General features: G+C 46.2%; 2 protein-coding genes and 1 non-coding gene across 7 annotated transcripts in view; 2 read left to right on the top strand and 1 right to left on the bottom strand.

Annotated features, from left to right (window-relative positions):
• Positions 1-9,281: 9,281 nt before the first annotated feature.
• Positions 9,282-9,354, top strand: trnat-ugu (transfer RNA threonine (anticodon UGU)). The gene has a single exon. It is a non-coding gene; the product is annotated as a tRNA-Thr (tRNA).
• Positions 9,355-35,669: 26,315 nt separating this feature from the next.
• pcif1 (phosphorylated CTD interacting factor 1) lies at positions 35,670-233,836 on the bottom strand. 4 transcript variants are annotated; one of them, XM_078236329.1, is made up of 16 exons: positions 233,708-233,836; positions 202,588-202,737; positions 194,713-194,837; positions 157,099-157,230; positions 150,451-150,677; positions 147,212-147,366; positions 145,812-145,959; positions 144,084-144,167; positions 136,478-136,577; positions 132,580-132,742; positions 118,560-118,732; positions 110,286-110,372; positions 103,102-103,286; positions 56,118-56,211; positions 41,237-41,412; positions 35,670-40,551 (listed from the first exon to the last, which is right to left on the bottom strand). In XM_078236329.1, exons 2-16 carry the CDS (start codon positions 202,712-202,714, stop codon positions 40,326-40,328), a joined length of 2,202 nt encoding a protein of 733 aa, XP_078092455.1. In that variant the 5' UTR covers positions 202,715-202,737; positions 233,708-233,836; the 3' UTR covers positions 35,670-40,325. The 4 variants fall into 4 exon arrangements, with proteins under 4 accessions (XP_078092455.1, XP_078092458.1, XP_078092456.1 ...); XM_078236332.1 differs by lacking the exon at positions 233,708-233,836 and adding an exon at positions 233,433-233,451; XM_078236330.1 differs by lacking the exon at positions 233,708-233,836 and adding an exon at positions 231,965-232,048.
• A 7,709-nt stretch (positions 233,837-241,545) lies between these two features.
• The window catches only part of pltp (phospholipid transfer protein), a 147,996-nt gene continuing 114,467 nt past the window's right edge, over positions 241,546-275,074 (top strand). The window contains exon 1 of one of the 2 annotated variants that reach the window (XM_078236324.1): positions 241,546-242,133. The gene's annotated coding sequence lies outside the window, so the exon portion shown is untranslated. Of the gene's footprint in view, positions 242,134-242,153; positions 242,458-275,074 lie in introns of those variants that run through there. The other variant, XM_078236321.1, reaches the window with a different exon arrangement.

The raw sequence follows: 275,074 nt of genomic DNA, 5'->3' as shown, positions 1-275,074 counted from the left end.
TGATTTCTATGACTGTGAGCTGTAAACCTTTCTCTGACAAGCTTTCAGCTGTAATGGATGAATAAAAAAGCAATGACTTGCATTTACATAGCACCTTTAACATGGGAAGATATCTCAGGTGCTTCACAGTGCATTTACAAACAAAATGACACAATTAGATAAGGAGACATTATAAGAGTGGTTAAAAACTTGGCCAAGAGGTAGGTTTTATGGAGCATCTTAAAAGAGGAGAGCCGAGCAGAGAGATTTAGGGAGTGAATTCTGGAACTTCAGTCCCAGCTATGACAGCCAATTGTGGAGGAATGAAACCTGATACTGATAAATACTGTGTTGGCCTTCAATGTGATTTTGTTTTGCTGCAATGAATTGATCCCATGAAACAGGAATAAACAGAGACATGACTGGATGGCCACCCAAGCGCTGGATTCCTCACTGCACTAATTCAAACAGCACACTGCTGCCTGCCAACACTGTGCCAGTTCCCAACATAAACACAAACACACCATCGCATGGGCGAAGAACAACTGGTGCCCAGAGAAAGACCTCCCCTGAAATGCACCGCAGAAGCCTCACTCCCCAAACCCCCGCCCGAATCAACCCCTCAACCTCTGAACTCTCATCCCCCACCGACACATCTCGTTTGCTCCCCCCTGCACCCCTCGATCACAACCCCCCGCTCACACCAACCTGCACCCCCCCCCCCGCTCGCACCTCTCACTCGCACATGCCCCCCCCTCCCCCGGCAACCCTCGCTCGCACACGCACCCCCTCCCCCGGCAACCCTCCCACTCGTACCACTCGCTCGCATCACCCCCCCCACACCCCTTGCTCACATCCCCCGCACCCTCTCCCCCGCACACCCCCGCCCCGCTCGCACCTCCCCCCCCCCCCCACCACCCTCGCTCACTCTCCCCCACACCCCTCGGTCGCTCCGCCCCCCACACGCCTCACTCACACCCCCTCCCCACACCCCTCGCTCACTCCCCCCCCAGACACCCCCACACTTCACACCCCGCTCACTCGTTTCAACCGCTGCACCCCTCGCTCACTTGCTCCCCCTCATTCACTCCCTTGCAGATCCCCCCTCCCCCAGACCCCCCCTCTCCCCCTTCCCCCAGACTCCCCCTCCCTCCCTCCAGACCCCCTCCGCCAGACCCACTCCTCCTCCAGACCACCCCTCCCCCTCCCCCCCAGACCCCCCTTCCTCCAAGAATCGCCCACTCCCCCTTCCTCCAGACCCGCCCTCTCCCAGACCCCCCCCTCCCCCAGAACCCCCTTCCCCCAGACCCCCCCCTCCCCCAGACCCCCCGCTCTCCCCCTTCCCCCAGACCCCCCCCTCCCCAGACCCCCCCTCCCCAGACCCCCCCCTCCCCCAGACCCCCCCCTCCCCCAGACCCCCCCTCCCCCTGACCCCCCCTCCCCCAGACCCCCCCTTCCCCCAGACCCCCCTCCCCCAGACCCCCCCTCCCCCAGACCCCCCTCTCCCCCTTCCCCCCCTCCCCCTTCCCCCAGACCCCCCCTCCCCCTTCCCCCAGACCCCCCCCTCCCCCAGACCCCCACTCTCCCCCTTCCCCCAGACCCCCCCTCCCCCCCTTCCTCCAGACCCCCCCTCCCCCAGACCCCCCCTCCCCCAGCCCCCCCCTCCCCCAGCCCCCCCTTCCTCCAGCACTCTCCCCTCCCCCCTTCCTCCAGACCCCCCCCTCCCCCCTCCCCCCCTTCCTCCAGCCCCCCCTTCCTCCAGCACCCCCCCTCCCCCCTTCCTCCAGACCACCCCCCTTCCTCCAGACACCCTCCCCTCCCTCCAGACATCCCCCTCCCTCCAGACCCCCCTCTCCCCCCCTTCCTCCAGACCCCCCCTCCTTCCTCCAGACCCACCCCCCTCCTTCCTCCAGACCCCCCCCTCCCCTCCTTCCTCCAGACCCCCCCCTTCCTCCAGACCCCGCTCTCCCCCTTCCTCCAGACCCCCCCTCTCCCCCTTCCTCCAGACCCCCCCTTCCTCCAGACCCCCCCTTCCTCCAGACCCCCCCTCCCTCCAGACCCTCCCCCATCCTCACCCCCTCCCCCATCCTCCTGACCCCCCCCTTCCAGACCACCCCCCCCTTCCTCCAGACCCCCCCCCCCTCCCCCTTCCTCCAGACACCCCTCCCCCCAGACCCCCCCTCCCCCATCCTCCAGACACCCCTCCCCCCAGACCCCCCCCTCCCCCATCCTCCAGACCCTCCCCCATCCTCCAGACCCACCCCCTCCCCCATCCTCCAGACCCACCCCCTCCCCCATCCTCCAGACCCCCCCTCTCCCCCTTCCTCCAGACACCCCTCCCCCCAGACCCCCCGCTCTCCCCTTCCTCCAGACACCCCTCCCCCCAGACCCCCCCCCCTCCCCCTTCCTCCAGACCCCCCCTCTCCCCCCTCCCCCAGACCCCCCCTCCCTCCAGACCCCCCCTCCCCCCCTTCCTCCAGACCCCCCTCCCCCCTTCCTCCAGACCCCCCTCCCCCCCCTTCCTCCAGACCCCCCCTCCCCCATACCCCCCCCATCCTCCAGACCCCCCTCCTCCCCCCAGACCCCCCCTCCCCCACATCCTCCAGACCCCCACCCTCCCCCCAGACCCTCCCTTCCTCCAGGCCCCCCCTCTCCCCCTTCCTCCAGACACTCCTCCCCCCAGACCCCCCCCTCCCCCTTCCTCCAGACACCCCTCCCCCCAGACCCCCCCCTCCCGCTTCCTCCAGACCCCCCCCTCCCCCGACCCCCCTCTCCCCCCCTTCCTCCAGACCCCCCTCCCCCAGACCCCCCCTCCCCCCCATCCTCCAGACCCCCCCTCCCCCCCTTCCTCCAGACCCCCCCTCCACCCCCCTTCCTCCAGACCCCCCTCCCCCCCCTTCCTCCAGACCCCCCTCCCCCCCCTTCCTCCAGACCCCCCTCCCCCCTTCCTCCAGACCCCCCTCCCCCCCTTCCTCCAGACCCCCCATCCTCCAGACCCCCCCCTCCCCCATCCTCCAGACCCCCCCCTCCCCCATCCCCCAGACCCCCCCCTCCCCCATCCCCCAGACCCCCCCCTCCCCCATCCTCCAGACCCCCCCCTCCCCCAGACCCCCCCCTCCCCCATCCTCCAGACCCCACCTCCCCCATCCTCCAGACCCCCCCTCCCCCAGATTCCCCCAGACCCCCCACTCACCCATCCTCCAGACCCCCCCATCCTCCAGACCCCCCCTCCCCCATCCTCCTGACCCCCCCTCCCCCAGACCCCCCCCCCTCCCCCATCCTCCAGACCCCCCCTCCCCCAGACCCCCCATCCCCCATCCTCCAGACCCCCCCCATCCTCCAGACCCCCCCTCCCCCATCCTCCAGACCCCCCCCCTCCCCCAGACCCCCCCCATCCTCCAGACCCCCCCTCCCCCATCCTCCAGACCCCCCCTCCCCCAGACCCCCCCATCCCCCAGACACCCCCATCCCCCAGACACCCCCATCCCCCAGACACCCCCATCCTCCAGACACCCCCATCCTCCAGACACCCCCATCCTCCAGGCACCCCCATCCTCCAGGCACCCCCATCCCCCATCCTCCAGACCCCCCCCTCCCCCATCCTCCAGACCCCCCCCTCCCCCATCCTCCAGACCCCCCCTCCCCCATACCCCCCCTCCCCCATCCTCCAGACCCCCCCTCCCCCAGACCCCCCCTCCCCCATCCTCCAGACCCCCCCCTCCCCCATCCTCCAGACCCCCCCCTCCCCCATCCTCCAGACCACCCCCTCCCCCATCCTCCAGACCACCCCCTCCCCCATCCTCCAGACCCCCCCCCCCATCCTCCAGACCCCCCCTCCCCCAGACCCCCCCCATCCTCCAGACCCCCCCCTCCCCCATCCTCCAGACCCCCCCCTCCCCCATCCTCCAGACCCCCCCCCTCCCCCATCCTCCAGACCCCCCCCTCCCCCATCCTCCAGACCCCCCCTCCCCCATCCTCCAGACTCCCCCATCCTCCAGACCCCCCCCTCCGCCATCCTCCAGACCCCCCCTCCCCCATCCTCCAGACCCCCCCTCCCCCAGACGCCCCCTCCCCCATTCTCCAGACCCTCCCCCATCCTCCAGACTCCCCCCCTCCGCATTCTCCAGACCCCCCCCCTCCCCATCCTCCAGACCCCCCCCCTCCCCATCCTCCAGACCCCCCCTCCCCATCCTCCAGACCCCCCCTCCCCATCCTCCAGAACCCCCCCCATCCTCCAGACCCCCCCCCATCCTCCAGACCCCCCCCTTCCCCCATCCTCCAGACCCCCCCCTTCCCCCATCCTCCAGACCCCCCCCTCCCCCATCCTCCAGACCCCCCCTCCCCCATACCCCCCCCCCCATCCTCCAGACCCCCCCCTTCTCCAGATCCCCCTCCCTCCAGACCCCCCCACTCCCTCCAGACCCCCCCCTCTCCTCCTCCCTCCAGACGCCCCCCCTCTCCCCCCCTCCAGACCCCCCCCCCTCTCCCTCCCTCCAGACCCCCCCCCTCTCCCCCTCCCTCCAGGCCTCCCCCTCTCCCCCTCCCTCCAGACCCCCCCCCCCCTCTCCCCCTCCCTCCTGACCCCCCCCCCTCTCCCCCTCCCTCCAGACCCCCCCTCTCCCCCTCCCTCCAGGCCTCCCCCTCTCCCCCTCCCCCTCCCTCCAGACCCCCCACCTCTCCCCCTCCCTCCAGACCCCCCCCTCTCCCCCTCCCTCCAGACCCCACCCACTCCCCCTCCCTCCAGACCCCCCCCTCTCCCCCTCCCTCCAGACCCCCCCCCTCTCCCCCTCCCTCCAGACCCCCCCCTCTCCCCCTCCCTCCAGACCCCCCCCTCTCCCCCTCCCTCCAGACCCCCCCCCCTCTCCCCCTCCCTCCAGACCCCCCCCCCTCTCCCCCTCCCTCCAGACCCCCCCCCCTCTCCCCCTCCCTCCAGACCCCCCCCCCTCTCCCCCTCCCTCCAGACCCCCCCCCCCCCCCCCTCCCTCCAGACCCCCCCCGCTCCCCCTCCCTCCAGACCCCCCCCTCTCCCCCTCCCTCCCCCATCCTCCAGACCCCCCCTCCCCCCCCCTCCAGACCCCCCCCTCCCCCAGACCCCCCCTCCCCCATCCTCCAGACCCCCCCTCCCCCATCCTCCAGACCCCCCCTCCCCCATCCTCCAGACCCCCCCTCCCCCATCCTCCAGACCCCCCCCTCCCCCATCCTCCAGACCCCCCCCCTCCCCCATCCTCCAGACCCCCCCCCTCCCCCAACCTCCAGACCCCCCCCCCAACCTCCAGACCCCCCCCCATCCTCCAGACCCCCCCCCATCCTCCAGACCCCCCCCTCCCCCATCCTCCAGACCCCCCCCTCCCCCATCCTCCAGACCCCCCCCCTCCCCCATCCTCCAGACCCCCCCCTCCCCCATCCTCCAGACCCCCCCCCATCCTCCAGACCCCCCCCTCCCCCATCCTCCAGACTCCCCCATCCTCCAGACTCCAGACTCCCCCATCCTCCAGACCCCCCCCTCCCCCATCCTCCAGACCCCCCCCTCCCCCATCCTCCAGACCCCCCTCTCCCCCATCCTCCAGACCCCCCCTCCCCCATCCTCCAGACGCCCCCCTCCCCCATTCTCCAGACCCTCCCCCATCCTCCAGACTCCCCCATCCTCCAGACCCCCCCCTCCGCATTCTCCAGACCCCCCCCCATCCTCCAGACCCCCCCTCCCCATCCTCCAGACCCCCCCCCATCCTCCAGACCCCCCCCCATCCTCCAGACCACCCCCATCCTCCAGACCCCCCCTTCCCCCATCCTCCAGACCCCCCCTCCCCCATACCCCCCCTCCCCCATCCTCCAGACCCCCCCCTTCTCCAGACCCCCCCCATCCTCCAGACCCCCCCCCATCCTCCAGACCCCCCCCATCCCCATCCTCCAGACCCCCCCATCCTCCTGACCCCACCCCCCCATCCTCCTGACCCCCCCCTCCCCCTCCCCCTCCCTCCAGACCCCCCCCCTCTCCCCCTCCCTCCAGACCCCCCCCCTCCCCCTCCCTCCAGACCCCCCCCTCTCCCCCTCCCTCCAGACCCCCCCCTCTCCCTCCCTCCAGACCCCCCCCTCTCCCCCTCCCTCCAGACCCCCCCCTCTCCCCCTCCCTCCAGACCCCCCCCTCTCCCCCTCCCTCCAGACCCCCCCCTCTCCCCCTCCCTCCAGACCCCCCCCTCCAGACCCCCCCCTCCAGACCCCCCCCTCCAGACCCCACCCTCCCCCTCCCTCCAGGCCTCCCCCTCTCCCCCTCCCTCCAGACCCCCCCCTCTCCCCCTCCCTCCAGACCCCCCCCCCTCTCCCCCTCCCTCCAGACCCCCCCCCTCTCCACCTCCCTCCAGACCCCCCCCCTCTCCACCTCCCTCCAGACCCCCCCCCTCTCCCCCTCCCTCCAGACCCCCCCCCTCCAGACACCCCCCCTCTCCCCCTCCCTCCAGACACCCCCCCTCTCCCCCTCCCTCCAGACACCCCCCCTCTCCCCCTCCCTCCAGACACCCCCCCTCTCCCCCTCCCTCCAGACACCCCCCCTCTCCCCCTCCCTCCAGACACCCCCCCTCTCCCCCTCCCTCCAGACACCCCCCCTCTCCCCCTCCCTCCAGACACCCCCCCTCTCCCCCTCCCTCCAGACACCCCCCCTCTCCCCCTCCCTCCAGACACCCCCCCTCTCCCCCTCCCTCCAGACACCCCCCCTCTCCCCCTCCCTCCAGACACCCCCCCTCTCCCCCTCCCTCCAGACACCCCCCCTCTCCCCCTCCCTCCAGACACCCCCCCTCTCCCCCTCCCTCCAGACACCCCCCCTCTCCCCCTCCCTCCAGACACCCCCCCTCTCCCCCTCCCTCCAGACACCCCCCCTCTCCCCCTCCCTCCAGACACCCCCCCTCTCCCCCTCCCTCCAGACACCCCCCTCTCCCCCCCCCTCCAGACACCCCCCCTCTCCCCCTCCCTCCAGACACCCCCCCTCTCCCCCTCCCTCCAGACCCCCCCCCCTCTCCCCCTCCCTCCAGACCCCCCCCCTCTCCCCCTCCCTCCAGACACCCCCCCTCTCCCCCTCCCTCCAGACACCCCCCCTCTCCCCCTCCCTCCAGACACCCCCCCTCTCCCCCTCCCTCCAGACACCCCCCCTCTCCCCCTCCCTCCAGACCCCCCCCCTCTCCACCTCCCTCCAGACCCCCCCCCCTCTCCCCCTCCCTCCAGACCCCCCCCTCCAGACACCCCCCCTCTCCCCCTCCCTCCAGACCCCCCCCTCCAGACACCCCCCCTCTCCCCCTCCCTCCAGACACCCCCCCTCTCCCCCTCCCTCCAGACACCCCCCCACTCCCCCTCCCTCCAGACACCCCCCCTCTCCCCCTCCCTCCAGACACCCCCCCTCTCCCCCTCCCTCCAGACACCCCCCCTCTCCCCCTCCCTCCAGACACCCCCCCTCTCCCCCTCCCTCCAGACACCCCCCCTCTCCCCCTCCCTCCAGACACCCCCCCTCTCCCCCTCCCTCCAGACACCCCCCCTCTCCCCCTCCCTCCAGACACCCCCCCTCTCCCCCTCCCTCCAGACACCCCCCCTCTCCCCCTCCCTCCAGACACCCCCCCTCTCCCCCTCCCTCCAGACACCCCCCCTCTCCCCCTCCCTCCAGACACCCCCCCTCTCCCCCTCCCTCCAGACACCCCCCCTCTCCCCCTCCCTCCAGACACCCCCCCTCTCCCCCTCCCTCCAGACACCCCCCTCTCCCCCCCCCTCCAGACACCCCCCCTCTCCCCCTCCCTCCAGACACCCCCCCTCTCCCCCTCCCTCCAGACCCCCCCCCCTCCCCCTCCCTCCAGACCCCCCCCCTCTCCCCCTCCCTCCAGACACCCCCCCTCTCCCCCTCCCTCCAGACACCCCCCCTCTCCCCCTCCCTCCAGACACCCCCCCTCTCCCCCTCCCTCCAGACACCCCCCCTCTCCCCCTCCCTCCAGACACCCCCCCTCTCCCCCTCCCTCCAGACACCCCCCCTCTCCCCCTCCCTCCAGACACCCCCCCTCTCCCCCTCCCTCCAGACCCCCCCCCCTCCCCCTCCCTCCAGACACCCCCCCTCTCCCCCTCCCTCCAGACACCCCCCCTCTCCCCCTCCCTCCAGACACCCCCCCTCTCCCCCTCCCTCCAGACACCCCCCCTCTCCCCCTCCCTCCAGACACCCCCCCTCTCCCCCTCCCTCCAGACACCCCCCCTCTCCCCCTCCCTCCAGACACCTCCCCTCGGACCGCTCCCTTCCCCGTCCCCCCAGTTGCCGGGGTCTCCCGCTCTTGTCCCCAGGGCAGTGTGGAGGGTTTCGACCGGACACACTCCCGGCCCGAGTCGCGCTGCTCACCGTGCCGGCTTGTTCAGGATCCGGGAGGCCTGGGGCCGGGCTGCCGCCTTCCCCGCTCGCTCCCATGGTAACCGGACCTTCAGCCACCACTGCCGGACACTTCGCCCTCACCAGAAACTACTGGCGCCTCACTTCCGGACCAAGCTTCTCCTGCGCACCGGAAACAGTCTATCGCCATCTTTGTACGGGGCATTCCGCCCGTTTCGCGCTCACAGTGGTTGAGTTGGTCCGCCATGTTGAAGCGGGGCGGTGGTGAGTCCGCCATGTTGGAGCGTGGCGGTGCTGTGTCCGCCATGTTGAAGCGGGGCGGTGCTGTGTCCGCCATGTTGGAGCGGGGCGGTGGTGTGTCCGCCATGTTGAAGCGGGGCGGTAGTGGGTCCGCCATGTTGGAGCGGGGCGGTGGTGAGTCCGCCATGTTGAAGCGTGGCGGTGCTGTGTCCGCCATGTTGAAGCGGGGCGGTGCTGTGTCCGCCATGTTGGAGCGGGGCGGTGGTGGGTCCGCCATGTTGGAGCGGGGCGGTGGTGGGTCCGCCATGTTGAAGCGGGGCGGTGCTGTGTCCGCCATGTTGGAGCGGGGCGGTGCTGTGTCCGCCATGTTGGAGCGGGGCGGTGGTGGGTCCGCCATGTTGAAGCGGGGCGAGGGTGTGATGTTTTGCTGCCCATAGTGAGCGTGGCTGCCATTTTAGTGCGGGGCAGGAATCTTGTGCGGGCTGCGAATGACTGGTATTACTTTTTGAATAAAGAAGGCAATGCACAGCGCGACTACTCAGTCCTGGTTTTCGATTCAAAGGCAAGGTTCCCCCAACCCTTCCCATCCACCTGATGGGCGCGAAGCGCAGGATGGGACCTGCGGTCTCCAGCGATGCTGCGCCCTGGAGCTGAGAGCTGGGACTGCCGCTTCCTCAGCTCCTTCAGCTTCGGCTTTGCTAGCAGTGACGGCGGTGGCTCCATAGCTCAGGGGTTAGAGCACTGGTCTTGTAAACCAGGGGTCGCGAGTTCAAATCTCGCTGGGGCCTACTCTGGATTTTATCATCAAAAATCTGTTTTATTTCTGTGAAAGCAAAGGAGGGAAATGGAAAGCTCGGAATGTGATAGGGAGATAAAGGAAATGAGAGCGGGAGGCAATACAATGATGTGGAGATGCCGGCGTTGGACTGGGGTAAACACAGTAAAAAGTCTCACAACACCAGGTTAAAGTCCAGCAGGTTTATTTGGTAACACAAGCTTTCGGAGCGCTGCTCCTTCACCAGATGAGTGGGAGTTGTGTTCACAAACAGGGCAGATATAGGCACAAACTCAATTTACCAGATAATGGTTGGAATGCGAGTCAAGTCTTAAAGGTACAGACAATGTGGGTGGAGAGAGCGTTAAGCACAGGTTAAAGAGATGTGAATTGTTTCCAGACAGGACAGTTCATAGAAAATCATAGAAACCCTACAGTGCAGAAGGAGGCCATTCGGCCCATCAAGTCTGCACCGACCACAATCCCACCCAGGCCCTACCCCCACATATTTTACCCGCTAATCCCTCTAACCTACGCATCCCAGGACTCTAAGGGGCAATTTTTTTTAACCTGGCCAATCAACCTAACCCGCACATCTTTGGACTCCCTGATGCAGCTCTTTGTAAGAACAAGTTCTTTCTTATACAATATTTGCAGCAATTGTACGTTGTTTGAAAAATACATTGTTGTAAATGGATAGGTCATATCTACCATAGAACGTTGTCTGCATTAGATAAGAGTTGACTCCAATGTGAATAATATCACAATGCCATTGCATTTATTTAATGTTGTATTGATAAGCCCAGGCAATTCGGGGGGGTTACAGATAGTGTGACATGAACCCAAGACCCCGTTGAGGCCGTCCTGGTGACTGCGGAACTTGGCTATCAGTTGCAAAATCTCACTAACACTCACTAACTGGAGACAATACACATCTCTTTAACCTGTGCTTAACCCTCTCTCCACTCACATTGCCTGTACCTTAAATCTACCGCCTCTCAACCTATACCCTGTGACCTCTTGTTCTAGATTGCCTCATAAGAGGAAACATTTGGTCTACGTTTACTTTATCAATCCCCTTTTAGAATGTTATATACGTCGATCAGATTCCCTCTCATCCTTCTAAACTCCAGCGAGTATAAGCCCAAACCATTTAATCTCTCCTCATACTTCAAGCCTTTCACCCCCAGAATCAATCTGGTGAACCTCCTCTGAACTGCCTCCAATGCCACCACATCCTTCCTCAAATAAGGAGACCAAAACTGGATACAATACTCCGGATGTGGTCTCACCAACACCCTGTACAATTACAACAACACTTCTCTACTTTTGCCAACATCCCATTTGCCTTTTTTATTACATGCTGCACCTGCATACCGACTATCTGTGATTTATGAACCTGGACACCCAGATCCCTCTGCCCTGACACATTTTGAATCTGCTTTCCATTTAGGTAATATATTTCTATATTTTCTACCAAAATGGATGACCTCACACTTGTCCATCTGCCAAATCTTGGCCCATTCTCCTAGCCTATTTATATCCGTCTGTAAAATCTTTATCTCCTCTTCACTGCCTATTTTCCCACCTATTTTAGTATTATCCATAAATACCCACAGAGGACCAAAAGGCCTCCTCCCAGCAATTCAGAGATTGCATTTTCAGGGTTTATGGGTGTAGAGGTGAGAGCTGCTACACTAGTGTCTCCTACTCATCTCTCTCACATTTCCAGAGCATTCAAATGGTTATTGGATAAACATATGGATGATATTGGAATAGTGTAGATTAGAGGGGCTTTAGATTGGTTTCACTGGTCAGCGCAACATCGAGGGCCGAAGGGCCTGTACTGCGCTGTAATGTTCGATGTTCTATGTTCTGTGAAAAGGAAGTTAGAGACAGGGGAGGAAGCACAAAGAGAGCAGGAAAGGTGTCCCTTGGACCTGAGGAGAGAAATCCTCTTCCATCAGAGGGCCCCTCCAGGCAGAGGCGGTGGGAGTAGCTGGGTTTCATTGTGGTCAATGTCAATGGTCTGGGATCAAGGCCCTGGACACAGAGCTGCCCAAAGTTTAATCACCTCCCACAAGCATGAATGCACATTCACAAGCTGAAGCCTGACCACACAGCTGCCTCACACACGGCTCTATTTATTCACCTACCAACAACCTGTCTCAATCACAACACATAACTCACATTCCCACCCCCACACAGAGGATAATAACCAGAGGAATAACCCAGCAGGACACCCACAGCTGTGTGTCCTCACCCCCTGGCACGAGGGAGAGAGAGTGCCGCCTTGCTGCCATGGCCAGGGATGGGGATGACAGTGTCCCTATGTCTATCCCACATCTCACATCCCATGTCCCCTTCCTCTCAACCTGTCATAATTAACATGCGTCTCACATCACCGCCTCACCCTGTTCCTTAGTCTTTCATATACTACAGTTAGGGAGGCTGAACGTCAAGAGAGAGGGAAGAGACTGAAGCAGAAGAAGCATAGTCTCTCGATCTGACAGCAGCAGCCGATAGATCAGTAGATCTATCATCGATGGATCTCCCTGTGGACTTTGTGGAGAATAAGCTGGCTAATCGAGTGAGCAGAAGCTCACCCAATGGGAAGTGGTCAGCAGAGTACTTAAACCTGTTACTCTACCCGGACCAGGGTCGTAGGTCCCGAGGTGAAGACTACCTGAATATAAGCTGCAGGCACAGCCTTTCTGTGGGCGACACGGTGGCACAGAGGTTAGCACTGCTGTCTCACAGTGCCAGGGACCGGGGTTCAATTCCAATCTTGGGTCACTGTCTGTGTGGAGTCTGCACGTTCTGTCTGTGTGGGTTTCCTCCGGGTGCTCCAGTTTCCACCCACACTCCAAAGATGTGTGGGTTAGGTTGATTGGCCATGTTAAATTTCCCCTTAATTTCATGGGGTTGAGCAGGGTAAATGAGGGTAATGGGAATAGGGCCTAGGTGGGATTGTAGTCAGTGCAGACTTGATGGGCCAAATGGCCCCCTTGTGTAGGGATTGTGTGATTTTCCTTTGGTGCACAATAAATGGTATTGATGACAGGAAACTGGTGTTTGGCTGAATTACAACAATAGTAAGAGGTTGTTCAAAGGAGTTTGCATGATCTGATTACTATTTTGCAACACTCAAGCGAGTGCCTTGTTTGAGTCTTTATGTCGCTCGGCGAGGTGCTTGTCTACCTCTTGCGAAATCACAGTCAAGGGTCAGGCATTGCTGATCTAAACTGAGGTATGGGATATGTGGGTCCTATCAGTTGGGTGTTATACTGACTTAGTACATGCGTCCTAGCCCCTTTAGAGGGCCTTATCAGTCAGGTGTTCTACTGATTCAGTACACTGGTCCATGCCTCTTTGGGGGGACGGGTGGGGTGGGGTCAGCTGGTCTGTGGGGCGGATCAGTTTTTATTAAATCTTTAAATGTAACAGTACATTATAAACATTACAGAGTTAACATTGCAGGCATTCAGGACCAGGTTGTCGCACAAGCTGATGACGTGGCTTCCAATTTTATCTATTAAGTCTCTCACTTGTCATTAATGATTTGTAACAGTTCCAATGTTAAGGACAAAGTGAGTCTTGAAATCTGTCGGGTGAAGGTTTGAAACTTTTCAATGTTAAGGAATTCCATCAGGTGATTGTTCTGTCCCAGCCATTTTCCCCTTTGGCCCATAACAAAACCAAAATGTTGAAGCTCAATGCCTCCTGTCAATTTCATTATTTCTGGTCCAAGATGACATCATTTTTTTCTCTTCCCACGCCTTTTCCAAACTCGAGCAATTGTCTTCAAAACAGACTGTCGCGTCTACCTCCGCGACACATTGGTCTCTTTCTTAAATATGATGTTCGGTTTCCATAGGGAGCCATCTTCGGCAACTGGTCTTGGCTCAATGTATGATGTCCAACTGTACATTCCAAAGTAATTGTGTCCAAGATTTTATTGTGATGTTTGATCCTCATGTTCTTGACAAATGTACAGAAGCCGGAGATGTATCCAATGTTTTCACTGACTGCCCCACATTGCCGGCAGGATTTTATAGCATGCGGTCTTCCTTTTGCGAGAGTTAAACCTCGTGGGATACAAGTTGCTTTGTAGGAGCAAATTAGTAATAAGTAGAAATGATTTCAATTGAAAAGCAGGTTTTATCCAGTTATTTGATATTTTGTCATTGCTGTAATAATGAACCCCAACACCTTGACATTTAAGCCTCCGCCATTTATTGAACTCCCATTCCCTCCACGCTGCATATCTATTTGGTGGCTTCTGGGTACCAGCTTCTTGATTTTGAAGTATTGGCATTGCTGCCCGGATCATATCAATGGGATCAAATTGTTAGTCAGTATAATCATGTGTATTGGGTAGAAAATCATCAATCTCTCTCAAGACATCGAGATCTCGCAGTTCCTGCACCTTATCAACGATACTCTGACCACAAAACTGAAATGAGGCACGAATGATCAGACCCATAGAACCATAGAAAATTACAGCTCAGAAACAGGCCTTTTGGCCCTTCTTGTCTGTGCCGAACCATTTTATGCCTAGTCCCACTGACCTGCACTTGGACCATATCCCTCCACACCCCTCTCATCCATGAACCCGTCCAAGTTTTTCTTAAATGTTAAAAGTGACCCCGCATTTACCACTTTATCCGGCAGCTCATTCCACACTCCCACCACTCTGCGTGAAGAAGCCCCCCCTAATATTCCCTTTAAACTTTTCTCCTTTCACCCTTAACCCATGCCCGCTGGTTTTTTTCTCCCCTAGCCTCAGCGGAAAAAGCCTGCTTGCATTCACTCTATCTATACCCATCAAACTCTTATACACCTCTATCAAATCTCCCCTCAATCTTCTACGCTCCAGGGAATAAAGTCCCAACCTATTCAATCTCTCTCTGTAACTCAGCTTCTCAAGTCCCGGCAACATCCTTGTGAACCTTCTCTGCACTCTTTCAATCTTATTTACATCCTTCCTGTAACTAGGTGACCAAAACTGTACACAATACTCCAAATTCGGCCTCACCAATGCCTTATATAACCTTATCATAACACTCCAACTTTTATACTCGATACTCCGATTCATAAAGGCCAATGTACCAAAGGCACTCTTTACGACCCTATCCACCTGTGACGTCACTTTTAGGGAATTCTGTACCTGTATTCCCAGATCCCTCTGTTCAACTGCACTCTTCAGAGTCCTACCATTTACCGAGTACGTTCTTCTTTGGTTTGTCCTTCCAAAGTGCAATATCTCACACTTGTCTGCGTTAAATTCCATTTGCCATTTTTCAGCCCATTTTTCTAGTTGGTCCAAATCCCTCTGCAAGCTTTGAAAACCTTCCTCACTGTCCACTACACCTCCAATCCTTGTATCATCAGCAAACTTGCTGATCCAATTTACCACATTATCATCCAGATCATTGATATAGATGACAAACAACAACGGACCCAACACCGATCCCTGCGGCACACCACTAGTCACAGGCCTCCACTCAGAGAAGCAATCCTCCACAACCACTCTCTGGCTTCTTCCATTGAGCCAGTGTCTTATCCAATTTACTACCTCCCCATGTATACCTAGCGACTGAACCTTCCTAACTAACCTCCCATGAGGGACCTTGTCAAAGGCCTTGCTGAAATCCAGGTAGACAACATCCACCGCCTTCCCTTCCTCCACTTTCCTGGTAACCTCCTCGAAAAACTCTAATAGATTGGTCAAACATGACCTACCACACACAAAGCCATGTTGACTCTCCCTAATAAGTCCCTGTCTATCCAAATATTTGTAGATCCTATCCCTTATCACACCTTCCAATAACTTGCCCACCACCGACGTCAAACTTACTGGCCGATAATTTCCCGGATTTCTTTTGGGACCTTTTTTAAACAACGGAACAACATGAGCCACCCTCCAATCATCCGGCACCTCCCCCGTGAATACTGACATTTTAAATATGTCTGCCAGGGCCCCTGCAAGTTCAACACTAGCTTCCCTCAAGGTCCGTGGGAATACCCCGTCCGGTCCTGGGGATTTATCCACTCTGATTTGCCTCAAGACAGCGAGCACCTCCTCCCCTTTAATCTGTAAAGGTTCCATGGCCTCCCTACCTGTTTGCCCTATTTCCGTAGACTCCATGCCCGTTTCCTCAGTAAATACGGATGCAAAAAAAAACCCCTTTGAAGCCTCTAGTGATTTCCATTTCCTGATGATGGCAGATGGAATTTGCACCTCCAACTTGAGAATTCCCAGACCTCCCTTTCTTGGCTAGGATGCCATATGCGGAGGAAGGTGTAGAAATTGTTTAACGGCGTTCCAGATGAATTGATCCAAACTAATAAGTGTGTTCTGCAAAGCCTCAGAGAGGATCAAGTGATAATACAATCTAGGGATGACGCAAACTTTTGAGAGCTCTACACGTTGTCTTGGCCGGAGAGCTGCAGCCTGTAAACTTGATTTCCAGGCTTTCACTTTTTCCTCCCAAGCACCTTCTGCCACACCTGCCCAGGGATCTATTCGAGCACCCGGGTACTTTTCTGTCTCACCTGGGGGAATATAAGAGACTACCTCCTCCCGAAGAGTCCAGTTCTTGCTGTGATTATACAGGAATGTCTTCCTCTTATATGTAAAATGGGAGCCTTTCATCTTGTTGATGTTAATGGTGAGACCTGTACGATCGCAGGACTGTAAAACTTTCAGGTTTCATCCCATCCCAGCGTGGGAGTCACTTAGAAGGGCGATGTCATCTGCAAAGACCAGAGTGGAACAGTTGACTGCACTTTCACCCAGCAACACACATACAGCTCTTCTAGAGTGCATATCAATGGATCCAATGTGATGTTAAATAAAATTGGCGAGAGTGGCCTCCTTGCTTCACACCCCTCTCGATATTTATTGGGGCGGTCTTGGCCCTGTGTCCTTCGACCACCGTTGTGTTGCCCGAGTAGAGATCCTTAATCAGATCTACAAAGGTTCTGGGAAGCTTTACTCACCGCAGCGCTTTTAATAGTTTGTGTCCCAGAGTCAAACACCTTCACCAAATCAACAAAGACGACTGCAGAGTCCTTGCGGTTCTTCTTCGTTCCCTTCATGATGTTCTGTAGCATGGAGATGTTCTCGTTACATCCGGATGTTGCTGCTAGAAACCCTTTTTGTCGAGGGTTGATCTCGACTGTTTCACTAAGTCGTTTTGCCATGATTTTCGTAAAAGGGCATAGCAGCATGGGACCTACTGTAATTGACGCCAGTTATCGATGTTTTTAAGGCGTTCCTGATCCTCATTTGGGTATCAGCACTGTCCGACTTTGCTTCATGGATTCCGGAACCGTTCTTGATTTCAACCAAAGGGTGAAGAGGAAGGGTATCTGTTTATCATCTTCGTCATATATGGCTCTGATCTCATCAAGCTCCTTGCCATCCGGTCCAGCTGCACTGTCTTCACCGAAGCAGGGGATCTTCTAATGAGTCTTGGATGCGGGTCTGGTTCCTCAGTATCGTCATCCGGTTCTTGTTCGGATTCTGGGGAATCCTCCGCATGGTCTTCCACAGCAGTGGTTTGGGCCTCCTTCTCTGTTCTCGCAAGGTCTGCGATCTGCTTCGTGTTCTTCAACGTTAAGACAGTTACAATCTCCTTTTTGATATATCTGCAGCCGGCGAACCACTTCTCAAGCTCAAGTTGTTCTACCTCCCCCTGTGTCCATCTGGAGAAGGGACATCCTTGAGGCATTTCTCATTACGAAGAGCAGGATGTTGGTGCCTCTTGCGCTGCCCAAGTCCTATCTTCGATGTAAATCTTAGCTCACACATGCTGCACTGATGTTCCCCGACTGGTAAGGGCCACATCTCACCATCACACTTTGGGTAGTGGCATGCGATGGAGTAGAAATCTCCCGCTTTGCCACATTGCGAACATTTTGTCCATATTTTCTTGATGTTATGCACTGTAGTCAAATGCTTATTAAAAGAGCCAACCGTTGGAAGGAGGGTGTCGCAGGACCTGCAGAACAACGCATCAATAAGGTAATGGATGGTCACTTCCCTCACATCCGTTGTGTCTTGGGATGGCTCGATGACCACTCCTTCAATGAAAGCTGTCACATCAGCTGTACCGCCCTCGTCTTCAATTTCGGCATTGTTTGCTGTAGTACCTGTTGCTGGTTTTGAAAAATTATAGAACATACGTGTTGCTATTCGTATATCTTCCAATGGATGGGCTGTCCAATCGGGCTCTTCTACAATATGTTCTTTGTCTTCCATCACCATGTGGTCTGGTACCCGAGTTCACCTCCCAGTAGGGCAGGTAGTATTGTCTGGGTCTCAATATCCCCTCTTCGGTTTGCGTGGAGGTCGATCTTGTAACGAGCTCCGTAGAACTGGAATCATTGTAACACTGAGTCTTTCAGTTTTCACAGTAATGCTGTTACAGGCACATCTGCGGGGAGGTCGTTTTTCCGGGATGCTTCCTAACCCGACTCATCTGTTAAAAGCGGATTATTCATTATTTTTTTGAGAGTGATACCGTCTCGTGACAAGTATCTGATCTCTGCAGAAAGCAGCCATTTCGTGCTTTTTCGAAGTCGTTTAGTCTCTTGGTAGCGAGCTACAAGTTTACCAGCGGGGAGGCACAAACTATCGCTGTGGTCGCCAAAAGCACATCAAAATGCCCACAGAGTTGACTCTCCGGTGAGACCCACCCAAGAGAGCCATAGCTACTCTCGCCAAGAGAGTGGCAGCGACTCCATGCCCTTCTTTCTCGAGCTCAGAGTATCCATCCTCCCAACACTACCACCCCTTCTGTGCTGATTCCTCTCAGTAAAGTAGGCTGATGGTGTATATCTGTACTTACTCCAGGACATCCCGTACAGAGCGGGTGATGGAGTTGAGTGTGGAATATTGGATACAGTTGGGACGGGATGTTAGTTTCTGGTGGATTTTATTTCAGGAATCTTCAGCTGTGAAGAAGGCCTATAGTGTGTTAGCTTTTATTAACAGGGGGTTGGATTTTAAGAGCCGTGGGGTTATGCTGCAACTGTACAGGACCTTGGTGAGACCACATTTGGAATATTGTGTGCAGTTCTGGTCACCTCACTACAAGAAGGATGTGGAAGCGCTGGAAAGAGTGCAGAGGAGATTTACCAGGATGCTGCCTGGGTTTGGAGGGTAGGTCTTATGAGGAAAGGTTGAGGGAGCTAGGGCTGTTCTCTCTGGAGCGGAGGAGGCTGAGGGGAGACTTAATAGAGGTTTATAAAATGATGAAGGGGATAGATAGAGTGAACGTTCAAAGACTATTTCCTCGGGTGGATGGAGCTATTACAAGGGGGCATAACTATAGGGTTCATGGTGGGAGATATAGGAAGGATATCAGAGGTAGGTTCTTTACGCAGAGAGTGGTTGGGGTGTGGAATGGACTGCCTGCAGTGATAGTGGAGTCAGATACTTTAGGAACATTTAAGCGGTTATTGGATAGGCACATGGAGCACACCAGGATGATAGGGAGTGGGATAGCTTGATCTTGGTTTCAGATAAAGCTCGGCACAACATCGTGGGCCGAAGGGCCTGTTCTGTGCTGTACTGTTCTATGTTCTATGTAATGTGAGTGTGAATGTTGTGATAGTGAGTGACAGAGGAAATGAACACACAGGCTCTAGTCCAACGGGGCTTCAGGGTTGTGTTCATGGAAACGAGTTAAATGAAACCCTCACAGGGGAGACCCGGCTCTACGAGGGTTTCCTGCCACAGTGCTGATTAGGTTAATTGGCTATGCTAAATTCTCCCTCAGCATACCGAACAGGTGCTGGAGTTTGATTTGAGTGATTCTCTCATGTATTAGTATACAGTGAAGTGTATTGTTTCTTGCGCTCTATACAGACAAAGCATACCGTACAAAGGAAAGGAGAGAGTACAGAATGTAATGTTACATAGCTGGGGTGTATAGAAAGATCAACTTATGGAAAGGTAGGTCCATTCAAAAGTCTCATGGCTGTTCTTGAGACGGTTGGTAAGTGTCCTCAGACTTTTGTATCTTTTTCCCAACGGAAGAAGGTGGAAGAGAGAATGTCTAGGGTGCTTGAGACTCTCAGTTGCTGTAAAGGAGATACGAGTTCTGCTTCTTCATAAAATACCTTTATTTCTTTGATCCAACTTCACACACAATTCCCCACCAACAAAATAATGCCACTTGTGGCCCCTTTATATATCAGTGACTTCTACTGAATAATTGACATCATACTAGGACTTAATTTGGAAGGTCTGTTAACCCATTCCTAACAGTTGCCCTTCCTTGGGGGGAAAGAAAATTGACGAATATTTGTTTTCCCCACAGAAAACACAAAACACCTTCCATTTCTCCCTTTTAAAAAAAAATAAATTTGAGGAAAAAATATCATATATTCACAGAAAGATACACCCATCTTTAATAATGTCCAAAAGTTTCTTCGAACTAGCCCCTTTCTTAGTAAAAGAATCAGATAACTGATAGCTACCATCAACCCATTTAATTTTTGATATTTCCCCTTTGTCCAACATCTGCCTTAAGCTCAATCTTCTCTCAATTACACTTCGTGGAGTGAACTTTTTCCCCCACAGGGATTTAATGTCAATGTTTGATTTGATTTATTATTGTCACACGTATTAGCATAGTGAAAAGTATTGTTTTTTGCATGCTATACCGACAAAGCATACCGTTCATAGAAGAGGAAACAAGAGAGTGCAGAATCTAGTGTTACAGGTGTAAAGGTAGATCAACTTAATGCAAGGTAGGTCCATTCAAAAGTCTGACAGCAGCAGGGAAGAACCTGTTCTCGAGTTGGTTGGTACACGACCTGACTTTTGTCTCTTTTCCAACAGAAGAGAGCATGGCCAGGGTGTGTGGCATCCTTAATTATGCTGGCTGCTTTTCCAAGACAGCAGGAAGTGTAGACAGAGCCAATGGATGGAAGGCTGGTTTGCGTGGTGGATTGGGCTACATTCACACTCTTGAGTTTCTTGTGGTCTTGACCAGAGCAGGAGCCATATCCAAGCTGTAATGCAACCATAAAGAATGCTCTCTATGGTGCATCTGTAAAAGTTGGAGAGCCATAGCTGACATGCTTCTGGAGAAAAGTAGAGCTAGTGGTGGGCTTCAACTTATTTTACCTGAATCCCCTAACCAAAATCTGTTAATATCTGGGATATATAAAAGGCCATATCCACTGTCTCTACAAAGGTGACTCAGCAGTCAATGTGCTTTTAACCACTCATTTTGTTTCCCACACAGGGGGGCAACATTTTCCCCCAAAAGAATTATAAAACCTTTTGCGCTCGAGAACCTATGACATAAATTAATCTTCCCCTCTTGTTGTGGGATGTCCTTCAATAGTTCAATCTCTTCCTGTGATCACATTCATTATCAGACTTACTATCTGAACTTGGTGTTCCCAATCCATGATGGCCTCCCTGTATTCTGTACATTCAACCAGTGTTTATACTTTCCAATGGTCTTCCCTGCTCTAATAATGACAGTTGCATCCTTCCATTGATTGGACCCTTCAGGCAATTATGTCACTTTTGTACCAACTTTTGGCAGTTGTCCTTTCAGAAAAATGGCCTGTTTTAGTTCAGAAGTATTGTGTTCCTCTACAGGTACCCTGTGTTTCAGTTAACTGGCCCTCATTCTGTAACACGAGTATCAGATGACCTTGGTTCCTCATGTTCGTCTGCTCCTTCTAAATACAAATTTGTAATCTGTACCCATCATCCTTGATGAATGTACCCTAATAGTCCAATTACCATGTTGCAAAACAATTGTTTTGCCATTTAAGCCAACCTTTCCATTCATTAAAATTGTCTCTTAAAGTATACCATGACTCCTTACTGAAAAAACAGTATTTGATGGCCATACATTATGCCTTACAGCTCTGCAAATTCTTTGAGACTTCAGCTTTCAAAAAAATGCTCTTCTACTTGTATGCAATGCATTTAAATGCTCACCAAAGGCAGAGCTAATAGTAGTCCCTTCCCAAGCTGGAGGCTGGTCATTCAAAATGGACAGAATTTTAGGATTTCTACCAAATACTAATTGATAGGACTACAGCCCCCAACCATCTGCAACAAATTCTTTGCATGTACCGCCCATGCCAAGGCTGAATTTAACTTGCAATTTGGTCTAGCTGCCAAAATTTTCCAGAGCATGTCATCTATTACAGCATGGTTTCCCTCACACACCCCATGACTAAATTGGCTTTCCACAGTCAGATTTATGACTGATATTCATGTTTTCACACATACCTCTAAATTCATGAGCAAATTCCCCCTATTGTCTGTAAGGAACTTTGCCAGTGGTCCCATTCCTGTCCCTACCCATTTTTCCATCTGAACCAGGATTACTCTTTCCTGTACTATGTACAATGGTTGATTGCGGCACGGTAGCACAGTGGTTAGCACTGCTGCTTCACAGCTCCAGGGTCCCGGGTTCGATTCCCGGCTCGGGTCACTGTCTGTGTGGAGTTTGCACATTCTCCTCGTGTCTGCGTGGGTTTCCTCCGGGTGCTCCGGTTTCCTCCCACAATCCAAAGACGTGCAGGTTAGGTTGATTGGCCATGCTAAAATTGCCCCTTAGTGTCCTGAGATCCATGGGTTAGAGGGATTAGTGGGTAAAATATGTAGGGATATGGGGGTAGGGCCTGGGTGGGATTGTGGTCGGTGCAGACTCGATGGCCGAATGGCCTATTTCTGTACTGTAGGGTTTCTATGATTCTATGATTAGACAGTGTGAGAGGGAGGATACGCAGGTGACGGAGAAGGGGAGCGCTCAGACCGAAAGGTTCTCTGGGAGGCTAGAGAGGAGATTGCAGAGACTTTGGCTTTGATCTTTGGGCTTCATTGTCTACTGGAACAGCTCCAGGGTCCCGGGTTCGATTCCCGGCTCGGGTCACTGTCTGTGTGGAGTTTGCACATTCTCCTCGTGTCTGCGTGGGTTTCCTCCGGGTGCTCCGGTTTCCTCCCACAGTCCAAAGATGTGCGGGTTAGGTTGATTGGCCAGGTTAAAAAAATTGCCCCTTAGAGTCCTGGGATGCGTAGGTTAGAGGAATTAGCGGGTAAAATATGTGGGGGTAGGGCCTGGGTGGGATTGTGGTCGGTGCAGACTCGATGGGCCGAATGGCCTCCTTCTGCATTGTAGGGTTTCTATGATTCTATGATTGACTAAGTCTGGTCGCTAAAGTGCAAAATAAATATATTGTTTGCTTTATTCCAGATCTCAAGGTCCATGGCCACAATGTTGTTAAAATCTCTGGCCAAGGGTAGATTTAGTTACTATCGGTCAGGATGGTTTCCTTATGTACTTTCTACAAACCTCACAGCAATCACTGACCTGTTCTATCAGCTTCGTATAGTCTTCATCTCTTACCCCTACATCCTTCAATACATTTTTCAGCCTCTGAAATGGATGTGCAAATTGCCTATGCAATTTCAATACAGTGAGCTTTTTATCAGCTGAAATCCAATTTCCAGCTGCTAATAACACTTCCTTAACCTCTAACCAAAAAAATTGTCATTAACAGAATACAATAGTGTCCTGTGTAAATTGTAAGTCCACTGTTTTTCCAAAAGCTGTTGCCTTATCATATCCAGTTTCATGTGTGCTTTCATCAACAGTCTACTCAGAAGCAAAAGTATCTCACTTGACACAACATCTGTGCTAATGAAATGATTCACTCCGGCAACATTGCAAGGGACCACCACTTTTTTCAGTGACTTCAGAGTATTATCAACCTCAAACCTGAAGCTTGTGGAACTTTCAAATTCTTTAACTTTGCTCTGATTTTCAGCATTTAAGGAGTCCAAGTAACATTTTAACCAGTCAATTCCCCACACAGTAGGTGTGCAGCCACTGTCTAATACAGCACAATTAAAGGACTCTGCAACTAAAACTTTCATTACAGGAATAAAACTTCTCATTAATAGAACAATGCCTTCCTTCTGGTCACTATCCCTTTCTTCTGATTCTTCCATGTCATGTGTAGCTTCAAGTAAATCATTTTGAATAGTTGAAAGCACAAATGAAATTTAGAGTCACATTGAAAACACCAATTTATCATACCCTGGGCATTTCTGGGGTTCATTGTCCTGTTACCGTTCTTCATATCCTTCCTCCTGCTATAGGTATTAAAGGGGTTTCTGTCCTCAATTTCTGGGTACAAATCTTCTGATGTGGAGATACCGGCGTTGGACTGGGGTAAACACAGTAAGAAGTCTCACAACACCAGGTTAAAGTCCAACAGGTTTATTTGGTAGCAAAAGCCAAATAAACCTGATGTTGAGAGACTTCTTACTGTACAATTCTTCTGCCATACTCTCGTAGCCTGCACGATCTCTCCATCCTGTTAATAATGTATCTTCCAAATTCTGCTTTATCACTGACTGACCCATTTATGTCATAAAGGCCGTGGGGGTAGAATGTTTCCCTAAAAAAAATTTTAAGCCTCTGACATTTGATCATACAAGGTATCCTTGTCTCCAAATTTAACTCCTGTCAAAACCAGGAGTCTATCCATATTTGTAATTTTAGCACAGTCCAATAACTTAAATGCCAACATGGACTGTGGAATTTCCGACAGTGTTTTTGCAGTCTTATATATAGTCTGCTAAATTCCATCACATATTCCTCAATAGAAATATCCTGATTTCTGAAATCTAACCTGGCTTCATGCACACTCAATAAGTCATCCTTTTGATAGATCTTATCCATAAAGGTTAAGAAAGTGTCCAGACCTTCCCGAGTCCAAATGTTCCAACTCCAATTCAGAAAATACTTCATCTGATTTTATTTCTATCAGAAAGAAAGAGCCAAGGCCATTCAAAGAACAAAGAAAATTATAGCACAGGAACAGGTCCTTCGGCCCTCCAAGCCTGCACCAACCATGCTGCCTGACTGACCTTTCCCCTTCCCAGGACCATATCTCTCTATTCATGTATTTGTCAAGACACCCCTTAAAAATCACTATCATATCTGCTTCCACTACCTCCTTCGGCAGCGAGTTCCAGGCACCCACCACCCTCTGCAAAAAATGTGTTTCAAACCTCTCCTTTAAACCCTGCACCATAAACTTATACCCCCTTGTACTTGAATCTTCCACCCTAACTCTGTTCATGCCCCTCAATCTTGTAGACTTCTATCAGGTCACCCTTCAACCTCCGCCGTTCCAGTGAGAACAAACCAAGTTTCTCCAACCCCTCATAGCTAATGCCCTCCATACCAGGAAACATCCTGGTAAATCTTTTCTGTACCCTCTCCAAAGAGTCCACATCCTTCTGGATGTGTGGCGATCAGAATTGAACATTATATTTCAAGTGCGACCCAAGGTTCTATAAAGCTGCAACATGACTTGCCAATTTTTAAACTCAATGGCCCAGCCAATGAAGGCAAGCATGCCATGTGCCTTCTCCACCCATGTTGCCACTTTCAGTGACATGTGTACCTGTAAACCCAGAACTCTCTGCCTATCAATACTCTTGAGATATATGACAAACGTCACTTGTCACAGCCCTCCATTCAGAAACACACTGTTCCACTGCTACCCTGTCTTCTATGACAGAGCCAGTTCTGTATCCACCTTGCCAGCTCACTTCTGATCCTGTGTGACTTCACCTTCTGTACCAGTCTGCCATGAGGCACCTTATCAAAAGGCCTTACTGAAGTCCATGTAGACAACATCCACTGCCCTACCATCAACCATCTTGTCACTTCCTCAAAAAATTCAATCAAGACATAACCTCTTCGCAAAACCATGCTGCCTCTCACTAATACATCCACTTACTTCCAAGTGGGAGTAAATCCTGTCTCAAAGAATCCTCTCCAATAATTTCCCTACCATTGACATAAGGCTCACCAGCCTGGACTATCCTTGCTACCCTTCTTAAACAAAGGAACAACATTGGCTGGTTTCCAATACTCTGGAACCTCCCTGTAACCAGCAAGGATACAAAGATTTCTCTTAAGGCCCCAGCAATTTCTTCCCTTGCTTCTCTCAGTATTGAGGCTATCCCATTAGGCCCTGGGGACTTGTTTATCTTAATGTTTCTCAAGAATCTCAATATTTCCTCCTTTTTGATCTCAACATGACCCAAGCTATCTACACACCCTTCTCCAGGCTCATTATCCATCAAGTCCTCTTGGACCCTCTCACTCTTTATATAATGTATAAAAAGACTTGGATTCTCCTTAAGCCTGCTGGTCAATTACTTTTCATGATCCCTTTTAGCCCTCCTTACTTCTTGCTTAAGTTCCTTTCTACTTTCCTTGTATTCCACACTTGCTTCATGTGTTCCCAGCTTCCTAGCCTTGACAAATGCTTCCTTTTTCTCTTTGACTAGACTCACAATATCTCTTGTTATCCAAGGTTCCCAAAACTTGCCACACTTACAGGAACATGCCAGTCCTGAATTCCTATCAACTTACACTTGAAAGCCTACCATATGCCACTCATTTTCTTTTTCCCAAACCAGTTACCTTAGTCCACACAATGACTTCACTTCTTCATTGATCATAAGATTCAGTGTCTGAGAATAATGGTGGAGAATCATATCCTGACTCTTTTACTCTAGGTTCAGCCATTTAATTGTCTTTTATACACTCCTTTGTTGCTTACAATTTGAGTGAAGTCTTCCTTTTTTTTGAAAAAGTCACTCTTTACTTGGAACCAGCAACCATCTTCTGGTACAATTGTTGGAGCCTCCTGGTTGCTGTAGAGTAAAGGAGACACAAGTTCTGCTCCTTCAAAGAGGACTTGATGGATAATGAGCCTGGAGAAGGGTGTGTACATAGCTTGGGTCATGTTGACCTTTATTTCTTTGATCCAACTTCACACACAATTCTCCACCAACGAAACAGCACCACCTGTGGCCCCTTTATATATCAGTGATTTCTATTGAATAATTGACATCAAATTAGGACTTAATTGGAAGGTCTGTTAACTCATTCCTAACATGGGCTGCGTGGGGTGAATTTTGGAGAGGGTGTTTGATTTGAGTTGATTTATTATTGTCACATGTATTAGGATACAGAATGTCCGGGATGCGTGGGGTCCTTAATTATGCTGGCTGCTTTGCCGAGGCAGCGGGAAGTGTTGACAGAGTCAATGGATGGGAGGCTAGTTTGAGTGATGGACTGGGTTTCGTTTGCTTTGTAGTTTATTGTGATCTTGGGCAGAGTAGGGGCCATACCAAGCTGTGATACAATAGAAAGAATGCTTTCTATGGTGCATCCGTAGACGTTGCTGAGAGTTGTAGCAGACATATCAAATTTCCTTAGTCTTCTGAGAAAGTAGAGGCATTGGTGGGCTTTCTTAGTTCCAGTGTTGGCATGGAGGGACCGGGACAGGTCGTTGGTGATCTGAGCACTTAGAAACCTGAAGCTCTTGACCATTTGTACTTCTTCACCGTTAATATAGACAGGGGCATGTTCTCCTTTACGTTTCCTGAAGTCGATGACAATCTCCTTTATTTTGTTGACATTGAGGGAGAGATTATTGTCGATGCACCAGTTCACCAGATTCTCTATCTCATTCCTGTACTCTGTCTCGTCATTGTTTGAGAGCCAACCCACTACAGTAGTGTCGTCAGCAAATTTGAAAAACGAGTTGGAGGGGAGTTTGGCCATACAGTGTATAAAGTTAAAGTTTATTTATTAGTCATATTAACACTGCAGTAAAGTTACTGTGAAAATCCCCGAGTTGCCACACTCTGGCACCTGTTCAGGTACACACTGAGGGAGAATTTAGCATGGCCAATGCACCTAACCAGCACATCTTCGGACTGTGGGAGGAAACTGGAGCACCCGGAGGAAACCCACGCAGACACGGGGAGAATGTGCAGACTCCGCACAGACAGTGACGTAAGCCAGGAATCGAACCCAGGTCCCTGGCACTGTGAGGCAGCAGTGAATGCTAACCACTGTGCCGCCCATTCAGTATAGTAGGGGGCTGAGAACACAGCCTTGTGGGGCACCGGTGTTGAGGATGATCGTGGAGGAGATGTTGTTGCCTATCCTTACTGATTGTGGTCTGTGGGTTAGGGAGTTCAGGATCCAGTCGCAGAGGGAGGAGCTGAGCCCCAGGCCATGGAGTTTGGCATCCCGAATGTAATGACCAGGGGATTTTCACAGTAATTTCATTGCAGTGTTAGTTTAAACCTACCTGTGACACTGATAGGTAAACTTTAAATTTATAATATGCCTCCCCTCCCTTATACCCCCATTGTCCTCCTTCCCTCACCATCCCTTCCTCACTATCCTCCCTCACCTCCCCTCCCTCACCTTTCCTCCGTCCTTCACCTACCCTCCCTCATCCTCCCCTCCCTCACCCTCCCCTCCCTCACCCTTCTTTCCTCACCATCCCTCCCTCACTCTCCCTCCCTCACCCTCCCTCACCCTCCCTCACTGTACCTCCCTCACCCTCTCTTCCTCACCTCCCTCTTCACCCTCCCCTCCCTCACGCTCCCCTCCCTCACTGTACCTCCCTCACCCTCTCTTCCTCACCTCCCTCCCTCACCCTTCTTTCCTCACCCTCCCTCCCTCACTGTACTCTCCCTCACTCTCCTTCCCTCACCCTCCCTCCCTCCCCTCCCTCACCTTCCCTCCCTCATCCTCCTTCACCCTCCCCTCCCTCTCTCCTCCTCACCCTCTTAGAACATAGAACATAGAACATTACAGCGCAGTACAGGCCCTTCGGCCCTCGATGTTGCGCCGACCAGTGAAACCAATCTAAAGCCCCTCTAATCTACACTATTCCAATATCATCCATATGTTTATCCAATAACCATTTGAATGCTCTTAATGTTGACGAGTCCACTACTGCTGCAGGCAGGGCATTCCACGCCCTTACTACTCTCTGAGTAAAGAACCTACCTCTAACATCTGTCCTATATCCCTCACCCCTCAATTTAAAGCTATATCCCCTCGTGCTAGCCATCACCATCCGAGGAAAAAGGCTCTCACTATCCACCCTATCTAATCCTCTGATCATCTTGTATGCCTCTATTAAGTCACCTCTTAACCTTCTTCTCTCTAACGAAAACAACCTCAAGTCCCTCAGCCTTTCCTCATACGATTTTCCCACCATACCAGGCAACATTCTGGTAAATCTCCTCTGCACCCTTTCCAACACTTCCACATCCTTCCTATAATGCGGCGACCAGAACTGTACGCAATACTCCAAATGCGGCCGCACCAGAGTTTTGTACAGTTGCAGCATGACCTCCTGGCTCCGAAACTCAATCCCTCTACCAATAAAAGCTAACACACCGCACGCCTTCTTAACAACCCTATCAACCTGGGTGCCAACTTGTCCTCAGCCCCCCCATCTCACACCCCTCCCTCGTCTCCCCTTCTCATTCCACCTCCCTCATCTTCCCTCTCGTTACCCCTCTTTCTCTTTTGCCCCCGTCCCCATCCTTCACCCCCTCTCAAGGATGTTGCAGGTTACAGAGGGACATAGATAAACTGCAGAGCTGGGCTGAGAGGTGGCAAATGGAGTTTAATGCGGAAAAGTGTGAGGTGATTCACTTTGGAAGGAGTAACAAGAATACAGAGTACTGGGCTAATGGTAAGATACTTGGTAGTGTGGATGAACAGAGAGATCTCGGTGTCCATGTGCATAGATCCCTGAAAGTTGGCACCCAGGTTGATAGGGTTCTTAAGAAGGTGTACAGTGTGTTAGCTTTCATTGGTAGAGGGATTGAGTTTTGGAGCCATGATGTCATGTTGCAGCTGTACAAAACTCTGGTGCGGCCGCACTTGGAGTATTGCGTACAGTTCTGGTCGCCACATTATAGGAAGGATGTGGAAGCATTGGAAAGGGTGCAGAGGGGATTTACCAGCATGTTGCCTGGTATGGTGGGAAGGTCTTATGAGGAAAGGCTGAGTGACTTGAGGCTGTTTTCGTTAGAGAGAAGAAGGTTAAGAGGTGACTTAATAGAGGCATACAAGATGATCAGAGGATTAGATAGGGTGGACAGTGAGAGCCTTTGTCCTTGGATGGCGATGGCTAGCACGAGGGGACATAGCTTTAAATTGAGGGGTGATAGATATAGGACAGATGCCAGAGGTAGGTTCTTTACTCAGAGAGTAGTAAGGGCGTGGAATGCCCTGCCTGCAGCAGTAGTGGACTCGTCAACATCAAAGGGTCATTGGATAAACATATGGATGATATTAGAATAGTGTAGGTTAGATGGGCTTTAGATTGGTTTCACAGGTCGGTGCAACATTGAGGGCCGAAGGGCCTGTACTGTGCTGTAATGTTCTATGTTGTTTCAGCACCTGGAGGCTCTGTTGGATAATGTTTCTTTTGCGTTTCATTGTACACATACTGGCCACGTGTGGTTGGGTTGTGGATGAGAACCTCACCCGGGTGGACAGTAGCAGCCACGCTCTGGTTTGATGTGGTGTCTGTAGGATGAAGGGAACTGGGGATTGACACAGAATGAACACATCATGACAGCTGCCAGGGTAGTGGGCATTTACCAGCATGTGGTTAGCACTGCTGCCCTGTCTGTGTGGGTTTCCTCCAGGTGCTCTGGTTTCCTCCCAAACTCCAAAGATGTGCAGGTTCAGTAGATTGGTCGTGCTAAAATTGCATATTAATGTCCCAAGGTGTGTCAATTAAGGGGATTAGCCATGGTAAAAATGTGGGGTTATGGGAATAGGGCGGGAAAGTGGGCCTGGGCAACAATAATGACTAAGATGCAGACTCGATGGACTGAATGGCCTCCTTCTGCATTGTAGAGATTCCATGATTTTGTTCTATGATGCCCTGAGTGTGGTCACACACATTGCACAGTGAGCAGTAACCTTGATGCTTATGGTACCTCTCAGCATTGAGATGTGGTGCCCACAAAACCACATGCATGCAGTCGATGCGTAAGTCACTATCTCGGCAAAGTCACCTACACTTTCCACATGCTTTTGTCATTCAGAGTGAACAAATGAACTCCCCTCTCATGGTGTAAAGAGCCCCTGTCATCTCTCTTATCAAATGTTGTGGGTTCCTCAAATCATTGGCATCAAGGATAGTTTATTCCTGAGCTCAACAGCTACACACAACACTTGTGTTCTGTCCACGTGCCCGCCATGTAACATCTTTTGTAGCCACATCAACATGCTTTCACGTGACCAATCGGTCTACACCTTCCCCATTTAGTTGGGGCACCCAATGTTATGAGATGTAACAGTGTGTGCAATACACACTACATATAGACCATCGTGTGACATGCAATAAAACAAACTGACAATGCGTAACTACTTACAAATATATATAATGAGGCACAGATTAGGCTGTAACAACTGGTGCAGGATTGGCCTCTGGAACAGTTTGCATCTCCACTGTTACATAGGGAGGGATGTCCGAGGTAGGTTCTTTTCTCAGAGAATGGTTGGGGTGTGGAATGGACTGCCTGCTGTGATAGTGGAGTCGGACACTTTAGGAACTTTCAAGCGGTTATTGGATGGGCACATGGAGCGCACCAGAATGATAGGGAGTGGGATAGCTTGATCTTGGTTTCGGACAAAGCTCGGCACAACATCGAGGGCCGAAGGGCCTGTACTGTGCTGTACTGTTCTATGTTCTAAATATGCATTTCATGTTGAGAATACTGAACACTTTAGCATTGGGCAAGTCTGCTATCACCTGCTTCACAGTCTTCATTGGGTGCCCTGGTTTAAACAGTGCCTTGTTCAAGTGCACTGGGTCAATGCAAACTCTGACTGTGCCATATTTCTTTACTGCAGCCACCATTGCTGCAACCCATTCTGTGACCTCGTCTACAACCAGTGCCGTCATCCGATGCAGCTCATTGACTGCTTTCTGCTTCATGGCTTCTCGAAGCACAGACTGCTGGTGGCAGCGAATCATCCAGTCTCATGTGGTATTGGTAGTGTTAGGGTCCTGGACCCAAACTTCAAGGGATATTATGAAGCCAGTATAGACCCCAACAAACTTTCTATTTTGGCATAAACGTGAGGATAGGATGTTTCAGTCCAGCAGTAATTCCACTGACCTATAGTAAAATAAACTTTATTTAATAACACAGTTGAAATATAACTCTAACAAATTAAAAAGCTTAACTACCAACAGTTAAGATGTACATGGCAAATTTTTCACACAGAGTGGGGTGGGGGCTGGTGGTGGAGCAGATACAATAGTGACTTTTAAGGGGCATCTGGACAAATATATGAATAGGATGGGAATAGAGGGATATGGTCCCCGGAAAGGTAGGGGGTTTAGTTCAGATGGGCAGCATGGTTGGTGCAGGCTTGGAGGGCCGAAGGCCTGTTCCTGTGCTGTAATTTTCTTTGTTCTTAAGTTGAAAAATATTTTATAAAAATGAAACAACTTTAATTTCTAACTTATCACTGTTTCAGTTCCAAATAGGTAACATTCTCTTACAGACTTACAATGCAACTTCAAATACAGTGAGCATCCATAAATATACTAACTATAATGAGTGTGGACAGTCTTGAAGCTTTCAGATTGAGAGATGAGTTTCAGGAGTTTGAAGAAACCTCTGTCTTCATGCAATTCCCAGCCAGGGCTAAAAAGCTGTTTCTCTTTGCTGCAAACCTAGGCCTCCCATTAACCACATCTTCACATTACTCTGCATACCTAAACCCACCTTCCATTTCTTTAAACAAAACCCCCAGGGGAAATTTCAACCAAAAAACAAAAATCCATTAGCTCTATCCTAAGTAAACACAACATGGCTAAAATGAGTAATTATCCTGCTCTCCCAGCATCTGAGCCATGTATGTTTTCCATACACACTGGCCGCCTGCAGAAAAAAGCTGAATTTTAAATATTCCCCTTAAACAAAAAAAAACATATATATATATATAATATATATTTATTTATCTCAATAGCACACTATCATCACAGTAGTTTACCAATGATGTTATAGTTGAAGAGATCTCTACATGCTGTCATCTTTGGGACTTGGAGTTGTAGACCATGCACTTCTGGACCAAGATGAATGCATTGCTGCCCCAAAGCCCTCATAATGACTTTATGTTCTGGTCAACTATATGAAATTTCCTTCTGTGCAGAAGAGGGTTGCTGTAGATATTGATAATGGAGGATTCAACAATGGTAATGCCATTGAATGTCAAGGGGCAATGGTTTGATTCTCTCTTTTTGAGAATGGTAATTGTCTGGCACTTGTGTGGCACGAATGTTACTTGCCACTTGTCAGCCCAAGTCTGGATATTGTCCAGGTCTTGTTGCATTTGGACATGGGCTGCTTCTGAGGAGTCATGAATAGTTCTGAACATTGTGCAATCATTGGCGAACGTCCCTCCTTCTGACCTTATGATAGACGGCTGGTTATTGATGAAGCAGCTGAAGGTGATTGGGCCCAGGACACTATCCTGAGGAACCCCTGTAATGATGTCCTGAAACTAAGGTGTTTGGCTTCCAACTACCACAACTCTCTTCCTTTGTGCCAGGTATGATTCTATCCAGCAGAGAGCTTCTCCTGATTCCCATTGACTCCAGTTTTGCTAGGGCCCTTTGGTGCCACCCTCGGTCAAATGTTGCCTTGATTCCAGGATAGTCACTCTCACCTCATTTCTGGAATTCAGCTCTTTTGTCCATGTTTGAACCAAGGTTGAGTGTCCCTGATAAAACTAATGAGGTCAGGAGCTGAATGACCTTGGTGGAATCCAAAATGAGCGTCTAAGCAGGTTATTGCTGAGTAAGTGCCGCTTGACAGCATTGTTGATGATCCATTTCATCACTTTGCTGATGATCGAAAGGAGATTGATGGGTGGAATTGGCCAGGTTGAAATTGTCCTTTTTCTTGTGTACAGGATAAATTTCCACATTGTTGGGTAGATGCCAGTGTTGTAACTGTACTGGAACAGCTTGGCTAGGGGCGTAACAAGTTCTGGAGCACAAGTCTTCTGTATTATTACTAGAATATTGTCAGGGCCCATAGACTTTGCAGTATCCAGTGCCTTCAGCCGTATCTTGATCTCACCTGAATAGAATTGGCTGTCGACTTGCATCTGTAACGCTGGGGAATGAGCCAGCATGGAATCGATGGGCCAGCTGGTCTCCTGTGGTCTAATGGCTCTGTGACAGCTAGACAGGGAGAGTGACAACAACCTTACAATTCCAGCCGGGCTGTTCTGGGTGATGACGGGAAGGGCTTTTTCCAACCAGGCTAGTGGAAAGCTGGAAAACTCTTCCCTAAAAAGCTGCTGTCTCTGGGAGTCAATTGGAAATTTAAAAGTTGAGATGATAGATTTGTTAGGCAAGGGGATCAAGGTGAGTAAATGGTGTTACGGTATAGAGGAGTCACAATATGAGGGAATGGTGGTAAGAGGTTTGAGGGGCTGAGTGGACTTCTGCTCACTGTTGCAGCACTAGGACTTAACCTAGTAGTGCAGCGAGTCCCAGCTGCTGCAGTGATCAAAGTGGCTTCAGTGCCCAGGACTATAAGGAATCCTGTGAGGTGAGGGTTTTCCATCAAGATCATGGGATTGAGGCTTAAGCTTAATTGAAGCTTAACTCACAGCCTTATGGAGCTAATACTGTCTTATACTCATTCACCTTTTGGTTATGGAGCTTTTTACAATGGATTTTCCTAGTTGGGATTCTACCATTGTCATCATATATGACTGGCAGCTTAGCTCAGGATTGTTGTTAATGTCCCCAGATATGTTGTTGTTGCAATTAATCCTCCCCACCATAAAAGGAAGTCTGCACAAATCTCAGTGAAAACAGTTCAGATGGGGATCTGTGCAACTAGAGAAAGTTACCCATAGGGAACCAGGCTGACAGCAAAACGGGGAACATCAGAGCCCCTGCCTCAGTGGACATGGAATAACAACGATGTTAAAAGATGAACATCCAGTATCAAGATATTGTTACTTTAAAAAGAGCAGAATTCTGGGGCACAGGGTGACTCCGGGAGCTGAACCCGGGGCACAGGGTGACTCCCGAAGCTGAACCCGGGGCACAGGGTGACTCTCAGGAGCTGAATCCGGGACACAGGGTGACTCCGGGAGCTGAACCCGGGGCACTGGGTGACTCCCGAAGCTGAACCCGGGCACAGGGTGACTCTGGGAGCTGAACCCGGGCACAGGGTGACTCCAGGAGCTGAACCCGGGGCACAGGGTGACTCTGGGAGCTGAATCCGGCGCACAGGGTGACCCTGGGAGCTGAACCCGGGGCACAGGGTGACTCCGGGAGCTGAACCCAGGGCACAGGGTGACTCCGGGAGCTGAACCCGGGCACAGGGTGACTCCAGGAGCTGAAACCCGGGCACAGGGTGACTCCGGGAGCTGAACCCGGGGCACTGGGTGACTCCCGAAGCTGAACCCGGGGCACAGGGTGACTCTGGGAGCTGAACCCGGGCACAGGGTGACTCTGGGAGCTGAACCCGGGCACAGGATGACTCTGGGAGCTGAATCCGGGACACAGGGTGACTCCGGGAGCTGAACCCGGGGCACTGGGTGACTCCCGAAGCTGAACCCGGGCACAGGGTGACTCTGGGAGCTGAACCCGGGCACAGGGTGACTCCAGGAGCTGAACCCGGGGCACAGGGTGACTCTGGGAGCTGAATCCGGCGCACAGGGTGACCCTGGGAGCTGAACCCGGGGCACAGGGTGACTCCGGGAGCTGAACCCAGGGCACAGGGTGACTCCGGGAGCTGAACCCGGGCACAGGGTGACTCCAGGAGCTGAAACCCGGGCACAGGGTGACTCCGGGAGCTGAACCCGGGGCACTGGGTGACTCCCGAAGCTGAACCCGGGGCACAGGGTGACTCTGGGAGCTGAACCCGGGCACAGGGTGACTCTGGGAGCTGAACCCGGGCACAGGATGACTCTGGGAGCTGAACCCGGGGCACAGGGTGACTCTGGGAGCTGAATCCGGCGCACAGGGTGTCTCCAGGGGCTGAACCCGGGCACAGGGTGACCCTGGGAGCTGAACCCGGGCACAGGGTGACTCTGGGAGCTGAATCCAGGGCACAGGGTGACTCCAGGAGCTGATCCCGGGGCACAGGGTGACTCCGGGAGCTGAACCCGGGCACAGGGTGACTCCAGGAGCTGAAACCCGGGCACAGGGTGACTCCGGGAGCTGAACCCGGGGCACTGGGTGACTCCGGGAGCTGAAACCCGGGCACAGGGTGACTCCGGGAGCTGAACCCAGGGCACTGGGTGACTCCGGGATCTACCTATTGTTGGGTAGCTGTTGTTCACACAAGGATCATGTTTGATTGCAGGGAGGGGCATCATCAGCCTGAATTATCCTCCATTCACACTTTATTTCAAAGAAACCAGGACAATTCTAATCTCAGTATATTTTTAATTCTGGTGTTGAAATTTTCCTTCTGTAAGTAAAGAGTTTGAAACCAACACGGGGATCTGATCTGTACGTGTTACTTAGAAAAAGAGGTCAACTGGATAATTGGACATGACTTTACAAAGTAGATCGATTAGATGTGGGTTCACATGACGTTCACTAGTGTTAATAAGAAAACAGGTGCCATGTTCAGTGCTAGTATCCCACTATGTGTGACATCTGAATATGACCCAGACCTGATCACACAGCACCATCAATCTTTTTACCAATTAGGCAGCACATACACTTAAATCTGAATTTCTTAAAATACAATTTAAAAAGAGTAACAAAATAAATACAAAAATAAACACTAGATAAAACATGATGAGGAGAGGCAGTGGGAGAACTGAGCCTTTCATCATCTTCCACTCAGAATCCCACACTGTCTGGCCACAGACACTGAAACTGGGAGGCTGGAGTACTGAGTTAGTGTTCAGTGTTCCTGGTGCACGAGATGCCTCGATCCAGCACTGAGATCCCAATCATTATACATACACTGCCCACTCCAGAACAGGATAACGCATCACTGCTAGGCTCAGTTCAGTCTCAGCTCTGCACAATCCTCATTTCGATGCATGCTCAATAATAAGTGCGATTTTCAGATACACAACTACATTGAGACATGTGCCATCAGTGCAAGGTTATGGTCATTAGCACTTCAGAAGTGTTGTGGTTGACTGCATCCCTTTTCTAACTTCAAATCAAACCAGAAACAATTAAAAACACGACAATCTCTGCACAAAGTGAAGGTATTAGCAACTGGACAACATAATTCATCAACAACCCAAGCAAGAATCTGCAATTATCCACACCCTCACATCCTACACCAAGGTAGTGAGGGACAGAGAGCGAGGGAGAGTCCAAGTTCACTGACAATACAGTGAGGTGGGAAGGTAAGCTCTGAGGAGGGATACAGTTTGGTGAGTGGGTAAGAGGAAGATTGTTGGAATATAATATGGAGAAGCGTGAAGTTATCCATCTTGGAAAGAAAAACAGAATAAAACATAACTTTTTGAATGACAAAATTAAGGAAGGCTTGCATTCAGTGGGATTACATGTATTACAGAAAGTTAGCAATGGGGATAAAACATGCATCAATGAATCGGGATCACAATGAGAGATGTAATGACCTGAGAACATAATAGGGATAAATCGTCAAGTGATGCCACAGAACCAGGAGTCAGACAAGGTGAGTACACTGGTAAACGTTTGATTTGAACTGAAATGATTAGAAATGAGGAAACGTTGATTCAGAGAGACCTGTGTCACATTGTGAATCCCAGAAAGTTGATATGCAAATCATTAGGAATGCAAATGACATATTAGCTTTTATTACAGAGGAATTAGAGAGTTCAAGTGAAGAAGACTTGCTGCAATTCTATAAAGCCTTGGTGAGACCATGACCACTGTGTACTTTGGGTCTCCTTACCTATGGAAGGATACGCTAGCCTTATAGAGAGGGGATGTATGTTCACTGGACTGATTCCTGGATGAGAGGATTATCTTGTGAGAAGAGGCTGAGTCGACAGGGACTAGAGATTCTGGGGTTTAGAAGAGGTGCTTATTGAAACATAAAAGGCCGATGGATGCTCTGCAGCAACAATGGAAGCAGCATTAATTGCTTTAAGGGGAGACTGCCACCACTACAGAGGGAGGGACTCCCATCTTACAGTCCCAGGTGCGTAGCCGGGAGCCATTGCTGGAACTACAGGTACGTCTACAGACAGCGGTTACATCAAACCCCTTGTAAAAGCTCAGACAAGTGGAGAAGGCCACCCACTGGATTTTGCATACAGCCCACCACCCACTCCACATTCAAACCCACCAGTGAGGGGAAATGTAGAATCCAGATCACATTGTCAAAATCCCCCTGTGGGAATATTCATCTTAACATTGAACAGCAATGTGGGGGAGATCCTGCAACAGGGAAATAGAGGCAGCATGAGCCCTGGTGGATGAAAGATCAGCATTGTGATCAGATCGATCACAGGATGCAAGTCCTGTACATTGTGCCACAAGAGTGATTTTAAAGGTGTCCCATAATTCAAACTCAGAATGAAGAAGTTTGTTTTCAAATCCTTTACTGCATTCCTCATTACCCTTGATTTTAATAAAATAAACACGGACTAAAAGGTTTCTTTCTGTGGTTCCAGGACTATGAGTGGGTCACAAGGTAATGGAGAAATAGGGTGACAGGATAATCTCAGCCAAACAATGGCAAAGCTGAGATAAAGTCACACAAGCCAGTTGAAGCTGGCAGACTGGATACATGTTAAAGTTAAAATTTAAAGTTTATTTATTAGTCACAGGTAAGGTTTACAGTAACACTGCAATGAAGTTATGTCTGGCGCCTGTTCAGGTCAATGCACCCAACCAGCATGTCTTTCAGAATGTGGGAGGAAATGGAGCACCTGGCGCAACCCACGCAAACACAGGGAAAACGTGCAAACTCCGCACAGACAGTGACCCAAGCTGGGAATTGAACCCGGGTCCCTGGCGCTGTGAGGCACCAGTGCTAACCACTGTGCTTTGTTGTGATAGGGTGGTCTGTGCCTTGTGACTGGGGAATAAACTATGCTCTATACCCAAAACAAAATAGTGCAACTACTGGAAATCTGGAAAACACAGGAAATACTCAGCAGCATCCGTGGAGAGGGAAACAGAATTTTACTGTCCCGTCCGCCACGGGAATCGGAGCGGGCCGAGGGGCGGATCATGGAAAGATCCGTTGACCGCGGGTGGGATTTTATGATTTCAGGGTGAGTGAGGCCGTAAAATCCGCCCAATATTTCAGCTCTGTAAAGCTTTCATTGGATGTAACAATTTCCAGTTCTGATGAAAGGTTGCAGACCTGAAATATTAACTCTCATACTTATCTCTTTATTTTAAAGAATTTAATTGTGGCACAGTCAGATCCTCTTCAGCCATCCCAACGCTCTCTTTCGCCACACACATAACAAACAATAACTATAAGCACACTCAACCCTTCACTTTGCACAGTTGTTTGAACGTTTTGTACTGGTAAACTGCGTAGCCGACCTGTAAGGGCCCATGCACTCTGTCAGAAATAGTTTCAAGCTGATGATGTGTACTGTGACAGTCAGACTGTCAAGACATTGCTTGGGGTTACAGACTTGCACGGGTCAGCCAAATCTCCACGTGACAGTATCTAAGAGATGGATGTTCAGTCTGCAGTACAGTGCTGAACCATTACTCTCAATTGTCACTGTACTTGAGCCTGTTCAGTGGTTTTGTCTGATCTAAGCATTACGAATAACCAATGTTACCCTGCCATTTGGACATCAGCTTCTCTCAGTGATATGGTAAAAGTCAAGACTCAGAATCACTGATAATCTGGCCAGGCTGGTGCTTGGACCTGTAGCTGAAGACAATACAGTCTCAGTTGCTCTTTAACAGGGCATCATATTGAGTCACACCTTCCAAGTGGAGCAACCCTATATTTAACCCTTTGCTAAAAGCAAATTACTGCGGATGCTGGATTCTGAAACAAACACAGAAAATTCTGGAAAATCTCAGCATGTCTGACAGCATCTGTGGAGAGAGAATAGAGCCAATGTTTTGGGTCTGAATGACCCTTCGTCAGAGCTAAGCTCCACAGATACTGTCAGACTTGTTGAGATTTTCCAGCCCTTTTCTGTGTTTGTTTCAGAAAACTCTTTGCTGGCTGGCTGGCCCAGCTGAGTGTAGTACTGAATTCTAGTTCCTCTATAATAATCACTGAAAGTACATCACTGGCAGAGGTTCCCGTTTAGCTGAATCAAATCCTCTGCATTCACGGGTTGCTGCACAATCGGGAGACCTTATTAATGAAACAAGCAATGAAACGAACCTTATAGTCAGGAATCTGGGTGCTTAATGAGAATCTGCTCAAATCTGATTGAAGAGAACTCAGCACAAGAAGGAGCCCATGTTGCAAACCGCCCATATGGAGCTCTCTGCTGCAATCCCATCTCCCAGTTCTTTCCCTGTAGCCTTCATTATTTTCTTCCGGAGTTCGTCTAATTCCCCTGTGTCAGTGAAGGGTTAAATGCGAGGGCTGCACTGGATGCTGTACATTCAAACGTTCAGTGAGTTGAGCTGCCATTGAACAATTCAGAGATACAGTCTACACAGGTCAACAAGAAGCAACACTTCTTACAGAAACACCAATCAATTCCTATCCATCAGTTTGTACACTTACACTTCATTCTCTGCATTGAAAAGAAATCCCTGTGTTAAAATGGAAAATGTCTGCAGCCACTATTCGCAAAGTTTAAAAAAAATTAGGCAGAATTGCATAATCTCAAAAAAAAGCCGATAAAACTGACACGGTATTCTGTTCTGAAATATTTCCATGGAATATATTACACAGACATATGTTGTTTCGCTCCCCTAAACAATTCAGTAAAAATAAAAACAACAAACAGAAACATTAAGAACCCAGAATTCTGGGTCTGTTTTGAAAGACACTGTACATTATGTACATTTCTTGCTGGTGACGACAATGGTTTCGCAGCTTGTATCGAGTCCATCTGTTTAAAATAACACTCAGTATTAACTGCTCTGTGCTGCCTTTGTCTAGCACACATCCTCAAGCCCAGTTCAATGATGCTCAGTGTTGCTGCTTTGGTCCCCACTCTGTTCCTGCTCTTTCTCACTGGCTGCCGATGAGGAGGTCGAAGACGAGGAGGATGGCTTTGATGTCAATTTATAGGCTGCCATTAGCTGCTGGACCCGCTCTGGCAAGGGCTCCCATTTGGCGAAGCCAGTATCATTCTGCAGGAAGATGAGGGCTGTGGAGTGCACAGCTTTATAATAGATATCCTCCCTACGAACAAACAAAGCACAATGTCATCTCCCAGCTCAAATCAAGATCAGCACACTCTGTGACTTTCTTCCCCTCCCTCTCCCCGCTCCCCCACCACTCCCTCCCCCTCATCCTCCCCCCCACCATCACTCTCTCCCTGCCACTCTCCATCCCTTCACCGCCCCCCCCCTCCCCGTGACTCTCCCCCCACCCCGTCACTATCTCCCCCCCCCCCCCCTCAACCCCCCTCCCCCAACCCGGTGACTCTCCCCCCACCCCATCACTCTCACCTTCTCACTCCCTCTCTCTCCCCTCACCCGTGACTCTCTCTCCCCTCACCCATCACTCTACCCCCACCCGGTCACTCTCTGCCTCCTCACACCGTGACTCCCCCCCGCCCTGTGACTCTCTCCCCCTCACTCCCTTCCTCACCTTGTCACTCTCTTCCCCCTCACCCTCACCCTGTCACTTTCTGCCCCTCACCCCATGACTGAACATCAGCTTCCCCTACCCTATCATTCTCTCCCGCACCCCACAATCCTCCCTCAACCTGTGACTCTCTCCCATCCTCATTACGTACTCTGTGTACAATCCCCACCCTCAGTTAATGACAGGTAGATGGCAGTTTGTAAATAAGCTGAACATATATCACATAACTCACACATCTGTCAGCCATGCCATGACCAGGTAATGCTGTAGCTCTTACTTTTTGCAGATGTGCTGTGCCCCACTCCTGTACTCGTGCTCATAGGCTGGCACGAGGATTTGGTGTCGTTTAAACTTGCTCTCCTCCATTCGGACCAGAGCTGGTGTTGGAGGATTCCTCCATTCAGGGATGAACACTATGAACGAGAGCGGCTCACTTGATCTTCCCAACAGTTCCTGTTTGAAGACAAATCAACAGGAATAGGTTACCAGGTTCAGAGGTCACTCAACTTAAGAGTTTTCAATAACAGGACCACTCAGTACCTTTCTCAATGACCTCAACCTCTCAAAGCCATCTTTACACCAGACCCACCAACCTCTCGAATCACCAGCCTCTCAACCCCAGCAGCTTCTTGAACCCGTCAACTTTGCAGACCCACCCACCTTTAATCCACTGTATACCAGACTCACCAACTTCTTAATAACACCCTTTTATCATATCTCTCAACTCATCTATACACATTTTCACCATATCTGTTGACATCAACTTCCCATCATCCATTTCAGGAACTCAGCTTTTGGCTTCCTGTCCAAGAAGGATGACCATCTCTAGTTTCTAATAATCTGGAATGGAATCAGCCACTGTAAAGAGAACACTTTCTCCAAGTTGGCATTAACTAATTTCAATCAGTAAAGTAGAATTAGTTCACTAACAGAGATAGCATGGCATGGTTTGTTATTTTCTATAATCTGAGGAATTTTCAGAAGTATACTGAATTTCCCTGTGAACCTTATCCTGTTTTGTGAAATCAAACAGTTTGTTGGAATGAAGTCTGCACTGTTGGGATATTAACAAACTTGAATCCAAGATATCTCTTAGCTTTAGCTTAAAATTGGTCTGGCTCCCTCCCTTATCTCTGGCATAGGTCCTAATTTAATTAGAGGCCCATTTATTCCAGTGTAGATCGAGGATGGTCAATGCAGTGTGGGAAGTGAGGAGGGATTTCCTTGATGCATGAAGAGGGCACATGTCACCATCTCTGGAGATGAAGAAGATATGGATTGTAATTATTAGGGTGGAACGGTGGCACAGTGGTTGGGCACTGCTGCCTCACAGCTCCAGGGAGCTAGGTTCGATTCCCGGCTTGGGTCTCTGTCTGTGTGGAGTTTGCATGTTCTCCCCGTGTCAGCGTGGGTTTCCTCCGGATGCTCCGGTTTCCTCCCACAGTCCAAAGATGCGCAGGTTAGGTTGACTGGCCATATTAAATTGCCCCTTAGTGTCCCGGGATGTGTAGATTAGAGGGATTAGCTGGGTAAATGTGTGGGGTTGTGGGGATAGGGCCTGGGGTGGAATTGTTATTGGTGCAGACCCGATATGCTGAATGGCCTCCTTCTGCACTGTAGGGTTTCTATGATAATCCTTCTTCCATCACATGAGTGAAAGGTGCCTAGTTTCTTTATAGAGTAGATAGCGTTAGGCAACAAGGGACGAAGTGAATACCTAGATCCTATCACTATGGTCTGTAACGGCTGCTCAATCACCAGCATGGACTTCAGGATGAGTGCTAATGGATAATATGAACTGTAGATGGTATGTACATGTTGGTGTTTGTCTCCAACTTTCGGTGTTATCACTGTAGTGACTACATGTGCACAGCTGTCCATGCTCCTTACCCAATTAGGAATAAAGCGGTTTCAATGTAAACTCACACCATATTTCTAAACGTCTCCTTAAAATAAATACAAATCATTTCTATTCAAATTAGGGCTGATCTTTCGTTGAATTCCTTTGGGTTCTTCTTTGGCTAGCTACCTACATCTTGCTTCAAGCTTTCGTGTGCAAGTATGATTTATTTGTTGTCAGTTTCTTGTTGTACATTATACATCCATTTGTCAGTTGAGATGCCACATTATTTTAGATTGGTCTTTGGGCAATCCATTTCTCTTTTGAAAAGACCACCACAAAAGCATTTATCCAGCCTCAAATCATCTTCTTGGGCACTTTAGAATCAGGTATTTGGACTACGTGCCATTACTATTAGCATCTCTCTGTTTGACAAATGTAACCTTCTTCAGTCTTTGTAATCCTAAACAACCGTCAAATTTTCACCATCTTTCTAAGGTGGAGGTGACTGGGTTTTCCGTCTGGTGACTATACGTGTAATACGTCACAAAGTAAGCTGTCTAAATATTGCCTTCTAGACTTTAACTTCTGTTGATATCGATTGGTTCATAGGTTTTCCCAGATCAGCTGCCTAAAATATAACTTCTATCTTCTGTGGATTGATGGTGGGGCCAAATTTCTTAGAATCTAGAAATAATCCAGAGTGATTGAAGGCCCTCTTCTGTGTGAGCACCCACAGCCCAATCGTCTACTAACATGAATTTCCACCCACTTTTCACAGATTTTGACTGTGGGTGGTGGAAATTGTACATTTGCCATTCATTTTGAAGTGAATGGGCACTCGTTTATCCAGGTTCTTCCAGGCATAAGCAAGCATAGAAACAAGCAAGGTACCAAATAAGATGAGAGCTGGAATACAACTCTGCTGAACTCCACTGGAGACAGGGAAGGGGATTGAGACATCACTATCTTCCATGACTCTGGTCATCATGGAACTTCAGCTGACTTCATCATGCCGTCACCTGATGAAGGGGCAGCACTCCGAAAGCTAGTGGCTTTTGCTACCAAATAAACCTGTTGGACTTTAACCTGGTGTTGTTAGACTTCTCACTGTGTTTACCCCAGTCCAACGCCGGCATCTCCACATCACCATGGAACTATCAGACCATTAGGTTAACCTGCTCGAGACAACCAACATTGGCCAGCATTTTGCAGAGGTGTTTTCTGCTGACAGTATCAACAAAGACACAGTAAAGATCCAATGTTTTGTTCTCAATCTTTTTCCTGAAGTTGTCTGGCAGTAGAGGCCAGTGCGTTTTGTTTTATCAATCCACACTGACTGTCAGGCAACAATTTATCAGTTAAATGCTGATAGTTTAAAATAATCTGAGTAAGGATTTCCCCTGCAATGATAAGAAGGGATTTTTCAAATACATCTACTGCTCTTGTTTGATTAGATGGATAATCGATGCAAATCTACACACTTGTAGGATGATTTATTTTTTGCCCGTCAACTGGTGCAGAACCAAGTGAGCTGGTTGGTGCCAGCCTGCTTGATATATCTCAGCAAGTATATCAGTGGAATCTGGTCACTGGAGACACTTTGCTGCCTAATGATCTCAATAAACATGGGTTTCTTCAACAAGAGGCATTACTACCGGACTCGGAGATTGCTGATTTAGGACTTCACTTTCTACGCATGCCTTCTAATTAAGTAGACGCTTCAAATGGTTCGAATGGTTAGCTCAGCTATCCAAAATTAGGCTATTGCCAGTTAATAAGGCATAGTCAACAAAGCTTATTTGGAAAACGAAAGCTCCAGACAGGAAGCTACAAACAGTTTGAAGTCTCTGAGAGAATCTTTTCATATTAAGTGTGTCAGCAGTCATCTGGATATCCTCAGCTTTCTTTGAAGCTCTCTCTGTTTAATCTGGTGTCGAAGACAGATGCTTGACATAAACTCCATTTTTCACAGAGCAATTCATCGTCTCTTTATTCTTCTCATCAAACTAGTTTATGTTTTTTGATCCAAGGGTCTTAACTTGCTAAAAAAGCATCCTTAAAGTTTTTTCCAGCTCATTTTAAAGTTGACAATACTGTGATGATTTTCCAAAGGTTCATGGAACAAATCTTTCACTCTAGCTGTTTTAAGTTTGGTGACATCTGATAGAGAGTTTTTTCACCTCATAGTCTTTGAATCAGAGCCACCTAGAGATCAAGTATGATCAAATGAGTCTGTAAATCGGCCAAATCTTGACTCCCCCCATGATTTAAGCTACCTTAACATCTTTGACTACATGCTGGTCTGCTAAAAGGGTATCAATCAGGAGCTAATGTTAGTTTACTATGTGATTTAGTGGTGAAGTTATATAATTTATGGTGTAGTAACTTAACAGCTATTGTATTTTATGATATTGGTGTATAATTTTGTAGTTATGACACTAACCTATGATTGGGAAATTATTGTATTGGGATACCAATCAATTGTTCCATTTTACTATATAATTTTACTATGATCTTTGTAATAATTTTATAGTTATTGTTTGGTATATGGATCTGATGTTGATTTACAATTTGACAGTAATGTTAGATTCATCTCTGGAATGAGGAGTGAGGACTGGGATGATGTCTCAGGTGGCACCATGAGAGTGCAGATTGTGTGCCTATGCATGTTGCTGATGTATCTCAATGTTGAATTATTTTGGAAGAGGATTGATAGATATATGGACTGTGCTCTCCAGCGATGTGAGACTTGCTGTATTTCTCTTCCAAATGCAGTGGGTTGTTTCTTTCCTATTAGACAGCTCAATGAAGCCAGCAAATATCCACTGTGAATTTATGGAACTCAAAGGGCTGATTAAGGTTTGGAAATTGGCTGTAACATTCAGTTCATAAAACTTGGAAGGGTGAGTGTTTCTGTGGTCTTGGATGATGCCAGGAAGGTTTAGGGTGTAAAACTAACTACTTAAATCAATTTCCTATTTGCTTTCTAAGTTGAAGCATGACAAATTAAGTGAAAAATAATTTGAACATTAAAGAGCAGCACTTGTTCTTGGCAACAGTGAAGTGCCCACACTGTGAACAGGGTATTAAGGTGGGAAGCACCTACTGTCGCGTTCTACTAGGAAGCAAGATCGGCATCTGCCCTATAGGATGATGCTAAGTCAGTTCTTCTGTTTTAGATAAACAATTTATTCAGAAATTTTTTTTAAATGTTGACTTATTAAGAATGAGTGGAAGATATTCTAACTGATTGAAAAACTTGAGGATGAAGATCATCCCTTCAATGAAAAGGTAGCTATTTTACTTAATTAACAGCTTGCTAACCATTTCTGTGATTCCATCAGCAATTATTAATGGTAAATAAAAAGAGTTGCTTTTTTTGTTTTTCACTGGGATTGTACCTGTGTCAGCAACAGAGAGGAATTATTGCTAATGGTGGGAGATAATCAACAGAGCTACAACATTGAATAGAGCAGGAGCTGAAGGGAAACATGGTTACATGCTTTGTGTGAGGAATAAACTCTTAATTGGATGATCTTGCATGTTCTTTCTCCTTAACCAAGTTAACAAACTTTTCTGTTGCTCAAATTTAATAGTCCTTCGTCTATTCTGTACAAAGGAACTAGAGAGAGAGCCCTGGTTAGCTTACTACACCTCTCCAGATTCAATGAGGTAATTCTTCGATATTGACTTCTGGGAGGGGGAAACAAGACAGCCTCACATTGTGCAATATTTTTCTATTAATTAAAATGTAGGACCCATCCAGGAATTGCATTATGTGCCATTGTGGGAAAACTGGTGAGAAATTACATTTGTGTTCTACATATAGATGAATAGGTTAAAGCACAGGGTAGGGTCAGATTTTAAAGTTAAAATTTATTTATTAGTTACAAGTAAGGCTTACATTAACACTGCAATGAAGTTACTGTGAAATTCCCCAAGTCGCCACAGTCTGGCGCCTGTTCGGGTCAATGTACCTAACCTAATTTGCAGTGTTGGGCAGCATCCTTGTTTACAAATCCCTCATGGTTGGAACTCTCCCTATCCCTGTAATCTCCTCCAACTCTACACCCCTCTAAGACACGAGTACTCCTCTAATGCTGGTCTCTTGCACATCTCCATTTTCCTTCCGCTATCAAGACCTTAAACTCTGGAATGTGCACTCTAAACCGCTCCACCTCTCTTTCCACCTTGAAGCTGCTCCTTACAACCCATCTCTGTAACTAAACTTTTGGTCATCTGTCTTAATTAGTCCTCAGGTGTCTTGGTGTTAAATTTTGTTTGATAATGCTCCTGTGAAGCTCTTTGGGATGTTTTACTTCTTTAACGGTGTTCCATAATTGCAAGTAGTTCCTGTTGAGAATGTTAATTTGAGGAAATTAACAGCCAACCTCATGGACTGCCACTTTCCATTAAACAAAAGGAAAGGACCTTTTGTTTATATAGCATCTTTCATGACCTCAGGATATCCCAATTTCTTTTTGGAGTGTAGTAACTGTTGTAATGTAGGAAAATTCTTTTCCAATAATGGAACACTGGGTAAGTTGAAGTACTACTCTCCTCATACATAGCCCAGCACTGAGGTCACTGCATTGTACCATAGAACATATAACAGTACAGCACAGAACAGGCCTTTCAGCCCACGATGTTGTGCCGAGCTTTATCTGAAACCAAGATCAAGCTACCCCACTCCCTATCATCCTGGTGTGCTCCATGTGCTTATCCAATAACCGCTTAAATATTCCTAAAGTGTCTGACTCCACTATCACTGCAGGCAGTCCATTCCACACCCCAACCACTCTCTGAGTAAAGAACCTACCTCGGACATCCTTCCTATATCTCCCACCATGAACACTATAGTTATGCCAAGTCCTGTGGTGGCTGTAATGTAGTAAACATGGCCATCATAGTCCAGAACAAGGGGCATACCCTTCAAATTAAACCTAGGACATTCAAGGGTGACATTAGGAAGCACGTTTACACACAAGAGTATGTGTGTGTGTATGACTATGACTCTATGACAATAGTGGAAATCAAGAACTCTTTTCCCATTCAAAAGCTACTAAGGCTGGAAGTCAATTGAACATTTTAAACTGAGACTGATAATTGTTTTTTATTAACGGTTACAGAACCAAGGCAGGTCGATGGAGTTATGACGCAGATCAATCACGATCCAACTGAATGGCAGGGACACAGGCTCAAGGGGCTGAATAGTTTCATCCTGCTCCAGTGTTCTTAAGCTCTCTCAGAATTAACAGAAATAGGTTGCTGTTAATCATTTGCTGGGAGAGAAATAAAACAGTTTCCCTTTTTTTAATTTTAGAAACTCTTATGATTTCAAATCTCCAGAAAGTGAAAAGCATATGGGACGCAGGGTAATATGACAAACTGGATAAAAAGTTGGCTTAGTAACAGGAAACAAAGGGTAATGTTCGTTGGATGCCCTTGTGAATGGAATGTTTCAAGTGGTGTTCCACAGAGCTTGGTGTTGGGACCCTTACTGTTTGTGTTATATATTAACAATTTGGATGCGAACATGGAGGGCACGACTGAAAAATTTGCAGACCATACAAAGATTGGGCGAGTAGTAGATAGTGTTGGGGATAGCTATAATCTCCAAAACGATATCGATGTGTTGATGGAGTGGGCACTAAAGTGGCAGATGGATTTTAACTTAGAGAAGCATGAGGTAATGCTTTTAGGGAGGTCAAACAGTATACCATAAATGAGAATATACTAAAAGGGATAGACAAGGTTATAAACATAGAACATAGAACAGTACAGCACAGAACAGGCCCTTCGGCCCACGATGTTGTGCCGAGCTTTGTCTGAAACCCAAATCAAGCTATTTCCTCCCTATCATCCCGAAGTACTCCATGTGCCTATCCAGTAGCTTCTTAAATGTTCCGAAAGTTTCTGACTCCACTATCCCTGCAGGCAGTCCATTCCACACCCCAACCACTCTCTGAGTAAAAAACCTACCTCGGACATCCTTCCTATATCTCCCACCATGAACCCTATAGTTATGCCCACTAGTTACCACTCCATTCACCCGAGGAAATAGTCTTTGAACGTTCACTCTTTCTATCCCCCTCATCATCTTATAAACCTCTATCAAGTATCCTCTCAACCTCCTCCGCTCTAAAGATAAAAGCCCTAGCTCTCTCAACCTTTCCTCATAAGACCTACCTTCCAAACCAGGCAGCATCCTGGTAAATCTCCTTTGCACTCTTTTCAGTGTCTCCACATCCTTCTTATAGTGAGGTGACCAGAACTGCACACAATATTCCAAATGTGGTCTCACCAAGGTCCTGTACAGTTGCAGCATAACCCCACGGCTCTTAAACTCAAACCCCCTGTTAATGAACGCCAACACACTATAGGCCTTCTTCACGGTTCTATCCACTTGAGTGGCAACCTTCAGAGATCTATGGATATGAACCCCAAGATCTCTCTGTTCCTCCACATTCTTCAGAACCCTACCTTTGACCCTGTAATCCACATTTAAATTTGTCCTCCCAAAATGAATCACCTCGCATTTGTCAGGGTTAAACTCCATTTGCCATTTTTCAGCCCAGCTCTGCATCCTATCTATATCTCTTTGCAGCCTACAACAGCCCTCCACCTCATCCACTACTCCACCAATCTTGGTGTCATCAGCAAATTTACTGATCCACCCTTCAGCCCCCTCCTCCAAGTCATTTATAAAAATGACAAATAGCAGAGGACCAAGCACTGATCCCTGTGGCACTCCGCTGGTAACCGGTTTCCAGTCCGAAAATTTTCCATCCACCACCACCCTCTGTCTTCTGTTAGATAGCCAGAAAGAAGGTATATGGAATGCTCCCCTTCATTAGCAGAGATATGGAATATAAAAGTAAAGATATAATGTTGGAATTGTAAATTACACTGGTGAGGTCACAACTGGAGTATTGTGTGCAATTCTGGTCACCACATTACAGGAAGGAGTAATTGCTCTGGAGAGACTGCAGAGGAGATTTACAAGAATTTTGCCAGGCAATAAAAGTGTAGCTATGAAGTGAGATTGGATAGGTTGGGGTTATTTTCCTTGGAACAAAGAAGGCTGAGGGGTGATTTGACAGAGATGTACAAAATTATAAGAGATAGAGTGGGCAGGATAAAATTGTTTCCCTTGGCGGAGAATTCTAGAACCAGGAGACATAGATTCAAGCTAGGTGGCAGTAGGTGTAGAAGGGACATGAGGAAGAACTTTTTTACACAGAGGGTAGTGGGTGATTGGAATTCGCTGCCCAAGTTGGTAGTGGAGGCAGAGACCCTAAACTCTTTTAAAAATAACCTGGATCTGCACCTATGGTACGAGTGCAGGAAGATGGGATTAGAAAGGGCACCTGGGTGTCATAGGGTCATACAGGTTTACAGCATGAAAACAGGCCCTTCAGCCCAACTTGTCCATGCCACCCCCTTTTTTTACCCCGAAGCTAGTCCCAATTGCCCACGTTTGGCCCATATCCCTCCATTCCCATCTTACCCATGTAACTGTCTAAACGCTTTTTAAAATACACAATTGTACCCGCCTCTACTACTACCTCTGGCAGCTTGTTCCAGACACTCTCCACCTTGTGTGTGAAAAAATTGCCCCTCTGGATCCTTTTGTATCTCTCCACTCTCACCTTAAACCTATGCCCTCTAGTTTTAGACTCTCCTATCTTTAGGAAAAGAGATTGCCTATCTAGCTGATCTGTGCCACTCATTATTTTATAGACCTCTATAAGATCACCCCTAAGCCTCCTACACCCCAGAGAAAAAAGTCCTAGTCTATCCAGCCTCTCCTTATAACTCAAACTATCAAGTCCCGGTAAATCTTTTCTGCACTCTCTCTAATTTAATAATATCCTTTCTATAATTGGGTGACCAGAACACAGTACACAGTATTCCAAGTGTGGCCTTATCAATGTCTTGTACCACTTCAACAAGACATCCCAACTCCTGTATTCAATGTTCTGACCAATGAAACCAAGCATGCCGAATGCCTTCTTCACCACTCTGTCCATCTGTGACTCCTCTTTCAAGGAGCTATGAACCTGTACCCCTAGATCTCTGTTCTATAACTCTCCCCAACGCCTTACCATTAACTGAGTAAGTCCTGCCCTGGTTCGATCAACCAAAATGCATCACCTCGCATTTATTTAAATTAAACTCCATCTGCCATCCATCAGCCCATAGGCCCAATTGATCAACATCCTGTTACAATCCTAGTAACCTTTTTCACTGTCCATTATGCCACCAATCTTGGTGTCATCTGCAAACTTACTACCATGCCTACTAAATTCTCATCCAAATCATTAATATAAATGACAAATAACAGTGGACCCAGCACCGATCCCTGAGACACACCACTGGTCACAGGCCTCCAGTTTGAAAAACAACCCTCTACAACCACCCTCTGGCTTCTGTCATCAAGCCAATTTTGTATCCATTTGGCTACCTCACCCTGGGTCCCGTGAGATTTAACCTTATGCAACAACCTATCATGCGGTACCTTGTCAAAGGCCTTGTTAAAGTCCATGAAGACAACATCAACTGCACTGCCCTCATCTACCTTCTTGGTTACACCTTCAAAAAACCCAATCAAATTTGTGAGTTATGATTTTCCACTCACAAAGCCATGCTGACTGTCCCTAATCATCCCTAATCAGTCCTTGCGTCTCTAAATGCCTGTAGATCCTGTCTCTCAAAATACCTTCTAGCAACTTACCCACTACAGATGTGAGGCTCACCGGCCTGTAGTTCCCAGGCTTTTCCCTGCAGCCCTTCTTAAACAAAGGCATAACATTTGCCACCCTCCAATCTTCAGGCACCTCATCTGTGACTATCGATGATTCAAATATTTCTGCTAGCGGACCCGCAATTTCCTCCCTAGCCTCCCACAATGCCCTGGGATACACTTCATCAGGTCCTGGGGATTTATCTACCTTGATGTGCTTTAAGACTTCCAGCACCTCCTTCTCTGTTATATGTACACTCCTCAAGACATTACTATTTATTTCCCCAAGTTCCCTAACATCCATGCTTTTCTCAACAGTGAATACTGATGAGAAATATTCATTTAGGATCTCACGCATCTCTTGTGGATCCGCACATAGATGACCTTGTTGATCCTTAAGAGATCCTACTCTCTCCCTTGTTATTCTTTTGCCCTTTATGTATTTGTAGAAGCTCTTTGGATTCTCCTTTGCCTTATCTGCCAAAACAATCTCGAGTCCCCTTTTTGCCCTCCTACACTCTCTGTACTCTTCAAGGGATCCACTTGATCCCAGCTGCCTATGCATGTCATGTGCCTCCTTCTTCTTCTTGACCAGGGCCTCAATATCCCGAGCCATTTTCAGGCTGGCATGGACAAGATGGGCTGAATAGTCTTCTATGCTGTAACTTTTCTGTGGTTCTAAGGTGATTTTATTCTGATGGTTCGGGGACAATTACTAGAACTCAACTTCTCTGCCAAAGCTAACTTCCCAAAACACTCACCACTGTGGATAGGTTTCTTAATGGACATCCAGTCTCCATTTCAAAAGAGTAGACTTTCTAAACTTCAGAAAAATAACCTGCAACATCGGACCCATGTGACAGTTCTGAAACAGGACATAACAGAGTTGGAATGACAATAAAAAGGCTGCCAAGTGGAGTGGCTACACACCACACTTCCGCTTCTGCCCATTACCATTTAGTGCAGTGTGGGAAAGGGAAGCCAGATCCATTCCTGTTAATAACCTGCTTAACATTGTTGTGAGCTCATTAAGAACCCGTTCCAGATTAAATATTTTAATTTTCACAGGGCTTTAGCAGCTTTTGGGGTTTTTAAATTATTATTCACTTATGGGATGTGGGCATCGCTGGCTAGGCCAGCATTAATTGCCCATCCCTAATTGCCCTTCAGTAGGTGGTAGTGAACTACCTTCTTGAATTGCTGCAGTCCCTGAGGTGCAAGTACACCTACAGTGCTGTTAGAGTAGGAGTTCCAGGAATTTGACCCAGCGACAGTGAAGGAACGGTGATACACGTCCAATTCTGCTGTCCTTCTAGATGGTAGCAATCATGGGTTTGGAAGGTGCTTCCTAAGGAGTCCTGGTGAATTCCTCCAGTGGACCTTATAGCTGTTACACACAGCTGCCGCTGAGTATTGGTGGTGGTGGGAGTGGATGTTTATGGATGTGGTGCCAATCAAGCGGGTTGCTTTGTCCTGGATTCAAGCTTCTTGAGTGTTGTTGGAACTGCATCCATCCAGGCAAATGGGGAGTATTCCATCACACTCCTGACTTGTGTTTTGTAGATGGTGGACAGGCTTTGGGGAGTCAGGAGATGAGTTACTCGCTACATCAATGACCACCATAAGATCAGAAGTTTGCTGATGAATGCACAATGTTTTATAGCAACTGTATTGGGATGTGAACCACGGACTGGAGATAGGAAGAGTTTAAAAGGTGAGTGAAATAGTTCTGCCTCCTTTACAGTTATCATGTAGCATGAGTTGTACCTGTGTTCATTAAAGTGAGTCATGACTTGCTGTGATTGGAAGATGTCACTATGCATAAACCATTCTGGCCCTTCCCACCGCAGGATCTTCCAGTCCCCTGAAGGTACCCCCCTGCAGGTCCAATGTATTTGTCAGATTGTTACCAATACCAATTGGCAAATCTTCAAGTAAAAGATCAACAATGTAAATGTGGTAACGTTTTCCAATCAGTTTAAAAAGTTCATCTAACAGATAAAAAGATTGAATACACTATTGGATGTGGCAATATGGTAACAATACGTAAATGATTAATCCTACCCCAGTACATTTATGCTTTCACCTCAAATAGCTGCCCTCAGCTCAGCTTGTTCACTTGGGAAATTTTATGAGCTCTTGGTTTCATTCCAACTGTCTAATTGTGTTACAAGTGTCTGACTCTGTTTACAAAGTTGATTTGAAGAGACTGGTTGTTTATTCAGGCATTTAATGGGCTTTTTGCTGCAATCTAGCTGCCTAAACATTTTATAAATGCTGGGATCTGTTTACAAAGCTGGCTTGAAGAAGCTATTTCCTTGGGGAATTTTATGGAATTTTATTCCACTGTTGGAATAGGGCTTGTGCGTACTCGTCATAAAGTGGATAATGGGGGAGGGTGTTGGGATGGGGGGAGATTTGGTGAAGGTGAGTGACGGTGAGGGGGTAGGGTGAGGAAGAGGGTTAAAGTGATCGGAAGGTTTAAATTTCTTTAGACTGTGAGGCATTCTTGATATATCTTAACATTTGCCACTGATTCCATTGGAAGAACTGGCCAATGTTTTTTTGGGAATGGAGGCAAACCTTTTAATTTGCCCACTCTGGAATCATTCTATTTCTGACCCTGCCATGCGCCTGCTTCCTCCTGTGGTAGACCCAACTCTAGGCCAATAAAGGCCAAAGCTGCTGGAAAAATCTGTTTCCCTGCAGCCTGGTGTCAGAGGCAGAATCGAAATAGCAGAATTAGTCCCATCTCCCGATTCTCAACTCTGAGATGAAAATCCAGCCCAGCACATCCAACATCTTAGGACCCTCTCACATCAATCATCTCATATAACGCCAGGAGAGCAAATGGTACGGACACCATTGCAACACATCGCTGCTCAGTGCAAGCTCATGGGAATCATATACATTTGATGATTTATATGTAAAAATGGATGCCATTTTTAGAACACAGCACTAAAATATTAAAATATAACTCCACCTGAAGATGCTGAATATTTTATTTCCTAATGTCCTTCAATGTAGGTAAGTGTGCAATCATGCACACAGGGTCTAAAGATTTCACGTATAGAGTATAAAATTGGTGGCATTAGTTAAAGGTGACAGAAAGGTTGAAAGGCGTGGAGTGGTCAGGAGTGCTCAAACAATTCAATTACCATAGCTCCATTTGATACCCACCTCATATAAGCCATCTTGGCTCTTGACATGGTACTCAGAAGGGCAACAAATTTAGTCCCAGCCTAAATACAGAGTATAAGATAGGCTCTATGCTTTAGGTTTCAATTCACTTAGAAAGGTTCTGATTCAATCTTCTATTATTTAGGGCAAGGATTATTTGAGCTGTTGGGGCTGGGTACAGCTTGAAACCACACATTATTTTGAGGCATCAGGTAAAGTTTTTTTTCATTTATTTATTAGTGTCACAAGTAGTGTCACATTAACACTGCAATGAAGTTACTGTGAAAATCCCTTAGTCGCTACACTCCGGCATCTATTCGGTTACAGTGAGGAAGAATTTAGCACGGCCAATGCACCCAACCAGCATGTCTTTCCAACTGTGGGAGGAAACTGGAGCACCAGAGGAAACCCAAGCAGGGGAGAAAATGCAAACTCCACACTGACAACCCAAGCCAGGAATTGAAGCTGGGTTCCTGGCGCTGTGAGACAGCAGTGCTAACCACTGTGCCATGCAGTGAGATTGGATGTGACAGCTTTACTTTTCTCTCGCTGTGTCTGGTCTCAGAGGTTCGAAAGAGGGCTGACTCCCTTCAAGATGGCATTTCTGGAGAACTATGAGGTCAAAGCAGAAGATTAGGGCGAATAACCAAGAGGTCTCCTGATTGTCTGATTGCTTTACAGTTGCTGGACAGGGATTTTTGACACAGATTTCCTCAATTGGTAACTGTACTCTGAATCCAGTAATTGGAACAACGATGAAGGAGCTTGATGGCTTTTGGGCATCTAGAGTAAATCATATCATTAAACTGGAAGATAAAACCTGACTAAAGGCAAGGTTCACAATGAATATCAGAAAAATAATATTCACTTCATTTGGCGGCACAGTGGTTAGTACTGCTGCCTCACAGCACCAGGGACCCAGGGTCAATTCTGGCCTTGGGTGACTGTCTGTGTGGAGTTTGCACATTCTCCCTGAGTCTGCGTGGGTTTCCTCCAGATGCTCCGGTTTCCTCGCATATTCCAAAAATGTGCAGGTGAGGTGGATTGGCCATGGGAAATTGCCCCTTACAGTCCCGAGATGTGTAGGCTAGGGAGATTGGCGGGGTACATTCATGAGGTTACAGGGATAGGGCCTTGTTGGGATGCACTGTCGGAGAGTCGGTACACACTTGAGGGGCCGAAAGGCCATCTTCTGCACTGTAGGGATTCTATGCCTCCGACCTCAATATTGAAATAATTCTTTTTGTCCAGGGTACCAGATCTATGTCATACAACTTGCTATCAAAGCTCTTGATACTGTAAACAATAGATTTGAACTGAGCATTGATACAAGCCCTGTCCTATACCCCATTTTTTTGGACAGTGCAAGCTAACAGCTCAGACCCTCACCTCCATGTGTGTGACCATAGATTCCATCAGCTCTTCACCAAATGGAGGGTTTGCTTCAAAGGAGCCGCTGACTGGTGAGAAAGTCAAGAATGAGCTGTAAAGGAGAAAACAAGGGGCAGCTTTCACACTGTTCCGTATCAGGTCTACACACAGGTGTACATGGAAATGCACAACACACAGAGGACATGGACCCTACAATCAAAACACATCTACACACACACAGTCAAACCATAATTTCGGCAAACACTGATCAGCTCAATCTCAGTGTGACCCTCAATCACAGCCCAATCTCAGTGTGACGCTCACTCAGCTCAATCTCAGTGTGACCCTCACTCAGCTCAATCTCAGTGAGACCCTCACTCAGCTCAATCTCAGTGTGACCCTCACTCAGCTCAATCTCAGTGTGACCCACACTCAGCTCAATCTCAGTGTGACCCACACTCAGCTCAATCTCAGTGTGACCCACACTCAGCTCAATCTCAGTGTGACCCTCACTCAGCTCAATCTCAGTGAGACCCTCACTCAGCTCAATCTCAGTGTGACCCTCACTCAGCTCAATCTCAGTGACACCCTCACTCAACTCAATCTCAGTGACACCCTCACTCAGCTCAATCTCAGTGTGACCCTCACTCAGCTCAATCTCAGAGGGAACTCACTCACTACTCGATCTCAGTGAGACCCTCACTCACAGCTCAATCTCAGCGAGAACTTCACTCACAGCTCAATCTCATGTGACCCTCACTCAGCTCAATCGAGGTGAGACCCTCACTCACAGCTCAATCTCAGTGAGACCCTCACTCAGCTCAATCTCAGTGTGACCCTCACTCACAGCTCAATCTCAGTGTGACCCTCACTCACAGCTCAATCTCAGTGAGACCCTCACTCACAGCTCAATCTCAGTGTGACCCTCACTCAGCTCAATCTCAGTGAGACCCTCACTCACAGCTCAATCTCAGTGTGACCCTCACTCAGCTCAATCTAGGTGAGACCCTCACTCACAGCTTAATCTCAGTGAGACCCTGACTCTCAGCTCAACCTCAGTGTGACCCTCACTCAGCTCATTCTAGGTGAGACCCTCACTCACAGCTCAATCTCTGCGTGACCCTCACTCACAGCTCAAGCTCAGTGAGACGCGCACTCAGCTCAATCTCAGTGTGACCCGCACTCAGCTCAATCTCAGTGAGACCCTCACTCAGCTCAATCTCAGTGAGACCCTCACTCACAGCTCAATCTCAGTGAGACCCTCACTCAGCTCAATCTCAGTGAGACCCTCACTCACAGCTCAATCTCAGTGAGACCCTCACTCAGCTCAATCTCAGTGTGACCCTCACTCAGCTCAATCTCAGAGGGAACTCACTCACTACTCGATCTCAGTGAGACCCTCACTCACAGCTCAATCTCAGTGACACCCTCACTCAGCTCAATCTCAGTGTGACCCTCACTCAGCTCAATCTCAGTGAGACCCTCATTCACAGCTCAATCTCAGCGAGAACTTCACTCACAGCTCAATCTCATGTGACCCTCACTCAGCTCAATCTCAGTGTGACCCTCACTCACAGCTCAAGCTCAGTGAGACGCGCACTCAGCTCAATCTCAGTGTGACCCGCACTCAGCTCAATCTCAGTGAGACCCTCACTCAGCTCAATCTCAGTGAAACCCTCACTCACAGCTCAATCTCAGTGAGACCCTCACTCAGCTCAATCTCAGTGAGACCCTCACTCACAGCTCAATCTCAGTGAGACCCTCACGCAGCTCAATCTCAGTGAGACCCTCACTCAGCTCAATCTCAGTGAGACCCTCACTCAGCTCAATCTCAGTGTGACCCTCACTCAGCTCAATCTCAGTGTGACCCTCACTCAGCTCAATCTCAGTGTGACCCTCACTCAGCTCAATCTCAGTGTGACCCTCACTCAGCTCAATCTCAGTGTGACCCTCACTCAGCTGAATCTCAGTGTGACCCTCACTCAGCTGAATCCCAGTGTGACCCTCACTCACAGCTCAATCTCAGTGTGACCCTCACTCAGCTCAATCTCAGTGAGACCCTCACTCAGCTCAATCTCAGTGAGACCCTCACTCACAGCTCAATCTCAGTGAGACCCTCACTCACAGCTCAATCTCAGTGAGACCCTCACTCACAGCTCAATCTCAGTGGGACCCTCACTCAGCTCAATCTCAGTGAGACCCTCACTCACAGCTCAAGCTCAGTGGGACCCTCACTCAGCTCAATCTCAGTGGGACCCTCACTCAGCTCAATCTCAGTGGGACCCTCACTCAGCTCAATCTCAGTGGGACCCTCACTCAGCTCAATCTAGGTGAGACCCTCACTCAGCTCAATCTCAGTGAGACCCTCACTCAGCTCAATCTCAGTGGGACCATCACTCAGCTCAATCTCAGTGTGACCCTCACTCAGCTCAATCTCAGTGAGACCCTCACTCAGCTCAATCTCAGTGAGACCCTCACTCACAACTCAATCTCAGTGAGACCCTCACTCAGCTCAATCTCAGTGTGACCCTCACTCACAGCTCAATCTCAGTGTGACCCTCACTCAGCTCAATCTGAGTGAGACCCTCACTCACAGCTCAATCTCAGTGAGACCCTCACTCACAACTCAATCTCAGTGAGACCCTCACTCAGCTCAATCTCAGTGTGACCCTCACTCACAGCTCAATCTCAGTGTGACCCTCACTCAGCTCAATCTGAGAGAGACCCTCACTCACAGCTCAATCTCAGTGAGACCCTCACTCACAACTCAATCTCAGTGAGACCCTCACTCAGCTCAATCTCAGTGTGACCCTCACTCACAGCACAATCTCAGTGAGACCCTCACTCACAGCACAATCTCAGTGAGACCCTCACTCAGCTCAATCTCAGTGAGACCCTCACTCACAGCTCAATCTCAGTGAGACCCTCACTCAGCTCAATCTCAGTGTGACCCGCACTCAGCTCAATCTCAGAGGGAACTCACTCACTACTCGATCTCAGTGAGACCCTCACTCACAGCTCAATCTCAGTGACACCCTCACTCAGCTCAATCTCAGTGTGACCCTCACTCAGCTCAATCTCAGTGAGACCCTCATTCACAGCTCAATCTCAGCGAGAACTTCACTCACAGCTCAATCTCATGTGACCCTCACTCAGCTCAATCTCAGTGTGACCCTCACTCACAGCTCAAGCTCAGTGAGACGCGCACTCAGCTCAATCTCAGTGTGACCCGCACTCAGCTTAATCTCAGTGAGACCCTCACTCAGCTCAATCTCAGTGAAACCCTCACTCACAGCTCAATCTCAGTGAGACCCTCACTCAGCTCAATCTCAGTGAGACCCTCACTCACAGCTCAATCTCAGTGAGACCCTCACGCAGCTCAATCTCAGTGAGACGCTCACTCAGCTCAATCTCAGTGTGACCCTCACTCAGCTCAATCTCAGTGAGACCCTCACTCAGCTCAATCTCAGTGTGACCCTCACTCAGCTCAATCTCAGTGTGACCCTCACTCAGCTCAATCTCAGTGTGACCCACACTCAGCTCAATCTCAGTGTGACCCTCACTCAGCTCAATCTCAGTGAGACCCTCACTCAGCTCAATCTCAGTGTGACCCTCACTCAGCTCAATCTCAGTGACACCCTCACTCAACTCAATCTCAGTGACACCCTCACTCAGCTCAATCTCAGTGTGACCCTCACTCAGCTCAATCTCAGAGGGAACTCACTCACTACTCGATCTCAGTGAGACCCTCACTCACAGCTCAATCTCAGCGAGAACTTCACTCACAGCTCAATCTCATGTGACCCTCACTCAGCTCAATCTAGGTGAGACCCTCACTCACAGCTCAATCTCAGTGAGACCCTCACTCAGCTCAATCTCAGTGTGACCCTCACTCACAGCTCAATCTCAGTGTGACCCTCACTCACAGCTCAATCTCAGTGAGACCCTCACTCACAGCTCAATCTCAGTGTGACCCTCACTCAGCTCAATCTCAGTGAGACCCTCACTCACAGCTCAATCTCAGTGTGACCCTCACTCAGCTCAATCTAGGTGAGACCCTCACTCACAGCTTAATCTCAGTGAGACCCTGACTCTCAGCTCAACCTCAGTGTGACCCTCACTCAGCTCAATCTAGGTGAGACCCTCACTCACAGCTCAATCTCTGCGTGACCCTCACTCACAGCTCAAGCTCAGTGAGACGCGCACTCAGCTCAATCTCAGTGTGACCCGCACTCAGCTCAATCTCAGTGAGACCCTCACTCAGCTCAATCTCAGTGAGACCCTCACTCACAGCTCAATCTCAGTGAGACCCTCACTCAGCTCAATCTCAGTGAGACCCTCACTCACAGATCAATCTCAGTGAGACCCTCACTCAGCTCAATCTCAGTGTGACCCTCACTCAGCTCAATCTCAGAGGGAACTCACTCACTACTCGATCTCAGTGAGACCCTCACTCACAGCTCAATCTCAGTGACACCCTCACTCAGCTCAATCTCAGTGTGACCCTCACTCAGCTCAATCTCAGTGAGACCCTCATTCACAGCTCAATCTCAGCGAGAACTTCACTCACAGCTCAATCTCATGTGACCCTCACTCAGCTCAATCTCAGTGTGACCCTCACTCACAGCTCAAGCTCAGTGAGACGCGCACTCAGCTCAATCTCAGTGTGACCCGCACTCAGCTCAATCTCAGTGAGACCCTCACTCAGCTCAATCTCAGTGAAACCCTCACTCACAGCTCAATCTCAGTGAGACCCTCACTCAGCTCAATCTCAGTGAGACCCTCACTCACAGCTCAATCTCAGTGAGACCCTCACGCAGCTCAATCTCAGTGAGACCCTCACTCAGCTCAATCTCAGTGAGACCCTCACTCAGCTCAATCTCAGTGTGACCCTCACTCAGCTCAATCTCAGTGTGACCCTCACTCAGCTCAATCTCAGTGTGACCCTCACTCAGCTCAATCTCAGTGTGACCCTCACTCAGCTGAATCTCAGTGTGACCCTCACTCAGCTGAATCCCAGTGTGACCCTCACTCACAGCTCAATCTCAGTGTGACCCTCACTCAGCTCAATCTCAGTGAGACCCTCACTCAGCTCAATCTCAGTGAGACCCTCACTCACAGCTCAATCTCAGTGAGACCCTCACTCACAGCTCAATCTCAGTGAGACCCTCACTCACAGCTCAATCTCAGTGGGACCCTCACTCAGCTCAATCTCAGTGAGACCCTCACTCACAGCTCAAGCTCAGTGGGACCCTCACTCAGCTCAATCTCAGTGGGACCCTCACTCACCTCAATCTCAGTGGGACCCTCACTCAGCTCAATCTCAGTGGGACCCTCACTCAGCTCAATCTAGGTGAGACCCTCACTCAGCTCAATCTCAGTGAGACCCTCACTCAGCTCAATCTCAGTGGGACCATCACTCAGCTCAATCTCAGTGTGACCCTCACTCAGCTCAATCTCAGTGAGACCCTCACTCAGCTCAATCTCAGTGAGACCCTCACTCACAACTCAATCTCAGTGAGACCCTCACTCAGCTCAATCTCAGTGTGACCCTCACTCACAGCTCAATCTCAGTGTGACCCTCACTCAGCTCAATCTGAGTGAGACCCTCACTCACAGCTCAATCTCAGTGAGACCCTCACTCACAACTCAATCTCAGTGAGACCCTCACTCAGCTCAATCTCAGTGTGACCCTCACTCACAGCTCAATCTCAGTGTGACCCTCACTCAGCTCAATCTGAGAGAGACCCTCACTCACAGCTCAATCTCAGTGAGACCCTCACTCACAACTCAATCTCAGTGAGACCCTCACTCAGCTCAATCTCAGTGTGACCCTCACTCACAGCACAATCTCAGTGAGACCCTCACTCACAGCACAATCTCAGTGAGACCCTCACTCAGCTCAATCTCAATGAGACCATCACTCACAGCTCAATCTCAGTGAGACCCTCACTCAGCTCAATCTCAGTGAGACCCTCACTCACAGCTCAATCTCAGTGAGACCCTCACTCAGCTCAATCTCAGTGTGACCCGCACTCAGCTCAATCTCAGAGGGAACTCACTCACTACTCGATCTCAGTGAGACCCTCACTCACAGCTCAATCTCAGTGACACCCTCACTCAGCTCAATCTCAGTGTGACCCTCACTCAGCTCAATCTCAGTGAGACCCTCACTCACAGCTCAAGCTCAGTGAGACGCGCACTCAGCTCAATCTCAGTGTGACCCGCACTCAGCTTAATCTCAGTGAGACCCTCACTCAGCTCAATCTCAGTGAAACCCTCACTCACAGCTCAATCTCAGTGAGACCCTCACTCAGCTCAATCTCAGTGAGACCCTCACTCACAGCTCAATCTCAGTGAGACCCTCACGCAGCTCAATCTCAGTGAGACCCTCACTCAGCTCAATCTCAGTGTGACCCTCACTCAGCTGAATCTCAGTGTGACCCTCACTCACAGCTCAATCTCAGTGTGACCCTCACTCAGCTCAATCTCAGTGAGACCCTCACTCAGCTCAATCTCAGTGAGACCCTCACTCACAGCTCAATCTCAGTGAGACCCTCACTCACAGCTCAATCTCAGTGAGACCCTCACTCACAGCTCAATCTCAGTGGGACCCTCACTCACAGCTCAATCTCAGTGGGACCCTCACTCAGCTCAATCTCAGTGAGACTCTCACTCACAGCTCAAGCTCAGTGGGACCCTCACTCAGCTCAATCTCAGTGGGGCCCTCACTCAGCTCAATCTCAGTGGGACCCTCACTCAGCTCAATCTCAGTGGGACCCTCACTCAGCTCAATCTAGGTGAGACCCTCACTCAGCTCAATCTCAGTGAGACCCTCACTCAGCTCAATCTCAGTGAGACCCTCACTCAGCTCAATCTCAGTGAGACCCTCACTCACAACTCAATCTCAGTGAGACCCTCACTCAGCTCAATCTCAGTGTGACCCTCACTCACAGCTCAATCTCAGTGTGACCCTCACTCAGCTCAATCTGAGTGAGACCCTCACTCACAGCTCAATCTCAGTGAGACCCTCACTCACAACTCAATCTCAGTGAGACCCTCACTCACAACTCAATCTCAGTGTGACCCTCACTCACAGCTCAATCTCAGTGTGACCCTCACTCAGCTCAATCTGAGTGAGACCCTCACTCACAGCTCAATCTCAGTGAGACCCTCACTCACAACTCAATCTCAGTGAGACCCTCACTCAGCTCAATCTCAGTGTGACCCTCACTCAGCTCAATCTCAGTGTGACCCTCACTCACAGCTCAATCTCAGTGTGACCCTCACTCAGCTCAATCTGAGAGAGACCCTCACTCACAGCTCAATCTCAGTGAGACCCTCACTCACAACTCAATCTCAGTGAGACCCTCACTCACAGCTCAATCTCAGTGAGACCCTCACTCACAGCTCAATCTCAGTGAGACCCTCACTCACAGCTCAATCTCAGTGAGACCCTCACTCACAGCTCAATCTCAGTGAGACCCTCACTCAGCTCAATCTCCGTGAGACCCTCACTGAGCTCAATCTCAGTGAGACCCTCACTCAGCTCAATCTCAGTGAGACACTCACAGCTCAATCCCAGTGGGACCCTCACTCAGCTCAATCTCAGTGAGACCCTCACTCACAGCTCAATCCCAGTGGGACCCTCACTCAGCTCAACCTCAGTGAGACCATCACTCACAGATCAATCTCAGTGAGACCCTCACTCACAGATCAATGGCAGTGTGAGCCTCACTCAGCCCAATCTCAGTGTGACCCTCACTTACAGCTCAATCTCAGTGAGACCCTCACTCAGCTCAATCTCAGTGAGACCCTCACTCAGCTCAATCTCAGTGAGATCCTCACTCATCTTAATCTCAGTGAGACCATCACTCATCTTAATCTCAGTGGGACCCTTACTCAGCTCAGTCTCGGTGTGACCCTCACTCACAGCTCAATCTCAGTGAGACCCTCACTCACAGCTCAATCTCAGTGAGACCCTCACTCACAGCTCAATCTCAGTGAGACCCTCACTCACAGCTCAATCTCAGTGAGACCCTCACTCAGCTCAATCTCAGTGAGACCCTCACTCAGCTCAATCTCAGTGAGACCCTCACTCAGCTCAATCTCAGTGAGACCCTCACTCAGCTCAATCTCAGTGGGACCCTCACTCAGCTCAATCTCAGTGAGACCCTCACTCAGCTCAATCTCAGTGAGACCCTCACTCAGCTCAATCTCAGTGAGACCCTCACTCAGCTCAATCTCAGTGAGACCCTCACTCACAGCTCAATCTCAGTGAGACCCTCACTCAGCTCAATCTCAGTGAGACCCTCACTCAGCTCAATCTCAGTGAGACCCTCACTCAGCTCAATCTCAGTGAGACCCTCACTCAGCTCAATCTCAGTGTGACCCTCACTCAGCTCAATCTCAGTGAGACCCTCACTCAGCTCAATCTCAGTGAGACCCTCACTCAGCTCAATCTCAGTGGGACCCTCACTCAGCCCAACCACAGTGAGACCCTCACTCACAGCTCAATCTCAGTGAGACCCTCACTCACAGCTCAATCTCAGTGAGACCCTCACTCACAGCTCAATCTCAGTGAGACCCTCACTCACAGCTCAATCTCAGTGAGACCCTCACTCACAGCTCAATCTCAGTGAGACCCTCACTCACAGCTCAATCTCAGTGAGACCCTCACTGAGCTCAATCTCCGTGAGACCCTCACTGAGCTCAATCTCAGTGAGACCCTCACTCAGCTCAATCTCAGTGGGACCCTCACTCAGCTCAATCTTAGTGGGACCCTCACTCAGCTCAATCTTAGTGAGACCCTCACTCAGCTCAATCTCAGTGAGACCCTCACTCACAGCTCAATCTCAGTGAGACCCTCACTCACAACTCAATCTCAGTGAGAACCTCACTCAGCTGATTCTCAGTGTGACCCTCACTCAGCTCAATCTAAGTGAGACCCTCACTCAGCCCAATCTCAGTGTGACCCTCACTTGCAGCTCAATCTCAGTGAGACCCTCACTCGCAGCTCAATCTCAGTGTGACCCTCACTCAGCTCAATCTGAGTGAGACCCTCACTCAGCTCAATCTCAGTGAGACCCTCACTCACAGCTCAATCTCAGTGAGACCCTCACTCACAGCTCAATCTCAGTGAGACCCTCACTCAGCTCAATCTCAGTGTGACCCTCACTCAGCTCAATCTCAGTGAGACCCTCACTCAGCTCAATCTCAGTGAGACCCTCACTCACAGCACAATCTCAGTGTGACCCTCACTCAGCTCAATCTCAGTGGGACCCTCACTCAGCTCAATCTCAGTGGGACCCTCACTCAGCTCAATCTCAGTGAGACCCTCACTCACAGCTCAATCTCATTGAGACCCTCACTCAGCTCAATCTCCGTGAGACCCTCATTTAGCTCAATCTCAGTGAGACCCTCACTCAGCTCAATCTCAGTGAGACACTCACAGCTCAATCCCAGTGGGACCCTCACTCAGCTCAATCTCAGTGTGACCCTCACTTACAGCTCAATCTCAGTGTGACCCTCACTCACAGCTCAATCTCAGTGAGACCCTCACTCACAGCTCAATCTCAGTGTGACCCTCACTCACAGCTCAATCTCAGTGTGACCCTCACTCAGCTCAATCACAGTGAGACCCTCACTCAGCTAAATCACAGTGTGACCCTCACTCAGCTCAATCGCAGTGGGACCCTCACTCAGCTGAGTCTCAGTGAGACCCTCACTCACAGCTGAGTCTCAGTGAGACCCTCACTCACAGCTGAGTCTCAGTGAGACCCTCACTCAGCTCAATCTCAGTGAGACCCTCACTCACGGCTCAATCTCAGTGTGACCCTCACTCAGCTCAATCTCAGTGGGACCCTCACTCAGCTCAATCTCAGTGGGACCCTCACTCAGCTCAATCACAGTGGGACCCTCACTCAGCTCAATCTCAGTGAGACCCTCACTCAGGTCAATCTCAGTGAGACCCTCACTCACAGCTTAATCTCAGTGAGACCCTCACTCAGCTCAATCTCAGTGTGACCCTCACTCAGCTCAATCTCAGTGGGACCCTCACTCAGCTCAATCTCAGTGGGACCCTCACTCAGCTCAATCTCAGTGTGACCCTCACTCAGCTCAATCTCAGTGTGACCCTCACTCAGGTCAATCCCAGTGAGACCCTCACTCAGCCCAACCACAGTGAGACCCTCACTCACAGCTCAATCTCAGTGAGACCCTCACTCACAGCTCAATCTCAGTGAGACCCTCACTCACAGCTCAATCTCAGTGAGACCCTCACTCACAGCTCAATCTCAGTGAGACCCTCACTCAGCTCAATCTCAGTGTGACCCTCACTCAGGTCAATCCCAGTGAGACCCTCACTCAGCCCAACCACAGTGAGACCCTCACTCACAGCTCAATCTCAGTGAGACCCTCACTCACAGCTCAATCTCAGTGAGACCCTCACTCACAGCTCAATCTCAGTGAGACCCTCACTCACAGCTCAATCTCAGTGAGACCCTCACTCACAGCTCAATCTCTGTGAGACCCTCACTCACAGCTCAATCTCAGTGAGACCCTCACTCACAGCTCAATCTCAGTGAGACCCTCACTCAGCTCAATCTCCGTGAGACCCTCACTGAGCTCAATCTCAGTGAGACCCTCACTCAGCTCAATCTCAGTGGGACCCTCACTCAGCTTAATCTTAGTGGGACCCTCACTCAGCTCAATCTTAGTGAGACCCTCACTCAGCTCAATCTCAGTGAGACCCTCACTCACAGCTCAATCTCAGTGAGACCCTCACTCACAACTCAATCTCAGTGAGAACCTCACTCAGCTGATTCTCAGTGTGACCCTCACTCAGCTCAATCTAAGTGAGACCCTCACTCAGCCCAATCTCAGTGTGACCCTCACTCGCAGCTCAATCTCAGTGAGACCCTCACTCGCAGCTCAATCTCAGTGTGACCCTCACTCAGCTCAATCTGAGTGAGACCCTCACTCAGCTCAATCTCAGTGAGACCCTCACTCACAGCTCAATCTCAGTGAGACCCTCACTCAGCTCAATCTCAGTGTGACCCTCACTCAGCTCAATCTCAGTGAGACCCTCACTCAGCTCAATCTCAGTGAGACCCTCACTCACAGCACAATCTCAGTGTGACCCTCACTCAGCTCAATCTCAGTGGGACCCTCACTCAGCTCAATCTCAGTGGGACCCTCACTCAGCTCAATCTCAGTGAGACCCTCACTCACAGCTCAATCTCACTGAGACCCTCACTCAGCTCAATCTCCGTGAGACCCTCATTTAGCTCAGTCTCAGTGAGACCCTCACTCAGCTCAATCTCAGTGAGACACTCACAGCTCAATCCCAGTGGGACCCTCACTCAGCTCAATCTCAGTGTGACCCTCACTCAGCTCAACCTCAGTGAGACCCTCACTCACAGATCAATCTCAGTGAGACCCTCACTCACAGATCAATGTCAGTGTGAGCCTCACTCAGCCCAATCTCAGTGTGACCCTCACTTACAGCTCAATCTCAGTGTGACCCTCACGCACAGCTCAATCTCAGTGAGACCCTCACTCACAGCTCAATCTCAGTGTGACCCTCACTCAGCTCAATCACAGTGAGACCCACACTCAGCTCAATCACAGTGTGACCCTCACTCAGCTCAATCTCAGTGGGACCCTCACTCAGCTGAGTCTCAGTGAGACCCTCACTCACAGCTGAGTCTCAGTGAGACCCTCACTCACAGCTCAATCTCAGTGAGACCCTCACTCAGCTCAATCTCAGTGAGACCCTCACTCACGGCTCAATCTCAGTGTGACCCTCACTCAGCTCAATCTCAGTGGGACCCTCACTCAGCTCAATCTCAGTGGGACCCTCACTCAGCTCAATCTCAGTGAGACCCTCACTCACAGCTTAATCTCAGTGAGACCCTCACTCAGCTCAATCTCAGTGTGACCCTCACTCAGCTCAATCTCAGTGAGACCCTCACTCAGCTCAATCTCAGTGAGACCCTCACTCATAGCTCAGTATCAGTGTGACGCTCACTCAGCTCAATCTCAGTGAGACCCCCACTCAGCTCAATCTCAGTGAGACCCTCACTCAGCTCAATCTCAGTGAGACCCTCACTCAGCTCAACCTTAGTGAGACCCTCACTCAGCTCAATCTCAGTGAGACCCTCACTCACAGCTCAATCTCAGTGAGACCCTCACTCACAACTCAATCTCAGTGAGAACCTCACTCAGCTGATTCTCAGTGTGACCCTCACTCAGCTCAATCTAAGTGAGACCCTCACTCAGCCCAATCTCAGTGTGACCCTCACTTGCAGCTCAATCTCAGTGAGACCCTCACTCGCAGCTCAATCTCAGTGTGACCCTCACTCACCTCAATCTCAGTGAGACCCTCACTCAGCTCAATCTCAGTGAGACCCTCACTCACAGCTCAATCTCAGTGAGACCCTCACTCAGCTCAATCTCAGTGTGACCCTCACTCAGCTCAATCTCAGTGAGACCCTCACACAGCTCAATCTCAGTGAGACCCTCACTCACAGCACAATCTCAGTGTGACCCTCACTCAGCTCAATCTCAGTGTGACCCTCACTCAGCTCAATCTCAGTGGGACCCTCACTCAGCTCAATCTCAGTGGGACCCTCACTCAGCTCAATCTCAGTGAGACCCTCACTCACAGCTCAATCTCATTGAGACCCTCACTCAGCTCAATCTCCGTGAGACCCTCATTTAGCTCAATCTCAGTGAGACACTCACAGCTCAATCCAAGTGGGACCCTCACTCAGCTCAATCTCAGTGTGACCCTCACTTACAGCTCAATCTCAGTGTGACCCTCACTCACAGCTCAATCTCAGTGAGACCCTCACTCACAGCTCAATCTCAGTGTGACCCTCACTCACAGCTCAATCTCAGTGTGACCCTCACTCAGCTCAATCACAGTGAGACCCTCACTCAGCTCAATCACAGTGTGACCCTCACTCAGCTCAATCTCAGTGGGACCCTCACTCAGCTGAGTCTCAGTGGGACCCTCACTCACAGCTGAGTCTCAGTGAGACCCTCACTCACAGCTCAATCTCAGTGAGACCCTCACTCAGCTCAATCTCAGTGAGACCCTCACTCACGGCTCAATCTCAGTGTGACCCTCACTCAGCTCAATCTCAGTGGGACCCTCACTCAGCTCAATCTCAGTGGGACCCTCACTCAGCTCAATCACAGTGGGACCCTCACTCAGCTCAATCTCAGTGAGACCCTCACTCAGCTCAATCTCAGTGAGACCCTCACTCACAGCTTAATCTCAGTGAGACCCTCACTCAGCTCAATCTCAGTGTGACCCTCACTCAGCTCAATCTCAGTGTGACCCTCACTCAGCTCAATCTCAGTGTGACCCTCACTCAGGTCAATCCCAGTGAGACCCTCACTCAGCCCAACCACAGTGAGACCCTCACTCACAGCTCAATCTCAGTGAGACCCTCACTCACAGCTCAATCTCAGTGAGACCCTCACTCACAGCTCAATCTCAGTGAGACCCTCACTCACAGCTCAATCTCAGTGAGACCCTCACTCACAGCTCAATCTGAGTGAGACCCCCACTCACAGCTCAATCTCAGTGAGACCCTCACTCACAGCTCAATCTCAGTGAGACCCTCACTCACAGCTCAATCTCAGTGAGACCCTCACTCACAGCTCAATCTCAGTGAGACCCTCACTCACAGCTCAATCTCAGTGAGACCCTCACTCACAGCTCAATCTCAGTGAGACCCTCACTCAGCTCAATCTCCGTGAGACCCTCACTGAGCTCAATCTCAGTGAGACCCTCACTCAGCTCAATCTCAGTGGGACCCTCACTCAGCTCAATCTCAGTGGGACCCTCACTCAGCTCAATCTTAGTGAGGCCCTCACTCAGCTCAATCTCAGTGAGACCCTCACTCACAGCTCAATCTCAGTGAGACCCTCACTCACAACTCAATCTCAGTGAGAACCTCACTCAGCTGATTCTCAGTGTGACCCTCACTCAGCTCAATCTAAGTGAGACCCTCACTCAGCCCAATCTCAGTGTGACCCTCACTCGCAGCTCAATCTCAGTGTGACCCTCACTCAGCTCAATCTGAGTGAGACCCTCACTCAGCTCAATCTCAGTGAGACCCTCACTCAGCTCAATCTCAGTGAGACCCTCACTCACAGCTCAATCTCAGTGAGACCCTCACTCACCTCAATCTCAGTGAGACCCTCACTCACAGCACAATCTCAGTGTGACCCTCACTCACAGCTCAATCTCAGTGAGACCCTCACTCAGCTCAATCTCAGTGAGACCCTCACTCACGGCTCAATCTCAGTGTGACCCTCACTCAGCTCAATCTCAGTGGGACCCTCACTCAGCTCAATCTCAGTGGGACCCTCACTCAGCTCAATCTCAGTGAGACCCTCACTCACAGCTTAATCTCAGTGAGACCCTCACTCAGCTCAATCTCAGTGTGACCCTCACTCAGCTCAATCTCAGTGAGACCCTCACTCAGCTCAATCTCAGTGAGACCCTCACTCATAGCTCAGTATCAGTGTGACGCTCACTCAGCTCAATCTCAGTGAGACCCCCACTCAGCTCAATCTCAGTGAGACCCTCACTCAGCTCAATCTCAGTGAGACCCTCACTCAGCTCAATCTTAGTGAGACCCTCACTCAGCTCAATCTCCGTGAGACCCTCACTTAGCTCAATCTCAGTGAGACCCTCACTCAGCTCAATCTCAGTGAGACACTCACAGCTCAATCCCAGTGGGACCCTCACTCAGCTCAATCTCAGTGTGACCCTCACTCAGCTCAACCTCAGTGAGACCCTCACTCACAGATCAATCTCAGTGAGACCCTCACTCACAGATCAATGTCAGTGTGACCCTCACTCAGCTCAATCTCAGTGGGACCCTCACTCAGCTGAGTCTCAGTGGGACCCTCACTCAGCTGAGTCTCAGTGAGACCCTCACTCACAGCTGAGTCTCAGTGAGACCCTCACTCACAGCTCAATCTCAGTGAGACCCTCACTCACGGCTCAATCTCAGTGAGACCCTCACTCACAGCTCAATCTCAGTGGGACCCTCACTCAGCTCAATCTCAGTGGGACCCTCACTCAGCTCAATCTCAGTGAGACCCTCACTCAGCTCAATCTCAGTGAGACCCTCACTCAGCTCAATCTCAGTGAGACCCTCACTCACAGCTTAATCTCAGTGAGACCCTCACTCAGCTCAATCTCAGTGTGACCCTCACTCAGCTCAATCTCAGTGAGACCCTCACTCAGCTCAATCTCAGTGAGACCCTCACTCATAGCTCAGTATCAGTGTGACGCTCACTCAGCTCAATCTCAGTGAGACCCCCACTCAGCTCAATCTCAGTGTGACCCTCACTCAGCTCAATCTCAGTGTGACCCTCACTCAGCTCAATCTCAGTGTGACCCTCACTCAGCTCAATCTCAGTGAGACCCTCACTCAGCTCAATCTCAGTGAGACCCTCACTCAGCTCAATCTCAGTGTGACCCTCACTCAGCTCAATCTCAGTGTGACCCTCACTCAGCTCAATCTCAGTGTGACCCTCACTCAGCTCAATCTCAGTGTGACCCTCACTCAGCTCAATCTCAGTGAGACCCTCACTCAGCTCAATCTCAGTGAGACCCTCACTCAGCTCAATCTCAGTGAGACCCTCACTCAGCTCAATCTCAGTGAGACCCTCACTCAGCTCAATCTCAGTGAGACCCTCACTCAGCTCAATCTCAGTGTGACCCTCACTCAGCTCAATCTCAGTGTGACCCTCACTCAGCTCAATCTCAGTGTGACCCTCACTCAGCTCAATCTCAGTGTGACCCTCACTCAGCTCAATCTCAGTGAGACCCTCACTCATCTCAATCTCAGTGAGACCCTCACTCAGCTCAATCTCAGTGAGACCCTCACTCATCTCAATCTCAGTGGGACCCTCACTCATCTCAATCTCAGTGGGACCCTCACTCATCTCAATCTCAGTGAGACCCTCACTCAGCTCAATCTCAGTGTGACCCTCACTCAGCTCAATCTCAGTGTGACCCTCACTCAGCTCAATCTCAGTGTGACCCTCACTCACTCAATCTCAGTGTGACCCTCACTCAGCTCAATCTCAGTGTGACCCTCACTCAGCTCAATCTCAGTGTGACCCTCACTCAGCTCAATCTCAGTGTGACCCTCACTCAGCTCAATCTCAGTGTGACCCTCACTCAGCTCAATCTCAGTGTGACCCTCACTCAGCTCAATCTCAGTGTGACCCTCACTCAGCTCAATCTCAGTGTGACCCTCACTCAGCTCAATCTCAGTGTGACCCTCACTCAGCTCAATCTCAGTGTGACCCTCACTCAGCTCAATCTCAGTGTGACCCTCACTCAGCTCAATCTCAGTGTGACCCTCACTCAGCTCAATCTCAGTGTGACCATCACTCAGCTCAATCTCAGTGTGACCATCACTCAGCTCAATCTCAGTGAGACCCTCACTCAGCTCAATCTCAGTGAGACCCTCACTCAGCTCAATCTCAGTGAGACCCTCACTCAGCTCAATCTCAGTGAGACCCTCACTCATCTCAATCTCAGTGGGACCCTCACACATCTTAATCTCTGTGAGACCCTCACTCATCTTAACCTCAGTGGGACCCTCAATCATCTTAATCTCAGTGAGACCCTCACTCACAGCTCAATCTCAGTGAGACCCTCACTCATAGCTCAGTATCAGTGTGACGCTCACTCAGCTCAATCTCAGTGAGACCCCCACTCAGCTCAATCTCAGTTAGTCCCTCGCTCACAGCTGGATCCCAGTGGGACCCTCACTAACAGCTGAATCTCACAGAGACCCTCACTCAGCTCAATCTCAGTGAGACCATCACTCAGCTCAATCTGTGTGACCCTCACCCAGCTCAATCTCAGTGAGGCGCTCGCTCACAGCTCAATCTCAGTGAGAACCTCATTCAGCTCAATCTCAGTGAGACCCTCACTCACAGTTGAATATCAGTGTGACCCTCACTCAGCTCAATCTCAGTGTGACCCTCACTCAGTTGAATCTCAGTGAGGCCCTCACTCAGCTGAATCTCAGTGAGGCCCTCACTCAGCTAAATCTCAGTGAGACCCTCACTCAGCTCAATCTCAGTGTGACCCTCACTCAGCTCAATCTCAGTGTGACCCTCACTCAGCTCAATCTCAGTGTGACCCTCACTCAGCTCAATCTCAGTGTGACCCTCACTCAGCTCAATCTCAGTGTGACCCTCACTCAGCTCAATCTCAGTGTGACCCTCACTCAGCTCAATCTCAGTGTGACCCTCACTCAGCTCAATCTCAGTGTGACCCTCACTCAGCTCAATCTCAGTGTGACCCTCACTCAGCTCAATCTCAGTGTGACCCTCACTCAGCTCAATCTCAGTGTGACCCTCACTCAGCTCAATCTCAGTGTGACCCTCACTCAGCTCAATCTCAGTGTGACCCTCACTCAGCTCAATCTCAGTGTGACCCTCACTCAGCTCAATCTCAGTGTGACCCTCACTCAGCTCAATCTCAGTGTGACCCTCACTCAGCTCAATCTCAGTGTGACCCTCACTCAGCTCAATCTCAGTGTGACCCTCACTCAGCTCAATCTCAGTGTGACCCTCACTCAGCTCAATCTCAGTGTGACCCTCACTCAGCTCAATCTCAGTGTGACCCTCACTCAGCTCAATCTCAGTGTGACCCTCACTCAGCTCAATCTCAGTGTGACCCTCACTCAGCTCAATCTCAGTGTGACCCTCACTCAGCTCAATCTCAGTGTGACCCTCACTCAGCTCAATCTCAGTGTGACCCTCACTCAGCTCAATCTCAGTGTGACCCTCACTCAGCTCAATCTCAGTGTGACCCTCACTCAGCTCAATCTCAGTGTGACCCTCACTCAGCTCAATCTCAGTGTGACCCTCACTCAGCTCAATCTCAGTGTGACCCTCACTCAGCTCAATCTCAGTGTGACCCTCACTCAGCTCAATCTCAGTGTGACCCTCACTCAGCTCAATCTCAGTGTGACCCTCACTCAGCTCAATCTCAGTGTGACCCTCACTCAGCTCAATCTCAGTGTGACCCTCACTCAGCTCAATCTCAGTGTGACCCTCACTCAGCTCAATCTCAGTGTGACCCTCACTCAGCTCAATCTCAGTGTGACCCTCACTCAGCTCAATCTCAGTGTGACCCTCACTCAGCTCAATCTCAGTGTGACCCTCACTCAGCTCAATCTCAGTGTGACCCTCACTCGCAGCTCAATCTCAGTGTGACCCTCACTCGCAGCTCAATCTCAGTGTGACCCTCACTCGCAGCTCAATCTCAGTGTGACCCTCACTCAGCTCAATCTCAGTGAGACCCTCACTCACAGCTCAATCTCAGTGAGACCCTCACTCAGCTCAATCTCAGTGTGACCCTCACTCAGCTCAATCTCAGTGAGACCCTCACTCAGCTCAATCTCAGTGAGACCCTCACTCACAGCTCAATCTCAGTGAGACCCTCACTCAGCTCAATCTCAGTGTGACCCTCACTCAGCTCAATCTCAGTGAGACCCTCACTCAGCTGAGTCTCAGTGAGACCCTCACTCACAGCTGAGTCTCAGTGAGACCCTCACTCACAGCTCAATCTCAGTGAGACCCTCACTGAGCTCAATCTCAGTGAGACCCTCACTCACGGCTCAATCTCAGTGTGACCCTCACTCAGCTCAATCTCAGTGGGACCCTCACTCAGCTCAATCTCAGTGAGACCCTCACTCACAGCTCAATCTCAGTGAGACCCTCACTCACAGCTCAATCTCAGTGAGACCCTCACTCACAGCTCAATCTCAGTGAGACCCTCACTCACAGCTCAATCTCAGTGAGACCCTCACTCAGCTCAATCTCCGTGAGACCCTCACTGAGCTCAATCTCAGTGAGACCCTCACTCAGCTCAATCTCAGTGGGACCCTCACTCAGCTCAATCTTAGTGGGACCCTCACTCAGCTCAATCTTAGTGAGGCCCTCACTCAGCTCAATCTCAGTGAGACCCTCACTCACAGCTCAATCTCAGTGAGACCCTCACTCACAACTCAATCTCAGTGAGAACCTCACTCAGCTGATTCTCAGTGTGACCCTCACTCAGCTCAATCTAAGTGAGACCCTCACTCAGCCCAATCTCAGTGTGACCCTCACTCGCAGCTCAATCTCAGTGAGACCCTCACTCGCAGCTCAATCTCAGTGTGACCCTCACTCAGCTCAATCTGAGTGAGACCCTCACTCAGCTCAATCTCAGTGAGACCCTCACTCACAGCTCAATCTCAGTGAGACCCTCACTCAGCTCAATCTCAGTGAGACCCTCACTCACAGCACAATCTCAGTGTGACCCTCACTCAGCTCAATCTCAGTGGGACCCTCACTCAGCTCAATCTCAGTGGGACCCTCACTCAGCTCAATCTCAGTGAGACCCTCACTCACAGCTCAATCTCACTGAGACCCTCACTCAGCTCAATCTCCGTGAGACCCTCATTTAGCTCAATCTCAGTGAGACCCTCACTCAGCTCAATCTCAGTGAGACACTCACAGCTCAATCCCAGTGGGACCCTCACTCAGCTCAATCTCAGTGTGACCCTCACTCAGCTCAACCTCAGTGAGACCCTCACTCACAGATCAATCTCAGTGAGACCCTCACTCACAGATCAATGTCAGTGTGACCCTCACTCAGCTCAATCTCAGTGGGACCCTCACTCAGCTGAGTCTCAGTGGGACCCTCACTCAGCTGAGACTCAGTGAGACCCTCACTCACAGCTGAGTCTCAGTGAGACCCTCACTCACAGCTCAATCTCAGTGAGACCCTCACTCAGCTCAATCTCAGTGAGACCCTCACTCACGGCTCAATCTCAGTGTGACCCTCACTCAGCTCAATCTCAGTGGGACCCTCACTCAGCTCAATCTCAGTGGGACCCTCACTCAGCTCAATCTCAGTGAGACCCTCACTCACAGCTTAATCTCAGTGAGACCCTCACTCAGCTCAATCTCAGTGTGACCCTCACTCAGCTCAATCTCAGTGAGACCCTCACTCAGCTCAATCTCAGTGAGACCCTCACTCATAGCTCAGTATCAGTGTGACGCTCACTCAGCTCAATCTCAGTGAGACCCCCACTCAGCTCAATCTCAGTGTGACCCTCACTCAGCTCAATCTCAGTGTGACCCTCACTCAGCTCAATCTCAGTGTGACCCTCACTCAGCTCAATCTCAGTGTGACCCTCACTCAGCTCAATCTCAGTGTGACCCTCACTCAGCTCAATCTCAGTGTGACCCTCACTCAGCTCAATCTCAGTGTGACCCTCACTCAGCTCAATCTCAGTGTGACCCTCACTCAGCTCAATCTCAGTGTGACCCTCACTCAGCTCAATCTCAGTGTGACCCTCACTCAGCTCAATCTCAGTGTGACCCTCACTCAGCTCAATCTCAGTGTGACCCTCACTCAGCTCAATCTCAGTGTGACCCTCACTCAGCTCAATCTCAGTGTGACCCTCACTCAGCTCAATCTCAGTGTGACCCTCACTCAGCTCAATCTCAGTGTGACCCTCACTCAGCTCAATCTCAGTGTGACCCTCACTCAGCTCAATCTCAGTGTGACCCTCACTCAGCTCAATCTCAGTGTGACCCTCACTCAGCTCAATCTCAGTGTGACCCTCACTCAGCTCAATCTCAGTGTGACCCTCACTCAGCTCAATCTCAGTGTGACCCTCACTCAGCTCAATCTCAGTGTGACCCTCACTCAGCTCAATCTCAGTGTGACCCTCACTCAGCTCAATCTCAGTGTGACCCTCACTCAGCTCAATCTCAGTGTGACCCTCACTCAGCTCAATCTCAGTGTGACCCTCACTCAGCTCAATCTCAGTGTGACCCTCACTCAGCTCAATCTCAGTGTGACCCTCACTCAGCTCAATCTCAGTGTGACCCTCACTCAGCTCAATCTCAGTGTGACCCTCACTCAGCTCAATCTCAGTGTGACCCTCACTCAGCTCAATCTCAGTGTGACCCTCACTAAGCTCAATCTCAGTGTGACCCTCACTCAGCTCAATCTCAGTGTGACCCTCACTCAGCTCAATCTCAGTGTGACCCTCACAGCTCAATCTCAGTGTGACCCTCACTCAGCTCAATCTCAGTGTGACCCTCACTCAGCTCAATCTCAGTGTGACCCTCACTCAGCTCAATCTCAGTGTGACCCTCACTCAGCTCAATCTCAGTGTGACCCTCACTCAGCTCAATCTCAGTGTGACCCTCACTCAGCTCAATCTCAGTGTGACCCTCACTCAGCTCAATCTCAGTGTGACCCTCACTCAGCTCAATCTCAGTGTGACCCTCACTCAGCTCAATCTCAGTGAGACCCTCACTCATCTCAATCTCAGTGAGACCCTCACTCATCTCAATCTCAGTGGGACCCTCACTCATCTCAATCTCAGTGAGACCCTCACTAATCTCAATCTCAGTGAGACCCTCACTCAGCTCAATCTCAGTGTGACCCTCACTCAGCTCAATCTCAGTGTGACCCTCACTCAGCTCAATCTCAGTGTGACCCTCACTCAGCTCAATCTCAGTGTGACCCTCACTCAGCTCAATCTCAGTGTGACCCTCACTCAGCTCAATCTCAGTGTGACCCTCACTCAGCTCAATCTCAGTGTGACCCTCACTCAGCTCAATCTCAGTGTGACCCTCACTCAGCTCAATCTCAGTGTGACCCTCACTCAGCTCAATCTCAGTGTGACCCTCACTCAGCTCAATCTCAGTGTGACCCTCACTCAGCTCAATCTCAGTGTGACCCTCACTCAGCTCAATCTCAGTGTGACCCTCACTCAGCTCAATCTCAGTGTGACCCTCACTCAGCTCAATCTCAGTGTGACCCTCACTCAGCTCAATCTCAGTGTGACCCTCACTCAGCTCAATCTCAGTGAGACCCTCACTCACAGCTCAATCTCAGTGAGACCCTCACTCAGCTCAATCTCAGTGTGACCCTCACTCAGCTCAATCTCAGTGAGACCCTCACTCAGCTCAATCTCAGTGAGACCCTCACTCACAGCTCAATCTCAGTGAGACCCTCACTCAGCTCAATCTCAGTGTGACCCTCACTCAGCTCAATCTCAGTGAGACCCTCACTCAGCTGAGTCTCAGTGAGACCCTCACTCACAGCTGAGTCTCAGTGAGACCCTCACTCACAGCCCAATCTCAGTGAGACCCTCACTCAGCTCAATCTCAGTGAGACCCTCACTCACGGCTCAATCTCAGTGTGACCCTCACTCAGCTCAATCTCAGTGGGACCCTTACTCAGCTCAATCTCAGTGGGACCCTCACTCAGCTCAATCTCAGTGAGACCCTCACTCAGCTCAATCTCAGTGAGACCCTCACTCACAGCTCAATCTCAGTGAGACCCTCACTCAGCTCAATCTCAGTGTGACCCTCACTCAGCTCAATCTCAGTGAGACCCTCACTCAGCTCAATCTCAGTGAGACCCTCACTCATAGCTCAGTATCAGTGTGACGCTCACTCAGCTCAATCTCAGTGAGACCCCCACTCAGCTCAATCTCAGTTAGTCCCTCGCTCACAGCTGGATCCCAGTGGGACCCTCACTAACAGCTGAATCTCACAGAGACCCTCACTCAGCTCAATCTCAGTGAGACCATCACTCAGCTCAATCTGTGTGACCCTCACCCAGCTCAATCTCAGTGAGGCGCTCGCTCACAGCTCAATCTCAGTGAGAACCTCATTCAGCTCAATCTCAGTGAGACCCTCACTCACAGTTGAATATCAGTGTGACCCTCACTCAGCTCAATCTCAGTGTGACCCTCACTCAGCTGAATCTCAGTGAGGCCCTCATTCAGCTAAATCTCAGTGAGACCCTCACTCAGCTCAATCTCAGTGTGACCCTCACTCAGCTCAATCTCAGTGTGACCCTCACTCAGCTCAATCTCAGTGAGACCCTCACTCAGCTCAATCTCAGTGAGACCCTCACTCAGCTCAATCTCAGTGAGACCCTCACTCAGCTCAATCTCAGTGAGACCCTCACTCAGCTCAATCTCAGTGTGACCCTCACTCAACTCAATCTCAGTGAGACCCTCACTCAACTCAATCTCAGTGAGACCCTCACTCAACTCAATCTCAGTGAGACACTCACTCAACTCAATCTCAGTGAGACCCTCACTCAGCTCAATCTCAGTGAGACCCTCACTCAGCTCAATCTCAGTGAGACCCTCACTCAGCTCAATCTCAGTGAGACCCTCACTCAGCTCAATCTCAGTGAGACCCTCACTCAGCTCAATCTCAGTGTGACCCTCACTCAGCTCAATCTCAGTGTGACCCTCACTCAGCTCAATCTCAGTGTGACCCTCACTCAGCTCAATCTCAGTGTGACCCTCACTCAGCTCAATCTCAGTGTGACCCTCACTCAGCTCAATCTCAGTGTGACCCTCACTCAGCTCAATCTCAGTGTGACCCTCACTCAGCTCAATCTCAGTGTGACCCTCACTCAGCTCAATCTCAGTGTGACCCTCACTCAGCTCAATCTCAGTGTGACCCTCACTCAGCTCAATCTCAGTGAGACCCTCACTCATCTCAATCTCAGTGAGACCCTCACTCAGCTCAATCTCAGTGTGACCCTCACTCAGCTCAATCTCAGTGAGACCCTCACTCAGCTGAGTCTCAGTGAGACCCTCACTCACAGCTGAGTCTCAGTGAGACCCTCACTCACAGCCCAATCTCAGTGAGACCCTCACTCAGCTCAATCTCAGTGAGACCCTCACTCACGGCTCAATCTCAGTGTGACCCTCACTCAGCTCAATCTCAGTGAGACCCTCACTCAGCTCAATCTCAGTGAGACCCTCACTCATCTCAATCTCAGTGGGACCCTCACTCATCTCAATCTCAGTGGGACCCTCACTCATCTCAATCTCAGTGAGACCCTCACTCAGCTCAATCTCAGTGTGACCCTCACTCAGCTCAATCTCAGTGTGACCCTCACTCAGCTCAATCTCAGTGTGACCCTCACTCACTCAATCTCAGTGTGACCCTCACTCAGCTCAATCTCAGTGTGACCCTCACTCAGCTCAATCTCAGTGTGACCCTCACTCAGCTCAATCTCAGTGTGACCCTCACTCAGCTCAATCTCAGTGTGACCCTCACTCAGCTCAATCTCAGTGTGACCCTCACTCAGCTCAATCTCAGTGTGACCCTCACTCAGCTCAATCTCAGTGTGACCCTCACTCAGCTCAATCTCAGTGTGACCCTCACTCAGCTCAATCTCAGTGTGACCATCACTCAGCTCAATCTCAGTGTGACCATCACTCAGCTCAATCTCAGTGTGACCATCACTCAGCTCAATCTCAGTGAGACCCTCACTCAGCTCAATCTCAGTGAGACCCTCACTCAGCTCAATCTCAGTGAGACCCTCACTCAGCTCAATCTCAGTGAGACCCTCACTCATCTTAATCTCAGTGGGACCCTCACACATCTTAATCTCTGTGAGACCCACACTCATCTTAACCTCAGTGGGACCCTCAATCATCTTAATCTCAGTGAGACCCTCACTCACAGCTCAATCTCAGTGAGACCCTCACTCAGCTCAATCTCAGTGTGACCCTCACTCAGCTCAATCTCAGTGAGACCCTCACTCAGCTCAATCTCAGTGAGACCCTCACTCATAGCTCAGTATCAGTGTGACGCTCACTCAGCTCAATCTCAGTGAGACCCCCACTCAGCTCAATCTCAGTTAGTCCCTCGCTCACAGCTGGATCCCAGTGGGACCCTCACTAACAGCTGAATCTCACAGAGACCCTCACTCAGCTCAATCTCAGTGAGACCATCACTCAGCTCAATCTGTGTGACCCTCACCCAGCTCAATCTCAGTGAGGCGCTCGCTCACAGCTCAATCTCAGTGAGAACCTCATTCAGCTCAATCTCAGTGAGACCCTCACTCACAGTTGAATATCAGTGTGACCCTCACTCAGCTCAATCTCAGTGTGACCCTCACTCAGTTGAATCTCAGTGAGGCCCTCACTCAGCTGAATCTCAGTGAGGCCCTCATTCAGCTCAATCTCAGTGAGACCCTCACTCAGCTCAATCTCAGTGAGACCCTCACTCATCTCAATCTCAGTGAGACCCTCACTCATCTCAATCTCAGTGGGACCCTCACTCATCTCAATCTCAGTGAGACCCTCACTCAGCTCAATCTCAGTGAGACCCTCACTCAGCTCAATCTCAGTGTGACCCTCACTCAGCTCAATCTCAGTGTGACCCTCACTCAGCTCAATCTCAGTGTGACCCTCACTCAGCTCAATCTCAGTGTGACCCTCACTCAGCTCAATCTCAGTGTGACCCTCACTCAGCTCAATCTCAGTGTGACCCTCACTCAGCTCAATCTCAGTGTGACCCTCACTCAGCTCAATCTCAGTGTGACCCTCACTCAGCTCAATCTCAGTGTGACCCTCACTCAGCTCAATCTCAGTGTGACCCTCACTCAGCTCAATCTCAGTGTGACCCTCACTCAGCTCAATCTCAGTGTGACCCTCACTCAGCTCAATCTCAGTGTGACCCTCACTCAGCTCAATCTCAGTGAGACCCTCACTCACAGCTCAATCTCAGTGAGACCCTCACTCAGCTCAATCTCAGTGTGACCCTCACTCAGCTCAATCTCAGTGAGACCCTCACTCAGCTCAATCTCAGTGAGACCCTCACTCACAGCTCAATCTCAGTGAGACCCTCACTCAGCTCAATCTCAGTGTGACCCTCACTCAGCTCAATCTCAGTGAGACCCTCACTCAGCTGAGTCTCAGTGAGACCCTCACTCACAGCTGAGTCTCAGTGAGACCCTCACTCACAGCCCAATCTCAGTGAGACCCTCACTCAGCTCAATCTCAGTGAGACCCTCACTCACGGCTCAATCTCAGTGTGACCCTCACTCAGCTCAATCTCAGTGGGACCCTGACTCAGCTCAATCTCAGTGGGACCCTCACTCAGCTCAATCTCAGTGAGACCCTCACTCAGCTCAATCTCAGTGAGACCCTCACTCACAGCTCAATCTCAGTGAGACCCTCACTCAGCTCAATCTCAGTGTGACCCTCACTCAGCTCAATCTCAGTGAGACCCTCACTCAGCTCAATCTCAGTGAGACCCTCACTCATAGCTCAGTATCAGTGTGACGCTCACTCAGCTCAATCTCAGTGAGACCCCCACTCAGCTCAATCTCAGTTAGTCCCTCGCTCACAGCTGGATCCCAGTGGGACCCTCACTAACAGCTGAATCTCACAGAGACCCTCACTCAGCTCAATCTCAGTGAGACCATCACTCAGCTCAATCTGTGTGACCCTCACCCAGCTCAATCTCAGTGAGGCGCTCACTCACAGCCCAATCTCAGTGAGACCCTCACTCAGCTCAATCTCAGTGAGACCCTCACTCACGGCTCAATCTCAGTGTGACCCTCACTCAGCTCAATCTCAGTGTGACCCTCACTCAGCTCAATCTCAGTGAGACCCTCACTCATCTCAATCTCAGTGGGACCCTCACTCATCTCAATCTCAGTGGGACCCTCACTCATCTCAATCTCAGTGAGACCCTCACTCAGCTCAATCTCAGTGTGACCCTCACTCAGCTCAATCTCAGTGTGACCCTCACTCAGCTCAATCTCAGTGTGACCCTCACTCACTCAATCTCAGTGTGACCCTCACTCAGCTCAATCTCAGTGTGACCCTCACTCAGCTCAATCTCAGTGTGACCCTCACTCAGCTCAATCTCAGTGTGACCCTCACTCAGCTCAATCTCAGTGTGACCCTCACTCAGCTCAATCTCAGTGTGACCCTCACTCAGCTCAATCTCAGTGTGACCCTCACTCAGCTCAATCTCAGTGTGACCCTCACTCAGCTCAATCTCAGTGTGACCCTCACTCAGCTCAATCTCAGTGTGACCATCACTCAGCTCAATCTCAGTGTGACCATCACTCAGCTCAATCTCAGTGTGACCATCACTCAGCTCAATCTCAGTGAGACCCTCACTCAGCTCAATCTCAGTGAGACCCTCACTCAGCTCAATCTCAGTGAGACCCTCACTCAGCTCAATCTCAGTGAGACCCTCACTCATCTTAATCTCAGTGGGACCCTCACACATCTTAATCTCTGTGAGACCCACACTCATCTTAACCTCAGTGGGACCCTCAATCATCTTAATCTCAGTGAGACCCTCACTCACAGCTCAATCTCAGTGAGACCCTCACTCAGCTCAATCTCAGTGTGACCCTCACTCAGCTCAATCTCAGTGAGACCCTCACTCAGCTCAATCTCAGTGAGACCCTCACTCATAGCTCAGTATCAGTGTGACGCTCACTCAGCTCAATCTCAGTGAGACCCCCACTCAGCTCAATCTCAGTTAGTCCCTCGCTCACAGCTGGATCCCAGTGGGACCCTCACTAACAGCTGAATCTCACAGAGACCCTCACTCAGCTCAATCTCAGTGAGACCATCACTCAGCTCAATCTGTGTGACCCTCACCCAGCTCAATCTCAGTGAGGCGCTCGCTCACAGCTCAATCTCAGTGAGAACCTCATTCAGCTCAATCTCAGTGAGACCCTCACTCACAGTTGAATATCAGTGTGACCCTCACTCAGCTCAATCTCAGTGTGACCCTCACTCAGTTGAATCTCAGTGAGGCCCTCACTCAGCTGAATCTCAGTGAGGCCCTCATTCAGCTCAATCTCAGTGAGACCCTCACTCAGCTCAATCTCAGTGAGACCCTCACTCATCTCAATCTCAGTGAGACCCTCACTCAGCTCAATCTCAGTGTGACCCTCACTCAGCTCAATCTCAGTGTGACCCTCACTCAGCTCAATCTCAGTGTGACCCTCACTCAGCTCAATCTCAGTGTGACCCTCACTCAGCTCAATCTCAGTGTGACCCTCACTCAGCTCAATCTCAGTGTGACCCTCACTCAGCTCAATCTCAGTGTGACCCTCACTCAGCTCAATCTCAGTGTGACCCTCACTCAGCTCAATCTCAGTGTGACCCTCACTCAGCTCAATCTCAGTGTGACCCTCACTCAGCTCAATCTCAGTGTGACCCTCACTCAGCTCAATCTCAGTGTGACCCTCACTCAGCTCAATCTCAGTGTGACCCTCACTCAGCTCAATCTCAGTGTGACCCTCACTCAGCTCAATCTCAGTGTGACCCTCACTCAGCTCAATCTCAGTGTGACCCTCACTCAGCTCAATCTCAGTGAGACCCTCACTCACAGCTCAATCTCAGTGAGACCCTCACTCAGCTCAATCTCAGTGTGACCCTCACTCAGCTCAATCTCAGTGAGACCCTCACTCAGCTCAATCTCAGTGAGACCCTCACTCACAGCTCAATCTCAGTGAGACCCTCACTCAGCTCAATCTCAGTGTGACCCTCACTCAGCTCAATCTCAGTGAGACCCTCACTCAGCTGAGTCTCAGTGAGACCCTCACTCACAGCTGAGTCTCAGTGAGACCCTCACTCACAGCCCAATCTCAGTGAGACCCTCACTCAGCTCAATCTCAGTGAGACCCTCACTCACGGCTCAATCTCAGTGTGACCCTCACTCAGCTCAATCTCAGTGGGACCCTGACTCAGCTCAATCTCAGTGGGACCCTCACTCAGCTCAATCTCAGTGAGACCCTCACTCAGCTCAATCTCAGTGAGACCCTCACTCACAGCTCAATCTCAGTGAGACCCTCACTCAGCTCAATCTCAGTGTGACCCTCACTCAGCTCAATCTCAGTGAGACCCTCACTCAGCTCAATCTCAGTGAGACCCTCACTCATAGCTCAGTATCAGTGTGACGCTCACTCAGCTCAATCTCAGTGAGACCCCCACTCAGCTCAATCTCAGTTAGTCCCTCGCTCACAGCTGGATCCCAGTGGGACCCTCACTAACAGCTGAATCTCACAGAGACCCTCACTCAGCTCAATCTCAGTGAGACCATCACTCAGCTCAATCTGTGTGACCCTCACCCAGCTCAATCTCAGTGAGACCCTCACTCACAGCTCAATCTCAGTGAGAACCTCATTCAGCTCAATCTCAGTGAGACCCTCACTCAGCTCAATCTCAGTGAGACCCTCACTCAGCTCAATCTCAGTGAGACCCTCACTCAGCTCAATCTCAGTGTGACCCTCACTCAGCTCAATCTCAGTGTGACCCTCACTCAGCTCAATCTCAGTGTGACCCTCACTCAGCTCAATCTCAGTGTGACCCTCACTCAGCTCAATCTCAGTGTGACCCTCACTCAGCTCAATCTCAGTGTGACCCTCACTCAGCTCAATCTCAGTGTGACCCTCACTCAGCTCAATCTCAGTGTGACCCTCACTCAGCTCAATCTCAGTGTGACCCTCACTCAACTCAATCTCAGTGAGACCCTCACTCAACTCAATCTCAGTGAGACCCTCACTCAGCTCAATCTCAGTGTGACCCTCACTCAGCTCAATCTCAGTGTGACCCTCACTCAGCTCAATCTCAGTGTGACCCTCACTCAGCTCAATCTCAGTGTGACCCTCACTCAGCTCAATCTCAGTGTGACCCTCACTCAGCTCAATCTCAGTGTGACCCTCACTCAGCTCAATCTCAGTGTGACCCTCACTCAGCTCAATCTCAGTGTGACCCTCACTCAGCTCAATCTCAGTGTGACCCTCACTCAGCTCAATCTCAGTGTGACCCTCACTCAGCTCAATCTCAGTGTGACCCTCACTCAGCTCAATCTCAGTGTGACCCTCACTCAGCTCAATCTCAGTGTGACCCTCACTCAGCTCAATCTCAGTGAGACCCTCACTCACAGCTCAATCTCAGTGTGACCCTCACTTACAGCTCAATCTCAGTGAGACCCTCAGTCAGCTCAATCTCAGTGAGACCCTCATTCAGAGCTCAATCTCAGTGTGACCCTCACTCACAGCTCAATCTCAGTGAGACCCTCACTCAGCTCAATCTCAGTGAGACCCTCACTCAGCTCAATCTCAGTGAGACCCTCACTCAGCTCAATCTCAGTGAGACCCTCACTCACAGCTCAATCTCAGTGAGACCCTCACTCAGCTCAATCTCAGTGTGACCCTCACTCACAGCTCAATCTCAGTGTGACCCTCACTCACTGCTGAATCTCAGTGATTTGACCCTCACTCACAACTCAATCTCTTCATCGAATCCTTGCAGTGCAGAAGGTGGCCATTCAGCCTATTGAGTCAGCCTGACTGTCTTCAGAGCATCTTACTTGGGCTCTCTTCCTGTAACCGAAAGAATTTTGCTCGCTAAACCTCCTAACCTACACAACTTGGGGTCAGCGATCTAACCATCTGTGGATGAAGCATATTTCAGTGTTACTGGATTGCCTCTCATTGTGCAAAGCGATCCCTCAGCCCTTTCTCCGTGCCAGCTATTGAATGCAGAACTACATTGGTCAACCAGGAGCCAATGCATCAATCTTAAAATTGGCATCCTGGTGTTTATCTCTTTCTCATAGCCTCGTTCCTCAGTTCTGTAATCTTGTTTCGCGCTGAAACAATTTGAGCATTCTGTATTCCTCCAATTCTGATCTCTGATGCACCCCAACTCCCTTTGGCCTTCCCCTGGTATCCATGCCTTTAATACTGAGGTCCTAAACTCTGAAACCCCTCTCTAAATCTTTGCCCCTTTTTGCTGCTCAGAATGCAAAAGTAGTGAATTTGTTACAAGTGGGGACTTGGTGCATTGGGGATAGAGGTGTTGCAACTTGTCCACAATAGTTGTCAAGGGTTGTGAAATTTGAGGCAGCAAGTATTTAAAGATTTTTCCGGTGTTTTGGTACTTTGTGAATGTGTAGGAAAGAAAACTTACAACAAGCTAACAAATAGGCATAAACAATCGAGGTTATCATATGGCAGAATAGGTTGCAGTTTGCAGTATGTGGACAACTAGATTATCCAAAGCAAACACATCTACAGTCAATGTCTTTAACTTGAATCTCCCTGAGTTCAAGTCCTTCAGCTGATACGAGCTGTAGGCACTCTGACACATAAGGGAGGTGACGCAGTATCTGGCCACTTTGCCCCAGGCTTCAGTCAGACTGATAATGTGCAGACTAGTGTACAGAGCAAGGGGAACCTAGGTACACTGGAGAACAAGAAGCTACAACAAGCAATCCTATTCAACAGGTACAGTTATACTTGCCACCAGTGAGGAGAAGGACTGTCAGAAGGACAGACAGAATGTGGACCATGACACCATGGAGTGGGAGACTCCAATGCGGGGAGGGGGAAGGAGAAATGGAACTATAACCTGGCACTCGTAGGAGATTCAGTAAAAAAAGGCCTAGACTTTTTAAACAGGATTCAGAGGCTTGTATAGTCTTTTGCCTACCCAGTGCCAGAGTGAGGGATATCTGGGCCGGGGGAGTGAGGAATCCAGTTGTTGTGATCCATGTTGGAATAAACAACATAGGTAAGAGGAGGCAAGCAGTCTTTTGTGGAGATTACTGCAAATTTGGAGCTAATACCTCAAGGGCTATAATCTCTCGATTCTTACCTGAACCACATTCAAATTGGCATGGGGAGGGGAACCTGTGGCAGGAGGAATGTTGTGGGAAAGAAGAATGCTATTTCATGACACTGGGACAGGAAGATGCTGTCACATTGGGATGTCCCCACATGAATCGGTCTGCCAGGATCCTCACAGAATCAAAGGATTAATAGGATGGTCAGAAGGACTTTAAAGTAGCAAATGGCATGAGGAGAGTGGGAGAAATAGTTGGGAAGGGGTCAGGTGGAAGGGGTAGTAATAAGAATAGTTCAACAAGTAACAGGGAAGGGAGCAGAGTAACAGTTAGAATTTGTACTTCCAGCAACACAGGTGAGGGGAAAACAACAATGTAAAATGATTAAACCACGAGAGGGAAATAAGAAACATGTGACTAAAACATTAGAGCTAAAAGAGAAGCTAGGATATTCAGCTCAAATAAGCATTCCTTAAACAGAGATGTGGAGTATGAAGGAACAAATTGAATGAATTCAACTCGGACATTATGTGGGAGGGTGGGGGGCAAAGTTTCGAGTTGGTCACCAAACCCGCTGCAACCCCCCCGACCCCCCACTCAGCCTCTTTTCAGTCCAAGCAGTTTGCCAGTGCCAACAGTGCACTGCCCTGGCACTGACACCCTAGCCTGGCGCCTTGGGCTCTGAGGGGGCTCGAGGAGGTGGCCCAGGGACCATTTGCTGCTAGGATGTCTCAAGGGTCCCGAGGGTTGGGTGGGCTCGGGCTGGAAGCAAAGGGTTAACCTCATTGACCCAGGAAGGGGATGCCCCTTCTAGCCCTGGCATGGTGATTTCAGTAAGAAGTTTAACAACACCAGGTTAAAGTCCAACAGGTTTATTTGGTAGCAAAATCCACTCGCTTTCGGAGCGCTTGCTGCTCCTTCGTCCTCTCCGAAAGCTCCAAAAGCGAGTGGATATTGCTACCAAATAAACCTGCTGGACTTTAACCTGGTGTTGTGAGACTTCTTACTGTGTTTACCCCAGTCCAACGCCGGCATCTCTACATCATGGTGATTTCAGGCAGCTCTGTGATCAATTTCTGCCCATTAGCTGTGGAAATTCTTTAGTGACCCAGGTCACTTTAACTTCCATTTCCCCCAGTCACCTGGCAGGATTTAAAATCACTGCAGCATTCCATTTGGCAGCAGAGATTTTCCTTACTCCCTGTCAGAAGCTGCAGGGGAGATCAAACTCCTTTCGAAGTCCTCTGACAGAGAGGAGATATCAATTTCACCTGGGGTGGGGGGAGGGTGGGTGGAGATTCCAGTCTGAAGGTTTTGAGTAAAACCACAGAATCAAGATTAGACGGGTCTACATTGTGGTTAAGATCAATGGGGTACTTGGGGTGCAGTCAACCATGAAGGGAAATCAAAATAAACATAGATGGTTGGAGGATGATAAAAATCCCTTGATCTGACAGCTGAAATCTTTTACGAGGTTGGACTTGTCAAAGGCCTAAGTGCAATGGGGAGGGTTTCAATGGTTTCTGCTGGGAAGCTACAGCAACCTCAAATCAAAGTTGTGTGCATACATTGGGGCTGAGTGCACAGCTGGGAAGACTGGAACCACACCCCTCCAACCCAATTAGGGACCAAGGCAGAGTGCATTGGGACTCTGAGGGTAAGGGGGGGGAGGGGAGAAGAGGACAGAGAGAGAGAGAGTGTCAGGTCACCCTCATGCCTGCTTGGTGTGGGGGGGTCGGGGGAGGATGCCCCTCTTTGGTGAGGGGTTGGTGTTGCTCCTCTGGTTAGTGTGTGTGGGGGGCGGGGGGGTGTGTGTGTGGGCAGGGTGCCATTTCATTTTGGGAGGCGGGGGGAGCCAGTAAACGAGCGTGGATTGGGTTGCCATTTTAAAATGGCAGCCTGATCTCGGAACAAAGTGATTGGCTGTCAGGTTCCCTGGTCTAAATAAATTAGCATCCATCAGGTGTCCCGCTGGCGTGGGCACTTAGTCCCAATTCGGGAGAATCATGGCCGATGACATGGTAGCCGTTACTGAGACTTAACTGAAAGACAGTCAGGACTGGGAACTAAATCTACCAGGTAATAAATTCTGAAGGAAAGATCTGGAAAATAATGGACAGGGGGAGTAGCCTTAGTGATTAAAGCTGAAATCACTTCACTGATAACAGAGAATGTAACGAGAGGCAATTGAACAGGCAGTGGAAACACTGTGTAGAATTAAGAAATAGGAAAGGATTTAAGATTGTAATGAAAGTTTGGCATAGGCCTCCTGTGCAGCTGTGAAGTAGTAAATTGTATAACTGCAGAGATTGCATGTCGCAAATACTGAATAGTATTTTAACTTTTATATGGATGGGGTTAAGCACACTGGCACATGGGAAGTGATTTTTTTTTGTGTATCCAGGAGTTTACTGCAACAATATGTCCTCGAACCAACAAGGGGCAGGCTATATTAGATGTAGTAATGAGCAAGAACCAGATTTAGCTAATTGCCTAACATTTATCCTAACAGGGTGAACATTTATCTAAAAGCAATCATAGAAAGGGAGAAAGGCAAAACAGCTGAAGGCAAAACAGCTACTAAGATTCCAAAATTATGTAAGGCTGCCTTCCATATGATGAGCGTCTATTAGCTGGGCAAATCTGTTAATGGGTAAAAAAAAAAACACAGATCAGTGAGAGGTGCCCCAATAAGTTAATTGTGTAAAAGAGGACCCGGAGACAGTGACCACCACCTAGAAGAGTGGGTGAAAAGAGAATCCAGAAACAGCCAATACCCTAAAGGACGAGACAGATTCCTGGGATGGAGGGACTGACGTATGAGGACAGATTGAATCGGTTAGGATTATATTTACTTGAGTTGAGGGGGGGGGGGATTCATAGAAACCTATAAAATTCTAACAGGACTAGACAGGGTAGATGCAGGAAGGATGTTTCTGATGGCGGGGGTATCCAGAACCAGCAGTCATAGTCTGAAAATACGAGGTAGACAATTTCGGTCTAAGATGAGAAATTTCTTCACCCAGAGAGTGGAATTCTCTACCACAGAACGCAGTTGAGGCTAAAACATTCTATGTTTTCAAGAAGGCGTTAGATATAGCTCTTGGGGTTACAGGGATCAAAGAATATGGGGGGAAAGTGGGAATAGGATACTGAGTTGGATGATCAGCCATAATCATAATGCATGGTGGAGTAGGCTTGAAGGGCTGAATGGCCTACACCTGCTCCTATTTTCTATGTTTCTATGAGTGCTCTACTTGTAAAAAACAGCTATGGATGTCTAAAGAGGGAAGAGACAACATAAACTAAAAGAGAAAGCTAAAAAAAACCACAGATCCTGGCAAGATACAGAGATCAGCAAAGATTGAAAAAGCAGATAATAAGAGCTACAAAAAGGGAATAACAGAAGAAACTTGCAAAGAGATGTCAAAATGAACACAAAGAAATTTTACAATTAGGAAAAGAATGTGGGCACTTGGAAACTGATAACAGTGATACAGGTCAAATATCCTTTATCCGTAAACCTGAAAAGCAAACACATCGAAAAAAACACTTTTATAAAACCTCGTTGACCTTTAGTGTGGGAAATCTCCAACCTGAATAGACATGACCCCAGCCGACACAAACCTCGCCAACCGCACTCGACTTTTAGTGCGGGAAGTCTAGTTGTTTTTGCACTGTTTAGCTTGCGAATCCCCTCCTACAAGCAGAATCACAGTTGGTGCCATAGGTGGGAACCTATTCCAGGTACCTTGTATTTATATCAGAGCTACATCTTACTTTTCTAGCCATTGTATTTACTTTAGATTATAGCTAGCCAAAGCTTTGGCCACTGTAATGTACGTACATCTAGGCCTATATGCAGTATCAGAAAACCAAAATGATCTAAAATTCAAAATGCAATTGGCCTTGAGGACTTTGGATAAAGGATATTGGGCCTGCATTGTCACTGAAAATAAGGAAATGAATATTATCTTGTGTCAATATTTATAGTAAAGAAAGAGGTCAGCATGTCAGACATCCCAAGTAATATTGAATCACGAGAGACTCACCAAGAATAATAAGTGAAGTAACAGTAATGAAGAAAATAATGAAAAGAGACATAACCCCAGGACCAGATGGTTTCCATCTTAGAGTTTGAAAGGAAGTAGGGGGAAACATTGCAGAAGCTCCGACTATAATCCTCCAAAGTCTTATTAATTCAGGAACTATTTCTTCAGATTGGAAAATCTACACACATCACTCCTCACTCACTCCGAAAGGTAAGAGGAAATTTTGGGAGACTTAGACTAATTAGCTTAGCATTTGTTGTTGGAAAATTACTAGAGTTTCTAATTAAGAATGGGTGGTGGTGGGGGTTGCCATTAGCTCTGTCGGCTAGATGGCTAGCGCGTGAAATAAATTAACAATGACAGAGGGGGTTCCATTCCCATTCCAGCTGAGGTACACTTGGGACCTGCCCCCTTGCACTGTCCCTAAGAGTGGAAGACAATAGCAAACCACCATTGACAAAAAACACAAAGAAAATAGCTAAGGATGAAACAGCAGCAGACAATGAACCAAGGACATACCTCACACAGAGTACATGTGACTGAAATAAATATGGATAAAATTGATCAAACACCTTGAAAATTTTCTACTGATCTGAGAGCCTAATTGGATATGTACAGATGAATGTGATTGAACTTTTTGAAGAGATGATAAAAAGGGAATGTCAATGGATATTAGTTACATAGGTTCCAGAAGGCATTTGATAAAGCCCCTCATAAGAGGCTGTTAGTCTAAGTGGAAGCAATAGAATTGAAGGCAACTTAATACCTGGTTAAGAAAATTGGTTCAGTGGCGGAAGATAGTGAGTTGGAATAATGGACCGAATGGGGCTGGCGGTGTCCAGCAAAGATCTGCGTTGAGGCCTCAACTATATTCATTAACGACTTAAGACAATGAGATAGAAAGCCACATATCCAAATTTGCCAATGACAGAAAGATAGGCAGTAAAGCACTATAAATGGAATCAAAAAATATAAAGAGATTGAGTGAATGGGCAAAACTATAGCAAAATGATTTCAATGTAGGCAAATGTAAGGTCATCCACCTTGGACCTAAAAAGAACAAGAGGATATTTTCTAAGTGGTGGAAATCACGAACAGTGGAGGTCAACAGCGACTTAAAAGTCCAGGTATATAGATAATTAAAATATCATATACAGGAAATTATCAAAAAAGTGTAATCAGATGTCAGCCTATATATCTAGAGAACTGGAATGCAAGGTTGGGGGGGGGGGGGGGGGGGGGGGGTGGGGGGGGAGTAAAAGACAAGCTTCATCCTGGTTAGATTGGAGTCAGCTCAGGAAGGATATATTAGCTTTGCAGGCAGCACTGCACAGATTTACCAAAACGATGCCTGAACACAAAGGATTAAATTACGAGGCAAGATTACACAAACAATCCCTGAAACTGAGTAGGTTAATGGGTAATTTGGTTGAAGCTTTCATGATTCATGGCAGCAAATTCAAGGCAGCAAATTAGAGGAGTAAATTGGAAGGAGGTATTCTCGGGGAAATGTACTGAAGAGAGGTGGCAGTTTTTCAAGGAGTGTCTGTCTAGAGTTCTACAGGACAACGTTCCGAGCAGACAGGGAGGTGTTGGTAGGTTAAAGGAACCGTGGTGCACGAAAGCTGTGCGGGACCTAGTCGAGAAGAAAAGGAAAGCATACAAAAGGTTCGGAGAGCTTGGCGAAGATAGGGATCTAGATGAGTATACGGCTTGTAGGGAGTAAAGAAGGAAATTAGGAGAGCCAGAAGGAGTCGCGAGAAGGCCCTGGCAGGTAGGATTAAGGAGAACCCTAAGGCGTTCTATAAATATGTGAAGAGTAAAAGGATGAGACGTGAAGGAATAGGACCTATAAAAGGTGAAGGCGGGAAAGTCTGTACGGAACCAGTAGAAATGGCAGAGGCGCTTAATGAGTATTTTGCCTCGGTTTTCACAGAGGAGGACCTGGGTGGATGTACTGCGGGCTTGCGGTGGACTGAAAAGATTGAGTATGTGGACTTTAAGAAAGAGGTTGTGCTGGAATATTTGAATGGCATCAAGATAGATAAGTCGCCAGGTCCGGATGGGATGTACCCCAGGTTACTGTGGGAGGCGAGGGAAGAGATTGCAGAGCCTCTGGCGATGATCTTTGCGTCGTCGATGGAGACGGGAGGTGTGCCGGAGGATTGCGGATGTGGTTCCTATTTTCAAGAAGGGGAATAGGGATAGCCCAGGAAATTACCGACCGGTCAGTCTAACCTCAGTGGTTGGTAAGCTGATGGAGATGATCCTGAGGGACAAGATTTATGAGCATTTAGAGAGGTTTAGTATGCTCAAGAATACTCAGCATGGCTTTGTTAAAGGCAGATCGTGCCCTACGAGCCTGGTGGAGTTCTTCGAAAATGTGACTAAACACATTGACGAAGGGAAAGCGGTAGATGTGGTTTATATGGATTTTAGCAAGGCGTTCGATAAGGTCCCCCATGCAAGGCTTCTAGAAAAGGTGAGAGGGCATGGGATCCAAGGGGCTGCTGCCCTGTGGATCCAGAATTGGCTTGCCCAAAGGAGGCAGAGAGTGAGTGTAGATGGGTCTTTTTCTAAATGGAGGTCGGTCACCAGTGGTGTGCCCCAGGGATCTGTTCTGGGACCCTTGCTGTTTGTCATTTTCATAAATGACCTGGATGAGGAAGTGGAGGGATGGGTTGGTAAGTTTGCTGACAACACGAAGGTTGGTGGGGTTGTGGACAGTCTGAAGGGATGGCAGAAGTTACAGAGGGACATAGATAGGATGCAAGACTGGGCGGAGAAGTGGCAGATGGACTTCAACCCAGATAAATGCGTAGTGGTCCATTTTGGTAGGTCAAATGGGATGAAGGAGTACAATATAAAGGGAAAGACTCTTAGTACTGTAGAGGATCAGAAGGACCTTGGGGTCCGGGTCCATAGGACTCTAAAATCGGCCCCGCAGGTGGAGGAGGTGGTTAAGAAGGTGTATGGTGTGCTGGCCTTTATCAATCGAGGGATTGAGTTTAGGAGTCCGGGGATAATGATGCAGCTATAAGACCCTCGTCAGACCCCACTTGGAGTACTGTGCTCAGTTCTGGTCGCCTCATTACAGGTAGGATGTGGAAAAGATTGAAAGGGTGCAGAGGAGATTTACAAGGATGTTGCCTGGATTGAGTGGCATGCCTTATGAGGGTAGGCTGAGGGAGCTCGGTCTTTTCTCCTTGGAGAGACGTAGGATGAGAGGAGACCTAATAAAGGTATATAAGATGTTGAGAGGCATAGATCGGGTGGACTCTCAGAGACTTTTCCCCAGGGTGGAAATGGCTGCTACGAGAGGACACAGGTTTAAGGTGCTGGGGGGTAGGTACAGGGAAAATGTTAGGGGGAAGTTTTTCACATAGAGGGTGGTGGGCGAGTAGAATCGGCTCCCGTCAGTGGTGGTGGAGGCAAACTCAATAGGGTCTTTTAAGAGACTCCTGGATGAGTACATGGGACTTAATAGGATGGAGGGTTATAGGTAGGCCTAAAAGGTAGGGATATGTTTGGCACAACTTGTGGGGCCGAAGGGCCTGTTTTGTGCTGTAGTTTTTCTATGTTTCTATGACATTATGAGGAAAGATGGGAGAAAAAGAGAACCTATTTCTGTTGGTTTGGACAGCTAGGATAAGGGGGACATAGCTTAGAAGTTAGAGCAAGACCTTTCGGGAATTAAATTCAAAAGCAGCTGCACACACAAAGGGTGGTAGAAGTTTAAAACTCTCTTTGCAAAGGGTAAGCGAAGCTAGACCCATTGCAATTTTTAAATCTAAAGTTGTAAGATTTTGTTATCCAAAGGTATGAAGGGATATGGGGTAAAGAAAGGTACGTGGATCAGCCATGACCTCATTGAATGGCAGAATATGCTGGAGGGGTTAAATGGTTCGAGCAGGTTCGAAGGGTTGAATGGCCTTCCTCTGTTCCTAGCTTCTATGTTCCTCTCTGTGCCACTTTGACCAAGCCATCAGCCACTTGTCTAAAATGACTTAGCATTGTATCAATTCTTGTCTGATTATGTATCTGCCACACACCTTGGGCCATTTTATCCATTAAAATACCATACAAATTCAATAACCCCACTGTCACTCAGTTTAGGTTCTGCCAGGGCAACTCACTCCCCATCTCATTACAGCCTTGGTCCAAACATGGACAAAAGAACTGAACTCCAGAGGTAAGGTGAGAGTGACTGCCCTTGACATCAAGGCAGCATTTCACCACGTGTGGCATCAAAGAGCCCCAATGGAAATCAGGGGAAAACATTCTGCTGGTTGGATTCATACCTGGCACAAAGAAAGGTGGCTGTGGTGGTTGGAGATCAATCATTTCAGCTCCAGGAGTTCCTCAGAGTGGTGTCCTAGGTCTAACCATCTTCAGCTGCCTCATCAATGATCTTCCCACCATCATAAAGTCAGAAGTGGGGATGTTCACTGATGCATAATGTTCAGTATAATTCACAACTCCTCAGATACTGAAGCAGTCCATGTTGAAATGCAGCAAGACTAGGGTAATATCCAAGCTTGGGCTGACAACTGCCAAGTGACATTTGTGCCAGACAATGACCATCTCCAACAAGAGAGAATCTAACCATCGCCCCTTGACATTCAATGGCATTATTATCATTGAATCCCCACTATCAACATTCTGGGGCTTACCAGAAACTGAACTGGTCAAGCCATATAAATACTGTGGCTGTCAGAGCTAGTCAGAGGCTGGGAATTCTGCGATGAGTAACTCACCCCGACTTCCCAAAGCCTGTCTATCATCTACAAGGCATGAGTCAAGAGTGTGATGAAATACTCTCCACTTGCCTGGATCAGTGCAGTTCCAAGATACTCAATACCATCTAGGACAAAGCTGCCCACTTAGTTGGCATCCCATTCACAAACATTCACTCCCTCTACCACCAACGCACAGTGGCAGCCGTATGTACCATCTACAAGATGCCCTGCAGGAACTCACCGTGGCTCCTTAGAGAGCACCTTCCAACCCCACAACTGCTATCATCTAGAAGGGCAATGGCAGCAGACACATGGGAACTCCTCACCTGAACGTTCCTCTCCAAACCACTCACCATTCTCACTTAGAACGTATTGCTTTACTTCACTGTCACCAGGTCAAAATCTTGGAACACCCTCCCTAACAGCACTTTGCATGTGCCTACCTCATGGACTCAAGAAGGCAGCTCACCACTACCTTCTGTAGTGCAAATAAATACTGGTCTAGCCAGCAACGCCCACAACCCATAAATGAATTTTTAAAATGCAAGCTGCTTTTGTAAATTTACTCACTATTTAAACCCATTCATATGTAAACTATATAAACTCCCTCTCCTTGTAAAAACCCACTTACAAATACAATCTATTTCAGACTTCCTGTCCTGAATGTGGCATTCAAGCTGGGGTGGAACTGTCACATTGCAGGGAGTGGGGATTAGGAGTGTTTCCTACTGTGGAGTCTGATGGGAAACCACATCATATCATGTAGCCCCGACATCTTTAATTATGAATCCGGGGATTTAGCACTGCATTTTGTGGCGGGGTGGGCTTGATCCCATCGTCATTTCCGGGTGTCATATTTCAAAGGGGCTGAGTGACCCACCTTCTGAAGAAAGTAGATGAATCTCCAGCAGCATGTTGAAGCTGGAAGATGTACCTCCTCAATGACATTGAAACTGAAAGATCCACCGGATTAAGGCACCCCCCCCTCCCCCCCCACACTGCTGTGGTGTTCCAGGGTCGAGGGTTGCTGGCAGCCTCCAGCAGCCCAGGCTTTCTTCAGCTACGTCCTGACCTCTGCACGCCAGGGTGTTCCAGATGTGTTCTGGGTTAGAGTGTTTTCCCACTGTCATTGTAGAGAATCAGGGGTTGGGGGAAGGTTCCGGTCAGCATCCCATTAGCGGGATGCAAATCAATTTCACGCCGGCATCTGGCGGGTTTCCCAAACCGCCATAACAGGCACAAGCAACACACCCTGCGGGAAATTCACAGTGGCGTTAGATCGATTTTTGGTCCATCCGCTGAATTCTCACTCTCTTGCCCACATTGAGTCCACTGATGGGGGTATTGGAGAATTACACCTTGGAATATACTAGAATATCTGCCCAGTACGTTAGGTGGCTCACAGTGCCAGGGACCTGGGTTCGGTTCCCGGCTTGGGCAACTGGCTGTGTGGAGTTTGCACATTCTCCCTGTGTCTGTGTGGGTATCCTCTGGGTGCTCCAGCTTCCTCCCACAGCCCAAAAGGCGTGTTGCATTGGCCATGCTAAATTCTCCCTCAGTGTACCCGAACAGGCGCCGGAGTGTGGAGACTAGGGGATTTTCATTGCAGTGTTAATGTAAGCGTACTTGTGACAATAAACAAAGAAAAAAGGAAAGTGCAAGGGAGCTCTGTCGGAGGAAGCTGATCTTCATAATAACAAGGATCAACATAGTGCAGGTGGGAAATCTAGGGCCCGATTCTCTCATCGCGGCTGCAACTTTTTCTGGCAGGTCCGGTCCGGAGAATTGCGTGTCCACCATTTCGTGGGATTTGCGCATGTGCCGGGAACGCATGCGTGTGTCCCAGAACCGGAGAACAGTCTCTGGAAACCAGCAGGAAGAGAGGTAAGTAATTTGAATGTATTTTAAGTAAATTTTACATGTGATTATCGGGCCCGGCACGGAACTTGCCGGGCCCAATAGCATCTTCCACCCTGCCAGGGGTAATTCATTCCGGCGGGGTTTAGAGTAGCTCCCCACGTTGCTGGAGGGGCAGCACAGTGGGGGTCCCGGGAATGGAGAGACTGACAGATCGAGCAGATCGGGACCACTGCGCATGCGCACGGGCGGCACGGTAGCACAGTGGTTAGCACTGCTGCTTCACAGCTCCGGGGTCCCGGGTTCGATTCCCGGCTTGGGTCACTGTCTGTGTGGAGTTTGCACATTCTCCTCGTGTCTGCGTGGGTTTCCTCCGGGTGCTCCGGTTTCCTCCCACAGTCCAAAGATGTGCGGGTTAGGTTGATTGGCCAGGTTAAAAATTGCCCCTTAGAGTCCTGTGATGCGTAGGTTAGAGGGATTAGCGGGTAAATATGTGGGGATAGGGCCTGGGTGGGATTGTGGTCGGTGCAGACTCGATGGGCCGAATGGCCTCCTTCTGCACTGTAGGGTTTCTATGATTTCTAACTGTCAAACGCCAGAGCGAATAGGCCCCCTCCCCTGGGTTTTTAATGAGATTCAGGATTGTGACCTCTGCAGTGCACAGAGATTCAGGTCTGAAGCTGCACTGAAAAAACAGTCGTGATCTAGAACAGTTTTCCCACCAATTCAGCAGTTTTGGGAGAACCCCCCCCCCCCCCCCCCCACCTCATCTCCTCATGTGAATCAAGCTGCATACATTGATCATTCTACCTGGTTTGCTCAAGCTCCACATAAAAAGCAACAAAGCTGAATTGTTATGGGAGGGGTGAAACAGGATGAGTCAGTTTCATGTCACGGAGGTAAAGCTGAGGAGATCTACTTTGAAATTGTTTGATGTCCACACATTCTTCCTCTTATGCACTCTGCCTTTATCAATAAATGGGAAAACAGAGATATCTGAGCATCTGTTACCTTGTATGTTTCTTGTATGCAGATAAAATGTCAGCTCCCTGCAAAGAGAAGCAGATGAAGCTGACCAAACTAAAAGGGATCCATCCTCTTTGGATCAAACACACTTGGATCTTGGATAAAAATGATAGCTCCTGAGGCATTGTGTTGGCACCTTGAGTTTTATGCACAATACAGCAACGATTTGGGAAAATTATGGTGTAATTCAGCTCAAAAAGCACAGGTTCATGGATGAAAGCAGCAATGCCCAAGGCTATTGCTGACCTGCTACTTATGTGGGCCAGTAATGGGGTTCTGATGAATAGTCATCAACCTGAAAGACTAACATTTTCTTCGACTGAATCTGCCTAACCCTGTTGAACATTTCAAACAATTTCTGTTTTTTTATTTCAGAGGTTTAGCTTCCATAGTATTTTTCTTTTTGTTCAATGGCTCTTATACTCACATCAACAGGAGACAGCCTTAAAACTTAGGCTTAGAGGTAAGGCACTGTATATAAGTGTTTGAACTTAAACTCACTAAAACAGAACTGTTATCTTAGATATTGACTCTGTTATCTTGTCACTAAGAGACATCCAACTACATCATAGTGAAATAGGCTCACAATGATTTAGACTCTGTCAATCATTAAGAATTAAATGACCTTTAATGTAATAGTTCATATTTAACACGAAATAAAGCAGTGCTAGTGATAAAATGCTGCATGCACCTCAGGTCTGCTCAGCTGCTCTTCACAGAGATTGACACAGAGACATGGACTGCTGGGTACTAATACAACACTGGGAACTGATAATGGGGACACCAAGCTCCATGCTCATGGTGGCTGGTTCATCCTTCCAGGACACCTTTTGCCCTCTCACAGCCATGAAATCTCCTGCCAGAGGCAGAAACAGAAAAACCTAGGACCAGTGGGGGTTGAAGAAATACTGGAAAACTCTTATCTAACCCGAGTGTGCGCAGATAGAAATCTTTGAATGATGTAGGAGAAGTTGATAAGGCTTAAAAAAAAAAATTAGTTGGCCTTAGGCTTTACACATAGATGCATAGAAAAGCAAGGATGTTATCCTAAATATTTAAAAATCACTGTTTAGGCATCAGTCTCGGAATGTTGTTATATTGGTAAACCGGGTATTGATCTGGGTTTATTGGATAAGAGAGTTTGCAACTTTATACACGTGGATTTGTAGCGACAATTTGATGACAATTATTTCTTGTGACGTTAAGGAAGTTTTTTTTAAAATCAGGATTTCTGCAGCTCTCACAGCTTCAGTGGTTTCTTAGCTCACAGTTTCAGAGATGTCATTGTTGCCAGCTTGACCGGAAATGTCCTTTTATTGCTGCTTAAGTGGAGTAAATGGGGTTGTTTGTGTTTACTCTGGGATTAGTTTTACAATCCTGTATTGTTAGGAGCACAGTGTTTTTGGACAGTATTTTTTCATTTTCAGTTTGGAGCTGCAGGTTTGAATTTTAGTTTTAGAAGGGACAGCAAGCTAGAAAGAAGTGTTTTCCCTCTCCCTGTTGTTTGAAAATTCTGTTGGTTAGCTGAAAACAAGATCTTGTCTTTTTCTGAAGGGTGAAAATCTGCTGTTGTTAGGGACTGGACCAGAGTCTGTCTGGTGTTTTGGGAAGTTGTCTTGTCTTCAAACTGTTCAGAGTGAATCCAGAGAACTGCAGACTTCAACCAAAGGACTCAATTCTTAAATATTCTTAAATAAACTTTGTTTGATCAAAGCTCCCTAGTGGGTCTTTTGAATCACACCTGAAGTGGAACATATCATGCTTATCCTAGCCAAATTCAAGATGTAAAACTTATGATTCAGACAGGCTTCATGAAACACTTTGGAGTTTCTAACCTGAACCATAACGTTCTGCACAAGTCAAAAGGAAAGAATTAAGATTGTGTAAAGAAGAATGCATTGAAAGAGGTTAGATTGACAGGTGAGTGGCAAGATAATTTGAGAAAGCAAGGATTTACCACAAGAATTTGGTAAAATAAACCTATGCTCATCTTCTGACAAATAACTCAAGTCCCATTTGTAGAGGTCTGGAAACTCGCTCCACCCATCAGACAGGCATCCCCAGTGAGTTGTACGACATGCAATTTATGAAAGTGGCTATGTATCAAATAGCTGTTATGAGGTTTGCTACAGGACATCTGCACAATTAACTCAACTATTATTCCAGTAGGTCGGGGAGTTTTTTCTGAAATGTTAACTTTATTCCATTCTCCACGGATGCTGTTTTGGCCTGCATGTCTTCTTTTAATACAATCAGGTTAGCAATTTTCTGGGGACAAAATAAAGGGAATGATCATGGACCTAACCAGAAGTGCTTAATGAGATGGCTCAGAGAACTTTACTTCACATCTAACTTGTGCTACACTTCCCCGGGACACTTGTTGTTGGCATGGAAATGCTCAAAGTATATCATTCTCTGATGTTTTCCACCTAAACGATCGCCAAAAAATATAAATATTAAAGAAACAATAAAAGATGAAAAATTCTAAGAAAACAAAAATTAGTGAGGGAAATACAAAACATCATGAAATGCCTGACAGCAAGAGAAAGAGATAGGAATGAGAGTCAATTATCTGGGAGTGAGAGACTGAACATCTCAGATGGCAGAGGGAGACACGGAGATGAGAGAAAGAGACAAATGGGAATAAGAGACAAGAAAGATACATTATGGGAGTGAGAGAGAGCAAGAAACAGAAGTGAAAGTCACATTAAAAACACAAGAGTGAGAGATATGTAAGCGACAAGAAAGTAAGAGGCACAAGAGAGAGGTAAACAGAGTAGCATTTAAATAACATAGGAATTAGGAGAAGTAGGCAAGTTCAGCCCTTCGAGCCTGCTCCGCCATTCAATCAGATCATGGCTGATCTCTCCCTGGTCTCAAATTCACCTCCCCACATGTTCCCATATCCCTCTTTCCTTCTTTTTTATTAGAAATATGTCTATCTCCCTCTTGAAACCATTCAACGATTCAGACTGCACTGCACTATGGGGCAGTGAGTTCCACAAATTCACCACCCTCTGCGAAAAGTAGTTCCTCCTCATCTCTAAATTTTAAATCTACCGCCTCTCAACCTTCTTGTTCTAGATTGCCCCAGAAGAGGAAACATTTGGTCTACATTTACTTTATCAATCCCTTTTAAAATTTTATATACCTCGATCAGAACCCCTCTCACCCTTCTAAACTCCAGCGAGTACAAGTCCAAACTGTTTAATCTCCCCATATAAGTCAATCCTTTCATCCCCGGAATCAATCTGGTGAATCTCCAAGGCCACCATATTCTTCCTCAAATATGGAGACCAAAACTGGACACAATACTCCAGATGTGGTCTCACCAATGCTCTATACAATTGCAACAGCACTTCTCCACTTTTATACTCCAGTCCTTTTGCAAGATGAGTATACTTGCATATAAGAGACATTCACATTTACACCCTGTCCAATTTTACGTCCATTGGAGCTAACGAAGAATAAAATGGGGCCAGGAGTAAAACAAGAGTCTGACACAAATATGTTCCATTTCTGCCGACAGATCAAGATTAATTACCCTCATATCTACAGGAAATATGAAAAATGGCTCTTAGAGGAAAATAAATAGATATTTGAGACAGAAAGAAAGACCCAAGAGAATAAAAACACACAAAAAAGATCCTGAAATAAATTAATAAGTGCAAATCATACAAGATAAGACTTTAAAAGTTATAAAATTACAAAAGAAATCCCAGAAAATAATCAAAGCATCCATCTTGGCTTTTGATAGAAGATCTATTAACAGACTGACCATAATATGCTGCAAGACATCTACAATATATTAGAAATAAGTGATTGAGTTGGACTCACCCCCTGGATCCAAAGTAGCCATCAGTGTCAGAGAAAGCAGAACAGTACTGTCTGAAATAACAGTTCAGCGGTGAGGCAAAACACTCAAACGTTACGCCAAATTGTTTGTTCAGAGCTTCGAACACAGCTACTGGTAGAGCCCCCTGCAAGCCAGTGCCTTCGTGTGTCCCAAGACCAAACATGGACTGAAACAAAATAAATGCTGCACTGTAAAATCCTTACAATATCAATTGTCAGCATAACCTGCATCATTTACTGATCAGCTGTGGACAATCACAGTTTTGAAACTTACTGCTGTGTAGTTACAGCAAAGTGATCAACCGACTCAGAATAGTAAAGATGCTCCTTCAATATTGCTTTAAAAATATTCCGCAATACAAACAGCCAAATATCAGTGTTTCTCATAACCCTATTTGTTTTACAGGCATTTTTGTAACATGTACCCAAACAGATTCTTCATATCATATTGAAAGAGAGGAAAACTGGTGCAGTTTGAAAATTACAACCATGGCCTTTGCATGAAGCTGTCAGGGGTTACAAGAATGAAAGGTGCTTGTGTTTGTTAATGGTGTTGGAAACAGAGGCGATTTCAAAAGGAAGTTGGATGGGCACTTGATGGAAATAAACTTATAGATCTATGGGGAGAGCAGGGCAATGAGACTGATTGGATTCCTCAACAGTGCCAGCATCGATTTGATGGACCGTATAGCCTCCTTCCTTGGGTTCGTCCCGTAGCCTAGTGGTATTGGTGATGGAACTGGTAAACCATAAATCCTAGAGCAATGCTCTGGGGTTCCAGGCTCAAATCCCACCATGGTGGATGGTGAATTGTCCTGTGGCAGGCATGGGTGAGCTGAAAAATTTATGGCCTCCTTCCTTGCTGTAATGACGCTATAGCTCTCGAACAGCAATTGCATTGTGAGGCACTGTTCCAATACAAGGGGCTTCTTCTTCTCAGGCAGTCCCTCAGGACCAAGAGTAGCTTCCTTCCACTCCGGGGTTGTGGGTCCCGAGCTGACTAACAAGTCCAATGTTGGATCCGCACACGCTACCAAGGGGTTATTGCACTGCAAGGGGTAATTGCACTGTATCAGGCCACTGCATCGCACAGGTCTATTGTATTGTAAAGATTCACAGGGCTACCTTACTGCAAACGGCTATGGCATTGCATGTGACTATTGCACTGCAAAATAATATTCCACTGCACAAGGATATTGTTAGACTGGGATGAGAGAAAACTGAAACCCCTGTTATCTTTCCTTACCATTCGTAATCAGTGGAAGAGGTGTGTGTTTGTTAACTCCTGAGTGTGTGAACAATTTGAATAACCAAGGGCACATTTTTCTTGGGTTTAAATGAAGGGGATTATTTATTGACATGTTCACCTCGAAAATCTAATGCACCGTCACTCATTCACATTAGAAAAATACCGGTAAAGAGAAAAGTGCACTTTTACAAGTTATAAACAAAAGAATAGCTCATAATTCACATGATTGGCTTGTCTTGGAAAAGACATGGTGCAGGCCTGGTGAAGAAGAAACTTTTCCATTCCTGAAGGAAAATTCAATAGCCAAAGTAGAGGTTTATAGGATTCTTTTGAAGGGATGGACTTCCTCTAAGTCACAGAGCTAGTCAGGAAGAATATGGTGGTATAGTGATAATGTCACTGGACTAGTAATCCAGAGGCCCAGGTTAATGTTCTGGGGCACTGGTTCAAATACCACCATGGCAGCTGGCTGCATTTAAATTAGAATAGAATAGAATAGAAACCCTACAGTGCAGAAGGAGGCCATTCGGCCCATCGAGTCTGCACCGACCACAATCCCACCCAGGCCCTACCCCCACATATTTACCCGCTAATCCCTCTAACCTACGCATCTCAGGACTCTAAGGGGCAATTTTTAACCTGGCCAATCAACCTAACCTGCACATCTTTGGACTGTGGGAGGAAACCGGAGCACCCGGAGGAAACCCACGCAGACACGAGGAGAATGTGCAAACTCCACACCGACAGTGACCCGGGCCGGGAATCGAACCCGGGACCCTGGAGCTGTGAAGCAGCAGTGCTAACCACTGTGCTACCGTGCCGCCCTGAAAATTCAATTAATAAATTTGGAATTGAAAGCTGGAATCAGTGAAGGTGACCATTAAACTATATTTGATTGTCATAATAGCTCAACTGGTTCACCAATGTCCTTTAGGGGAGGAAATCTGCCATCCTTACCTGCTTCGGCCTATGTGTGATTCCAGACCAACACAATGCGGTTGACTCTGAAATGCCCTCTGCAATGGCCCAGCAAGCTACTCCACTCAAGGGCAATTAGAGATGGGCAACAAATGCTGACCTTGCCAATGATGCTAATTTCCCATTAAAAAAAAGTTACTTGTAGTCTTGTTACCAGGTGGGTCATTTGGATGAAGTGGGGGACTGGAAAAGGAACAGGCTTGGAGACCCTATGATATTACTGTCCCAGCTCTTAACCCATAGGTATTATTATTCTTTCTGCTGCTCTTCTTTCTGCAGTTGTTGTGCTGACGTTTGAAGATTTAACGAGGGAGACCAACATGGCTGCTTTACAATATGATTTTGCACAGTTCCCCTTTCCAAATATGGCGGGCTTAGGCTGCTTAGCCACAACCTGGCTTACTGTTTCCAGGCATGTACCTTGGGGGTTTCGGGCAATCATTGTCTTGTTTTCAGAATGACCCATTCAAACCAGAAAATACCCTTTTGGATGATTTCAGGAGATGGGTAATGTATTATTGTGTCCTTTTGAGACAGTATGGCAGTTTTTCAATCACAGTAAGAAGTCTCACAACACCAGGTTAAAGTCCAACAGGTTTATTTGGTAGCACAAGCCACTAGCTTTCAGAGCGATGCTCCTTCATCTCCCTGACTTACCTGATGAAGGGGCAGCGCTCCGAAAGCTGGTGGCTTGTGCTACCAAATAAACCTGTTGGACTTTAACCTGGTGTTGTGAGACTTCTTACTGTGTTTACCCCAGTCCAACGCCGGCATCTCCACATCAGTTTTTCAATCCACAGACCATGCATCAGGTGATCCTTGGAGGCCATCTTTTGCAACCCATCATTGTCCACTTTAGTAAAAGGTCATTTCCACAGGATTCCACACTGAATACAGTTTATGCTTTGTAAGTTCTGAATATGAGATGCCTTCATTCGGCATGCCATTATGCAGTGTGTAGGGCTATTCCTTTGCATGAGGCTATTGAATTGCATTGTGAGATTACATTGCAAGGGTCTCTTCTACTGTCAACAGCTACTGTATTGCACAGAGTTTTTTCACTGTAAGTAGCTACTGTACTCCTTAAAATTACTGCACTATAAAGGGCTATTACATTACAGAGGTCACCGACATGGGCACAATTAGTTGAATGTCTTCCTTCCGTGCGGCAATTATTCTTTCATGGGATGTGAGCATCACTGGCTAGGCCAGCATTTGTTGCCCATGTGTAATTGCCCTTGGGAAAGTAGTGGTGAACCGCATTCTTGAACCATTGCAGTCCAAGGGACGTAGGGACACACACAGTGCTGTTAGGAAAGGAGTTTCAGGTCTTTGATTCTATGAAAGTCAGGGACAAACTTTTTTCTCTGGCTTGTCACATCAAACACCAGGCCAGGAGTCCCTCACAGTATTTTGCCTCAACATCATGCAGGACCAGCATGGATGCAAGTTAAAGTCTGTGGAACTCTTGGCCATGTATTACAATATATTGGGCTGACAGTCCCATTATAAAACTAAGGCCAGAAATTCCAGGAAGAGGGATATTTGCATATTTTGGGTGCCTGTCTCAAGATAGGTGGCAGGAATTTTGTTGTGGTGTTTTAGCTCTAGACAAACAGTTTGGATGTTCATGATTGGATCAAGTTAAAATAAATTAGAAGAGATAGCAGAAGACCTCAAGAATATATACATAAAATCATTAGAAAAGGAAACTTCAGCAGAGGACTTGCCGACAGCCAATGTGATTCCTGTACATAAAAAGGGAGAGAGAATAAGATCAGTAAACTGTAGACCATTTAACCTAATCTCAGTACTGGGAAAGGTAATGGAATGAATCCCTTACAGTATCTAATATCTGAGTACTGTATAGTATTTAAGACTTCACACACAATCAGTTCTCATCGTGATACATCTCCCTATTAGACAGAAAACATATCGGCTGGAATTTTACCATCCCAGCCAATATGGGAATCAGAGCAGGCGAGAGGCAGACCATGGAAAGGTCCGTTGATCTCAGGCGGGATTTTAGTTTCAGGATGATCGAGGCCGTAAAATCCTGCCCATCCATGATTTTTCTGTTATTACACGGAATCACAAAATTGTTGCAGGAAGAAGGAACTCATCGTTTCTGCACAAGAAACGTAACATAATTTTATTTCAGGTTTCCAGCACCCACAGTATTTTGCTTTTAAAATCCTCATATCTTTTGGGGGTATACACTGATGCCTGGGTCTGTCTGCCATTGAACTGGAGTTGTAACAGTTTCCTTTAAGCAGCCTTTATTTGTGCCTCTGGACTGCAAGCTGTCAGTCTGCTGTCAGGGACTCCTTGGTTCAGGTGCTTGTCCCTTCTGCCATGTGTGCCTCACTTCGAAGTCAGGCTGCTATTTGATCTGGACCCCGATTTAACTCAATCTCTGGATTCTGAATCACAAAACCAGTAGTTTCTGTAGTATTAACTACAATTTTAAACAATGAGCTGCTTTTGCTAAGTTAATATTCACTTCTGCATTTTATTCCAAATTTGTCCTGATCTCGAAACAAGCAGAAATCCTGAAAGATCATATCCAGTGAACAGTTCAGAAATGTATTGCATTTCCATTGAACATTGATCATGTATTGGACATAACTGCACTTTCTGTTCTTTGTCGAGTAAAACTGATCATGGTTGCATACATGTGAGTTTATATCACCTCTAGCAAATATAAACAAGTCACATTATGAGCTTGACTGATTATCTAAAATTGGTTGTTAGTGTAGCTATTAGTACACTCAAGATCGTTCAGCAAACACTGCCCAATCCAGAATCATACTTAACAGCAGATGTTTTGTTTTAGGTTTTGCAAGTGCGGACTGGTTGAGTATGGTCTGGACTCTGTCTATTACAAACAGCCAAAGGAACATGCTTCAAAATTACAAATTCTTAAATTTAATCCAGTGCATGACAGGTTAGAACTAATTAGATTACTTAATTTTAAATTGGACACTGAGGCAATTTAGTACAATGCGTTATATTATTCACTATATTTTCAGTCATACCAGGGACGTCACCTTTCCTGTAATGATGCATTCACATTGAGCTGTGTGATATGGATGCTAAACTAACCTACATGGAGCATCAAACTGAATATCGTCTCCTCTCCCTCAGCTCAAATGCAATCACTTGGATGAAACAACATGCACTCTGCAGCATTACACAATCAATGAGATGGCAATAGATTTATTTAGTGGTACAGTCCACCTTTGTGATGTAAAAATAATGCACATTATCTGAATAAATAGAGATGAGCTGGTGCTTCAGTAGCGGGTACAAATCTTTCAAGGAGAGCAATCTTCAGTTGTTAAATGGTATCTTGCATATAAAGCAATTTTATTAATAAGATTATCAAGAACCCTTCACTCCCTCCCGATCAAAGTGCTCTCTACTTCATTTCCTCAGAGTTGGTCAACCTATTATCGTGTCAGGAAGGTCATGCTTGATAAACCTCATTGAATTCCTTAAAGAATTCCTTACAGAAAGAGTAATGCAGTAGACACCATGGGTGGAATTTTAGCACCTCACCTCTTGGTGAGCCGGGAAAATAGTGTGTGAAGCTAAAAATCTTGATTTGCTCCCGGCGCCAAATGGTTTGTGAACTTCCCAGCCCCTTTCGAGTGACTTGAACTGCATTGCATCCAGAAAGGGCTCAAAGCTCATTAGCATGAGATTGACTGGATTTCAATATCATTAGCGAGCTCAGCATGCAATCGTCCCTCCCCCTCTGGAGGCTTCCCACTCTCCAGTATGTTGTCACGCCGGTGCCAATTAGTACAGGTCTTTAAAAGCATGGCTCAGGCATAGAAGCAGCAAAGGAGAGCTAGGAGGTGAGTACTGCTGAGCACCAACCTTCAGGGTGTGGGTAGGGTGGGAAGGGGGGTGGAGGGGGTCAGCTGCTGCCATAGTTCGGGATGGCTGCTGGGCTTGCCTGGGCATGGGGGCAGGGAGGGAGGCCTTCATCACATTCCACCAACTAGGAGACGTGGTGACCCACAGCTTCAACCCGCATATGCCCCTCTCTAGCCCCCCCCCCCACCCCACCATGGAGCCCATGACCCCTCTGTCCCCTGCGCCCCCGCCGAAGCCCTCAACCCCTCCCCCCATGAAGCCCTCAAGCCCCCTAACCTCCCAATGAAGCCCTCTACCTCCCCCATGGAGTCCTCAAGCCCTATCCCCCAAACTATTGTTCACACACCTGACATGAGTCCTATTGATATCACACGAGGGTGATGAGCCTGGGTTGTCCATGTCAGCGAGTTCCCTATCCAAGCAGGAATGTGATAATGACTCGCTATGTGGCACAATGTGATGGTGCCCTGGTGCAACACAAATCTGACTCCTACCTGTTCTCCGACTGCACACTGGTGCTTCGGCCCACGTCTGAGTGAGGGTTGAACTGGATGAACGCTGGGTCTTGCGGGGTGGGGTATAAGATGGACACTCACCCTTGCTGCCTGAACCGAGGTCATTCATTTTCTTGCGGCACTAGCTGCCGGTACTCCGTGTCAGTGAGTGGGCACTTACTGTCGCTGCCACCGCTGACCGGGCCACATTGCCGTCCTGACTCCTGGGTCGTCTGTCCTCTTGGGTGTACAAGATGGCTCGCCTCTCTTCAATGGATCCAGCAGCCATCCTAACTATCCCTCCATAAAGCGTGGGGCTGCTCTACACAGTGCCATCTGGCATGACTGACTGTGAGTGCATCATTAGTATTTAAGTACAGCTCCTCCTTGTTAACGGTGTACATTTGTGGCCACTTTGGGTGAGTCACGTGCCTTGAGCCTCAATGACAGCAAGTCTCACAACACCAGGTTAAAGTCCAAAAGTAGTTAAAGTGGTTAATACTGAGGATGAATGTTACAGTACATATTAATAATTTGCAGAAAGGGCTTTTACAGCTTACCTGGTATCTCCTAAGTAAGCACCAGACTCTTGTCAAGAACTTTTCAAATCGCACGTCATCAATACAACTGTACCTATAGAGCTGTTCCTAAAAATGATGGGACAGAATATTTTTAATGTCTAAGTAATTGTTCCATTGATGTATTCAATAACAAAGTCAGCAAGGTAGAACAAGAGACCTACTGCAATAGGAAGTTCTGTGCTATAGCCATTAGCCGATTAAGTAGGTGTTTGAGTTGGAGATTGTGATAGAAGAGTACAAGGTCAACTTTCCGTCCTGCACTGCAGTGAATACAGGTCTGGTAATTTTGTCCAAAGATGTTGAATTACTTATACTTCCAATATGTTTGTCAGTAAATCCTGTTCTATATTTGATGTTCAACAGAAGGTAGGTCACAGTTGTTTGCACATCTGGATTGCAAGGTGGCACAGTGGTTAGCATCGCTGCCTCACTGCGACGGGGACCCAGGTTCAATTCCAGCCTTGGGTCACTGTCTGTGCAGAGTTTGCACGTTCTCCCCGTGTCTGTGTGGGTTTCCTTCGGGTGCTCTGGTTTCCTCTCACACTCCAAAGATGTGCAGGTTAGGTTGATTGGCCATGCTAAATTGACCTTAGTGTCAGGAGGATTAGTAGGGGAAAAGTGTGGGGTTATGGTGATAGGGCCTGGGTGGGATTGTGCTCGGTACAGACTCGATGGGCTGAATGGCCTCCTTCTGTACTGTAGGGATTCTATGAATCTATTTCACTTAGAACTAATTCACCTTGTTAATCAGGTTCAGATTTAAACTCAAGCCTTCAAAGAGAATGAATAATGCACAAACTAGGGTGAAAGTGTCTCATTCATTGAATTTACTTATCCACCAACAAAAAGATGAGCATTTCACTCTATCTGCAGGCCTTAAAGGTCGGCAAGGAAGAGACTTTACCTAGTCAGTCTTCAAAAGGGTAGAATCATAGAATCCTTACAGTGCAGAAGGAGGCTATTCGGTCCATCAAGCCTGCACCGACAGCGATCCCACTCTATCCCTGTAATCCCATTTTTCATCCTGCTAATTCCCTCACACTAATGGACAATTTATCATGGCCAAACCACCTAATTCGCACATATTTGGACTGTGGGGGAAAACCAGAGCACCCGGAGGAAACCTGCGCAGCCACGGGGAGAACTTGCAAACTTCACACAGACAGTGAGCCAAGCCGGGAATCAAATCCGGGTCTAACTACTGTGCCACCATGCCGGAGATATTATCCTTGAATAATTTACCACCAAATACAAGTAATACTTGATTAATAGTGTTCATTATTGCTTAGGATCATAAGAGAGGCTAACAAAAATAAAAACGTGAAAACAATAATGCTGGTAACCAGCTGTAAACAAACACCTTGGATAAACTTAAAGTAACAAGGGCAGCACGGTGGCACAGTGGTTAGCACTGCTGCCTCACAGCTCCAGGGACCCGGGTTTGATTCCCGGCTTGGGTCACTGTATGTGTGGAATTTGCACGTTCTCCCCGTGTCTGCGTGGGTTTCCTCCGGGTGCTCCGGTTTCCTCCCACAGTCCAAAGATGTGCAAGTTAGGTTGATTGGCCATGTTGAATTGCCCCTTAGTGTCAGGGAATGTGTAGGTTAGAGGGATTAGTGGGGTAAATTTGTGGGGATAGGGCCTGGGGTGGGACCGTTGTCGGTGCAGACCTGATGGGCCGAATGGCCTCCTTCTACACTGTATGATTCTATGATTCTAACAAAAAGTACTTCCTCTGATTTAGAGAAACATAGAAACAAGAAGCAGGCGTAGGCCATTCAGCCCTTCTAGCCTGCTCTGCCATTCATGTTGATCATGGCTGATCATCGAAATCAATATCCTGATCCCCCTTTCATAGAAATCATAGAAACCCTGCGGAAGGAGGCCATTCGGCCCATCGAGTCTGCACCGACCACAATCCCACCCAGGCCCTACCCCCACATATTTACTTGCTAATCCCTCTAACCTACGCATCTCAGGACTCTAAGGGGCAATTTTTAACCTGGCCAATCAACCTAACCCACACATCTTTGGACTGTGAGAGGAAACCGGAGCACCCGGAGGAAACCCACGCAGACACGAGGAGAATGTGCAAACTCCACACAGACAGTGACCCGAGCCGGGAATCGAACCCGGGACCCTGGAGCTGTGAAGCAGCAATGCTAACCACTGTGCTACCGTGCTGCCCAGGGTTATTTTGGTTTTCCCTTTCCTCCCATAACCCTTGATCCTTTTAGCCCCAAGAGCTATATCTATTTTTTTCTTGAAATCACACAATGTTTTGGCGTCAATTACATTCTGTGGTAGTGAATTCCACACATTCACCACCCTCTGGATGAAGAAATTTCTCCTCACCTTAGTTCTAAAAGGTTTACCCCTTATCCTTAAACTATGCCCCCTAGTTCTGGACTCCCCTACCATTGGAAACATTCTTTCTGAATCCACCCTGTCGAACCCTGTTAGAATTTTATAAGTTTCTATGAGATTCCTCTCTCACTCTTCTAAACTAGGGCGGCATGGTAGCACAGTGGTTAGCACTGCTGCTTCACAGCTCCAATGTTCCGGGTTCGATTCCCGGCTCGGGTCACTGTCTGTGTGGAGTTTGCACATTCTCCTCGTGTCTGCGTGGGTTTCCTCCGGGTGCTCCGGTTTCCTCCCACAGTCCAAAGATGTGCGGGTTAGGTGGATTGGCCAGGTTAAAATAAATTGCCCCTTAGAGTCCTGGGATGCGTAGGTTAGAGGGATTAGCGGGTAAAATATGTGGGGGTAGGGCCTGGGTGGGATTGTGGTCGGTGCAGACTCGATGGGCCGAATGGCCTCCTTCTGCACTGTAGGGTTTCTATGATTTCTATGAAACTCCAATGAACATAATCCTAACCGACTTGTCTCTCCTCATATGACAGACCTGCCATCCCAGGAATCAGCCTGGTAAACCTGTACTCCCTCTATGGCAAGGGCATACTTCCTCAGAGAAGGATACCAAAACTACGCACAATACTCCAGGTGTGGCCTCACCAATGCCCTATACATTTGCAGCAAAACATTCCTGTCCCTATACTCAAATCCTCTCGCTATGAAGGCCAACATACCATTTGCCTTCTTTACTGCCTGCTGTACCTGTGCATTTACTTTCAGCAATTGATGCACAAGGACTCCAAGATCTCATTGAGTATCCACCTCTCTCAATTTATACCCATTCAAGTAATAATCTGTCTTCCTATTATTACTACCAAAGCGGATAACCTCATATTTATCCACATTATACTGCATCTGTCATGCAGATGCCCACACACTCAGCCTGTCCAAATCACACTGAAGCATCTCTGCATCCTCCTCACAGCTCACCCTCCCACCCAACTTTGTATCACCTGCAGATTTGGAGATAATACATTCAGTTCCCTCTTCCAAATCATTAATATATAATGTGAACAGTTGGGATCCTAGCACAGATCCCTGCGGAACCCCATTAGTCACTGACTGCCAATCAGAAAAAGACCCATTTATGCCAACTCTTTGCTTCCTATCTGCTAACCAGCTTTCTATCCATCTCAAGACATTGCCTGCAATCCCATGTGCTTTAACTTTACATAGTAGTCTGTTATGTGAGACCTTGTCAAAAGCCTTCTGAAAGTCTAAATAAACCACATCCACTGGTTCTCCTCGGTCAATTCTACTAGTTACATCCTCAAAAAATTCCAATAGTTTCGTTCAGCATGATTTCCCTTTTGTAAATCCATGCTGACTTTGTCTGATCAAACCACTGCCTTCCAAATGCTAAATTATGAAACCCTTAATAATGGAGTCTAGCAACTTCCCCAGTACCGATGCTAGGCTCACTGATCTATAGTTCCCTGTTTCCTCTCTATCTCCCTTTTTGAATAACGAGCTTACATTAACTACCCTCCAATTTGTAAGAACTATTCCAGAGTCCAAAGAATTTTGGAAAATAACCCTCAATGGATCTACTATTTCCAGGGCCACTTCTTTAAGTACTCTGAGATGAAGATCATCAGGTCCTGGAGATTTATCCACCTTCAATCCCAACCTCTTTTTCCCCCACATTCTTCATTTGAAGAAAAGTTCAGCATTAAGCCTATGTTGTTTCACATTACTGGTGTCACAAACCTGTAGTCACCATCCTGGTTTCCACAGATCTGCCAGGATTTCAACTTGTTTGTTGGATTAAGCAAATTATTTAGTGAAGAAATGCCTCGGTGTTGCTTTTTGACTCTACTGTGCCTCAGTCCTGGTCTTTGTCTGACTCTATAGTGCCTCAGTCTTGGTCTGTGTCTGACTCTATAGTGCCTCAGTATTGGTCTGTGTCTGACTCTATAGTGCCTCAGTATTGGTCTGTGTCTGACTCTATAGTGCCTCAGTATTGGTCTGTGTCTGACTCTATAGTGCCTCAGTATTGGTCTGTGTCTGACTCTATAGTGCCTCAGTATTGGTCTGTGTCTGACTCTATAGTGCCTCAGTCCTGGTCTTTGTCTGACTCTATAGTGCCTCAGTATTGGTCTGTGTCTGACTCTATAGTGCCTCAGTATTGGTCTTTGACTCTATAGTGCCTCAGTCCTGGTCTTTGTCTGACTCTATAGTGCCTCAGTCCTGGTCTTTGTCTGACTCTATAGTGCCTCAGTCCTGGTCTGTGTCTGACTCTATAGTGCCTCAGTATTGGTCTTTGTCTGACTCTATAGTGCCTCAGTCCTGGTCTTTGTCTGACTCTATAGTGCCTCAGTCCTGGTCTTTGTCTGACTCTATAGTGCCTCAGTCCTGGTCTTTGTCTGACTCTATAGTGCCTCAGTCCTGGTCTGTGTCTGACTCTATAGTGCCTCAGTCCTGGTCTGTGTCTGACTCTATAGTGCCTCAGTATTGGTCTTTGTCTGACTCTATAGTGCCTCAGTCCTGGTCTTTGTCTGACTCTATAGTGCCTCAGTATTGGTCTTTGTCTGACTCTATAGTGCCTCAGTATTGGTCTTTGTCTGACTCTATAGTGCCTCAGTATTGGTCTTTGTCTGACTCTATAGTACCTCAGTATTGGTCTTTGACTCCATAGTGCCTCAGTATTGGTCTTTGACTCTATAGTGCCTCAGTATTGGTCTTTGACTCCATAGTGCCTCAGTATTGGTCTTTGACTCCATAGTGCCTCAGTATTGGTCTTTGACTCTATAGTGCCTCAGTATTGGTCTTTGACTCTATAGTGCCTCAGTATTGGTCTTTGACTCTATAGTGCCTCAGTATTGGTCTTTGACTCTATAGTACCTCAGTATTGGTCTTTGACTCCATAGTGCCTCAGTATTGGTCTTTGACTCTATAGTGCCTCAGTATTGGTCTTTGACTCTATAGTGCCTCAGTATTGGTCTTTGACTCCATAGTGCCTCAGTATTGGCCTTTGTCCTGACTCTCGAATGTCTCATTGGTGGGCATGTATTGGACAGAAGTCAGCAGTGTTTCAGTACCAGGAGGCAGTGGCAATTTAATGAGGGAAGAAAGGTCCGAGATACCTTTTACTCCCATCAACTTAAACACGCTTTCTCTTAGCTTCATTTCTCATGGCACTAATGCCTAATTTCAGGCAGAATGCTGGATAAAAATCTTACCCAATGTCTTCTAAATATAGCAACGTACAGGGCCAAGCAAAACACCTGATACTGTATTAATAATATATAAGCATATTTCAGCAGATGCTGCAATCTGAAACAAAAACAGCAAATGCTGGAAAATCTCAGCAGATCTGACAGCATCAGTGGAGACAGAACAGAGTCATATTTCAGCGCTGGATGACCCAATCCAGACTTGAAGTGCCCTATTTATCATTTTAACTCTAAGTGCTGGGTGGACCTGAAACTGAGTGTGTTTCAGACCCGACTTTTAAACCTGTTCTCAGGCGCAACAATACGCACTCCGCCTGAAAAAATAGCAGCGATTCTGAATCGCGCTGCAGAAGCCTGTGGGCGGGGCTTACCGAGCCCGAAACACTGCAGCTCCAATTGGCACCTCCATCTGCGCAGTAAAAAAAAACGCTCCCCTGCCACATCGTTTCCGGGCCAGATTTTGCCTCCCCCTGAGCCCCACAGACATTGCCCCACCCCCACAACATACCTGATCCCCTAATCCCCCCAACCCCACCCCGCCACCCAGACCGATCACGGGCCCCTCTCCTCTTCCCCCCCACCGATCACACGCAGAATGACATGGGACCCCCCCACCGATCACACGCAGGGTGATAGCAGACCCACCTCCCTCCCCCCCCACCAGAGAGCCATCTGACCCACCCTCTCCCCCCCACGAGAGAACAATCTGACCCGCCTCCCTCTCCCTCACCAGGGAGCCATCTGACCCGCCTCCCTGCCCCCCCCCCACCACCACCAGAGAGCCATCTGACCCACCTCCCCCAACCACCAATCTGAGTCAGAGAGCCGCCGGAAGCTCAGAACGTACCTCCTCAGAAGCTGGAGCTCGAATTGGACCTTTGTGGACCATGTCTGTTTTGCGCCGAATCTGCACAGGCGAACGTGGTGGTAAAGGGGGAAGTGCCGGTAAGTTTGGGCGTGCAGTCCATTAAGTCAATTTAAATGCATGCAAATGCATTTAAATTGACGTCGTGCCCGTTTTGGGTGCGGTCCTGACGGCGGCCATTTTAGGCCCTTGGTAAAGGGGGAATTGGCACGGAGGCGGGTGCGGATCATGGTATTCGCCTCACACCCGACTTTACCAAGTTTTCACACCCGGAAACGGGCACAACTTGATGGTAAAATTGGGCCCGAAATATTAGCTCTGTTCTCTCGCCACAGATGCTGTCTGACCTGAGATTTCTCAGCACCTGGTACTGCAAATTGCCCATAACAATGCACAAATCCTTGGATGTCCCCTCAGTTTTTTGGAGATATGTAGTACTTTGGAAGGATAAATAAGGAGGCTGCCTAATGCTTGGTTAAAAATCATCTAAACAGGATGTAGAAAACAATAGGATCTTGAGATACAGCTACAGAAATCAATAAAAAGTGCAATTCATGTTAACATGGTTATTAAAAGCAAATAAAAACACAGGAGTTCATTGCTAGAGGAATAGAATTGAAACGCAGAGAAGTCATGTTAGACCACAATTCGAATACAGGGTGTAGTGAGGCACCAGTGAAGAGGAAAGGGAGATTCACCAGACCTGAGAAGTTATATTGATCAGGAAAGGCTGTGCAGGGCTCCTTTCTCTAAAACTGAGGGCTAATCTGATGGAGATGTTTAAAATTATTCAGGAGCTTGCTATTGATGATGGACGGCATGTTTTGCGGCAGCAGGAAATGGCACGCGCTCGCTGTAGGCAGGGTCTTATGGTCCCGCCATTTTCAATTGGGTTTCCCAATGAATGCACTCCTCATTCTCTACACCCTGTCACTGTAATACGATATTCTGCACCCTCTGCTTTCCTTCTCCCCTATGTACTCTGTGAACGGTATGCTTTGTCTGTATGGTGCACAAGAAACAATACTTTTCACTGTATTCTAATACATGTGATAATAAATCAAATCAAATTGTTGCCAGGAAGCCTGCGACAGTGTTGCCGACTTCAACGGATGTTTCTATTCGTGGGAGAGATCAAGATATGATCACTTATAAATCCAATCAGCTATTCAAAGGAAACTTATTCAAGCAAAGAGTAGTGAAATTGCAAAAGTTGCTATTACACGGAGTTGAGATAAATTACAGATATTTTTAAGTAGCAGCTGGATATGCAAAGGAGAGGGGAATGGAACTTCTCTGAACTTCTTCAAACACATTTACATCCTTTTTTAAAATCAATACTGTTGTACACAATACTCCAGATGTGGTCTCACCAGTGTCCTGTACAACTGGAGCATAATCTCCCTATTTCTGTAATCAATTTCCCTCACAATAAACAATAACATTCAATTAGCTTTCCTAATTACTTATTGTATCTGCATACGAGCTTTTTGTAATTCATGCATTAGGACACCCACATCCCTCTGAATCTGAGAGCTCTACAAACTCTCAGGATAGGACAAACTCCTCAGGACAGGACAGGATAGGATTAGCTGAAGTTGAGTGGGAGAAGATGTATTGTAGAGCATGCACAGAGGCATAGACGAGTTGGTCTGAATGGCCTCTTCCTATACTGTAAATATTATGTAACTCTGCATCATGCAGAAGAACTATCATCTCTCAGGTGGTGCAAAGCAAAGGACATTTCATACTCTCCCACCTCTCATGATCAGGTAAAATAATAAATCAATCACTCACCAGTTTACTCAAGTAGTTCCGGCTGACTTTTCTAACTTCTCCTTTATATCGTAGGCAGGCAACTTCATTCTCAAAGTGTAAGTCAACACGTGGGAGTGGGGTTGTAGGGATTGCGAGTCTCAAAGGATAACAGTATACCAGTCTGTCCATTACCTCCGGTCTCTCCACCTCTTCTGTGGGAAAGCAAACAACAGGGCAGGTTCATAACTATTAATTAGAAACCAGAGCAACATTTGTAGAGAAACGTGAAACCTGAAATTAAAGACATAATGCAGAATGAAAGCATTAGAAATATTCAAAGACTCTGCTTCCACTGCCTTTTGAGGAACGGAGTTCCAAAGGCTCATGACATTTATTCTGAGAGAATAAAAATTTCCTTTTCTGTTTTAAATGGACAACCTCTTATTTTTAAACATTGAGCTCTAGATCAAGATTATGGCGCATTAAGTTGATATTTCTCTACACCCTAGCTATGACCATAACACTACATTCTGCATTCTCCTTTCCTTCCCTATGTACGGTCTGTTTAGCATGCAAGAAACAATATTTTTCACTGTACACTAATACATGTGACAATAAAAAATCAAAACAAATCTCAGGAGAGGACATATCCCCACCACGTCCACCCTGTCAAGACCTCTCTCAGCATCTTATTAATTAAGTCGCCTCTTACTCTTCTAAACTCCAGTAGATACAGCCCAACTCACCCATTCCTTGTAATAGTTCAGTAAACCTTCTCTGAACTTCTTCAAACACATTTACATCCTTTTTAAAATCAATACTGCTGTACACAATACTCCAGATGTGGTCTCACCATTGTCCTGAATGATGAAGCATAATCTCCCTACTTCTATAATCAATTTCCCTCACAATAAACAATAACATTCAATTAGCTTTCCTAATTACTTATTGTATCTGCATACTAGCTTTTTGTAATTCATGCATTAGGACACCCAGATCCCTCTGAATCTGAGAGCTCTACAAACTCTCACCATTAATAATAAGCTTCCTTTTTATTCTTCCTGTCAAAATGGACAATTTCATATTTTCCCACATTTTACTCCATTTGCTAGCTCTTTCCCCACTCATTTAATCTATCTATATCCGTTTGTAACCTCCTTATGTCCACTTCAGAACTTACTTTCCTACTTGGTATCATTAGCAAATTTAGCAATCACACCTTGGTTCCCTCCACCCAAGTCATTTATTCTAAATTGTTAAAAAGTCGAAACCCCAACACTGATCCCTATGGCATACCAGTGGTTACATCTTGCCAACCAGAAAAAGACCCATTTATGCCTACTCTCTATTTTCTATTAGCTAGCCAATCTTCATTCCATGCCAAAATGTTACATAGAACATAGAACATTACAGCGCAGAACAGGCCCTTCGGCCCACGATGTTGCACCGACCAGTTAAAAAAAAAACTGTGACCCTCCAACCTAAACCAATTTCTTTTCGTCCATGAACCTATCTACGGATCTCTTAAACGCCCCCAAACTAGGCGCATTTACTACTGATGCTGGCAGGGCATTCCAATCCCTCACCACCCTCTGGGTAAAGAATCTACCCCTGACATCGGTTCTATAACTACCCCCCCTCAATTTAAAGCCATGCCCCCTCGTGCTGGATTTCTCCATCAGAGGAAAAAGGCTATCACTATCCACCCTATCTAAACCTCTAATCATCTTATATGTTTCAATAAGATCCCCTCTTAGCCGCCGCCTTTCCAGCGAAAACAATCCCAAATCCCTCAGCCTCTCCTCATAGGATCTCCCCTCCATACCAGGCAACATCCTGGTAAACCTCCTCTGCACCCTCTCCAAAGCCTCCACATCCTTCCTGTAATGTGGGGACCAGAACTGCACACAGTACTCCAAGTGCGGCCGCACCAGAGTTGTGTACAGTTGCAACATAACGCTACGACTCCTAAATTCAATCCCCCTACCAATAAACGCCAAGACACCATATGCCTTCTTAACAACCTTATCTACTTGATTCCCAACTTTCAGGGATCTATGCACACATACACCTAGATCCCTCTGCTCCTCCACACTATTCAAAGTCCTCCCGTTAGCCCTATACTCAACACATCTGTTATTCCTACCAAAGTGAATTACCTCACACTTCTCCGCATTAAACTCCATCCGCCACCTCTCGGCCCAACTTTGCAACCTGTCTAAGTCTTCCTGCAAACTACGACTCCCTTCCTCACTGTCTACCACACCACCGACTTTGGTGTCATCAGCAAATTTGCTAATCCACCCAACTATACCCTCATCCAGATCATTAATAAATATTACAAACAGCAGTGGCCCCAAAACAGATCCCTGAGGTACACCACTTGTAACCGCACTCCATGATGAATATTTACTATCAACCACCACCCTCTGTTTCCTATCCGCTAGCCAATTCCTGATCCAATTTCCTAGATCACCCCCAATCCCATACATCTGCATTTTCTGCAGAAGCCTACCATGGTGAACCTTATCAAACGCCTTACTAAAATCCATATATACCACGTCCACTGCCTTGCCCCCATCCACCTCCTTGGTCACTTTCTCAAAAAACTCAATAAGGTTAGTAAGGCACGACCTACCTGCCACAAAACCATGCTGACTATCACCTATCAATTCATTACTCTCCAAATAACTATAAATCCTATCCCTTATAATTTTTTCCAACATCTTGCCGACAACAGAAGTGAGACTCACCGGTCTATAATTCCCGGGGAAGTCTCTGTTCCCCTTCTTAAACAATGGGACAACATTCGCTAACCTCCAATCTTCTGGTACTATACCAGAGGCCAACGACGACCTGAAGATCAGAGCCAGAGGCTCTGCAATCACTTCTCTTGCCTCCCAGAGAATCCTTGGATAAATCCCATCCGGACCAGGGGATTTATCTATTTTCAGACCCTCCAGAATATCCTGCACATCCTCCTTATCAACTGTAATACTGTCTATTCTACTCCCTTGCAACCCAGTGTCCTCCTCAGCTATATTCATGTCCCCTTGCGTGAACACCGAAGAGAAATATTGGTTCAATGCTTCACCAATCTCCTCCGGTTCCACACATAACTTCCCTCTGCCATCTATAACTGGCCCTAAACTTGCCCTAACCAACCTTCTGTTCTTGACATACCTATAGAACGCCTTAGGATTCTCTTTAACCCTATCCGCCAAAGTCTTCTCATGTCCCCTTTTAGCCCTTCTAAGCTCGCTCTTCAACTCCCTCTTAGCCAATCTAAAGCTTTCTAGTGCACTACCCGAGTGCTCACGTCTCATCCGAACATAAGCCTCCTTTTTCTTTTTAACCAACAAAGAAACTTTTTTGGTGCACCACGGTTCCCTAGCCCTACCAATTCCTCCTTGCCTGACAGGGACATACCTATCACAGACTCGCAGTAGCTGCTCCTTGAAAAAACTCCACATGTCGGACGTTCCCAGTCCCTGTAATCTCCTAGTCCAACCTATGTTTCCTAATTCTCTCCTAATAGCCTCATAATTACCCTTCCCCCAGCTAAAACCACTGGCCCGAGGTTCATGCCTATCCCTTTCCATCACTAAGGTGAACGTAACCGAATTGTGGTCACTATCGCCAAAATGCACACCAACTTCCAAGTCTAGCACCTGGTCTGGCTCATTTCCCAGCACCAGATCCAATATAGCCTCACCTCTAGTTGGCCTGTCTACATACTGAGTCAAAAAACCTTCCTGCACGCTTTGAACAAAAACTGACCCCTCTAACGAGCTAGAGCTATAACAATTCCAGTCAATATTAGTCAAGTTAAAATCCCCCATAACAATTGCCCTATTACTTTCACTCCTAAGCAGGATTGACTCCGCAATCCTTTCCTCAACCTCTCTAGAACTTTTAGGAGGTCTATAAAAGACTCCCAACAGGGTGACCTCTCCTCTCCTATTTCTAATCTCCGCCCATACTACCTCAACAGATAAGTCCTCATCAAACCTCCTCTCTGACACTGTGATACAATCTCTGACCAATAATGCTACCCCTCCCCCTCTTCTACCTCCTTCCCTACTTCGACTAAAACATTTGAACCCCGGGACCTGCAGCATCCATTCCTGCCCCTGCTCTACACCTTTTGTTTTCTGCAATAACCTTTAATGTGGCACCTTATCAAATGGCTTCTGGAAATCTAAGTACAGAACATCCACTGGTTCCCCTTTATCCACAGAACATGTTACTTCATCAAAACGCTGCATGGAGTTTGCACGCTCTCCCCATGTTTGCGTGGGTTACCTCCAGGTGTTCCGGTTTCCTCCCACGCTTCAAAGATGTGCGGGTTAGGCTGATTGGCTGTGCTAAATTGCCCCTTAGTGACTCTGGATGTGTAGGTTAGAGGGATTAGCAGGGTAAATATATGGGGTGATGGGGATAGAGCCTTGGTGGGATTGTTGTCGGTGCAGACTTGATATGCCGAATGGCCTCCTTCTGCACTTTAGGGTATCTATGGTTTCTAAAGAACTTCAATAAATTTGTTAAACATGATTTCCCTTTCACAAGACCAATTGACTTTGTCTGATTGAAATGAATTTTTCCACGTGCCCTGCTGTAGCTTGCAACATTTTCCTTATGACTGATGTTAGGCTAACTGGCCTCTGGTTTCCTGCTTTCTGTCTATTATTTCCCTTTTTGAATAAAGGAGTTACGTTTGTTATTTTAAAATCTAAAGGAACTTCACCAAATCTAGGGAATTTTGGAAAATTAACACCAATGCATCAACTATTGCACTAGCCACCTCCTTTAAGGCCCTAGGATGAAGTCCATCATGACCCAGGGACTTGTATTTCCGCAGTGCTAACAATTTGTTAAGTAGAACTTCCCTGACAATTGTAATTTTCCCAAGTGCTTTCTTCCCTTTCAATTCCCAATTTATAACCATTCTGGGATGTTACTTGTGTCCTTCACATCAAAGACTGATGCAAAATATTTGTTCAATTCATCCACTAAACCCTACTTTCTGTTATTAATTTCCCAGACACACTTTCCATAGGACCAGTGCTGACTTGGTGAACTGTTTTCTTATTTAAATATCTATAGAAACTCTTACTATCTGTCTTCATATTTCTAGCTTGCTTTCTCTCGTACTCTAATTTTTCCTCTTTATTAATATTTTTGTCATTCTTTGCTGTTCTTTATATTCTGTCCAATCTTCTAACCTGCTGCCTGTCTGTGCAATTATATGCTTTTTCTTTAAGTTTGATACTATATCTCTCCTACCTATCCTTTAACCTCATTTGCCAGTTCACTTTAGCTCTGCTTTCATGCCTTCATAATTGCCCTTATTTAAGTTTAAAATACTAGTCTTGGACTCAATCTTCTCTCCCTCAAACTGAATGTAAAGTTCAATCATATTATGATTGCTGCTATCTAGGGGTGCCTTCACTAATAGGTCATTGATTAATCCTGTCTCACTGCATAATATCAGGTCTGGTTTAGACGGCTCTCTGGTTAGAACATAGAACAGTACAGCACAGAACAGGCCCTTCGGCCCACGATGTTGTGCCGAGCTTTATCTGAAACCAAGATCAAGCTATCCCACTCACTATCATCCTGGTGTGCTCCATGTGCCTATCCAATAACCGCTTAAATGTTCCTAAAGTGTCTGACTCCACTATCACTGCAGGCAGTCCATTCCACACCCCAACCACTCTCTGCGTAAAGAACCTACCTCTGATATCCTTCCTATATCTCCCACCACGAACCTTATAGTTATGCCCCCTTGTAATAGCTCCATCCACCCGAGGAAATAGTCTTTGAACGTTCACTCTATCTATCCCCTTCATCATTTTATAAACCTCTATTAAGTCTCCCCTCAGCCTCCTCCGCTCCAGAGAGAACAGCCCTAGCTCCCTCAACCTTTCCTCATAAGACCTACCCTCCAAACCAGGCAGCATCCTGGTAAATCTCCTCTGCACTCTTTCCAGCGCTTCCACATCCTTCTTATAGTGAGGTGACCAGAACTGCACACAATATTCCAAATGTGGTCTCACCAAGGTCCTGTACAGTTGCAGCATAACCGCAAGGCTCTTAAACTCCAACCCCCTGTTAATAAAAGCTAACACACTATAGGCCTTCTTCACAGCTCTATCCATTTGATTGGCAACCTTTAGAGATCTGTGGATATGGACCCCAAGATCTCTCTGTTCCTCCACAGTCTTCAGAACCCTACCTTTGACCCTGTAATCCACATTTAAATTAGTCCTACCAAAATGAATCACCTCACATTTATCAGGGTTAAACTCCATTTGCCATTTTTCAGCCCAGCTTTGCATCCTATCTATGTCTCTTTGCAGCCTACAACAGCCCTCCACCTCATCCACTACTCCACCAATCTTGGTGTCATCAGCAAATTTACTGATCCACCCTTCAGCCCCCTCCTCTATGTCACTAATAAAAATCACAAAGAGCAGAGGACCAAGCACTGATCCCTGTGGCACTCCGCTAGCAACCTGCCTCCAGTCCGAAAATTTTCCATCCACCACCACCCTCTGTCTTCGATCAGATAGCCAGTTACCTATCCAATCGGCCAACTTTCCCTCTATCCCACACCTCCTCACTTTCATCATAAGCCGGCCATGGGGGACCTTATCAAACGCCTTACTAAAATCCATGTATATAAGAACATAAGAAATAGGAGCAGGAGTAGGCCATCTGGCCCTTCGAGCCTGCCCCGCCATTCAACAAGATCATGGCTGATCTGAAGCGAATCAGTTCCACTTACCCGCCTGCTCCCCATATCCCCTAATTCCCTTATCGATCAGAAAACTATCTACCCGTGATTTAAACATATTCAACGAGGAAGCCTCCACCACTTCGATGGGCAGAGAATTCCAGAGATTCACTACCGTCTGAGAGAAGAAGTTCCCCCTCAACTCTGTTCTGAACCGGCCCCCCCTTATTTTGAGGCTGTGCCCTCTAGTTCTGGTTTCCCTTCTAAGTGGAAAGAATCTCTCCACCTCTACCCCATCCAGCCCCTTCATTATCTTATATGTCTCTATAAGATCACCCCTCATCCTTCTAAACTCCAACGAGTACAGACCCAATCTGTGCAATCTCTCCTCATAAGCTACACCCCTCATCTCCGGTATCAACCTGGTGAACCTTCTCTGCACTCCCTCCAAGGCCAATATATCCTTTCGCAAATAAGGGGACCAAAACTGCACACAGTACTCCAGTTGCGGCCTCACCAGTGCCTTGTACAGCTGCAGCAAGACCTCCCTGCTTTTATATTCTATCCCCCTCGCGATAAAGGCCAACATTCCATTCGCTTTCTTGATCACCTGCTGCACCTGCAGACTGAGTTTTTGCGATTCGTGCACAAGGACCCGCAGGTCCCTCTGCACAGTCGCACGATGTAATTTTTCTCCATTTAAATAATATTCCAATTTACTATTATTTCTTCCAAAGTGGATAACTTCACATTTGCTAACGTTATATTCCATCTGCCAGATCCTCGCCCACTCGCTCAGCCTATCCAAATCTCTCTGCAGACTTTCCGCGTCCTCCACGCAATTCGCTTTCCCACTCACCTTCGTGTCATCAGCAAACTTGAATACCCTAGATTCAGTCCCCTCCTCCAGATCATCTATGTAAATGGTAAACAATTGAGGCCCCAACACCGAGCCCTGCGGCACGCCACTGGTCACCAACTGCCAACCAGAAAAGCACCCATTTATCCCAACTCTCTGCTTCCTGTTAGATAGCCAATCCCTAATCCATGTACATGACATCAACTGCCCTACCTTCATCAACACACTTAGTTACCTCCTCAAAAAATTCTATCAAATTTGTGAGGCACGACTTGCCCTTCACGAATCCGTGCTGACCATCCCGGATTAATCCGCATCTTTCTAAATGGTCGTAAATCCCATCTCTAAGGACCTTTTCCATCAATTTACCAACCACCGAAGTAAGACTAACCGGTCTATAATTACCAGGGTCATTTCTATTCCCTTTCTTAAACAGGGGAACAACATTCGCCATTCTCCAGTCCTCTGGCACTATCCCCGTGGATAGCGAGGACCCAAAGATCAAAGCCAAAGGCTCTGCAATCTCATCCCTTGCCTCCCAAAGAATCCTAGGATACATTTCATCAGGCCCAGGGGACTTATCGACCTTCAGTTTATTCAAAACTGCCAGGACATCCTCCCTCCGAACATCTATTTCCTCCAGCCTATTAGCCTGTAACACCTTCTCTTCCACAAAAACATGGCCCCTCTCCTTGGTGAACACTGAAGAAAAGTATTCATTCATCACCTTGCCTATCTCTACTGACTCCATACACAAGTTCCCACTACTGTCCTTGACCGGCCCTAACCTCACCCTGGTCATTCTTTTATTCCTCACATAAGAGTAAAAAGCCTTGGGGTGTTCCTTGATCCGACCCGCCAAGGACTTCTCATGTCCCCTCCTAGCTCTCCTAAGCCCCTTTTTCAGCTCATTCCTTGCTAACTTGTAACCCTCAATTGAGCCATCTGAACCTTGTTTCCTCATCCCTACATAAGCTTCCCTCTTCCTTTTCACAAGACATTCCACCTCTTTCGTGAACCATGGTTCCCTCACTCGGCCATTGGTTGGCTCCAGAATATGCTGTTCTAAGAGAACATCCCAAGAACATTCTGTGAACTTCTCATCTAGGCTACCTTTGCCCAGCTGAATTTTCTTGTCTATACTTAGATTAAAATTCCCCATGATTATCGCCATACTTTTGTGACAAACTCCCATTGTCTGATTCTTTATACTTTGTCCTATTGTGTAGTTACAATTAGGAGGCCTGTACTCCCATAAGTGACTTCTTGCCTTTATCATTTTCCATCTCAACCCAAACTGCTTCTACATCCTGTTCTCCTGAACTTAGGTAATCTCTCTCTAATTTACTAATACCATCATGAATTACAGATCCACCCCTCCACCTTTTCCTAACTTTCTGTCACATACTCATGTACTAAACATCACGTACTCTTCAATATTTAGGTCCTAGTCTGTGTCATTATGCAGCTATGTCTCTGTGATGCCTATCAATTCGTACTTATTTATTTCTATTTGCTCTATCAGTTTGTGTGTTTTATTTGAATGCTACATGCATTCAGATACAGAGCCTTTAGTTTTTTCCTTTTATTATTTTAGAAGGTAAGGAGTAATTTTATTACAGTTTTGAAGATATTAAAGGGAATAGATAGGGTAGATAAAGAGAAACTACCGTTGACTGGGGAGTCCAGGACAAGGGGCACATAGTCTAACAGTGAGAGCTAGACTTTCAGGAGTGAAATTAGGAAACAACTCTACATGCAAGAGTGGTAGAAATGTATAACTTTTCCAGAAATGTCAATTGATATTAGCTCAATTGTTAATTTTAAAACTGAGATTGATAATTTTTATAAGCCAAAGTTCTAGCTTTGATTCTTAGATATGGATGTACTATCTATCCCTTCCTGTCATATCAATCCCATATTAATACCTTTCTCTCTTGCTTTGTCTCTACTCTTTGGTTTGCTACATCTTCCCAAATTAGATCTCCTGCCCCCATTATTTAGCATAAAACTTTCTCTATATTCCTAATTATGTGGCTCACTAGAACACCATCCCCAGTACGGTTCAGGCTGTCCCTACGGTACACTCTCACTTTCCCCAGTAACTAGGGCTGTAGTCACTGAAGTTTAGAAGGTAAGGAGTAATTTGATTCAGTTTTGAAGATATTAAAGGGAATAGATAGGGTAGATAAAGATAAACTACCGTTGACTGGGGAGTCGAGGACAAGGGGCACATAGTCTAACCGAGAGCTAGACTTTCAGGAGTGAAATTAGGAAACAACTCGACATGCAAGAGTGGTAGAAATTTATAACTTTTCCAGAAATGTCAATTAATATTAGATCAACTGTTAATTTTAAAACTGAAATTGATAATTTATGTCAGCCAAAGCTCTGAGGAGATCAAGAGATATGGGGAAAAGTGGGTATATGGAGTTAGGTCGCTGGTCAGGCATGATCTTAGTGAATGGTGGAACAGGTTTGAGGGGCTAATTGGACAACTTCTATTCCTATGAGATGAGGCAAGAGTGACAGAGGAGAGATCAGTCGACACAATGGGAGGGAGATAAAGATGAACGTGTGCTGAATAATTAAGAGAATGTCAGGCACAGCTTTCGAGGAAAATTGTGGGTTACAGCGTAATGAATTTATTGGTTATACTATTTGTCTAGTATTCCAAAGGCTTGGACTAATGATGAAGAGCTCAAATTTCATCATAGCAGTTTGATAATTTGAATTCAGTTTTAGAAATCTAGTACAGGTAAAATAGACCGTAAGGCCATCAGATGTAGTAAAAACCCACTAATCTCCTTATCCAGTCTGGCTAACACCGTAAGGCCATCAGATGTAGTAAAAACCCACTAATCTCCTTATCCAGTCTGGCTAACATGTGACTCCAACAGGGTTGACTCATAACTGCCCTCTGAAAAGACGTGACAACTTACCAGGTCAACCAGGGACGTAAAAAGATTTTGTCAGTAACGCCAATATCTTGGGGGGGAAATTTGCTAATGATCTTCGGGAGGGTTTAAACTAATTCAGCAGGGGGGGGGGGTGTGTACCTGAATTGTAGCTCCGGTGTACAGGAGGTTGAGAGTAGTGAGGTCATGGATGAGGTTTCAGGGTCGCAGGAGTGTACTGGCAGGCAGGAAGGTGGTTTAAAGTGTGTATACTTCAATGCCAGGAGCATCCGGAATAAGGTGGGTGAGCTTGCAGCATGGGTTGGTATCTGGGATTTCGATGTTGTGGCCATCTCGGAGACATGGATAGCGCAGGGACAGGAATGGTGGTTGCAGGTTCCAGGGTTTAGATGTTTCAGTAAGTGCAGGGAAGGTGGTAAAAGAGGGGGAGGTGTGGCATTGTTAGTAAAGGACAGTATTACGGTGGCAGAAAGGACATTTGATGAGGACTTGTCTACTGAGGTAGTTTGGGCTGAGGTTAGAAACAGGAAAGGAGAGGTCACCCTGTTGGGAGTTTTTTACAGACCTCCGAAAAGTTCCAGAGATGTAGAGGAAAAGATTGCAAAGATGATTCTGGATAGGAGCGAAAGTAACAGGGTAGTTGTTCTGGGGGACTTTAACTTTACAAATATTGAGTGGAAAAGTGATAGTTCGAGTACTTTAGAGGGTCAGTTTTTGTCTAATGTGTGCAGGAAGGCTTCCTGACACAGTATGTAGATAGACCAACAAGAGGCGAGGCCACATTAGAAACATAGAAACCCTACAGTGCAGAAGGAGGCCATTCGGCCCATCGAGTCTGCACCGACCACAATCCCACCCAGGCCCTACCCCCACATATTTACCCGCTAATCCCTCTAACCTACGCATCTCAGGGGCAATTTTTAACCTGGCCAATCAACCTAACCTGCACATCTTTGGACTGTGGGAGGAAACCGGAGCACCCGGAGGAAACCCACGCAGACACAAGGAGAATGTGCAAACTCCACACAGACAGTGACCCGAGCCGGGAATCGAACCCAGGACCCTGGAGCTGTGAAGCAGCAGTGCTAACCACTGTGCTACCGTGCCGCCCATTGGATTTGGTACTGGTAATGAACAAAGCCAGGTGTTAGATTTGGAGGTAGGTGAGCACTTTGGTGACAGCGACGACAATTCGATTACGTTTACCTTAGCAATGGAAAGGGATAGGGATATACCGAAGGACAAGAGTTATAGCTGGGGGAAAGGAAATTATGATGCGATTAGGCGAGATTTAGGTGGCATAGGTTGGGGAAGGAAACTGCAGGGGATGGGCACAATTGTAATGTGGAACTTGTTCAAGGAACAGCTACTACGCGTCCTCAATAAATATGTACCTGTCAGGCAGGGAGGAAGCAGTCGTGTGAGGCAACCGTGGTTTACTAAAGAGGTTGAATCTCTTGTGAAGAGAAAGAAGGAGGTTTATGTTAAGATGAGACGTGAAGGCTCAGTTAGGGCATTTGAGAGTTACAAGTTAGCCAGGAAGGACCTAAAGAAAGAGTTAAGAAGAGCCAGGAGGGGACATGAGAAGTCTTTGGCAGGTAGGATCAAGGAAAACCCTAAAGCTTTCTATAGGTATGTCAGGAGTAAAAGAATGACTAGGGTAAGATTAGGGCCAGTCAAGGACAGTAGTGGGAAGTTGTGCGTGGAGTCTGAAGAGATTGGAGAGGCACTAAATGAATATTTTTTGTTGGTATTCACACAGGAGAGGGACAGTGTTGTCGAAGGGAGTACTGAGATACAGGTTGTTGGACTGGACAGGATTGAGGTTCATAAGGAGGAGGTGTTAGCAATTCTGGAAAGGGTAAAAATAGATAAGTCCCCTGGGCCGGATGGGATTTATCCTAGGATTCTCTGGGAGGCTAGAGAGGAGATTGCAGAGCCTTTGGCTTTGATCTTTGTGCCGTCATTGTCTACAGAAACAGTGCCAGAAGACTGGAGGATAGCAAATGTTGTCCCCTTGTTCAAGAAGGGGAGTAGGGACAACCCTGGTAATTATAGACCGGTGAGCCTTACTTCTGTTGTGGGCAAAGTTTTGGGAAGGATTATAAGAGATAGGATTTATAATCACCTAGAAAGGAATAATTTGATTAGGGATAGTCAGCACGGTTTTGTGAAGGGTAGGTTGTGCCTCACAAACCTTATTGAGTTTTTTGAGAAGGTGACCAAAGAGGTGGATGAGGGTAAAGCGGTTGATGTGGTGTATATGGATTTCAGCAAAGCGTTTGATAAGGTTCCCCATGGTAAGCTATTGCAGAAAATACGGACACATGGGATTGAGGGTGATTTAGTGGTTTGGACAAGGAATTGGCTAGCTGTAAGAAAACAGAGGGTGGTGGTTGATGGGAAATATTCATCCTGGAGTTCAGTTACTAGTGGTGTACCGCAAGGATCTGTTTTGGGGCCACTACTGTTTGTCATTTTTATTAATGACTTGGATGAGGGCGTAGAAGGATGGATTAGTAAATTTGCAGATGACACTAAAGTCGGTGGAGTTGTAGACAGTGCGGAGGGAAGTGGCAGGTTACAGAGGGACATAGATAAGCTGCAGAGCTGGGCTGAGAGGTGGCAAATGGAGTTTAATGCGGAAAAGTGTGAGGTGATTCACTTTGGAAGGAGTAACAGGAATACAGAGTACTGGGCTAATGGTAAGATACTTGGTAGTGTGGATGAACAGAGGGATCTGGGTGTCCATGTGCATAGATCGCTGAAAGTTGGCACCCAGGTTGATAGGGTTGTTAAGAAGGCGTACGGTGTGTTAGCTTTTATTGGTAGAGGGATTGAGTTTCGGAGCCAGGAGGTCATGCTGCAACTGCACAAAACTCTGGTGCGGCCGCACCTGGAGTATTGCGTACAGTTCTGGTCGCCGCATTATAGGAAAGATGTGGAAGTATTGGAAAGGGTGCAGAGGAGATTTACCAGGATGTTGCCTGGTATGGTGGGAAGATCTTATGAGGAAAGGCTGAGGGACTTGAGGTTGTTTTCGTTAGAGAGAAGGTTAAGAAGTGACTTAATAGAGGCATACAAGATGATCAGGAAGATTAGATAGGGTGGATAGTGAGAGCCTTTTTCCTTGGATGGTGATGGCTAACACGAGGGGACATAGCTTTAAATTGAGGGGTGAGAGATATAGGACAGATGTTAGAGGTAGGTTCTTTACTCAGAGAGTAGTAAGGGCGTGGAATGCCCTGTCTGCAGCAGTAGTGGACTCATCAACATTAAGAGCATTCAAATGGTTATTGGATAAACATATGGATGATATTGGAATAGTGTAGATTAGAGGGGCTTTAGATTGGTTTCACTGGTCGGCGCAACATTGAGGGCCGAAGGGCCTGTACTGCGCTGTAATGTTCTATGTTCTACCACATCTGGGAATGGATTTAAAAACTGCTGACTTGCAAAGACATTTACTGTTTGCATTTAAATGTGATTATTTGTGATATGGTTTCAGCAACAGCTCTCCATTCCTGTGTGTAGGTTTCTCACCTGATATATTGCACTCTTTGAGTAATGCTAAATGCTTCTCTCGGACTCGTTTCACGTATTCACCAGATATATAGTAGATCTTCCCACAGATTGCTTCCACAGAATCTTTAGCCACTGCTGCCACATGGGGCCCACACTGTTTCCGCAAGTGTTCCAGCCTCTCCTGCATTCAAGCAAAAGACTGAGTCAGAATTAGTCCAACAGATCAGGTCACTGCATAGACCTAGAAATAAATTTTTGTGAAGGGTCTTAAAGAGTCATTTCTGTTCTCAAGCTTCTTTGGTAATTAACCCCAGTTTCTCATCACCAAGTATTAATCCTGCTCATGTATTCTCTCATAAAATGCATATGATGTGTGGAAAGAGGATTCTATAGATATGTGCACTAGTGGCATTAAAATCTGCATCAAGCTGAAGGTAATTATGTGGTCACAAGGGTGTCAGAGTGTAAAGTGGGCTGAAATCTACATTTCCATGAGTGCAGAATGGGGAGGCACTGCAGTCATAAAGATCTCGGGAAGCAGCTGAAAGGGTGTGAGGGGCCCATTGAGATGAATTGAATAAATCTTTGGTGACACGGTGGCACAGTGGTCAGCACTGCTGCCTCACAGCGCCAGGGACCCGGGGTCAATTCCAGCTTCGGGTGACTGTCTGTGTGGAGTTTAACATTCTTCCCGTGTCTGCGTGGGTTTCCTCCGGGTGCTCCGGTTTCCTCCCATAGTCCAAAGATGTACAGGTTAGGTGAACTGGCCGTGTTAAACTAACCCTTAGTGTCAGGGGGGTTAGCAGGGTAAATGTGTGGGGTTACAGGGATAGGGCCTGGCTGGGATTGTTGCTGGTGCAGGCTTGATGGGCCGAATGGTCTCTTTCTGCACTGTAGGGATTCTAATATTCTATGTGACTGTCCCCATGCAGGAATGAGAGGTGACTCTCCATTTTGAGGCATGTAGTGAGGAATACATATACATGAGAGGGTAAGAAAACAGAATTTAGTCCCTCAAAATCTATCCCAGCACTCAAGCCATTAATCTTGAGCTATAAATGCCCATGAAATCTCATCTTCCAGGATTTAAACTCCCTCACTGAAATCCATCCTGCTGATGTATTAATGCAATGAATTTTACCTATTTATTCTCTGTGGACAGCCATTTGCAGCCTTTTCCCCTGGTTTCTATGGCTATGTGTTAGTCATTGTAAATTCAGTGTAACAAACACTGATACATGTGAACATGTATCATTGCAGTAAAAAAATTCCCAGTGTAACTTTTTAATCAATCCCTTTCTATTAAAATTACTCATTAAGCCATAAGCCTCTGGTACCCTACTTCTTCCAGTGAAGCCCACTACTATTGTATCCTAATTCCATTTGAATCCACTTGTCACACAAAGGAGCTTTCTCTTCTAAATCTCTTCTAATTTCTCCATTCAAGGCAAAATCTCTAGCACACCCTCCATAGAAAGCCTATTCTATCACCCTTCTTCGCTCTTATTGCCCTAATATCCCAATTGCTATCTGTCCCTCTAGTGCCCTAATACCCCCATTAATATCCACGCCTCTAGTGCCTCATGTACAGCTCTCTTGAATACTGCAAGAGCCCATTGTTAATGGAAAATGTCCTGAGGGATAGGATTTATGACCATTTAGAACGATGCAGCTTAATCCGGGATAGTCAACACGGATTCGTGAAGGGTAAGTCTTGCATCACAAATTTGATTGAATTTTTTGAGGAGGTAACTAAGTGTGTCTATGAAGGTAGAGCAGGTGATGTCATATACATGGATTTTAGTAAGGCGTTTGATAAGGTCCCCCATGGTTGGCTCATGAAGAAAGTAAAGAGGTGTGGGATAGAGGGAAATTTGGCCGATTGGATAAGTAACTGGCTATCTCATAGAAAGAGTTTTAACAACACCAGGTTAAAGTCCAACAGGTTTATTTGGTAGCAAATACCATAAGCTTTCGGAGCGCTTATCTCATAGAAGACAGAGGGTGGTGGTGGATGGAAAATTTTCTGACTGGAGACCAGTTACCAGCGGTGTACCACAAGGATCAGTGCTTGGTCCTCTGCTATTTGTGATTTTTATCAATGACTTGGAGGAGGGGGCTGAAGGGTGGGTCAGTAAATTTGCTGATGACACCAAGATTGGTGGAGTAGTGGATGAGGTGGAGGGCTGTTGTAGGATGCAAAGAGACAAAGAGACATTTGGAGGGCCAAAGGGCCTGTTTCCTATGCTGTACTGATAGGATGCAGAGCTGGGCCGAAAAATGGCAGATGGAGTTTAACCCTGATAAGTGCGAGGTGATTCATTTTGGTAGGACAAATTTAAATGCAGATTACAGGGTCAAAGGTAGGGTTCTGAGGAATGTGGAGGAACAGAGAGATCTTGGGGTTCATATCCACAGATCTCTGAAGGTTGCCACTCAAGTGGATAGAGCCGTGAAGAAGGGCTATAGTGTGTTAGCGTTTATTAACAGGGGGGTTGAGTTTAAGAGCCGTGGGGTTATGCCGCAACTGTACAGGACCTTGGTGAGACCACATTTGGAATATTGTGTGCAGTTCTGGTCACCTCACTATAAGAAGGATGTGGAAGCACTGGAAAGAGTGCAAAGGAGATTTACCAGGATGCTGCCTGGTTTGGAGGGTAGGTCTTATGAGGAAAGGTTGAGGGAGCTAGGGCTTTTCTCTTTAGAGCGGTGGGTGTTGAGAGGCGACTTAATAGAGGGTTATAAGGTGATGAGGGGGATTGATAGAGTGGACGTTCAGAGACTGTTTCCTCGAGTGGATGTAGCTGTTACTAGGGGGCATAACTATAAGGTTCATGGTGGAAGATATAGGAGGGATGTACGAGGTAGGTTCTTTACTCAGAGTGGTTGGGGTGTGGAATGGACTGCCTGCTGTGATAGTGGAGTCGGACACTTTAGGAACTTTCAAGTGGTTATTGGATAGGCACATGGAGCACACTAGAATGATAGGGAGCGGGATAGCTTGATCTTGGTTTCGGAAAAGGTTCGGCACAACATCGTGGGCCGAAGGGCCTGTACTGCGCTGTACTGTTTTATGTTCTATTACAATAGTATCCAAATTACCTCATTAACACTCTTCACTCTGTTGTGGAAAATCTTGGACACGATGAATGGCTAGCCCACTGGCTAGAGAATGGACAGGAAACCCACATTTTCTTCTTTGGGGAAGGTCTGCCAAATTATATGCCAATCATGGAATTAACAGACTACCAGTAACTGCCCACCCCCACCCCTGAAAGCTGCTGGCTAATCAGAGTCTGGTAGCGCCTTTGCTCAGCAGCACCACTAGCAAGGTAGTGGCTGCTGCAGGAAATACATGTTCAGGAAGTCCAGGATTTCAAAATGACTCAAACCAGAGGCAAGTAATGAGCAGAGGGATTTTGTGGGGTGGGAGTCATAGTGGAAGGCCCTTGTTTGGCAGCAAGGGCTGGGCAGGAAGATGGTGGTGGCTCTCAGCAACATCACTTCTTCCCCTATGATGGGTCTATCAATCAGGCACTGAGTGCCTTTGAATGAAGGACACCTCTCCCCACACCGGATTACCACAAGCAATCATGCACGGGGTTGTTTATCATGCTCCCCATAATGCTGACAGACCTGCCCGCTGCTGGTCAAACACCATTGGCAGCAAGTGAGGCCCTTAAATGGGCATTATTTGCCCACTTAAGGGCTTTGCTTGGTGGCGGGACAGAAGGCCTTCTATGGGCCTTCCTGCCAAGGACTTAATTGGGTTGGAGGCAGAAAGATAATGGTTCCATATGGTCATCCCCACCCGGCCATCTTATTTCCCCACCCTGCCCTCTATCCCCTTTTTTTGCTGATCTGGTCACCATCCCCACCCAGCCAATGTCCTTGTATCTGATAATCTTTCACATACCATATAATCTTCCTTTGTGGCAGATGGTTCCTTTCGTAGCCAGTTGAAAGTATCTTCAACATTCCACTTCACAGTTTTCCTGACATCGGGGCTAGCATTTCTGGGGAGGAAGCAGATTCAGTGAGTAGGAGTAAATGAGCCACACACTTGCTCCTGACGTACACAGATTTACTCACTACACAAAAGGACGAGTCAAGATCCTTCTCATGGTCTGAAAGCCTCTTTCTTTTATTATTATCTATTCCCCTTTTGGGAAAAATTCCATTACAACTAAAAGATGTCAGTGTTTTTCGAGAGATTAAGTCAGTTAGGATTATATTCATTGGAGTTTAGAAGAGTGAGAGGGGATCTCATGGAAACTTATAAAATTCTAACAGGATTAGACAGGAAGAATGGTCCCGATGGTGGGGGAGTCCAGAACTAAGGGTCATAGTTTGAGGATAATGGGTAAACCGTTTAGGCCCGAGGTGAGAAGGAATTTCTTCACCCAGAGGGTGGTGAATGTGTGGAATTCACTACCACAGAAAGTAGTTGAGGCCAAAACGTTGTGTGATTTCAAGAAAAAATTAGATATAGCTCTTGGGGCTCAAGGGATTAAGGGATATGGAGAAAGGGAGGATCACGATATTGAATTTGATGATCAGCCATGATCAAAATGAATGGCAGAGCAGGTTTGAAGGGCCAAATGGCCTACTTCTGCTTCTATTTTCTATGTTTTTCTAGTCAGCCAATTGGCTGACATGTGCAGAAATCTATCACCTCAATTACAGCCTTCATTAGGATACAAGAAATCTACTGCCTGATTAGAATGACGCATGCATCCTTCTCCTTCAGGTATCATGTCAGCCATATACATCCAGAAGGATGGTAAGAGACATGGTTTAGGGTCCACACCACTCCCTTCCCTCTGCCCAAGTTTGTGCATCTCTCATCTCATTTGGACCACTTTATTAATTGCAGCATTGTTTCCAGTCTCGAGTCATCTGGGAAATATTATCCCTTCTCCTGGTGCATACATATTAGAGACCTTGTCATTGAGCCAGGTTGGCTGCTAAATCATTAACAATGGCCTTCTTAATCAGCAATACTATAAGACCATAAGATTTCGGAGCAGAATCAGGCCATTCGGCCCACTGAGTCTGCTTCACCATTCAATCATGGCTGATATGATTCTCATTCCCATTCTCCTGCTTCTCCCCATAACCCTTGATCTCCTTATTGATCAAGAACCTGTCTATATCAGTCTTAAAGACCTGGCCTCTACAGCCGTCTGTGGCAATGAATTCCACAGATTCACCACCCTCTGGCTGAAGAAATTCCTTCTTGTCTCAGTTTTAAAGGTGCATCCCTTCACTCTGAGGTTGAGCCCTCAAGTTCTAGTCTCTTCCACTAGTGGAAACATCCTCTCCACATCCACTCTATCTAGACCTCTCAGTATTCTCTAAGATTCAATTAGATTCCCCCCCATATCCTTCCAAACTCCATCAAATATAGACCCAGACTGTGGATTCACTGGACTTGACTATCAGATGACATGGTCTGCCATACAGGTTTACATAGAACAGTACAGCACAGAACAGGCCCTTCGGCCCACGATGTTGTGCCGAGCTTTGTCTGAAACCCAGATCAAGCTATTTCCTCCCTATCATCCTGAAGTACTCCATGTGCCTATCCAATAGCTTCTTAAATGTTCCTAAAGTTTCTGACTCCACTATCCCTGCAGGCAGTCCATTCCACACCCCAACCACTCTCTGCGTAAAGAACCTACCTCTGATATCCTTCCTATATCTCCCATCATGAACCCTATAGTTATGCCCCCTAGTTACCGCTCCATTCACCCGAGGAAATAGTCTTTGAACGTTCACTCTTTCTATCCCCCTCATCATCTTATAAACCTCTATCAAGTCTCCTCTCAACCTCCTCCGCTCCAAAGAGAAAAGCCCAAGTTCCCTCAACCTTTCCTCATAAGACCTACCCTCCAAACCAGGCAGCATCCTGGTAAATCTCCTTTGCACTCTTTCCAGTGTCTCCACATCCTTCTTGTAGTGAGGTGACCAGAACTGCACACAATATTCCAAATGTGGTCTCACCAAGGTCCTGTACAGTTGCAGCATAACCTCACGGCTCTTAAACTCAAACCCCCTGTTAATGAACGCCAACACACTATAGGCCTTCTTCACGGCTCTATCCACTTGAGTGGCAACCTTCAGAGATCTATGGATATGAACCCCAAGATCTCTCTGTTCCTCCACATTCTTCAGAACCCTACCTTTGACCCTGTAATCTGCATTTAAATTTGTCCTACCAAAATGAATCACCTCGCATTTGTCAGGGTTAAACTCCACTTGCCATTTTTCAGCCCAGCTCTGCATCCTATCTATATCTATTTGCAGCCTACAACAGCCCTCCACCTCATCCACTACTCCACCAATCTTGGTGTCATCAGCAAATTTACTGATCCACCCTTCAGCCCCCTCCAAGGTTTGGTATAGATGATAGTTACTAATGAGTCATCAGATATATAATAGGTTTCAATTCTTGCCTAATGGACAGTAGGTACTAGGAATTCTCATGAATGGCTCTTTGAACAGCACAATTTCCTAAGAAAATGTGAATGCTCTTTCTTTCACAATCTCCTGTCCATGATATAATCACATTACATCAAACAACTGGACCACCAGGTGGAGATGTACAGCTCTCTGCTATCCAACCATGGTGGGCACAAATCTTGAGATGTGAGCTTTTGTGTTCTCGTACTCGGCCTCCAGATAATAGATTGCAGTAGCTACCATCCTAGGTCTCGACAGTTTCCTCAATTACATTCAGTGTGGTCGAAGAACCATGCGGGGCACTTCGCAGTACCCAGTTGTGAGCCTTTGAGAAGCTCCTAAAATTAATGACTTCAATACAAAGTCATTACCGGGCAAGTTTTAAAAGCCTTGTGAATTATTCTTTCATTTACTAAAAAACTGACTACTGTACACAATGTAACCAATAAATGGCTAGGTATAATGTTTGATTATCATTTTAAGTTATTTAAAATTAAGTTATTCACAGATGATGAGCCGAACACTGATAAAAATCCTTTTTTTGCGATAAACCCATTTTCAGCTATTTGAATAAAACGATTCCAAAGTATCATTCTTAAATAGGGCAAGGAACATGCTTAAGTAAATTTTTCTTTTAATTTCTAAAACATTGTTGAATTGCGCTGGCTCATGGCAGATTTTATGTTTAGTAATGTGTAAATGCAGAAGCTTAAGAATAAAAGACACTTCAAAACTAACATAATTTTAGTGCAATTTGAACCCAGATTGCCAATTCTGCCCAATGCGGAAACTCACGACCATGAAGGTCTGTGTTTGTGATAGCAGTATAACAAATAACAGTAGCAGCAGGTCATACAACCTCTTGACTCTACTCCAGTATGCATTAAGGCAGGTTAGGTGGATTTACCAGGATGAGCTTCTAGAGCAACTCCCATCTCTATATCCTTCGATTTCCTTAATGCCTAAAAATCTATTAATCTGAGCCATGAATATATTCATCATACAGCCACAGCTCTCTGGGGCAGAGAATTCCAAAGATACACGCCCATTAAGAGACCTGTAACCACCTGCACTTAACACTAGCTTACAATGTTCTCAACAACCAAGTTTGGAAGGTGAGAACGTTCAGTTGCATTGCTACAAGGGTTCACAGTATGTTTCAAAATCCCAGGATCATTCCTACCTAGTGACGCTTACTGAAGCACATGTGTGCTCAGCATCTGACCCTAGGCGCTTCCCATAAAGTCTGTCTGAATATTGTCACTGGGAACATCCCAATGTTTGTCTTAATACCTAACAATGAGAAATCCCAGAATCTGTATGAATATTTGACAAGGACACCCCACAGAGAGTTTGTCTGAATAGCTAACACTGATAATATTCCAAAGACAACTTCAAGAAATTCCTGAGCCGTTCTGAATATCTGACACTGAGAATTCCCAGAGTCTACAACTATTTGAAAAGGAAAAGAGCAATTAAAGGGAGCAGGGATCCTCCAGAGAGTGGGTCTGGAGAATTACTAATGAGAAATAAGAAAATGGCAGAAAAGATATTCTGTGTCTGTCTTCACTGTAGAACACACAAATAACATCCCCAAAATATCTATCAACCAAGAGGTGAAAGAAAGGAGAAACTTCAAACAATTAATCACCAGGGAAAGATCACTGAGCAAATTTGTTGTCCGTGTGGAGTTAGCAAGTTCTCCCTGTGTCTACTTGGTGCTTCTGTTTCCTCCCGCAATCCAAATTTATGCAGGTTAGGTGGATTTACCAGGCGAACTTGCTCCTTAGTGTCCAAAGATGTATCGGATTAGCCATGGTAGATGCGTGGGGTTACGGCGATAGGGTGGGTGGAGGGCCTCGGTGAGATGTTCTTTCGGGAAGTTGGTGCACTCGATGGGCCGGATGGCCTCTTTCTGCACTGTAGAGATTCTAAAGGCTGACAAGTCCTCAGCACCTGATGGCCTACATCCTGGACTTTAGTAAGGCGTTTCACAAGGTCCCACATGGCAGACTGGTACAAAAATTAAAATCACATGGGATTTGAGGTGGGCTGGCTAGATGGACACAGAACTGGCTTGGTTATAGAAGACAGAAAACAGCAGTGGAAGGGTGTATTTCAGAATGGAGATCTGTAGCTAGTGGTGTTCTGCAGGAATCAGTGCTGGGACCTCTATTGTTTGTAGTATATATAAATGATCTGGAGGAAAATATGGGTGGCATGATTAGTAAGTTTACAGATGACACGACGATTGGCAGAGTTGCTGATAGTGCCAGGGATTGTCAGAGGATACAACAAGATATAGATAGGTTGGAGACTTGGGCACAGAAATGGCAGATGGAATTTAATTCGGACAAATGTGAAGTAATGCATTTTGCAGGTCAAATTTAGGTGTGAATTATACTGTAAAGGTTTCTGGGTATGCAGGTCCACAGTTCCCTGAAATGGCAACACAGGTGGTTAAGAAGGCATATGGCATGCTTGCCTTCATCAGCTAGCGCACTGAGTACAAGAGTTAGGAAATCATGTTGTAGCTATATAAAATCTTGGTTCGGCCACATTTGGAATATTGCGTGCAGTTCCGGTCCCCACATTACCAGAAGGACGTGGAAGCTTTGGAGAGAGTGCAAAGAAGGTTGACCAGGATGTTGCCTAGTCTCGAGGGTGTTGACTATGAGGAGAGTTTGAATAAACTAGGATTGTTTTCACTGGAAAGACAGAGGCTGAGGAGAGAGCTGATAGAGGTCTACAAAATTATGAGAGGTTGAAGCAGGCACATTAACAACACTTAATAGGCATCTGGATGGTTACACGAAGAGGGAGGGAATAGAGGGATACAGACTGAGTAAGGCAGAAGGTTTTTTTTTAGTTTAGTAATGGCATCACGATCGGCCGAAGGAGGGCTGAAAGGCATGTTCCTGGGCTGTACTTTTCTTTGTTCTTTAAAGAAAGTGGCTGTAGACAGAGTAGAATAATTGGTTGTAATTTTTCAAAATTCCCTATATTCTGGAAAGGTCCCAAAGGACTGGAAAATAGCAAATGCAACTTCTCTGTTCAAGAAGGGAGGGAGATTGAGGCAGGTATAACAGGCTAGTTAAACCTAATATCTTGCATAGCAAAAATGTTAGAATCTATTATTAAGGAGATTATAACAGGGCACTTAGAACATCGTAATGCAATCAGGCACAGCCAACATGGTTTTGTGAAAGGGAAATCATGTTCGAGTTCAAATCATTACAACTCTTTTAGAAAGTAATAAGTAATGTGGATAAAGGGAAACCTAAAAATGTGGTGTACTTGGAGTTCCAAAAGGCATTTGACACATCAAAGGTTACTACACAAAGTAAGGGCTCATGGTGTAGGGGGTAATATATTATTGTGGATAGAGGATTGGCTGGTTAACAGGAAGCAGAGAATAGGGATAAATGGGTCATTTTCAAGTTGGCAAACTGTAATCAGTGTAATGCCCCAGGGATCAATACTGGGCCTCAACTATTTATAATCTATATAAATGACTTGAATGTATTGCTGGTAAACTTTGTGATGACACAAAGACAGACAGGAAAGTAAATTATGAGGAGGATCTAAAGAGTCTGTAAAGGGATATAGACAGGTTAAGTGAGTGGGCAAAGAGAATAAATCTTCTCTCAGGTTAAGAGATCAAACCAAAACTGTGCAGAGTAATCCTGATGTGATCTCACCAGCATCCTCTACAATTTTGGTAAAACTTCCCTTCTTTTATATTCCATTCCCTTTGAAGTATTCCATTTACCTAACATTTTGTGATTTATATGCCAGGACAGCCAGATCCCTCTGTACTGCAGAGTTTTGCAATCCTTGTCTAATTAAAGAATATATTGCTTTCCTGTTCTTCCCAACAAAGTGGCCAGATAGAGAATAATCTGGGAAAATGTGAATTTGAGAGAAGATTTAGAAGCAATTGAGAGAAGATTCACTCAGCTAATACCTGGGATGAGCTGGTGGTTTAACTCACAAGGAAGGGTTGGACAGGCTGGGCCTGTATCCGCTGGAGTTTAGAAGAATGAAAGGTGGTCTTATAGAAACATACAAGATCCTGAGGTCAGTTAACAGGATATATGTTGAGAGGATGCGTCTCCTTGTGGGAGAGACTGGAACTTGGGGGACTCCTTATTTAAAAATAAGGAGTCTCCCATTTAAGATGGAGAAGAGATTTTTTTCCCTCTTGGAGGGTCGTTGATCTATGGAATTCTCTTCCCCATAGAACAGTGGAAGCAGGGTCATTGAATATATTTAAGTTTGATAAATTTTTGATCGGCAAGAAGTTCAAAGGGTACAGGCAGTAGACAGAAAAGTGCAGTTAAGCCACAATCACATCAGCTATGATCTTATTGAATGGTGGAGCAGGCTCATGGGGCTAAATGGCCTACTCTGCTCCTAATTTGTATGTTCTTATGTAGTCAGTCTGAATATGCAACACTGAGAAATTCCAGAATCTTTCTGAACATCCGACACATCGCTGAGAATGTCTGTCTGAATACGTGACCGTGAGAAATTCCAAAGTCCGTCTGAATCTATCTGACAGTCTGTCTAAAAATCGGTCCCTGAGACAGGAAATTGTAGCTACATGCTACTGTTCCTGAACTAGTTCTCTAGAGACCCAGATTGGTGCTCCACAGACACAAGTTCAAATGCCACATTGGTACGTGAGGGAATTTAAATTAATAAATCTGCAGTAAAATTATAGTCTCCTAATAATGATCATAAAATGAGCAGGTCATTCAAACCATCTAGTTCATGGAAGAAAATCTACCATGTTTACCTGGTCTGGCTTACACAGGACTCCAAATCCACAACAATGTGGTTAACTCTCAACCGCCCTCTGAAATTGCCCACCAATCCACTCAGTTGTGTCAAAACAATACAGACCAAGCACTGTCTAACTACACAAGGTGGTCAGCAGCAGTTCAAGAAGGCAGCAGCTCACCATTACCTTTTCAAGGGCAATAAGAGATGGGCAATAAATGGTGACCTTGCTGGTGATGCTCACATCCCAAAAATAGATGAAAACTTAGTACCTGGATTCAATCATCCGCTTTGCAGACTCAGCATATTTGAAAAGCAGTCTCCGGGCTTCCTCCCTGTACTTAATGCGAGACAATCTGTAAATGAAAGCATATAGCTACACTTCAATTCCAGCATTCCATTTTCAACGCAGCAAGCAATGCCACATGTAAAAACTTTTTAACAAAGCAATGAATCTGAATCTTTCAAAATTATAGCAGGATGCCTCTAACAGATCACTACGAAGAGATATGTTTAGACACAAGCCCAAGTGTGGAGAGTGTTTTACTGTCAAGGGGCCACAGTGTCAGGAGTTCTTAAATGGGAGATTGAGAGTATGGGATGTGATTTACTGATAAGGGTCTGAGTCTGGGATATGTTTTATTGGTAAGGACCTCAGTCCGGGGTGCGTTTTATTGATAAGGGTGTCACTTTAGATGTGTTTTACTGACTGGGGGCAGTTTCTGTAAACATCATTAGCTGTGGGTACTTGACAGGTGACATAGGTTATAGAATGCAGAAACAGGCCATTTGGCCCAACCAGTACATGCTAACACTCAAGCCTCCTCCCGTGTCATCTGAATCTATCAGCGTAACCCTCTCATCACTTCTTCCTCATCTGCTTCTCTATCTCCCCCTGCACTTTTACTATTCTCTTCAACCATTCCCTGTGTAGTGAATTCCACATTCTCTGGGAAAGAAGTTCCTTTGGAATTCCCTACTGAATTTCTTGACGAGTCTTATATTGATGGTTTGTAGTTCTGCTCTTCCCCACAAGAGGAAATATAGGGGGCAATTTTACAACCTCGCCGCGCCTGGCACAGATTACGCAAATCCCGGAAAATAGTGTGTGGGCCTAAAGATCAATTATATACCCAGCGCCGAATGGTTTTCAATTTTCCATCCCCTTTGTAGTGGCGCAAACTGGATCATGTCCAGAAAAGGAAATAAGATTGACTTGATTCACAGTATACATCAATGATTTGGATGAGGAACCAAATGTATTATTTCCAAGTTTGCCGATGACACAAAACTTTGTGGGAATGTGAGTGATGAGAAGGGTGTTAAGAGGATTCAAGGTCATTCAGATAAGTTGAGTGAGTGGGCAAATACATGGCAGATGAGGTATAATGTGGATAAATGTGAAGATATCCACTTTGGACAGAGAAACAAAATGGCAGACTATTATTTAAATAGTGACAGATTGGGAAATGTTGACGTACAAAGAGTCAGCTAGGACTGTATTCACTGGAATTTAGAAGAATGACAGGGGATCTAATTGAAAGACAAAAAATTCTGACATGACTGAACAGACTGGATGCAGGGATGTTGTTTCCTCTGGTTGGGTGTCTAGAATAATCGGGTCACAGTCTCAGGATGCAAAGTAAACCATTTAGTGCCGAGATGAGGAGAAATGTCTTCACTCAAAGGGTGGTGAACCAGTGGAATTAACTACCACAGAAGGCTGTGGAGGCCAAATCACTGAAATAGATAGATTTCGAGACTCTTAAGTGTCAAGGGTATGGAGAGAGTATGGCTGAATCGAGGATTAGCCATAATCATATTAAATGACGGAGCAGGCTCAAAGGGTCGAATGGCCTACTACTGCTCCAAACTTTTATGTATCTATAAGTGAAAGAGGTCTGTATAGGTAGAAACAGTTTGGAACAGTTGTACAAGGGATCAGTACACACTGTATTACAATACAAGGCATAGTATCACTAAAGGAAATATTTGGTTACCTGATAGGAATGTCATTCATTACTTCACGAAACATAGAGGGAGAGATAATAGGATCACAATCACTGGGTAGCAATGGATCCTTGCCTTTGTCAATCGCCTTGCGCTCCAGAAGCCAACGATTAAAAGAGTCACGAGGTGGCTCAATTCCTACCAAAGAAATCAAACTGGTATTAAACAGGATTCAGAGCCTTCCTAGATACAACAGCAAATTGAAGACTGGGCGTTTCTGCAGTTTCTATGGGGAGGACCAAACTTCCATTTCGATTTTAGTTCAAGCAGCACCTACTCGGCATGATATGGCAAAAGCCTCACCACAACTAGCCTTTTATTATCTAATGCCTGAGTAAATTAAGTAATGTAATCATAGTTCTTTAAATAAAAACACAGTGCCTAAGCAATAAAAGTGGAAGATCAGAAGAATACCTTTCCCCTGACAGAGTCTTTTTGTTGCTAGAGGCAGTAAAATATTCCCAAATTGATTTTTGGTCTGAGCTGAGTTGGTTGATTTAAGTCCAGGTAGCAGTGAAGATGCCAAAACCAGTCTCAATGGCAGGAGACCAAGATTCCTGCTCCCTCCACTTGCTGTCTAATGACGAGGGCTGGAAAGTTCAGATTGTGTGTTGGATGAGGGCAGGATCAGTGTGGCTCTGATGCCCTCCGAAATTAACTTACGTACAACATTCAATTCCTAGGCTAGCACATAAGACATGGCATCTGAGGATTCCCAGCATGACAGAGCTTACCAGAGAGGAAGGCAATAGTGGACTAAAAGTTACTTACACACACCTAAAGTTCTTTACAGCCAATGAAGTACTTTTGAAATATCAGCCTCGTTACAATTTAGGGAAATATCGCAGTCAATTTGTACACTGCAAGCTCCCACATACAGCAACATGACAGATGGCCAGATAATCTGTTTTAGTGGTGGCCATTAATGGATGCATATTGGTCAGGAGCTTGGAAAAGATCTTCGCAGATGTGGCTGTGGTTTAATGTCTCACCCAAATAAAGGCGTCACCAACAATGCTACATTCTACCAGTATGGGCTGTCTGTCAGTTTAGCTCATGTACTCAACTCTGAACAGACGACCTTCTGATCCAGAGGCGCAAGTGCCACCACTGAGCTGCAGCTAACACCTTTGGGCCAGAAGAAGAATTTTAGCACAAAGTGGAGATTATATCCCACGAATATGGTAAAGATTAATTGCTCTTTTCCTAAGTATAGGCATAGTTTGTCAAAGGGCCCAAATCACTTGTGCCAAATAGAAAGGATAGGAAAATAACGCTTTTTAACACTGGAAAAAAGCCTTAACATGTTTTTTTCTTTGTGGTCATAAGGGTGAACAATATCAGTTAAGGAACAGAACATGTTTACCCCTTTTTCAGCTGGGGACGTTACCTTCTCTTTGCTGGCAGAGCTCCTGGTAGTGTTGTCTCAGTTTCAGTGTCAGCTGTGCTCGTAATATCTCCACATCTGGGTGTGGTGGAAGCACCTCAATCGGAGGACGCTCCTTAATCACTGCATTAGTTGGAATATCAAGGTCCCAGTACACACTGCAACACAGAGATTGTAAACTGAGGTTCATTTAATCCAAGTTTAGCGTCAATCACTGAAAATCTAGATACCTCACAATATAGGTCTCCTCAGTCAATAGAAGAAATATGACTGAAATCTATATACAGTTCCATATTACTAATCAAATTCTCTCATTTAAACACTGTTTATATTAGCAGTGTTTAGCAGAACCTGTATATATAAAAAATTAAAGACCAAGTTACTGCACCAATGCACCATGGCATTTACGCAACTTTCCACTGACAGTAGGGAACTGATTTCTTTTGCATCATCTGATATCACCAAGCTTAAAAAAAGGTTCCTTTCAACATTCACTCAAATTGCCAACTCTGGATATATTTCTGGAGGTTTTATCACATGACCTCCCATCACTAAAGGCCCCAATCCATCAACAGTAAATTTCTCATCTTTAGTATATTTATCATTAGTGCCAGGTTTGTGCTGGAGAGTAATGTGGGATTTACTGCATGGTCTGAATTGGGCTCTGGAGCAAATAACAAGGTGATCTGGGTTGTGCTCAGGATCATGCTCTAGGTCGAAAAGGACACCAGACATTCAGATACATTAGGAACACAAAGATTGAAGTTCGGGGAACACAGGAAGCTCCTGGTGGATTTAATCACAAATGCGACACCAATTTGGATTTGATCACTAATCCAGATTGGATTTGATCACTAATCCTAATCCAGATACGATTTGGTCACTAATCCAGTTTGCATTTGATCAGTAATCCTATTCCAGTTTGGATTTGATCATTATTCCAGTTTGGATTTGATCACTAATCCCAATCCAGTTTGGATTTGATCACTAATCCAGTTTGGATTTGATCACTATTCTAGTTTGGATTTGATCACTAATCCAGATTGGATTTGATCACTAATCCAGTTTGGATTTGATCACTAATCCAGTTTGGGCTTGATCACTAATCCAGTTTGGGCTTGATCACTATTCCAGTTTGGATTTGATCACTATTCTAGTTTGGATTTGATCACTATTCCAGTTTGGATTTGATCACTATTCTAGTTTGGATTTGATCACTAATCCAGTTTGGAGTTGATCACTATTCCAGTTTGGAGTTGATCACTATTCCAGTTTGGAGTTGATCACTAATCCAGTTTGGATTTGATCACTATTCTAGTTTGGATTTGATCACTAATCCAGTTTGGATTTGATCACTAATCCAGTTTGGATTTGATCACTATTCCAGTTTGGATTTGAGCACTAATCCAGTTTGGATTTGATCACTATTCTAGTTTGGATTTGATCACTAATCCAGATTGGATTTGATCACTAATCCAGTTTGGATTTAATCACTATTCCAGTTTGGATTTGATCACTAATCCAGTTTGGATTTGATCACTAATCCAGTTTGGAGTTGATCACTATTCCAGTTTGGAGTTGATCACTAATCCAGTTTGGATTTGATCACTAATCCAGTTTGGATTTGATCACTATTCTAGTTTGGATTTGCTCACTAAAACAGATTGGATTTGATCACTAATCCAGTTTGGATTTGATCACTATTCCAGTTTGGATTTGAGCACTAATCCAGATTGGATTTGATCACTAATCCAGTTTGGATTTGAGCACTAATCCAGTTTGGATTTGATCACTATTCCAGTTTGGATTTGATCACTAATCTAGTTTGGAGTTGATCACTATTCTAGTTTGGATTTGATCACTAATCCAGTTTGGATTTGATCACTATTCCAGTTTAGATTTGATCACTATTCTAGTTTGGATTTGATCACTAATCCAGATTGGATTTGATCACTATTCCAGTTTGGATTTGAACACGAATCCAGTTTGGATTTGATCACTATTCCAGTTTGGATTTGATCACTATTCCAGTTTGGATTTGAACACTAATCCAGTTTGGATTTGATCACTATTCCAGTTTGGATTTGAACACTATTCCAGTTTGGATTTGATCACTATTCCAGTTTGGATTTGATCACTATTCCAGTTTGGATTTGAACACTAATCCAGTTTGGATTTGATCACTATTCCAGTTTGGATTTGAACACTAATCCAGTTTGGATTTGATCACTAATCCAGTTTGGATTTGATCACTATTCTAGTTTGGATTTGATCACTATTCTAGTTTGGAGTTGATCACTATTCTAGTTTGGATTTGATCACTAATCCAGTTTGGATTTGATCACTATTCCAGTTTAGATTTGATCACTATTCTAGTTTGGATTTGATCACTAATCCAGATTGGATTTGATCACTATTCCAGTTTGGATTTGAACACTAATCCAGTTTGGATTTGATCACTATTCCAGTTTGGATTTGATCACTATTCCAGTTTGGATTTGAACACTAATCCAGTTTGGATTTGATCACTATTCCAGTTTGGATTTGAACACTATTCCAGTTTGGATTTGATCACTATTCCAGTTTGGATTTGATCACTATTCCAGTTTGGATTTGAACACTAATCCAGTTTGGATTTGATCACTATTCCAGTTTGGATTTGAACACTAATCCAGTTTGGATTTGATCACTAATCCAGTTTGGATTTGATCACTATTCCAGTTTGGATTTGATCACTATTCTAGTTTGGATTTGATCACTAATCCAGTTTGGATTTGATCACTAATCCTAATCCAGTTTGGATTTGATCACTATTCCAGTTAGGATTTGATCAATATTTCAGTCTGGATTTGATCACTAATCCAGTTTGGAGTTGATCACTATTCCAGTTTGGAGTTGATCACTATTCCAGTTTGGAGTTGATCACTAATCCAGTTTGGAGTTGATCACTATTCCAGTTTGGAGTTGATCACTATTCCAGTTTGGAGTTGATCACTATTCCAGTTTGGAGTTGATCACTAATCAACCTTGGGACTACTCTAGTTTGAATTTAAGTAACTAGGAGGCCGACTGTGTTTATTCTTTTGTGTGGGTGATGATTATGCGATGCACAAGTCTTTGTTGATGGACCGATTGATTCCTGGAATGAATAAAATCCATATAACTTTGTGTAACAAATATAAATATGGAAAATGCCAATGATTTTCAGTCCCTTGCAGTCTGATTTGAGGACATGTACTTACGCTGTAGGACGGATGGGTGCAGGTGCAGGGATAGATGAGGATGAGGATGAGGATGAGGAGGAGGAGGAGGGTGCTGCTGATACTGCTTGTGCTGATGTTGGTGCCGACTGTTGTTTCTCTTCAACTAAATTTGTTCCGCTTGTTCGGGATACAGGTGTGCTGGGAGTGCCAACAGCAATGGGAGAAATAGGAACTATCGGCGTTGTGGGAGTTAATGCTGCATCTATCTGTAGAAAAAATGAAAATAAAAATAATATATTATGTTTAATCCCAACATTCTGAAACTGTTAGGCCCAAGGGAAATGATACTCTGAACCCAGTAAAAATAATTGATGGCAACATTGAGCTCTATGTTTATAGAAACAATAGGTTTCTTTAGGGGGGGCGAAACCCTGGGGACCCGGGTTCGAATCTCGCCCCAGCAGTTGGTGGAATTTGAATTCAATAAAAAATATCTGGAATTGAGAAACTACTGATGACCATGAAACCATTGTTGATTGTCGGTTCACTGATGTCCTTCAGGGAAGGGAATCTGCTGTCCTTACCTGGTCTGGCCAACATGCAACTCCAGAGCCACAGCTGCCGTCTGAACAAGGGCAAAACTGTGTACAGTTTTGGTCCCCTTACTTGAGAAAGGAGGGGGTGCAGAGGAGACTCACTAGGTTGATTCCAGAGTTGAGAGGGTTGGCTTATGAGGAAAGACTGAGTAGACTGGGACGATACTCATTGGAATTTAGAACAATGAGGAGGGGATCTTATAGAAACATATAAAATAATGAAGGGAATAGATAAGATAGAAGCAGAGAGATTGTTTCCACTGGCGGGTGCAACTAGAACTAGGGGGCATAGCCTCAGAATAAGGGGAAGCAGATTTAGGACTGAGTTGAAGAGGAACTTCTTCACCCAAAGGGTTGTGAATCTGTGGAATTCCCTACCCAGTGAAGCAGTTGAGGCTACCTCGTTGAATGTTTTTAAGGCAAAGATAGATCGATTTTTGAACAGTAAAGGAATTAAGGGTTATGGTGAGCGGGCGGATAAGTGGAGCCGAGTCCACAAAAAGATCATTTTATTGAATGGCGGAGCAGGATCGAGGGGCTAAATGGCCTACTCCTAGTTCTTATGTTGTCCCATTGTTTAAGAAGGGGAACAGAGACTTCCCCGGGAATTATAGACCGGTGAGTCTCACTTCTGTTGTCGGCAAGATGTTGGAAAAAATTATAAGGGATAGGATTTATAGTTATTTGGAGAGTAATGAATTGATAGGTGATAGTCAGCATGGTTTTGTGGCAGGTAGGTCGTGCCTTACTAACCTTATTGAGTTTTTTGAGAAAGTGACCAAGGAGGTGGATGGGGGCAAGGCAGTGGACGTGGTATATATGGATTTTAGTAAGGCGTTTGATAAGGTTCACCATGGTAGGCTTCTGCAGAAAATGCAGATGTATGGGATTGGGGGTGATCTAGGAAATTGGATCAGGAATTGGCTAGCGGATAGGAAACAGAGGGTGGTGGTTGATAGTAAATATTCATCATGGAGTGCGGTTACAAGTGGTGTACCTCAGGGATCTGTTTTGGGGCCACTGCTGTTTGTAATATTTATTAATGATCTGGATGAGGGTATAGTTGGGTGGATTAGCAAATTTGCTGATGACACCAAAGTCGGTGGTGTGGTAGACAGTGAGGAAGGGTGTCGTAGTTTGCAGGAAGACTTAGACAGGTTGCAAAGTTGGGCCGAGAGGTGGCGGATGGAGTTTAATGCGGAGAAGTGTGAGGTAATTCACTTTGGTAGGAATAACAGATGTGTTGAGTATAGGGCTAACGGGAGGACTTTGAATAGTGTGGAGGAGCAGAGGGATCTAGGTGTATGTGTGCATAGATCCCTGAAAGTTGGGAATCAAGTAGATAAGGTTGTTAAGAAGGCATATGGTGTCTTGGCGTTTATCGGTAGGGGGATTGAATTTAGGAGTCGTAGCGTTATGTTGCAACTGTACACAACTCTGGTGCGGCCGCACTTGGAGTACTGTGTGCAGTTCTGGTCCCCACATTACAGGAAGGATGTGGAGGCTTTGGAGAGGGTGCAGAGGAGGTTTACCAGGATGTTGCCTGGTATGGAGGGGAGATCCTATGAGGAGAGGCTGAGGGATTTGGGATTGTTTTCGCTGGAAAGGCGGCGGCTAAGAGGGGATCTTATTGAAACATATAAGATGATTAGAGGTTTAGATAGGGTGGATAGTGATAGCCTTTTTCCTCTGATGGAGAAATCCAGCACGAGGGGGCATGGCTTTAAATTGAGGGGGGGTAGTTATAGAACCGATGTCAGGGGTAGGTTCTTTACCCAGAGGGTGGTGAGGGATTGGAATGCCCTGCCAGCATCAGTAGTAAATGCGCCTAGTTTGGGGGCGTTTAAGAGATCCGTAGATAGGTTCATGGACGAAAAGAAATTGGTTTAGGTTGGAGGGTCACAGTTTTTTTTTTTAACTGGTCGGTGCAACATCGTGGGCCGAAGGGCCTGTTCTGCGCTGTAATGTTCTATGTTCTATGTTCTATGTTCTAACTAGGGATGGGCATAAATGCTGGCCAGCCAGCAACGCCCATGTCACATGAATGAATAAAAAGATGAAATAACAGTGACAGTAGTGCCAAACAGGTGAGAGTGAATAAACAGACCATTTCATGCCAAAGCTCGCATTAATTTTATCTACAGCCAATGTTCCTGGTAAGCTGAGTGGGTGTGCAGCCAGACGGGAACCTGAAAATGATAGATAACATGCTTGAAAGCAATCTAAATGACTACACACTGAAAAGGGCTGGCTGTGAGCAACTAAAAAATTTTAAAGGATAATTGCCACCAACCACTCTAATGAAGGCACAAGCTCATAAGGTGAGAACAAAGCAGCAAATGTTATAGATCAGTTAGCTGAATATCTGTTGCCAGAAAATTGTTAGGAGTGTATAAAGACAGTATGACTGAACACTATGAAATTTTTAGCTGATCAGAGGAAGCTTGCGTTTGATAACATATTCAGCTGGAGATCAGACATTTAGCAAGATGCTCCAACATCTTGATTTGCTGCTTATTTACTTGTCCCATAACCACCCCACTTTGCCTTGCTCTATAATCCCTTTTGGTCACTTAAACAATCCCACTTTTATTCTATCACAAGGTTTTGATCTTTCCTCTCCCAACCCCCCCACCTCCAGCCTTTTCCCTGTCTCTGTACTTGTTCACCAATTAAATGGATAAATCTCTTTATATAGAAATAGAAATCCTACAGTGCAGAAGGAGGCCATTCGGCCCATCGAGTCTGCACCGACCATAATCCCACCCAGGCCCTACCCCCACATATTTTACTTGCTAATCCCTCTAACCTACGCATCTCAGGACTCTAAGGGGCAATTTTTAACCTGGCCAATCAACCTAACCCGCACACCTTTGGACTGTGGGAGGAAACCGGAGCACCCGGAGGAAACCCACGCAGACACGAGGAGAATGTGCAAACTCCACACAGACAGTGACCCGAGCCGGGAATCGAACCCGGGACCCTGGAGCTGTGAAGCAGCAGTGCTAACCACTGTGCTACCGTGCCGCCCATATCTCTCAGTTCTGATGAAATGTTAACTGTCTCTCTCCAAAAATGCTGCCTGACCCAGAGTTTCCAGCATTTGGACCAAAAGCTTGGTCAAAGAGGTAGGATTTAGGGATATCTTAAAGAAGGAAAGAGTTATAGAGAGGTTTTGGAAGGGAATTCTGGGGCAGAGGCCCTTCGTAGCAGAAGAAGCAGCCACTAAGGGTGGGGCAACCAAAATCGGAGATGCTCAAGAGCCAGAATTATGGAAACAGTTATCTCAGAGGGCTGTGGGATATTACAGAGTAAGGAAGAATTTGGGAACAAGGATGAAAATCTTTAAATTGAGATATTGCTTAATCAGGAGCCTATATAGTCAGCTAGTACAGGGGTAACGGGTGAATGGGACTTGGTGCGAGTTAGGAGATGCGCAGCAGAATTCTGAATAACCTCAAGATTACAGAGAGTGGAAGGAGGGAGGTCAGTCAGGAATAGTCAGTCCTAGAAGTAACAAAGGCATGGATGAGGGTTTCAGCAGCAAATGATCTGAAGCAGGGTATAGCCAGGCGATGTTACTGAGCAACAGGCAGTCATAGAGCTGGCATGGACATGTGGTCAGTAGCTCATCTCAGGATCAAAGAATTACAAACAGACTGATACAGTTGTTAGGGAGATGGAAGAGTTTGTGGCAGGGGTCAGAGATAGTGGCTTTAGTCTTCTGATATTTAGTTTGAAATAAAATTCTGTCCATCCAATATTGGGTGCCAACAGCAATCTAATAATGTAGAGACAATGAAAGAGTCAAGAGAATTGTGGTGATGAGGTGTCCTGGCTGTCCACAGCATACTCATGGGAACTGACATTGTGTTCTCTGATGATGAAGATGGTAATTAGGCTAGATCTAAAAGTAGACAGGGTGCTACAAAGATTTACTACAATAGTGCGAGGGACGAGGGATTTCAGTTATATCAAGCAACTACAGAAACTAGGTTTCAACAGAGGCAAAAGAGCCAGAGATGACGTGAGGAAATTAGTTTATATGCAGTTAGTTGTTATAATGGAATATACTGCCAGAGTCATAGTCATAGAGGTTTACAGCACAAAAAGTGGCCCTTCGGCCCATTGTGTCTGTGCCAGCCATCAAGCACCTATCTATTCTAATCCCATTTTCCAGCACTTGGTCCGCAGCCTTGTATGCTTTACCATTTCAAATGTTCAGCTAAATACTTCTTAAATGTTGTGAGGGTTCCCACCTAAGTCACCCTTCAAGGCAGTGAGTTCCAGGTTCCTACCACCCTCTGTGTGATAAAGATTTTCCTCAAATCCCCTCATGCCCCCTGCCCTCTGCTAAGGGGCAAAGTTCCTTCCTATCTGCCCCAAATATGTCCTTCATAATCTTATACACCTCAATCATGTCCCCTCTCAACCTCCTCTGCTCTAACCCCAGCCTATCCAGCCTCTCTTCATAGTTGAAACACTCCAGCCCAGGCAACATCCTAATGGATCTCTAATGGACCCTTTCTACTGCAATCACACCCTCTAATAGTGTGGCAATCAAAACTGTACACAATCCTCCAGCTGTATCAGTATTTTATACAGCTCCATCGTAACCTCCCTGCTCTTATATTCTATGCCTCGACTAATAAAGGCAAGTCATAGAATTCATAGAAACCCAACAGTGTAGGAGGCCATTCAGCCCATTGAGCCTGCACCGACAACAATCCCACCCAGGCCCTATCCCCATCACCCCACATATTTACCCTGCTAATCCCTCTAACCTATGCATCCCGGGACACTAAGAGGCCAATCAACCTAACCTACACATCTTTGGAGTGTGGGAGGAAACCGGAGCACCCGGAGGAAACCCACGCAGAGGGAGAATGTGCAAACTCCATACAGACAGTGACCCAAGCCGGGAATCGAACCCAGGTCCCCGGAGGTGTGAGGCAGCAGTACTAACAACTGTGCCACCGCCCCGCCCAAAGTATCCCATATGCTTTCTTAAACACCTTATCTACCTATCCTGCTGCCTTCAGGGATCTATGGACATGCACCCCAAGGTCATTCTAGTCCTCTGTACCTCTTAGCATTCTGCCATTCATTGTGTATTCTCTTGCCTTGTTAGTCCTCTTAAAATGCATCACCTTACTTTTTAGGGTTAAATTCTATTTGCCACTGTTCAATCCATGAGCAGCCCACCTATATCATCCTGTAATCCTCACTATTTACTGCATCACTAATTTTTGTGTCATCAGTGAACTTACTGATCATACCTCCCGCAGCCACGTCCAGATCATTAATGTACACTGAAAAGAGCAAGGGACCCAGCACCAATCCCTGCGGTACACCGCTAGACACAGGCTTCCAGTCACAAAAACAAACTTCGACCATCACCCTCTGCCTCCTGCCACTAAGCCAATTTTGGATCCAATTTGCCAAATTGTCCTGGATCCCACAGGCTCTTACCTTCTTCACCAGTCTCCCATGCGGGACCTTGTCAAAAGCCTTCATGTAGACTACATCAATTGCTTGAAAAGGTGGTGGGAACAGGTTTAATTAATACTTTCATTGGGAATTGGTAAATAAATTGGAATTACAGGGCTATGGTAAAAAAACAGGGGAGTGGGGCTAATTGGTTAGCTCTTGCTGAGGAGCAGACAATGATGCAAATCAATTCCTTGTGTGCTGCACTGAGTGGAGTCTGCACGTTCTCCCCGTGTCTGCGTGGGTTTCCTCCGGGTGCTTCGGTTTCCTCCCACAGTCTGAAAGATGTGCTGGTTAGGTGCACTGGCCATGCAAAATTCTCCCTCAGTGTGTACCCAAACAGGCGCCGGGGTGTAGCGACTCGGGGATTTTCACAGCAACTTCATTGCAGTGTTAATGTAAGCCTATTTGTGACGCTAATAAATAAACTTTAAACACAATGATATGATTCTATATTCCAACCCCATCTCATTTACATTACAGCAAAAACTCATTTACACTGCAGCTCTGATTTGAATTCTGGGTCTCCAGAGTAAAGAGAGTATAAACAGGTGTGAGAGAATGCAATGTTCTCTTTTTGCAGACATCAGGGAAAACCTACCCGGGGTTTTTTGAAGCTATTTGCTGACTGCTGCTGAGTATCCTCAGAATGCCGTCGTTTCCGTTGTCCACTATCAGCTGCTGAATCTCCCTCACCCGATTCCACAGTTGCATTTAAGCCAAGAGGATCAGACTACAAGAGAAAAAAATACTCGTTACACGACATAGATAGTACGATGCAGATTCTTCCATCAAATCTGTAGTACTGCCACATTGTGTGTTAAACACTAAACATTGTTTAAAACTTTGAATGCATTATGCTATACCCTCTTTGTCAACCCAATCTGTGGGGTTGCAGATCACAGGGTCCCTTTCACCTAAGCTGCACCCAGCACTAAGGCTCAGGGGTTTCACACATTCAGCAACCTCTCAGTCTCAGGAATGTTTTTCCTCTTCTCAACATCATGTAAAAGCGTCACTTGCAAGGCCACACTCCAACTCATAGCTGTGCGTGTGTGTGTAGCTCCTGGGGTCACATTATTTTTCAAGTATTAAGATGGGGTCAAATTGGAAAACAGTTTGGGAAGCATTGCTCTATTTGCACTGAAATGAAATAAACTCAGTCAATCAAGTATTTTTGAAGTGTAATCACTCATGTAATGTAACATGGGAGATAGGATAGGCAATTTGTGCATAAGAACATCCCAGTTAATCTGCTTTAGTGATGTACGGAGATAAATATTATCCAGGACACCAGGAGAACTCACCTGTTGCTTTTACCAATACTGCCAGGAGATAATTTATATTCATCAGAGACGGCATCAGTTTAATGACTTAACTAAAAGATAACAGCTCTGAGAGTGCAGCACTCCCTCAGTACTTGGAGCGTCAACCTGGATTTTAGGCTCAAGTTTCTTGAATCCTCAATCCTGAGTCAAAGGTGAGAGTTCTAGCAAGGAGCCAAGGTCAGCACCTTGTCCACAGGATATAGAACTTGAGTTTTGGTATCAGATAGAAACCGTGACCAGTTTGACGAAGGTCAAATGTGAATGCAGGATACACTGACATACTCAGCAGAAAATACTAATTATTTGCTGTAGGTAATGACATTGGAAATAATTTTGTTATATGTATTTATTACAAGTCTAAAACAACTTGAGGGAAATAAATTAAATAACATATCACTCAGTTACCACAGTTACAACCTACCTCCATTCTCAGACTGTTTATTACCATCATCATTATGCGTGTATTAGCAAACATACTGTTAAAATCCTCACATTATAATGCTTCCTTTTTTTCATCAGCCCAGTAACCTGATTATAAGCTTGTAATTAGAACACTCTGTATCCACCTGATGAATGGAACATGTCCCATTTCAGATAACCAAGGGAAATGTCATGCCTGTGCTAATCCTTAACTGCCAACTAATACTGCAATGCAAAAGTCACAAAAGAGTATGTTACTATTCAAGGCAGCTGTTCATATTTATGAAGGTTATTTAAAAAGTGCGTTTGGGGGCAAAATGTGAGCTTACAAAACTGGAAGCAGCTTCAACATGACAGGAAGAAATGCAGTCTGACCAAAGGATGAAATGGCACCATGATGGAATAGGTAGCAATGCCGAGCCCTCTGCCTACAGAAGTGGGCAAGACACTGGAGAATTGTGCAGGGGAGTCTTATACTAGACTGAAAGCAAATGAAAGCTAAAGATGGAACATAATGTAGGACTGTGCACTTTGGTAGGAAGAATAAAGAAGCTGAATATTATTTGAATGGAGAAAGACTGCAGAAAAACTGCAGCACAGAGGGATTTGGGGGTCCTTTTGTAAATCACAAAAAGCTTGCATACAAGTTCAGGAGGTAATCGGAAGGCAAATGGAATGTTGGCATTTATTTTGAAGGGAATGGAGTATAAAAATAGGGAAGTCTTGCTGAAATTATACAAAGCACTAGCTAGACCACACCTGGACAGTGAATAGCCTTGGCCTCCTTATCTAAGGAAAGGTATACTGGCACAGGAGGGCAGTCCAGAGAAGGTTTGCGAGATAGATCCTGGGTAGAAGAGATTTTCTTATGAGGAGAGGTTGGGTAGGTTGGTCATGTACTCACTAGCATTTAGGAGAATGAGAGATGACCTTTTTGAGACATATAGGATTCACAGGGGGCTTGACAGGGTAGATGCTGAGAGGTTATTTCCCCTTGCAGGAGAGTCTAGGACCAGTGGGCATCATCACAGAGTAAGGGGTCGTCCATTTAAGACAGAGAGGAGCAGGAATTTCTACTCTGAGGGTAATGAATCTGGAATTCTTTACTGCAGAGAACTGTAAAGGCTGAGTCGTTAAATATGTTCAAGACTGAGATAGATTTTTAATCAGTAAGGGTATTAAGTGTTATGGGGATAAGGCAGGAAAGTAGGGTTGAGGATTATTACATCAGATCATTCATTATCTCATTGAAAGGTGGAACAGATTCAATGGGCCGAATGGCCTACTCTTCTCCTACGACTTATGCTGAGTGTATTGGTAACAATGTTGCCTGTCACACAGTACTATAGCATTGGTCGCTCTAAAGCTGGAAAAATCAAATCAGAAAGTGCCTGCGTGCTGACTGGCAGCTTGAAAATCCAATCTAGCACAGTCATTGCTAAAGTAGGTGCACCAGGATGTACACATACGAGTTGGTGGCATCATGGCAGGTGCAGCCACTCTGGTGTCTGCAGCTCTCTGGGTTAAACCTCCTCTCATTTTCTATCACTGATGTAGAATCATATAGAATCTCTGACATAGAAACCTGTCCACTCAATCCAGCAGGCCTGTGACAGTGTATTCACTCTATTTCCCTCTTCCCACCCTCACCCCATATCCCACTTGACATGATTACTATGATTGAGACTCCTAGTTGATGGCACTGGGACACTCTCTGAGTTGGCTCATACATTAATACCGGAGGAAATACTGTGCAGGTCTCATATCCTTTAAGGACCCACTGGTCTGAAGAACTATTGGCAAGAGTTTCCATACAGTCAACTTGTCTGTAGTGTTTGTAACAAATGATTCAGCTTCCGCTCTCCACACACTCTGTCATAGTGGATCCACAAATCCTTAAACATTCAATACGAAAATAAATCAATACGTCAAAAGTTAGCTGAAAGACAAAAAATACACAATCTTAATTTCAAATCATTTTCTTCAGTCTTTTTAAATTTGAGCTGCGACCACCTTCTGTTTAACATCACGTTAAAATGAGGGCAAATAGCACTGAGGAGGACTTCAGACCAAGCGCTGAATGTGAACAGGCTGCCTTAACTTCCTTACTCCACAACTGGAGGCGTGAAGAGGAAAGCTCCACTCAGAACCAGCATAGAGCACCTGAAATGACCATGGGTGAAAGAACAGGGTAAACCAGCCAGCTTTCAATACTCAACTTCCCATCACCCATTTGTTTGATTACCAGCCAATGAGACTGATACTACTGGGAAGATACTAAGTGCTCCAGTGTCAGTACCAAACATCTACAGCATGGGGTCGATACAGAGTAAAGCTCCTGCTTCACTGTCCCCATCAAAAACTCCCAGGTTAGGTACAGCATGGGTTTGACACAGACTAAAGCTCTCTTTGCACTGGCCCTATCAAACACTCCCAGGACAGTTACAGCACGTGGGTTAGATACAGAGTAAAACTCTGTCTACAGTGCCTCAATCTCAGAGAGACAGCCCTGCATAATATTTTCCTGTTTCCCACAGTAATCGTCCTTTGGCCTCTATCAGATGATTTTCCATTTAGAACATGGAACATAGAAAAGCTACAGCGCAAACAGGCCCTTCGGCCCACAAATTGCACCGAACATGTCCCTACCTACTAGGCTTACCTATAACCCTCTATCTTACTAACTTCCATGAACTTATCCAAAAGTCTCTTAAAAGACTCTATCGAATCCGCCTCCACCACCACTACCGGCAGCCGATTCCACGCACCCACCACCCTCTGAGTGAAAAACTTACCCCTAACATCTCCTCTGTACCTACTCCCCAGCACCCTAAACCTGTGACCTCTTGTGGCAACCATTTCAGCCCTGGGTAAAAGCCTCTGAGAATCCACTCCGTCAATACCTCTCAACATCTTATACACCTCTATCAGGTCACCTCTCATCCTTCGCTTCTCCAAGGAGAAAAGACTTAGCTCTCTCAACCTATCCTCATAAGGCATGCCACCTAATCCAGGCAACATCCTTGTAAATCTCCTCTGCACCCTTTCTATGGCTTCCACATCCTTTCTGTAATGAGGCGACCAGAACTGGGCACAGTACTCCAGTTGGGGTCTGACCAGGGTCCTATACAGCTGCACCATTATCTCCCGATTTCTAAACTCAATTCCTCTATTGATGAAGGCCAGTATTCCATACGCCTTCTTAACCACAGCCTCCACCTGCAACGCTGCTTTGAGCGTCCTATGAACCCGGACCCCAAGATCCTTCTGATCGTCCACACTGCCAAGTGTCTTACCCTTAATATTATATTCTTTCATCCTATTCGACCTGCCAAAATGAACCACCACACACTTATCTGGGTTGAAGTCCATCTGCCACTTCTCCGCCCAGTCTTGCATCTTATCTGTGTCTCGTTGCAACTGCTGACATCCCTCTACACTATCCACAACCCGACCAGCCTTTGTGTCATCAGCAAACTTGCCAACCCATCCTTCCACTTCCTCATCCAGGTCATTTATAAAAATCACAAAGAGCAAGGGTCCCAGAACAGATCCCTGGGGCACTCCACTGGTGACCGACCTCCATGCTGAAAAAGACCCATCTACAACCACTCTTTGCCTTCTGTGGGCAAGCCAGTTCTGAATCCACAAAGCAATGTCCCCTTGTATCCCATGCCCCTTCACTTTCTCAATGAGCCTTGCATGGGGCACCTTATCAAACGCCTTGCTGAAATCCATATAACCTACATCTACCGCTCTTCCCTTGTCTATGTGTCTAGTTACATCTTCAAAAAATTCAATTAGGCTCGTGAGGCATGATCTGCCTCGGACAAAGCCGTGCTGGCTATTTCTGATCATACTATTCCTCTCCAGATGTTCATAAATCCTGCCTCTCAGGATCTTCTGCATCAACTTACCAACCACTGAGGTTAGACTCACCGGTCTATAATTTCCCGGGCTATCTCTTCTCCCTTTCTTGAATAACGGAATCACATCCGCAATCCTCCGGAACCTCTCCCGTCTCCATTGATGACGCAAAGATCATTGCCAGAGGCTCAGCAATCTCTTTCCTCGCCTCCCACAGTAACCTGGGGTACATCCCATCCGGTCCCGGCGATTTATCTAACTTGATGCTTTTCAAAAGCTCCAACACATCCTCTTTCCTAATGTCCACATGCTCAATCTTCTCAGTCCACTGCGAGTCTGCACTGCAACTACCAAGATCCTTTTCCACTGTGAATACTGAAGCAAAGATGCACTTTCATACAGGGTTTCCATTGTGGATGGAATCTGCAGTGGATCATTATCGCTCTCAGCCTGAGCAGGATTCAGAGCCAGATATCAAAGATAATAAGATAGTATTTAACGCTCTGTATCAGCTTATTCCCCTTTGTTAACTGCATCACACGGACCTGCTGTCCATGCCCAATATTATTTGCTTTAAGGTCAGGTTTGCAGCATTCACGTTTCTCTTTATCCTTACTGCAATCTGTGATCTGCTTTTACATCCGAGTAGCTTCAGTTCACACGCTAGAAAATGAGGCAGTGGAGGGTGGATAATCAATAGTTGCAGTGATGCGGCCTGCTTCTGTGCAGTTTGATGTGAGACACTGACTGCCTTCTGTAGCAGTGTAACACGGGAGAGAACTGTAAAACATTTCCATTTGATTTGCTGCTGGCTGCTTCATCATTTTCACAGCAGGTAAGCCCCCTTCTGTCATTTGCACTGTGAATGGAATTGGTGACTGGAGTCTTTAGTAATGTTTGAGTGACTGCAATGCAATGTTGTTGTTGAGAACCTTCCCACCAGTAATGGAAATGCTAACTTCTTTAATTAGCATTTTTATTAAATTCTCAGTTCCTCGGTAACAAGTAGCTTTGGTAGTGCTGGCTGATGAACAATTTCTCCTGTTTTCTGACTAAATTAGTTTAATGGATTTATGAGAGTTACCTGGTGTTCAATCAGAAGTTTTTTTCTAAGATTAAAAAACAGAAATTGCCTCTGAAACAAGAAATTTCAGCCATATAGGAAAGGAAAGCTGTTTCCTGGTGACTAAATTACACAGTTAGCACTAAAGCAATTCTCTCTTCACCTGCTGGCACTCCAGAATCACCACATCTTCATCTGCCATTCAGGCCTACCAGAGCCTCAGGCTTTCCTGTCTCTGCTTTCCCATTGCTCTCCTCACATTGTTTGACAGTTCTTATCTTGCCTCAATGAAACAAATTCCACATTCCTGGTCATAAAGCAGCCCCATATATCACAGCCATCACAGAGATTACATAGAGACAAAGGAGGGGAATTCTACCAAAAAATGACAAGAGTTGTTTCCAGCGAGAAAACCGGCGTGTTTCCCTTCAGAGAAACCAGTTGGTTTTCTCTCCAGATTTTACGACGCTGTGCCTAAAAATATCAAAGAGGCATGAGGCGCCATCTTCAAAGATAATAACAGGAATAAACCTCCCCCCCCGCCCACCACGGAGACCTCCCCCAAAATGAGTCAGCACTTCTCTCTTCTCTCCCACCCCCCCAAGATCATCAGCCCCCCCATCCCCCCAATGATCATCGGTCCCTTCCCCCTATCATAGGAACATAGGAATTAGGAGCAGAAATAGGCAAATTCGGCCCTCTGAACCTGCTCTGTCATTCAATCAGATCATGGCTGATCTCTCCCTGGTCTCAAATCCACCTCCCTGCCTGTTTCCCCATATCGCTTTAACCTTTTTTTTAAACAATCAGAAATATACCTATCTCCTGCTTGAAACCATTCAACAATTCAGGCTCCACTGCACCATGGGGCAGCGAATTCCACAAATTCAACACTCTCTGCGAGAAGTAGTTCCTCCTCATCTCAGTTTTAAATCTACCGCCTCTCACCCCATTCCTGTGACCTCTTGTTCTAGATTGCCTCATAAGAGGAAGCATTTGGTCTACGGTTACTCTATCAATCTACTTCAGAATTTTATATACCTTAATCAGATCCCCTCTCATCCTTCTAAACTCCAGCGAGTATAAGCCCAAACTGTTTAATCTCTCCTCATTCGTCAACTCTTTCATCCCCGGAATCAATCTGGTGAACCTCTTCTGAACTGCCTCCAATGCCAGTACATCCTTCCTCAAATAAGGAGACCAAAACTGGATACAATACTCCGGATGTGGTCTCACCAACACCCTATACAATTGCAACAACATTTCTCTACTTTTATATTCCAGTCCCTTTGCAATAAATGCCAACATCCTATCTGCCTTTTTTATTACATGCTGCACCTGCATACCGACTTTCTGTGATTCATGAACATAGACATCCAGATCCCTCTGCCCGGATGCATTTTGAATGTGCTTTCCATTTAGGTAATAATTTGCCTTTCTACTTTTTCTGCCAAAATGGATAACCTCAAACTTATCCATGTTAAACTCCATTTGCCAAATTTTGGCCTGTTCTCTTAGCCAATCTATATCTGTCTGTAAAATCTCCTCTTCACTGCCTGTTTTCTCATCTATTTTAATATCATCTACAAATTTTGCTATGTTACACTTTTTCCCTGCTTGCAGATCATTTATATCGATTGTAAACAGCTGAAATCCAAGGACTGACCCTTCATCAGCACTTCATTCCTCCATCTCCCTTCTGATCATCGGCTCCTCCCTGCCCCCCCCAACAGCCATTGTTGGCATCCCCCGCTCTTCCAACCACTCCCGGCCCACAACCAAATCTGAATGAATCCCCACCCCCTCCCTTGTGAGGCTTCCACTGGGGCCTGCTCCTTGGCACAGCCAGGTTAGCATGGGCATGGTGCCAACCTGGCCATGTTCCTCTCCCCTTGGGGCTATATTCACCTTTAAACCCTTGGGCGACCCTCACAACAGGTTCATGTTTACGGTGTCAGTGTGATGTCACATCAGCGCCTGCTGAACATCCGGTGAGGCGGGGAGTGCTCGCTAATGACATGCAAATGTATTCAAATAAGCTTCCTGGGGTCCTGTGGCCTGTCTCACTCCGCGAACGAGGGGCCTGGAAGATCAGAACTCGGAAATTCACCAGCATAAATCACACTTTTTGGATTTTGAGCGTGCACCGCCTTTCCCGCAGACGGAATATGTGGGCTCAAATTCGCTTCCAATGGCCTTCATATTCATGTTCCCTTCCCACTTCACCATGATGGACAAAAGAGGGACGGGAGCAGGCTAAGGGGGGAAATGTAAAGATTTAAAAATAGGGAGCAAAAACCCAGTGACTCGCACATTGGAGAGTTGAGATGCATAATTAGCACATTTAAATTAAGTTTACAGTACATCTGAGGTCACTGATGCAGTGTGGATTTCCCAGAAACCTGCCATTGAATGGGAGGCAGGAATAGATGCTCCAAGATCTAAATGTCTTTTCAGCACTTCTTGTGGGTCTGGAGAAGCAGGAGTTGCCCCACATTGGCTGCTCAAACAAACCATCTGCTGACCCCATTTTCACCCCCATTACAATCAGCATTCCCTCCCCTCCCTCCAGGGTAGTGACCCTCCCCCCCCAGTCCTGATAGTGACCCTCCAACCTCCATCCCAATAGTGATCCTTCTCCTCATCCATGCTTTCATAGTGACCTTCCCCCTCGAGCCCAAATAGTGACCCTCCCCCTCAAGCCCAGATAATGACCCTGCCCCTCACCTCGCTCCAATAGTAACCCTCCACTCCATCCCCAATAGTGACCATCCCTTCCACAGCAGATAGTGACCATCCTCCTCCATCCCCAATAGTGACCCTCCCCCAGTCCTGATAGTGACCCTCCAACCTCCATCTCCAATAGTGACCCCCCCCAGTCCCGATGGTGACACTGCCCCTCACCCTGCTCCGATAATGACCCTCTCCCTCCACCAATAGTGATCCTTTCCCTTCCCCTTTCCCCCCTCCAGCCCTGACAACCAAATCCCCACCACTGTAGCCCCAAAGGCTGATCTCCCTCCACCATGCTGCTATCAATGACTCTCTCCCCAACTACTGCTGCTGGTTTCTCACCCAGCCTCTTGCCAGGCCCCAATTTAGCAGATGCTGGAAGAGAAATGGAACACAAAAATGCGAGTGAGCTCCTGTCATTAACTTTGGCAGGAGCTTTACATTTCGAGCTTTGCTAAGTTCTTCAGTGGCCTTTCCTGCACCATCCTTGAAAACATTCGAACGAGAGTGACTGAATCTCCTTGTTAAACATTACTAAGATATATAGAGAGACACAAACATCAAAAATCTCTGTACTGTCCAAAACATAAAGGGGGAAGAAATGCAGCTCTATAGCAAGGTCTCATTTCTTCTCTCTTCCCATACCTCGTGGAGCATAAGGTCAGCAAAGCACACATGCTCATGCCCTCTTCCATAGCCAGTTTTCCCTGGAACAGCTTGCTAGCTTGTCACCAGACACTATAGCTTGAGGGAACGCCATTCCATTTCAAGCATGACCAACCTGAAGCCTCTCCCACTCTTACTGCCTTGCCACAGGTGTATTGGAAGGATTTACAGATTGATAATCAAACACTTTGGCCATGTTCAAATCCGGAGATTCTGGTTCACAGTAAGGAACGTTACCCACTGCTCCATTTCACACAGCAAAGAAAGAGCTCAGAATTTCAGATTATTGATAAGTCATTAATTTTAAACAAATTAACGCCATCACTAAAATTTCAATTGGCAATCTAGGCCAACGTTGAAAAAAAAAATTTTCATTGGTATGTTTTATGTGGTTGTAACTCAGGCCTTTCACGTTCTCAGGACTTTTCAACTTTAGAACAAATTAAGATTTTTCTAAAGCAGTCAATTAAAACATTGCAGTCAATTCTACTATAGGAAGGTTCCACAAATAGCAATATGGTAAACTACAGAAAAACTATTCTAGTGATGTTAGTTGGGGGATAAATGTTTTCCAGATCACTTGGAGAACTGCATTGCTCTCAACTTACTGTCCAGACAGAGAAACAGCATTCCCTCAGTACTGCACTCCATTTGTCATATTGACCATTACAAAGTATCAATCATATTAAGGGATGCAAGTCTGAAGCATACAAAGGAACAGCAGTCGAGGACAGTATCACCCAAAATATGGAATATCAGTCTACATCAGAACTACACACATAAGGAATGCTAACTAGAATCAGACTAAGCAATACCAGTCCAGAGCAATACTGCCCACACAAAGTAACAACAGTTGAGAATAGTATCACCCAAAATAAGGAATGTAAAGTTAAAAATGTTATCACCCATACTTCGAGTATGAATCTTGAATTGTATTATACACACTAAGGATCATGAGTCTAGACTGGTATTACTCACACAAATCAATTGCAACATCACCCATATTAAGGAACATGGACGCATGTTAAATGTTTAACTCTACAGTAGTGTCACTAACTCTGTAACAGTATGGTGTGGAGATGCCGATGTTGAACTGGGGTGGACAAGATGAGAGGTCACTTGATGCCAGGTTATAACCCAACAGGTTTATTTGAAATCACAAGCTTTCGGAGCACTGCTCACTTCACCTTATGAAGGAGCAACGCTCCAAAAGCTTGTGATTTCAAATATGACCTGGTGTCGTGTGACCTCTCATCTGTTACAGTATGTTTGAGGTATGAACTAACGTGATGCCTATGCCAAGTATGGCTCAGCAATGACAGTACTATCCCAATGTTTGTACAAATGAATCTTACCGCTGTGAGTCATGCCCAGTAAAGACACGTCATATCATGAACTTTCAGTCAATATTTTTAAAAATTAGACACAATCAAGCTATTAAGATAGTTGCTGGAAATCATGTGACTTCTAGCATTGGGGACAGACAGTATCAATTCTCTGATGAATACCTAATTAAATATGACATAGGCGAGCGTACCTTGCAGCCATTTGTGGAATCCACACATCTCATTGTTTAAGGATGGACAAAACCCAAAGACCATGGAGTTCCAGACTGCCTGTTGCATGGGAAGAATCTTCCATTCTGAAGTCCAAGTTTGGTGGCAAGTGCGGAAGTGGAGTGATTCCCGCTAGGGGGCGGTACAACTGACCATGCGTGATCTTGCACTGTTCAGCTTATTAAATATGCAGAGCACAACAAATCTCAGGGCGGAAATGAGCAGGTAGTCACCCACTCCACATTTGTCTTATGCACTTGAAGGTCCGGGTGACATATTTAAAAGGTAGCCATTCACTCCCTGCATCAGCCAGGCTTCCTTCCCCAAACACCCTATAAAAATGCCCTGACCCAAACAGTCTGTCTTCCTTCCCAAGGCACCTTTCTAAACATGCCCCAGACTGTCTGTCTTGCTGACCAGGATAGCCTCCCACCCTTACCTGCTGTCCCAAACTTCCAGCCTCCGCTTCATCTTTCCCTACGGGTCCTGCCTCCTGTATCCAGCCTTGGCACAGCTTTTGCTACTGGCACCCGATATGAGTACGGTTATGAGCAGTCTCCAAGGAGGAAAAAGCAGCATCTACTGACCTCAAAGTCATAAAAGTAGTGAACCTGTGAAGCTTGCGAGGTGTACATTTGTACATACCTATGTACATTTGTAAAACAGATCCGTCTAGAGTCTTGCTGGTGGGGAACTTAATTAGGAGGGGGAATTGAATTTGGAGGGGGGGGGGGGCGGGGATTGAATTTGGAGGGGGGATTTAATTCCGGCAAGATGGCCTTTTAATGACATGCATGAGATACCAATGCATGCAAAAGGGCTTCCTGACATTGCTCATCAGGAAGTTTGACACTGCCCAGAGAAAAAAATTCTGACAGTTCATCCCAACGCAGGCAAAAAGATATTTATCCTCAAGCCAAATTAAGTTGCCCCATCTGTCACAATTCCTGCAGCCGGAAGATTCCGTTCCATGTTTCATACTGGACAAAAGAGAAGGTCAAAGCTCAGTGGCCACAATCAATTTCCCATTGTGCCACAATGGCCTCCCCCACCCAAACTAGATCAGGTGGGCCTCATAAGTAGTCATGTGTTCAAAGCTGATTTCAGGGTCTGCACCTTTTTCACCCTAGGATTCAGCAGATCCCTCAGATGTCAACAAGTTATCAGCCAAAGTACCTAACTTGTTCCAGTTTCAAAGTTCATCTGAGAACCAACATCCAAGATACAACCAACTACAAGAAACCTACTATGAACCCTTCACTTTTCACGACCCTCACTTCAACTTCAGATCATTAAAACTATTCAAGAAACCACAAGCCTGTCATATGTAAGACTGGAAATTATAAATCAGAGACTGAATTAATTTCAATCAGCAAAAGTGCATTATATCAATCTTTATGCATGTGTGCATGCATCTGAAACTGTGTGTGTGAAGCTGTGTTAATTTGGAATATGTATGTGAGAATAAATAGCTTTATTTGAAACCATTGAAAGCTTGCTGCTGAATTATTTAATTGCAATACACTCACAGGGTAAGGAAAGATACAACTCCTTCCATATAAAACACACTGATTACAGACAGTAAGGGAGCAAATACATTCTGTCTATGACAAATTGGTCAACCAGTTTCATGGAATGAATTATTTGGTAGAAGTCAGAAACACACACTATGAAAATTACAAGTATCCCGCAATCTTCTTCCTTTAGGCAGTCCCTCTGGATCGAGGATGACTTTTTTTGCACTCCAGTTCAGTCGGTTTTGAGAAGGCAGATAAATCCAATTAGTGATCTGAAGACTCTGTCGCATGCTGGACAGGGGGCGTTTGTTGGATTTGGTAGGATTGTTTGGAAGTTTGTGTCCCTGATAAAATCTCTCAATGTGTTCACAGCCTTCCAGGATAAACCCTGTAATTTGGTCAGTCACAAGCGGATAACCATGAGTCAGCAGAGATGTCTGACTTTGTCAAGAATTATTTGAGGACATCCCTAAAGAGTTTCCTCTGTCCTCCCAGGAGTTTCCTGTCCCCACCAGATTCCAAGTAGAACAGTTGCTTTGGGAATCCAGGTTTTTAGCGATTAACACTTCACTGCTGGGAAGTTGACTTGGGAGAGAATGCTGCATGTGGACCTCATTTTTTGCCACCGATTTGGAGGACCTGATGAAGACTCTGCTGATGGTATTTCTCCAGTTGCTTTGAGGTTCCAATGTAGGTTGTCCAAGTTTCAACGCATTTGGGAGTGTGACAATCACTGCTACCCAGTAAACCTTGACCTTTGTCTTGTGGAGGTTTCTCCTCAGATTTTGCTGCCTACAGCATGATGCAGCAAGCTGTGATCCTCAGCAATGGGACCACCACAGGTCCTAGCTGAGTGAAGACTGAGGGCAACAGTGTCATTACACCAACTCTTTTCTCCATGTTCCTCACTGCAATCCTGCACCTCACCTCCAGCAAATTAGCTGCAGGCATGGAGATTATCTACAGAACAGACAGGAAACGGTTCCAACTACATCATCTGCAATCCTAAACCTAAACCATGTCAACCTCAGTCATTAAGCTTCAATATGTGCTTGTGTGCGCGTTCACTCAGAAACTGGTCATTGTTGACTTATCTCTGAAACTTGTGAGAAAACACCTAGAAAATTAAAATCCTCTTCCACCCAGCTCCCACAGCAAAGCACCTCCTCCCAGCCCACCCCGTCCATTAAGCTCAACAGACAAGCTGAAAAATGTGGACTATTTTCCATATCTTGAGGGCTTCCTCTCAACGAAGGCAGACAGTAGCAAAATTCCTCATCACCTCCAACGTGCCAGCTCAGCTTTCAGTCGATTCCATGATACCTCTTGTGGGCTATGCAGTGCACTATCAGCAGAATGTATTCACAGCTTCTCAGCGAGTGTGCTTAGTGAGGAATATTCTGCTGTTTTCATTCAAGGTATGTATGAGTCTGGGATATGACTGGCTGGTTCAGTTGGTAGAGCACAGGGTAAAAACAAAAAGTGTTGGAAATACTCAGCAAGTCTGCCAGCATCTGTACAGAAAGAAACAGTCATTGAATCCATAAAATCCCTACAGTGCAGGAGGCGGCCATTTGGCCCATCGAGCCTGCACCAATAACAATCCCACCCAGGCCCCATTCCCGTAACCCCACATATTTACCCTGCTAATCCTTCTGACACTGAGGGGCAAGTTAGCATGGCCAATCAACCTAATCCACATATTTTGGATTGTGGGAGAAAACCAGAGCACTCGGAGGAAAACCACACAGGCACAGGGAGAACGTGCAGACTCCGCACAGTCACCCGAGGCCGGAATTGAATCCAGGTCCCTGGCCCTCTGAGACAGCAATGCTAACCACTGCAACTGTGCCGAGTCAAATATGACTTTTTGAAGGGAGGCAGAAATGTAATGGTTTTTATACTGTTGAAAGGGGGCGGGGAGGAGGAGAGAGAGAGTCGCTACAACAAAAGGGAAGGTCTGGGATACTGTAGAAGGCAGGAGGAATTAAATAACAAAGATGTTATGGAACAAAAGGCAATGAGAGTGGGAATGGTTGGAAAGAAATAAAGTATTTGCCCAGAGTATGTGTCATTGGCAGAATAATGAACAGTTGTCTGAAAGCAAAAACATAAAAACAACATTGAGACTGGCACTTAGCAAAAAAATCAAAATGGAGGTTAGAGTTCACGATCTGAATTGCTAAACTCAAGGTTGAGTCCAGAAGGCTGTAAAGTGTCTAATCAGAAGATGAGGTGCTATTCCTCCAGCTTGTGTTCAGCTTCACTGGTAGGGCTCGGCTTGTGGACTGAGCAGGGGTGTTCAGTAAAGCGGTCACCCAGTCTACATCTGGTCTCCCAATGTAGGAGTCTGTGTTGTGAACAGTCAGCAGAGCATTTGTGGTCTTGGACAGTGAGGAGAGGAAATTGAGGGACAGTTGTTACACTAGCAATTGCATGGGAAGGTACCATGTAGAGGGCAAGGTGTAGGGCATAAGATCATTGGGCCACAGTGCCATGGACGGAATATAAAGAACGAAAAGTACAGTACAGGAACAGGCCCTTCAAGCCTGTACCAATCATGATGCCCTAACTAAACTAAAGTTACCCTCACTCAGTCCATATCCCTCTATTCCCTCCCTATTCACGTAACCATCCAGATGCCTCTTAAATGTTGATAGTGTACCTGCTTCCATCACTTCCCCTGGCAGCACATTCCAGGTACCCACGACTCTCTGCATGAAAAATGTCCCCCTCACATCTCTCTTAAACTTTCCTTCTCACGTTGAACCTATGTCCCCTTGTAATTGACATTCCCCTCGAGGAAGAAGCCTCTATCCACCCATTCTATGCCTCGCATAATTTTGTAGCCTCTATCAGGTCTCTCCTCATCCTCCATCTTTCCAGTGAAAACAACCCGAGTTTATTCAACTTCTCCTCATAGTCAACTCCCTTGAAACCAGGCAACATCCTGGTGAACCTTCTTTGCACTCTCTCCAAAGCTTCCGTGTCCTTCTGGTAGTGTGGTGACCAGAACTGCACACAATACTCCAAGTGCAGTCTAACTGAGGTTTTATATAGCTGCAACATGATTTCCCAAATCTTGCACTCAATGTCGCAGCTGATGAAGGCAAGCGTCCCATATACCTTCTTAATCACCATGGTCACCTGTGTTGTCACTTTTAAGGACCTGTGGACCTGTACGCCCAGATCCCTCTGTATGTTAATGTTTCGAAGGGTTCTGCCATTTAGGTAATTCACACCTAAATTTGATCCGCCAAAATGCATCACTTCACATCTGTCCGAATTAAACTCCATCTGCCATTTCTGAGCCCAAGTCTCCAATCTATCTATATCTTGTATGTATCCTCTGACAATCCCTGACACTTTCAGCAATTCCACCAACTTCATGTCATCTGCAAAGTTACTAATCTGACCACTCACATTTTCCTCCAGATCATTTACATATACTACAACAGAGGTCCCAGCACTGATCCACTAGCCACAGGTCTCCATTCTGAAAAACACCCTTCCCTCTACTCTGTCTTCTATAACCAAATAAACCTGGTGTTGTGAGACTTTTTACTGTGCCCACCCCAGTTGTGCCAACCAAGCCAGTCCACCCTGAATCCCATGTGATTTTAGTTTTTGTACCACTCTGCGACCTTGTCAAATGACTTGATTCAGGGTGAAAGGTGGTGTGTGATTGAGACACAATTTATGTTGCATGTAATCACCTGTCTGTAGTTGACCCACAGATATTGGCTTGGTATATTTTGCCTGGTGAAATCCCAACCAATTGCAATGGTGAAAATGACAAGGTTTCAAAGTGAGTACCCACGGGGAAAAAGAAAATGTAAATGTGCACTAGAGCAATCAGCATCTGTGAACAGTAAGAAGTCTCAACACCAGGTTAAAGTCCAACAGGTTTATTTGGAATCACTCACCCGATGAAGGAGCAGCGCTCCGAAAGCTTGAGATGCCAAATAAACCTGTTGGATTTTAACCTGGTGTTGTGAGACTTCTTACTGTGCCCACCCCAGTCCAACGCCGGCATCCCCACATCATAGCATCTGTGAAGAGCAAGGGTAAGTTATGATCTTTCTGATGATTCAGAGCCAATGTTCAGATTTAAAGAAAAGGTGCATGTCCCACATGATAACCTGACTTATTAACCAACCTGCCATAACTTCCAGCATTGTGTCTTTATTTCAGCTTTTTACTTTTTTTATTTTATTGTATGAACCAGAAATAAAAACAAATGTCCTCGAGGACAGAACATAAATTACAATGTCATCAGTGTATCCCAGCTTCAGTCATGAGCTTTACCAATGCAATAGCAAACTGGCAACATTAGTTTAAGACTGAAAAACAGAAGCTATTTAGATAACACAATGAGAAATTGTTCATTTTTGCTAAATCTGTGGGTGCTGGTATGTTGTCCTTACTGAATTGTAAACAAATGACAATAAATTTTGAGGATATTCAGAGCTGAGGAACAAGATTCAAGAAGAAAATTAACACAATAAAACATTGGGTTTAACTTGCTGACGTGCTGTTCAAGTTAGAGTTGCTCCTGTGAAAGTGTAGCATATTAACAGTGCAACAAGGGAAACAAGACAAACAGAAAATGCTGGAAAATCTCTGACAGCATCTGTGGAGAACAGAGCTACTGTATCAAGGCTGGATGACTGAAGGGTCGCCATACTCGAAACGTTAGCTCTGTTCTCTCTCTCCAGATGCTGTCAGACCTGCTGAGACTCCCCAACATTTTCCATTTTTGTTTTAGATGTAGTTTGCTTTTATCTAAGGAAACAAGACATCTGGGACCGGAACAGGTCAAGCCACAAGGTATCTTCTTAACTGATCAGATTTAAGGACTGGGAAATTAACTCACTCCTCAATACTTCTGTTTAAGGGAGTGAATGTAATGTCCCAGTCAGGTACTGAAAGATGAATAAAGAGGGAAAGCAGTTGGATTAAGAGAAACAAAAAGGGAAGGAAAATCTAATTTTAAAAAAAATTCCCTGATAAAATTAACAAACTGAAGTAATTTTTTGTAATAATTAACTTATGGTACCATAAGAAGTTGGAAGCAATTTAAAATGATTACATCATTAAAATGGTCCTTGGTTTGTAATGACAAGACCAAGTGAGCTTAATGGAGAATTGATGGGCAAAAACAACAAGCCCCTAAAATAGCAAAGTGGCTAAGGGTGAATTGCCATTTTTACTAAGATAATGATGAAGCAGCGCAACTCTCAGCAACCTTTGGATACTCACATTTAACCATACTTTTTGCTCCCCAAATTGTACCATTTACCCATAAATAATGGATAGAACCATTACCCTTTCTGGGTTTTTTAAGATTCAGTGATAATTTAATTCAGATCGCAATCAACAGCAAACTTTGGCCTAATTTCAACCCCTTACTTCACCACCCACCATCACAACCCCCTCAATTGTCCATTAGGTGGTATAGCTCTGGCCCCCTGTAGGTGGGATGTTATTAATACTAACTTTCAGAGGTTGAATAGCACCATCTTCAGGAACTGAATGGTACAATAGTCCTTAATGGTGCATTTGCTCCCAAATTGTCTCCAGCAGGTTAGACAAAATGCTCCATTATATCTCACATTCAATGCAAACATTATTTCACAGAAAATAAAACACACTTTACCTGTGCATGTTACACAGCATGCAAGTCAAACACTATTCATCTGACTAAAATGGCTGGAAAACAAGGGATAACTCCCCTGCTCTTCTTTGAAATAGTGCCACAGAATTTTTTATATCCTCTTGAGGGGGCAGAGCAGGCCTCAGTTTAATATCTCATTCAACAGCAGCTCCTCAGTACTGCACTGGAGAGTCAGCCTTGGCAGTTGTGCTCAAGACCTGAGTGCGGCACAACGCGACCACCACCTACCCCTAAGGCAAAAGTGCTCCCAACTGAACCACAGCCGATTCCAGGTGTGAGGAGCAGCCATTTACAGAGAATAGTGGAGGCAAGATTGCCAACACTTACGGAGGTGGCACAGGCAAGGTGCAATTATTTAGAGTGTTGCAATTAAGGAGGGACACATTATGACATCAGAAAATGAACAAATATTAAAACAGGGGCTCCAAGACTAACGCAATAGAGTTTGCAGTATAAAATTGTGTGCCTATTTGTGTTATTTGGGACTGAGTCAGCAGGAAAACCACATGAGAATAAGTGCCCAATGGACACTTCCCCATTTATATTCTATTTCTTTGCCAGCATTTATTATCCACTTATATTTCTCAAGGTGGTGCTGGTAGTAGTTGGTTTGCTAGAAGAGTGGGTGAAAATAGGACCCAGAGACAGTAGCCACCACCTAGAGTGGGCAAATTCAAGTTGATCCAGTCTGTGCCTCCAGAGCAGTTGCCTTAGGTGGGAGTCAGAGACTACTCAAAACTGACCGAAAGGAGAATGAAAAAATAGTGACTTCACAGGAAAACTGTTCATTAGTTGGTAAGAAACTGCTTTTCGGGACTATCTTTAAATTACTGTAAATTAGAAAAGTTTATTTTTAAACAAGTAGCTGTACTTGGATTGAAATGAGAAACACCTGGAATAAGGGTACATCAGGACCAGTAAAATAAAATAAGTAGTCCAAAGTAGAATAAAGTTAACCTATCGAAAGTAAAGTCGAGTTGAATGCATGTCCTGTAATGTGGGCAAAGGTATGGACACCATTGGTGTCCTAGATGACCACATGTACAGGAAGAGCTGTCAGCTGCAGAAAATGGAGATCCGGGTTTCAGAGCTTGAGCAGTGGCTGTAGTCACTGTGGTGCATCTGCGAGGCTCAGAGCTAGCGGATAGCACATTTAGAGAGGTGTTCACACTGCAGCTTAGGAGACTGAAGGCAGAGAGAGAATGAGTGATCACCAGGCAGGCTGGTAGTGCAGGTATCCCCTGGGGTCCTACTCTCAAATCAGCTCTCTCTTTTGGAAGCTGGTGAGGGTGTTGGTTCCTCAGAGAAGTGCAGCTGGAGCTAAGTTTCCGGCTGTACAGGAGGGGAATACTAGTAGTGATAGGGGACTCATTAGTTAGGGGTACAGACATGCATTTCTGTGACCGTGGACATGACTCCAGGACAGTGTACTGGTTAACTCCTTGGTGACGGGATCAAGAATGTCACTGACCAGCTTGGTAGAAAATTAGCAAGCGGGACCTCAAATGCAGTAATCTCTGGTTTGCTACCAGTGCCACGTGAGAGTAAATGCAGAGATAGGAGGATAAGGCAAATCAATGCGTGGCTGGAAAGATGGTGCATGATGGCGGGCTTAGATTCCTGGGACACTGAGCAGGCTCTGGGGATGATGGCACCTGCACAAACCGGACAGTTGCACCCGTACAGAGCTGGGACTCAGTTCCTCGCTAGTTTTGCTAGTGCTGTTGGGAGGGCTTTAAACTAACTCAAAGAAGGGCAGGACTGGGTATTAATTATTCCTGGGTACAGGGTGTTCAGAAAAGATATGAAGGGAAGGAAAGGGGGAGGGGTGGCGGTATTGGTTAAGGAGAGCATTGCAGTGCTGGAGAAAGAGGATGTCCCAGAGGGTTCAGGGAAGAATCAATTTGGCTAGAGCTAAGGGACAAAAAGGTGTTCAATTACATTGCTCGATGTAGTCTACAGACCACCAACTAGTGAGAAGGATATAGAGGAACATATCTGCAGAGAAAGGAGAGAGCAATGCAAAGAATGTAGGTGCAATAGAGTACTTTACCCGAATGTAGACTGGGACAGTGAGAGTGTAAAAGGTAGAGAGGGGCAAAAAGTTCCTAAATTGTGTTCAGGAGAATTTTCTACAGCAGTATGTGTCAAGTCCAACAAGAAAGGATGCACTGTTGGGCCTGGTTCATGGAAATGAGGTGGGCCAAGTAGATCAAGTGTCAATGGGGGATCATTCAGGAGACAGTGGTCATTGTATTGTATAGGATGATGGTGTAAAAGGATAATGGGCAATCTAGAGTGGAAATAATGATCTGGGGGGAGAGCTGACTTCAATGGACAAGAACAGAACTGGGCAGATACACAGGAACAAAACATTGGTGGGAAAACCTTAGCTAAACAATGGGCTCCCTTCAAAAAAAGGAAATGGTTTGGGAAGTCAGGTATATTCCCTCAAAAGACATATAAAGAGTAACAGGGTGGTAAAAGGAGGAGTTGGACCAATTAGAGGTATAAAAGGGAATTTACACACGGAGACAGGGAGCATGGCTGAGATATTAAATGAATACTTTGCATCAGTCTGGGAATATCAGAGTGCACAAAATACTCAGCGAGACAGCTAGCACTAGTATAGAGAATAGTAAGTTAATAGGTGAAATTCGAGTAAGGGGGCAAGTAATGAAGTCTGAATCAGGTTTACTGTGCATGAATGTGAATGCACAGAGAATAGTAAGTAATATTGGAGAGTTACATGTGCAGATTGCCATGTGGTGATAACAGAAATCTGGCTCAAAGGGCAGGACTGGATGTTAATTATTCCTGGGTACAGAGTGTTCAGAAGAGATATGAAGGGAAGGAAAGGGGGAGGAGTGGTGGTATTTGTTAAAGGGAGCATTGCAGTATTGGAGGAATACCCAGGCATAATGACAAACAAGGAAACTCTGTCCCTAGAAGGGTTCAAAATTGATAAGAAGGGTTGAATAGACTGTCAGTATTAAAAGTTAACAAGACATCAGGACCGGATGAGATGCATCCAAGGATATTGAAGGAAGTGGGAATGGAAATTGCAGGGGCACTGGCCATAATCATCCAGTTTTCCCTAGACTCAAGGGAGGTGACAGAGGACTGGAGAATTGCATCGTTGCACCCTTGTTCAAAAGTTATAAGAATCAAAGTCCAGCGATTAGACCAGTCAGTTTAACTGCAGTGGTAGGCAAGGTTCTAGAAACTATTATTCGGAATAGAATTAAGAGTCATAAGGAAAAATGTGGGTTAATTAGGGAGAGCCAGCAGAGATTTCTAAAGGGGAAATCATGTTCAACTAACTTGGAGTTTTTTGTGGAGGTAACAGAGAGGGTTGATGAGTAACATTGTTGATTTTAAAGAGGGATTCAATGCAGTGCCACACACAGACTGGTGAGAAAAGTTATAGCTCATGGAACAAAAGGGACAGTAGCAATGTGGATAAATATTGGCTGGGTGATACAAAGCAGAGAGCAAGTCAATGGATATTTTTCAGGCTGAAGGAAGGTTAGCAGTGGAGTTCCCCTGGGGTCAGTAATGGTGACCCTTGCTTTTCATATATATATATATATATATATATTAGGTAGTAAGAACATGGACATACAATATAAAATAAGGGGTACAATTCTTAAGGGGGTGCAAGAGCAGAGGAACCTGGATGTATATATGCATAGATCATTGACTGTAGGACAAGTGGAAAGAGCAGTTAATAAAGCATACAGTATCCTAGGATTTATTAACAGGGTCATAGAATACAAGAGCAAGGAGGTTATGCTGAACTTATACACGGCACGAAACCTCAGCTGGAGTGTCATATACAGTTCTGGGCACTACACAATAGGAAGGATGTGAATATGTTAGAGTTCGTGCAGACAAGGTTTACAATGGCTCTAGGGATGAGAAACTTCAGTTATGAGGATAGACTGAAGGGGTTGGGATGGTTTTCCTTGGAGGCAAAGCAGCTAAGAAGAGACTGAGGGGTGTTCAAGATCATAACGGGACTGGACAGAGTAGAGAGGGAGAAACTTCCTCTGCTCATAAAAGGATCAAAAATGAGGGGGCAGAGATTAAAGAAGCAAATATGAGAGAGAAAACTTTTTCACACGATGCGTCGTTGGGGTCTGGAATGCACTGCCTGGAAATGCGGTGGAGGGATGTTCAATTGAGGTATTAAAGAGGGCATTCGATGATTACTTAAATAGAAACAGTGCGCAAGGCTTCAGGGAAAAGGCACTAAGTGATAATGCTCATTTGGAGAGCGAATGTAGACACGATGGGCCAAACAGCCTTCTTTGGCGCCATAACAATTCTGCGATTCTTTGAACTGTTACAGTCAGTGTGAAGGGATACTACAATGCAGTTACACATAAGGAATTTTAGAATTGACCCAGCAACAATAGATATGGCCAAGTCATAGATGAAGGGGAATTTGGAAATCATGGCTTTCTCAAGATTATACTGCTCTTGTCCTTCATAATGAAGTTACTATTCAAGTAAACTTAGTAAGATGCTGCAATGTCTTCTGTAGGTTAGACATAACGCAACCACAGGATGCTGGTGATGGAGGGAGTCCCTGTTCAGCCCAGTGGCAAGACCAAATGAGAAAAATACTGTGGGCTCCTTTTCAAATGAATGTTGGACTTAAAGACTAGTTCCTCTGATCTTGTAACATCAGATCCAACAACTGAGCCGTGTATACACACACAAGTTAATGAAGCAAGTACAAGTCTGACAGACATGTCCCCATCCAGCAGCCAATGTTGCCTGGCAGTCAGTATTTGTTCATCATGCAGCTAGGCTGTATAGCCTTCAATGTGAGTGTACCAAGGCTTTCAATTGTAGATTGCAACTGGAATTAGTAAGCTCTTGGAGTACTGACATGCATGAGAACCAATGACAAAGTGCTAAAAAGTTATGCGAAGACTTGGCTTGAGCATAAATATGAAATATGTTGAGGGCAACAGTTGGCAGTTTGTGTTTCAACTAATGTTTTGTAAAAAAAAACTTAATACAATCTTTGGATTTATACACTACACTTAGGACTATGCATCTCAATATTCTAGTAGTTTCCTAAAAACAGATCACGCAATGAGCCTATTTGGTTGGCCATAAGCCAGAGACTCCTATGATTTGGTGGCTGAGACTGGCGGATCAGGCTGTAGAAAGTACTGTTGTGTTAGAGACCATGTCAATATGACAGCCTACAATAGATATCACTGGTAAATTTAGGCTGACATCCCTCAAAGGTTTATAGTATCCTTCGTCCTAAGGTGTGGTGTCTAGAACTGCTCTCAAACTCCTGGTGTGATCTAACCAGGGTTTTGTATAATTGAAACTGGACTTCTAGCCCTTTGTATTTTAGTCCTCTAGACATAAAGGCCAGCATTCCATTAGCCATTTGGATTATTTTCAGTATCCATTCATCACACTTTAATGACCTCTGTAACTACAGCCCCAAGTCTGTATGATCTTCATGATTTCTATTATTTTAGAAAAAAGTCACCTTTCAGTCTGAAGTGGATTACCTCACATTGTTATATTGAATCCATTTCAGTTTTATTCATTCACTGATATCAATATCTCTAAAATGATGTTTTCATTTACACTACTGGCAATGCAACCTATCTTGATAGCATTGGTCACAGAGATGTGGTTCTCGATCTCAAAATCAGTAATAAATGTGGAAAACAGGTGAAACCCGAAAACAGAGACCACCAGTTACATTTCTCACAATTCCTACTTTGTCCCCTGCTGCAATTTACAAACAAGGTCTAATTTTTTTTTTCTTTATTCAGTCATGAGATATGGGCGTTGCTGGCTAAGCCAGCATTTATTGCCCATCCCTAATTGCTCAAGGAGGTGATGAGCTGCCTTCTTAAACACTTCAATCCATGTGGTATAGGTATACCCACGTGCTGTTAGGGAGGGAATTCCAGGATATTGACCCAGCGACAGTGAAGGAATGGTGGGCAATACATTTTCAAGTCAGGAGGAGGTATGACTTAATTACTCATCACCGGATTCCTAGCCCCTGACCTACTCTGGTAGCCACAGTATTTATATGACCAGTTCAGTTGCTGGTCAATGGTAATCCCCAGAATGTTGATAGTGTGGGACTTAATGATGTTAATGCCATTGGATGTCAAGCAGAGATGGTTAGATTCTCTTGTTAGAAATGGTCATTACCTGGAACTTGAACAACATTAATGTTACTTGCCACTTATCAGTCCAAACCTGAATGGTTCCCAAGCCTTGCTGCATGCAGGCACAGACTGCTTCAATATCTGAGGAATCCCAAAACTATTGAACTCTGAAATCATCAGTGAGCATCCCAACTTGTTAAATTACGGTGGAAGGTAGGTCATTGATGAAGCAGCTGAAGATGGTCAAGCAGAGGCTGCCTTATGCTGTTCTGGGGCTGAGATGATTGACCTTGAACTACTACAACTTTTGTGTTCAATATGATTTCAATCAATGGAAAGTATTCCCTCCGATTCTCATGGACTTTGTCTTGGTACATGAATCACAAAAGGCTAGTATGCAGGTACAGAAAGTAATTAGGAAAGTCAATAGAATATCATTTATTCCAAGGGGAACTTAATACAAAAGTAAGGAGGTTTTGCTTCAGTTGTACTGGGCATTGAGAGGCCACATCTGGAGCACTGTGTATAGTATTTGGCTGCTCATTTAAAGGAAAGATGCAAGTGCATTAGCAGTTCAGAGAAGATTTACCAGGATATTATCAGGAATGGGCAGATTAGGAAAAGTTGAACAGGCTAGGCTAGCATACTCTTCTAAACTTCAGTGAATGAGGTGACTTGACTGAAATATATAAGATCCTGAGAGGTCTTCCTCCTGAATATAGAACTCGGGGTCACTTTTGAAACTAAGGATTGCTCATTTAAGTCAGATGAGAATTTTTTCTGAGGGTCGTGAGCCTTTTCCTCAAAAGTATGTTTAAGGCAGAGCTAAATAAATTCTTGATTAACAAGGGGGTGAAATGTTATCAGGTAGGCAGGCATGTGGAGCTGAGCTTAACGAGGTCAGCCATGATCTTATTGAACAGCAGAGCAGGCACAAGGGGCGAAGTGGCGTACTCCTGCTTCTAATTCGTACGTTCATATGTTCAGTTCGCTAGAGCTCTTTGAAATCACTTGGTCAAATGCTGTGTTAAGGACAATCACTCTCAATGCAGTCAGGATGTCAACTCTTTGATTGGGCCAAGGCTGCAATAAGCTCAGGAGTCAAAAGGTCTTGACAGAATGACCATTGGTGAGGTTATTGTTGATAATGTACCACATGATAACAGTCAATGACACCACTTTGTTATGATTTGAGTAGTTGGATGGGGCAGCAATTGACCATTGGACATTCTTAGACCAGGGATTCATGGACAATCTTTTACATGTCAGGCAGATACCAGTGTTGTAGCTGTGCTGGACCAGAGTGGCTAGAGGCACGGCTAGTTCTGGAGCACAAGTCTTCAGTACTGCAATCGGCATGTTGTCAGGGCTCATAGCCTTTGATGTTACCAATGCCACTACAATTTCTTGAAATTACAGGAAGATAATTGAATTGGCTGAATAGTGGCACCTGTGATGCTGGGGGCAGCAAGGGCACAGAATGTACACTGGGTGAGGCACAGTCACCATCACCAAGAGTGGGTCTACGGCACAATTGCTGACCAAACTGGTCGAGTCCTGAAAGATGGATCATCCACTCAGCACTTCTGACTTAGAAGGATTGCAAATGCTTCAGTCTCATCTCATGCACCGACATGTTGGGATTCTCCACCAGAGGATAGGGAGATTTGTGGACCCTTCCCTTCTAGTTAAATTCAACTATGCACCTCGATTCATGACAAAATGTGGCAGGACTGCAAAGCTTTGACCTGATCCATGGGTTGTGATGTTGCTTTGCTCCAGCACAAGCTGTTGCCAATGCTTAGCATGCTCGTAGTCCAGATTGGCACATCAATTTTAGGTACACCTGCTGCATGGAGTGCATCCTCCCATTTAATGATAATGGTTTTGAGGAAGATTTGCAGAGTCATGGGATTACAAGCTGTGGTTGAATACAATTCTGATAGTAGCCTACAGTGCCTTATGGATGCCCAGTTATGAGCTGCTGTATCTGTTCTGAATCTAAAGAAAACAAAAATACTGCAGATGCTGGAAATCTGAAGTAAATAAAGAAAATGCTGGGAAAAAAAACTGTCGGTCTGACAGTATCTGTGGAGAGAAAAACAAAGTTAACATTTCAGGTCGTGACCTTTTATCAGTCTGTATCTATCCCATTTCACTTGGTGGTAGTGCCACACAATACAATGGACAGTATCCTCAGTATGAAGACAGGACTTTGCCTCCACAAGGACCGTGCAGTGATCACTCCTACAAATATTCATGGATAGATACATTTGTGATAGGTAGATTGGTTCCCTTACCACCTGCCACAGACCCAGCCTGGCAGATAGGTCCTTTGGGATTCAGCCAGCTTGGTCAGTAATGGTGCTATGAAGGCACTCTTGGTAATGGATATTCAACTCCCCCACCCAGAGTACATTGTGTCCTTTATACTGTCTGTGTTTCTTCCAAGTGGTGTTCAACATGGAGCATTGATTCATCAGCTGAGGGAAGGAGATGGGTGGTAATCAAACAACAGGAGATTTCTTACCCATGTTTGAACTAATGCCCTGAGACTTTATGGAGTCTAGAGTCAGTGTTGTGAGCTACTAGGGCTATTCTGTCCTGACTGTATAACCACTGTGTCACCACCTCTAATGGGACAGGACATATCCGGGGGTGGTGATAGAAGAGACAGACATTGCAAGATTCAATTCTTTCAGTATGACTGTGTCAAGTTGTTGCTTGATGAGTTTACTGGGACAGCTTCCCACATGTTGGTAAGGAGAACTTGGAGGGTCAATTGGGCAGTTGCTTCCAGTGCCCAGGCCGATACCAACCAGTTTGTCTTTTTCAACTTTTCTGTAGTGACTTGGTACATGTGAGTGGCTTGCTCGGCTATTTCAGAGGACAGTTAAAAGCATCAATCAAATTGCTGTGGGTCTGCAGTCACATACAATACTAAGTAAGGACAGCAGACTTCGAAGAAATGTCAGAATATATTTATAATTAGAGCACTCAACAAAATCTACCTCCAATTCATATTTAGGAAAAGGGTTGCAAAACAAGAATGAACATTAGTGGAACAGTAACTACCATAACGGAGATGTTCTACAGAAGCTTTCAGTGCATTCACAGACCACGCACTGACGTATCAATCTTTCAGTGAAAATGTAAAATCTGAATTAAATAGTCACACTAAAAGCAAATAAAAAGCAAAACCAAAATGAACAGGTTTCTGTTCCAAGTTTATTTACAAGATTGCACTTAAGTGCACAACAGAGCTGGAAATCTACTCGGGAGAAAAACCAATCATATTTTGGCCCCAGGCACAACTCATTAGTACTTGGTTTGATTTATTGTCGCATGTATTAACAGTGAAAAGTATTGTTTCTTACGCGCTATACAGAAAGCATACCGTTCATAGAAAAGGAAACGAGCGTGCAGAATGTAGTGTTAGTCATAGCTAGGGTGTAGAGAAAGATCAACTTAATGCAAGGTAAGTCCATTCAAAAGTCTGACAGCAGCAGGGAAGAAGCTGTTCTCGAGTCGGTTGGTATGTGACCTCAGAGTTTGTATCTTTTTCTTGACGGAAGGTGGTGGAAGAGAGAATGACCGGGGTGCATGGGGTCCTTAATTATGCTGGCTGCTTCGCCGAGGCAGCAGGAAGTGTAGACAGAGCCAATGGATGGGAGGCTGGTTTGTGTGATGGATTGGGCTACATTCACGACCTTTTGCAGTTCCTTGCAGTCTTGAGCAGAGCAGGAGCCATACCAAGCTGTGATACAACCAGAAAGAATGCTTTCTATGATGCACCTGTAACGGTTGGAGTGTGTCGTAGCGGACATGCCAAATTTCCTTAGTCTTCGGAGAAAGTAGAGGCGTTGGTGGGCTTTCTTAACTATAGTGTCGGCATGGGGGGGGGGGGGGGGGGGGGGGGGGGGGGCTCTCTCTCAACCTTTCTACTTCGTGCCCATTGACATAGACAGGGGCATGTTCTCCTTTATGCTTCTTGAAATCGATGACAATCTCCTTCGTTTTGTTGACATTGAGGGAGATTGTCACTGCACCAGTTTACCAGATTATCTATCTCATTCCTGTACTCTTGTCTCGTCATTGTTTGAGATCCAACCCACTACAGTGGTGTCATCAGCAAACTTGAAAACCGAATTGGAGGGGAATTTGGCCACACAGTCTTAGGTGTATAAGGAGTATAGTAGGGGGCTGAGAACACAGCCTTGTGGGGCACCAGTGTTGAGGATGATCGTGGAGGTGGTGTTGTTGCCTATCCTTACTGATTGTGGTCTGAGTGTTAGGAAGTTTAGGATCCAGTCGCAGAGGGAGGTGCAGAGGCCCAGGCCATGGAGCTTGGAGATGAGTTTTGTGAGAATAATGGTGTTGAAGGCTGAGCTGTAGTCAATAAATAGGAGTCTGAAATAGGTGACATAGTATGAAGGCTGACTTTCACTCTACCTGTAGGATGGTGCACTGTGGTGGGGTCACGGCCCAATAGTCTCCTGAACAGAGGTATTTTTTCCTCTGCTGCTTATTCCATTTCCCCTCATGGTCCTAGCTGCATCCATTTTCCCTAGATACAGTTAACATTTGTGGCAGAGTTTTACTGGACTTCATCCCAAGCTCGGGGAACCAAAGATTTGCTGCAGCATTCAACCAATGAGAAATTCTACCTCAGCATTGAACTGCAGTCTTTTAGTTAACAGTTGTCTTCATTTTGCCTCTACCTCCAAAGGTGGAATAAAAATACTAGTCCTCATTATAGTTCAGACATTACTTAAATAGATTTGCATAATGCAATGTTCACAATTCACAGAAATCATCATATCAGAGTGATAAATAGAAAAGATAAAGAATATAAATGACAAGCACGCCCAAATCTGTTTGCATCTTTGCTGGAATTCCACACTGGAATTTCTCCAATCAGTTTTCCTCCTGTCACAGCACCAAACAACTCTTATAGGATGTCATTTGTGACTTTTGATGCGACTGTGACAAAGATGAACTAGCTTTCCTCAACCCATCTGCAGCCTTTGACACAATTAATCGCACCATCCTCTTCCAATGCATCCCCACCATCATCCAGCTGGGCGAGTCTGTTTTCCTCTCGTCCCATAGTTATCTAAATCACAGCCAGAGAATCTGTTTCATTGGCTTTACTTCCTGCTCCCACACCATTATCTCTGGTGTCTCCCAAAAGATCAATCTCAGCTCCCTCCTACACACTGCCCCTCAGCGACATCAGAAAAGACACAGCATCAGTTCTCACATGTACGCTGATGACAACTCTACCTCACCATCACCTCTCTTGATTCCCCCATCTCTAAATTATCAGACTGCTCATCTGATGTCCAATACTGAGTGAACAGCCATTTTCACCAATTGACGACTAGGAAGAGTGATGTTATTGTCTTTCAACCCTACTACAAACTATATTCCCTAGCTACTGACCCCTTTCCTCTCCTTGGCAACTGAGGGTGAACCACACTGCTCACAACCTTGATGAACATTTGACAATAAGGTAAGCTCCTGTCATTTTAAGGCCACACGTTTACCCAACTCCACCCCTCCCTCAGCTCACCCACTATGGAATCTCTCATTGGTGCTTTTGTTACCTGCTACATTTGACTATTACAAAGCACAATTGGACAGCCTCGCACATTCTACCACAGTAAACTTGGTGAGAATTAGAACACAGGCAATCTGCTTATCTCATTTATACCATCATCTTGCACACCAATCAAATCTCCCCTCAATCTCCTTTGTTCCAAATAGGACAACTTTGGGATGACCAAGTCCTGCTGCTACAATCCTCCAAGATATCCAATTCTAGCCCCAAGAATCCCCGATTTTAAAATTGCTTCCACCACTGGTGGTGGTGTCTTCAGTAGCCGAGGCCCTAAACTCTGAATTCATTTCCTCAACTTCTCCCCACTCTTTCCTCCATCAAGACGTTCCTTAAAACATTCCTCTCTGGCTGTACTTAGCATTTAAGATAGTCACCACTTTTAAGAACTCTTTAAAGTTCTTCCTCACAGAAACCCTAAATGTGTCCCCTGGTCCTTGTCCCATCAGCCAATGGGAACAGGTTTCTTTGCCTATCTATACCCATCATCTTGGACACCAATCAAATCTCCCCTCAATCTCCTTTGTTCCAAATAGGACAACCCTAACTTCTCCAGCCTAACCTTGGAGATAATAATCACTCATGCCAAGAACCATTCAGGTAAAGCTCCTCTGCAACTTCGCAAAGACCTTCATATCCTTCCTAAAGTGTGGTGACCAGAATTAGAGGCAATATTCTAGTTGCAGCCTATAAAACTTCTACATAGCTTACCTGTTTTTATACTCAATACTTCTATTTAAAAAAACCCCAAGACTCCACATTTTGCTAACTACTCTCTCAATATGTTACCTTCAACAAGCTATACACATGAACACCCAAGTCCCTTTGTTCCTGCGAACTCTTTAGAACGGCACCATCCACCTATAAATGCCTCTCCCTACCCCTTTTGCCAAAATGCATCACCTCACTTTTTTATATTACATTCCATCTGCCAATGCCAATTTTGCAACCTCTGTAATATTGCAGTCGATCAGTGTGCATTATCCTCATTGTTTGCCACATTTCCCAAGTTTGGTATCATTGTCAAACACCATCTTCTTCATCACCTTCTTTGTTACTTTATTCAAATATTTAATTAGAATAGTGAAGCACGATTTGCCTTTGAGAAATCTGTGCTGGCTCTCCTGAATCAATTCAAACCTCTCCAAGTGCCAATTAATTTTTTTCACCTGATTATCTCAATCTTATCACCACTGTTGTTAAAGAGACTGGCATGTAGTTACTCGGAATGCCCTCACACCCTTTCGGGAACAGAGGCATCACATTTTCTACTCTGCAATCCACTGGTACCTCCCCCATGATGATGATGGGTATAGATGTGATAGGCAAAGAAAAGCTGTTCCCATTGGCTGATGGGACAAGGACCAGGGGACACATTTAAGGCTTTGGGCAAGAGGTGCAGCGAGCTGTGAGGAAGAATCTTAGAGAGTTAAGAGTGGTGACTACCTTAAACTCTAACTACATCTAGTCAAGACTGGCAAATTAAATAAGCCCTTCTGTTATCTCCACTCACTTCCTTTACCAATCCGCAATACAAGCCAGCCGGACCAGGCAATTCATCCACTCAGAGCATAGCCAGCCTTTCTACTAAACCCTTTCTGATCAATTTTCACTTCATCCATTACCTCCATCATCTTTGTTTGTGATATTTTGTCAGAATCCTCATGGAGGAGTGGACCAGGGCACTGGTGGGGAGGAGAGAAATGTATTTCATGGTGGAATCATACTTGAGTTGATGGATCTTGGTCCACTCCTTCCACGTGAAGGAGCATTTCAGTACCTCCTTCAATTTAGAGTGATAGAGGTTTACAGCATGGAAACAGGCCCTTCAGCCCAACTTGTCCATGCCGTCCCTTTTTTTTTTAAAGCCCTAAGCTATTCCCAATTGCCTGCGTTTGGCCCATATCCCTCTATACCCATCTTACCCATGTAACTGTCTAAACGTTTTTTAAAAGACAAAATTGTACCATCCTCTACCACTATCTCTAAACTTGCTCTACTGTATTCACTGCTCCCAATGCGGTCTCCTCTACACTGGGGAGACCAAACACAGATTGGGTACCACTTTGCAGAACATCTTCTCTCCGTCCACAAGCATTCCTGTCACGTGCCATTTTAAGTCAACACCATGCTCCACATATCTGTGCTAGGCCTGTTGCAATGCTCCAGTGCAGCCCAAAGCAAATTGGAGAAACAACACATTATCCAATTAGGCACATTACAGCTTAGAATCATAGAATCCCTACAGTGCAGAAGGAGGCCATTTGGCCCATCAAGTCTGCACCGACCAAAATCCCACCCAGACCCTGTAACCCCGCATATTTAACCTGCTAATCCCCCTGACACTAAGGGATAATTTATCATGGCCAATCAACCTAACCCACACATCTTTGAATTGTGGGAGGAAACCAGAGCATCTGGAAGAAACCCACGCAGGTATGGGGAGAATGTGCAAACTCCACACAGGCAGTGACCCGAGGCTGGAATTGAACCCAGCTCCCTGGGGCTGAGAGGCAGCAGTGCTAACCACTGCGCTACCGTGCCGCCCTGGACTCATTGATTTCAACAACTTTAGACTGTAAATTTTCTCCTCCATCTTGACCCCTTTTTTGTCCCCCCCACCAACCATCTCACCTATTCTCCTGAACACATTTCCCAAATTCCTCCCCTCCTTATCCTTTCAAACCCCAGTATTACTACCCTTTTGTTCTTGCACATATAATTTCCCTGCAGATTTGCTTCCCCTCCTCTCACTATTGAGGCTTAAAAAATACAGAATCACAGAATCTTTACAGTGCAGAAGGAGGTTACTCAGCCCATCAAGTCTGCACTGGCTCTCTGAAAAAACATTCTACCCAGTCCCATTCCCCTCCCTTACCTCCATAACCTCAATCAAACCTGCTTCTACCAATCTCTCAGCATTCCAGTCTTCAACCACTCTGGGTGAAAGAATTTTTCATCACATTTACTTCTTTTGCCAATTATTTTGAATCTACGTCCTCTAGTTCTTGATGCTCTCTTGAATGGGAACAGTTTCTCACTATTTACCCTGTTCATATCCCTCAGGATCTTGAATATCTCTATCAAGTCTCCTGTCAGCTTTCTTTTCTCCAAGGAACCCAACCTCTCCAATCTATCCTCATAGTTACAGATCTTTACTCCTGGAATCATTATTGTGAATCTCCTCTGTATTCTTTCCAATGTCTTCTCATCCTCAAGTATGGAGGTCTCCAGGTGAGAGCTAACTAGTGTCTTATTCAACTTCAACATGACCTCCTTCCATTTGTACTCAGTGCCCCCATTAATAAAACCTAGGACACCATATGCTTTATTAACTGTTCTCTCAACCTGCCCTGCCACCTTCACTTAGAACCCTCTGTTCCTAAGCCGCCTTTAGAGTTTCTCCCTTTATTTTATACCATCTCTTCATATTCTGCCAAAATGAATCATTTCACATTTCTCTGCATTGAGCTTCATTTGCCACTTGTCATTTTGAAGTTCAAGACTATCCTCACCAGTTGACAATGTTTCCAATCTTCATATCAGCAAATTTTGAAATCATGCCCTGCACACCACAGTCTAGGTTATTAACATATCAGGAAGATCAAGGGTCCCAACACTGACCCATAGAACTCCACGACAAACCTTCCCCCAATCTGAAAAAAATACATCACTACTTCCAGTTTCCTACCACTCAGCTAATTTCTTATTCAAGTGCCTACTTTCCCTTTTATTCCATGAGCTAGAATTTTGCTCACGTTTATTATGTGGTACTGTATCAAATGCCTTTGAAAATCCATATACATCACACCAAGTGTTGTTCTTATCAACCTTTTCTGTTGGCTCAAAAAACCTCCAAAACATTAAACATGATTTTCCCCTAATTAATCCATACTGGCTTTCCATAATTATCCTGCATTTGTCTAAATGACTTTTGATTTTGCCCTGAACTAATTTCTCGAAGTTTCCCTACCACTAAAGTCAAACTGACTGGTCTGTAGTTGCCGGCATTATCCTTGAATACCTTTTTGAACAAAGAGTTCAACGGTGCATTCACCATTCTCTGGCACTATCCGTGTTTAAGGGAGACTGGAAGATTATCACGAATGCCTCTGCAATTTCCATTCTCACTTCCCTCAGTCCACTTGGATGCATCTCATCCGACCCTGATACCAGATAAACTTTTAAGATAACCTTTCATGTTTTACCCCTCAATTGTAAATTCCTTGAATGTACCAGTTACCTCCTCCTCACTCTGCCTGGATCGCATCTTCCTTTGTAAAGACAGCTGCAAAGTACCCGTTTAATACCTTCAGTATTTCTCCTACCTCTACATGCAAGTCCCCTTTTTATCCCTAATCAGCCCTACTCTTTTTACCACCCTTTTATTACTTATAATAATATAACTAATATAACCAGCGGCACAGTGGTTAGCACTGCTGCTTTACAGCGCCAGGGACCTGGGTTCAATTCTGGCCTCGGGTCACTGCCTGAGTGGAGTTTGCACATTCCCCCCATGTCTGCGTGGGTTTCCTCCTGGTACTCCAGTTTCCTCCCATGTGCAGGTTAGGTTGATTGGCCATGATAAATTGACCCTAGTGTCAGGGGATTAGCAGGGTAAGTATGTGGGGTTACATGAATAGGGCCTCGGTGGGATTATGGTTGGTGCCGACTCGATGGGCCGAATTGCCTCCTTCTACACTGTCGGTTTCTATGATTCTATACGCTATGAGAAGTCCTTGGGATTCTCTTATGTTCACTGCCAGACTATTTTCATTCTCCCTCCTTGCTCTTTTGATTAATTTTTTCACTTCCCCTCTGGTCTTCTATATTCAGCCTGATTCTCCATTATATTGTCTAGTATGTTTTGGATACATCTCTTCAAGAAAATAGTGCCTTCAATACCATCTGTTTGAAGGTGGCCCATTGTCCAGCTGCCATTCGATTCCAACTCACTCGACTCAGACATGTTCTCATCTCAAAGTTGGCTTTCCCCAATTAATTCTCCCTGCTCTGGTTTGCTCCTTGTCCTTTTCCATTACCAACCTAAATCTTACTGTACAATGGTCACTGTCTAACTGATATACTTGGGCCAACTCAATGCCCAGAACCAGGTCCAACAGCGTCTGCCCTCGCGTTGGACTGGAAAGATACTGCTGCAAGAAAATTATCTTGAACACATTCCAGGAACTTTTGTCCCTTTGCACGATTCCTATCCCAATCTATATTTGGGAAAGTGAAATTCCCCCATTATAGTTACTGTTGCACGTGGTGGACCATTACATCAGCATGAGGTTTGGTTTTTATGTCCAAACAGCTTTCGTGTGATTCACCGAATAATTAACTTACCAGTGGAATACTAGCACCATGTAAAAAGTAAAGGTAAAAATCACTGTAGTCCGAGATGATTGAGAATCACCACACTTCAGGCAAGGGGCAAGGCTGAGAACGTGGGCCTTCAAGAATAACCTCAGCCGGTACAGGAATTGAACCCGCGCTGTTGGCATCACAAACTAACTGTCCAGCCAACTGAGTTAAACCAACTCCCCATAGTGTCTTTATTATTAGCTACATTTTGTTGCGATAATGGTATAGAACACGCAGTTAAACCCATTCCTTGTGAAATCAATAGCAACTGTTGGAAATCAAAGGCTTTCCCTGCCAAGAAGTTAAATGATCTACACAGAAACAATTCCAGGATATGCACTGTAGCAAATATCAAGCTAACCAGTCAAAATGCATTGACCAAGGCCAACTTAACCAAGGAGGCACAGGCTTTACATCTGTCCCAATTCCATTCTGACAGTGGTATAGTAACCTGTCTGAACACAAGAAAAAAACTACTATTTCCAGTTACTGACTTGTATGTTTTGAAAGACCCTCTGGAAAGAACAGAATGAAACGGAGGGCAACTGCGATACCCGAGAAAGCTCAGAGCTATTCTGTAATTTTAGCCTCATCACGTTATTCAGTCTGTAAGATACCAGTATTAGTAACTAACATTTTTAAAAAGAAAAACAACGTGAATTTATTTAGCTCATTGCATGACCACCAGGCTTGAGCAGCCATTCATCCAGTTCAATACAGGACAACCCAGTTCAATCCTGCCCACAGGACAAACAGCAATGGGATATTGACCAGATCATCTGTTTTTATGACATTGATTGACAGATCATTATTGGCTAGGACATTGTGGATAGCTTCCCTGCTCTTCTTCAAAGTGATGCCATAGAATCTCTTACATCTGTTCTGGGACCCTTGCTGTTTGTCATTTTCATAAATGACTTGGAGGAAGTGGAGGGATGGGTTGGTAAGTTTGCCGACGACACGAAGGTTGGTGGGGTTGTGGATAGTCTGGAGGGATGTCAGAAGTTACAGAGGGACATAGATAGGATGCAAGACTGGGCGGAGAAGTGGCAGATGGACTTCAACCCAGATAAATGCATAGTGGTCCATTTTGGTAGGTCAAATGGGATGATGGAGTACAATATAAAGGGAAAGACTCTTAGTACGGTAGAGGATCAGAAGGGTCTTGGGGGTCCGGGTCCATAGGACTCTAAAATCGGCCCCGCAGGTGGAGGTGGTGGTTAAGAAGGTGTACGGTGTGCTGGCCTTTATAAATCGAGGGATTGAGTTTAGGAGTCCGGGGATAATGATGCAGTTATACAAGACCCTCGTCAGACCCCACTTGGAGTACTGTGCTCAGTTCTGGTCGCCTCATTACAGGAAGGATGTGGAAAAGATTGAAAGGGTGCAGAGGAGATTTACAAGGATGTTGCCTGGATTGAGTGGCATTCCTCATGAGGATAGGCTGAGGGAGCTCGGTCTTTTCTCCTTGGAGACATGTAGGATGAGAGGAGACCTAATAGAGGTATATAAGATGTTGAGAGGCATAGATCGGGTGGACTCTCAGACGCTTTTTCCCAGGGCGGAAATGGCTGCTACGAGAGGACACAGGTTTAAGGTGCTGGGGGTAGGTACAGGGGAGATGTTAGGGGGAAGTTTTTCATACAGGGTGATGGGCGAGTGAAATCGGCTGCCGTCAGTGGTGGTGGAAGCAAACTCAATAGGGTCTTTTAAGAGACTCCTGGATGAGTACATGGGACTTAATAGAATGGAGGGTTATAGGTAGGCCTAAGAGGTAGGGATATGTTCGGCACAACTTGTGGGGCCGAAGGGCCTGTTTTGTGCTGTAGTTTTCTATGTTTCTATCTACCCAAGCAGTCAGATGGGACCTCATTTTAATTTCTCATCCAAAACACTGCATCTCCATAAGTGCAACATTGCCTCAGGACTGCAGTGAAGTGTCAACCTTGATTTTATACCCAAGGTCTGGAATGGGACTTCAGCCTGGAACCTTGTGACTCAGAGGTGCAAGTGCTACCAACTGAACCATGACTGACAATACCAATTTTTATAAATGCCTGGGAGATAGTTTTCTGACACAGAGGTAGAGAATGTTTCTGATCCAATGTTCACTGAAAACAGAATACTTTTTGTATTAGCACCACCCACTGTAGTTTGAAGCAAAACAGGAAGAGATAATTAGTTTGACTGATAGATTCAAGACCTGCAGGCTAGCTAGAGAAAGTTTGATTACTCACAATGATGTCATGCTGTCCAAACACAGGCATTTCCCAGAGAGATTGGTTGGTGAATTTGTTGAAGTAATATGGCCTGTTCTCTCTCCTACTCCAACATTTCGACCATCCTGCTTGAACCAGCTCATCTGAAAATCACAACAAAAATTTATTTAAACCAAAGCAGAGTTAACAGACACCTGCATGCTGCCAATGACACATGAACATCACTAGATGACTGTCAGGTGAAATTTGTCTCAACTATAGCTCAGTCAAAATCAAGGCAAGGCAATATGGCTTTATGATGTGAGCTCCAAACTATGTAAGCTCAGTTAGCTCAGCTGGCTGGACAGCTAATTTGTGATGCAGAGCAACACCAACAGCATGGGTTCAATTTCTGTCATGATGCGGAGATGCCGGCGTTGGACTGGGGTAAACACAGTAAGAGTTTTAACAACACCAGGTTAAAGTCCAACAGGTTTATTTGGTAGCAAATGCCATTAGCTTTCGGAGCGCTGCTCCTTCGTCAGATGGAGTGGATATCCAGTCAAAAGGCTGAAAAGGCTAAAATTACCATAGTCCAGAAGACAATAGACTGCTTTCCCCCCAAAGGGAAGAGCTGAATGATGGCGATTGATTGGGTCATCATACCTCAGGCAAGGTTGAGAGGGTGGACCTCCTAAATAACTGCAGCCAGTATGAGTATTAAACCTGTGCTGTCGGTACCACTTGGTATCACAAACCAGCTGTCCAGCCAACTAAACTAACCAACCCTCCTCACAAACAGTGAGGGTCTTTCAAGGTTCAGGAACAACCTCCATTTACATCGCATTCACAGGGAAAAATCATCAAGAATTCCTAAATACATTCCTTGCAATCAGTGGATTTGGCCATTACCATGGGCTATGTAGGTGTTAGATTTGGAGGTAGGTGAGTACTTTGGTAACAGTGACCACAATTTGATTACGTTTACCTTAGCAATGGAAAAGGACAGATATATACCAAAGGGCAAGAGTTACAGCTGGGGCAAAGGAAATTATGATGCGATTAGGCGAGGTGGAGGAGTGGCATTGTTAATCAAGGATAGTTTAACGGCTGCGGAAAGGCACTTCGAGGGGGATCTGCACACTGAGGAAATATGGGCTGAGGTTAGAAATAGGAAAGGAGCGGTCACGTTGTTAGGAGTTTACTATAGGCCCCCAAATAGTAATAGAGATGTGGAGGAAGAAATTGCTAAGCAGATTATGGATAGGTGTGGGGGTCACAGGGTAGTTGTCATGGGGGACTTTAACTTTCCAAATATTGATTGGAGCCTTTGTAGGTCAAATAGTTCAGATGGGGCAGTTTTTGTGCAGTGTGTGCAGGAGGGTTTCCTGACACAATATGTGGATAGGCCGACAAGAGGTGAGGCCACATTGGATTTGGTACTGGGAAATGAACCGGGCCAAGTGTTAGATTTGGTTGTGGGAGAGCACTTTGGAGATAGTGACCACAATTCGGTGTCTTTTGTTATTGCAATGGAGAGGGATAGGGCCGTACGGCAGGGCAAGGTTTACAATTGGGGGGGGGGGGGGGGGGGGGGGGGAGGTAATTATGATGCGATTAGGCAAGAATTAGGGGGCATAAGTTGGGAACAGAAACTGTCAGAGAAAGGAACTAATGAAAAGTGGAACTTTTTCAAGGAACAAATACTGGATGTCCTTGATAGGTATGTCCCTGTCAGGCAGGGAGGAAATGGCCGAGTGAGGGAACCATGGTTCACGAAAGAGGTGGAATGTCTTGTGAAAAGGAAGAGGGAAGCTTATGTAGGGATGAGGAAACAAGGTTCAGATGGCTCAATTGAGGGTTACAAGTTAGCAAGAAATGAGCTGAAAAAGGGGCTTAGGAGAGCTAGGAGGGGACACGAGAAGTCCTTGGCGGGTCGGATCAAGGAAAACCCCCAAGGCTTTTTACTCTTATGTGAGGAATAAAAGAATGACCAGGGTGAGGTTAGGGCCGGTCAAGGACAGTAGTGGGAACTTGTGTATGGAGTCAGTCGAGATAGGCGAGGTGATGAATGAATACTTTTCTTCAGTGTTCACCAAGGAGAGGGGCCATGTTTTTGAGGAAGAGAAGGTGTTACAGGCTAATAGGCTGGAGGAAATAGATGTTCGGAGGGAGGATGTCCTGGCAGTTTTGAATAAACTGAAGGTCGATAAGTCCCCTGGGCCCGATGAAATGTATCCTAGGATTCTTTGGGAGGCAAGGGATGAGATTGCAGAGCCTTTGGCTTTGATCTTTGGGTCCTCGCTGTCCACGGGGATGGTGCCAGAAGACTGGAGAATGGCGAATGTTGTTCCTCTGTTTAAGAAAGGGAATAGAAATGACCTTGGTAATTATAGACCGGTTAGTCTTACTTCGGTGGTTGGTAAATTGATGGAAAAGGTCCTTAGAGATGGGATTTACGACCATTTAGAAAGATGCGGATTAATCCGGGATAGTCAGCACAGATTCGTGAAGGGCAAGTCGTGCCTCACAAATTTGATTGAATTTTTTGAGGAGGTAACTAAGTGTGTTGATGAAGGTAGGGCAGTTGATGTCATATACATGGATTTTAGGAAGGCGTTTGATAAGGTCCCCCATGGTCGGCTTATGATGAAACTGAGGTGTGGGATAGAGGGAAAGTTGGCCGATTGGATAGGTAACTGGCTGTCTGATCGAAGACAGAGGGTGGTGGTCGATGGAAAATTTTCAGATTGTAGGCAGGTTGCTAGCGGAGTGCCGCAGGGATCAGTGCTTGGTCCTCTGCTCTTTGTGATTTTTATTAATGACTTAGAGGAGGGGGCTGAAGGGTGGATCAGTAAATTTGCTGATGACACCAAGATTGGTGGAGTAGTGGATGAGGTGGAGGGCTGTTGTAGGCTGCAAAGAGACATAGATAGGATGCAAAGCTGGGCTGAAAAATGGCAAATGGAGTTTAACCCTGATAAATGTGAGGTGATTCATTTTGGTAGGACTAATTTAAATGTGGATTACAGGGTCAAAGGTAGGGTTCTGAAGACTGTGGAGGAACAGAGAGATCTTGGGGTTCATATCCACAGATCTCTAAAGGTTGCCACTCAAGTGGATAGAGCTGTGAAGAAGGCCTATAGTGTGTTAGCTTTTATTAACAGGGGGTTGGAATTTAAGAGCCATGGGGTTATGCTGCAACTGTACAGGACCTTGGTGAGACCACATTTGGAATATTGTGTGCAGTTCTGGTCACCTCACTATAAGAAGGATGTGGAAGCGGTGGAAAGAGTGCAGAGGAGATTTACCAGGATGCTGCCTGGTTTAGAGGGTAGGTCTTATGAGGAAAGGTTGAGGGAGCTAGGGCTGTTCTCTCTGGAGCGGAGGAGGCTGAGGGGAGACTTAATAGAGGTTTATAAAATGATGAAGGGGATAGATAGAGTGAACGTTCAAAGACTATTTCCTCGGGTGGATGGAGCTATTACAAGGGGGCATAACTATAGGGTTCGTGGTGGGAGATACAGGAAGGATATCAGAGGTAGGTTCTTTACGCAGAGAGTGGTTGGGGTGTGGAATGGACTGCCTGCAGTGATAGTGGAGTCAGACACTTTAGGAACATTTAAGCGGTTATTGGATAGGCACATGGAGCACACCAGGATGATAGGGAGTGGGATAGCTTGATCTTGGTTTCAGATAAAGCTCGGCACAACATCGTGGGCCGAAGGGCCTGTTCTGTGCTGTACTGTTCTATGTTCTATGTCCTATGTTTAGCTGGCATATGTTGGGGAAGGAAACTGCAGGGGATGGGCACAATTGTAATGTGGAACCTGTTCAAGGAACGGCTACTACGCGTCCTCGATAAATATGTACCTGTCAGGCGGGGAGGCATTCGGCCTCGGATATTCGGGTAAGCGTTCTCCAAGGCGGCCTTCGCGACACACGGCGGCGCAGATTCGCTGAGCAGAAACTGATAGCCAAGTTCCGCACACACTAGGACTGCCTAAACGGGGATATTGGGTTCATGTCACACTATCTGTAACCCCCACAGTTGTCTGGACCTGCAGAGTTTCACTGGCTGTCTTGTCTGGAGACAATACACAGCTTTTTAGCCTGTCTTGATGCTCTCTCCACTCACGTTGTTTTGTTTCTTAAAGACTTGATTAGCTGTAAGTATTCGCATTCCAACCATTATTCATGTAAATTGAGTCTGTGTCTTTATAAGCTCTGTTTGTGAACAGAATTCCCACTCACCTGAAGAAGGGGCTTGGAGCTCCGAAAGCTTGTGTGGCTTTTGCTACCAAATAAACCTGTTGGACTTTAACCTGGTGTTGTTAAACTTCTTACTAGTCTGCACCAACCATAATCCCACCGAGGCCCTATTCATGTAACTTCTTACTAGGCAGGGAGGAAGCAGACGTGTGAGGGAACCGTGGTTTACTAAGGAGGCTGATTCTCTTGTGAAGAGGAAGAAGACTTATGTTAAGATGAGACGTGAAGGCTCAGTTAGGGCTCTTGAGAGTTACAGGTTAGCCAGGAAGGACCTAAAGAAAGAGTTAAGAAGAGCCAGGAGGGGATATGAGAAGTCTTTGGCAGGTAGGATCAAGGAAAACCCTAAAGCTTTCTATAGGTATGTCAGGATTAAATGAATGACTAGGGTAAGATTAGGGCCAGTCAAGGACAGTAGTGGGAAGTTGTGCGTGGAGTCTGAGGAGATTGGAGAGGCACTAAATGAATATTTTTCGTCGGTATTCACACTGGAGAGGGACAGTGTTGTTGAGGGGAGTACTGAGATGCAGGCTGTTGGACTGGATGGGATTGAGGTTCATAAGGAGGTGGTGTTAGCAATTCTGGAAAGGGTAAAAATAGATAAGTCCCCTGGGCCGGATGGGATTTATCCTAGGATTCTCTGGGAGGCTAGAGAGGAGATTGCAGAGCCTTTGGCTTTGATCTTTGTGTCGCCATTGTCTACAGGAACAGTGCCAGAAGACTGGAGGATAGCAAATGTTGTCCCCTTGTTCAAGAGCGGGAGTAGGGACAACCCTGGTAATTATAGACCGGAGAGCCTTACTTCTGTCGTGGGCAAAGTATTGGAAAGGATAAGAGATAGGATTTATAATCACCTAGAAAGGAATAATTTGATTAGGGATAGTCAGCACGGTTTTGTGAAGGGTAGGTTGTGCCTCACAAACCTTATTGAGTTCTTTGAGAAGGTGACCAAAGAGGTGGATGAGGGTAAAGCGGTTGATGTGGTGTATATGGATTTCAGCAAAGCGTTTGATAAGGTTCCCCATGGTAAGCTATTGCAGAAAATACGGACACATGGGATTGAGGGTGATTTAGTGGTTTGGACAAGGAATTGGCTAGCTGTAAGAAAACAGAGGGTGGTGGTTGATGGGAAATATTCATCCTGGAGTTCAGTTACTAGTGGTGTACCGCAAGGATCTGTTTTGGGGCCACTACTGTTTGTAATTTTTATTAATGACCTGGATGAGGGCGTAGAAGGATGGATTAGTAAATTTGCGGATGACACTAAAGTCGGTGGAATTGTAGACAGTGTGGAGGGAAGTGTGGCAGGTTACAGAGGGACATAGATAAGCTGCAGAGCTGGGCTGAGAGATGGCAAATGGAGTTTAATGCGGAAAAGTGTGAGGTGATTCACTTTGGAAGGAGTAACAGGAATACAGAGTACTGGGCTAATGGCAAGATACTTGGTAGTGTGGATGAACAGAGGGATCTGGGTGTCCATGTGCATAGATCGCTGAAAGTTGGCACCCAGGTTGATAGGGTTGTTACGAAGGCGTACGGTGTGTTAGCTTTTATTGGCAGAGGGATTGAGTTTCGGAGCCAGGAGGTCATGCTGCAACTGTACAAAACTCTGGTGCGGCCGCATTTGGAGTATTGCGTACAGTTCTGGTCGCCGCATTGTAGGAAAGATGTGGAAGTGCTGGAAAGGGTGCAGAGGATGTCGCCTGGTATGGTGGGAAAATCGTATGAGGAAAGGCTGAGGGGCTTGAGGTTGTTTTCATTAGAGAGACGAAGGTTAAGAGGTGACTTAATAGAGGCATACAAGATGATCAGAGGATTAGATAGGGTGGATTGTGAGAGCCTTTTTCCTCAGATGGTGATGGCTAGCACGAGGGGACATAGCTTTAAATTGAGGGGTGAGAGATATAGGACAGATGTTAGAGGTAGGTTCTTTACTCAGAGTAGTAAGGGCGTGGAATGCCCTGCCTGCAGCAGTAGTGGACTCGTCAACATTAAGAGCATTCAAATGGTTATTGGATAAACATATGGATGATATTGGAATAGTGTAGATTAGAGGGGCTTTAGATTGGTTCCACTGGTCAGCGCAACAGAGGGCCGAAGGGCCTGTACTGCGCTGTAATGTTCTATGTTCTATTTGGAGAATATCATGATGTTTTGCCAACTGTGTATTTAGCTTGCCATTTGCTGGCAACATTAGATTAGAGACAGGGCATGTTACAAAACAGCAAGTTATCAAACTAGCACAAAGCTGTTATTTATCTGGTGAGTTTTGTATCAATTTGTTATTCATTTATAACAATCAAAATGCTGCTTTACTATGTGTTATATAACAAAAGTTTATTACTCACATGGATAGCTGCAGAAATGCCTGGTGAGAAAAGTTAGGAATAGTGCCTGTGCTCCAAGCATAATATTTTTCAAATCATAGAAAATAAATATTGACCAGGAAACTGGGAGAACCAAATCTGGGATATTGTTGAGGTTAGCCTTGCTGCAAAGCAAACATTTATTAGGGTTTACAAATCATAGAATCAAATCCTTCTGTAGTCATTGAAAATGTTGTCTGATGTGCATTCTCCTGAACAGCATGTGGCAGTAATAAATTGGTGAAGTTATATTATGAGGCAGTGTGTTTGGCAAATTAAACAATACATTGAAGAAACTGGCATTGTCTGAAACACCTTTGATCAGAAGCAGAATTAGAGTATAAAAATGACAAATGTCAGGATGTATGAAAATATTTGTAGAGCCTAATAAATGTTTGCAACACCTTGCTGTGTTGTCTTGGCAGTAAATCAGCAAAATCCCTTCCAACTCCCTAACATTTTCTGCAATTGGGCAAGCCCTAAACAACACATACTATCCCCAAACCTTCCAACAGCCTTTGACAATCTGGATTTATTCAGCACCATTCTTGTAGAAAATCTCAAAGGGTTTCACAGTCAAAACAGAAAAGATAAACCTATATTTCTATAACACCTTTCACAAGCTATTCACAAAACATGCACTGATGTATAACTAATAGATGTATAACTAACCAGAAGAATTCCCCTGATCTTCAAGTAGTGCCATGGGAATCTTCATGTTCACCCAGAAGGCCTTCAGTTTAATGTCCAAAGCTTAGGCTCAACAGTATTCCATCTTAAAGACCATAAACATTCCTCAGTACCAAATAAGGCCACTCCAAACACAACACTACTCTCAGAGTAGCAATGTTTTTACCACTCAGCTCACTGGGTCCTCTTTATCCTGCATACAAATTATTAGCTAATTATAACCCACAAACTGCTATTACATTGTTGGTAGCAGGCTTAAAGGTATAATTGTAGACATATGTCAAAAATCACTAGCTATCTCTACCCTCATACAACAGCAAAGTAGGGCAAGTGGTGGAAACCTGAAATAAAAAGAAAATGCCGGAAATATCTCAACAGGTTGCGCATCTGTGTAGTGTAAGAGTTGTTTCAAGTCAATGGCCATTTCATCAGAATCTCTATCCTATGTTGCATTCAAATTTGTTAGAAATCTATAAATGATTGTGTAACGCAGGATGATTGAAAGGTGGTGTACCAACCAATGAACAGATGGAGAGATTAGAGCTACAACAGAGAGAAAGAGCAGAATCAGGACTTGATGAGTTCTCACCTGACAGATCCTGTGCCACTGGTTTGACAGACTTTGGTGACGAGGGTTGTCCCTTGTTAGCTGTCCCCGCCGGTTGGACAATAACCGTGGGGTCTGCTTGCAAATCGCTGTGGTTTTCACTTGCCATTTCTTTTGCATCTGTCCTGCAAACTAAGGGGACAAAAACGAGTTACTCCACATCACACATTGTTCAAAGCAGCCAGTTAACATTCTATTTGACCTGGAATTTGATTGAACTGCTTTTGTGCTTGTAAAACTTCTGTTGAGCCCGAAGACAATCAAGCTGATCAAACATTAACCCTATGTAATCTAAAATTAAAATGCAAAGAAACAGTAACCAGAACCAAGGATGCAAATGGATAGCAGCTGATATTACAGGCCTTACATCCCACTGTATAGTCTGACAACTGACTGAGAATAGTACTGTTTGAGATTGTTCACAGCTTGGTAGCTGTGAAGGAAATTGAAAACATCTCCTGATGGTTGTCCATGCATCCTCCCATTACTAAGGAATGTAAAATAGGCCTCAAGGCTGCTAATCCATCCATTAAACTAGTAATAATCTGGTTGTTGGGATAAAATGCGAATCAATGTTGCAAATGTAAACATTTGGAGGTAGATGTTTTCACTGAACATACTTGCCGTTTAATTCAAAATTCCTCACTAGTGTTCAGTGATGATCATTTGTATTAAGTGTGAAGGGACTGTGTTGATGACAGGCTAATTCCTTACACATGGAATTCTGCCAAAGCGACAACGTTTAAAGAGGGAGACTATTAAGGCTAAGAGCAGCACAGGGACGCCGTGGTTAGCACTGCTGCCTCACAGCGCCAGGAACCTGGGTTCGATTCCCGGCTTGGGTCACTGTCTGTGCAGAGTCTGCATGTTCTCCCTATGTTCGCATGGGTTTCCTCCCGGTGCTCTGGTTTCCTCCCATAGTCCAAAGGACATGCTGGTTAGGTGCATTGGCTATGCTAAATTCTCCCTCAGTGTACCCAAAAAGGCACCGGAGTGTGGCGACTAGGGGATTGTCACAGTAACTTCATTGAAGTGTTAATGTAAGCCTACTTCAGCAACAAATAAATTTATCAATTTTGAGCCACTGGTCAAACTCACATTTATATAGCCCCTTTAATGTAGTAAACTTCCCACAGAACTTCACAAGTACGGCAAACAAAGTTGGAGAAAGGCAGTTTCCAAAGAACAAAAAGAGGAAAAAGGGGAAGAGAAACCCAAAATGAAAACGTTATAACTATTTCTCTCCTGGAGAAAACTGTCAGATTGATACTTTAATCAACTTTCCATACTGTACGAGAACATTGCCTGGTATGCTGACTATTCCCTATCTTACGTATCATTGCTTTATATTAATTGTCAAATAAACCCGATAGTTATCTTAAACACGGAATCAGAGTTGTAGAGGTTAAGAGACTGAATACTTGGATATAGCAACAGAAAGCCTAATGGGCAGCTTCCTGCAACTAAAGGCCATTAGACCATTAATTCTGGGAAACGATCTCTCTGTATGGTGGGGTCAGTTAGCTCAAACTTTTTCTATTCTTTCAGGATGTGGGTGTTGCTAGCTAGGCCAAATAGGCTGCCCGTCCATAATTGCTCGAGAAGGTGGTGGTGAGCCAGCTTCTTGAACCGCTGCATGCGGTGTAGGTACAACCAGAGTGCTACTAGGGAGGGAGACCCAACAACAGAACGAACAGCGATATATTTCCAAGTCAGGATCGTGTGCAAGCTGGAAGGAAACTTGCAGGTGCTAATGTAACCCCCTGCTGACAACTATATGCTCTGACCAGCTGAGTTAAGTAAAGCTGTACCTGGGATGTGCTTGATGTTATAAGGGGCTACTATGTAAATGTTCAATTAACAGGATCCTGAGTTCTTAGCGGTTGGTGTTGAGCTTGGCTAAATTTCCTATTTACCAATAAATGTCAGTACAGGTGTGAATGAAAAGGATTAGTGTATGCAGTTGCAATCTAGAGTAATAACCTATTAATAGCGCGGTGCCTCCTAAAATGGTAAGAATGTAAACCTTATATAAGAAAAGGTTCAGGACAACCATGCAAAAGGAACAAAAATAATTTTTTTTTTCATTGTTGCGTCTCATAAAACAGGTAAAGAGTCCCAAACTAAAGATTTTTCAATTAAACAGTTTCAACCCTGAGAAATGTTCAAAATATTACCAAGCGCTTGGATGTATAAACGTTGGGGCCCATACGTTGGTGCACATATGAAGAAAACACGTCCTCAACAACACACTGCTGATACCGTTCAGTGTCTGATAGTATAGTCTCCAGTTACTCACGCAACCACGACACACACAGTCCAAAAGGGTCTGCGAGCGGGAAGATGATGCAGCAGGAAAAAAAAAATGCAGCAAGCTGTCCGTGTAGTGACGCAGATCCAGTGCGCTGAAGTCTCTTCCTCGGCAGCGCTACTCAGCAAGTTAGCTTCAGCTAATCCTCGTTCTCTCCGTCTTCTCAGTGAAAACTACACCCGGCGTTTATAGCTGACTGTCCCTCACCAGCAGTTTCTAGCAGAAACGTCCACACTTGAGAGTACAAGACGATGCGCTTTACACTTTTTCTCAACAGTAATGAAAATAACAAACAGGACTAAACCTTGCTGCCTTTCACTTCAAACTGGAAAAAACGAGTTACTAAACTGTGACAAACACGAGCTTTAACTGCACAGTAATATTTGTGCCCATACTGTGAAGTATGTTAGTCTACAAATATTATTTGCCTCGACGTTAAAACTGGGTTTTTACCGCATGGAAACAGCTCCTCTTCCCCACGTGTGTCTCCCCACTGCAGCTTCATCTGCCTCCCGCCGTTTTTTCTTTTTCCCTCCCCCTAAGTAATCTGATTGGCTTAAAGTGCAGCTCTCTAGAAAACGGATTGGCTTAGCTTACATCACTCAAACAAACAGTATCGGTTCACGGTATTGGGCCCAGTAAACAGGATATTGAAACTCAAGAAAACAAAGAACAATGGGTAAATGTCTTTTTCATTAAATTTACCCATATTTCAAGAAAAAACACTCTTTTCATTTTTCTTTCATTTATCCTTTTTTCAGGCCCCTACACTAGTATTCCCATGCATCTGCTGCTGTTATCCTTCTAGATTAGTGGTTGTGGGTTTGGAAGTGCTGACAAAGGAGCTGCAGTGCATCTTGTCGATGGTACACACCGCTGCTGCACGTCAGTAAAGCAGGGAGTGAGTGTTTGTGGAAGGGGTTTCAGTCAAGCCAGCTGCTTTAAGCTGGATGGTGTCAAGCTTTGTGTGTTGTTGGAGCTGCACTCGTCCAGGCAAGTGAAAAGTATTTCACTACACTCCTGACTTGTGCCTTGTTGATGGTGGACAGGCTTTGGTGCGTCAGGAGGGGAGTTGCTCACCACAGGATTCCTAGCCTCTGACCTGCTCTTGTAGCCACGGTATTTTTTAATGACTAGTCCAGTTCAGTTTCTGGTCAATTTTAATCCCCAGGATGTTGATAGTGAGAGATTTAGAGATGGGAATGCCATTGAATGACAAGGGGCGATGGTTAGATTCTCTCTTGAAGATGGTCATTGTCTGGCACTTGTGTTACTAGCCACTTGTCAGCCCAAGCATGGATACTGTTATGGTCTTGCTATATTTGGACATGGACTGCTTCAGTCCTGGTGCATGAATCACAAAAGGCTAGAATACATATGCAACAATTAGGAAAGCCAGTAAAACGTTTTGTTTATTGTGAGGGGAATGGAGGGAAAGCAGGGAAGTTATGCTCAAGTTGTACAGGACACTGGTGAGACCACATTTGGAGTACAGTATGGGTCTCCTTATTTAAGGAAGGTGTTGGAAGCAGTTCAGAGATGTTTTACTGGGCCAATACCCAGAATGGGTATGTTGTCTTATGAGGAAAGGTTGCACAGGCCACTGGAGTTTAGAAGAGTAAGAGGCAACTTTATTGAAACACAAAATCCTGAAAGATCTTGACAGCATGGATGCAGAGAGGATGCTTCTTTTTGCAGGAGTATCAAGAACTAGGGAGTCACTGTTCAAAAATAAGGGGATATCAATTTAAGACAAAGATGAGAACTCTGGAACTCTCTTCCTAAAAGGTGGTGCAGGCAGAATCTTCAAATATTTTTAAGGCAGAGGTGGACAGATTCTTGGTATGCAAGGTTATTGAGGGTAGACAGGAGTGTGGTGTTGAGGTTACTAACAGGTCAGCCATGATCTTATCGAATGACTGAGCAGCTCGAGAGGCCTAGTGGAGCCGCATGCAACTCTTTAAGCACTAAATGCAGCTTCCGATGATATGGACTCAATGATAGAAGCAAAGATTTGTTTGTGTCAAACTGCTGAAAGACAAATTACAGCATGATTTTTAAGTGTCATAGCTAAGGTGCATCGTTCTAACAATGTCAGTAAAATCTGACGGTTTCAGGTTACGGCAAGTATGCCCTTTCTTAGGTAGCGAGACCAAAACTGCTTGCAGTATTGCAGGTATGGTCTCAGTAGTCCAGGTGGGCAGGAAATGTCTGCAGCTACTCAAAATCCACTTTTCGGATCTGGAGAGGCAGCTGGGATCACTGTGGCGCATCTGCAAGACTGAGAACTTTGTGGATAGCACATACAGTGAAGTGGCCACACTGTAGGCAAGGAGTACACAGGCAGAAAGGGAATGGGTGACCACCAGAGTAAAAGCACCAGGAAAGTCATGCAGGAGTCCTTCGGATTTTCCATTTTGGATACTGCTAGGGAAGATGGTTTCTCCAGAAAATGCAGCGAGAACAAGGTCCGTGACACCTCGAGTAGCTCAGCTCCAAAGGTAGGGAGAGAAACAAAAGTGGGAGAGCAACATGATAGTGGATTCTATTTTAAGGGGAACAGATAAGACGTTTCTGCAGCCACAGACATGAATCCAAGATGGTGTGTTGCCTCCCTGGTGGCAGGGTCAAGGATGTCACTGAGCAGCTGTAGGACATGCTCAGAATCCCTACACTGCAGGAGGCCATTTAGCCCATCAAATCAGCACCGACTCTCCAAGAGAATATCCCACCCAAATCCAACATACCCCAAAGCCCCCTCCCCATCACCCCACATTTACCATGACTACTCCATCTAACCTACACATCTTGGAACATTAAGGGGAAATGTAACATGGCCACTCTACCTAACATGCACATCTTTGGGAGGAAACCCACACCGAAAAGGTGGGAAGCATGCAAACTCCACCCTGTCACCAAAGTCCCTGGTGCTGTAAAGCAACAGTGCTAACCACTGTGCCACCCTTTTTTGAAGAGGGAGGGTGTGGTCCAAGTCAGCACCAAAGACATAGGTGAGAGGGGGGGATGAAGTCCTGCATGCAAAATATAGGGAGCTTGGAAATAAATTTAAAAGCAGGATCTCAAAAAGGTTCTTAGGAGTAATCTCAGGATTACTTCCAGTGCCACATGCTAGTGAGATCAGGAATAGGAGATGGAACCAGATGAGTGTGTGGCTGGAGAGATGGTATAAGAGGGAAGGGATTTAGATTCCTGAGGAATTGGGACTGATACGGAGGAAAATGGGACCTGCATAAACCAATGGGACCAATATCCTGGCGGGGAGGTTTGCTAAGGCTACGGGGAGAGTTTAAACTAGAATGGTTGGGGGGTGGGAATCAAATTGAAGTGACTGGGAGAGAGGAGGTTAGCTCACAAATAGAGAAAGCTTGTCGACAGTGTGAGGGGGAGGATCGGCAGGTGATAGAGAAGGGGAGCGCTCAGACTGAAGGTTTGAGATGTGTCTATTTTAACGCAAGGAGTGTTGTGAACAAAGTGGATGAGCTTAGAGCGTGGATCACTACTTGGAAATATGATGTGGTGGTCATTAGAGAGATCTGGATGACTCAGGGACAGGACTGGTTACTTCAAGTGCCGGGTTTCAGATGTTTCAGAAGGAAAAGGGAGGGAGGCAAAAGAGGTGGGGGAGTGGCACTGTTGATCAGAGATAGTGTCACGGCTGCAGAAAAGATGGACACCATGGAGGGATTGTCCACGGAGTCTCTGTGGGTGGAGGTTAGGAACAGGAAGGATAACTTTACTGGGTGTTTTCCATAGGCCGCCCAATAGTAACAGGGATGTTGAGGAGCAGATAGGGAAACAGATCCTGGAAAGGTGTAATAATAACAGAGTTGTCGTGATGGGAGATTTTAATTTCCCAAATATTGATTGGAATCTCCCTAGAGTAAGGGGTGTAGATGGGGAGTAGTTTGTTAGGTGTGTTCAGGAGGTTTCTTGACACAGTATGTAGATAAGCCTACAAGAGGAGAGGCTGTACTTGATTTGGTATTGGAAAAATGAACCTGGGCAGGTGTCAGATCTCTCAGTGGGAGAGCATTTTGGAGATAGTGATCATAATTCTATCTCCTTTACAATAGCATTGGAGAGAGATAGGATCAGACAAGTTGGAAAAGTGTTTAATTGGAGTAAGGGGAATTATGAGACTATCAGGCAGGAAATTGGAGCTTAAATTGGAAAGAGGTTTTCTCAGGGAAATGTACGGAAGAAATGTGGCAAATTTTCAGGGAATATTTGTCTGGAGTTCTGCATAGCAACGTTCCAATGAGACAGGGAAGTTATGGTAGGTTACAGGAACCGTGGTGTGCAAAGGCTGTAATGAATCTAGTCAAGAAGAAAAGAAAAGCTTACAAAAGGTTCAGGGAGCTAGGTAATGTTAGAGATCTTGAAGAGTATATGGCTAATAGGAAGGATCTTAAGAAGGAAATTAGGAGAGCCAGAAGGGGTCACGAGAAGGCCTTGGCAGGCAGGATTAAGGAAAACCCCAAGGCATTCTACAAGTATGTGAAGAGCAAGAGGATAAGACGTGAAAGAATAGGACCTATCAAGTGTGACGGTGGGAAAGTTTGTATGGAACCGGAAGAAATAGCAGAGATACTTAATGAATATTTTACTTCAGTATTCGCTATGGAAAAGGATCTTGGTGGTTGTAGTGCAGACTTGCAGTGGACTGAAAAGCTTGAGCATGTAGATATTAAGAAAGAGGATGTGTTGGAGCTTTTGAAAAGCATCAAGTTAGATAAGTCGCCGGGACCGGATGAGATGTACCCCAGGCTACTGTGGGAGGCGAGGGAGGAGATTGCTGAGCCTCTGGAAAGATCTTTGCATCATCAATGGAGACGGGAGAGGTTCCAGAGGATTGGAGGATTGCGGATGCTGTTCCTTTATTCAAGAAAGGGAGTAGAGATAGCCCTGGAAATTATAGACCAGTGAGTCTAACCTCAGTGGTTGGTAAGTTGATGGAGAAGATCCCGAGAGGCAGGATTTATGAACATTTGGAGAGGTATAATATGATTAAGAATAGTCAGCATGGCTTTGTCAAACGCAGATCATGCCTTAGGAGCCTGATTGAATTTTTTGAGGATGTGACTAAACACATTGATGAAGGAAGAGCAGTAGATGTAGTATATATGGACTTCAGCAAGGCATTTGATAAGGTGCCCCATGCAAGGCTTATTGAGAAAGTGAGGGGGCATGGGATCCAAGGGGACATTGCTTTGTGGATCCAGAACTGGCTTGCCCACAGAAGGCAAAGAGTGGTTATAGATGGGTCATTTTTTGCATGGAGGTCGGTCACCAGTGGAGTGCCCCAGGGATCTGTTCTGGGACCCTTACCCTTTGTGATTTTTATAAATGACCTGAATGAGGAAGTGGAGGGATGGGTTGGTAAGTTTGCTGATGACACAAAGGTTGGAGGTGTTGTGGATAGTGTGGAGGGATGTCAGTAGTTGCAGCGAGACATTGATAGGATGCAAGACTGGGCGGAGAAGTGGCAGATGGAGTTCAACCCAGATAAAAGTGAGAGGTGGTTCATTTTGGCAGGTCAAATAGGATGGCGGAATATAATATTAATGGTAGGGCTCTTGGCAGTGTGGAAGATCAGATGGATCTTGGGGTCCGAGTTCATAGGACGCTCAAAGCAGCTGTGCAGGTTGAGGCTGTGATTAAGAAGGCGCATGGTGTACTGGCCTTCATCAATCGAGGAATTCAGTTTAGGAGTCGTGAGATAATGTTGCAGCAATAAAGGACCCTGGTCAGACCCCACTTGGAGTACTGTGCTCAGTTCTGGTCGCCTCATTACAGGAAGGATGTGGAAGCCATGGAAAGGGTGCAGAGGAGATTTACAAGGATGTTGCCTGGGTTGGGGAGCATGCCTTATGAGGATAGGTTGAGTGAGCTCAGCCTTTTCTCCTTGGAGAGACGAAGGATGAGGGGTGACCTGATAGAGGTGTATAAGATGTTGAGAGGTATTGATCGAGTGGATAGTCAGAGGCTTTTTCCCAGGGCTGAAATGGTTGCCACAAGAGGACACAGGTTTAAGGTGCTGGTGAGTAGGTACAGAGGAGATGTCAGGGGTAAGTTTTTCACTCAGAGGGTGGTGGGTGCGTGGAATGGGCTGCCAGCAACGGTGGTGGAGGCGGATTGGATAGGGTCTTTTAAGAGACTTTTAGATAAGTACATGGAACTTAGTAAGATAGAGGGTTATAGGTAAGCCTAGTAATCGCTAAGGTAGGGACATGTTTGGCACAACTTTTTGGGCTGAAGGGCCTGTATTGTGCTGTAGTTTTTCTGTGTTTCTAACTGGACAGGTTGCATCCCAACAGGGCCAGGACTATCCTCACAAGGGTATTTGCTAGTACTATGAGGGAGGGCTTAAACTCGAGTGGTGGGGGGGGGGGGGGGGGGGGGGGGGGGGGTTAGGAACCTGAGCAAGGAGATACAATAAAGGGAAACAAAAGATAGAAATGAAAGGCAGAAAAGTAAAGGAAAGGTGGAAGACAGTGGAAACAAGGGCCATTAGAAAACGGTGCCAGTCCAAAATAAGGTGTGTAAAAATGTTAAAAAGGCAAATCTAAAGATACTGTATCTGAATGCACAGAGCATTCACAATTAGATAAATTAACACTGCAAGTAGTTGCAAATAGGTATGTTATGATTGCGATTGCGGATATATGGCTACAGGATGGCCAAGGCTTGATGACCTTCGTCTGGTCAGGGAAAATGAGCAGCTGATAGATAGGAGTTACAGGCAGGTGGTCACACCGGGGCTACGGGAGGAAGAGATGCGGGTCACAGTTAGGAAGGGGAAAGGTCAGGTACTAGGGAGTACCCCGGTGGCTGTGCCCCTCAAAAATATGTACTCCTGTTTGAGTGCTGTTGGAGGGAGCAGCCTACCTGGGGGAAGCAACAGTGGCCGTGCCTCTGGCACAGAGTCCGGCCCGGCAGCTCAGAAAGGTAGAGAAAGGGAGGATGAGCAAACTGACCACAGCACCAGGGTACAGGGAGCCGGTGTGTTGCCTCCCAGGAGCCAGAGTCCATGATGTCTCAGATTGTGTTTTCGAAATCCTTAAGGGGGAGGGGGACCAGCCCCAAGTTGTGGTTCACATAGGCACTCAAGACATAGGTAGGAAAAGGGATGGGGATGTATGGCAGAAATTCAGGGAGTTAGGGTGGAAGCTTAGGGCAAGAACAAACAGAGTTGTTATCTCTGGTTTGTTACCCGTGCCACGTGATAGTGAGGAGAGGAATAGGGAGGGAGAGCAGTTGAACACGTGGTTACAAGGATGGTGCAGGAGGGAGGGTTTCAGATACCTGGACAATTGGGCTCTTTCTGGGGTAGGTGGGACCTCTACAAACAGGATGGTCTGCACCTGAACCAGAGGGGTACCAATATCTTGGGGGGCAAGTTTGCTAATGCTCTTCGGGAGGGTTTAAACTAATTCAGCAGGGGGGTGGGTACCTGAATTGTGTACAGGAGGTTGAGAGTAGTGAGGTCATGGATGAGGTTTCAGGGTCGCAGGAGTGTACTGGCAGGCAGGAAGGTGGTTTGAAGTGTGTATGCTTCAACGCCAGGAGCCTCCGGAATAAAGTGGGTGAGCTTGCAGCATGGGTTGGTATCTGGGATTTCGATGTTGTGGCCATCTCGGAGACATGGATAGAGCAGGGACAGGAATGGTTGTTGCAGGTTCCAGGGTTTAGATGTTCAGTAAGTGCAGGGAAGGTGGTAAAAGAGGGGGAGGTGTGGCACTGTTAGTCAAGGACAGTATTACGGTGGCAGAAAGGACATTTGATGAGGGCTCGTCTACTGAGGCAGTTTGGGCTGAGGTTAGAAACAGGAAAGGAGAGATCACCCTGTTGGGACCTCCGAAAAGTTTTTTAGACCTCCGAAAAGTTCCAGAGATGTAGAGGAAAGGATTGCAAAGATGATTCTGGATAGGAGCGAAAGTAACAGGGTAGTTGTTATGGGGGACTTTAACTTTACAAATATTGACTGGAAAAGCTTTAGTTCGAGTACTTTAGAGGGGTCAGTTTTTGTCCAATGTGTGCAGGAAGGCTTCCTGACACAGTATGCAGATAGACCAACAAGAGGAGAGGCCACATTGGATTTGGTACTGGGTAATGAACCAGGCCAGGTGTTAGATTTGGAGGTAGGTGAGCACTTTGGTGATAGTGACCACGATTCGATTACGTTTACCTTAGCAATGGAAAGGGATAGGTATATACCGAAGGACAAGAATTATAACTGGGGGAAAAGGAAATTATGATGCGATTAGGCGAGATTTAGGTGGCATAGGTTGGGGAAGGAAACTGCAGGGGATGGGCACAATTGTAATGTGGAGCTTGTTCAAGGAACAGCGACTACGCATCCTCGATAAATATGTACCTGTCAGGCAGGGAGGAAGCAGTCGTGCGAGGGAACCGTGGTTTACTAAAGAGGTTGAATCTCTTGTGAAGAGGAAGGAGGCGGCTTATGTTAAGATGAGACGTGAAGGCTCAGTTAGGGCATTTGAGAGTTACAAGTTAGCCAGGAAGGACCTAAAGAAAGAGTTCAGAAGAGCCAGGAGAGGACATGAGAAGTCTTTGGCAGGTAGGATCAAGAAAAACCCTAAAGCTTTCTATAGGTATGTCAGGAGTAAAAGAATGACTAGGGTAAGGTTAGGGCCAGTCAAGGACAGTAGTGGGAAGTTGTGTGCGGAGTCTGAAGAGATAGGAGAGGCAGGAGAGGCACTAAATGAATATTTTTCGTCGGTATTCACACAGGAGAGGGACAGTGTTGTCGAAGGGAGTACTGAGATACAGGTTGTTGGACTGGACAGGATTGAGGTTCATAAGGAGGAGGTGTTAGCAATTCTGGAAAGGGTAAAAATAGATAAGTCCCCTGCGCCGGATGGGATTTATCCCAGCATACTCTGGGAGGCTAGAGAGGAGATTGCAGAGCCTTTGGCTTTGATCTTTGGGTCATCATTGTCTACAGGAACAGTGCCAGAAGATTGGAGGATAGCAAATGTTGTCCCCTTGTTCAAGAAGGGGAGTAGGGACAACCCTGGTCATTATAGACCAGTGAGCCTTACCTCTGTTGTGGGCAAAGTTTTGGAAAGGATTATAAGAGATAGGATTTATAATCATCTAGAAAGGAATAATTTGATTAGGGATAGTCAGCACGGTTTCGTCAAGGGTCGTGCCTCACAAACCTTATTGAGTTCTTTGAGAAGAAGGTGACCAAAGAGGTGGATGAGGGTAAAGCGGTTGATGTGGTGTATATGGATTTCAGCAAAGCGTTTGATAAGGTTCCCCATGGTAAGCTATTGCAGAAAATACAGACACATGGGACTGAGGGTGATTTAGTGGTTTGGATCAGGAATTGGCTAGCTGTAAGAAAACAGAGGGTGGTGGTTGATGGGAAATATTCATCCTGGAGTTCAGTTACTAGTGGTGTACCGCAAGGATCTGTTTTGGGGCCACTGCTGTTTGTCATTTTTATTAATGACTTGGATGAGGGCGTAGAAGGATGGATTAGTAAATTTGCGATGACACTAAAGTCGGTGGAGTTGTAGGCAGTGTGGAGGGAAGTGTGGCAGGTTACAGAGGGACATAGATAAGCTGCAGAGCTGGGCTGAGAGGTGGCAAATGGAGTTTAATGCGGAAAAGTGTGAGATGATTCACTTTGGAAGGAGTAACAGGAATACAGAGTACTGGGCTAATGGAAAGATACTTGGTAGTGTGGATGAACAGAGGGATCTGGGTGTCCATGTGCATAGATCGCTGAAAGTTGGCACCCAGGTTAATAGGGTTGTTAAGAATGCATACGGTGTGTTAGCTTTTATTGGTAGAGGGATTGAGTTTCGGAGCCATGAGGTCATGCTGCAACTGTACAAAACCCTGGTGCGGCCACACTTGGAGTATTGCGTACAGTTCTGGTCGCCGCATTCTAGGAAAGATGTGGAAGTATTGGAAAGGGTGCAGAGGAGATTTACCAGGATGTTGCCTGGTATGGTGGGAAGATCGTATGAGGAAAGGCTGAGGGACTTGAGGTTGTTTTCGTTAGAGAGAAGAAGGTTAAGAGGTGACTCAATAGAGGCATACAAGATGATCAGAGAATTAGATAGGGTGGATAGTGAGAGCCGTTTTCCTCAGGTGGTGATGGCTAACATGAGGGGACATAGCTTTAAATTGAGGGGTGAGAGATATAGGACAGATGTTAGAGGTAGGTTCTTTACTCAGAGAGTAGCAAGGGCGTGGAATGCCATGCCTGCAGCAGTAGTGGACTCGTCAACATTAAGAGCATTCAAATGGTGATTGGATGAACATATGGATGACATTGGAATAGTGTAGACTCGAGGGGCTTTAGATTGGTTTCACTGGTCAGCGCAACACCGAGAGCCAAAGGGCCTGTACTGCGCTGTAATGTTATGTTCTATGTTCTAAGGCTGGGAAGTGAATTCCAAGGTTTAGGAAGGACAGGCAAAAAAGGAAAAGTTGGTAGTGTGGAGTTTTTAATTAAGGATGAAATCAGTGCAATAGAACATTGCTTCACAGCTCCAGGGTCCCGGGTTCGATTCCCGGCTTGGGTCATTGTCTGTGTGGAGTTTGCACATTCTCCTCGTGTCTGCGTGGGTTTCCTCCCACAGTCCAAAGATGTGCGGGTTAGGTTGATTGGCCAAGTTAAAAAAAAAAAATTGCCCCTTAGAGTCCTGGGATGCGTAGATTAGAGGGATTAGCGGGTAAAATATGTGGGGGCAGGGCCTGGGTGGGATTGTGGTCGGTGCAGACTCGATGGGCCGAATGGCCTCCTTCTGCACTGTAGGGTTTCTATGAACATAGAACAGTACAGCACAGAACAGGCCCTTCGGCCCACGATGTTGTGCCAAGCTTTATCTGAAACCAAGATCAAGCTATCCCACTCCCTATCATCCTGGTGTGCTCCATGTGCCTATCCAATAACAGCTTAAATGTTCCTAAAGTGTCTGACTCCACCATCACTGCAGGCAGTCCATTCCACACCCCAACCACTCTGCGTAAAGAACCTACCTCTGATATCCTTCCTATATCTCCCACCATGAACCCTATAGTTATGCCCCCTTGTAATAGCTCCATCCACCAGAGGAAATAGTCTTTGAATGTTCACTCTATCTATCCCCTTCATCATTTTATAAACCTCTGTTAAGTCTTCCCTCAGCCTCCTCCGCTCCAGAAAGAACAGCCCTAGCTCCCTCAACCTTTCCTCATAAGACCTACCCTCCAAACCAGGCAGCATCCTGGTAAATCTCCTCTGCACTCTTTCCAGCACTTCCACATCCTTCTTATAGTGAGGTGACCAGAACTGCACACAATATTCCAAATGTGGTCTCACCAAGGTCCCGTACAGGTGCAGCATAACCCCATGGCTCTTAAACCCCAACCCCCTGTTAATAAAAGCTAACACACTATAGGCCTTCTTCACAGCTCTATCCACTTGAGTGGCAACCTTTAGAGATCTGTGGATATGGACCCCAAGATCTCTCTGTTCCTCCACAGTCTTCAGAACCCTACCTTTGACCCTGTAATCCACATTTAAATTAGTCCTACCAAAATGAATCACCTCACATTTATCAGGGTTAAACTCCATTTGCCATTTTTCAGCCCAGCTTTGCATCCTATCTATGTCTCTTTGCAGCCTACAACAGCCCTCCACCTCATCCACTACTCCACCAATCTTGGTGTCATCAGCAAATTTACTGATCCACCCTTCAGCCCCCCTCCTTTAATAAAAATCACAAAGAGCAGAGGACCAAGCACTGATCCCTGTGGCACTCCGCTAGCAACCTGCCTCCAGTCCGAAAATTTTCCATCCACCACCACCCTCTGTCTTCGATCAGATAGCCAGTTACCTATCCAATCGGCCAACTTTCCCTCTGTCCCACACCTCCTTACTTTCATCATAAGCCGACCAGGGGGGACCTTATCAAACGCCTTACTAAAATCCATGTATATGACATCAACTGCCCTACCTTCATCAACACACTTAGTTACTTCCTCAAAAAATTCTATCAAATTTGTGAGGCACGACTTGCCCTTCACGAATCCATGCTGACTATCCCGGATTAATCCGCATCTTTCTAAATGGTCATAAATCCCATCTCTAAGGACCTTTTCCATCAATTTACCAACCACCGAAGTAAGCCTAACCGGTCTATAATTACCAGGGTCATTTCTATTCCCTTTCTTAAACAGAGGAACACGCTCCAGTCCTCTGGCACCATCCCCGTGGACAGTGAGGACCCAAAGATCAAAGCCAAAGGCTCTGCAATCTCATCCCTTGCCTCCCAAAGAATCCGAGGATATATTTCATCAGGCCCAGGGGACTTATCGACCTTCAGTTTATTCAAAACTGCCAGTACATCCTCCCTCCAAACATCTATTTCCTCCAGCCTATTAGCCTGTAACACCTTCTCTTCCTCAAAAACATGGCCCCTCTCCTTGGTGAACACTGAAGAAAAGTATTCATTCATCACCTCGCCTATCTCTACTGACTCCATACACAAGTTCCCACTACTGTCCTTGACCGGCCCTAACCTCACCCTGGTCATTCTTTTATTCCTCACATAAGAGTAAAAAGCCTTGGGGTTTTCCTTGATCCGACCCGCCAAGGACTTCTCATGTCCCCTCCTAGCTCTCCTAAGCCCCTTTTTCAGCTCATTCCTTGCTAACTTGTAACCCTCAATCGAGCCATCTGAACCTTGTTTCCTCATCCCTACATAAGCTTCCCTCTTCCTTTTCACAAGACATTCCACCTCTTTCCCTGACAGGCAGGGAGGAATAGTGAGAGAGGATATTAGATATAAAATCAGAGTAGAACTAAGAAGCAGAAAACATTAGTGGGAGTTGTCTACAGGCCTAAGCTGAAAGATGGCATTAAACAGGAACAGTAAGATTAAAACAGTAAGATGGCATTAAACAGGAAATCAGAGATGGACATAAGAAGGTTGCTACAGTAATCATGGGTGACTAATCTACATATAGGCTGGGCAAACTACATATGAAATAATACTATGGTGGATGAATTCTTGGAGTGTGTACAGGCTAGTTTTTTTAGACCAGTATGTCAAGGAACCAATGAACTGTTTATCCTAGGTTTGGTATTGTACAATGAGACAGGGTTAATAAATATACTTGTTGTGCTTCCCTTAGGGAAGTATGACCATAACATGGTAGAATTCCTCATAAGTAATCCAATCCTCAACTCGGGCCTTAAATCTAAAAAAAGCAAAGAAGAAAGGTAGCAAGTTGGCCAAAATAAATTGGATAACTTAATTGAAAGGCATGACTAATAGCTAAGGAACGAATGCATGCACTGAAACAGTTACATATTCCTTTCTAGTGCAAAAACAAAAGAAGTGGCTAACAAAAAGAATTAAAAAGCTAGTATTAGATCCAAAGAGGGGTCATAAAAAGTTGTTAGAAAAAGTAGCCAGCTTGAGGATTGGGAGTTAGGATTCAGCAAAAGAAAACCAATAGATTAAGGGAAAGTATGAGAGTAAACTCGCAAGGAACATAAAATCTTCTGCATGTAAAAAGTGAAAACAAATTAGTGTCCATGGTCCAAAACAGGAGAATTGATAACGAAGAACAATGAAATGGCAAAGCAATTAAACAATTACTTTTAGTTCTGTCTTCACAGAAGACACAAATAACTTCCCAGAAATGCTACAGAACCTAGGGTCCAGTGAGGAAATGAAGGAAATTAGTATTACTAAAAAAGTGAAGAAATTAATGGGACTGAACAAAAGAACAAAGAACAGTACAGCACAGGAAACAGGCCCTTCGGCCCTCCAAGCCTGTGCCGCTCCTTGGTCCAACTAGACCAATCGTTTGTATCCCTCCATTCCCAGGCTGCTCATGTGACTATCCAGGTAAGTCTTAAACGATGTCAGCGTGCCTGCCTCCACCACCCTACTTGGCAGCGCATTCCAGGCCCCCACCACCCTCTGTGTAAAAAACGTCCCTCTGATGTCTGAGTTATACTTCGCCCCTCTCAGCTTGAGCCCGTGACCCCTCGTGATCGTCACCTCCGACCTGGGAAAAAGCTTCCCACTGGTCACCCTATCTATACCCTTCATAATCTTGTACACCTCTATTAGATCTCCCCTCATTCTCCGTCTTTCCAAGGAGAACAACCCCAGTCTACCCAATCTCTCCTCATAGCTAAGACCCTCCATACCAGGCAACATCCTGGTAAACCTTCTCTGCACTCTCTCTAACGCCTCCACGTCCTTCTGGTAGTGCGGCGACCAGAACTGGACGCAGTACTCCAAATGTGGCCTAACCAGCGTTCTATACAGCTGCATCATCAGACTCCAGCTTTTATACTCTATACCCCGTCCTATAAAGGCAAGCATACCATATGCTTTCTTCACCACCTTCTCCACCTGTGTTGCCACCTTCAAGGATTTGTGGACTTGCACACCTAGGTCCCTCTGTGTTTCTATACTCCTGATGACTCTGCCATTTATTGTATAACTCCTCCCTACATTATTTCTTCCAAAATGCATCACTTCGCATTTATCCGGATTAAATTCCATCTGCCACCTCTCCGCCCAATTTTCCAGCCTATCTATATCCTGCTGTATTGCCCGACAATGCTCTTCGCTATCCGCAATTCCAGCCATCTTCGTGTCATCCGCAAACTTGCTGATTACACCAGTCAATAAATCCCCAGGGCCTGATAATCAATATCCCAGAGATCTAAAGGAAGTGGCCATGGAAATAGTGGACACATTGGTTGCCATCTAATACAATTCTGTAGATTGTGAAGCAGCCTCGGCAGGTTGGAAAGTGGCAAATGGAACCCAGCTTTTTAAAAGCATTTTAAAAAGGAGGGAGAAAACAGGGAACATGGCAGGTGCAGTCTAACATGGCTAAGTGTGAAGTTATCCACTTTGGGTGGAGAAATAAAATGGCCTAGATAGGGAAATGTTGATGTAGAATGGAACACCCATGTACACCAGTCATTGAAAGCAAGTATGCAGGTATTGCAAGCAGTTAGGTAGGCAAATGATATGTTGGCCTTCATTACTAGAGGATACAGGAGCAAGGATGGTCTTATTGCAGTTGCCCAGGGCCTTGTTAAGACCACACCTGCAGGAGTGTATGCAGTTCTGGTCTCCTCATGGGTATACTTGCCATACAGAGAGTACAGCAGAGGTTCAGACTGATTCGTGGGATGACTGGATGGTCATATGAGACATTGGGTCAACTAGGCCTGTATTCAGTGGAGTTAAGAATGAGAGGGGATCTCAATGAAACGTGCAAAATTCTCTCAGGGCTGGATATGTTTCCCCGAGTTTGGGGGGGGGGGGGGGAGAGACATGTTCTATAACAAGGGGTCAGGGTCTTGGGTTACAGGGCAGGCATTTATAACCAATATGAGGAGAAACTTCTTCATTCACAGGGTGGTGAACCAATGGAATTTTCTACCGCACAAGGTCGTGGAGGTCAAGTCACTGAATGCATTTAAGAAATACATACATACATGACTGTATGCCGTCAAGGTGTATGGGGAGAGAGCAGAAATATGACATGGAGATAGAGGATCGACCGTGATCACACAGTACAGCTCAAAGGGCTGAATGGTCTACTGCTGCTATTCACTACGGTACGTGCAGGTCTACAATGCTTGGTCGTGAACAAGATTTGCACTGGAAAACCAAAAGGTTAAGCAGACCAAAGAATGTCTTTCACTGAGTTGATGGTCCTCCAGATTTGCATGAAGGAGAAACAAAATGAGCACCGAGATAATGGTCTGATATCATTAAACTCATGATCGACTCCTCAAGACTGTGAAGAAGATGTGCTGTTCCTCGAGCTAATATGTTGAGCTCCACTGGAATAGCACAGAAAGCCAAGGACAGAAATGTTAGACCGAATGGAGGTGCTCCACAAAGTGGTCATCCAATTTGCTGTTTCCTTTTCTTTACATGTTTTGCTTTTTCTCCTTTTTGGTTTCAGTTGGCAGCACATCTGCTCGAGGCACATAGTTTTCTTTTTTGTCCTTTGAAGGCTAACTGTTGTCATTCAATCTCTCCCGTTTTCAACCCTGTCACAGACCTTCCTATTGACCTTGTCCCATCCATCCCTTGTTCAAAACCTGTTATTGTATTTAAACTTTCCCCAAATCCAATGAAAGGTCACAGACCTTAAACATAAATTATTTTTCTCTCCATAGAGGCTGCCATAACCTGATGAGTACTTTGAACATTCATGGTTTTACTTCAGATTTTCAGCATCTGCTGTGTTCTGCTTTCCAATCAAATATCATCTCAATGTTGCAATTGCTTCATGATAGTGATAAGTACAACTGTCTTCAATGCAAGATCTGAGACACACCTTCAAAATCTGGACCAGGTCAGGCAAGGCAAGACAGTGTGACAGTCCCTATTCTATTTACAATCTCCCTGACAGTGACTGTTCACTTCAAAGATCAATTACTTCTGGTGTCAGTATTAAATACCACCTCGATGGAATAAAACTTTCACCTCAAACACCTCTGTGCCAAAACCAAGCCGACCACCACAAACATTCATGATCTATGGTGACTGCAGTGCTGTTGCCACTTTGCACCGGATTTGCCTGGGAGTATTCAGCATTAACTATGCTGTAGGATGGAAAATCAGGAGACAACGACGGTATGTAAAATTTAATCATGGGTAATTGTGACGATACTGTGCCATTAAGAAATGTATGTGTCATGTTTCTTGTGAGGGGAATGTTTGATATTTCAGCTGTGATTACAGTGCCAATTGTTTACAACCAGCAGCCCACATACAGAAGAATAACTGCTCGTAATTATTGGAGTGTTTGAGTTAATGCAGTTTTGTTATTTTCAGGGTTGTCACTGGGGTTTCAGAGTAGGATTTAATTAGGCTGCCTGGCAAGAAGAGTCATATGCTAATGGAATGAGCTAAGCTTGGAGAGAAAAGCAGGCAATGGCGGTTTGCCTTTGAAAAGAGCAGCTCTTTCCCTCTCTCTGCGGAAATTGAAGTCTGGCACCTGCTAGAAAATATATATCACTCTCCAGAAGTGTTTTCTCTCTCTATCTCTCTGGAGTTCTTCTGTTTGAAGACAGGTGTCTCTGTGTGTCTGTGTCCAAAGGGATTGAAAGAGGACTGGCAATTCACATAAGCCTGTATGTTTTGCTGTGAGGATATTGCTTAAAGAGATAGCTGGAAGTTATGATATACCCTGCCATTTTTAAGTATTTCAATTGATAAAAAATATGCTATTCTGTTTGTTATAGTTAAACTGTATCGTTAAGTTTGTTTTAATAAAAACCTCCTAATGGGTCAACAGATTTACTCCTGGAGTAAAACACCTTATGCCCACACTAATGCCAAAATCAAAAATAGTCGGGGCCTAGTTTAACTTCATAATACACTTGGAGTTTCTGATCTGGCCCCTAACAGTGACTTGAATCTTCATACGGATTGGGAAAATCAAATTGGCAGAGGTAGCATGAAGAAGAAATCAGTGTATTTGGGATAGTTTCATCGAACAATATGTTGCAAATCTAATCAGGGATCAGGCTATTTTGGATCTGGTAATGTGTAATGAGGCAGGTTTAACAATCTCAAGAGTAGAAGATTCTCTATGACACAGTGGCCATAACATGGCAGAATTTAGCATTCTGTTTGAGTGAGAGAAACATGTCAGGAACAACTGTGCTAAACTTAAATAAAGGTAATTACAAAAGAACAAGGACAGAGTATCTGAAGTGGACTGGGAAAGAAGCTTAGCAGGAAAGATGGTTGATCAGCAATGGTAGACTCACAACAAAGATATATCCCAATGAGAAAGGAGGATTCTAGGAAAGGGATAAATCAACCATGGATAACCAATGAAATTAGACGGCAACCATGGGCGACACAGTGGTTAGCACTGCTGCCTCAACGCCAGGAACCCGGGTTCGATTCCCAGCTTGGGTCACTCTGTGCAGAGACTGCATGTTCTCCCCATGTCTGCATGGGTTTCCTCAAGGTGCTCCGGTTTCCTCCCAGTCTGAAAGGCATGCTGGTTAAGTGCATTGGCCATGCCAAATTCTCCCTCAGTGAAAAAACAGGTGCCAGAGTGTGGCGACTAGTGGATTTTCACAGTAAATTAGGGATAGCATTAAACTGAAAGAACAAACATATGTGGCAAAGATTAGTGATAAATCAGAGGATTGGAAAAGTTTTAAAAGCCAACTAAAAGGTGACAAAAAAAGGGGAGAAGATAAATTATAAGGCTAAGCTAGCACGTTAATATAAAAATGGAGAGCAAGAGCTTCTTTAAATATATAAAAAGGAAGATAGAGGCTAAAGCGAACATAGACCGTTTAGAGAAAGACTGGGAAAACAATAATGGAGAACCAGGAAATGACAGAAGAGTTAAACAAATACTGTGCGTTAGTCTTCACGGTGGAAGACACTAATAGCATTCCAAAAATACTAAATAATCAAAGGGCAAAAGGGAGGGGGAGAAATAAATACAATAACTATTAGAGAAAATATATTAATGGGGCTAAAGGCTGATAAGTCCCCTAGACCTGATGGGTTGCATTCCAAAATATTAAAGGAAGTAGCTACAGAGATAATGGATGCAATGGTAGTAATCTTCCACGAATCTTTGAATTCTGGAAAAATCCCAGATGATTGAAAAACTGCCAATGTTCCCTAATCCACTAGTCGCCACACTTATTCAAAAAGGGAGATAGACAGAAAAAAATGCAGGGAACTATAGGCAAGTAAACTGTCACTGGGAAAATGTTAGAGTCCATTAGAAATCAAGCAGCTTCATGAAGGGAAAATCACGCCTGATAAATTTATTAGAATTGTTTGAGGTGGTAACAAGTAGGAAAGATAAAAGGGAAACCAGCAGGTGTAATATACTTGGATTTCCAAAACGTGTTTGATAGGTGCCACACAAAGACTTAGGAGCCCATGGTGTGGGGGGTAGTATATTAGCAGGGATAGAGAATTGGCTAACTAATTACCAAGTTTGCAAATGACAAAGATTGCTGAGAAGGCAATTGGTGAGGATGACACGAAGTCTACTATGGCGATATAGACAGGTTCAGTGGCTAATGTAGGAAAATGTGAAATTATGCACCTTGGTAGGAAGAATAAAGGAGCTGAATATGATTTAAATGGAGAAAAACTTCAGAAAGTTGTAACACTAGAGGAATTTCTAACGAGAGGTTAACTCTGTGCTCATTGGAGTTCAGAAGACCATATAGGATTCCCAGGAGCTTCACAGGGTAGAATGCCAAGGGTTATTATTCCTCGTGGGAGAGTCTAGGACCAGTGTGTATAATCTCAGAGTAAGGGGATCACCTGTTTAAGACGGAGATGAGGGGGAACTTCTGAGGGCAGTGAATCTGTGGAATTCAGGGGCCGGGTTGTTACGTTCAAGGCTGAGATAGAGAATCAAGGGTTATGGGGATAAGGTGGAAAAGTGGAGTTGAGGATTATCAGATCAGTCATGATCTCACTGAATGGTTGAGCAGACTCAATGAACCAAATTACCCACTCTGCCCCTATGTCTTATGGTCCGACTTGCAATCTCTCAATCCCGCATAGAAGAAACTTGGATGTTGCCAAAATAAAACTCATGTCAACCCACTGCTGGAAAGCCAAATATCTCAGCAAATAGATGTTGAAGAGGAGACATTTTGAAGCAGAGACTCTGGAATATGTTTCACACTTCCCATAGCTTGGCAACAACCTCTCTCAAAAGGCCACCACTGACAAGGAAATCCAACACTGGATCAGCAGCACCAGCTCAGTCTTCCACAAACTAATTCAGTGACCATGTGACAACATAGATCTCCACAACTCAGCCCAAAGTCCTGGTGTGGTGTAGAAAGCAGCTGTCATCACCATACTGCTCGGCTGTATATCACAGGCACATAAGAATACAAGGGAAATTACAGCAGTAATGCCTTTGCTGCATACTCCAGGTTCAAATGGGATCAAACATTTTATCTGCCACTTGTCTGCCCATTCCACCAAACAAATTTCTTGCAGCCAGCTCCACAAGCATGCAGGCAAAACTCTTGCAAAAATCATGTTCAACAGACTAGATGCTGTGCAGATGGACCGTCTACCCCACAGGTCCTGTTTTCTCAACTGGCCAACATATCAGGGAGGACAAAGAAAAAGCTTAAAAGATATTTTTTTTAAAGTCCTTAACGTGCAGCAGTTTTGACATACATTAATGACCAGGTAGAGCAGGTTACCAATTGGTGACTTCTCAATAAAGCTGCACGATGCTTTGAGTCCCAACATCTTAATAAGGCAAAGCAGGGAAAAAATAACAAATTTTACACTCCGGATCCCACTACGTCTTGCGATGTCCAGCCTTCACACCACAAACTCCTCCCTTCTCCTCCCCCAGCCGCAATGGGACTAAAATTTAGTGGGTTGAGAATCTGCCAATTCAGTCAGATGAAGATCCGTGGCAGAAACTCACGACCCAGAGTAGATATCATCTTCAAATCAAAAGGACAGCCGATGACCTCCAGGTCAACCCAATTTGCGATGTCCAGCCTTCACACCACAAACTCCTCCCTTCTTCCTTCCCCTCCCCCAGCCGCAATGGGACTAAAATTTAGTGGGTTGAGAATCTGCCAATTCAGTCAGATGAAGATCCGTGTTAAGCAAAATCACTCGGATATTCCCCAGATACATAGTCAGTAATAATGCTGAGATATTGATGGAGATTTCCTCAACTGGAGGGACAGTCTGATGAGCAACGGTTAAACAGGTTAAGACTCTGCTCATTAGAACTTAGAAGAATGAGAGGTGAGCTTATTGAAACATATAGGATTCTTATGGGGCTTGACAAGGTAAATTGTGAGATGATGTTTCCCTTCATGAGAGTTGAGGACCAGAGGGCATAGTCCTAGAATATAGAGGCACCAATTTAAGACCGAGACGAGGAGGAATTTCTTCTCAGAGGGGTTTGAATTTTTGGAACTCCTTGCAACAGAGCATTGCGGGGGCAGAGTCATCGTATATATTTAAGGCGGAGATAAATTTTTGATTAGAAAGAGAATCAGGGGTTACAGGAAAGGGCAGGAAAGTGGACGCAAGGAATGTTGGATCAGCCATGATCTTAGTGAATAGCAGAACAAGCTGAAAGGGCCGAATAGCCTGCTCCTGTTTCTATTTCTTATGATCTTATAGGTAAGAAGCTGAGGATTCTGTGGCAAGTAGCTTACTTCCTGACTCCCCAAAATCTCTCCACCATCTACCAGGAACAAGTCTGGAGTGTGATGAAATATTCTCCACTTGCTGATTGAGCACAGCTCCAACAACAATATTTGATCATCACCCCATCCATCATGTTAAACATCCATCCCCTCCACTAGTTGTAGACGGTGTCAGCAGTGTACTACATAATGCACTACAGCAGCTCACCAAGGCTACTTCAACAGCATCTACCAAACCCATAGCCTCCACCAATAGCACCAGATACATAGGAACATGGATCACTAGCAACTTCAAGTCCTCATTCCCATTTTAAATGGAAGATTCCTCATTTAGAAACTCTGGCCCCTTGTTCTAGATTCCCCCATGAGAGGACACCCACCTTCCCTCAAAATCTTATGTTTCCTTAGGTATCTTCTTGTTCTTCTCATCTCAAGGACAGGCTCAATCTTACCCCAGAAGGCAACCTCAAACCCTTTCATCCCAGGAATCACCTAGTGAACCTTCTCCGAACTGCTTCTATTGCAAGTATATCTCTCCTTAAATAAGGAGACCAAACCTGTCCATAGTACTCTAGATGTGGTCTCACAATGCCCTGTACAGTTGCAGCATTCTCTCCCCATTTAAATACTCTGCTTTTCTATTCTTCCTGCCAAAATGAATTTCACATTATATTCCATCTGCCAAATATTTACCCAATCATTCATGCCATTTATAACCCTTCTGACAACTTGCTTTACTACCTATCTTTTTATAAAGATTGAAGCCAGCTTGAAAATCCTTTCATCCAGGTCACTAGTATAGATTGCACTGATCCCTGTGGCACTCCACTAGTTACAGTTTGCCAAGCTGAAAAAGATCCAGTAAACAGCTTCAACTAACTTGGGAAATGGATCAGTTCAGCATTACCAAAACAAAATTCCAACCATCAGAGAACACATTTTTACTTGTAACATATTACTTCAGAACAAGTCTTCAAAATTCCAACTCATCCTACCCTGCAACGAGCAAGTCATCCAGGTGACACCTTTTGAAAATGTTATCCATGTCTCCTTGAAATACAACAAAAGCAAAGAACACAAAATAGTAAACAAATATGTCAGCATAAATGGGCAAATAATAGTGCTGAGATATCGATGGAGATTTCCTCAACTGATGCTCACAAGAAGAGTCAAACTCAATTTTGTATTTCATTTAGTTGAGAAAATAGGGCTTCACGCTTTGTCATTGGATATGCAGGTATTATGTATACAGGAGGTTCACCAGAATAATCCTTGGGAGGATGGATTACCCAATGAGGAACAATCGAGGTGACTGGATCTGTATCCTCTAGAGTTTTGAAGAATAAGAGGTGATCTCATTGAAAATTTTTTAAAGGGTGCGATAGGGTAAATGCAGAAAGAATGTTTCTCAACCAGGGGACAATCTCAGAATAAAGGGATGGTCATTTTAATCTGAGATAGAGGAATTTCTTCACTCAGATGAGTGAATCTTTGGAATTCTCTATCTCAGAGTTGTGGAAGTGCAGTTACTGAGTATGCTCAAGATAGATTTCTAGATGTTAAAGATATCAAGGGATAGCATGGGAAAGTGGTGTAGAGGTAGAGGAGTAGTCGTGATCTAGTTGAAGGGCAGAAGAGACTTAAAGGTTTAAATGGGCTATTCCTGTTCCTATTTAACGCCTGAGCTACAGCCAATTTATACCATCCACAAACTAATAATTCTATCTAGTTTTAACACTGGAATAATGAGCGAAATGGAATATTATACTTTTCAGTTCATTAGAATATTTTTCCTTTAAATACTGTGAAAGCCATGACGCAGACTGCGGTAAATAAAACTGGTATGCCGCTTTTGAAACACATGTTTAACCTCAAAACCATTCAATCCTTAGTGTGTTCCATGCTCCATCCTTGCATTTGAATGCTCATCTACAAATCTTCACTCCTACAACTTTATTTTTCTGTCAAAATAACTATCAAAGGAAACCAGTTATTTTAAATAAACCCTTTTTAGAACTAGATGCTAAACTAGTAACACCAGCTGCTCTGAGTCGCAGGTGCATCATTTCTATCACTGATGGACACCACTTATCTGCTATGAAACTTTCAGTTAACAGTCAGTATGTGGTGATCCATTTTCAAACTCTGATAACTTTCCCTCAAAAGAGAGCCTTGAGAGCTCCCCGTCCAACTTTTGTTCCCTATTTATAATTGTGATTGGAACACAAAAAATTGGAACCTCAATTTTCAACTCTTCGCGGCTCCATTTTCCCCCTCTACTGTCCCTGGTTCACTCCTTGATTGTTAAAATCTGCACTCTACACATTTCTCAGAAATATCCTGCTGCATCTCAGGTAAATATTTGAGAAAATTATTTTCTAGTGACATTTAAATATCAGAAGGGCAGACAAGGAGGAAAAGCTGGTGGGAGTTAGGCTGATAATAAAGGATGGGATCAGTGCATTAGTAAGGGAGAAGTAGCAAAAAAAAAAAAAGAACATGTGGCATTGTTTCGATGATGCGAAGAAACAGCAAAGGGCAGCAGACACTGGGTGGAGTGTGAGGCAGAATATTTATTAATCAGGAGACTTAGTGCCTCAAGTAAACAGCCTTTTATCTTGTAATATTCGAGTAGGTCCACTACTCGAGTGGGGTTGGTCCACTCAAGGACAAGGGAGGGAATCTATGTGTGGAGCCAGAGGAAATGGGTGAATTATTAAATGAGTACTTTGCGTCAGTATTCAACAAAGAGAAGGACTTGGTGGATGATGAGTCTGGGAAAGGATGTGTAGATAGTTTGATTCATGTTGAGATCAAAAAGGAGGTGGTATTGGGGTTCTTGAGAAACATCAAGGTAGACAAGTCCCCAGGGCCTGATGGGATATACCCCAGAATACGGAGAGAGGCAAGAGAGGAAATTGCTGGGGCCTTGAGAGAAACCTTTGTATCCTCACTGGCTACAGGGGAGGTAAGCACAGTAAGAAGTTTAACAACACCAGGTTAAAGTCCAACAGGTTTATTTGGTAGCAAAAGCCACACAAGCTTTCGAAGCTCTAAGCCCCTTCTTCAGGTGAGTGGGAATTCTGTTCACAAACAGAGTTTATAAAGACACAGACTCAATTTACAGGGGAGGTCCCAGAGGATTAGAGAATAGCCCAATGTTGTTCCTTTGTTTAAGGGTAGCAAGAATAATCCAGGTAATTACAAGCCGGTGAGCCTTACATCAGTGGTAGGGAAATTATTGGAGAGGATTCTTCGAGACAGGATTTATTCCCACTTGGAAATAAATGGACATATTAGTGAGAGGCAACATGGTTTTGTGAAGGGGAGGTCGTGTCTCACGAACTTGATCGAGTTTTTTGAGGAAGTGACGAAGATGATTGATGAGGGTAGGGCAGTGGATGTTGTCTACATGGACTTCAGTAGGGCCTTTGACAAGGTCCCTCATGGCGGACTGGTGCAGAAGGTGAAGTCGCATGGGATCAGAGGTGAGCTGGCTACGTGGATACAAAACTGGCTCGGTCAAAGAACACAGAGGGTAGCAGTGGAAGGGTACGTTTCTGAATGGAGGGCTGTGACAAGTGGTGTTCCTCAGGGATCAGTGCTGGGACTTTTGCTGTTTATGATTTGGAGGAAAATATAACTGGATTGATTAGTAAGTTTGTGGACGACACAAAGGTTGGTGGATTTGCGGATAGCGATGAGGACCATCAGAGGATACAGCAGGATATAGATCAGATGGAGGCTTGGGCAGAGACATAGCAGATGGAGTTTAATCCGGACAAATGTGAGGTAATGCATTTTGGAAGATCTAATACAGATAGGAAATATGCAGTAAATGGCAGAACCCTTAAGAGTATTGATAGGCAAAGGGATCTGGGTGTACAGGTACACAGGTCACTGAAAGTGGCAATGCAGGTGGAGAAGGTAGTCAAGAAGGCATACGGCATGCTTGCCTTCATTGGCCAGGGTATTGAATTTAAAAATTGGCAAGTCATGTTGCCACTTTATAGAACCTTAGTTAGGCCACACTTGGAATAGAGTGTTCAATTCTGGTCGCCACACTACCAGAAGGATGTGGAGGCTTTGGAGAGGGTACAGAAAAGATTTATCAAGATGTTGCCTGGTATGGAGGGCATTTGCTATGAGGAGGGTTGGAGAAACTGGAGCGACGGAGGTTAAGGGGAGACCTGATAGAAGTCTACAAGATTATGAGAGGCATGGACAGAGTGGATAGTCAGAAGCTTTTTCCCAGGGTGGAAGAGTCAATTACTAGGGGACATAGGTTTAAGGTGCGAGGGGCAAGTTTTAAAAGAGATGTACGAGGCAGATTTTTTACAGAGAGTGGTGGGTGCTTGGAACTCGTTGCTGGGGGAGGTAGTGGAAGCGGATACGGTAGTGACTTCTAAGGGGTGTCTTGACAAGTACATGAATGAGATGGAAATAGAGGGATATGGTCCCCGGAAGCGTTGGGGATTTTAGTTAAGTCAGGCAGCATGGTCGGTGCAGGCTTGGAGGGCTGAAGGACCTGTTCCTGTGCTGTAATTTTTTTTGTTCTTTGTTCTAGGTCGTGTGTCGGTGAAACACATTTCCCGGACCTCAAAACATAACACTGGTGTTGCATGGTCAATGATGACAGATTCCATGATCCATAAAATCTTGCATTGAAGAGTTTCAAGCCTTGAAGAAATGAAACTTAATCAGAACATCAACTGTTGGATAGCTAATGTAAATATCATTCTTCACACAATGATACCCTGCATCTGAATGGGAAACACTAAATGCACTGCTCATACTAAAAAAAAACTTGCATTCACACTGTGAAAAACATTAAGTCTGTTTAAGAGTAGCCATGTATGAAATGTAGCAGCTTACTTGCTCCAGCCCCCCACAAACAGTAGTGATCATGATCATAATGTTTTTTTCTTATGTTAAATGATGAATATGGTCAGAATAACAGGATGAACTCCCCTGCTCTTCTGCAGAATAGTGCCTTGGGATCTTTGATGTCCACCCATGCAGTCAGATGGGGCCTCAGTTTAACATCTCATCCAATAGACATCCTCAGTCATTACTACACTGTAGCCTTAACCTTGACTTTTGTCCTGAAGTGGGACTTGAAGCCAGGATCTTGTGACTTGGGGATAACACTGCTACCAACTGAGTCAAAGCTGACAGACTGAATTTCATTTCTGGTGTGAAGCTGAGGATGAATATTAGGGGAGGATATTTTAAATAAACTGCTCCTTTGCAATGACAAGTAAAGACTTAAGCTGACAACTGGGGTTATTCCTGCCTGGTCACATGGTATGGTCTAAGATTTCTTGGCCACTTTTCTAGTTTGATCCACAGAACAATTTACTGAGATGCTGAAACATTGAAAACATCGAAAAAGCATTTTCTCATAATGGCATCTCTTGCCATGAGAAAAGCAGGAATCATTCTTGTTTAACACCAGTGAGCAGAACTTCAAAAGGCAGAAAGGCAACAGAACTGGTTGAATTATAGCTCAGCCTCTAATATCAATGGCCAAACACACACTGTTTGGGTTCTTTTCAAATATGTTGCATTAATCAATTATAAATTCACTTCATATGACATACACAGTAATACAAAACTTACATCAACAACCAAACCTAAATAATGTAGGCTCAGACTTCAAAAACTAGTCACTAGATTCTGGTTATAGATCTTGATTTCCAGTTGCCAGGCAGATGCCAGGTACTGATACTCACCAAGATCTGCTGGGAATTGGACACCCAAGTTAGAAATGAGACCAGAGTACAAATCATCCCAGGTTTGCCACTCACCTCATACCTGCATTCCAAATTAAGACTGGACACAAATTCTGATTCTATGTGGCGCACGGAGAGACATGTCCGCGGAAACACTGCGAAACCGAGATAGAACACTAGATATGAATGTGTACAACCCATCGGCACATCAGACCAAATCAAACAACAAAATCAGCTCAGCAAAACAATACCACTAACAACTTGGAATCTCAATCTCATTGCATACCAAACAGGCATCCTATGTACCTAACATTTGAGGTACAAAAGCACTTTGGATCTATATTTACCAAGGAAAAGGATACTACACAAACCATAGAGAAAAAGGAGCGAGTTGAGACTAGATGGCTGAAAATTATCAAACTGTGGCAGTTGTTAAAAGGGCTAGTTATACTTAAGGTTGATAAGTAGAATAGAATACACCAGATGCTGAGGGAGAAAAGATGGAAACTGCAGAGGTATTGGTGCAATCTTCAAGTCCTCCATTGATACTGGAAAAATTACATCCTTGTCCAAAATGCAAGTAACTACAGGCCAGATTGTTTAACCTCAGTAATATGAAAGCTTTTAAAAATGATAATCCATATAAATAATTACTTGGATAATTGCAAATAAATTAGGGAGAGTCAAAACAAATAATCAATCAGCATTTCTACCTAGATACAAGGGCCAGGTGATTTACATTGAAACTCTCAAATCTATCACTATGGCAAAGATTTCCGAGGAACTCTGACAGGGTTAGTCCGCCAGGATGAAGCAGGAGAGTACCATAGGCAGCAAGATGCTGTAGGTTACCACAAAGCAAACAGCTGGCAGTTCACACTTAGATTGCAAAGACCAGATTTCATGAGGTTAAAATGAAACCGGGAAGATGCACCTAACTTGATCCATGGGGAAAAATCTCATCATAAGAAACACATCTGAATTTAAAAGTTCCCAGGCTCAGAAACAAACATAAACCCTTAGAAGAATCACTTTGGACTGGTCCCAGGAGAATTGAATATGCTCTGAACTGCACGCCACCTATTGGTGGCACAGACTGCCCATCAATCTGTCCCTCTCAATACCCTTGTGCTTCCCTCCCCAAAAATCACCCCTCCCTCACACGACCTCTCCCCATCCCTCCCTCCATCCATCCACCACCACCTCATCCCTAGTCTCTTCCTCTGTCCCTCCCTCCAGTCTCTTCCCCACATTCTCCCTCTCAAGTCTTACCCCCCCACACATTATTCCTGTCCCTCCTTTTAGTCTTACCCCCCCCAGCCCCAATTCTCCCTCTGCCCCTCCCCCAATCTCTCCTCTATCCCTCCCTTCAGTCTCTCCCTCCCTTTCCCCGTTGTTGTCAATGGAGCCGCTGTGTTGCCGGCTCTACACTGCGCATGCTCCTATCATGCCGCCCGCCCAGATCCGCAGCCGGAGCTCTGACCGAGGGCGGGAGAAGGAGAGCAGCAGGAAGGGGAGACCAGGGCCCAGGGCCGCTGCTCACTCGATGCCTTGGCAGCGACAGGATGGTGTTTGAGCAGGCAGAGCAGGAGTTGAAGCAATAAAGAGTGAGCGTAGGCCGCTGGTTCCCTCGGACTGGCTCACAACAACAAGCCCCAAGATGGCGGCGGATGCCTGCTACAGCCAAACGCTGCGCCGCCGCCAGCGCCGCTTCCTCCGCTCGGACACGGCCGGGCGCATTGTAACGGGCCGCTGGTGAGGTGTCCAATGCCGCGCTCATCGCGCCACGCGTGTCGATGGTGTGCTCGTCCGCTGTACCTGCCCTATTATGTGTGAGGAGCGACAGCGCCCTGTGTTACCCCCGCTCCCGCCTCCGCTTCACTGCTCGGCCGCCGCCTCCATCTTGTATTCCGGTGCGTCCCGCCGGTCTGCGCATGCGCGCCCTCGCAGCGCCAAGCCCCTGATTGGCTGGCGCCGGATGGGTCTGCGCGCGCTGATTGGCCCGCCAGAAGTCGGCAATAACAAGCGCGCTGAATGGTGGAATTCAAGCAAAAGCGGCCAATTTCTCATTGGATGAGGAGCTCGCGGGCGACGCTAGAACCTTGGTGAGTGGCTGCAGCTGCATGAGCTGGACTGAGAGACATCAAAACAAGCAGGTCAGAGAGAGACAGACAGCAAAACAAGCAGGTCAGAGAGAGACAGACAGCAAAACAAGCAGGTCAGAGAGAGACAGACAGCAAAACAAGCAGGTCAGAGAGAGAGAGACAGCAAAACAAGCAGGTCAGAGAGAGACAGACAGCAAAACAAGCAGGTCAGAGAGAGAGAGACAGCAAAACAAGCAGGTCAGAGAGAGACAGACAGCAAAACAAGCAGGTCAGAGAGAGAGAGACAGCAAAACAAGCAGGTCAGAGAGAGACAGACAGCAAAACAAGCAGGTCAGAGAGAGAGAGACATCAAAACAAGCAGGTCAGAGAGAGACAGACAGCAAAACAAGCAGGTCAGAGAGAGAGAGACATCAAAACAAGCAGGTCAGAGAGAGACAGACAGCAAAACAAGCAGGTCAGAGAGAGAGAGACATCAAAACAAGCAGGTCAGAGAGAGACAGACAGCAAAACAAGCAGGTCAGAGAGAGAGAGAGAGATATCAAAACAAGCAGGTCAGAGAGAGACAGACAGCAAAACAAGCAGGTCAGAGAGAGAGAGAGCAAAACAAGCAGGTCAGAGAGAGAGAGAGAGATATCAAAACAAGCAGGTCAGAGAGAGACAGACAGCAAAACAAGCAGGTCAGAGAGAGACAGACAGCAAAACAAGCAGGTCAGAGAGAGAGAGATATCAAAACAAGCAGGTCAGAGAGAGACAGACAGCAAAACAAGCAGGTCAGAGAGAGAGAGATATCAAAACAAGCAGGTCAGAGAGAGACAGACAGCAAAACAAGTAGGTCAGAGAGAGACAGACAGCAAAACAAGCAGGTCAGAGAGAGAGAGAGAGACATCAAAACAAGCAGGTCAGAGAGAGACAGACAGCAAAACAAGCAGGTCAGAGAGAGACAGACAGCAAAACAAGCAGGTCACAGAGAGACAGACAGCAAAACAAGCAGGTCAGAGAGAGACAGACATCAAAACAAGCAGGTCAGAGAGAGACAGACAGCAAAACAAGCAGGTCAGAGAGAGAGAGACAGCAAAACAAGCAGGTCAGAGAGAGAGAGAGACAGCAAAACAAGCAGGTCAGAGAGAGACAGACAGCAAAACAAACAGGTCCGAGAGAGAGAGACATCAAAACAAGCAGGTCAGAGAGAGACAGACAGCAAAACAAGCAGGTCACAGAGAGACAGACAGCAAAACAAGCAGGTCACAGAGAGACAGACAGCAAAACAAACAGGTCCGAGAGAGAGAGAGAGACATCAAAGCAAACAGGTCCGAGAGAGAGAGAGACATGAAAACAAACAGGTCCAAGAGAGAGAGAGACATCAAAACAAACGGGTCCGAGAGAGAGTGAGACATCAAAACAAACAGGTCTGAGAGAGAGACACCAAAACAAACAGGTCCGAGAGAGAGTGAGACATCAAAACAAACAGGTCCGAGAGAGAGAGAGACACCAAAACAAACAGGTCCGAGAGAGACATCAAAACAAACAGGTCTGAGGGAGAGAGACACATGAAAACAAACAGGTCCGAGAGAGAGTGAGACATCAAAACAAACAGGTCCGAGAGAGAGTGAGACATCAAAAAAAACAGGTCCGAGAGAGAGACACCAAAACAAACAGGTCCGAGAGAGAGAGAGAGACATCAAAACAAACAGGTCCGAGAGAGAGTGAGACATCAAAACAAACAGGTCCGAGAGAGAGTGAGACACCAAAACAAACAGGTCCGAGAGAGAGAGAGAGACACCAAAACAAACAGGTCCGAGAGAGAGAGAGACTTCAAAACAAACAGATCCGAGAGAGAGAGACATCAAAACGAACTGGTGAGAGAGAGAGAGAGAGAGAGACGTCAAAACAAACAGGTCCGAGAGAGAGGGAGAGAGACATCAAAACAAACAGGTCCGAGGGAGAGAGAGACATCAAAACAAACAGATCCGAGAGAGAGAGAGACATCAAAACAAACAGGTCCGAGAGAGAGAGACATCAAAACAAACAGGTCCGAGAGAGAGAGAGACATCAAAACAAACAGGTCCGAGAGAGAGAGACATCAAAACAAACAGGTCAGAGAGAGAGAGAGACATCAAAACAAACAGGTCCGAGAGAGAGAGTCATCAAAACGAACTGGTGAGAGAGAGAGAGAGATGTTAAAACAAGCAGGTCAGAGAGATAGAGGGAGCCATCAAAAAAATGCCAGAGAAAGAGAGAGAACAGGCCAGAGAGAGAGAGATATCAAAACGAACAGGCCAGAGAGAGAATAAGGTGATCAAGGTTTATGGGGAGAAGGAAGGGAATGGGGATGAGAATCGTATCAGCCATGATTGAATAGCAGAGCAGACCCAATGGGCCGAATGACCTAATTCTAACCCTATATCTTATGGTCTAAAACAAACAGGTGAGAGAGAGAGGCACTTCAAAGCGAACACGTCAGAGGGAGACATCAAAATAAACATCAGAGAGAAAGGGAGACGTCAAAACAAACAGATCAGAGAGAGAGAATAAGGGGATCAAGAGCTATAGGGAGAAGGAAGGGGATGAGGATCATATCAGCCATGATTATATGAACATAGAACAGCACAGTACAGGCCCTTCGGCCCTCGATGTTGTGCCGAGCTTTGTCCGAAACCAAGATCAAGCTATCCCACTCCCTATCATTCTGGTGTGCTCCATGTGCCTATCCAATAACCGCTTGAAAGTTCCTAAAGTGTCTGACTCCACTATCAAAGCTATCTGACATTTTTATTCTCTTTTTTTCTTTAACAGTTTTTCATCCTTCTTTGCCAGATCCTGAATTGCTCTCAATCCTCAGATTTGCCACTTTCACTAACACTGTATTAGTCACTTCCTTTGATCAAATGCAGTCATTCATTTCTTTTGTTAGCCATGGGTGATTTACCTTTGCTGTTTTTTTTGTGTCTAAAAGGAATGTATATTTATTTAGACCATGTAGTACTGTAAATATTAGCCAGTGCCTGTCGACTGTCAAATCTTTTAATGTACTCATTTTGTTAGATTCATAGAATCCCTATAGGAGACCATTTGGCTTTTCAATCCTGTGCTGACAACAATCCCACCCAGGGCCTATCCCCGTAACCTCCGCATCTTTGGACTGTGGGAGGAAACCGAAGCACCCGGAGGAAACCCACGCAGACACGGGGAGAACATGCAAACTCCACACCGACAGTGACCTGAGGCTGGAATTGAACCCGGGTCCCTGGCGCTGTGAGGCAGCAGTGCTAGCCACTGTTGCCCAATCCACCATAGTCAACTCACCCTCCATACCTTCATAATTTCCTTTGCTCAGATTTAAGACACTCGTTTTCAAAATGAATCATTTTCAGACTTAATGTGAAACTCATATTATGGTAGCGTTTCGAGTCTAGATGCTGAGAGCAAAGCGGATGAGATTTATGCTATGAAGGTGGGGGGGGTGGGGGGAGCTGTAATTGGTCAAAGGAAATGTGATGATGAGGGCTGAGGAAGGTGCTGAAAGTGTCCATTAATTGATCAGAATGTGTGAATAGCAGAACAGAGGGTATAGATTATTAAGGGACTACCTGAGGAATGTGGCAGTTCCCCTGAAGGTAGGGTTGGGGGTGTTGCTGAAGTCAAGGACCGCAGGACCCAGACCTTCCTGTCACTCGTCACTTCAGACACCACCCTGATCTCCTGTCAGTCCTTGGCCTTTTGTAATCGTCTAGTGAAGCCCAACATAAACTGGGGGAACAGCACTTCATCTTCTATTGGGCATTTTACAGCCTTGAAGGCAGAAGGGAGGCTAGTGATCCGGGGGTAGGGGGGCGCGGTCTGCCTGCAGGGTGTCCGCACTGCGAGGGGTGGGGGGGGGGGGGGGGGGCTGGAGATCGGGGCAGTCCAGGTTGGGTGGGGGGGGGGGGAATGGTCAGGGGTCTGTGATCGGGCTGTGGGGGGGGGGGGGGGTGGTCAGAGGGGCAGCATTGTGGGGGTCATGGGGCTGGCTAGCGATCGTGCTGGCCAGCGAATGGGAGGCTGAGAGTTCAGGGCCACTGCACATGCGTAGAGGCCGCTGATTTCAGCCTCCCGGGCAGGAATAGGCCCCGCCCCCTGGAATCTAATGAGATTCACGCTGGTAGTCTCAGTGTGGGAGATTCTAGTGTGAACTCCCACTGAAAAAAACAGCATGAATTGTTCCAGTTTTCCTGCAAATTCAACACTTGGAATTTCTTTTGGAGAATTCTGCCTACAGTCTCTGTAACCCAACAGGTTAATTGTGGTCAGACAGCATCACACTCTGAAACCTGTGGCAGATGTTACTCAATCGATCTTCTGTGGATTTCTCCTCAAATTCACCCAGATGGTTGTCACATGAGTGGTTCCGAACTTCACTCTCAAAAAGACACACTTTAAAATCTTCTTCTGAACCAGTGCTTTCTGTCAGCTGTTTTAATCAAGAATCCACCTCCAGGTTTCCCAACACTCCTTTCAGTCTTCCTTTGTCTTGAGTTGCATCATGATCCAAACTGCAACAGGAGTACTCTATCCCGAACAGAATATCAGCGCTAACGTTGAGTCTGGATGAAGGCTCATCCAGATTGGAAAAATCAGCTCGGTTCTGTACACAGATGCTGTCAGACCTGTTGAGATTTTCCAGCATTTTCTGTTTGTTTCAGATTCCAGCATTCACAGCAATTTGCTTTTATTATTTTGTATGTATTTATTTATTTGCTTGAACAAAAGAACAAAGAACAATACAACGCAGGAACAGGCCCTTCGGCCCTCCAAGCCCGCGCCGCTCCCTAGTCCAAACTAGACCATTCTTTTGTATCCCTCCATTCCCACTCCGTTCATGTGGCTATCTAGATAAGTCTTAAACGTTCCCAGTGTGTCCGCCTCCACCACCTTGCCCGGCAGCGCATTCCAGGCCCCCACCACCCTCTGTGTAAAATACATCCTTCTGATATCCGTGTTAAACCTCCCCCCCCCCTCACCTTGAACCTATGACCCCTCGTGAACGTCACCACCGATCTGGGAAAAAGCTTCCCACCGTTCACCCTATCTATGCCTTTCATAATTTCATACACCTCTATTAGGTCACCCCTCATCCTCCGTCTTTCCAGTGAGAACAACCCCAGTTTACCCAATCTCTCCTCATAACTAAGCCCTTCCATACCAGGCAACATCCTGGTAAACCTCCTCTGCACTCTCTCTAAAGCCTCCACGTCCTTCCGGTAGTGTGGTGACCAGAACTGGGCGCAGTATTCCAAATGCGGCCGAACCAACATTCTATACAACTGCAACATCAGACCCCAACTTTTATACTCTGTGCCCCGTCCTATAAAGGCAAGTATGCCATATGCCTTATTCACTACCTTCTCCACCTGTGACGTCACCTTCAAGGATCTGTGGACTTGCACATCCAGGTCCCTCTGCGTATCTACACCCTTTATGGTTCTGCCATTTATCGTATAGCTCCCCCCGACATTAGTTCTACCAAAATGCATCACTTCGCATTTATCTTGATGTTTGTATGAATTGTTTAAATTATTAAATAGCTTCTAATTCATCAATGGACTTCATCATAGAAACCCTACAGTGCAGAAGGAGGCCATTCGGCCCATCGAGTCTGCACCGATCACAATCCCACCCAGGCCCTACCCCCACGTATTTACCCGCTAATCCCTCTAACCTACGCATCTCAGGACTCTAAGGGGCAATTTTTAACCTGGCCAATCAACCTAACCCGCACATCTTTGGACTGTGGGAGGAAACCGGAGCACCCGGAGGAAACCCACGCAGACACGAGGAGAATGTGCAAACTCCACACAGACAGTGACCCAAGCCGGGAATCGAACCCAGGTCCCTGGAGCTGTGAAGCAGCAGTGCTAACCACTGCTACCATGCCACCAACTTTTTGTGCTGACTTTTTGCTGACTAGTATTCAACTTCACAAATCACTGGAACATCTATATCTCGACCAGGAGCTGCTATCAGGAGAGAGGAGAGGCTGGTATTACTAAGAGGGCCTTTACAGAATTCACATTACAATTTTTAAAACTTTCCCATCTCTCAATTCTATTCGATGGCTGTACTGCCTGTTTACATTAAATCCTCTTTTTTCATTAAAGCAATGTCCTCATTAATCTCTAATGTTCTCCCTCCTCCTTACCTGGTAGATTTAGTTCCCAGCCCTGACTGTCTTTCAGTTAAGTCTCAGTAATGGCTACCATGTCATACATACCCTTTATTGCAGCTGCAATTTATTCAATTTGTTCCTTTATTCTGTGTGTATAACGAACTCTTAACAGGCCACCACATACCCTAACCTGTCTGCTCTGATGTTTGAGAAACTGCACTTAGTTTATTTTCTTTCCTACTTTTAACTATTTTACATCCTTTAGGTTTTCTTTTACCTGTGGTATCTATTCCTGACTGTCACCCTGTCACTTCCCTTTCATTTGTTTTCAAATCTTCTTCCCCCTTTACTCGTTTAAAATCCCTGTGATTGCCCTAGCTATCCTTTCTGCTCGGACCCTGGTCTAGTCAGGGTTCAGATGAAGGCCATGGCAACACTACAGTATCCTGACCCAGTACTGGTGCCAGTGTGTCATGAAATAGAAATCTTCTTTCCCACATCTCCATAATCTGCTTGTCCCTGTAAAAAGTTGCTCATGGCTCAAGTAATAAAACAGATTATAATCTTTGAGGTCCTGACCTTTAAATTAGCTCCGAGTTTCTGGTACTTTCTAAACTGAACCCTTTCATACTTTTTCCTATACTGTTAATACCAACATGGATCCTAAACCCTAACCCTTATTGGACTCTGATCCTCCGTCTGCAATATCTTTTCAAACTGGTTTGAGATTTCCCTCACTTGGGCACCAGGTAAGCAATATAGCATTTGAAGAAATGACAAACAATAAAGACAAATCTACACGAACCCTCAGCACAAAATTGGTCCCTTTGGCACTTGCACTTTGCAATACAAAATGCTAACACAGACATTTTGCAGCTTCAGCCCTCGATTCTGCTGCCTGGGAGATATCTAACCTCGGACATGTACCTTTGAAAATATCGTGAAGCAAAGCACATTATGGAATCCCACAGTGCAGGAGGCCATAAGGTCCATTGAGCCTGCACCTGTCTGACAGAGTGTCTTACCCAGGCTCTCTCCCCTGCCCTATCCCACACATTGACCATGGCTAACCCATCTAATTTACACATATTGTGACTCTAAGCGGCAATTTAGTATGGCCAGTCTACCTAACATGCATATGGGGGCGATTCTCCCATTCCCCTGTGCTAAAAAAATCAGGATGTGGAAATGCCGGCGTTGGACTGGGGTAAACACAGTAAGGAGTCTTTAACCTTTAGACTCCTTACTAAAAAATCAGTGCAGCGGCTGGGAGATTTAAGTGGTGTGGAATCTGCACTGGACATTTGGCCCCGAGCGTATCTGCCGGCGCCGTCAGCTCTGCGCCGGAAATAGGCGCGGAGCCGCATTATACATGAAGGGGGCAATGCAAATACAATTTAAATAATTGGTACTGAAGTCTCCGGGCCCGCCACCCACGCCGGCAGGGGGTCAGGGCTGGCCCGGGAATTTTTGGAGGGTCAGCAATGTGGGGGGGTCGCACAGCCGGCAGTGCGGGGATCGTGGGGCTGGCCAGCAATCGGGAGACCGGCAGACGGGCTACTGCGCATGCGCCAATTGTGGCGCTGACAGATTGGCGCATGTGCAGTGGCCCCACTCAGTACAATGCTGCCGGCCTCTCCAGCAGGAATTGCCCACTGATTTTCAACAGGATTTTCTGCAGTGCACAGTGTGGGAGAGTCTTCTGTGAACTCCCGCTGAAAAAAACAAGCGTGATATACTCACGTTTTCACCCAAATTCGGCACTTAGATTTTTTTGGGGAGAATCCTGGCCCACATCTTTGGACTGTGAGAGAAAACCAAAGCATCCAGAGGAGAGAGATGCATTGGGAGAAAATTCAAACTGCACACAGTCACCCAAGGCTGGAATCGAACCCTGGACTGTGAAGCAGCAATCCATATTACTATGCCACGTGTCTTGCCAATAGAAACCCGCAAAGAAAGGATTGCCAACATATTAATCACATCAAATGTTTGAGGTAATTGCTATGGCTATATACGTTAGTGTGTTTTTAAATACTCGATCTGGGATTGCAGTGTCGGATCTCCTCTGCTTTCAATGCCAATTACTTTAGACAGAAGGGGACTGCATCTGGCAGACATTAGGATCATAAATTACTCTTTGTTTCACAGGAGCCAGCTGCAAACATGAACTAATACCTTCTCCAGTTCTGACCGTAATATATATTCAGCACTGCTTATACAAACCACGAGCATAACTGCTTTTAACCCTGTATGTGTTGTGACCAGCAAGAAAGAATCCAATAAACAAACCAACCTTTGGCTACTGGATCTTCTTTAAGGTAAAACTTTCTTTGACAAGCACATTTATTTGTGGTGTTTCAGAGACACAATTTGAAACCCCCATTCTAGCGCCTTAAACCCACAATCCAGACATTGTCTGAGTGTGTGGTGGAGACAGATCACACCGAGTAGGATCTGGAATGCACTGCCTGAGGGTGTGGTGGAGTCAGATTCGCACTGCAAGTGGTTAAGATCTGGAATGTATTCTGAGTGTGGTGGAGACAGATTCGCACTGCAAGTGGTTAGGATCTGGGTTGCACTGTCTTAGTGTGAACAAAGAAAAGTACAGCACAGGAACAGTACAGCACAGGAACAGTACAGACTTTGGCCCTCGAAGTCTGCCAATCATGATGCCCTAACTAAAAAAAAAACTGCCATTACTCGAACCATAGAACATTACAGCGCAGTACAGGCCCTTCGGCTCTTAATGTTGCGCCGACCTGTGAAGCCAATCTAAAGCCCCTCTAATGTACACTATTCCAATATCATCCATATGTTTATCCAATGACCATTTGAATGCTCTTAATGTTGACGAGTCCACTACTGCTGCAGGCAGGGCATTCCACGCCCTTACTACTCTCTGAGTAAAGAACCTACCTCTAACATCTGTCCTATATCTCTCACCCCTCAATTTAAAGCTAAAATAATCAAAGAACAAAGAAAATTACAGCACAGGAACAGGCCCTTCGGCCCTCCAAGCCTGCACCGACCATACTGCCCGACTTAACTAAAACCACCCACCCTTCCGGGGACATATCCCTCTATTCCCATCCTATTCATGTATTTGTCCAGACGCCCCATAAAACTCAATCGTATCTGCTTCCACTACCTCCCCTGGCAGCGAGTTCCAGGCACCCATCACCCTCTGTGTAAAAAACTTGCCTCGTACATATCCTTTAAACCTTGCCTCTCACACCTTAAACCTGTGCCCCCTAGTAATTGACTCTTCCACCCTGGGAAAAAGCTTCTGACTATCCATTCTGTTCATGCCCCTCATAATCTTGTAGAATTCTATCAGGTCGCCCCTTAACCTCCGTTGTTCCAGTGAGAACAAACAAAGTTTTTCCAACCTCTCCTCATAGCTAATGCCCTCCATACCAGGCAACATCCTGGAAAATCTTTTCTGAACCCTCTCCAAAGCCTCCACATCTTTCTGGTAGTGTGTTGACCAGAATTGAACACTATATTCCAAGTGCGGCCTAACTAAGGTTCTATAAAGCTGCTATAGCCATGCCCTCAATATTTTATAGACCTCTATAAGACCACTCCTGAGCCTACCCAAGGGAAAAAAGTCCCAGACTATCCAGACTTTCATTATATCTCAAACCTTCAAGCCCCTGTAGCAACCCAGTAATTATTTTTCTGCACACTTTCTAGAACCATAGAACATTATAGCACAGAAACAGGCCTTTTGGCCCTTCTTGCCTGTGCCCAACCATTTTTGTGCCTCGTCCCACTGACCTGCACTTGGACCATATCCCTCCACATCCCGCCCATCCATGTACCTGTCCAAGTTTTTCTTAAATGTTAAAAGTGAGCCCGCATTCACCACCTCATCTGGCAGCTCATTCCAAACTCCCACCACTCTCTGTGTGAAGAAGCCCCCCCCCCCCGTAATATTCCCTTTAAACTTTTCCCCCCTCACCCTTAACCCATGTCCTCTAGTTATTTTCTCCCCTAGCCTCAGTGGAAAAAGCCTGCTTGCATTCACTCTGTCTATCCCCATCATAATTTTATACACCTCTATCAAATCTGCCCTCATTCTTCTACGCTCCAGGGAATAAAGTCCTAACCTATTCAACCTTTCTCTGGGACTCAGTTTCTCAAGTCCCAGCAACATCCTTGTAAACCTTCTCTGCGCTCTTTCAACCTTATTAATATCCTTCCTGTAATTAGGTGACCAAAACTGCACACAATACTCTAAACTCGGCCTCACCAATGTCTTATATAACCTCACCATAACATTCCAACTCCTATACTCAATAACTTGATTTTACTCGTATCCCTTTATTTCCTCCCTATTCATGTACCCATCCAGATGTCTCTTAAAAGTCGCTAATGTGCCTGCTTCCACCACATCCTCTGGCAGTGCATTCCAGGCACTCCCACTCTGCGTGAAAAACTTCCCCCACACATCTCCCTTAAACTTTCCCCCTCTTACCTTGAACCTGTGCCTCCTTGTAATTGACACTTCCACCCTTGGAAAAAGCTTCTGACTACCCACCCTGTCTATGCCTCTCATAATTTTGTAGACCTCTATCAGGTCTCCCCTCAGCCTCCGTGTTTCCAGTGAAAACAATCCTAGTTTATTCAACTTCTCCTCATAGTCAACACCCTCGAGACCAGGCAACATCCTGGTCAACCTTCTTTGCGCACTCTTCAAAGCTTCCACATCCTTCTGATAGTTTGGTGACCAAAACTGCATGCAATACTCCAAATGCGACCTAACCAAGTTTTTACATAGCTGCAACATGATTTCCCAACTCCCGTACTCAATGCCTCGGCTAATGAAGGCAAGCATGCCATTTGCTTTCTTAATTGCCTTGGCCACCTGTGTTGCCAATTTTAGGGAATGTGGAGCTGCATGCCCAGATCCCGTCTGTATGTTAATGTTCCTAAGGGTGCTGCCATTTACAGTATAATTCATACATAAATTTGATCCTCCACCTCATATTTGTCCGGATTATCTGCCATTTCTGTGCCAAGTCTCCAATCTATATGCTGTTGCATCCCCTGACAACCCTCGGCACTATCAGCAACTCCGCCAATCTTCGTGTCATTTATTACCTTACTAATCAGACCACCCACATTTTCCTCCAGATCATTTATAAGTATTATAAAACAGGTCCCAGCACTGATCCCTGCGGAATACCACTAGCGATGATGTGGAGATGCCGGCGTTGGACTGGGGTAAGCACAGTAAGAAGTCTCACAACACCAGGTTAAAGTCCAACAGGTTTATTTGGTAGCAAATACCATAAGCTTTCGGAGCACAGCTCCTTCGTCAGATGGAGTGGATATCTGTTCTCCAACAGTGCACAGACACAGAAATCAAGTTACAGAATACTAATTAGAATGCAAATCTCTACAGCCAGCCAGGTCTTAAAGGTACAGACAATGTGGGTGGAGGGAGCATTCAACACAGGTTAAAGAGATGTGTATTGTCTCCAGACAGAACAGCTAGCCACTAGCAACAGATCTCCATTCTGAAAAACAACCTTCCACCGCTACTCTCTGTCTTCTATGACCAAGATGTGGAGATGCCGGTGTTGGACTTGGGTAAACACAGTAAGAAGTCTCACAACACCAGGTTAAAGTCCAACAGGTTTATTTGATAGCAAAAGCCACTAGCTTTCGGAGCGCTGCTCCTTCGTCAGGTAAGTGGGAGTTCTGTTCACAAACAGGGCATATAAAGACACAAACTCAATTTACAAAATAATGGTTGGAATGCGAGCCTTTACAGGTAATCAAGTCTTAAAGGTACAGACAATGTGAGTGGAGAGAGCGTTAAGCACAGGTTAAAGAGATGTGTATTGTCTCCAGACAAGACGGTTAGTGAGATTTTGAAAGCCCAGGCAAGTCGTGGGGGTTACAGATAGTGTGACATGAACCCAAGATCCCAGTTGAGGCCGTCCTCATGTGTGCGGAACTTGGCTATCAGTCTCTGCTCAGCGGCTCTGTGCTGTCGTGTGTCGTGAAGGCCGCCTTGGAGAACGCTTACCTGAAGATCAGAGGCCGAATGCCTGTGACCGCTGAGGTGTTCCTCAACAGTTCCTGTTGGGGAACACTTCAGCGGTCACGGACATTCGGCACACATGAGGACGGCCTCAACCGGGAGCTTGCCTGGGTTTGCAAAATCTCACTAACTGTCTTGTCTGGAGACAACACACATCTCTTTAACCTGTGCTTAACGCTCTCTCCACTCACATTGTCTGTACCTTTAAGACTTGATTACCTGTAAAGACTCGCATTCCAACCATTATTTTGTAAATTGAGTTTGTGTCTTTATATGCCCTGTTTGTGAACAGAACTCCCACTTACCTGACGAAGGAGCAAATAAACCTGTTGGTCTTTAACCTGGTGTTGTGAGACTTCTTACTATTCTATGACCAAGCGAGGTCTGTATCCATCTAGCCAACTCACCCTGAATCCCATGTGATTTTAGTTATTGTACATGTGGGACCTTGTCAAACGCCTTACTAAAGTCCATATAGACAGCCCTTTCCCTATCAATTTTCTTTGTCACCCCTTCAAAAAACTCAATCAAGTGGTGAGACATGACCTTCCCCGTACGAAACCATGCTGCCTGTCGCTAACTAGTCCATTTTCCTCCAAATGTGCATACATCGTGTCCCTCAGTACTTCTCCAAAAGCTTCCCCACCACTGATGTCAGTTTCACCAGCCTATAATTTGCTGGATTATCCCTGCTTCCTTTCTTAAACAAGGGAACAACATTGGCTATTCTCCAGTCCTCTGGAACAACGCCTGTGGTCAAAGAGAATGTGAAGATATCTGTTAAAGCCCCAGCTATTTTTCCCCTTGCCTCCTGCAGTAACCTGGGTTAGATCCCATCTGGCCCTGGGGACTTGTCTACCTTAATGCAATTTAAAATACACAACACTTCCTCCTTTGATATATTCACGTTCTCTGGAGCATTCACACACCTATCCCTCACCTCAACATCCATCATGTCCTTCTCCTTGATGAATACCTATACAAAGTGCTCATTAAGGATTTCACCCACTTCCTGTGGTGCATAACTTCCCTCTATTGTCCTTGAGTGGGCCTACTCCTTCACCTGCAACCCTCTTGCTCCTAATATGTGTATAAAAAGCCTTGGGATTCTCCTTGACCCTGTTCGCTAAAGACATTTCATGGCCCCGTCTAGCCCTCTTAATTGCACATTTAAATTCCTTCCTACTTTCACTGTACTCCTTAAGGACTTCCAGTTTTTAGATGTCTAGACCTATCAAATTTTTCCTTTTGACTAGGCGATGGAAGGGTGTGGTGCAGACAGATTCACTCAGTGAGTGGTTAGGATCTGGAATACACTGAGAGTGTGGTGGAGACTGGTTCACACAGCGAGTGGTTAGGATCTGGAATGCACTGTCTGCGCGTGTGGTGGGGACAGATTCACACAGCAAGTGGTTAGGATATAGGATGCACAGTCTGAGTGTGGTGAAGACAAATTCACCACAGTGAGTGGTTAGGTAACTGGAATGCACTGCCTGAGAGTGTAGTGGAGACAGATTCACACACTGAGTGGTTAGGGTCTGGAATACACAGAGTGTGGCGGAGCCAGATTCAGGATCTGGAATACACTGCGAGTGTGGTGGGGACAGATTTACACAGTAAGTGGTTAGGATCTACAATACACTGTCTGTGAGTGTGGTGGAGATAGATCCACACAGTAAGTGTTTAGGTATTTGGAATGTACTGCCTGGGAGTGTACTGGACACAGATTCACACAGCGAGTGGTTAGGATCTAGAATGCGCTGTCTGAGTATGTGGTGGATACAGATTCACTCAGCGTGTGGTTTGGATCTGGAATGCACTGTCTGAGAGTGTGGTGGATATAGATTCACACAGCGAGTGGTTAGGATCTAGAATGCACTGTCTGAGAATGTGGTGGAGACAGATTGACTCTGAGTGGTTAGGATCAGGAATTTACTTTCTGTGAGTGTGGTGGAAACAGATTCACACAGTGAGTGGATAGGATCTGGAATGTTTTGTCTGAGAGTGTGCTGGAGACAGATTGTGGTTTTCAAAAGGAAATTTTGTAATGATCTAAAGAGAAATGTACCTACACCACATGGACCTTGAACTCCCTTCCTAACAGCACTGTGGGTGCACCTACACCACGTGGACCTTGAACTCCCTTCCTAACAGCACTGTGGATGTACCTACACCACGTGGACCTTGAACTCCCTTCCTAACAGCACTGTGGGTGCACCTACACCACGTTGACCTTGCACTCCCTTCCTAACAGCACTGTGGATGTACCTACATCACGTGGACCTTGAACTCCTTTTTTTTAGTTTTAAGTATTATTGTCACAAGTAGACTCACATTAATGCTGCAATGAAGTTACTGTGAAAATCCCTAACAGCACTGTGGATGCACCTACACCCCATTGACCTGGAACTCCCTTCCTGACAGCTCTGTGGGTGAACCTACACCACATGGACCTGGAACCCCCTTCCTAACAGTACAGTTGATGTACCAACACCACATGGACTGCAGCCGTTCAAGAATGTGACTCTTCTTCTCAAGGGCAGTTAGGAATGGGAATGGTAAAACATGCTGGCAATTCGCAAATCCCAAGAACAAATGGAAAAAAAACTATTGGCTGATTCAGGACCATCGGCATTGGGCAATTTTGAGTGGAAGTCTGAGAAAGTTGCACCCAGCAACCATGACCACTAACATGCCTGCTCCATCATCTGATGTTCAGGCAGGAGCATTGTTCGCATACCCTTTATATGTCATCCATTTTAAATCACAATGCAAGACAGGCTTATTACCAGTCCTTACTTAAAGGAAAAGAAAGAGTTTGGAGTCCACTTCTTCTTTTGTCAGTTACTGTTGTTATGTTTTCTGAATTAAGGAGAGAAGCAGCTGCATCATTGATCTCCATCTTGCCTGGGATGGATTGTGGGAAAGAGGAGTTGTGGCAGTGAAATCTGGAAGTTTCGACTTCACAGCATGTGTCCTGTAGTAATTCAGCCAGACACTAGTTTCCCATCACCAAAGACCCTTAATTGTGCACCAAAGAGAAGGGCCACCCGTGTGGGTTACAGCTAGGCAGTCTACACCCTGGGACCTACAACAACGGTCCAGGTTAATGTAGACAGAGTCTAAGCCTGATTGACAGCCTGTGATTTCACTTCCTTGTTTGCAAATCACAATTGCTTTGAAGAAATCATAGGCTGTTAATCAAATTTAGACTCTGTCAACATTGTGGTCAGGATCAATGGGGGACTTGAGATGCATTCAAACATGAAGTGAAATGAAAATAAACACAGGTGGCTAAAGGATGACATTGAGCTGTCACAAGAAGTCTTTTTCAAGGCACTGCACATTGGATTTGTTACAGATCAGAGGGTTCCCTTCGAGTGGAGAAGGTTTCAAAGAATTAAAGTTACTTGGCCACTTCAGAATTTTCACAGCTGACAAGTAGGAATGCAGATGTTGATCACAGGTCTACCTGAAATCACAATGCCAGGGATGATTTTCAGGTCTGCCAGAGCTAGAAGGTTGGACTTTAACCTGGTGTTGTTAAAACTCTTACTGTGTTTACCGCAGTCCCAACGCCGGCATCTCCACATCAGAGCTAGAGGGGCAGTCCAGCCACGACACCCTCATCCTGGCAGAGAGGAACATAGGAATTAGGGGCAGAAGTAGGCAATTCAGCCCTTCAAGCCTGCTCCGTCAATTCAATCAGATCATGGCTGATCTCTCCCTGGTCTCAAATCTACCTCCCTACCTGTTCCAGGCGAGGGCAACTCCTTGCCATCAGCCCAAGTCCAACCAACACTCAGGATCCCTGAAGGATACTTCCTCTGCAGCTTGGTAGGAGAAGAGGGACAAATAGCCACTGGACCTACCTCCTCAAGCTCCATTGGGGCCAAGGTGCCAGGACAGGATGTCAGGGTGCAAGGTGCATGGCCTAGAAGGGGGGCTATATGGGATCTGAGAGAGAAGGGGAGCTGTGTGGGGTCTGAGGAGGGAGTGGGGGGGGGGGGTCGAGTCTGTCCATCCTCCTGTCTGTGTGGTGTGAGGTGGGGGGGGGAGGCAACCTGTGATTCGAGTGGTGGGGGAGAAGATGCCCCACTTTTCTGAGGGTTTGTTGGTGCTCCCCTGGACCCTCAGCATTTCATGTCCCAGTTTGTGGGCAGCAGCTGTAAAGCCCCACCCAGTGCCGTTCCTACTGGCAGCCGGGTGAATAGCAGGAGTCTGATGAATGGCCTGTCAAACCCACTAATAACATTCAAATTAATCAGTTTGCATCATTATCGGGTTTCTGCCCGCTCTGGGCAGGAACCCAATTGGGGTGGGGCAGGTCCGGTGAATCCTGAGAGCCCTCATGCCCATCAGGATTTCCAATTTTCTGCCGACGTCCCATTCACTGGGGTACCAGGATTCCCACCAGCCGTCTGAAGGGGTCGGAGAATTGCCCCCACCATTAAAAAATATGAAATCCTCCATTTAATACTGAGAATTAAGGAGAATCTTTGTTCTCAGAGGTTGTGAGTCTGTGGAAATCTCTTCCCCAGATAGTGGTGGAAGTTAGGTCAATGAATATTTTTAAAATAGATTTGTGATGATACTGCGCTATTCATGTATTTTGGACAGGATGTTCTGGCCACTCTTGGCCCGAAACCGGAAAATCCCGTCCGAGGTTATGGGACCTATCATTGGTCCGTCCCTCGCCCGTTATGATTCCCGTGGCGAGTGGAATGGGAAAATTCACCTCTTTATGTTTGAGGGAGACTGCTTTAAGATTCAGTGTTTTGTTACAAGCAGTTGGTTTGTCTGGCAGGAATACAGCAGATGCTGGAAAACAAAATAATTACTCATTTTAGCCGTGTAAATGTTTATTTAGCAGAAGGCTTAACGAGCTTTTAACAAAGAAAATGACCCTTGCAGTGTTTTCTTGATTAAAGTAACGGAAGGTGAGTTAGGTATACAGGATCATATAGTCATGTGATACTAGAAATGGGAGGAGCCAGGTTTGTAGTTGAGCAGAACTTTCTGAGTTCGGTTGCTGGAGAGGGCTGGAGGCGGCACGGTTAGCATTGCTGCTTTACAGCGCCAGGGACTCAATTCCCGGCTTGGGTCACTATCTATGTGGAGTTTGCACGTTCTCCCCGTGTCTGCGTGGGTTTCCTCCAGGTGCTCCGGTTTCCCCCCACATTCTGAAAGACGTGCCGGTTAGGTGCATTGACCTGAACAGGCAACTAGGGGAATTTCACAGTAACTTCATTGCAGTGTTAATGTAAGCCTTACTTGTGACTAATAAATAAACTGTAAAAATATAGCCGCTTACAAACAGCTCATTCTCTCTCTCTCTCTACAAAATATCTCTGGAAGCTCCAAAGCTGTTAACCCAAGTCAAAGCAAGTATGCCTGGAGTTGCTAACTATTTTTAAAATGGGGTTGAGATCTATATGATAAATATTGCTGAATTGGAACTGAATAGTGATAAGGTAGAAGTTAAAAGAGTTATTTCTTCTCATGTTTAAAGATTGTTCAACAGTTAAGAGTTAGACTGTTTCATTTTGTGAGAGTTATACTTAAACTATGTTGTGAATAAAGCTTTTTTTGAAAGAAGATCCCTAATTTGTCAGTAGAATTAATCCTAAGGCGAGGCATCCTTTCCTCACATTTATGCCAAAATAGAACAATTGTGGTCTAGTCTGGCTTCATAATAGACCCTAGGGTTTCTGATCTGGCACCCTAACAGATTGTTGATTGACCGGGGAGTCAAAGGATACAGACAAGTGTACCTGTAAGTAGGGATTCAGAAGAGGGGTAATGATGTGAAGGAACTGAGGGGCTGGAGGGGTGTTGGGGGGCGGGGGGGGGGGGGGAGCTGGTGGGGAGGAAGTGGGAATTTTGTCCATGGTCACAGCATTTGCAGCTTGCCCCTGCTGCCAGACAGCAGGACAGCAGAATTCGGCTGAAGTGGGATTTCAGAAGGCGCACTAAACAATCCTCAATGTTCTTGCTCTGTGATAGCTGGCAACATGATGTGGGGAGTCATCTTCTGCAGAGGATTTGGGACTGTCTGTCCATAGAAACCATAGAAAATTACAGCTCAGAAACAGGCCTTTTGGCCCTTCTTGTCTGTGCCGAACCATTTTATGCCTAGTCCCACTGACCTGCACTTGGACCATATCCCTCCACACCCCTCTCATCCATGAACCCGTCCAAGTTTTTCTTAAATGTTAAAAGTGACCCCGCATTTACCACTTTATCCGGCAGCTCATTCCACACTCCCACCACTCTCTGCGTGAAGAAGCCCCCCCTAATATTCCCTTTAAACTTTTCTCCTTTCACCCTTAACCCATGCCCTCTGGTTTTTTTCTCCCCCAGCCTCAGTGGAAAAAGCCTGCTTGCATTCACTCTATCTATACCCATCAAAATCTTATACACCTCTATCAAATCTCCCCTCAATCTTCTACGCTCCAGGGAATAAAGTCCCAACCTATTCAATCTCTCTCTGTCACTCAGCTTCTCAAGTCCCGGCAACATCCTTGTGAACTTTCTCTGCACTCTTTCAATCTTATTTACATCCTTCCTGTAACTAGGTGACCAAAACATAGAAACCATAGAAAATTACAGCTCAGAAACAGGCCTTTTGGCCCTTCTTGTCTGTGCCGGCAGTGATTGTGTACAATCTCTTCCTGAAAGAGAGAGGGAAGAATGTCAAGTGCTAGTTGCACTGTTTAGGCGATGTGCCTGCTGGAGGTATGTGGCAACAGTGAGAATCGGGTTTGAGGCAAGTGTTTGAGGGTGTGTGGTCTAACTCTGTACCTGGAACAATTGAAATTAAGCATGCCCTCAACTACCACCAGAGGGAGTTAGACACAAGGACACGTCATTGGGCCCACGGAATCCAATTTAACCCCATCAAGAGTTTTTACCCTCTTCCCAACAGTCTCAATTTCAATTATATTGTAACTAGATTTTCCCAGATGTTATAAGGGTCCTGGCGAAATTCTCAATAAATATTCCCCCACCAAGAGAGTAGGAGTTGGGTTCATTAAATGTTTGATACAGAAGTCCAGATGAAACACTTGGGACTGGATTTTCCGGTCGCACTCGCCCCAAAGCCGGAAAATCCCACCCAAAGTCAATGGACCTTCGCATGGTCTGTGTCCCACCCTCTATGATTCCCGTGGCAGGTGGGACGGGAAGTAAGGATTACAGTCTTGGGTGACTGTCTGTGTAGAGTTTGCATGTTCTCCCCATGTCTGCGTCGGTTTTCTCCCACAGTCCAAAGTTGTGCAGGTTAGGTGGATTGACCATGCTAATTTGTCCCTTAATGTCCCAAGATGTGTAGGTTAGATAGATTAGCCATGGTAAATGTGTGGGGTTACGGGGATAGGGCAGGAAAGTGGATCTGGGTAAGACAATCTGTCAGAGAGAGTCAGTGCAAACTTGATGGGCTGCACCGTCAGATTTGTAGGAATTCTTTGAATTCTATAGATTCCATGAATCAGACCTCAATGGAGAGTGCTTATGTAAACCATGTGTTAAAGAGTCCCTTTCAATAGAGAAACCCTAATGTCACCACAAATCAGTCAAGGGAAGGCGTGATGTCCCTGAGTATTGGAGAACAAACTCCAGAAAGGGGCAATTGCCAGATGATGAATTATTACAAACACTGTCAAAGGACACAGTTGAGGTGAAGTTTCAGGAACAGGCGTGCTGTCTAGTGAAAAAGCTGAGGCCAGTATCTGACCATACCACAACTGAATCTATCATCACAACAAAAGTTGCCCCAATAATGGTGAAATTACTGGTGTATGGACATCCTTTGAAGATGGAGGTGCACATGGGAACTGCAAGTCTCCGTTACCAGAGAACAGACATATAAGCATCTCCAATCTGGCATCCAACTCCTGAGGTTGGACGATACAAAGGCCAGACTAGCCACCTACATGGGGGAAATCATTACAAATAAAAGGCACCACAATGGCTCCAGTAAATTACAGGCAGCAATCAGCTTGACTCCCACTCATTGCTGTACAAGGCCACAGACCAAGCCTTATGGGGAGAGATTGGTTCCAGCAGAACTGGTTGGAAATCTTTAGGCTAGGTATGGGGAGACTGTACAAAGTTATTAGTAGATACCCTGGAGTTTTTCCGAAGAGCCTGGTAAAATAAAAAGAGCCAAGGCCAAGATCTATGTTGACCCTCACGCTACACCTAGGTATTTCAGAGCCAGACTAATCCCTTATTTCATGCTGGAGAAGATGGAACTAAACTTGGATGCCTTGAAAGTTTAGATACAATAACACCTGTGCAGTTTGCAGAATGGGCCACGCCAGTAGTCCCTGTTCTTAAAACTGACAAATCAGTTGGTCTTTGTGGGGACTATAGACTGACAATCAATCATGTCTCCAAACTCAATAGGTACCCCATGCCCTGAATTGACAATTTCTATGCTAAAGATGTTCTCCAAATTGGGCATGAGCCACGCCTATCTTCAGCTTGAATTGGATGAGTCCTCCCGAAAATATGCGATGATCAACACATAAGGAACTCTACGAGTATACCCATTTGCCTTTTGGGGTCTCATCAGCGTGTGCCATCTTCCAAAATGTTATGGAGAACATCCTTCAAGGACTATCCAAGGTAGCAGTATACTTAGATAACATCTTGTTCAGGGGGGGCTTCAGAACAGGAACATCTGGCCAACTTCTTGTAGAGATTTTCCAGAGCAGGAGTTTGCTTGAAGAGGGAGAAATGTGTTTTCCAAACAGCCGAAGTACCCGATTTAGGCTACTGAGTAGAAGGCAAGGGGTTACACCCAGTAGAGGATAACGTAAAGTCCGTCAAGGAAGCACCAACCCCTAGAAACACCACAGAGTTGAAATTCTTCCTGGGATTAGTCAATTATTAAGGAAAATTTATCCCGAACCCTTGCATGCCCCACTGCAAAAATACCAGAGATGATCCTGGGAAGCTCTGCAAGCAGAGGCCTTTTCTAAAGTTAAACATCAGCGACTGTCATTAACCTATGGCCTATTTTGATTCAAGATTTGTGATGCTTCCCCGTACGGGGTTAGGGTGGTGCTGCCACATCACTGGAAAGACATGACATAAATGTCCATCGCTTTTGCCTCCAGGACCCTTTCAGCCGTGGAGCAAAGGTATTCTCAGATTGAGAAAGAAAAGTTGACAGTCGTATTTGGTGTGAAAATGTTCCATCAATATGTCTATGGTAGACGTATTTTTATAATTACTGACTATAAACCCTTATTGGGCCTTTTCAAAGAGGACAAGGCAAAGCCCCCTATTGCCCTCACTCCAACGCTGGGCCTGGTTATTGCAGCATTTGAATATCTTCTAGAACACCGTCTGGAAGCTGGATAGCTAATGCAGATGCACTGATCACCTCCAATTGCCCACAAGCCTGGCTCCTTTACCAGCTTTAGTAGAGATCTTGATGACCCTGAATTTTTTGGAGACTTTGCCAATGTCAACAAGGCAGATTAAAGCCTGGACCCAAAAAGATACCAACCCTATCTAAAATAAAGCACATAATCCTACAGGAGAGATTCCAAGGACAACCCTCCAAAGAAATGAAACCTTACCTTGCTAAGAAAGATGAACTTAGAGTTGAGGATGGAATCATTCATTGGGGGCAATTGAGTAATAGTTCCACTCCAAGGACAACATCCAATATTAATGGAACGACACAATGGTCCCTCTGGATAGTACAGATACGGAGCTGGAGGCTGAAGAAATGGGCCTCATAGCTAAAGCTGACCTGAGGAGGAACCTGCATTGGTAATGCTGCGACACTCCCTGCAGAAGAGAAGGTCCCTTGTTTGGTTTACACCGCCTGACCCAGCCCCGCCTTTGACGGACTTCCGACCAAGCTTCAAGCAACGGAACATATCTCCTCGCAGTGGGGATGCGGGAAGAGACGCAGAACTAAAGGGAAAGGGATGTTATGATGGCCACAAAGACCATTGGGGATCATCAATGATCTCCCCGTGGGCTTTGTGGAGTATGAGCTGCCCTATTGAGCGAACAGAGGCTTGCCCAAGGGGTACTTAAACCTGTTACTCTACCCAGACCGGGGCTGTAGGTCCCGAGGTGAAGACTGCCTGAATATAAGCTGCAGGTACGACCCTTTCCTTTGGTGCACAATAAATGGTTTTGGTGACAGGAAACTGACGTTTGGCTGAATTACTACACTTCCTGATTTCAGAAAACCTCCTCATATAACACAAATTGCAAAACTGTTTTGGCTGAGTGGAGACTAGAAACTGGAAGACAGAGGGCACGATTTTACCAAAAACGGGCACGAAAACATGGTAAAATCGGGGATGAGGCCATTAACGCGATTCACGCCTGCGTCTGCGCAGATGGCCACTTTACCGAGGCCCCGGAATGGCCGCGATCTGATTCGCGCCCGAAACGGGCGCAACAGCGATTTGCATGCATTTCAATTGAATTAATGAACTGCCCACCCAACTTTATCAGCATTTCCCCCTTTACCACCGTGTTCGCCAATCCAGAATCGGGCCGAAATGGACATGCTAAATAAAAGTCTGTTTCGGTCGCTCCAGCTGCTGAAGAGGCGAGTTCAGAGCTTCCAACGGCTCTCTGACTCAGATCGGTGGTGGGGTAGGGGGCAAGGAGGCGGGCCAGATCATTCTCTGGTGGGGGAGGGGGGAAGGAGGAGGCGGGTCAGATGTACCTCGGGGTGGGGGAGGGAGAGGAGGGAGGCCAGATCATTCTCTGGGGAGGGGGGGTGGAGGAGGGGGGAGGGAGTCCAGATCGTTATCTTGGGGGGGGGGGGGGGGCAGATCATTCTCCGGAGGAGGGAGGGAGAGAGGCCAGATCGTTGTCTGGGGGTGGGGGGGAGCTGGGCCAGATCATTCTCTGGTGAGGGGGTGGGGAAGGAGGAGGAGGCGGGTCAGATGTACCTTTGGGGGGGGGAGGGGAGGGAGGCCAGATCGTTCTCTGGTTTGTGGGGGGGGAGGGGGGCCAGATCATTCTCTGTGGAGGGGGGAGGGAGTGAGGCCAAATCGTTCCCTGGTTTGGGGGGAGGGGGGTGGATAAGGTGTATCTCTGGTGGTGGGGGGAGGCCCTAACGCTCTCTGGTGGGGGGGGGAGGGGAGAGGAAGGCCAAATGGATCTCTGGTGGGCGTGGTGGATGGGTTTCAGGGGGGTCCGCTGCCACTCTGCAGGCGATCGGTGAGGGGGAAGGGGGCAAGGGGTCATGATCAGTCTGGGTAGTGGGGAGGTGGGTGGATAAGGGGGACAGTTATGTTGTGGAGGTGATGTCTGTGGGGCCATCGCTCCCGCTTTTCGCTTCTGGGCCGCTTTCTCCACTTTCTGTGGCCCGGGAGCGATCTGACACGGGCGCGCTTTTTCAACTTTTTTTCTAACTGCGCATGCGCAGTTCAGAGCTCCGATTGTTTCGGGAGCGCTAAGCCTCGCCCACAGCACGATTCAGACACGCGATTTTTTTTTCAATCTAAGTGCTAATGGGGACGCCTGAAAGCAGATTTCCAAGTCGGATCGGGAATTGCGCCCAGATTCAGCACTTAGAATGAAAATGGTAAAATCAGGCCTAGAGTTCCAGTGAGACCAGTTGGCTCACAGTGTGACAAGCATCTGGGGGGAATTGATGTGAAATCCACAGAAGTTGTATTGGTTTCACTTGGTTTTAGAGTATGGTGCGTCTGACCACATTTCGCCTAGTGGTTTACATAGACTGTGTACTTGCTGAGAACTCAGAGTATGAGATAGGTTTTGTAATTGTGTTATTCTTACAAATCTCAATATATCTGTAATGGTATAGTTGGAGTGAAGGAGTGGTGTATTATAATCAATCTTTTCTTGGTTAATAAATGTTTTATTCTTTTGGGAAAAGTTAATCGGCTGACTCCTGTGACTCTGTTCATCCACATATCTAAACAAAAAATAAAAGTTAGGATCTATCTGCCAGGGCTGGTGGTGGAGGCAGATATGATAGGGGCATTTGAGGGGCTTTTAGAGAAGCACATGAATATGCAAGGAATAGAGGGATATGGACCAAGGACAGACAGAATGTATCAGTTTAATTTGGCGTCATGTTCAGCACAACATTGTGGGTCAAAGGACCTGTTCCTGTGCAGTACAGAAGGAGGTCCATCGAGCCTGTACCGACAACAATCCCACCCAGGCCCTTCTCCCGTAACCCTCATTTACCCTGCTAATCCCCCTGACATAAGGGTCAATTTAGCATGGCCAATCTACCTAACCCGCACATCTTTGGACTGTGGGAGGAAACCGGAGCACCCGGAGGAAACCCACGCCGACATGGGGAGAATGTGCAAACTCCACATAGACTGTGACCTGAGGCCGGAATTGAACTCGGGTCCCTGAAGCTATAGGAAGAAGTGCTGCCCCATGTTCTATCAAGCCAGGTTCCACCTGGCATCTGACTTGTTTAGTAGTAACACCAGCTGGATCTTAATACAGTCTCCATCGCCAAGGTCTCCAGCACTGCATCCATGAACCTTGGTGCTCCCTCTCTTCCAAAAGAGCTGATTTGTTTTTAGTCCGAGCCACTTACACTCTAGGCAGTCAGCAGTAGCAGCAGCAGTGTCCTTCCAATGGAATCCCCCTTTATAAGGTGCAGGGCCACCTGAAACAGGTGTTAGACTTATGATGGCCTACATATATGGTCCGACGCTCATCTCAAGGTCAAGTATGACACTTAGGATACAAACAGTCTGTTTCAACTCAAATGTTTGCCAGAGAAAGGGGAAGAGTTGATAATAATGGTGGTCTCGTAGTAATGTTACTGGATCAATAATCCTGAGGGCTAGGCTAAAGGTCTAGGGACTTTGGTTCAAATTCCACTAGGGCAGTTGGTTGAATTTAAATTCAGTGAATAAATATAAAGTGAGTCTCAGTAATGCTGACCATGACAATTATCATAAATTGTCGTAAAAAACCCATCTGGTTCACTAAAGTCCTTTAGGAAAGGAAATCTGCCATCCTTACCTGATCTAGCCTACGCATAACTCCAGACCCACAGCAATGTGGTTGACTCTCAGCTGCCCTCTGAAATGGGTGAGCAAGCCATGCAATTCAAGAGCAATTAGGAATGGGCAATAAATGCTGTCCAACCAGCGACACCCACATCCTCTGAAAGAATAAGTAAAAATGTGTTTATCGCAGAGACAGAAGATAATAATCCTTACACACAGTGTGGTTATGATCTGTGTTTGCTTATATTGTTTCTGAGCTGGATCAACCTTCGTCTTTTCATCCACATCCCTTCAACCACTTTCCAGCCAAATTCCTCAACCTTTTGGTACCAAAGTATGGGTGTTTGGTTTAAAGACCTAAAAATAGAGGCGTCTCCAGTGGAAAATAAAAGTAAATAGTCTCTCCCGTTCTTACCACTTGCCGTTGGCATTGGTTGCAAGGATTTGTAGATTGATAATCACCCTGCTTGGCTACTTTATGAACATACCTTCAAGGGCCATCAAGTGCTGTGGTGGGACTCGAACCCAGAACTCTGAGATAGGATGACAACCCACAAGCCAAAATGGAAGCAACAGAAAATTGCAGGGCATGATTTATAGTCATAGGGGGCAATTTTCCAGTCACTTTGCGCCCAGCTCAGATCTCACCAATTCGGGAAAATTGCATCGGGCCCAAAGATGGAATTGGCACCAAGCTTGCGATCTTCCCAGTCCCTTTGTGCTGGCACAAAGCAAGTCTCGCGAGGCTGATCAGCATGAGATTGACTTGAGTTTGGCATGCAATCATTCCCCCCTCCCGAAACGTTCCCACCACCCCAGCGGGAAGTCACGCAGTCACAAATCACTACTGGTCCCTTAAAGTGTGGACCAGGCACCATGGATTGCGAGAGCAGGCAAGGAGGGGAGTATTGCTCAGCACTAACCTCCAGTTCAGTCGCTGTGATGGTGGGGGAGGGGGTGACCTTCAAAGGGTCCTCAGATCAGGGGTTGTTGCTGGGTTGGGGCTCGTGTGGTGAGTATTCTCTCTGCCTACCTCAACGAGGACCCTCTCACAGCCACTCTTATTCTGTAGTGAGCACCAGAGCACTGAGCTCAATCTGCCACATGCTGCTGCCAATGGCCTGTGGTATCAGGGGTCTTTATCTGGGCAGGAGGCTCCACGACTGACACCTACCAGCTCAAGGGGCTGGCTGTATATCACTCAGAGAGAAGGCAGGACAGACTGCCTGAGGATGGGGGATGGGGGCGGGGGAACTAACATCTGACTCCCCGTTGGGTCACAGTTCATGCACTGACTGCCCAGGTGACAAGTGTGATAGAATGACAGCAGTAAGGTCGCGAGATGTGCAATCCTGACTATCCAAGGTGCATGAGACCCGACGTGATTGCCTCGCTGGGGGAATTGCAGGCCACTGATTGGATGGACTCTGGACTGCCAGGGGATCTGATTGGAGCCATATTGTCCTGATGGGCTTCATTCTTTAAAGACAGATTGGAGTGGGAGTTTTTTGCGGTTGGGACTGCTCACACAGGGCCCAGTTAAAGCCTGGTAACTTGGTTAAAGTCACAGCACTATCATTAACAGTTAAATAAAATGGAAATAAAATAACTGAAGCAAAACAGCCTTGAGGCAGAGGAATTGAACACAGCAAGAAACATAAACACTGAAAACGGCTTTCTAATTAGCAGCTGAGTGGGAGTGAGGCTTTGGAAACGTCTGTGAATGACATGAAAGGGAAATGTTCCCTCGTGATGAAGCTCATGAAATAACAAGAACGGTGGTAAGGACTAAACAAGTGATTGAGAGCAAACACGCTGTGTCTAATGGCCCCTGGGAATCTGGGAATATCCACTGCCATTTAACCAAGAGAGAAGTTTTTACTTTCAGAGAAAGATCAAAATGAAGACATTCTGAAAGATTGGAGAATTAGTGCCAACAAGTCAGCTCCCTGGCTGCAGGAAGAGAGCTTGTGTGGGAAGATCCATTGCCTTGCTGATTATCAGAGAGGTACAATTATCTGCTCCATTTATAGAAACAGTAACTAGACCAATAAAAGGTGGAATAAGCTGGGCTGGGTTCCTTAGCTTGAAATAGCATCAACATTTTTCAGTGTTAATCAACAGTGGTTCAACCCAGACCAGGAACAGAGATAGGAGAGGAGCAATAAGACACACACTTATGTTTACCGTTTAAATACATGATCACTTAAAACCCCTTTCAGATCTGATTCGATGGGAGGTCCCTCCTTGGTGTGTCAGTAACTGAAAGATATAAGTTCCAAAAGAGGTAATAAGAAAACTTGATTTTTATGCAGAAGAAAGTTAGAAACAGGAGGAAGGCATTGAATCCCTCAAGCCTATTCTGTTGTTTAATCAGATCATGGCTGATCTGAGAGTTACCAACTGTCCTTGCGCGTTGTGTTGATGGTCCCTTTAAGGATCAATTTGCAGAGTGAGGGTCACATGACCCAGGGAACCAATCGGGGAACAGGGTGGAGGTCGCCCTGGTAACCATGAGCTTGTGTATTCAGAGCCATCTCAGGAGCTGATTACAGCCACAAGGCTGGGAGCCTCTGTATAGAGAACGTGCAAATTCCACACAGGGAATCAAACCCGAGTCCCTGGCACTGTGAGGCAGCAGTGCTAACCACTGTGCCACCGTAACAGTGCCAACTGCAACAAAGGTTGTCTGCTGAAGCCCCACTGCACTCTTGGGGGAATGGCCTGGTCGGCCATGGGTATGAGTCCATATTGACTATGTTGGTCCATTCATGAACACAATGTTTCTGCTCATTGTTAATGCATACTCTAAGTGGATGGACATTTTTGAGGGTGGAGTCTCCTACATCGCATGCTACCATCAAAAGATTACTCCAATGTTTTTCCACCCACGGACTACCCGAAGTTATAGTGTCTGACAATGGAACAGTATTCACCATTGCTGAGTTTCAAAGCTTCATTACACTCAATGCTACAAAGCACATTAGGACTGGGCCTTACCATCCAGCATCCAATAGACTAGCTGAGTGAGCTGTCCAAACTTTTAAGTCTGGCCTAAAGAAGCAATCAGGAGAAATCCTGGAGACCAGAATCTCACGCTTCCTTCTTGGCTCCTGGACCACTCCACATACAACAATGGGAGTCCCACCAGCAGAGTTGTTAATGAACCGTCATCTCAGAACAAGGCTGAGCCTCATGTTTCCAAATTTGCCAGGGAGGGTAGCGGCCAGCCAAAGCAGTCAGAAAGCGAACCATGATTCATGTCAGTCAACATAGTTGTTTATGTTGGATGACCTTGTGTATGTGAGGAATTTTGGTAGCGGGTCTTCTTGGGTCCCTGGAATTATTATCTGTAAAACTTATTAAGTGGATGTAGAAGGAAGGATCATCCAAAAACACATAGACCAACTGAGGAAAAGAGAGATGTCCGAGCAGCCAGTTTTACTATCAGGAAGTATCTTGCCATCAGGAAATGTTGCCGACTCTTTTCGCACTGAAGTACCTGGTCATTCTGTGATGGACATAACTCATGTCTCCATGGAAACAGATGGAACTGAATTGCCTGCACCTGAAGAGACACCTGCCATTGTGGTTTTGGCTGACAGCAATCCTGTGGAAACATCTCCAACAGAGGAGTTACGTCACTCCACAAGGACTCGGAAACCCCCTGAAAGACTTGATTAATAATTGACTAAATTCATGTACTAAATGTTTAATTATTCTGGACTGTGTAAAGTGACTATTGATATTTGTATAAAAGGGACTTAGAGGGGGAGGGGTGTGGTGATTGTCCCTTTAAGGATCAATCTGCCGAGTCAAGGTCACATGACCTGGGGACTCAATTGGGGAGCAGGTGGGGAATCACCCCGGTAACTGGGGACTTCTGTACTGACCCGAGTTTCTGTATAGTTTTAACCGATAAATAAACAAGTTGTGTTTTCCCTAAACTGGTGAACAAGCATTTTTATAGGTGTCCAGGAAAGAGTGATTAATCCCCTGGATTCTCTGTCAGCAAATTCAGGAGAAAGATGAAAGAGTCATTCTAAAATTTTGTCTGTGTTTTTATATTCTGTGAACATTTTTATTTATTCTAACAATACTAGCAGGAATGCACAAAATATCTACAGTGAAATTAGTGTCTCTATTGCAACATAGAGTCATAGAGGTTTACAGCATGGAAACAGGCCCTTCGGCCCAACTTGTCCATGCCGCCCTTTTTTTAAAAACCCCTAAGCTAGTCCCAATTGCCCGCATTTGGCCCATATCCCTCTGTACCCATCGTACCCATGTAACTATCTAAATGCTTTTTAAAAGACAAAATTGTGCCCGCCTCTGCGACTACCTCTAGCAGCTTGTTCCAGACACTCACCACTCTGTGCGAAAGAATTGCCCCTCTGGACACTTTTGTATCTCTCCCCTCTCACCTTAAATCTGTGCCCTCTAGTTTTAGACTCCCCTACCTTTGGGAAAAGATATTGACTATCTAGCTGATCTGTGCCCCTCATTATTTTATAGACCTCTATAAGGTCACCCTGAAGCCTCCTACGCTCCAGAGAAAAAAGTCCCAGTCTATCCAGCCTCTCCTTATAACTCAATCCATCAAGTCCCGGTAGCATCCTAGTAAATCTTTTCTGCACTCTTTCTAGTTTAATAATATCTTTTCTATAATGGGGTGATCAGAATTGCACACAATATTCCAAGTGTGGCCTTACCAATGTCTTGTACAACTTCAACAAGACGTTCCAACTCCTGTATTCAATATTCTGACCGATGAAACCAAGCATGCCGAATGCCTTCTTCACCACTCTGTCCACCTGTGACTCCACTTTCAAGGAGCTATGAACATGTACCCCCTAGATCTCTTTGTTCTGTAACTCTCCCCAACGCCCTACCATTAACTGAGTAAGTCCTGCCCTGGTTCAATCTACCAAAATGCATCACCTCGCATTTGTCTAAATTAAACTCCATCTGCCATTCGTCAGCCCACTGGACCAATTGATCAAGATCCCGTTGCAATTGGAGATAACTTTCTTCACTGTCCACTATGCCACCAATCTTGGTGTCATCTGCAAACTTACTAACCATGCCTCCTATATTCGCATCCAAATCATTAATATAAATGACAAATAACAGTGGACCCAGCACTGATCCCTGAGGCACACCACTGGTCACAGGCCTCCAGTTTGAAAAACAACTCTCTACAACCACCTCAAGAAGCCAATTTTGTATCCATATAGATACCTCACCCTGGATCCCGTGAGATTTAACCTTGTGCAACAACCTACCATGCGGTACCTTGTCAAAGGCCTTGCTAAAGTCCATGTAGACAACATCAACTGCGCTGCCCTCATCTACCTTCTTGGTTACCCCCTTCAAAAAACTCAAATCAAATTTGTGAGACATGATTTTCCACTCACAAAGCCATGCTGACTGTCCCTAATCAGTCCTTGCTTAGCTGTAAGCTTGTCATTGGTCAAGTAGATCTTCTACAGAAGACTGCACCAGAAAAATACTGTGAGAATGAGCTTCAAGTGAAATTAAACTTATTTTGAAATTAAAATGACAAAACGGTCTTAAATGTAAACAGGCCTGATGTAAGGGGAAAACTCCCCGAGCCCAACTAGAAGAGGGGGGGTGGGGGGTGCTGAAAGTCAAACCTAGTCTTTGATAAACAGTAAGTTGTCCAATCAAAATGTGCACTGGTTTGTGACATGACGTAGATGTATGCCAGGTGTTTTCGAGCACCAGGCACGTGATAACAGGCAGATATCGAGGATGGGTACAACACTGGCCATATTCAAACTCCTAAGAACCCTCCATGTTCTGTCCAAGGGCAAGGCAGCAATGCCTCTGGAAATAACCACTGGTAGAAAAAGATTTGGTGCTTTGCATTTAGACGTGCATGATCTCTGACACACCAATCATCAGGTTTGGTGCAAATGTTGGTACTGTTTTCAAACACAAAATATTGGTGTCATTTTGTTTTATAACAAGGAAATAGAGCAACAAACATGCTTAATTGCATATGTTACAACGCGGAGTTTGTCCCCCTTTTGAGACGTGACGCCAAATCCCCCAAAGAGGAATACCTCGCCTCGTAATCTATTAAAAATGTGTGAAATGTTCTTCAGTAACGTTTAGTAGGTAACAGAAATACCTGACACTCACTTTAAAATGAACACAATTTATTTATTTAACAGGGAAGTTGAATTAAACAAGTAACATACTGAGTAAAATAAGATTCTCCTGGAATGCTGTTCAAATAACTGCAATATCCATTCATTAACCAAAAAAGTAATCATAGAATTTAGTCACTCTCAACAAAAGTATACAACCAGGTTTTATGTCTTTCGGAACCTTCTGGAGTTTCTCGGTTGATTTCTCTGTAAGTTCTTTTTGATTTGGTACCGTTAGCTGGTGTGTTTTCTTAAGAGATATATAAAGCTGGCAGGGTGGAGAGCTGCTCTCTCCCTCTCGAGACTGGAGAGGTGGCAGTTCCTATCTCCTGCTTTTCCCTCTTGCACTCTCTTTTATACCCGTGATGACCTATCAACTTTCCTAAAATAGGATTGGTCTGATTTTTTCAACATCATCAAATTCAAATATTATAGGTTCTTGGTCACCGAGAGCCAGCTTTAAATTGATTGGGCAAAATTCAAATAACAATAGGCTGCCTTGTCAAGACTTGACCTTTTGATCCAAATGTTTCAGCTTGGACTTTGGATGTACTTTGCATTTTAAGCCCCCAAACACTGAAACAAGCATATCAGCTTTTAAAGGGACCACACAATGTTTTTTCCCTCTAGCCCTTTTTACAACTTTACATCTTTATCAACATCATATTCCAAGTTCACAAACTCAACTTCGCAACATATAACTGATCTGTCTGTACAGAAACAAAGGGGCATACAGAAGGTGATTTTGTTTAGTAATGGGGGAGGGAAGGCCTAAGAAAAAAGGTTCAAACTCCCAGGTGTAGGTAATTTGCAAACCATGACACCATACTGATTGCATGTTGTACCCAGATGCAATGGCAGGGAACAGGAAAGGGTTTGCAGGCCAGTATTCTATATAGTATTACAGCTGGGTTGGGAACGGATGATTTGATCAATTGGGAGGTTTCACTGGGCAGCAAAACTCGAACATGTAGGCTCAGGCCTGCAATCAGCTCCCCAGTAGAGATAGACCCCTCTGGCTGCATTTGAAGCTATGTTCCCACCTTTTCCATAGGCTGCAATGGGTACTTGTTCGTCCAGCTGCAGCATGAATCCATCGGCATGATTTAGGAGATTTACTGGCGAGGTGCAATTTCACCAAAGCCACTCCTTTAATGTCACAAGGTGAAGACACACCCCCTCAAGTTGCCTTCAGCTCAATGACAGTTAAGGGTTTTTTAGTGATTTTAAATGTTTTCTTTAATCTAATTTCAATCCTAACATCCCCATCCTGGCATGATCCAATCCACCAGCACGGTGGCAGAGTAGTTAGTATTGTTGCCTCGTAGTGCCAGGGACCCTATTTCAATACCGGCCTATGGAGATGGCACATTCTCCCATTTCTGCATGGGTTTCCCTCCAGGTGCTCCAGTTGCCTCCCACAGTCCAAAGATGTGCAGGTTCGGTGGATCGGCCATGCAATTTAGCCCTTTAGGTGTCCCAAGATGCGTAGGTTAGGGTATTAGCCATGGTAAATGCGCGGGGTTACGGGGATAGGGCTTGTGTAAGATGTTCTGTCAGACGGTTAGTGCAGACACAATGGGCCAAATGGCCTCCTTCTGCACTGTAGAGATTCTATGATTCACCCTCTCCCACCAACACAGCAGTACTAAAGAACCAGGAGAGACAGATGTGTTGGGGGCAGGGGCATGAAACTGTCTCAGTGCCTGTTACTATTAGGACTGCAAGATTGGGGCCAATTGTCTCCAATACTGATGGGGTTATTGATTAATGCTGGCTTGTCTCACCTTTTTGAGGTGTTGACCATCACCCTCTGTTCTTAGAGGCACAGAACACATCAAAACAAATAGACAGCTTTCTATTTCTGCTAACCCAGGTCCATCCTAGTGAGATATATGGGACAGCCGCAAAGCACCTTACTAGTCACACTTTCTTCCCTTTATGGAAGTATCTGGTAAAGAGCTGTCAGCTGCAATTTTGGGACACGCCCAACATTCACCCCATGGTCGCATAAGGAAACGTGCGGGCTGATAAAAATCCTTCCCTTTATCTAACCTGTGGCCCAATTTCCCAGTTGTTGTTTGGCAGATCAGGGTCAATAATTTATCAAATAAATTTAAACAGAACTCCCCCAGAACATACTCTTGCAGCACTGCACATCCTGTTACATCCTATCTTTTGTGTAAACAAGAAACAAATGAACAAATTAGGCAATTAACCTCCCCCACCCTAAAGGGGGACTGTAACTGAAACAAAGTGGTGAATTTAAACCAAAATGTTGTTTTGGGAGCTGACAATGATCCAGTGCCCTGCAGTGCCCACTGGTTGCAGAAGGCCTCAAGTGCACTAATGGATAGTATCTTTCCAGTGATACGGGTGCGAAGATAGCCATGGAAGAGAGATAGGTGGTCGGATCAAACGACCCTGACAACGGCCTGTTTTTGGCCAGGCCCAGAAGCAGGCTATCGATGAGGTCCTCCCCTCCTCATGAGGTGGCCAAAGATCTGAAGCGTGGGTTTGAAGTGTAAACAAAAGTTGAGAAGCGGCCCCTTCAAAAAAAGGGCTGCAACCTCACGCATTCATCATAGATGCAGAACACAGACTCAAGGCTGCAAAAAAATGCAGCCGGGGTGTCCGTGAACTTATCTTTTGTTGCATTGGACTGTTATATGTAACAACCCCCATGCCAAATCCCCAATGGAAAAGGGGAGGATTCTCACATAGAGAACCTCTTTGCACATCTCAAGAACAAAAGGTTGTTTCACATCATCAATAGAAACAAGCTTCTTGGAGAATATGTTTTGTGCTGTTACAAGCTTCAGAGTTATGGGGATACTGGTTCTTTATACCATAATCTGATTCATCCTGCAGCTTGGTTTGAAATTGACTTTTAAACAATCTTAATCAATTTTGGTGAATTTCTTTTTCAATTCAATTAGGATGTGAGCATCATTGGCTAAGTCAGCATTTATTGCCCATCCCCAGTTGCCCTTGAAAAAAAATAAGTGAACTGCTTCTCTCCACATAGGCAATGCACTTGGGAAGCTCCAGAATTTTAACTCAGTGACAGTGAAGGAACAGCAATGTATTTGTAAATCAGGATGGCGTGTGGCTTAAAGCGGAACTTGCAGGTGGGTGGTGTTCTCATGCATCTGTTGCCCTTGTTCTTCTAGATGGTACAGGTCACAGGTTTGAAAGGTGCTGTCAAAGCCACCTTTGGGGATTGCTGCTATGCATCTTGTAGATAGTGCATTGCTGGCACTGTGGACTGGCGGCGAGGAGAGTTGACGTTTAATGTGGTGCTGATTTTGGCTTGAATGATGTCAAGCTCCCTGAGAGTTGTTGTACGTTCAAGATAAAAAAGACTGTTTTGGCTGAACCATGCAGGTCATTCATCCTGAAACAATTCCCTTGCATCTTTCCCAACTGCAGATCTGTCCCATCATCCATCCCAACCATGGAAGTGACACCAACTTTCATTTGCAAAGGATAGGCTGCAGTAAAGGAATCTCAATTGTCATTTTCTGTTAAATAATCCAGTGCAATTATGAAAAAGATGAATACAATGACTGGAATGCTACTGAGCCACACCAATGCTGCTTTCAGCCGGTGCTGATTGTTGACTCACCCAGGGATGCAGCAGGGGTTAATTCAATACAATTGGTAGCAGCAATCCTTGGAGGGCAATGTAGGGCGGGAAAAGTGGTTCCGTGGCCAATCTCTGCTAGAAATGTGCTGCTGTACGTCCCACACAGCCTTAGCTCCTGTGGCCAAATTGATGTTAAGCAGTCTGGATCCAAGCTCACCATGAGGGATGGTCACTTGGATGTGGCACCAGAGATCCTGAGACACTGTTGCAAGATGATCTGTCATGTTTGAGGAACAGGAAGGAAGTTAATGGGGTAGAATGGGAACTTTTTCTTAATTGCACAGCAATATGAACTTACTACCTTACACACTGTCTTGCAGTTACTTAGACTGAGCCCATCCATTGTATGTGGTATTTGGTATCTTTGCAGGATCAATCACTGTTATGAAGGAGTTAAAGTTAACAGAGAATTGGTACTCCTGGTACCTTGTGTAGTCATAGATCCCAGATGATTAAGGTACATGACTCAGAGAGCCTGCTTCTCCAATTAAGTGAGGATGAATTTGCCAAGTGTGGTAATAAGAACATAAGAAATAGGAGCAGGAGTAGGCCATCTAGCCCCTCGAGCCTGCCCCGCCATTCAATAAGATCATGGCTGATCTGACGTGGATCAGTACCACTTACCCGCCTGATCCCCATAACCCTTAATTCCCTTACCGATCAGGAATCCATCCATCCGCGCTTTAAACATATTCAGCGAGGTAGCCTCCACCACCTCAGTGGGCAGAGAATTCCAGAGATTCACCAATGAATGGCATGAAAGCAAAAATGGAAAAAAGAAAATTCCATCAACTGAACTGTTGTATGAAGGGAGAGACCTGCAAACGGTCTTCAATTTTCTGATTATACATCTTTTGAGTCACAGCATTGCAGATTCATTTTTAAAAATATGGATCAACCTTTTCCATTGCAAGGGCAAGTCAGCCAGGACTGCCATTCAAACACCTCATAGCAGTTGTAGTGACATCAGAAAAGATTGGTTAATAAATCATGGATGTGTTTGGGGGAATCGTCAAAGGAAGTCACTTTCAATGTCATCAAGCCAGTTTATCCTAATCAACAGAACACAGAGCATGCCATCACTAATCTCTAAATATCATAATACCACCATCCCCCCGCCCCATCCTCATCATTAAAGAACAGGGAGAACAAATACCTACAATACCCCACTAGTTATCATTCTTCAAAGAGAGCCTTTTTCCATTGGCTGTCATTTTTTATGTTTTAAACTGTCAGTTTTCAACACAACTGGCTAATTTGCCATCAAGTTCTTGAGCCATCATCCACTTTGTAAGCGTTATAAATAGAAGCTTAATCAAGTACCATCTAAAAACCAAAGTAAAATTACCTCTGGTGATGGACAACCCGTGACTCCAAAACCCATGCTGATATGACGAGGTCCCTCATGGCAGACTGGTGCAGAAGGTGAAGTTGCATGGGATCAGATGTGAGCTGGCAAGGTGGATACAAAACTGGCTCGGTCAAAGAAGACAGAGGGTAGCAGTGGAAAGATGCGTTTCTGAATGGAGGGCTGTGACAAGTAGCGTTCCTCAGGGATCAGTGCTGGGACCTTTGCTGTTTGTAATATATATATAAATGGTTTGAAGGAAAATGTAACTGGTTTGATTAGTAAGTTTGTAACAAATGTAATAAATGTAACAAATGTGAGGTAATGCATTTTGGAAGGTCTAATACAGATGGGAAATATACAATAAAATGGCAGAACCTTAAGAGTATTGATAAATAGAGGGATCTGGCTGTACAGGTACACAGGTCACTGAAAGTGACAACGCAGGTGGAGAAGGTAGTCAAGAAGGCATACGGCATGCTTGCCTTCATCAGCTGGGGCACTGAGTTTAAAAATTGGCAAGTCATGTTGCAGCTTTATAGAACCTTAGTTAGGCCGCAGTTGGAATATGGTGTTCAATTCTGGTCGCCACACTACCGGAAATATGTGGAGGCTTTGGAGAGAGTACAGAAAAGATTTACCAGGATGTTGCCTGGTATGGAGGGCATTAGCTATGAGGAGAGGTTGGAGAAACTTGGCTTGTTCTCACTGGAGCGACGGAGGTTGCAGGGCGACCTGGATAGAAGTCTACAAGATTATGAGTGGCATGGACAGAGTGGATAGTCAGAAGCTTTTTCCCAGGGTGGAAGTCAATTACTAGAGGGCATAGGTTTAAAGTGCGAGGGGAAAGATTTAAAGGAGATGTGCGAGACAAGTATTTTTACACAGTACTTGTTTAAATCCCCATCCCATACCATCCCCAATCCAACCCACTCCTTCCTCCCATCCCTCCTCTCCCCATCCCAGTCCCTCCCCCCACACCACCCTCCCCCCCACACTACCCCTCCCCCTCCCACACTCCTCCTCCTCCCACACCACCCCTCCCCTTCCCACACCACCCCTCCCCCTCCCACACCACCCTCCCCCACACACAATCCCTCCCCTTCCCACACCACCCCTCCCCCCACCCCTCCCCCTCCCATTCAACCCCTCCCCTTCCACACAACCCCTCTCCCTCTCCACACCACCCCTCCCCCCACATCACCACCTCCCTCTCCACACCATCTCCTCTCCCCACCCCCCACACCACCCTCTATCCCCACACCACTCTCTCTTCCTCCCACACCACTCCCTCCCTCTCCACACAACCCCCTTCCCCCAGCCCCTCCCCCCCACACCACTCCATCCTCCTCCCGCACAACCTCCTCCCCATTCAATACCATCCCCTTTCTCTGTCCCATTCCACCTCTCCTCAGGAGGTGAAGGGTAGGGGGGAGGAGAGGAAGTGTGGGGAGGAGAAGGGCAGTGGGGGAGGAGAGGAAGTGTGGGAAGGAGAAGGGCCGTGGGGGAGGGAGGGGTGAGGTGATGGTTGCAAAATCAGGGCTTCTTTACTGAGAAAAATGGAGAATATGATGAAACAAAATGATTGTCAGGTGAATTCTTCAGGCAAGAACCAGGTGAAATACAGATAGTTGAGAGGGGAGGTGAAGAAGGAAGTGAAACTGGAAAAGGGAGAATATGAGAATAGAATGGCTGTCAAGGTTGGTAAGTCGCCGGGACCGGATGGGATGTACCCCAGGTTACTGTGGGAGGCGAGGGAGGAGATTGCGGAGCCTTTGGCGATGATCTTTGCATCGTTGATGGAGACGGGAGAGGTTCCGGAGGATTGGAGGATTGCAGATGTGGTCCCTATATTCAAGAAAGGGAACAGGGACAGCCCGGGAAATTACCGACCGGTGAGTCTAACCTCAGTGGTTGGTAAGTTGATGGAGAGGATCCTGAGAGACAGGATTTATGATCATCTAGAGAAGTTTAGTATGATCAAAAGTAGTCAGCACGGCTTTGTCAAGGGCAGGTCGTGCCTTACGAGCCTGGTTGAGTTCTTTGAAAATGTGACCAAACACATTGACGAAGGAAGAGCGGTGGATGTGGTCTATATGGACTTCAGCAAGGCGTTCGATAAGGTCCCCCATGCAAGACTTCTTGAGAAAGTGAGAGGGCATGGGATCCAAGGGGCTGTTGCCTTGTGGATCCAGAACTGGCTTGCCTGCAGAAGGCAGAGAGTGGCTGTGGAGGGGTCTTTCTCTGCATGGAGGTCAGTGACCAGTGGAGTGCCCCAGGGATCTGTTCTGGGACCCTTGCTGTTTGTCATTTTCATAAATGACCTGGATGAGGAAGTGGAGGGATGGGTTGGTAAGTTTGCTGACGACACCAAGGTAGGTGGTGTTGTGGATAGTTTGGAGGGATGTCAGAAGTTGCAGCGAGACATAGATAGAATGCAAGACTGGGCGGAGAAGTGGCAGATGGACTTCAACCCGGATAAGTGTGTGGTGATCCATTTTGGCAGATCCAATGGGATGAAGCAGCAGTATAATATGAAGGGTACCATTCTTAGCAGTGTAGAGGATCAGAAGGACCTTGGGGTCCGGGTCCATAGGACTCTTAAATCGGCCTCGCAAGTGGAGGATGCGGTCAAGAAGGCGTACGGCGTACTGGCCTTCATTAATCGAGGGATTGAGTTTAGGAGTCGGGAGATAATGCTGCAGCTTTATAGGACCCTGGTTAGACCCCTCTTGGAGTACTGCGCGCAGTTCTGGTCACCTCATTACAGGAAAGATGTTGAAGCCATTGAAAGGGTGCAGAGGAGATTTACAAGGATGTTGCCTGGATTGGGGGGCATGCCTTATGAGGATAGGTTGAGGGAGCTTGGTCTCTTCTCCCTGGAGAGATGAAGGATGAGAGGTGACCTGATAGAGGTTTACAAGATGTTGAGAGGTCTGGATAGGGTAGACTCTCAGAGGCTATTTCCAAGGGCTGAAATGGTTGCTACGAGAGGACACAGGTTTAAGGTGCTGGGGGGTAGGTACAGAGGAGATGTCAGGGGTAAGTTTTTCACTCAGAGGGTGGTGGGTGAGTGGAATCGGCTGACGTCGGTGGTGGTGGAGGCAAACTCGTTGGGGTCTTTTAAGAGACTTCTGGATGAGTACATGGGATTTAATGGGATAGAGGGCTATAGATAGGCCTAGAGGTGGGGATGTGATCGGCGCAACTTGTGGGCCGAAGGGCCTGTTTGTGCTGTGGCTTTCTATGTTCTATGTTCTATAACATCAAAGGGAATCCAAAAATCTACGAGAATGTGTCATAAGAGTTGGGTGAGCTCTTGGGAACAAGAGGTGCTTGGAGGTACAAGGCTTCAATCACAGAATCACAGAATCCGACAGTGCAGAAGAGGCCCTTCGGCCCATCGAGTCTGCACCTATGCATGAAAGGCCCTGACCTGCCCACCTAATCCTACTTGCCAGCACTTGGCCCATAGCCTTGAATGTAATGATGTGCCAAGTACTCATCCAGGTACTTTTTAAAGGATGTGAGGCATCCCACCTCCACCCGTCTCTCAGGCAGCGCGTTCCAGACCATCATCACCCTCTGGGTAATCATAGAAGAAATCATAGAAATCATAGAAACCCTACAGTGCAGAAGGAGGCCATTCGGCCCATCGAGTCTGCACCGACCACAATCCCACCCAGGCCCTACCCCCACATATTTTACCCGCTAATCCCTCTAACCTACGCATCCCAGGACTCTAAGGGGCAATTTTTAACCTGGCCAATCAACCTAACCCGCACATCTTTGGACTATGGGAGGAAACCGGAGCACCCGGAGGAAACCCACGCAGACACGAGGAGAATGTGCAAACTCCACACAGACAGTGACCCGAGCCAGGAATCGAACCCGGGACCCTGGAGCTGTGAAGCAGCAGTGCTAACCACTGTGCTACCGTGCCGCCCGGGTAAGAAAGTTTTTCCTCAAATCCCCCCTAAACCTTCCACTCCTCACGTTTAACTTGTGTCCCCTCGTAACTGACCCTTCAATTAAGAGGAACAGCTGCTCCCTATCCATCCTTTCCCTCATAATCTTGAACACCTCAATCAGGTCGCCCCTCAGTCTTCTCTGATCCAATGAAAACAACCCAAGCCTATCCAATATTGGATGAGTATTTTGTTTCAGTGTTTACTCAGGTAGAGGATGCAGTAGAAGTGGCAATGGTGGGGTAATGGATGAGGTGAAAATAGGAGGAGCTGCTGGAAAGGCTGCGGGTGAGTCGCCTGGTCTGGATCCCTCACATCCCAGGATGCTAAAGGATTGGGGATGGAAATAGCTGAAGGAGTTGCCTTAATTACCCAATCATCCCCAGAAATGAGGAAGGCACCGGAGGATTATAACGTGACCTTTTTTTCCCTTGGCACATTGGGGGTCGCCAGCAAAGCCAGTGTTTGTTGCCCACCCATTGTTTGATCGAAGTGGTTTGCCATTGCTCATTCCAGGGGGGCAGTTAAGATTCAGTCACATTCCCGGGAATGTGGAGTCACGTGTAGGCCAAACCAGGACCTAAAGAACATTGATGAACCAGATGGTTTTTATGACGATTAATGATTGTTGTCATGGTCACCATCACTGAAACCAGCTTTATATTCCATATTATTAATTGATTTTAAATTCCACCAGCTGGCATGGTGGGATTTGAATCTATGTTCTCCAGAGCATTAGCATGG

This window comes from Mustelus asterias, chromosome 20 (genome assembly GCF_964213995.1).
Source record: "Mustelus asterias chromosome 20, sMusAst1.hap1.1, whole genome shotgun sequence".
NCBI classification, from domain to species: Eukaryota; Metazoa; Chordata; class Chondrichthyes; order Carcharhiniformes; family Triakidae; genus Mustelus; species Mustelus asterias.
Note: the sequence above shows the minus strand (reverse complement) of the source record. Positions and strands in the feature narration are given on the sequence as shown.

Excerpts from the sequence above, each read along its gene's own strand:
- pcif1 (XM_078236329.1), bottom strand. The coding sequence starts at position 202,714 with ATGGCAAGTGAAAACCACAGCGATTTGCAAGCAGACCCCACGGTTATT. Across the intron at positions 144,168-145,811 it reads ATGAATGACATTCCTATCAG|ATTGTCTCGCATTAAGTACA; the intron begins GTAACCAAATAT and ends TTTCATTTACAG. Across the intron at positions 41,413-56,117 it reads CTATGGTCACACACATGGAG|GAACTGTTGGGAAGATCAAG; the intron begins GTGAGGGTCTGA and ends GTCTTCAAACAG.